This window comes from Alosa alosa, chromosome 18 (genome assembly GCF_017589495.1).
Source record: "Alosa alosa isolate M-15738 ecotype Scorff River chromosome 18, AALO_Geno_1.1, whole genome shotgun sequence".
NCBI lineage: Eukaryota > Metazoa > Chordata > Actinopteri > Clupeiformes > Clupeidae > Alosa > Alosa alosa.
The window spans coordinates 9,389,495-9,677,852 of NC_063206.1; the positions used below are offsets into that span (position 1 = coordinate 9,389,495).

General features: G+C 41.9%; 10 protein-coding genes and 3 long non-coding RNA genes across 23 annotated transcripts in view; 6 read left to right on the forward strand and 7 right to left on the reverse strand.

The window, feature by feature from the left end:
• phactr2 (phosphatase and actin regulator 2) overlaps nucleotides 1-9,783 on the forward strand; it is a 42,149-nt gene extending 32,366 nt beyond the window's left edge. For 4 of the 5 annotated variants that reach the window (XM_048269806.1, XM_048269810.1, XM_048269809.1 and 1 more), the window contains 7 exons: nucleotides 113-294; nucleotides 983-1,139; nucleotides 1,916-1,971; nucleotides 4,153-4,214; nucleotides 5,477-5,614; nucleotides 7,142-7,218; nucleotides 8,356-9,783. In XM_048269806.1, coding sequence (XP_048125763.1) covers nucleotides 113-294; nucleotides 983-1,139; nucleotides 1,916-1,971; nucleotides 4,153-4,214; nucleotides 5,477-5,614; nucleotides 7,142-7,218; nucleotides 8,356-8,371 — 688 coding nt within the window. In that variant the 3' untranslated portion in view covers nucleotides 8,372-9,783. The remainder of the gene's footprint in view (nucleotides 1-112; nucleotides 295-982; nucleotides 1,140-1,915; nucleotides 1,972-4,152; nucleotides 4,215-5,476; nucleotides 5,615-7,141; nucleotides 7,219-8,355) is intronic. The other variant, XM_048269807.1, reaches the window with a different exon arrangement.
• A 5,697-nt stretch (nucleotides 9,784-15,480) lies between these two features.
• Nucleotides 15,481-17,914, reverse strand: sf3b5 (splicing factor 3b, subunit 5). Of its 2 annotated transcripts, none has more exons than XM_048270013.1 (2): nucleotides 17,727-17,914; nucleotides 15,481-16,036 (listed from the first exon to the last, which is right to left on the reverse strand). In XM_048270013.1, the coding sequence occupies exon 2, from the start codon at nucleotides 16,018-16,020 to the stop codon at nucleotides 15,760-15,762; it is 261 nt and encodes an 86-aa protein (XP_048125970.1). In that variant the 5' UTR covers nucleotides 16,021-16,036; nucleotides 17,727-17,914; the 3' UTR covers nucleotides 15,481-15,759. The 2 variants fall into 2 exon arrangements, with proteins under 2 accessions (XP_048125970.1, XP_048125969.1); XM_048270012.1 differs by having other exon boundaries at nucleotides 17,801-17,908.
• Nucleotides 17,915-24,474: 6,560 nt separating this feature from the next.
• On the reverse strand, nucleotides 24,475-43,530 carry oprm1 (opioid receptor, mu 1). Its single transcript, XM_048269901.1, is given in 4 exon segments — nucleotides 24,475-27,208; nucleotides 27,888-28,252; nucleotides 42,970-43,142; nucleotides 43,144-43,530. Coding segments are annotated over 4 exon segments (1,161 nt in total). The 5' UTR covers nucleotides 43,225-43,530; the 3' UTR covers nucleotides 24,475-26,666.
• A 50,733-nt stretch (nucleotides 43,531-94,263) lies between these two features.
• On the forward strand, nucleotides 94,264-121,659 carry rgs17 (regulator of G protein signaling 17). Of its 2 annotated transcripts, XM_048269814.1 has the most exons (7): nucleotides 94,264-94,403; nucleotides 95,831-96,187; nucleotides 96,631-96,738; nucleotides 106,410-106,540; nucleotides 109,835-109,909; nucleotides 111,133-111,364; nucleotides 114,033-121,659. In XM_048269814.1, the coding sequence occupies exons 3-7, from the start codon at nucleotides 96,733-96,735 to the stop codon at nucleotides 114,219-114,221; spliced, it is 633 nt and encodes a 210-aa protein (XP_048125771.1). In that variant the 5' UTR covers nucleotides 94,264-94,403; nucleotides 95,831-96,187; nucleotides 96,631-96,732; the 3' UTR covers nucleotides 114,222-121,659. The 2 variants fall into 2 exon arrangements, with proteins under 2 accessions (XP_048125771.1, XP_048125772.1); XM_048269815.1 differs by lacking the exon at nucleotides 96,631-96,738.
• Nucleotides 121,660-121,997: 338 nt separating this feature from the next.
• Nucleotides 121,998-148,248, reverse strand: pcnx2 (pecanex 2). The gene is made up of 35 exons (XM_048269812.1): nucleotides 147,817-148,248; nucleotides 146,678-146,880; nucleotides 146,321-146,438; nucleotides 145,873-145,909; nucleotides 144,018-145,190; nucleotides 143,421-143,553; nucleotides 142,869-143,011; nucleotides 142,420-142,498; nucleotides 142,098-142,233; nucleotides 141,802-141,944; nucleotides 141,528-141,681; nucleotides 141,140-141,172; nucleotides 140,828-140,999; nucleotides 140,604-140,714; nucleotides 140,204-140,295; nucleotides 139,570-139,679; nucleotides 138,957-139,065; nucleotides 138,735-138,827; nucleotides 137,626-137,776; nucleotides 136,278-136,419; nucleotides 132,919-133,096; nucleotides 132,109-132,217; nucleotides 131,525-131,654; nucleotides 130,851-130,909; nucleotides 130,300-130,515; nucleotides 129,621-129,874; nucleotides 128,486-128,719; nucleotides 127,596-127,699; nucleotides 126,926-127,070; nucleotides 125,906-126,136; nucleotides 125,257-125,531; nucleotides 124,446-124,612; nucleotides 123,928-124,162; nucleotides 123,651-123,849; nucleotides 121,998-123,321 (listed from the first exon to the last, which is right to left on the reverse strand). Exons 1-35 carry the CDS (start codon nucleotides 147,967-147,969, stop codon nucleotides 123,142-123,144), a joined length of 6,201 nt encoding a protein of 2,066 aa, XP_048125769.1. The 5' UTR covers nucleotides 147,970-148,248; the 3' UTR covers nucleotides 121,998-123,141.
• A 725-nt stretch (nucleotides 148,249-148,973) lies between these two features.
• map3k21 (mitogen-activated protein kinase kinase kinase 21) lies at nucleotides 148,974-178,070 on the forward strand. 4 transcript variants are annotated; one of them, XM_048269905.1, is made up of 11 exons: nucleotides 148,974-150,653; nucleotides 163,363-163,543; nucleotides 163,910-164,058; nucleotides 164,423-164,598; nucleotides 168,717-168,957; nucleotides 171,018-171,140; nucleotides 171,751-171,855; nucleotides 172,649-172,799; nucleotides 173,077-173,189; nucleotides 173,367-174,116; nucleotides 174,467-178,070. In XM_048269905.1, the coding sequence occupies exons 1-11, from the start codon at nucleotides 149,873-149,875 to the stop codon at nucleotides 174,883-174,885; spliced, it is 3,189 nt and encodes a 1,062-aa protein (XP_048125862.1). In that variant the 5' UTR covers nucleotides 148,974-149,872; the 3' UTR covers nucleotides 174,886-178,070. The 4 variants fall into 4 exon arrangements, with proteins under 4 accessions (XP_048125862.1, XP_048125863.1, XP_048125864.1 ...); XM_048269906.1 differs by having other exon boundaries at nucleotides 173,095-173,189; XM_048269907.1 differs by lacking the exon at nucleotides 171,751-171,855.
• Nucleotides 178,071-180,961: 2,891 nt separating this feature from the next.
• Nucleotides 180,962-186,895, reverse strand: il22ra2 (interleukin 22 receptor, alpha 2). The gene is made up of 6 exons (XM_048270102.1): nucleotides 186,763-186,895; nucleotides 186,504-186,636; nucleotides 185,894-186,072; nucleotides 185,575-185,744; nucleotides 185,161-185,326; nucleotides 180,962-181,506 (listed from the first exon to the last, which is right to left on the reverse strand). Exons 1-5 carry the CDS (start codon nucleotides 186,821-186,823, stop codon nucleotides 185,177-185,179), a joined length of 693 nt encoding a protein of 230 aa, XP_048126059.1. The 5' UTR covers nucleotides 186,824-186,895; the 3' UTR covers nucleotides 180,962-181,506; nucleotides 185,161-185,176.
• Nucleotides 182,044-183,122, forward strand: LOC125311782. The gene is made up of 3 exons (XR_007196527.1): nucleotides 182,044-182,113; nucleotides 182,300-182,401; nucleotides 182,487-183,122. It is a non-coding gene; the product is annotated as an uncharacterized LOC125311782 (long non-coding RNA).
• A 5,228-nt stretch (nucleotides 186,896-192,123) lies between the features above and the next one.
• On the reverse strand, nucleotides 192,124-215,422 carry LOC125311938 (interferon gamma receptor 1-like). The gene is made up of 7 exons (XM_048270346.1): nucleotides 215,217-215,422; nucleotides 200,193-200,307; nucleotides 197,727-197,911; nucleotides 196,406-196,533; nucleotides 195,496-195,661; nucleotides 192,987-193,111; nucleotides 192,124-192,408 (listed from the first exon to the last, which is right to left on the reverse strand). Exons 1-7 carry the CDS (start codon nucleotides 215,305-215,307, stop codon nucleotides 192,124-192,126), a joined length of 1,095 nt encoding a protein of 364 aa, XP_048126303.1. The 5' UTR covers nucleotides 215,308-215,422.
• Nucleotides 215,423-232,139: 16,717 nt separating this feature from the next.
• On the reverse strand, nucleotides 232,140-267,403 carry LOC125311553 (interferon gamma receptor 1-like). The gene is made up of 7 exons (XM_048269743.1): nucleotides 267,122-267,403; nucleotides 247,999-248,104; nucleotides 240,774-240,952; nucleotides 236,938-237,140; nucleotides 235,823-235,973; nucleotides 234,957-235,075; nucleotides 232,140-234,394 (listed from the first exon to the last, which is right to left on the reverse strand). Exons 1-7 carry the CDS (start codon nucleotides 267,186-267,188, stop codon nucleotides 233,984-233,986), a joined length of 1,236 nt encoding a protein of 411 aa, XP_048125700.1. The 5' UTR covers nucleotides 267,189-267,403; the 3' UTR covers nucleotides 232,140-233,983.
• On the reverse strand, nucleotides 241,417-246,517 carry LOC125311556. Its single transcript, XR_007196494.1, has 3 exons — nucleotides 246,494-246,517; nucleotides 244,558-244,559; nucleotides 241,417-241,535 (listed from the first exon to the last, which is right to left on the reverse strand). It is a non-coding gene; the product is annotated as an uncharacterized LOC125311556 (long non-coding RNA).
• Nucleotides 254,211-255,699, forward strand: LOC125311554. The gene is made up of 4 exons (XR_007196493.1): nucleotides 254,211-254,429; nucleotides 254,543-254,681; nucleotides 254,925-254,979; nucleotides 255,083-255,699. It is a non-coding gene; the product is annotated as an uncharacterized LOC125311554 (long non-coding RNA).
• A 5,669-nt stretch (nucleotides 267,404-273,072) lies between the features above and the next one.
• si:ch73-52p7.1 (uncharacterized protein LOC100321084 homolog) lies at nucleotides 273,073-277,280 on the forward strand. Of its 2 annotated transcripts, none has more exons than XM_048269859.1 (2): nucleotides 273,073-273,141; nucleotides 275,772-277,280. In XM_048269859.1, exon 2 carries the CDS (start codon nucleotides 276,289-276,291, stop codon nucleotides 276,964-276,966), a length of 678 nt encoding a protein of 225 aa, XP_048125816.1. In that variant the 5' UTR covers nucleotides 273,073-273,141; nucleotides 275,772-276,288; the 3' UTR covers nucleotides 276,967-277,280. The 2 variants fall into 2 exon arrangements, with proteins under 2 accessions (XP_048125816.1, XP_048125818.1); XM_048269861.1 differs by lacking the exon at nucleotides 273,073-273,141 and adding an exon at nucleotides 273,152-274,458.
• Nucleotides 277,281-288,358: the final 11,078 nt, after the last annotated feature.

The following is a 288,358-nucleotide window of genomic DNA, read 5'->3' on the forward strand; positions in this document are numbered from 1 at the left end:
CATGAGCTCACAAGACTTTAAAAATGTTGTGTGAACTGCAGAACACATGGCAGTAAGACAAATAAGTATGAATAAGTATGCAATACTTTAGGTTCTCTGTTGTTTTTCTTAGAAGTTGTGAGGAAGGTGAGAGACCACAGACAGTGAACGTGGACAACCCTGAGGTGACGATCATCCCCAGAGACAACAATCACAGAGATAGCCAATCTACAGACTCGGATGACTCAGATGGGCCAATTCTCTACAAAGACGATGAGGAGGAGGAAGATGATGAAGAAGATGAATACACTTCTAGTTTGTATTTACCAATTATTTCTGTAGGAATGCTAAATTTCCACTTGCTTTGGTTTCATACTGCGTGTGTTTAAGAACAGACGGTTTTCAGATGTAGTGCTGTTAAAAAAAAAAAAAAAAAAAAATATTGAGTAAGTGTATCATCTGGCAGCATTGCATAGGAGCTTCTTTCACTTTTAGTTGCTGTGTCTGGTTGTGTCTTAAAGTCAAACTTAGGCCAGTTCCTCTTGGGCGGATTTCTCTTTTGAATTTCTCTCCGCACACCCCTCGTTCCTGTAAAAGCCCTCACTTCCTGTCTCCCTTCCCAGCACCGTCCCACACCCCATTAACGGTCCTTATGGAAACAGTGTGCAAAGAGAAAGAGTAGATGGAGAGAGAGAAGGAGGGAGGCGGGAAATGGTGGGCTGTTGAGAGACAGAGACTAACTGTACTTGAAAGAGAAGGATGAAGCATTTAACAGAAGTAAAAGTGGAGGGAGCAGAAGAGAGTGAGCCTTAAAGAGACTGTGTGTGTGTGTGTGTGTGTGGGGGGTTAACAGTCATAGTATATGAAAGAAAGATGGAGGAATGAAGAAAAGGAAGAGAAAGTGAGAGAGGGATGTTGTGAAAGAGAGAGAGAGAGAGAGAAGAGATGGAAAGAGAGAGCAAGGCTTTCCTCCCTCACAGTAACGGTAATGTTTGTTCCATAGATTCCCTTGCCTGTAAAATCAAGAGGCGGGACACGCTGGCCATTAAGCTGGGCAACAGGCCCAGCAAGAGGGAGCTGGAGGAGAAGAACATCCTGCCCCGCTCCTCTGAGACGGAGAGGCAGGAGCTGTGGCAGCAGATCGGCAGCAAGCTGGTCAGGTGAGGCTCTGCTGAAGGATTCGGACCTGTCCATCCATCATGGCACCCATCCAACTAGCCATCCAATCCTTCTATATATTCAGTGTGACTTGCTTGGTCTTGAGTGATTGGTGTGGATTCATATCCATATTCATATCTGTATCCATCTGTCCAACACATTCATCTCTCACTCTCTGCATCCATCCATCAGCACATTCATTCACCCGATCCACACTAGCAGCCTGATTGGTCCACTGTAATGTCGTAGTGGCATGAGAATGCAGGCCTAGACGAGTCTCAAGCTGCAATCACAATCACTCTTGCCATGGCACACTAACCTTAGTCACACTCTAAGACTCAAGCTCGAGAGCCTCACACAGTTATATATCAGTACTTCTCACATTGATTTCAGTAACTTCCTCTTGCTTATTAGCTTAGTACATTCAGTCAAAAGTCACTTCAGTGGGGGAAAACATTTCAGATTCTTGTACTTTTGGACCTTTTAGTTTCCATGATTGTTAGTTAATTTGATTTATCACCCGTATTCATGCATTCAAGCATACATTGATTTTTATTGCATTCAAATCAGTCAATCATTGATATGGATTAACCCTTAAAGGTGAGAAATGTACATTCTAAAGAATATCTGGGTTCATTGAATTCAACATAGAATTTTAGAACCTTCAATTGTTGCGGAACTTAGAATGTTCAAAAACCTACACCTTTAATTAAAATGTCACTGAAGCCTTTGCCAGTGTTATTGCTGTCACTAACTCCAGCTCTTTTAACGGTTGTAGGCGTCTGAGCCAAAGACCCACCACAGAGGAGCTGGAACAGAGGAACATCCTCAAACGTAAGTCCAGGCTCTGGGGCCATTCCATCATGAGTGCCTCCCAGAGAGCCCTCTGTTTGGCTTTGTGTTTGTTTGTTTGTTTGTTTGTTTGTTTGAGAGGAGCCCTTGTTTCCTCTGTCTGGGCCTGACTCCACCGCTCCCCTCGAGCTGATCATCGATACTGCAGCAGGCAGGCAGGCAGGCAGGCAGACATCGACCTACACTGCACAAATCAGATCACAGCTGAGAGAGAGAGAGAGAGACAGGTGTCAAATTTCCGTTGGGTTTCTAGTCGTCAGAATTCCATCAGGCGTTCAGGCTCTGGGGCACGTTGGCAGGGAGGCGGGCCGCCCAGCTCTCAGGACACAGAACACCCAGACCTGCCCCGGAGGGCGGCCGCCGCCGTGTTTGTTCCCAATTGATCTGTAATGGCTAATCAGAACACAGCATGCTGCGCTCTAGTTTTAATTAAGAAATGGACATCGTAATGATTATACCGTATAGAGGCCACTGCCAACAGGTCCCTCGAGTGCAAAAGGCTCACTAATCTCACTTTCTAAGGTTACTAATAGTACTGAGTGCATTCCCAGAGATCGATTCTTATTAAGAACGCTTCCCTGACTCTGCCGGCAATATAGTTTTTTTTCTGGAGGGGTCTCGGGTTGGAGACAAAGCATGTCCATATAAGCTCTTAACCGTATCAGGCCGACACTTATTCTAGAGTGCAACTGCTTACCATTCCATGTCATCGAGGCACTCGAGAGCCGGTTGGCAGCAGATGCTCAAAAAACGGATTGCAGCTTCACCTTTAAGTTGAAGGTCAAAAGACAATGTGCCACTCTGACTAGGTCATAGCCTGACCATTCTTTTCGCACTCTCTTGAAATGCCCAGCAGGGGCCAGACAATGCGTGTCCATGTGCGGCAGGCACACTGACGGGGTGTTATGTAATGTGGCCCAATGCCCCATCGGCCTCACAGTGCATTTCAGGAATGGCTCTGAAGAGAGCAGGAGATGGGGAAAATCACCTAGCCATAGCCTAAAGCAACAGTCTGGAGAAGTCATCAGTCTTCAAATCCAATAATCATGTGCATGAAGCTATTATTATGCATCTGTGGGTTTCTTTGGAATCTCCTGCAAGTTGACATGTAAAAATGTCTGTTAATGAAAGTGCAGAAAGAAGCCAAGTTCTCCTGCTCAAAGGCATGGACATTGTGCACTAGCGATGGTGTTAAGAGCTAGCTAAAGACATTCATGGTGGGGGTGTGTGGAGCTGAGCACTCTGGCAGAGGCATATGTCCATATAGAGCCATGAAGACATTTGCCGATCAGTATCTGCCTGTTCAGCCATGCAGTAGATCAATACTATAATGAGTTCAGTATAGATTAAGTAGTATGATAAATGGCTACAGGATACAACTTTTTTTTTGCCATCAGTAGACTGGCTGCGCACGGTATGTACATGAGGCCTAATGATCAGACAACTTGTACATCCCCTGAACATATATTAGCCTGAGGCTAATGGGAGTGTCAGCTCTGCAGGTCGTTTCACTATTGTATTCCCCATTAAAACATAATTTCCTATTTTCCCCTGAAGATATTTTCTCTGTGTTCTTAATCATCCATGACAACTGGCAGGTCAAAATGTCTAACCTCCAGGTTGTCTTAACTGTTCCTCTCACTGCCGGCTGCAGTCTAATGACCAGACCATTAGATAGGCTGGTATTGCAGCACCTGATGGCTCTCCATAATGAGATTGAATCATTGATGAGCACATGTGGAACGGGATTTTCTTTTGGTTTAGTCCTACCAATTTAAATTCCTATCAGTCATCAAGAGGCTCATGTTGACCAAATGAATTGGCTTCAGTGCAGTTGAAAGCTAACATAAGTGTACAAGCGTAGGAGGAGGAGGAGGATGATGATGATGATGATGATGATGATGAAAGGCCAGTTGAGCTGGTGCTGGTGTCATCATCATCAGTCATAATATTTCTCAGTTCTGCTTTTCACTTGGTTGTCCAATCATAAGTATAATTTATTCAGTTAGAATGAGCGAATTATTGTACCTTGCACACCCAGAAAGGGAAAGACACTCTCTGCTTCTGCTGTATCAAAGGTTTCACCCCCCCAAATCAGAAATTGCTTGGGATCAGTGTTTTGGGATATTTATAGATACTCTTTTGTTTGTGTTGTTTTTTCAGAGAAGAATGAAGTGGAGGAGCAGGAGGCCAAGCAGGAGATTAAAAGAAGACTCACAAGGAAGGTTAGAGCATTTACACTCATAATTGATCAGCTGTCAGCATCCATCTGTTGTTTGCAGCTATGCTACAATATGCTCTGTTGTTATGTGCTGTTATCTGTTTCTTTAACGCAATGGCCAAGTCTTCTAGAGAAGGTGTGAGTGGTGCTCAGCACCATCTGGTGGCCATAAGTGGAGCTAAACACCCCACTGCACTCTGTTTGCACATTCATATTCATGTTTCCACTTCCAACCCTCCCAGTCTGGGAGACAGGTGGCACAGGTCCCCTATATTTCCTTTTTAAGCTCTGGCAGTTATCCTGTTTCACTAGTGTCTCCAACGCCACAGATATCGGATCCTTTTAGCCTTAACCAAACTGAAGCTCCCGTGTGAAATGGCATAAAAGGCATCCAGGTGGGAGGGCCAGTCCAGCTCTGAGTGGGGGGGCTGGTGCTGTGTGGTGATTGTGGCTGCCGCGGTCTCTTGGATTGCTGACCCCGGAGTGCCCGGCAGGGAAATGAGACTTGCTGAGGCTTTACCAGACAAGGCCCGACCTTGTGTGGAATGGGAATTATGGAGATGGGGTTTCCGCTTTTAGCAGCTCGGACTCAGAGCGTTGGAGCTACCCAGCTCACCTCTGCCCACACTCTCTATGTTGGCTCGTTGTGCTTCTGTATGTGTTCGGTGCTGTGTAGAGATATAAAACAAATGATGGAGAACTGACACTGATAGTTGTTTCTGGATGTATATTCAGAGATGTGCTGTAAAAAGCCTATTTTCATGCAGTAAGAAGGCCTGTAGAAGTAGAATGGCTGACTGAAACCAGGTGTTGCATAGACGTTGTTTTTGTTTAGAAATTTGTTGTAGAGAAATATACATTTTGAAAAATATAGATCCTGTTTTAAGGGCTGTTTTGTGTCTGTTGAATCCATCATTGCTGGCACTAGCACCATCACTTAACACTAAGATGAATGATAGCTGCTTCTTTCTTTCCCTAGAATCTAATGGAGAAAAGAATGTGTAGCCAAAGAATGTTACTCATTCTCATACATTTAGAGCATTTGGCTTAAATTGGTTGAATTATCTCACTAGTTGATTCCGTTTGTCCCTTACTCCTATTCGATCAATCATTTCAGTATGCATATGTTTCACAGATGTTTTTCCCACTGTGGTTTTCCGGCTCTACAAAGAGGCAGAGGAAATATCAGAAAAGCTGCCAACCAATTCTAAATCAGTAATTCCCTCTCTGTGATCTACAATTCTCATAAATCTGTCTTGTCCCCAGCTGAGTGTGAGGCCCACGGTGGCAGAGCTGGTGGCTCGGCAGATCCTGCGCTTCAATGAGTATGTGGAGGTGACAGACGCCAAGGACTACGACCGCCGCGCCGACAAGCCCTGGACCAGGCTAACCCCAGCCGACAAAGTAGGTGCAAATCCCTCTGGAGAGTGTTCGTGGCTTCAGTGCCGAGTCCCCCCCTCCCACACACACACACACAACCACTGTTCATGCTGCCTCTTTGTCTTGATCAGAAATTTTTTTTTGGCATCGTTTATGAAAGTACAGTAAAGACAATATAAATGGGCAACATTTTTTAATGGAATTGAAATCTCCAGGAGAATCGGATGCAAAAAACAAAACTGAATAGTAGGCTCAACTTACATTCCTATTTCATTTTCATTCTCTCCTGTGCACATTCTCTCTCTCTCTCTCTCTCTCTCTCTCTCTCTCTCTCTCTCTCTCTCTCTCTGTCTCTCACAACACACACACACACACCCACACACAGTCCCTTATACATGACCCATGATACTGATTGAAATCGAGTTGACAAATATGATTCTACATTCTAGCTCAGCCATGTTGTTTGAGATTTGCCAATATTGTGTTACTGAGGTACAAGATGTCCCTCTGAATTAACACCAATGCAAGGTCTGCAGAATAGAACCACAAAATGATCCCAACCTCTGTGATGAGGGACCCTGTCACATCATTGCATTTTTTGCGCAATGGTTTACTACCCTTTTCACCCTGTTCAGCCTAATGCCCCCTGGCTCATTAACACTGCCCCCTTATGGCTGTGCACTGCATAACAAATGCTCCTCATATACAGAGAGTGTCTTAATGGCGCTGCTGCCAACGTTTTCTTTTTTCCAAGATGACCTCATCGCATATTCTGGGACTGTGCCCTGAGTGTAGGCACAAACAACAGCAGGCCCCCCCTCTCACCTCGGCTTCCAGGCTTTGGATCCCCCTCTTTTACACTCTTCCCCCACCCCATCCCCCAACGTAAAGCCCGTCTAATGCCTGAATAGACGACGGTAGCCGTCTTGGCCACCGTTCCGGATTCCCGTGTTGCTGAAGTCTGTAAGCAGGAAGGCGTGCTGTGTTGCAGGATGATTCATCACCGTTGCGCCTGCAGAGGCGGGGAATCTGAATTTGGACCTTTTCAGCAGGAGATGTCTCACTTGTGTGCATAGAGTGCTGATCCTTTTTGCCTTGCCGATTTCTCAAATATGCATCATAGCGTCTTTTGATATGTGATGGTATTTTTTTACTGTACTTTTGATCTGAAGTGAAAATGAAAACAACTGTTAAATCATCATTTGTAGCGTGTGGAAGATGGAGTGTATTGATTTCTGTTTGTTGGTAGAGGACCCATAATGAGTCCAATGTAATGCCTATGAAGAAAGGTGCCTGCTTGATGACCCCAGTGAAATGCTCTTAAAGGATGTTCTGTTGGTGATGTTTTTGTTAGTGATTTTGGTTTTGACAGTAAATAGGCTTGGTTGTAGACTGGCCGCTGTGTGAAATCCCCTACCTACAGCATGAGGAATTGAACATCTCTCCTGTGTACATTTGACATTGTGCTGGTAAAGATGGCAAACACACACATATAGGGATGAATGGTATGTGTATATTTTTTATTTATTTATTTTTGCTTACACACCACAGGCTGCTATCCGTAAGGAACTGAATGAGTTCAAAAGCAAAGAGATGGAGGTGCATGAAGATAGCAAGCAGTTTACCAGGTGAGTACAAACACACTCATATAAGGCCTGTCCACACGGAGACGCTTTTTAGGTTAAACGCAGAGGTTTTGCTTCGTCTTGGCCGAGCGTCCAAACGAATCCTGTAAACGCACTGCCCGAAACCGCACTTTTCTGAAACCTGGTCCCAGAGTGGAAAAATCTGAAACCGTAGCCCGTTTAAATTCGTTTAGACAGCGAAACCACACATCCTGCTTGCGTATCGATGATGTCATCGCCACACCTCAGCTGCCCTGGACTTGCACTTATAGTATTGCCTAACAATACTAGTTTTCATACATGACATTACACTCGATTACCTACGATTACACTCCGTAAGATAAATATCACAACTGGTGCTGCGCAGCGCCGATAGCTTATGACTTAGATGACTTAGATAGATAGATACTTTATTGATCCCCAAGGGGGAATTCAAGGTCTCAGTAGCATACAGACATCACACACAACATGCACTTACAGCAGAAAGGGTAAATATAAGTATATACATATAACAAAACTCCACTGTACAATAGAGACAGTATATATATACCATATACAGTGCAACAGGTACATTTTAGAAGCATCTCAGGGTCCACTGATAGAAGTAGGATGCACCAAAGCTCAATTGCAAGTGTCATAATAAGGGGTCTGAATACTTATAGAAATTTAATATTTCAGTCTTTTATTTTTTATAAATTTACAAAACACTCCAAACACCTGTTTCTTTGTGCAATATTGGAGCATTGTGTGTAGATCGAGAAGAAAGAAAAAATGAACTGAATCCATTTTAAGATGAGTCTGAAACATAACAATATGTGGAAAACTTGAAAGGGTCTGAACTTTCCGATTGCACTGTACACACATACACACTTTTTATTGTCTGTGATTGAGTTATGCGTTCGGTCCAGTGCTCTGAGAAATTGTCAAAAGACTGAGTGAAGCCTGCTCCCATCCTGGTGCCTCCATACACACATTCTCACAACAACAAACATTCCCATATTCTAAAGTGGCCATGCATTCATAAGCTTGTAAGCCATGCTCATTCTCCTCATACATTTTGGATTGGGAGTTTTTGTCAACAGGGCCTCCCTCGAAGACCCCTCTCAGTAAATTATCTTTTCTCCTTTGGCCTCCTGGCAGGTTCCATCGACCGTGAGATTGAGCTTGTTGACAGGGGTCGAGAGGCTGATGGTGGCTTCCCTCGTCTCGATCAGCCGTCTCTAATCCCCGCCACTGAGGAACTGACTGCCGAAGCTCAGACTGGCCTCTTCTCCAGCACGAATGCCCATTTTCCACGGACCTGCTCGCTTCTCCTGAAGACCAACGGCGGAGAAGGAACCATGTCTGAAGGGAACCCTCTGAGCGGAGCAGAAAGAAACTGAAATGAGTCTGGACTTATTGCAGGCACTTCGAGGGTGGGGCATGGGTGTCCTGGCCACTCTGGAGATGAACCTGCTCCAGGAAGCATTGTGCACTTTTCTGTTCGTTTGTTGGTTTGTTTGTTTTCTTCTTAAGGTGGCCCAGTTTTGTTTCACCATAATTCCTGAAATATGTGATGGTGTTGGCTACATTCACCACACACGCACACACTCAAACTCTCTCTCTCTCACACACACACACACACACACACACACACACACACACACACACACACACACACACACACACACACAGACACACAGATGCATACTGCCAGAATCCCCACTCTCAACAGTGCATTGTATAATGTATGTATAATGTATAATAAACTGCTGAGGGGGGAAATATCAGGGGACTTTTTTTTTTTTATTGTATATTTGTCCATTATTCCATTTTAAGTATCTGCAGTATTATTGCTCTGAATGGAAGAATATCCTCAGATATTAGTGCATGTGAAAAAGGCTTTTTAACACTGTATGTTATTCCCAGCCTCCCTCATTTAGGCAAAGCTGGACCGAAGATGAAGGCATTTTTAAAAAACCCTCTTTAAAAACTGTAAGCGTTTCCTTCAATGTAATTGGCTATAATTGTGTTTATCTTTCGCCTTCTGCCTTATCTCTGAGGCTCGGTCGATGTATTAGCTGGAGCTTCGTCTGAATGTGTGTTTGTGCCACGGCTGTAATGGAACATATCTAGTGTGTTGGGGAAGGGTCGGGGATGGAGTGGACAGTGTGGGTCCAGTTCAGCCATCCCTCTCCTTCCCAGATGCGGAGGGGCATGTGGGTGCCTCCTAAATTAACACTCCAGTGTACCCCATTAACACTCCAGTGTACCCCAATGAATCGTTCAAAATGTCAAACCCTGTGAACTCTTCAACTATTCCTTTGCTGTTTTCTGCTCAATGACAATGCTTGACTCAACCTGTAGAAAAGCTTTACTGCCACCACTACTACAACGAATGGAGGTATTTGTTGATTTTACTCTATTGAAAAGTGGCTTAAAATCCTTAATACTTGTGTCAGTTTTTGAAAGTATTATTTTTAATGCAGATAAGTGATTGAGGAAGAGAGGATTTTAAATTATTGTAATTTTCTTTTTTTTGTACAGAATGTAAGTATGAAACATGTCAATACACCAACCTTGCTGGCATTTCCTGTCTTGTCTTGTCTTGTTGTTTGCATAATTGTTTTTTTATTTTTTACTTAACTCAAGCTAGTGTGTAGAATGCCATTTGTTGACTCACGGTGGGGAACATTGAAAAGCACAGTCTATTCTGATTCACAGCTGTATACAGGCAATTGCATTTGCCTGGAGCATGCTGAGTGGTTCTCGTCTGTATGATTACATGGCAGGGAACACATGTGGACACCAAAGGGGATCCAACATCGTATTGACCGCCATTTTATTTATTCCTCCACCTGTGGTGGTTCTCTCCAGGAAGTCCAGTTACCTCTTGCTGATGCAGGGCACAAAACAACACATATTACCCACAGCCATCGCCGTCTCTTTCTGTGATGATGGTAGTTTTATAAACTTCAGGCTCAAGAGCTAGTAGGCTTGCATGTTGCTGAGAGACACACAGCGGTGCATCGCTACTGTTCTGGCTGGGTGGGACTGCCTCACCGGTAAAGAAATCTGTTGTCTAAGTAAAACTTAAACATGTGCTCATTGATTTTTCAGTCTCTGAATCACTGAAGCTGGTGCCTTGCAGTGTTTCCACCGTTGTACACTTCTTTTCACATTCACTTGTCAGAAAATATGTGGAGATGGTCATTGATTTCCTTGAAAGACACAAATGATGCAGTTTTATCATGGCAGTCTATAAGGTCCAGGTGGAGTACACTGACTATTGAGTATGTTTGGGTGTGTGTGTGCTCACGTGTCTGTGTGTGTGTGTGCATAATTGCGTGAAAACCAAAGGCATGGGAGAGAAAAGTGATGTGACAGGACAGCCGACTGGGCTTGTGTCCACAGTGCGGTGGTGCGTGAAGTGGCTGAGCAGAGCTAATAAAACAGAGAGCTGGGGGAGCGTACCTAATGCCTCTGAACACCCCGGCTCCGTCCTTAGCCCTTCATTACCGTGTCAGTAGAGGACCTGCTGATAGAAGTGTGGCCGCGTGGTGGAAATCACACTATTCGGAGAAATTAATTGCATCTGTTAAAGATTTAATTCATTTTCGATTGGTTACACATGAATAATTGTACAAAGGATAGTAGAGTGTTAGAAATAATATGCAAGATGATGAACACCTCATTTATTCTTTAAAAAAATAACACAGGCAGCCTATTCAGATGCTCGAAATAGTAAATTCAGTGATTATTCAGCTAATAATCACCTAATAACACTGAACATTTAACTCAATAAATGTGGTTACATTTGCATTGGACTATGCAAACAATCTTGTTATACACAGATGGGACTGTATTTACCATAATGCTGCAGATTCTGTGTTCCTTGCTGGGTCTTCAAAGCCCTGTCTGGTCACACCTCTGTCACCACATCACCGTGTTAAATCCGGTGGACAGTGCTCGGATCCATTGGCGTCACTGGCACCAAAGTCAATGAATAGATTTCATGCCCAATTTACATTCCTCTCTATTTGGTTTGCAAAACTGTTTGGAAGATTAAGCTAATGATCAAGCATCCGGAAAGTATGCTGCTTTCACTTCAAAAAAAAAAGATGTACGCTCACATTGTAGTCAATTAGACACCGTTTAGAGCAGTGTTTGTTTTCGAGGAAGAGAAATTCTTCACTAGCCTAGAAATTTAGACGCACCCTAGCGGCAGCAAATTACATTTGCTTCCAGGGCTAGTCTAGCAACTCTCCGTTGGCTTGTGAGCTCGAAATATTAAACTTCTATCAGGCCAATCAAATCGTGTATAGAGTCGTTAGGCGGGTTTAACATAATGATTGATAGCAGAGTTGCAACGGTTTGGCTTGAATTCCCTGCTACTTGAAAACAAAGAAGATGGATGTTGCTGTTGGCCAACAGTGTGACACGAGTTAAGCTTGTTTTAAGATGGCAAAAGATTGAACTAGCCAACTAGCTCAGCTGGTGGGAAAACGCATGGGACTCAGCGCTGTCCTATTGCGTGCAGAGGGAATTTGAAAGACAACCGATTATACCGCCCCTCGGACTGAGCACTGCGAAAGGTGAGTGCCCAGACCCTACATTTTAATATGGGTCTGGCTCGTCAGGCTAATTCTTCACACCATGTCACCATGAATCTAATGATCTCAAGGAAGACACCTGAAAATAAATGACAAAAAAAAACAGGGTGTGTGCTTATATTCAACCTATTTGTATTTCTTTCTGGATTATCGGCCTCATAATTCTGAATAAAGATGAAAAGAAAAAAATTCCTCTTATGCTGCAGGCCTAAAGACATGCAAATAGGCCTACTGTATGCAAACAGGAAGCATACACCACTAGTTCATTAAAAGTGTTATAAAAAATAACACCTATAGCTATATACCTATAGAGCTATTACATGTCATTTCAACCATTTAATAATCCCCCACAGATTTCTTTTTATGTCATATCAGTGTATTTCATTTGAATTTGGGTCTCCCATGGCTCTATTTGGGATTTCTGATTTAATGAAGTTGAACCCCCTTGTTACCTTGACATGCAATGTCCCGATACAACTTACTTTCATGGCCAGTTGTTCTTACGAAGCACATGCAGATGGTTCAAATTTATGGTCCAAGGAAGTAATCATATTGTTGATGTAATGGCCAGCAGATAAACTAATACGTTGAGAGACAAATTAAATTTAACAGACCCAACCATAGACATAAGTCCAGAACAAACAGCAAGTGAACGCTGTAGTCTAGAGCTTGAGATGTGCACATCCTAGTGTTTGATCTGGATGACCTAGGAGGCAGGAGACATCCACACTCTTCCCTTGATGAAAGTCAGGCATGTGTGAAAGACACAGAGCAATCAGATGTGAAAGGCTGATGGCATGAAGTAGCTGACCTACCCAACATGGCCTTTCTAATTCCACTAAAAAAGAAACACGTAATCTAAGTATAAGTATGATGTCATGAACATAATGCCAATCCATTCACTAATGACTTCTTAATTAAATGTACACTGCGGTTTCTGTTATAGGCTGCAGCTTGCTGTAACAGTTCCAATGGGCAAATGGTGGCTGGTATGTCTAGTATTTTGAAAGTGGACAGCAAACTTCTGAAGTATTTCTTCACTACTTTAAATTTAATGAGATAGGGCAACAGACCTCAGTTCTGTTATTGATACAATAGACTTGGAAGTTCATACCTGACTGATCTCATTAAAGACACTCTTAGCCAAAGACAGAATTCTGATTATTCTGACTTCAATGCTTGGATCAGGGACAGACAGATGATATGCAGTACGGGGAGTCACACAAGTAGGATTGATAACATCTGAAAAACTTGCTTTGAAAAATGTCTGAACAGAGTGATGCTTGCCCTGCAGGCATGAACACTATGAGCCTGTAGCTTATTAGGTTATTTAAGATGTTTTATACAACCCTTCATTTTGTATTATTATTATAATTTTATACAGATCAAGTAATTTTTTTTGTCTGTTGGCTCTGCCTCCACACATACAGTGGCAGTCCCTCTCCTTTGGCCATTTGGTAAATGTACTGCAAGGGCAGAGACTAGCAGAACGGACAGGTGGATAATTTAATGCCTTACCGCACCTGGTTCTGAATGGATTCATGCATGCCACATCTGGGCAAAATACTTTCCAGAATCAAATGTGGAACTTGTCCTTCAAATACACCTTTGTTTTAGTGATGGTCTGTGAAGGCTTTGCTACCTGTGTGGTTGTAAAGAAGTGAAGAATAGAATGCTTGAGCCGTTTTAGAGTAGAGAGTTGGAGCACAAAGTCTATACTCAAGGTTATGTATTTTACAGCAATGCATATGGCTTTTCACTGGGTTTCTGTGTGACTCCAGCACACTTCAAATAGCATCAAGCACTTTTCGCTGAATAACACCTACTGAGATAACAGAAAACAGCAACCTAGTGAATGAAAATAAGAGTACATTTTATGCCCATGAGTTAGATAGTGAACAAAGTATTGTTTGCAAATTATTTTGACCAAAGGAACAATTTTATATATGTCTGAAATAGCTGAAAATAACAACTCTAAAACTTCTGAGAAAATAGACTGGCCAAGCTTCAAATTGGCTTAATGTCTCTTTTAATCATTTTCATACCGTTGGACTGAATCGCCCTTCTGCAGGTATGCTGAAGCCTAGCCAACCTTTTTAGTATGCCTCTCTAGGGCATTTCACGGGCACCACCAACAGATGACCATCAGCCCCTCTTGTCACCAAGCCTCATCAAAGGACAGATTCAGAATCATAACTCCATTACTCATGGCCCTTCTGCTCCGCCAGACGGGTGGCCATTTGCATGCAAAATCAAATGAGAAAAGGCCTCCGAATGGTCTACCAAAGGGAGTCTGAAAAGCTACATAACTAATACTTAATTTACCTCCAATAAACCTCTGGTCTATGCATTTTCAGTTTCAAGTAGGCTAGTTGAAAATACTGCATCTCATCAGACAGGAGGCGACTGTGTTTACATTTTGAGTTATTTACCATTAGGCTCAAAGGAGTCCTGCCGGTATTGGTTTTGCAAAATAAATTTTCAAAACGGACTCTGATGGCACTTATGGTTGGATGCACAAGCAAAGCAATCTCCACTCTATCATTTGGGAAAAATGGAAGTCACCTCTACAGAGACTAGATACTGGAAATGTACCATTTTGGAAGAGATCCACTATTAATCAGCTTGATATACTGTTGTATATGCACACTATTCTTCTTCCTGGCAGAATGAAGTAAGTAATTGACTTCCCTCACACGGCAATGCCTCACATTGGACTATATTTATCACCTTGCAACTGCATACTGACACTGACCTATAGCCCACTGTACAAAAATTAAGGAATGCTTTTCTAAATTGTATTTATGCTAATGCATTCATTCACTTTTGGGGGTGAAAACAAACAAGTCACCAAATGCTGATGGCTCCTCGATGGCAGAATGAGGTGCATTACAATGGATATGGGGGTCTCTGCCAATTTGACAGAGCAGAAACCGCTCTGCTGCAGTCTCAAACTACAAGAGCAGCTGGTGGGGATTCACCCTGCAAACTATGAGCTACATCACAGAGCCCAGAGTGCAGGGCAGCCATCACACCAAATGGAAACTCCAAACTGTGCTGCATATAAAGAAGTTGTCGAGTTTGTTAACGACTACCAGCATGTGCCTCGCTATACAACATTTTGATTGGAAATATGTCCGTATGATGCATTCCATCGTTAAAAGGGAATCAAAGACTTAATTTCAGACCAGTGAAGAATAAAATGAAAAGAGCAGTAAAACAGCCCATCATAGTGGTTATCTTTCTCCAGTAGCTCCGCAGTAACCACAGCTATTGGCATACAAGTCATTAAGCTTGGCTGTTAGTTTGCAAAGATAAATGTTGTTTATCGTGCAGTTGAGATGAAACCCTTCATTATACTAAATATCCAACATAATCTCTTCTGAGCCCTAAACAGGTTGTCCTCCAAACAAACATGATATTTTAAAAGTGAGAAATAATGGATACAGAGCATTACAAGTGACAGTCTATAAAGGATGGGCACTAACTCTGGCAGGCATTTTTATTCTATTAGATTTATTGTTCCCCAGCAGTCCTGGCATAGCCTGCTGGTTCCATAAAGATAGTTTTTCTTTTTTCACAGCTGACCTTGAAGTATTGAATGAGACAACCAGGAGAGTCAAATATATAACAAGACAGATATTTCCTGTGAACAGATGGGCAGAATCAGGTAAACATTGAACTTAACATTTTATTATAGAAAAATGCATCATGATGAACATTATCAGCTCTACAGCACCTTGAAAAAAGGGGTTGGGGGGGGGGGAAATCACACAAAAAAGTAACAACAGTGATCCTATGTACAAACATCAGTCCATGAATGTCACACTTCATCCAACTTTGAAGAGCCACTGCCGCAGAATGGACTTCATCTGGACAGCCCTCCCCCCAGCCATCCTAACGCCACCCAGCAGGCATGCCAGCAGCGCTGGCCCCCTTCTCTCTTCTCTGGCTAAGAGTCATCGGGTTTGTCAGCAGGAGGCCCGCAGGGCTGCAGCATCTTCTCCATCAGGTTGAAGCGCACGCGGGCCTTGCTCTCGTTCTCGGCAATGGAGAAGTAGTTAAGTAGGTCGAAGTGTCCCATGTAAGAACAGTAGGAGTCCCGATGCTGGTTCACCAGCCATTCCCACTTGGTGGTGTCGGCGTGGCCTGTGCCAATGTATTTGGACTGCAGGTGCTCAAGCTGGCTGTGGATATTGTAGCGATCAGTCATGGTGGATGGCACAGGTCTGGAGAGAAACAGAAGTAATGTAACTGGCAGTTGTACACTCCTGTCTCACCTGGCTTGCTTTGCCCTATAAAGCCAGCTGCAAGTTGAAGCCTATGGACCAGCTAACATCTTTCTTTTTACGAGACAAGAGAACAGTTCCTTACAAAAGACCGAATAACAATACAATTAAACTCACCAACCCGAATGCCTAATTTACCCACAGATGTTTTTTTCTGGACCAGAAGTGTGAGAGTACAAAGGCAAAGCTTCCGGTTGACCCATTACTGAATGTCAACTTTGAATTTAATTGTTTTAGATCTGGTTCCTTTGTACCCGATTTATGGTAGGTATAATATTTAAGTATATATACTCTTTTGATCCCGTGAGGGAAATTTGGTCGCTGCATTTATCCCAACCCGTGAATTAGTGAAACACACACAGCACACAGTGTACACACAGTGAGGTGAAGCACACACTTATCCCGGCACAGTGAGCTGCCTGCATCAACAGCGGCGCTCGGGGAGCAGTGAGGGGTTAGGTGCCTTGCTCAAGGGCACTTCAGCCGTGCCTACTGAATTCCTTGAATTTTCCCTGGGGATCAATAAAGTATCTATAGTAACACCCCCAATTATCACCACTTTTGTTCAGAAATTCTAAAACAACGATGTTTTTTAACACTTCAAAATAATATTTGCTAAATTAACCTTACATTTTTCAGTAGCCATAGGTGTGTAGATTTGAACAAAATCTGGTTTGGTTCTTAACGGAAGCATTTACTGCCTGGAATATCCGATTTTGTTTACCACGCTCAGAGTTATAGTGCTGGCCTGATGGGTCGCCTATTAACACCGTTTCAACGGCACATGGACGGTTAGACCGAGAATTCTTGTCGTGAAATTAAAATTCCACTGGAGCTCCAAGCGGTTGTGTACACGCAGCCTTACAACACTGTTTACAGCTCTTTGAGTCACGGTAAAATGTCATTTTTGGTACATAGCTAATTTAGATACACCTATGGTGTGGGTGGTTGCGTCTCTTTAGGAGTCTGCTGTCTTGGTTTGTATTGAAATGGATATAAGTGACACATACACGCAAGACGGTGGTAATACGGGACCGACGGTAATAGGGGGAGTTCCGATATCTATCTACTGGTCGGGGTTCGAACCAGCAACCCTCCGGTTACAGGTCCGGACCTGTTACCGGAGGGTTGCTGCAATTTACGCCACGGCTGCCCCCAAGGACAAGGTTTATGAAGTAAATTGAACTATGGGAAAAGCTACCGGTGAAGTTGCTTCAATATAATTTAAGACTATATGAAATGACGAGAAAATGAATCATCAATGCGCTTTTGTAACTTTTCTACACGACCGAATACCCAAGCCAGAACATAACAAACTAGTCTAGCATTGTGAGTTAGCGATAGTTGCCATGCTCTAGTTAGCATCCTGCTAACGCCTAGCACACTCAAAAGCAACTTCGCTTTCGTCGATGACCAACAACTCTAATGGGATAGCACATTTCGATTGACTTCTAAATAATTCGCTTACGTGCCGAAACAAATCGAAATAGTAAGTAAGTAAGTAACAGCCATACGAATGCGTCGTTAAACTAACGTTAACGCTAACCTTCGTCTTCTTTGACGCTAACGTTGCTTCAACTTCAGCTTATCTACAGCTAGCTAACGAGCGGTCGTATAATCATTAAGGTACCTCTGTTATTTCTGCACGTCGCTGGTTGACGAATTAAAGAAAGAAACTCTGAAATACAATATTAAACAACTCACATGAGAGTCCAACGTAGGTAAATTGTATGTAAAGGCAGTCCGTATGTAATACCGGAAATGTGGATGTTTCATGGACGTTTTGCCGTGTGGAAACACTGACACAATATTTAGTTCCCCCCGACCATAGGCTGTACTGGCGGACAGGTCGAAATGAAATAAAAAACAACTTTTAAAAATTGTAAGGCTTTGATAATAAGCAATGCATCTCTGGCGTAGAGTGACAGGTAGGAAGGTGGAGCAAATTCTCCGTCACATATAGCCCTTTGAGGTAAGTCAGTAACTTTCATTCTCTTAAACAAAAGGGTTGGTTGAGTCATAGCCTACTGTAAAACAAATAGTATTTGTAGTCAATAATGTAAAAACAAAAAACAACATATAGGCCTAAGTATGAAACACCATCTGCAATACTCATTCTGTATATATTATAGCCTATGTTCATTTTTAAATTGCATCATTGTTTCTTAATGCACTGTAGCCTAGTTGTTGTAGGCCTATTTGTTGTAGGCCTACCTACCTCACAGCAAAATCCCCACATCTGTGATGGTTCATACAATCAAATAATTAAACTAGATGTACCGCATAGCGGTACAAAATATGACCGCCGCTCAGTCCTGTACATCCGTTCCGCGAAAATAAATCACACTTCAATTTGTCTCCATATTTTACTCCATCCCCCCACTCTTGAAACTTTTGTGTATGCTTGTTTGGCATGCCTGAGTGTGTGTGTGCGGCTGCACAGAAAGTAGCCTACTGGTGCTGAAAAGGTGAATAGATTGTAGAATAGCCAAAGAAGATGTAGCATTGTTATAAAACCTTTAAAATCTCTAAACAATCACAAGTAGGGCAGTTCATCACAGTTCATCCATTGCAACTGGATTGATGAAAGGTCACTTACACCTGTAGGCTACATTGTATTTGGGAAAAGCAAAAGGTATCAGCATAATGTTATTTATTTATTTATTTTTTGTGTATTTATAAACAAAAACATCTCTGTCAGTTCCATGCCGTTTTCAACAGCTATCAAAAACAAAGGTCATTTTTGGATGGATGGATTTTTTTGTGAATGTTTCTTCTTCTACATAAGATTTTAGTCATCTTTAGTTCATGTAATACTTTATTGTCAATGCACAAATTAAGTAACAGTAGTCTGAAACGTTATTGTTAATGCACAAATTAAGTAACAGTAGCCTAGTCTGAAACGAAATGCTGTTTTACATCTAACCAGTGGTGCAAATAACTGACATGTCCAAATGGGCCTTGATGAAATGCATTAAGCTAGACTGTTCATACACATTTTAACTGGCCAAAGTTGAAGAGCTTTTGTCCGTTATTGTTCGTGCAAATATAGGCTGATTCATGTTCCCTTGCATTGTGTAACTGAGGTCCATGGCTAGTATGGCTTTCATCAGACCAAGCTCAATCTTTTAAGAAATCAAAAAATAAATAGCGGGCAGATCAGGCTGGGTTCACCCAGCCTAGTCCATAGGCACCCGATATTGTTTAATTTTCCGATTGAGATATACACGCTCTGGCTATTCTAAATGCAAAAATGCATCAGGGAGTTATGACAAAACGGTAACTAACAAACTAGATCCTAATAGAAAGCTGTTAGCTTCCCTAAGCTACAGGTAGGATTATAAGGTAGGCCTATTTACAACATAAATTGTCAATAGGCTATGCTGGCGACACAAATAAAATCTCCTTTGGAAACCAATGGCTTACGCCTTACAGACTCAAGCGGACTTAAACTGCCATATCGTGGCGAAAAATTGTAATAACATTCAAGCAGCTCCATGAGTCAAGGAAAGCGCGAATGAAGTAGCCACTTCTAGATGGGACCCACTACACAGTAGCTTAAGGTGTGTTGCTAAAGCAGCCATTATGAAATGAAGGTGTCATTGTTTGGATACTTCACACACACGTGCTTTTTAATTTCACAAGACTACAACTACCAAGCTGTAATCAAAGCACATCGATTCCCCTCTCACACCATGCACGCACTTAAAACAAAATAAACAGGCGTCTCAGTCTCACGCATGTATAGGCAAAACTGTATCAGACCGGTGTAACATTGGTAAATCTTCCATTGCACAGAATGATTTTGTAGCACGTGCAATAAATGACAGTCGAAAGATACAAACAGTGCTGCTATCAATTTGCTTGGTATAACCGCATTTATAGTTTTCTACAAATGCAATCAATCAAATGCCTCCATCACTCAACTAACGCTAACGGTTACATTACCTAGGTCCTTATTGATATTACAAGATTAACGCATTACCTGCAGTAAAACCAAGCATGTCCGATAAACATCCTCAGATTTATTTCGCTTCAAGAAGAAATGGGAATTACACTTCATGTGAACATCGTCCTATCCTTATTAGATGTCGCTCATGTAAATTACAGTCCTTGTAGGAAGCGTCCATTGTTTTTTTCCAACCCACTTTTAACTTCCAACAAAATTACATCTCACTGCAATGATGCGCCATCTAGTGGACAAACGACTACTTATCGCCAATACTGAAAATGCAGCCATGATGATGATGATGAATATTTATTTTGGCTTTCTTTTAATCCTACTGAATTTGTAATTATGTATCGGCCATTCTAATACCGATAGTATGTGGGTGCATGTGTATATGTGTGCACCACCATTTACAGGCCAATGAGTGTACAGTCACTAAATGTACACATAACGAAATGAAATTTTTCCGTAAAAGTCTACTGGGGCTACATACCCACCAAATTTCATGTACCCCGGTGGTTCGGTGTCCCGGGTATCAATGACCAAAAATTCAGGGAGTAGATGACGGGAAAAATTCTTGAATTATGTGCATGTGTGCGTGTACAAATTTATGTTTATGTGTGTGGGTGTGTGTGTGTGTGTGTATGTGCGTGCTTGTGTGTTTGCCTCGTATGTGTGTGTTTGTGCATGTGCATGCATGCGTACATATGTCTACTGTGTGAGTATGTGTCATACATTATGATTACTGTAAATGTATGTGTGTGCGTGTGTATCTGTTTATGCACATGTGTGCACATGGAATGGGTTAACATGACCCCTGGAGGCAAACATACGGAAAAAATTGGTCATCCTAGGCCCTACAGTTCTCAAGATATTCACAGAGAACTGTGTCTGCCCTACCCTCCTTGGGGGGTCCAGTCCAGGGGGGGCTACAGATCAAAACGAAGAATGACGGTTCCATGCTATCCATGTGGGGGTACATGCCCACCAAGTTTTGTGTACCCCGGTCTTTCAGTGTCCGGGAATCCTTGTTGGTGTCGCCACTAAATGTACACATAAATTATTTTATTGTAAGGCCCCCCATGAACGAAAGTACACAAAACTTGGCATGCATTCGGAGGGTGTCATAATGATCCTACACTTTTAATTTCGTGCAGTTTTGACCTTGTCAGCCAGAGATATTGTGATGAAAACACCTAATTTTTTGCTTTTTAATTTTTAACTAGGTGGCGCTATACATGAAATAAGTGGTAATGGGATGGGTTGACATGACCTGTTAAGACCAACATACATAAAAAGGTGGACCTCCTAGGCCCCTACGGTTCTCGAGATATTCACAAAAAAAAACTGTCTCCGGCCACCTACAGGCCAGTTGGTGTATAGTAACATAAATTAATTTATTGTGTGGCCCCCATGAACGGAATTCCACAAAACTTGGCGTGCATACAGAGGGTGTCATAATGATCCTACAATTCCAATTTCGTGCAGTTTTGACTATGTTAGGTCACAGATACCTTCAATTACAACACCTCATTTTTACTTTTTTGTGTTTAACTAGGTGGCGCTATACATGAAATGAGTGGTTATGGAATGGGTTGACATGGCCCCTTGAGATCAACATACAAAAAAAAAATGGTCCTCCTAAACCCTACAGTTTTCGAGATATTCACAGAAAACTGTGTCTGCCCTACCCTCCTTCGGGGGTCCAGTCCAGCGGGGGGCTACAGATCAAAACGAAAAACGATGGTTCCATGCTATCCATGTGGGGTTACATGCCCACCAAGTTTCATGTACCCCGGTCTTTCAGTGTCCCGGGAATCATTGACGGAAATTTGGGCATGCGAAAAAGAAAAAAAAAAAAAAAAAAAAAAAATCTGACTAAACCTATATGACCGCCGCTTCGCTGCGCGGCGGTCATAATAATACACTAATGTAGCTACTCCTTGCCACTTGGCACCGGGACCTAACCTAACAATAGCCTGCATGTGGCTCCCAGTTTTTACATGGGTTATGCAAAGTGAATGTTAATATACAACTAGGCTAATATGGCTGAGGATGTGGGCAGCCGTGGCCCACTGGTTAGCAGGACTTGTAACCGGAGGGTTGCCGGTTCAAGCCCCGACCAGTGGGCCGCGGCTGAAGTGCCCTTGAGCAAGGCACCTAACCCCTCACTGCTCCCCCGCCCGCCCGTTGTAGCAGGCAGCTCACTGCGCCGGATTAGTGTGTGCTTCACCTCACTGTGTGTACACTGTGTGCTGTTTGTGTTTCACTAATTCACCGATTGGGTTAAATGCAGAGACCAAATTTCCCTCACGGGATCAAAAAGTATATATACTTATATACTTATACGTATTTGTTGGTTGGATTTGGCTTTGTTTGTCTGTCTGGCTGTCTGACCTGCAGAGAGCAGGAGGCATGCACACTGGCTGTTTTTGTCTGAACAAATTGTTCACATACTTTAGAGATGGTTTTACAGTGGGAACTACTACATTTAAGTGACCGCACCAAGTCCAAACTTGAATTGCGGGTGACAGGCCAACTGGTGCATGTAAATTCTATAGAACTAGCACTAATGGAGTTGTTGTTTGGTAGACACATTTTCTCCAAGAGTAAATCTGTTTTGTTCCCAGCTGGCTGACCTTTCTCTTAAATGGAAACTGTGTATTCTGTCTGTATCCGTTCCCTGCTGGCTGCATAAGCTCATTTATGCTGATATGTCAACATTTGTGAGCCGCAAACACAGGGACTAACTTTTAATGACGAGACACGAACGTACTTCAGTAACCAATACAGCTCATGCTGCTACAATACAGTAACTAATTAGTGACAATGGGATGAAATCTTTGGCAGTGGTGTCCTCATACAGCCCAATAAAGGTGTCCCTTGGTCACATCTACTCAAATAGATGTTTGGTTTGTTTTTTCCTCGTTCCTCTCACACTGACTAGCTGTCTCTGTGATATGCCTATTATAGCGAAAGCCCATGTGCAAACAGAGGATCAGGGGGATTGATTTCAACACAAACAATACACAACAGGCTGCTAAATGCCAATCCCTCATATAAAGTAGGAAATGGATGCAGGCAACCATGGACGTGCCTTCGGTGTGTGGGCTGTGGAGAACTGATATGGATGGCAACATGTGGGTATGATTGCAAAATTTCAAGGCCGTGTAATTTATATTTACAACCAAAACAGGCAACTCCATTTCTGGAGTTGAATTGCTTTGGCATCTTCTGATTTTTTATTTTTTATTTTTTTTATTTGTTATTTACTTGGATGGGAAAATGGGTTGAGAAATGGGTTTAAGAACCCTTACAAGGAAAAAAAATGGTGAAACTGCACACTCACCTCACAGCAAGCCCCAAACCCTCCTGTCACCTCACCACCACGTCACCACCACCACCTCATCACTCCCACACACACCCCCGCAAATGCAGCAGTTACCGGAGTCAGTGGGCAGAGTGCCAAGGGGAAGGCAGGCAGGCGGGAGTGCCATGACATACGGCCGCTCATGATTCACTGTGCACATTACCGGCAAACTCGTTTGCCAGAGCTTCTCTCAGAATGCTCTGCCACTGACAGTAAAATTACCAGGAGATGATGCTAACCTGGCTTGGGATTTTGTGGGGAAATCCTCAAATAGATCTGCTTTCGTATGGACGCATTTTGCAAGCTGTCCTTCACAAACGGGGATGTAAATTCAGGGAAAGTGCACACAGTGAAATTGTGTTGGGTGATTGGTTCACAAATCTTTGCTTTATTGGCACAATGCTTTGCTGAAATTTGCTGCAGTGATTAGGAGCGTCAAGATGTTGGTCCCGTATATGGTTATGCAGAAAACTTGCTGTGATGTAGAAATGCATTACAAAAAATTCCACTGTCTCCTAAATCTGTCCTTTTCCCTTTTTTCCTGTAATTTTTGAGAGAATTTGAAGGTTTACAGAACCAGAAATGAAATGCACACATAGCTCTTTGTCCCAGTATACAGGCTGTGGGCCAAGCCTCAGCAGGGTATGTCCGGGCAATAAAACATTTCCATTAAAATAACTCTGTCTGCCTTGCCTTGTTAGGCATAAAGCAGCCTCTTTTACCAGCTAATATCAAACCCCTGACATGTTATTTACATGGCGTCCATTTTAGTAGCCATTCTTTTCACAACTCTCACCACCTGCCTACTGTGTCCCCGTTCTGACACCCACTTGGCACTCACACTTATTTAATGCCCTTAACAAAGTGGAGCTCCTCCTCAATAGACTATTAGATTGAGTACCTACCACTTAAAAACTTTAATTACATCTAACTAGATAGATAGATAGAGCCGGAGGTCTGTGTGGACTGTTGGCCTAGCTGAGCACCGCAGATAACAGCTGACTGCAGGGATGGTCTGCCACTCACCTGGCTCTATTATGGTGCGGATCTGGAGTCAGCCACCATCTTCATCAACCCTATGAGGATACTGAAAGGGCAAATGTGGCACATTTAATTAACACTGCTAACATGAGTGTGGCAAAGTGGCACTCATGCAGTCAGTTCTGTAGAGTTTGCCTAACAGGCTGATAAGAATGTGGCAGAGAAAGAAACTTGTCTGCCGAGGTCACATCAGGGAAATGATGGCTGTAGAGACACATCCACAGGTATGCATAAAATATAGCATAGCCTACAGCCAGTAGTGCAGAGGTGCACAAAGGGTCTTACACACACACAAAAGTTGCAGTGGTTCCAAACACCTCGGCTGTCTCCCCTTTAATTTCCCTCAAGCAAGTCCCCCAGCCACCTTTTATCTGGAACAGTTCCTGCAAAGGAGCTTGTGGGAAGTGGGGTTACAAACACTGTACAATGAGGACGATTATTTGATTTTCAGCGTATGACGAAATCAAATTACTGGGGCTCAGCCAGCCGAGATGCCCCCTAATAAAGAATCTGGTAATAAAGGAGCCAGCCAGCCGCCCCTGCAGATGTAGCTGCCAGGAGCGCTCTGAGGAGAGACCGACGCCAGCCTGTGATGGCGTGGCCCAGATGTGGCGGGGAAGCAGCAAATCCCCTCTTTATCTTAGAGTCAGTTGTTATCAACGGTGGCTGTTTAAAGGGGAAAGCCACCATTTTCCTCTCAGTGGTAAAGTGAACACCTCTCAGTTGTGTAATGAATGTTTAATGCCTCTCAGTGGTATTTGGATTGTCAGTGGCGTCTTGTCGCTTTGAAGCAGAAAAAGGACAACTCTGAGTTCTCCCCAAAATCCACCACACTAGGATACATATAAGCAGTGGTGCTTCATTTTATCTCTGGGCTCATCAAAGAGTGACAGGAAGATTAATGAGATTAGATTCCACCTAGTTATAAAATGTCATCACGTCACTCACTCATATTGTTAACATTCCAGACAAAGTAGTATACCCCAAATGCAACATAAACGCAGTATGTTCAGTATACTGAGATGGATTTATTTAAGTACTTATTTCGTATAAAAACATTCAAAGCCATAATTTATCATGTACAATGATACTCATTGATCAACTGTGATTATTATCACATCAAAATGTAACATTTGGATTCATGCATATTGAAAAATAAGTGGTGTAACATGATTCATTACACAAGAACAAATGTCTTTGACTAACATTTCTATCATTTCAATAGCACAATGACAGCATGTCCACAGTGCAACAAACGCACGGCACCACTGAAACATGACAAGCATCGATCGCTGTGTCACAAAGCTCTGACACAATTGTCACCGGAATCCTTTGGAGTCCACAAACAATGCGTGCTGTTATTTAAGACTGCCGACATTTTGAAAATGGGTACATTACTACATTTCAATTTCAAATACGAGCTTAATTAAACCATCCAAAGCATTGTGTAGTATTTCAAATATATAAAACATACTATTTACATGAAACTAACTGAACTATTTACACATGCCATTTTAAAGGCTTTCAAGGCTGAAGTTGAACTGTTCATCTTTATTTTATAAATATTCAATATATTATATAAATTGAATGTAGTTTCAGTATACAACAATATTCAATGGCACATGTTGAAGAAATAGTTTGTTAGTCTTTGCACTGGTAACTACCTAGAACAAAAAGGCCAAAGATCCACTTTACAAAACGGAAGAGCATTTAAAAAGCAAACAAACAACCTCTGTAAACACAAATTACAGACAATACCAAACCATACATTCTGCAGAACATATATAGCAGACAGCACATAGCTTTTTGTAATGACTTCCAAGACTCTTTGTGAAAGTTGAAACATGAATTCCTTTCCCCGAACAACACATGACATTTACTAAAACCATACTGTATTAGTACATTAAATGGAAAAAAGCGAAGGGCAAGCCTTACTGGGCTTGCAAGCTGACTGCAGCCAAAGCTTGTATCACCATTTCGATTGGCATGGCTCTCTATGTGTATGCTCTTTTTGAATATGCATGTGTGTGCATGGGGTGTGTGTGTGTGCATGTGCATGGTGTGTGTGTGTGTGTGCATGGTGTGTGTGTGTGAAACAGATCACCACGCAAGTTTAGGGCTTACAGCCCTGTGGTCTCCAGCGTGAGCTCGGAATTCATGTCGTCACTGGGCTGCCCGCACACCTCCACCGACGACGTCTCCACGGCTAGTCATACCTGCTGGTTGCTCCGGACCACTGTCTGGCCCGTGGACTGGCCATCACGCCCCCCTGGTGGGTTCCGCGTTCGCGACGAGTTCTGCAGATCCAGCACCGACGGGGTCGGGATGCAGAACTCGCGGAAGCAGCGCTTGAAGTTCTCGTCCAGGAAGGCATAGAGCACGGGGTTGAGGCAGCTGTTGGTGTAGCCCAGCGCGATGCAGAAGTGCCAGGTGACCGTCTGCAGCAGCGACGGCGGGATGGCCACCAGCGCTATGATGATGACGAAGATGTGGATGGGCGTCCAGCAGATGATGAAGACGGCCACCACCACGAGAACCATGCGCGTGATGCGCCGCAGGTTGCGGTCCTTCTCCTTGGAGCCCGACAGCATGCGCACGCTCTTCAGCCGCAGGATCATCAGGCCGTAGCACACCGTGATGATGAGGACGGGCATGACGAAGGCGAAGATGAAGACGCAGATCTTCACCAGGTTCTCCCAGTACCAGGACGGGTGGGGGAACTTAAGGTTGCAGTCAACGATGGGAGCAGGAGCTACAGGGGAGAAAATGGCAGAAGAGTAAAAAGATGAGAAAACACCAGTCAGTTGGAATGAGGGTTTAGTCTTGACTTGACCTTTTCAGAACATGCCAGAGAATGATTTTTGTATTTTTGAGTTGTTTAAATGTCACACATCAGTTTCCCACAGCCTCTTCTGTATGTGCAAAGTGGGATGCTTTGAGATGATCCCCCATTTCAACTGTGCTATGTCGTATCAATTTAAATTGAATCGGCATGTCGTACATTCCAACAGCGGTGGGATTAAAGCATCTCTTTTGCTGACTCATTTCAATCTGCTGATGATTCCCATTTCCTGCCTGCAATTTGTACGGCCAACTCTTCATTCTTCAAATGGATGGGATCAGCAGTTGAGCTGGAGAAGATACACGCACGCTTTTCTGCTGCACTGCACTTGATAAATGCAGAGCCGTCAATGCGGTGAGGAATGCTCAGAGAGCCACAAACCATGTAACGATGTTTACAAAAGGACCATGTCACACCAGCACAAATATTAAATCATACAAAAATCTATAATTTGCAAGTTAGAGTCTGTGTCCGTGTGTAGACAGAGGGTGCCTGCATATGTGTGTGACAGTGTGCTAGGCATCTAGGGGATAGTGATGATGAAAATAACATGTATGATTGTGTGAAGAGAAAGATAAAGTCAACTTACTGTTGTACCCCCTTTCGTCAACAACAGTGGAGGCTAAGATCATGACGGGGATCCCGATGGCCGAGGACAAGATCCAGTTGTACACATTGACAATCTTGGCGTTGCGCGGCGTCCTGAAGTCCAAGGCCTTGACTGGGTGGCACACGGCAATGTAGCGGTCGACACTCATGGTGGTGAGGGTGAAGATGCTGGTGAACATGTTGTAGTAGTCTATGGACATGACGATCTTACACAGAATGTCCCCGAAAGGCCAGGTGCCCATCAGATAGTTGACACTCTGGAAGGGCAGTGTACTTGTGACCAGTGCATCTGCTAGCGCCAAGTTAAATATGTAGATATTGGTGGCCGTTTTCATTTTGGTGTATCTGGATTATGTAAAGAAAGGGGCATGATGGGGCAAGGAGCCAGAGAGAGAGAGAGAGAGAGAGATGGGATGGGGGGATGAAGAGACAGAAAAAGTGAGAATGGGGAAGTGCAAATGGGGAATCCATTAGGGGAAAGCCATTATTAAAGTCCCTCGCTGCCTGGAGTGACTGCAAACAAAGCGAGTTGATATGCAGAATATTCACCAGAGGTGCTTTGATAAAGTGCTCTCATTACTGTGCATTTGAAGTGGGGGGGGGGGATAAAGCCCTGTTCAATAAATGCACTGTATGTAACACTGCCGTGTGCTGTAAGCGCTTGCTGTATGTTTAATTCAGTAGCATGTCGTCATCATCACTACATACTGCCTGGATCCTAAGCTTAGAGAAAAGATTTGCTCAGCAATAATAATGAGTATATCTCTGAATGTGCCTAAAACACGTGGATGGTCTGTATTCATTTCATGCTCATCTGAGGGCATAGATAAGGGTTTTAATATGCGAATGCATGGCATACTGTAGGTGTGCGTGTCTGTCCGCTCGGTTGATGCTGAGCACACTGAAAAGGCATTTCATTTCAGTTAATGTACATGTGGCACTAATTGAATTTAAAAAGCTGATAATACAGACTGTATTCTGCAGGGACAAATACCATAAATGTGATAATCATCTGGTTATTACCCAAAGGAGAGATATGCTTCCGAGTTCACACACATAATTCTAGTCCTTGTGAATCATTTGAAGATGCACTCACCTGTTTGAGTTTCAACAGATATGCATATCAATTTGTATGATGAAGTGCCCTTAACAAGCTGTTGAATCACAGAGATGCAATTATGATTTTAAGGGCAGCACAAGATGCAAGGCTATCTTTTCTTCTCTTCGGCTTTTATTTGTTCTACTTCTTCCAAGGCTACTTCACACACAGTCATAGAGGGAGCTTTGTGGATACCTTTTCAATCAGAGTGAATAAGATCTTTCCCCCCCTCATTTTTCACCCTCATTTGAAGCAATCAGCATCCACTTGTTTAATGCAAAGACTGTTGAATAAACAAAGAATTTGAAAACCAATTCAACTACTGTGGAATATCAATGCAGGCATTTTTCCATATTGATTTCCTTACTGTCATATGTAATTGTCTGTTTCAGATGAATTTCAAATTCATTATTGTAGCACCCATTCAATCTATGCATAAATAGCACAGTTGAAAAGTTTTGTCAATTACCAACATTTGTGTGAGCTCATTCAAGCGTGCTTGTCCAAGAATCGGATCTCCTGGAAGTGGGAATTACATGCAGATGGACTTTTTGAAAGAGTTATGGGAACAGTGAGCTTGCTTGAGCTCACGCCATCTCAATTGAAAGTTCTTGCTTGTCCTCAGGAGCCACTGACCAGGGAACAGATCTTCAACATTCTTTTGGTATTTGTTTCTTTGCCACTGTTATCTGGAACCACTTGGTCTACTGTTATCTAGGACCTCTTGGTCTACTGTTATCTAGGACCTCTTGGTCTACTGTTATCTTGGACCACTGTGAGACATTAGCAGAGAACAGACAAGCTTAGGCTGATCAGAGTATTTCTAAATGAAGCTACAACAACCTCATGAGTGTTGCATTTCTTGCAAGTAATATTCTTAACCATCCATATATAAGATTTGGAAATGAAAAGCACCCTGAGGAGCTTCACAAGAAGATAAAATTGTGTTGGTACAGATTATAGTTACTTAGATTTCTCTTCCTTTCTTCATGAAATACTTGGTGTTTGATTAAAGGAGTGTGAAATTCAACAGAACTACAGCTGTGTTTAAAGAACACACATTTTTAACTCAACAAGTTGAAGATAATCTGGAGTTCATTATAGAGAAAACACAAGCAGGAGGAACGTTTTGTCTTCTAACACGCTAACCCATCACTGAATAACACTAACACTGTCTGAGGATGTGTGTCTTATGTGTGATGGATGCACCCTGAATGTTTATGGTGGTTGTCAGTGAGGCAGAGCAGGCAATCGGCGCATTTTACGTCCCACACACGCATCTGAAACAACACGCAACACTGATACCAGGCATCACAGGACCAGGACCCTGTAAGGGTGAAACAGCCATCACGTCTGCACTTGGCTGAGTTTCAGTTTCTCAGTCTTGCTCCAGTTTGTGAGAAAAGAAGGTTCAATACTCTTGTGCTTCTCTATCTAATTTCTGCACCTGACTTGGAGTGGAGAATAACCTTCTTGAGCAGTAGAACATTGGATGTGAGAACAATCTTCCAGGGCTCTCAGTGTTACTTGCCACAAAGGGGATTCTGGAGGGCTATTGCTGAGCAGAACATAAAACATCGACTTTCTTCACTAATACACCTCAATTAGTGCCAGGTCACACCTATTATGTTCTTAAGACATGAATATTTTGAAAGGGCATTTATCAGCAGGACATTTTTTTTATTATTATTTCTAGCCCTAGGAAATTGTCCGTACAGTAGCGTTGTTGAGTATAACTTAAAGGGATGACAGGCTCACAACACATAGAGCTCCATTGCTTTCAAGCTCTTTGAGGTAGACAGCTCAAGCACTGAGCTTTCCCCACTGATCAAAGCACACTCTAAACCCTGTGGTGCAGCAAGGGTTCGATGGCGCCCTATTAAAAATGAATTCATCCAACCTTGTTATCTTAATGCCACCAACTCTCTCAGAGTCCACTGGAAGTCGGTGGCCCCTCATAGTGCCTTTGTAGTCATGAATTAGAGTCCACTGTGACCTGCCGTAGTGCTGTATTAAAGACACTATTTGAATACCAAGTTCTTGGACGCTACAATCGGAATAGCCCCCTCTCATTAGCTGCAAGGGGGTTTCATGCAACAGTAACTAAATTGAGATGACTTGTGGACGCCAGTGAACATGGTCAAAGACAGTCGGAGACTATAGCCCCTAGTGACATGCAGTTGCATCCAACAACAGTTAAATAATTAAATGAAGCTTATTATGAATGTATACGGACTGTGAACATTTGAGTTTTTTTCCTGCCCTTTCACATCATACCACAACATATTTTTGGAAACACAAGAATTTGTTTCAGTGCATATTTTGAAGCAATTTAATGCAAATGCCACAGTGATAAGGTTGAGACTGAATAAACATCATGCTAAAGACGAGAGATGAAGGGCGGCCATGTTGGGCTCTGACACCTGGCCTGAACACGCTGGTACATCAGGAAGAATAATCCTCCCTCTAAGTGACAGGTGCTGTCAGAGAAAAAAGGGCTTGTGATAGCTTTTGAACTTGCTACCGTTATCAAGCATAGGCACGACAGAAATAAAAGATGCCCCTCCCCCCCAACTCTTTTTCTTTTTTGAAGCCACAACAAGAAACAAAATACATTTTTGACTTTGTCTGAGATGACACTCCAAATCCAGTGACAAAGCCAAGGGTTTAGAAATGTTGCCAGCCTATGATGGTCTGACACAAAAAGTACAAAGAATTAGTTTGTTGAAGGTTGTAACGATTTAAGTGACTATATTCTACTTGCAAAATTGTGAGTTGTGGACATATAGCATACATACACAAAGAAATGCCCCTCAGTTGAGGCTCTCCTGTGTAAGTCACGAGACCAAAGAGTGGATACATTGCTTGTAGCAGAAACCTCAAACTGGTTGGTTGCTTAGGAACACCACTGCACATTCTGCCTGTTATGTCCCTCCACTTCTAGCATCCAGTGGAACCAGTCTAAGTGTTTCCCAAATGAAAATGGACCAACATGTGGGCAGTTTGTATTTTTCTACTCTTTGTAGGCTTCTTCAAAAAGACGAAATCATTTCTTTACAGAAAGTAATTACCCAGAGATCCCTGTTGTTCTCTTTGATATTTAATTGTGTGCAATACAGAGATATTCATGTTTGTCATTGTGACATATTCTATTTATCTCCATTTGACAGTCTTCACGCCTTTGTTCAAAATGAGAGAGTGCAATGGTGGTGACGGACACAAACTGTCAGTCAAACATGCGTTTGCCATTTGTAAAGGCAAATCGGCAGCAGCCATGAAAGAAAGAAAGTTGTCAGAATGGGGGAGCATCCCTGTCAAGGACTGGCATCAAGCGCTCCTTTTTCTCTGCTCTCGTGCAACAGTGCTAGGTCTCCCGCCCGCCTGTCACTCACTCTTGATCCACAAGCGTCTTGGAGAAAGCCAGTCTGCCAGATGGGGTGAGGTAATAGATGATGCTCTATTGGTCGGCAATGAGGGAAATTCTAATCGGAATGTGTCAGAGAGGCGTGACCGAGGCCAAATAAATGATAATGCAAAGAGACAGTCTGCTTGGGTACCTTTGAGAATGGGATCGGCCCGCTGCTCTCCACCATGCTAGACTCTGGCTCTCATCTGGCCCTATTCCGGCACGGACGTGTGATGAGGTCGGGGATGATGCTGCCAAACCCACCAAAGCACTTCCTCCTCGTCTGAAGTTGATGCCGACTGAGCTCTAACTTTCCCCTTTGATCACGTCTCTTATCACCTGGAGGGAGGCTTGGAGCTGTTTCAGTGAGCCATCAGGGCCTCCTGTCCTATTTGCCAGGCAGCTGGGAGGAAGGGACTGACAACAGATTGCCATCCAGAATGTTCCGCTAACAGAGCAACCCCTGGCGATCCCCTCTGCAATCAAGCGAGCAAACTGCTGAATGCTATGCTTGCAGCTTTACAGCCAAAGTTTGAAAAGAGCTTGTGGTTTGTTACTGTCCATCAAATCTACCGTTTCAGCACAGACTAAATTGCTTAACCCTCAAATATTGCTGGATCCTGATCTATTATGTTATTTATCATTATGAAACAGAAACTCTTGATGTGCATTATGCATTGATTTGTGGGTAATGAAGAGCTTGGCTACCTCATACCAGTAGACTGAAGAGAGATTATTTTCAAATGAAGGAAAATTAAAGTGTTGGTGCATTTCCATATGAATATCAAAGCATTTTAGGTCATTTGAAAGATTCAAAGATTTTATTTGTCGCATAGATAGAGATAACTATTGTAAAACATGTAGTGAAGGGACATACTGCTCAACTTCTTCCTCTGTAGTGGTGTCCTGAGGGATCATCAACTATTTATAAAGATAAAGGGCAGCCGTGGCCCACTGGTTAGCACTCTGGACTTGTAACTGGAGGGTTGCCGGTTTGAGCCCCGACCAGTGGGCCGCGGCTGAAGTGCCCTTGAACAAGGCACCTAACCCCTCACTGCTCCCCGAGCACCGCTGTTGTAGCAGGCAGCTCACTGCGCCGGGATTAGTGTGTGCTTCACCTCACTGTGTTTTCACTGTGTGCTGTTTGTGTTTCACTAATTCACCGATTGGGTTAAATGCAGAGACCAAATTTCCCTCACGGGATCAAAAAAGTATATATACTTATACTTATAAAGAAAGATACAAAATAATAAAAAAAAATAAAGAAGGTGCTGCAATGTGTGTAAGTTAGTTAATGTAGTGTAGTTTTAAAAAGTTTTGTGTGATTGCCTGAGGATAGAAATTCCTCCTCAGTCTTTTTTGGTTTTGCCTTGCGGCCACAGAGCCATCAACCTGACCTCAGTGGTCCGAACAGTCTATTGTGAAGGTGTGAAATGTCTTTGAAAATGTTCTGGGCCTTTATTCATGCTCTTCTGGTGTAGATGTCCTGCAGGGCAGAGAGAGGCGCTCTCGTGTTGCCCTTTGAAAAGTAGTGTCCAGGAGCTCATTTTATCCTGCCCTACCTACTATAGGATCCTATCGTATAAAGACAGCAGAAGTGTCTAACACAAGTTAGCATTTCTATATATTATAAGTAAGAGATAACGTTCGCCGATGTGTCCTGTTCTACAGAATTAATGGACGAGGAGGAAGGCAAAGAATTCCTCCGCCCGAGTCCATTGATTCTGTATAACAGGACACCTTGAAGGCTGTTATCCCACTTATCACCCGGTTGCCACTATAGGCCATAGTCATGCCTTTATAGCACGCAAGGGAAACACCCGGTTCCGTTTAAAAACAAGCCGCCCTGTTCAGTTTGCTGTACATCTTTCTATGGCCCTAACAGCAATAGCATGGACAGTTAGCTTTACAGTGGATTCCATTGTGGTGAAGCCTGCTTCCAGGCTCAACCGTCATCCTACTATGGCTGTTATAGTTACCACTTTTTTACCAGATCTAGGCTACTTCATAGGTGTCCCGTTATTCAGAATTATAGCCACCCCACCAGCCAATCAGAAAAGAGTATTTCTGCTCTGATAAATAATCTTAAGGAATAACACATAATATAAATAAAATGCTTAGATTTCATAGCTTTCATATAAAGATACAGTATGATTTCAAAAGAAATTCTGTATTGGATATTATTTGTATGTAGGTTGAAATGTTTATTCTTATCTGTTATGACTATAAAGACCATAACTGTCAACAAAATGGAAGAAGGTAATGCATTATATCATTACACATTAACATAAAAATAGCAGTAATTCAGTTATTTTACTCGGAATATTACAGTTTCTGTACAACAAATCAAGATTTGTATCTATTTGTATCTATTTTTGATAAATCTATAACAAATAATACCTTTTTTAAACACAAACTGAAACTGCTCTTAAGAGTGCAACTGAGAACTGTTAACTTTTTTCATAAAAAATAAACACCTCAAATGAAATACTACAGAAGAACCTTATTAATGTATCAAAATGAGCAATGAACCTCTAACTTAAACCAAAGCTACTTAACTCCATGTGGTTTTGAGAAGCAGAGCAATCAGAGGGGAAGCCATGTTTTCCACTTCCGCTCCCCTTCTAAAGGGATCCCCAGCTTCAGCAGCCCAATTCCATCCATGTTTTCTTTCTTTCGATTGGGAGGAGATCTGGCACCTATTTAATAGGCTCATGATTAATGCAGTGAGCCCGAAGCAGGGGTTTGAAATGAAAAAGCTTCTGGTGAATAAAAAGTGCTAAATGAACTGCTCCTGAGTTTTCCCCAGAGATAAGGCGGGAGCTCGGTAACAGTGCGGCCCAAATTATAATGTTGATATTGTATGTATAATTGAGAAGGCTGTTGGGTGCCAGCTTAACATTTTTAACGTTACAGCCATGGGCCTACACACCTCTCTGGATCTGAAGCATGGACGTAGGTTTGCATGGGGACTATGGTGACTTATCCCACCAATATCTTGGGATGACAAAATTGTCCCTACCAATATTTTAGTCATTGATATTCTGTTTGTTGTGAAGACATATCCTATTCATTTTGATATTCTCATAAACTGCACGTCTCCAGGACAACCAGTTTAGACATGCTATCATTTGAGTGTCTGAAACCAAAGGGGATTTATCTGACACTCACGTGAAGGTCTTAAAGCATACTTGTCGCGTTTGTGGCAGACTCAGAGAAGGCAATCATCAAAGGGACTGAGCGGGTAGTTTTACATCAAACTGCTTTTCACTCTCCCTAGAGAATGTTTTTAACGTCAAAATGCACCAACAGCATGTTACATGCAAAGATAATTTTTGGGTCCTTTCAGTCTCAATCTACTTGAATGTTATGCTACTCCATTTAATGGGGAACCCATCTTGAGCACGCACAAATGAGAGATAGTGGCAGGTTCCAGTTGGTTCATAATCGTTGATAATTATTATCTCCTTTTTAATGTAGGAAACTTAAAAGGAAGACATGAACGCAACAAAGACGAGGCTAGAGGAGATTGCGGAGTTCTATGGTTCACACTGACCATTTATAAACTGTGAGAGGGCACTAACATAGGCTGCACTCACTGTGATTTGGAAAATGGAAAAGGGTTGTGTCCCTATCGCAGCTGATACCAAACCTATGCCCTTGCTCTGAAGCAACACATGAGCACCAAGAGTGACAAGGAAGCTGAAGGTATTCAGTTTAAAAACTATCAAAAATAAATCAAATGTGCTTGCCGTGTAAAATCCATTAACCACCTTATGGCCATCGACTCAGTGGCTTAGTTGGACATGAACACAAAATGTAGCAATGGACTAGACATTTAACAGCCTAAGTCAGATAATTAACTCCAAAGACACAATTAGCTCCAACGGTTCTCCCTCTGCCAGTAATGGCACTCTGACTGTAAATAAGGACAGCAATGTTGGTAAAACAAAGCAGTAGGATCTCCTTTAACATTCAACCTGATATCAGCATTACATTATCTCAAACATGCAGGCTGCGTTTCAGGTCAAGGTTGTTGGCAGTCATGCTTAGCAGCCACTCAAATTTCACTCTTCCTTGGTGTGATTCTGAGGCTCTGTGTGGATGACTGGGATTGTTTATGGCTCCATTTGAGCCACTATTTGTTTCCCATTTATGGAGCTAGGGCTGTGTACAAGCGTTATGTACAAGCGCTGTATACCAGTACTGTGTACAAGTGTTGGAGTGTTTGGCCTGAACACTGAATTGACAACTAGAGGACCATGGGCTATTAATTGAATTGCAAGAATTGCATGGGCATAGCACCACCATTTTTCACCTTGACAAAATGAGGCACTGTTCTGGCCATTGTGACTTTTAAGGTATGACATAAAATCTTTATATTTATCTTTACAAGCGTTCTGACAGTGATGGGCACGACCATGCCAGGGCTGTTGTCCCCCATTTCTGAGCTGATTTCTGGGATGTCACCGCGGATGTGTGCTTTAATATTGTGGGTCTTTCTAGACCATGTTTCTTGTGTCCTGCTCTCTGACAGCTACCTGCTGTCCTCTGCCATGTCTGCAAAGTAATAGTGTGTCTTCCCATGAGAAGGCCACGGCTGGCAGTGCTTACTCAATGCTACTATTGTTTCTTTCATTTTATTTTTCTATTGTACTGTCTTGAGGAAGGCTTAATGTCTAATCTAGTTTCTTTCTAAGCAGATGCTTTTTACTGTTTTCAGACTATTACTAGACCATGGCCTTTTATGTTTGAAATACAATCAACTCATAATTCGACCTAAAATGTACCATATTTGAGTGAATACACACAAATGTGGCTGTCAACACAGGTTTTGTAACGGATGGCTAAAGCATACTTTACACATGCTGTGCAGCCCATGCCCAGAACCATGGTCAATAATGCGAGATCAAACGCAAATGTCAAATCCTATATAAAGGCATAGCCTTGCGCTGATTACAAATTCAGGTTAACACACACATAAACACCTGTAGGCCTACTGTATTTCAGAGAATATTTACTGGCTTACTCCATATTTACTCTGCAAAAACACAAGACTAATGTACATTCATGTAGGTGAATGGCACCGGGTTGCTGGGTTACATGAAGGAAGAACTCAAACCTTTCCTCCATTCAATTCCCATCTAAGGCCCTTGCAAATGTACCCGCATTGTGTAATGGACAGTAATATTGCCGGAACATGCGTGGTGATCAATTAACCACTCTCTTCTGGTGCCAGCTGGGAACTAATGCATGTTGTGGGTGCCATTACCGACTGGGCAAGGACTTGCATCTAAGTGAAGGGCAAACAAAGTCTTCCAAAACATTGCACATTGCAAACAGACATGATGGGTCAGTGGAGGAAATTGGCTGTTCAGAGAGGACAGTATGGCCCTCCATTTGTGCCTTGGCCCTGTCAGTCTTACAGCTGTGGCTGAGATTAACAGCCAGCACTATTGATAATTTCTGTGGGCTCTAAATAAATGATAAGAGAATCATGGAGTCTTAAATTCGAACGCAAACAGAGGAAGAGATATGATGGCCATTTGAGAAAGGTCAAATTTTCATTATCGGTAAATGTCTCCTTCTATAATAGGCAGCAATCACATTTTCATATTGATCTTTTTTCCATCTTCCTTTGAAAAAAAGCCAAGAGCAAATCAACAATTGCTCCCTTCACGATGTGGTCTTGTTTTCCCAAACAATAAAAAAAAAAAACCGTTAGCACCTTAGAGCGTCATCAAGAAAATGCAATGCTTCTGGGAAACCTTTGTTATCAGTGTTGCTAGCGTGCAGTTTTCCCACTCTCCCCTTCCCCTTTTTTGTCTTCCTGTCACTCTTCACAGGTATGATGTTGCTCAAGACGGGTGGGAGTGGCAGGGTAGATAACATGTCTCCATGACAATGCATGGTCTTCCTCTCTGTGACCCATGTGCCCCCGCCCCCACACACACACGAGTGAAAGAGAGAGACTGAAATAAAAGAAATGCAAAAAAAGTGATTTTCCAAATGATTGTCAGATGCCGAGTCACAGTGAGTGTCACTTGATGCCGCGCGGCTTCTGAATGGTGTAAGCAGTGGCAGTGCTGCAAGGGCTCCAGGGGGAAATGCAATGAGTGGACGGGGTAATTACTTTTCACTGGGGGCGCCATGAACATCCATCCATTTTATTACTAAAATTGCTTAAGCTCAGGCATTCATTTGTTGGTTGCTACAGAAAAACAAAGACAAAGAACCAAGGTTACTCTCGAGTGTGGAAAATATCAATGTGGCAACAGCTTGTGTGTAAAGAATAGTGACCTTGACAGTCAAGTTAGTGGATGGATTGACTGAAAGCCTTTTCTGTCATTTCACCTAATTTGACCTTTTCCACTAAGTGAAATGTCAAAGAGTTATGACAATACTCAGCTGGAGACAAGTAATATGACACTCTGTCCCATAGCAACATGAAATCACTGAAGCATCCCTGTCAAACAGCACTAATGACAGCAGGAAGGTCGACAAGTCTTTGTTCCGCTCCAATCGGGATATTGATCAAGGGATGGGAGCCAGCACAGGAGTGCACTAGTTAGGAGTCACCGCGCATCCTAATGAAGCATACGCTGAAACAGGCAAGGTGTGAGGCTACTAAATGCCATCCTCACGCAGTGATTTGTTTTGACTCTGAAGGGTGAGGCTAAGTCATTTGCCTCATCCCCTATCCCCAAGAGTGGGAATGGAGTGATTTGCAAGTACCTATTGACAGCTCCATCAAAGATGGACATTTCATCATACTTAATGGGACCCTATGCAGTTTTGGCTATTTCGTCGCCGTTTTCTCACTTTTTGCTCGCAGTTTTTTTTCCACAGAGCTCCCCCTACAGCTTCAGAATATACAGTATATATTTTACAACACTCCTCGCTTGGTCAGTCTGCCGTTTCCTCTTTTCCTGTTCCTCCGACAACTGTTAACTCGCGTTTTTTTTTCCGCCGGCTCTGCCATAACGAAAATCTGAGAAACTCCATCGCTACCTTGTTCTAGCCAGTGCCTGGCGAGTATGTGTGTAGTGCAGTAAAGCAATTTATTACATTGCGAGACCACAACACTTTCTGACTCTGAGGCCGGTGGCCTGCCGGACCAAAGTTGCAAGGCTGTTTTTTCCGCTCACAGACGCTAGGGAGAAGCGAGAAGGCCACCATTCAACCTGGAAAAAGTCATATAACCATTCCAATGACTCCAAAGCTGTTAAGTTAAGGTAAATTAAGCTAAAAAACCAGCATAGTTCCCCTTTAAATGTTCCCTCACAATGCTATCGACATCACCTTTCATTTGTCCTTGTCATGTTTAGATTTCTACTGAAAATATACATATGAGAGAAGGCCAAAATATGTACTGTCTTCTTTGATCAGCTTATTACAGTAATTTCCTGTGTATTAGCCGCATTGTGTATAAGCCGCAGGACAGTGTTTTATGCAAGTTAAAAGAAACAAAACCATATTAATACCATATTAACTGCACACATGTATTAACCTCATAACTGAAGAAATAGTCTGGAAATTATGATATGTTTAATTAAGATGCCAGATGTTATATATTTTTTCAGTGTTTGTTGCACTCAATATTCCAGTTCCATCTTGGTTATGGGGTGGGATGAATTACCCTGTGTGGCGGGCCAGGCTTGGTTATGGGGTGGGAAAAATTACCCTGTGTGGCGGGCCAGGCTTGGTTATGGGGTGGGATGAATTACCCTGTGTGGCGGGCCAGGCTTGGTTATGGGGTGGGATGAATTACCCTGTGTGGCGGGCCAGGCTTGGTTATGGGGTGGGATGAATTACCCTGTGTGGCGGGCCAGGCTTGGTTATGGGGTGGGATGAATTACCCTGTGTGGCGGGCCAGGCTTGGGCCATTGTGCGCTAGCAGTTCCACTAGTAACCTTAAGGTGCTGATAACTACAAGATCATAGGTTAGATTTCTGAAAAACTCAACACACTGTCTGTATACCCCACCTGTATACTTTAAGTTATACAAGATTAGGATGAAAGTATTTGTCTAAATAAATAAAGGTTTTACTGTGTCTATGTGATGCTCTACCAAATGTTTAATTGTGAAAGAGAGTAAACCTCTTCATTGTGAGAAGTGTTTGTAAGGCCGGAGTCTGAGATATTTCTCTGCTGTAGTGCAGATGGTTTCAGACATGGCTTGATGGATGACCCCTGTAAACCAATATGGAATCAACATGGCATTCTGTCTTAAATATCATTAGTGAACTGGCAAATGGCTGATAACAGTTTTACCGGTTTTAATGAGGTTTGTTTTTTAGAATGATTCCATCTGATTCATAGAAATTCTTTTAAGACGCTGTACAATAATCTGGACACTTCGACAAAATATTTCCCTTCAGGGGTTAAACATAGACAAGCGGTGTCTGCTGTTGTCTGAAAAACAAAATGGCCTTTAGGTTACCCGTCCATAGAGCAGCAGAGGCTGGAACGGATGCGGCCCTTATCTGGCCTCAGGTCAGCTGGCTCCGTGCCAGATCTGGGCCAAATCTGTTCCAGTGTCAGCTGCAATGTGGTCGGCGACAGCGACTCTCTTCCGAGTGATTTTTAACCTTGCCTTTGTAGATAGGTTTGAGCTAGGCTTGTTTAAATGCTGTGAGAGTACCGTAGCTGTGTGCAGTGGACTGAAGCTCAAGATCAGTAGATTTCCAGACTATCAAGACCCTGTCACCTCAAAGATTTTTTTCAATAACATGGCACTTACGGTGTGAACAGCCTGCACAAAATACTTCTATCGCTGACAGGGTAGCTTGAGTAGTGAGCTGTTTTACTCACAAGACAGTTATTTACACCATGTCTTGTTTGTGATAGCTACACTGAAAAAAATCTGTCAGGTTGCATCAAAAACATTCTCACAGCCAGAGGTATTTTTTTAGAAGGAGATGCATTGAAAGAAAAATAATAGATTATGTTGTTAATGATCAAAATACTATCAGATAATATGATTTATATTCTCATAGAGTATATTAGACAGATTAGTTTATGGGATAGATTCATTCATTGGAATTTAAAACCACTCTCTTAGTCTGATGGTTTGCATGCACACTTTGGAGTGAATTTGTGGATGACGATAACAGACAGATTGTGTGTATATCATGTTCTACACTCCCATATTGTGATAATTGATTGTAGTACTTTTATGATGCTCTGCTGTGATCCATTATAGTTGTAATGGCATCCAGCCTAACCCTTAGTGCATGCTTATGTCCCCCACTCTATGTCACTCAGTAACAATATCATATGTCTCTTCATATTTCACAACCAACCTATTCAAAGGTAGCCTACAACAGTGTGTGTGTACAGGCAATATGAGATAATATGATATTTCGACTGCTTTTGTGCGATTTCACTAGCTACTACGCATGCAGAAGGTGCATAAACGAATTAGCGCACATTTATGCTGAACAACTGCACGTTATCATTTAGAAACACGTGAGACTAGTCAGATATTGACACCATCTCTGAAATGTAATGTCTGTGTGAGTGTTGGCAATCACGGACTGCTTACGCGCAAAGCGATCATAACGGGCGAAATGAGTTTTGGTTAAATGGAAAGCCCACTCAATTCGCCTGGTCCCCTTGTCTCCCAGTGCGTAATGTCGCGTGCATCTTGTACTGCCTCTAAATATAAAAATAATGTAGCTAAATATTACAAATCATAAGTTAACCCCAGGCTTGTGAGCAAATCCAAATCATGAAATGTAACACGTCGAGTCGAGCACTCTGATTTAGGTATCAATGTCATGTCGAAACATTAGGCTATCTATGCCTCTGAGGGAGAAGAGTGGTCCGTCATTGGTATCGTGTATTCCTTTTAGGCAAATCTTGTTAATAACAAATTACTAATTAGTTTATAACTAACAATAAACAATTCCAGGATACATAACCAACGACACACGAAGCACACATCAAGGCGCTCCTCGTTTTACATTAACGTGAAAACAGTAGTGAAACAGTAGTGTGCCACCAGATTTGTACATGAAACGGTAACATGCAATCATATTTCTGTGGCATTTCAGTCTAAAAAAATCCATGCGTTTAACATGTCCACTAAGTATGTCGAACTTCAAAACATTCCATCGACATTAGAGATACAAAGTCAATTGATATGTGAACTGAATTCTACCATATTTCCAATGTGGCGCGTCGCCACGCACGTCCTACAATTAACAATAAAAATGTACCATCGTGGAATATGATCAGTCGGGCTACAGATTTTTTAAGTCGAACTGTGCCATTTCTTAAGAAGACAGTCTTTGTTCACATCCAAGCGGATGATATTCGGTGTCGTTACTACACATTTAAATGGGTATTTAAGGGTATTATCTGGGTACAGGGGGTAAACAAAAACTTTACATCAGCTGTCAACAGGTGAAATCATGTGATATTCATGTTAACCATCATCCTGCTGTCAAATTTATGATGCTGTCACCATGGCAATGACCTCTGCACCGTGAACTGGTGCAAACCAAACTTGTTGCGAGAATTCCGAGAACCTTCACTTGAGGAACTTCTTACCTTATAATCACATACATGACCAGGACATTGCCGACCACCCCCACCACGCAAACGATAGAGTAAACCGCGGTGATGATGATGGCGATGACCACGGGCGTCGAACCTTTATCCTGCACTGGCGGGTCACATCTCGAATTATTGGCGTCCAGTTGAGTCAGGTTATCACTCAAGTTTCAAACAGTATACACTGTTGTTCAGCAACGCAGAGTTGGAGTACTGGTACCCAAAGTCAGAGCCGTTTCCTGCCCCGGCCATTTCTTACACGAGTGTATCTTTTCTGCGCTCCGAATACACGCACTGCAGGCAAGGCGCACGGCACGGCACTGTTCACCACTTTCTGGAATGCACCGTATAGCTTCTACCTGCCCGAAACCTTAGCACGGAACCCTGAGTATAGCGTGCGGTTCAGCAACGATCTGCCACAGTCAACTACCTTGAAATACGGTAAGGAGTCTGTCCAGAAAAAAAGAAAACGGGTCGCGTGAGAGGCTCTATCTCGACATTTGGCAATCATACAGTTCAAACGGAACACTCTGAGCGCGTGTTCATTATATCAAGCTACATGACGTCACACCTCGTAAAGCACATGACCCCCAGCAGAAGTGTTTTGAAAATTGCCCGTGCTCTCTGAACACATTTTCGTGCTGGTGCTGTTCTTTACGTTTTCCTAAGTTCCTTACCCGTTATTTATCACCACACACCTTCAACCTATTCTTTTTTGTCTTTTACATGATTGAAACACGCTTCCTTAGCCTTAGCCTATATTGGAAGAGTTATAAGGAGCAGACATGGCCCCATGCAGTAGGTCTCATACTTCACCTCAGCTTCATTTGAACTTGCTTGAATGCCATTATTACAACCTATAAAGGTAAGCGATTCTGGGTGGCGTCATATTTGAAGCAAACATCAACAAAACACCAGAGAACTCGCAGAGATGGTAAAAATACACACTTTCCATACTCAAGTAGAAGTACATATACCTCTGTAAAAAAGAGTAAAAAAGTATAGGTGATTCAACTTTTTTACTCAAGTAAAAGTGACAAAGTACAGGCTGTGAGATGTAGGTTAAAGTATAAAAGTAAAAAGTATCCTATAGCCTTTTTCAATGACTATATATCCAGTTGTTTCTGACGAAGAAGGGACTGTAGCCTACACTGATATTCTAATTTAACAACTGTTACTCTTTTTTTTTTGTATACCTACTCATGGATTCACGGACAGAACCTTAAACCTTACCACTTACTACAGACAAATTGCATGATATCACATTCATATCTAAATGGTCATGTACAATTCTGTAATGTGATACAAATCTGATTATTTGCTGGGCAGGGGATTTGTTGTAATGTGTAAATAGGTTTGAGTGATTGCAAACTCATATCTAGGAATTCCAACAGCGCCACTGTGCACTGGTCTGCATGTTGTGCTGTTTAATTGAATCAGCAAGTGCCTTTGTACTGGCATCAACCGAGGTTTGGCATTCACAAGGCCTGAGACTACCAGAGGTGAAGAGTCCAGCCAATTTGTGTTCTCTCATAATAATGCAGAGGCTCTTTTTTATATGCACTTTTGAAAGAAGGTTATGTTTATTTTGATGTTGTAATAGAATTTGGCAGAAACAAAATCATATTGAAACAGGAGAACCAACGTACATAGAGTACAACAGGTTTCTTAAAGGATTCCTTGGGTTTTAGTGTTTGAGTCTTTATGTTGTTCTTGTTGATGCCGCTGTATGTATCAACACCAGTGTACATGTTAATCAAATATGAATTGATTTCAATTAAGATAATGCAACTCTAAGTGGTTGCACCTCACTAGGAAAATCCTAAACAGTAATTAATTAGAGAATGTATCCACAAGGGAGCAGGTAGAACACAAAGTCATTTGAGGGTGTGTTTACCAGGCTCCCTGTTAGAAATGAGTGAAGTCCAGACCTCTCGGGGTATTAATGACTTCCTGCAAGTTGGGAAACTTCACGGTCACTTTAGAGATATTTATATAGTGAACATACAAGCTGGTTTCACCATTTCAATATGAGCTGTTCATTCTGAACTTATCATATTTGTTACTTTTTATCATAAAATAATTTTCCTACTTAAGGTTTAAATGATCAAAAGCATTTGTAGTCACTTCTACTACTACAAATAATAACAATGATAATAACATAAATAATAATAACAATAATTGTTATCATTGTTAGAGCCTATTGACATTATATTTATACATTAATACTATGACAATATGTGACAAATACCATTGAAATGCCAGTTTTTAAGATAAATTATGTTCATTGATATACAGCTCTGGAAAATATTAAGAGACCACTGCACATTTTTCTGATGTCATCCTAAGGTTGCTGAGTAAAATTCGAATGAGTTGATGGTCATATTCAAAATTAAGAGACCACTGCATATTTAAATATGACCGTCAACTCATTTGTATGTCACTCAGCAACTGTAGGATGACATCAGAAAAATGTACAATGGTCTCTTATTTTTCTTTTCCAGAGCTGCAGATGTGATTTTGCCTTTTCTGGTCTCATGTTTAATAGGACTACTTCATCAGTTTAGCAGTGACATCAGTTTACAGATTATCTGAGCTATCATTTCAGTTATTAGCGATGTGATACTTTTTTTTACATCAAACATTAACTGTCATAACAAGTTTCATATCGGCCATGAAATGAAAATGCCATGCATATCTCATGACCGTGTTTACATGATGTGTTTTTGAAGATACTTCACCTTATTTTACATTCATATAATTTGCTCAAACAGCACTTTATAACCCCATTACCAGAAAACCCATGACAAAACAAACTCAAGGTGAATCATCTAACAGGTTAATATTTAAACATGAACAAATAATAATACTGTTTACTATGATTGAACATCTATTTGTATAATTTGAAACCAAACCATTTATAACAGCTGTGTAACACTGCAAGGCATGGATTGTAGATCCTCCATGTTTGACATTACATTTCTCTGCTCATAAAAATATTCACCATAAAAGGACTTTGAAGTAGAGAAACACTGGTGTGATGAAATTTCCAAAAGTGGTTGTGTTGAGGAGACATTGGGTAAAACATAATTGAAACAGGCATCAATTGCAAGGTATGTGTAGCTTCTCATCATACTGGAGTGCTGTTTAGTTGGGGAACATGAACAGCAATGTTCTGTGATTATTAGTGCTGAGGGAGTCTGACTGTTACCATGGTGACGTGCATATCCTGGCAACAGTTGCAAGGTCTCTGCTGGAAAATCTACAGAGCAACATTCCCGTTCAGGTCGAAGTAAGTAGAGTAAACTCACATGAAACACCGGTGCTCAGGGGGAGAGATGAGGGGACAGCGGCTGACCCATTTAGCATGTGTACTGTTGTTGTTGTTGTTTGTTTGATTTCATTTACTGTTTGGGGCTTTTAGCACTTCCTAAGTGGACCATGTGATGCATCTCATTGAGTGGACTGAGTTTTGCCATTAATGTTTTGTACAAACACTAACAGCTGATATGGCCATTTCGGCCAGGTTACCTCTTACAACCTTTTTCAATAGCTGCCATCTACTAAAGCAAAATATAATCCCTCAGTATCTTTTTTAAACATGTTGAATATACATTTTGCAATGTGTTGAATGCTATCATGTAATTCCATTTTTTTTTTCAGGGACTTTATCTTTCTAATATACACAACAAAGTGCAGACAGCAGTCTTTGTAAACACTCGGGAGTCATGAGCATTTCGGGCACACTCCACACCACGTCTTGACGTCATGTATGGGCAACAGAAGAAATAGAGCACATTGTGTAGCACGCTCAAGGTAAAAGCTTTTTGATTATTGTTAATATCAATATTTTTCAATGTTTTAATGCTTTATGTGCAACAACTCTTGTAATATAAATGTAAATGTAAATATAAAAAAAAACTTTTTTTGGTTGATGAGACAAAAGGTGTACTGTATATAGATCCACATTCCTTCTAGACAAATGGATACTGTGGTATCCGCTTACTTGTTCTTTTCACACACACACACACACACACACACACACACACACACACACACACACACACACACACACATATTATGTATCCAACTTTGCTTTTAAGAAACAAAGGATATAATGGATAAACTATCCATTAACTATTCCTCCAACAGTTTGAAATATCTTGTAAGTACAATTTGTCAACCCTCTAACCTCTTTGCCTCAGATAAACAGGTGATGATTAATTTTCTAAGAAGCAGTTCCTGTTTCCACATTTGGAAGGATGGTGTATATCATCAGTGGTCTCTGTTCCAACAAAACCATGAAAACATTTCTGCATGTAGCTCGGAAAAATATAGTTCGACTAATCTCAACCTTTTTTTTTGGAAACCAGTTTTGTCTCAGAAAGGCCTGGAAGAAGAGTTTGGGTGGAATAAAGAAACTGACTCAGAGAGGCTATCATAAACCATTTAACTCTCTAAATCTTATTGTGCATTACAGTTTATACAATGGGACTACAGATTGCGTGAGTTTCATAAATCAGTTTATTGCACACAAAGGCAAGCTAAAAAACATACAGTAGGCATTTAGGGAAGAAAGTCCCTCACAGTCATTACAACAATACGCACTTTCATTCATGACAGAGAGGGCTCTTTTAGTTCCATGTTTTTCTACATTGTCTGATATGGCTCCTTACGGAACATATCAGACACCTGAAGACATCGTCATAGCAGAGAGTGTAACAGTGTCACTGACAGTGTTTGAGCAGGATTGAGCCAGAACAGACATCCAGGACACAGATATCGCTATCAGCAGACATCCGGTGCTGTTGTGCGCTGTTGTGCTTTGAAGACCATAAACCTCAAAATGGTCTCCATGGGCAGACACAGAGAACTGTGTGGTAGCCTCCGTTGTTGGTAGAAGAGAAGCATGACATGTAAAGCTCTTTCTCAGAAACAAAGAGCACCATATAAATAAACTGTCTTTCCCATTTAGCATGGCACGTAATGGCTCAATACCCATCTCTAGATTTCCAGCCATCTTTCGTGAGGATAAATTCAGTTGTCATTGATAGAGGGAGAACCGTAAAAGTGTGTACCACAAAGGCTTCGGCTTGGGTCTGGCCCACATGCATGCAATACGTGGGCCAGATCCCCTGCCAAGCTAGCCGCTCCCTGGGATAAGTTACAGTGCTGGAGTGTCAGGACATGAGAGCTGACCAGCCACTGATAGGAATTTTGTGTTTTTACTCCCTTAAGTGGCCGCTTGGTCCCAGATGACACTCTGTAACTTGTCGTTGCACTTTTCTTGCAAAATCACAATCAAGAATTCACACAAAAAGGTTGTGCACAGGGCATAGAGCACTGGGGATGTGGGGTTGGGGTGGGGCTTGCCTGGCCTTGCCCTTTTAGATGGCATTTTGACATTTCCAGCTGTCGGACTCTAATGGTCAGTGTTTGAGCCTCACTCCATCGCTCTTTCACTCGTGGCATGTCTGGTAAATGTTCATCTTTTAGCTCTGAGATGCTCTTCCTCGAGACACAAACATTTATTACGATGGAGGAGATTGAGTATGTGCTGAGGTCTGAGGATTCAGGGGACAGCTGTCAAGTCAGCAATCAGGAGAGATTTACCACCACAGATTTAGAGTCCAACGCACTCACATACCTGCTTTCTCATGCTGGACTGGACTTGGATCTCTGACAAGCATTCCTTCCATCTAACAGAAATTAAAACACGTTATGGACTTTTTTTTTCTGGGCTTACTATAGATGTGGTGTGGTGTGGTGTGATGTTTTCTGAAATGTGCGCATCTCAAACATGCAGTCCGTGCATCACATTCCAGCTTCTTATTCCAGCAGCTTCAAACATTCTTTGTCAAGGCAGGTACCAGTGTTTTGGTTTTTGCTGCCAAATCCCCCTTTTAAATCCCTCGCTAACTTAGTATTTGCCTCAGAGAAGCTGTTCCTGAATATCACTGGCCTCATAACAAATATACACCTCCATAAATGTATAATGTTACACTACTTCAAAGCAGTGTGCGAGAGTCTTCTCAAAACATACCTCTAAAATAACTGCAAATGATCTCAGCCTGTGTGCCTACCATGTACAGCATACATAATGGAAAAACAATGCTTGCAGACAGTGACCTTCCCCTCATACATCAAGAACATCCAAACAGTAAGAGGACACTGGTGAACGATGGAGGTCTGCTTGCTCAGTCAGTGGTAAAAGATGCTTGGATATGCTGCAAAACAGGGACAGTGTTGTATAACTGATTTCTTTTTTTTAAGAACGACATGGCTACATCTCAGGAGAGGGTCCTCAAGATTCACTATAACACCACAAAAAATCCTTGACGTATAAGTAAACAGTCTCCATTGATAAATAAATGGTGCATGGAACTGTAAATCTCCAAGGTAAATCTTTCAGACAGCTTCTGGTAAATACAGCCTAATGTATGTTTATGCACCCAAAACAGAGAAGTCTGTCTGAGGAGTTGTGTGCGCTGCTTGCTGTGCTACTTGAGCACTCCTACTCTATCCCCACCCCCCACCCCCCGCCTGGCGGAATGCGGCTCGGTGTCGTGGCTCAGCATGCACTGCTGTTGTGCTGAGCCTGATTTGTGGCCGTGCGTCGCGTGCTGTTTAGCATGAAGCCCTGACTCAGCAGGGCGAGGGCTCCAGCGTGAGCTGGAGTTTATTGTCACATGCATATAGTTACTGGAAGTAAGAAATGCAGTGAAATTATGTCTGGTGTCAGCCTATTTGTGCATTTATGGGGCATTAAAAGTGCAGTAGAAGAGGGGTTTAGTAGATTAAGTGGCAAGGGCTGCATAAGAAAGGTGGGGGAGGATTGGGATTGGGGGGGGGGGGCACCAACAAGGAGCACCCAAGAGCAACAGGGGCAAGGAAAAACTCCCTTACCAAGGAAGAAACCTTTGGCAGATCCACGGCTCAAGGGGCTAACCCAACTGCCAGGGGTCTAGAGGGAGGAAGAGGAGAAGAGTGCCAGGATGCTCTCCATGCTATTCTCTCTCTCTCTCCCTTTCTCTCACTGTTTCTATTTAACCATTAACCATGTCTTTCTTACCATAACAGCCCTGGGGAATTGGAGGTCAACAAGTCAATAAGTCAATATATACCTGAATGTCTTGGCTATATGGAAGGAACAAAAATAATGTAAATTAAGTGAAGCAATTTCACTCATTTGCATCTACAGTGTGAACCGAATGGTGAAGTCTCTTTCAGTGGAGTGCATGGGGATATTCAGATATTGCAGCTATGTATTTTTAGCTCAAAAATCTATTTGAAAATAAACTATGTAGTGTGCAACACAAAGTGATCCTTTTTGTGACATTATAACCATTGCATTACAGTTGAACTGATGCAACTGAGACCCAGGGAGAAGCTGTGCTGAGCAAGATATAATGTATATTGTGCTCAGCTAACAGCGAACATTAAAGGAAGCCACACTCTGCAGACAGGGGTTCAATGAGCCAAGAGCAAAGTCATTTTCCTCCTTCCTCATTATTTGGTTTGCTCATATGAAATTCAGCGGATGCGTTTTTCATTAAACTCATGTGTGTGTGTGTGCGTGTGCGCGTGTGTGTGTGTGTGTGGCATTTTAGAGAAGTTCTTATTCTATTGAGATTCAACAGAACTGATCATAAATGTGAGCTATAAAGGAGTTTAGTTATGTGTGCACTTGACTTTGTGATCAAATCTGTCATTGTACTCTCAATAAGACAGTTTTTGTCTAAGGGCTATTGTTTGCTGGGTGGATTCTTGCAGCACCATAGGAGTCTTGTGTGTTTCCATGTTCTGGAGAAACCTTATTACAGGTGACAACAATTTGACCAGATGAACAAGGATACAAGGATACAAGGAAGTTTATTGTCACATGCATATAGTTACTGGAAGTAAGAAATGCAGTGAAATTATGTCTGGTGTCAGCCTATTTGTGCATTAATGGGGGGGTAAAAAGTGCAGTAGAGGGGTTTAGTAGATTAAGTGGCAAGGGCTGCATAAAAAGGTGGGGAGGATTGGGATTGGGTGGGGCACCAACAAGGAGCACCAAAGAGCAACAGGGGCAAGGAAAAACTCCCTTACCAAGGAAGAAACCTTGGGCAGATCCACGGGCTCAAGGGGCTAACCCAACTGCCAGGGGTCTTGGTGTGTGTGTGTTGGGGGATGACAGGGAGATGGGATAGTGTGCTGTGTATGTGGGGGAGGGGCAGTGTGCAATGTGTGTGTTGGGCTTCCTCATGAGACAATGTGCTGTGTATTGGGGGGGGCAGTGTGCTGTAAGTATGTTGGGGATGTGTGTTGGAGAAGCTTCCTGATGAAATAATGTGCTGTGTATGTGGGGGGGCAGGGACTTACTATTGCAAGCAGAGTACTGTATGTAATGTATGTAGTGATGACAGTGAAGAAGATGTGTGTGTGTGTGGGGGGAGTGGAGCAGTGACTGTGTGTGTGTGTGTGTGTAGTGTGTAGGTGGGTAGGTGGGGGGCAGTGTGCTGTAAGTATGTAGAGGGATGTGTGTTGGAAGATCCTGAAGACAATGTGCTGTGTATGTGTGGGGATGGGGGCAGTGTGCAGCAAGTATGTAGAGGAGGCTTTACTGTAGCAAGCAGTGTGCTGTATGTATGTGAAGTGATGACAGTGATGATGTAAGTGTGTGTGTGTTGGGGGTCAGGGACTTACTATTGCAAGCAGAGTACTGTATGTAATGTATGTGAGTGATGACAGTGAAGATGTGTGTGTGTGGGGGAGGAGTGGAGCAGTGACTGTGTGTGTGTGTGTGTGTAGTGTGTAGGTGGGTAGGTGGGGGCAGTGTGCTGTAAGTATGTAGAGGATGTGTGTTTGGAGAAGATCCTGAAGACAATGTGCTGTGTATGTGGGGGGCAGTGTGCAGCAAGTATGTAGAGGAGTGCTGTATGTATGTGAAGTGATGACAGTGATGATGTATGTGTGTGTGTGTTTGGGGATGGGGGTGGGGTGGGGGGTGGGGGGCAGAAAGGCTAGGCAATCAAGGACATGGGTAGATGGAGGAGAAATCAAAATAATAAATAAAAAGTGTGCAAAAGTTGGAGAAAGTCAGATATGTGTGTGTGTGTGTGTGTGTGTGTGTGTGTGTGTTTGGCGTGTGATGAAATAAGAAAATAAATAAAAGGTCTGTAGCATAGGAGAGGGATGTAAAAGTGCTAAAAGTCTTGTAGGTGTGTGTGTGGTGTGTGTGTGTGTGTGTGTGTGTGTGGGGTCATGAGTGCTGAGGAGTGAATGAGTGCAAAGTCAGTATAGTGTGAGTTCAGAGTTGGGAAATGTTTGAGAGTGCTGAGGAGTGAATGTGTGCAAAGTCAGTATAGTGTGAGTTCAAGTTGGATGGCCTGGGGATAAAACTTCTCCTGAGTCTCTCAGTTCTGGCTTTGTGACTACATAAATCTTCTTGATTTCAGCGGTAGGAATAATCCATTGTTAGGATGAGAAGAGTCCTTCAGAATCTTTTGGGCTCTTAGGAGTACTCTTCTGGAATAGATATCTTGTAGAGCAGGGAGTTGAGTTCTTATAGTAACGTTCAGCTGGCGCACTACTCTCTGCAGAGTACTACAATCTCTAACTGTGGAGTTCCCATACCAGGTGATGATGCTACCAGTTAGAACACTCTCAACCGCTGAAGTGTAGAAGGCCTTCTTGATGGATGTAGAAACTTTTGAATTTCCTTAGCTGGACGGGAAGTAGAGTCGTTGTCTGGACTTCTTCAGAACATATTGAGTGTTAACAGTCCATGTTAAGTCTTCAGTAATGTGGACACCAAAGGTATTTAAAACTTGTGACTCTCCAGGTCAGGTTGCCAGCTGATCATTAGTGGGGTGTAACTGTAGTTCTGCTGCTGCCTTCTGTAATTCACTACCATTTCCTTGGTTTTATTGATATTCAGTGTCAAGCTGTTAGATTGACACCACTGTGCCACCTCATCAACCTGATCCAAGTAGAACTGTTCATTGTTGTTACTAATCAGGCCCCAAAATCACTGTGTCATCTGCAAACTTGATGATGGAGGTATGACTACTGTTGGCTTTGCAGTCATGTGTGTAGATGTTGTACAGCAGTGGACTCAAAACACAGCCTTGGGGAGCACCAGTGCTGATGGTTAATGAGTCAGATGTCAGACCCCCACTCTAACCACTTGTGAACGGTTGGTGAGGAAGTCAAATATCCAGTGACACAGGGTGGTGTTCAGTCCTAAGGCCTTCATCTTTGTGACCAAGGTGAGAGGTACTATCGTGTTGAATGCTGAACTAAAAGTCAATGAACAGCATCCTCACATAAATTCCCCATTCCCTCCCTCCAGGTGAGTTAAGGTGGTGTGCATGAGGTTTGAGATGGCATCCCTCTGTAGACCTGTTGGCTCTATGTAAGCAAATTGGAGGTCAAGGAGGCAGGGAGGGATGAGCAGATAATGTTTTCACAAGCTTCTCAAAACACTTCATCACTGTAGGCGTCAGGGCTACTACTGAGGTAGTCATTCAGACATGATGGACTTTTGTTTTTCGGTACTGGAACAATAACAGACTGCTTGGGAGGTAAGTAGGAACTGTCTCTTGAGCCAATGATGTGTTAAAGATATAAGTGAACACAGGAGCTAACTGAGCAGCAGGATTTCAAAACCCTGTTAGAAATTCCATCCCGGTCCAGTAGCTTTTCTACAATTTACCCTCCCTAAAAGGCATTGCTCACATCGACCTCAGAGACACAGAAAGGTGCATCCTCATTTGCTTCACATGCTGCAGCTAGTCCAATATAGCCTGTGTTTTTTCATGTCAAAGCGAGCATAAAAAGCATTAAGTTCATCAGGGAGGGCTTTACTCACATTCATCATAGGAGGGACTTTCTTTCAAAGCCAGTGATGGTTCGAGTCCTTTCCACACTCGTGCTGGATCACCCTCCAAGAAATCAGCTTCTATAGCCGCTTTTAGCATCTTTAATTGCACCACGTAAACTATAAGATGCTGCTTTGTAATCCGTCCATATCCCTGAAATAAGCCCAGCATTATAAGTCATGGTGCGTGTCTTTAATGCCGTTCTCACTTCTCTATCCACCCATGGTTTCTGGTTAGGGAAGCTTCGGATGAAACATTTGGCTCAGGAAACTAACTGAGAGACTGATTGATTTTTACCTCATGCTTCATGGAATATGCATGAAGTCTTTCTGTCCTTGTCACACTGTTGCATAGATTGCACATTTGTTTTTGTTTTTGAGAAATAATGCTGTCTCACTGCAACCCAATCTGAGCAAATGCTATGCTTTGTAAATGTTTGCATAAGAGTGTGTGTGTGTGTGTGTGTGTGTGTGTGTGTGTGTGTGTGTGTGTGTGTGTGTGTGTGTGTGTGTGTGTGTGTGTGTGTGTGTGTGTGTGTGCGTGTTTGTGTTTGTGGGTGTGTGTGTCATTAATTTTCCAGCACCTCTAGCGATACTTTATCACCCTACACATGTTCAGCTTGATCGATGTCGGACACCTGGGTCTGACCTCTTCTTCACCTTTCTCCACAAATTACCTATAGAGGATGGTATTCTTATGGCTGTGTGTGTGTGTGTGTGTGTGTGTGTGTGTGTGTGTGTGTGTGTGTGTGTGTGTGTGTGTGTGTTTGAAGCTCTTGCTGTGTTAAATTATTGAGTGTCAGAGTTCCAGTGTAATGGCACCTGGCCAATAAACAGGCTCTTGGCAGCCCAAACACCATTTGCTCAGACTGAGATTTAAATCGGAAATGACAGTCATAACAGACCTAATTATTACCATATAAACTATTGAAATTGCTTTGTCTTATGAAACCCCCAATCATTGGCAGGGGACATTGAGATGTCAGAGTGTCTATGGGACAGCATTTCTTTTCACGATAATAAATCTCTTCACTCCCTTGTGAAGCGTTTCAACAGAGTTCTGCACAGCCATTCAGAATTTAACATTTTTCAGCCATTTTTTAGCATTCATGATTTCATGAAAAGAATGGCAATACAAAGTTTCTCTGTGAACTTTATTTTTTAAGTGAGCCCTGGAAAAAAAGACCAAGAGCAAGGACAAGAACCATTTTCTTTCCCCACGCAAAAGACACCCTTTCCAGTAATAGATGACGAGGATGTGGCTGCTGTTAGCCCTGACAGCTGCTTTGGGGGAGTTTTTCTGTGTTTCATCGCGAGGTTTTCTTGCTCAAGGTTGTGGGGCTGCTGCTTCAATAATAAGCCAGAGTCTCACATTGTCTTTTCAGTGACAATCACATTTGCCTCCATTTGTACTTTCTAGTGCTAATACTCATCCAAACCCATTCAAGGTAACATTGACCTTACATTTCAATAAGGTGACATAGTCTTCATAAAAATACTAAGAAAATAAATTTGTTCACTGGATTGTGACTTGTGGATTTTTAATATGGGTACATGAACCTGTTCAGAATGACAAAATCCTTTGTTACCTTCATCTTAAAATGAGACAGAGAGAGAGAGAGAGAGAGAGTACATGTGCAATTGCAAGACATTGCCATTAATGCAGATATGTAAACTTTCAGAGCAGTATGACATGTTTGTTAGGAGGTGAGTATTTCTATTTCTGTGCAAAAATATGTCCCCAGAACATATTTCTGCACATCAGACACCGATTTGGTGCACTACAGTCTGATGCTTTCTTCAGTCTCCATTATGTCCATGCGTGACTTTGGACTCACACTAGATCAGAACTGATATAGCTATTCTCCCTGGAGAGCCATGCTTTATTATTCCAAAGAGAGAAAGACAGAACAGAGAGAGAGGCATTGCCTCTGAAAGGTTCTGAAGTTTTGCATTTTGCATGCTTTTCTGTCTGGGATCATGCTCAAGTGTGCTTTGGCCATCAAGTTTTTGTGAGTGTAAGTGTCTCCTAAGCCCTGCTACTGCATATGAAATCAACTGCTTCTATTTCCATTGAGCGCACTTGGGACTACACAGCATTCACCAGGGCTACTGTTGAAACAACTGCAACTCTTCCTCAACAAGCTGTTGACTATAGAGTGGCATTTCATCTCAACCACTAGGCGGCAGCAAACAAGACTGCCATCAGGTTGACATGCAGCAATCCTTCTCACTACACAACTATTCATCTCACACCTAAAAGAACACCAAGGTGAGGAAATTAGTTTGGGCAGCCAAACTCTTTGAGCACAAAGCCTCACCCTTGAGGGGACGTAGAGAGGCCTTGCGGCCAGGTGGATTTCCTAGCGATTAGCCTCTCTATCAAAGCATAGTCTAAGCCAGGCGTTATTGATTTCTACTGGCATGAAAACCTGGACTGAATGATAGCCATCTCCCTCATGCGTCCCAGCATGTTTGCAGACAGGTGCCTCACTGCCTCTTTAATCCAGTATGGTTAGAAACTCTGATTGGTAGTGATTGTAGCTCAGGCTTTTGAGAGATATAGTCTCCCATCAGGCCTGTCTTTGTTATCTGAGTGAATCTGTCTTTTGTGTGTGTGTGTGTGTGTGTGTGTGTGTGTGTGTGTGTGAGAGAGAGAGAGTGAGGGGGAGAGAAATAAAGCGAAACAAGCACATAGAAAGAGAGTAATTGTAAGGGAGAGAAATATAGTGTCAAGGAGGGAAGAGAGAGTTCAGTACATCTCTGTTATGTCTCATATTTGCCGAATACACAGCTGATTCACCTTAGTCAGAAATGGACGGATGAAAAGCTGTCATTACAGTAGCAATACATGCTGACATTTAACACTCCTACTTTTACTATATGTAATTCCCAAGAACACATGAACGCAAACAGTCGGAATGTAGGGAATAAATTACTCTCCGCAGAGCTGTACCTCCAGTACTGGCATTGCATTGGCCTCACTATGTGGCTATGTTTCTGAATGCACGGCACATTGCACCTACTGCTTAATTAGCAGGCTGCTTCTCTGCTCTATTATTGAAGACGGGCGGCTGTGGTCTGAGGTTAATTAACAACCTTGGGCTTGGGTGCACGCATACTGTAGGTGCCTGTTGGATCAATCCCTGGACTGGTGTCAAGAAGTGGATCTTAAAGCGCTGCACTTCTGCACCAAAGTACAGCGGGGAGACCATTCTAATTGGCTGAAGGAGTTGTTCACGTCTTCGGCTAGTTGGCCACGCCAGGCAAGATTAGTCTGACAAGTTGACAAAAGGGAGCAGCTTTGCAACAGGCTGTAGCAATTTGCTGCAAGTCCCTGTGTGCAAAATAAAAGGCTTATTACGTAGCTTGTTGTCCCAAGAGTTGTCCAGTAATTATTTTTCATATTGCTCTACTGGTCATAACGGTGAGCTTAAGAAATGCTGTTCCCTGGGACTGCACAACAATTCCTGAGGTATTACGATATGTACTAAATAGAGAGCAAGAGAGAGGCACAAGGATGACATGAGTTTTGGAGAGGAAGAGGGAGAAAGGCCTCTTTTAAACAGCCAGTTCAAGGAAGGAATGTTACACCATTATTCCGCATCACCGTTCTGCATAAAATGCATTGAAGTGTGTGTATGTCATCATTTGTGTGACAAGGGACAGCCAGCACGCTGTTATATGTGTGACCCGCCACAGCAGGATATTCACATCTGAAAGGAAAAACAGTTAGCAGCAAACCTACAGGAACCATGGCTCGACTATTAGGTCAAATATGGATTATTATTACAGGCTAATAAGACAGCTAGGAGTCTATAATGTGTGACTATTTTGTGAAGGATACTTTATTTGTGTGTTAGCTACGCTGTGAATAGTTTTGCCACTGGGCATAAGACAGCAACTTCTGATCCGATGTTTGAACTTCCCTCACTTGATCTACAGTAGATATGACATTTACATCAAGGCGACATTGTCGGCAGGGTTTAGGACAACAAACTGGGTATTATAATCAGGGAGCATTTTTTTCTGGTTGTGTTAAGCCTCGCCAATTATCACCTTATGGCCTTATCTTGGCCTGGCTCCATAGTGGCTTTGCTTCTGCTGTGTGATTGTAAAAAAAAAAACTCAGCCAGGCTCAGGGAGATTGGGTTGCACAATATTCCACTCTGGCAAGAAGTGTTCTTTGTTAATTTCACATACATTGTGAAGAACACTACAGCCAATTAATATCATTTTGTTTGGTCAGACTGCTTGTAAGCACACACTGTGTACCCACATTCTGCCAAGCCGTCCATTGTCTCCTGCAGACGTGCACATTCAGTAGGCCAACAGAACCTTTCAAAAGGCCCTCCTCAATGCAGCAGTCCTTTTGTGTACCAACAACACCAGAAATACTAATTGTGAGTGGTAGCACCACAGCACAAAGCAATGACTAGTAATTCCAATGTTTCAGAAGCAGAATCAGCTTGTCACGTACAAACACACAGACACAGACAGCACACCCACCCATCCACACACACACACACACATACTGGCACAAACATGACATGATAACAAGTTTCTTCAGACACACAAACGCATACATACAGATGCACACACACACAAATGCATAAATATACACACGCACACACACACACAGACACACACATGTACACATCACACACACACATACTGGCATAAACATGACATGATAACAAGTTTCTTCAGACACACAAACGCATACATACAGATACACACACACACAAATGCATAAATATACACACGCACACACACATGCACACCACACACACACACACACACCACACACACACACACACACACATATCTAGCTTTCATCAGAATTATTGAGGACATTAGTACGACGGAGTATTAGGGCCACACATGAAGAAAAAAATATTTTTGCCATGAAGAGATTAAACTCCACATGTCGACTTTAAAGGCACCATGTCGACATTAAACTCAACATTTCGAGAATAAAGTTGAAATATCATGTCGACTTTAATGTCGACGTGCCGACATTAAACTCAACATTTTGAGAATAAAGTTAGTTTGGAGAGAGAACGACCGCGCAACCATGCAACAAGTGCAACAATGATTCAGAGTGTTCGAGTGCAACAATGATTAGACATAAGCCTATATCATGTGGACAAAACATAGAACATATTAACCTACGTTGCTCAGCCAAATACTTTGCTGTTAGGTCCTTATCACGGAGTTACAGGCGATAAATGCAATGGCCTAAACGTCATAGCGGTTTATTTATTTATTGTAGGCCTATTATAAAAATGTTGTTTTTCATCTAACTTCATTCAACTTCATTCAACTTCATGCTTATGCACTAGAGGCGTACTAGGCGCTCTCCCCAATCCTAGACTTTCACGTTGCTTGTTTGTAATGGATGCAAAACAGCCTATTGCTGAATGTCTATGGAGGGACGAATGAAGCTGTCCTCCCGACCACCCCATGTAGGTAGCCTACATGCACACTCAACATTTCGAGAATAAAGTTGAAATATCATGTCGACTTTAATCTCGACGTGTCGACATTAAACTCAACATTTTGAGAATAAAGTTAGTTTGGAGAGAGAACGACCGCTCGGGACGATTGAAAGGGAGGACGAATGAAACAATGCAACAAGTGCAACAATGATTCAGAGTGTTCGAGTGCAACAATGATTAGACATTGGCCTATATCATGTGGACAAAACATAGAACATATTAACCTACGTTGCTCAGCCAAATACTTTGCTGTTAGGTCCTTATCACGGAGTTAGGCGATAAATGCGATGGTCAAAAGTAGCCTATAAACGTCATAGCGGTTTATTTATTTATTGTAGGCCTATTATTAAAGTGTTGTTCTAAACATTTAGTTGTTGCATCTAAATGTTCAACTTCATGCTTATGCACTAGAGGCATACTAGGCGCTCTCCCCAATCCTAGACTTTCACGTTGCTTGTTTGTAATGGATGCAAAACAGCCCATTGCTGAATGTCTATGGAGGGACGAATGAAGCTGTCCTCCCGACCACCCCATGTAGGCTAGTAGCCTACTTGCACACATATGCACACAAAGTGCATAAATAAAGTGCATGGACACATATTCTCTCACGGGATTAAAATAGTATATATGCTTAGGCTATACCTGTGTTTCTAGCCTCCTATAGGCTACGTATTGCAGGTGAGACATGGAAAAGCAGTTTTAGAAAAATGAGTTTTGCCATGTTATCCTATGGAGAGTGACGCCCGTGGGTCATGAAGGGCAGTTATTTGGATGTGCAGTAATCTATCTAAATATCTGCAATCTATCTGAAATAACACCTATTTGAAGCCCATTTTTCATGTAATATATTGTGTGTTAGTGTAGGCTACATAGTTTAAACTGTGTAGGCTATGTTTAAACAGTAGGGCCTATTGCGAGTTTAATGTCAGCATGTCGACTTTAAAGTCGACACGTCGAGATTGTGTTTATGAGATATGATATTTCAACTTTATTCTCGAAATGTCGAGTTTAATGTCGACATGTCGACTTTAAAGTCAATGTCGAGTTTAATCTCGCCATGGCAAAAATATTTTTTCTCTTCATGTGTGGCCCTAATACTCCGTCGTACTCACTGGAGCAGCAATATGCCACCTCAGTTTGGTTTAGAAAATGAGCAAAGGCAGTTAATGAGGGGTCTTAATTCTTAACAGCAGCATAGTAGGATTTCTGTTTTAGAAATGTCTAAAGGCTTTAAAAAGAGGTTTTAAAACTGAGATCAGGAGAGAGAGGGACTAATATAGAGACAGAAAGAAAGAAATAGACAGAAAGACTGAGAGGTAGGAATACACTGAGTGAGATATACAGAGGGAAAATAGAAGTCACGCAAGCGAGATAGACAGATAGACTGAGTACGGCAGTGAAAGATAATTAACATGTCATTAGCCTTTCATCCTTTTCATTTTGTCTTGGAGTGCAGCAGTCTTTAGGCCCTTTCACACTGGGGAAATCGCCGCGATTCTATGTACCAGAATCGCGGAACGACTGTCCCTTTCACATAGACTGAGGCGGAACGGCGGGACTAAGTGTCTCGACAAATTTACCCTAGACATTTTGCCGAGTTTTTTCGTTCCGGCATCAGTGTGAATGGGTCAAGGCGGAAAGGGGAATCTGGGCGGGCATTTCGATGCTATGTCCAGCCCACCACAGGAGATTGCAAAAAAATCTAACTCTAAAATCTAACGATCAAAAGCAGCAATAGCAGAGACAGCACATTATGTCAATCTATAAATTCACAAAGTCTCCAGTCATTCAATGCCTGCTAGAGTTGACTGTAGCTTGGAATGCATCAGTTGCCATAGGCTATCCTAAAATCCAGTGAAAAAACAAAGCATGAACTCATGAGCGTCTGTCTGCCCTATATGTATATCCTCTGATTGTAATGCTTACAGATATCTAGGCGATATTTGTAACATTTGTTTTTTATTTGGCCTGTTATAAAATCATGTAGACCTATTGAACAATTTAAACACATTAGGAACCGCAAAGTTGGAGACATGCATAAAGACATTGCTGCAAATTTAAAACCGGATTACTCTGGAATGGCTAACTGTACAGGGGCATACTTTACACCTTTGTGTTCGGTAAGGTCTGCTGTTTATTCTGATATATGGTTTGTCATGTGTTGAGGTAAAGTTCGCGAAGTATTCCACCAAGATGAATGGGTAGGGAGAGGGCGGAAAAAATATGATTAAATTAAAGTTACCTTTCTCGCGAACCGTTTACCACAACAACTAACCACTAACATTGTTTAAAAGCTGAGAAAAAGCTCTTTCGTGTGATACATGTGATGTCTGTGATAATAGGCTACTTCGCAAGTAGTCCAGCAAATTTGGTTGGGACAGAATACCTATACAGAGCAGCAGCTCTGGCCATATCGGCTCTGGCTCACATGATGTACTGCTTTAAGTGCCAGAACTGCTTATCACGTCGTGTGACAAAGTTTACACCAATCATCATCTTCTAATGTATCCTTATGTTGAGATGTCCATTCTCTTTGCCCTAGGTTATCATTTGTGCGCGAAGCATGTTTCAATTAAGACAATACAAAACCAATTTTTTATTGTTGTAATATTGAATGATTTCATGAATAAATTGTTCGCACAGTGCGTACAGGATTACGGCTGGCGGCGCCACTGACCTAGCCTGTGAACCTCTGATTTTCAAAGGGAAATCATGGCGCAACTCTTCTCTTCAATTCCCCTTCCAAATTACTTTTTATTGTCTGAAGACATCTATGAAAGAATCTAACATTCTAACAGCAACAGCAAAGCAAATGCAAGCTAACCAAAGTGCAGTCGGTTCTCCCGCCATGGTTTTTGAAATCACTCACCTGCTGTATCTGAAGCCCCACGCATAATAAGGCCTACGACTATCACTCTACACGCCCCCTGTTGCACGTCACAATTTAATTTACTATAGCTGATCCTGCCTTCTGGCTCCCCAAAATGCCGCATCATGTGAACAGATCAGCAGGCCGGCAAATTTTCACCTTGCTTTCAGACACAAAAAGACAGCAAAAAGACGTCTCCTCTTCCCGCAAATTTAGCGGGATCTCTGTGTGAAAAGGCCTTTTGTTTGAAATGCCAAAACCTTTAACTCTCAGTTAACGCACTCTGAGCTGCACTCGCTTCTAGATGCATTTGAAGACAACATTTGTGATGTAAATGGTCTCATTATCTATCCTTTGATCACGCCTCTTTGTACAAATGCTTCAAGATAGAAATGGCAGTCCCACACCATGCAGGAACCATTGCAGTTTGATGCGCTGCACTTCAGAAAAGCAGGACACCTTTTCAAACGTTCAAAAGCAGCCAGCCAGCTCAAGTTCAAGCTTCTGGAACTTAAAAATATGAATTCATAATAAAAGCCCTCAGGATAAAAAAGGCCTGGAGGCATGAAGCTTCTCCTGGTGGTTGGTGTGGCTGGACTCGTGGGAAACAGAGCCAGCTGTCAGTTTTTTCAGCAGGTCTCCCTTGACTGCTCACTCTTCACAGGCGCTTGTCAGGAGATGTTTATGGTTCCCACAGGGTGTGCAGCAGCTATGTTTTGGCTCTTTATTTAATTAGGGGCGTTCATTTGCAATTGCAAGCAAAGAGTTTCCCCCCTTTACTATCATGGAAACAAGGGAACTGACAGGATCTAGGGTAGAGGATTGAAGACCTGACATTCAGCCTTGCACCCCCACCAACCTTCCCCCAAATGAAAAGGGGAGCGGGGGTGAGTTGGGCTTGTTGTTGTTGATGCTTTCTCTCCTTTTTGCGCAGAGGATGGTGAAGGAAGAAGAAACGTTTCCCTTCTGATGCTGAACCCCTTGGATGATTTGAGTGGGTGGTTTGTCACGAAGCAAAACCCATTCTAGAAAGGAATGTCACAAGTATGTACTGTGAAGTTCACATGCATGTTTGCAACTCCCAAGCTATACAAGCTCTTCTTTTATTATTACAATGCATGGAATGTGTTGCTTAAATGTGACACAAACGAATGTGGGACAATTCACAAACACAAATCTTAAATACCTAGGTAAATCAGGTAGATACCATTCGGGTTTACTGGAGTTAGAATGTAACAGGACTATAGTTAATCCACACTGCGTATGAATATGGTGGTATGGAATGGAAAATGCATACAGGTTGAATATATGTGGCTATAGGGATATAGGTTGAAATTGTTATGATGTTATCGCTATAGTTTCTGTAATTGCTTGAGAGATGCCCTCATAATAGATAGATACTTTATTGATCCCCAATTAAAGGTCATATTATGAAATATGGGGGAGATATGAAGAGCTCTTTTCCAAAAGTCATGTTATTTAATTGGGTATTTCAGGTAATATCAATAAAAGTGCAGTTGTGTTGTTTTGCTTGAGTAAAGATAAATCAACAATAATCCAATTATAGTTCCACTGAAATTACTTGGGAAAATTAAATGGAGGATATAGCCTTTTGGGGGAAAGCTCTTCATGGGCAGATGCAGTATTTTTAAACCATTTTACCTAGAAACCTCTGCAGATAGCTGACCTTGACCAGGACACAACCCAACCAATAGAACAGAAAACATCCACATCGACCACAAGGTTTGGTAATCATAAGGTACACTTTCCCTGTACCTTGACTATTATTGTAAGTAACGGCACATTACATGTGACTCATTTGTCATTATACAATGCCTTTCCCAAGATTATGTGACACGTCTAACAATGTTGTATAATCCTGTGAAGAACACTGACTGGTTTGTATGCAAATCCCCGAGGTGAAGATAGGTCTATTAGAGTCTTTTAGGTACTTTTCAAATAATAATGTGCAATGAGAATGTTGAAGAGTAATGGCTGCTTAGGACAAGACATATGTTTTATATGTGCCAATTAAGGGTCTAAACTAAGCACTCTTTCTCTCGTTATTCTACTGTCACTTACACCAATTTCATGAGTGAGAGTGTTGTGTATGTGATAGAATCAAAGCAGTCGCAGGCAGAGATGATCTTTCTTTACTAACTTCTTCACGCATGGTTTCTCTTCCTCTCCTCCGTACATACGTATTGTATTGAATAACATAGGTGGCATAGTGCCACTAACTGGGCAGGAGGTGTATTGCACTATACCACATATTCCTCTCTTGTAAGAAATAAAACTCTGTACTGTAGCACAAGAATATCAGTACTTCATGAACAATCTATATGTACACTGAGACAACACAAAGCATGTCTTTTCTGTAAGTAGCAAAAGTAGAAAATAATAATCTCACATGTGATCTCATGGCAAGTAGTTTGTAACAACATCTGTAGAAATGTAAGTCATAATATCACTAGTGACCAAAAGCATGGAAGTAAATAACAGAATCCGTAGGTAGGTCAACTCTAGACTAGCATGTAAACAGAAAGTCTAATCAGCAAGTCACAATTCAATGTTATGACAAAATAGGCTAGTAAATTAACTGTAGATACAATCAACATATTCACATCACATTTATTTATTTTTTATTTTTAAGTCACATAGTCTCTGGACCATACTGGGGCATGTCACGTCCTTGGTACTCTTGGAGAGGGGGGAGGAGATTGCACAGTTTCAGGTGGTTCAGAGGTGCTTGGCAGCAAACAAGCATCATCAAGCTGTGATGTAGGAACACTTGAATTGATGGGGGGGTGTAGGTGCAAGGTGGATGGCATTCCACACTTTTTCATCGGATAACAGGTAAGTAGCAGGACCTTTCTGGGCTACCACCTTGAAAGGTTGGGTGAACTTAGAAAGTCCTTTTGCAATGATTCCAGGCTTGCGGACGCGGACAGAAGATCCAACTTGGACAGTGGGTGGTTTTTCACTATGTTGTTTGTCTGTATACCATTTTGTTTTCTGTTGCTTCATCTGGATGTTCTGTTTCAGGTTTGTGTGCTCTGTAACAGGCAATGTGGAGTGGAGACCTCTGATATGCAGCTTTGTATTGAGTGGTCTACCATGCAGACACTGAGGTCATAGCATGGGGAGAGGCTCTGTATGTGTGCAAAAACTCAGTAACAAAGGCTTTCAAAGGTTTACCTTCGATGTTGGCTGTCTGTAAGCAGTCCTTGAATACTCTGTTGAAGCGCTCCATTCTCCCCATTTGCTTGTGGGTAATACACGGAGTTGCAGCAATGCTTGATATCTCTGTCAGCAAGGGAGAATTCAAACTCAGCTGAAACAAACTGAGGGCCATTGTCAGTGACCAGTATGAGTGGATAACCTTCCCTAGTAAACACAGTGGCAAGAAAGTTCATAACAGTCATTGAGATAATACCTGAACAGAAGGCAATCTCAGGCCATCGGCTATAGTAGTCAATGAGAGTTATCGCAAAGCGGCAGTCAGGAGGTGCAGTGTGAATAGGTCCTACAATATCCACAGCTACCTTTTCCCAGGCTGCAGTTGGAGTAGGCACAGGTTGTAGCGGGGCAGCACGGGTGATGGCAGTTTTGTCATGCTGCAGGCAGGTAGAGCATGACTTAATGGCAGACTCAACCTGTGAATCTATGCCAGGCCACCAATACAAGTTTCTCAGTCTTTATTTTGTGCAAACGATCCCTTGGTGTGTGGCATGAGCTAACTGAATGAGCTTTGATTGCAGAGCTTGAGGTACGATCACACGATGAGTGCTGCGAATTATGTAACTATCCTGCACAGCCAGTTCATTCTGGATACGAAAGTAAGGTGTGATGACAGGATCTAGGCTTTTTGCACTCCCAGGCCATCCTTTAGAAATGTAGTGTCTCACCTTCTGTAGGACAGGGCATGCATCACAGGATCTTGAGAGCTCTTCAGCAGTGACAGCTGCAAAGTCAGCTGACAACAGCCACCATCTCCAGCTCAGGATCTTGATGTTCTTCTGTAATGGGAAGAGGCAGACGTGACAAGCAATCGGCTGTAACATTCTCTCGCCCTGGTTTGTATTCAATGTTTATACTGTAGTTAAAGCACAACAGGCGAGCAGACCATCGGGCTATTCTCATGCCTCATACACGTCCAAGGCCTTTGGTTGAGAGTAAGGTAGTCAGAGGGCTGTGGTCTGTTCTTAAAGTAAAGTGATGACCCCACAAGTAAGTATGCCACTTTTCAGTCGCCCAGACACACGCTAAAGCCTCTTTTTCAATTGTAGAGTACTTGCGTTCACACTCGGGCAGTGCTCTAGAGGCGAATGCAACTGTCTGTTCTGTATGGCCCTGGATCTGTGACAGCACAGCAGCGCCAATGCCGTAATCTGACGCATCTGTTGTGACGACTGTTGGCAAGGAAGGATTGAACAAGGCAAGAGCAGGACTTGTAGCTATGATTTCTAACTCGGGAGAAGTTTTCCTGAGCCTCCTCAGTCCAATGGAAACCAGTAGACTTTCGTTGCATTTTATGAATTATTAATTTTATGAATAATTTTATGAATTATCAGCAGTAGGCTATTACAGCTAGTTCGCCAAAATCACAAAGGAATCAGCAAAAGGTAACCCCTGCCTTGAAGTGCATTTGTTGTTTGACTTAATCGACAGCTGTGGCATACAATGGACGGACCTGACAGGCGAATCATTTACTGCCTCAAATGCAAAAAGCCGTATGAAAACTTGTCAACACATCTTAGAAGGGTGTGCATGAAACAAGACACGGAGGACATGCGGAAACAACAACTGATGCAAGCCAAAAGATCCCAAAAAGACTGGACCAAGGTGGCCAGAAGTTGGGAATACGGTGAGATCGCGGAGTTAAAAGGAGAATTCCGGTGTGATTTTGACCTAAAGTGTTTTGAAACATGACGCCGAGTGTGAACCTATGTCTCATAGCCCATCTCGGCTTGTCCCCTGCACTCCGAAATCGGGCGCTAGTTAGCCGATGCTACCAACAAGGCGGCTAATGCTGGTGCCTCGGGCATCGGTCTAGCCATGCAAATAAATCACTGTTTTACACCATTTACGAGGCTCAACGTATCTCCACACTTCATTGGTATACTTCCCAGGGCCCTGACATTTAAAACGAGACATTGAGAACTTTGAAAAAGCACTGGTAGTTTACTTACAAGACGATTTATACAGACAGTGTCTTCACAAAGTTTGCGTTTGCAGCCATCTTGAATTTAGTCACGATATAAGTCGAAAGTGGACGAGCAGGAGCTTAAACTACAGCTGATAAGTCACGTGAATACTCGCTTTAGTTGTGGACTGGAGTTAGTGCAAACAGTTGGCAACTAGGCTATTGCAAGGATGTCGGATGATGAAGCTACGGAGTTTTATGAAGACGAGGAGGAAACATTTGAATTTGATGGTCGCCCTTATTTATTTGAGCCTGAATATACGGAGGAAGAGCTGCGTGGCGCCGTGAAAGGAGAGAGATTGAGAGACAGCGTGCAGAGCAAGCAGCTGCAAGCACAGCCACAACACAGCCTTATCACGGGAAATGGTGGTGTTCCTGCCGGTGCTGTGAGATAATGCCTACCGATATGGAGTGTTTTGTTGCAAAGAGTGGGACCTTTTGCACCATCGCGACTCAAGACGACGCGCGTGACATTAGCGCCAAGGCTTTTCTTCCCTTCTGGACTTGTGGGTATTGGAAGCCTTTTTCCATGTCCCAAAATTAAACTGGACACGAAGACCCACCGGAGGGGCAAGATGGACATTTATCTACTGAGTAAGTACTCTGCACACTTGGGTTTTATTGCTTTTGATCAATCCAATAGTTGTCCAAAATGTGCACTACATACACGGTAATCCTTCTGTTTTAGTATATGGATAGGTGTCTCGACATCGACTTGCAAAACAACAAGCCACTGCTTCCAAGTTGACTCGTGTAGAGGTAGCCTGTGAAAACTTTCTGGAACATAGCTTCTCATCTCCTTGCCGCAACCTGGAAAAGCACAAGCTGAACCATTCTGTCTTCTCTTCCTTTTCTCTTATCCTTCGTAATGCCATCTGAAGCTGCAGTCAGTAGGCTATGTAGTATGTATGCACACATGGCCACTCCTTCACGTGTAGCCTACAGCACGTCTTCCGTCAACAACATTAGGCTATGCAAGATTCACGTCACTGAGTAGTAAAACATTTATGCCATTTGTTGTAATATCACTGTTATGCTAATGCCCGCATACAGACAAAGGGTAAAAGCGAACAAACCGGTAACTGCTCCATCCTGCTTCAATGACTCACCGCCCTGTGGCACTGACACCCATCATCATGAAGTGCTTTGAGCGGCTTGTCATGTCACATATCAAAGCCATTCTCCCCCACCCTGGACCCCTTCCAGTTTGCATACCGAGCCAAGCGGTCTACAGAGGATGCAATCTGCTCTGCCCTCCACCCAGCCCTCACCCACCTGGAAAGAAGAGACTCATATGTGAGATTGCTGTTTATAGACTTCAGTTCTGCATTCAACACCATAATACCACAACAACTCATCTGCAAACTCGACAAACTGGGACTCAGTACCTACCTCTGCAACTGGCTACTGGACTTCCTCTGTCAGAGGCCCCAAGTAGTAATGCGTGTTGGCAACAATACCTCAAGCAGCATCACACTGAGCACAGGGGCCCCAAATTGTGCGTGCTCAGTCCGCTGCTCTTCACCCTGCTGACGCGATGACTGCACTGCAACCTACAGCAACAATCACATAGTGAAATTTGCTGACGACACAACTCTGGTGGGTCTCATCACCAAGGGCGACGAGACTCAATACAGGTTGGAGGTCGACCATCTGACCACGTGGTGCAGGGACAACAACCTCCTGCTGAGCGTCAGCAAGACCAAAGAGATTGTTGTTGACTTCCGAGAGGTCACACCCAACACCTGCCACTGACCATCGACGGTGCTGTGGTGGAGAGAGCGAGCAGCACCAAATTCCTGGGGTGCACATCAGTGAAGACCTCTCCTGGACCACCAACACTGCATCACTGGCGAAAGGCTCAGCGCCGCCTGTACTTCCTCGCGGAAACTCAGGCGCAAGCAAGTGCTCCACCAGCCATCATGACCACATTCTACCGAGGCACCATTGAGAGCATCCTCTCCAGCTGTATCGCTGTGTGGGGAGGAAGCTGCACTGAATACAACAGGAAAGCCCTGCAGCATAGTGAACACAGCTGGAAGGATCATTGGTGCTTCACTCCCCCCCTGAAGGACATTTACACCACCCACCTCACCCGAAGGCGACCAAAATTGTGAGTGATGCAAGTCACCCGCTCACAATCTGTTTGATCTACTGCCCTCTGGGAAGAGGTACAGAAGCCTGGCTCCCGCACTACCAGACTCACCAACAGCTTCATACACCAAGCTGTAAGGGATGCTGAACTCTCCCTCCTCTCCCCCTCCACCCTCAGCTACATAACATCCTGGACATTGGACCCACAATGGTCGCCTGCACTACTCCACTTGCACACTTGAACACTTGCACACTTGTACACTTTACAACTTGGTGTTGTTGTCCTGTAAACACAACACTTCTGCTGCTCTTACATAACTTGCACCACTATGCCACTTTCTTTATTACTCAGGTCAAACAGAACTACCCAAGCCTCTTATTGGCCTGACTTTGCACTAGTTTTTTTTATTGACTGTCTATGCAATTTCAACAAAATTTTGCTGCTCTTATTTTCATTATTATATGTGCCCTCTTATTTACTTATTTACTACTTTTTTTGTTTACTTGAATGTTATGTTTGTCTGTGGACTTAAAATTGGTAAAATATGTCTTGTCTTCACCGTGGGATAGTGAGAAACGTAATTTCGATCTCTTTGTATGTCTGGAACATGTGAAGAAATTGACAATAAAGCTGACTTTGACTTTGACTTTGACTTTGAAGGTGCTCTTCGTTGTCATGTACATCGTCAATACATATGTTAAGCAGCAACTGGAATCCATGCATTTCCACGGGATTATTTTTGCAATCTGATCCCTTATCCTGTTCATTCGTGCTCGTCGCTCGACTTATCGTGACTAAATTCAAGATGGCTGCAAACGCTAAACTTTGTGAAGACACTGTCTTCATAAATCTTCTTGTAAGTAAACTACCAGTGCTTTTTCAAAGTTCTCAATGTCTCGTTTTAAATGTCAGGGCCCTGGGAAGTATACCAATGAAGTGTGGAGATACGTTGAGCCTCGTAAATGGTGTAAAACAGTGATTTATTTGCATGGCTAGACCGATGCCCGAGGCACCAGCATTAGCCGCCTTTGTTGGTAGCATGGCTAACTAAGCGCCAGATTTGAGTGCAGGGGACAAGCCGAGATGGGCTATGAGACATAGGTTCACACTCGGCGTCATGTTTCAAAACACTTTAGGTCAAAATCACACCAGAATTCTCCTTTAATGAACACTCATTGAGAGATTGGAGAGCAAAGGCTTTTTTTGTGCACAATAACACAGGACGCTCCACGGCAGATATCGTTCCAAATCAAAAAGAAGTGCTGAACAATATTCCGGGTAGCGCTGGGAAACAGAACCATGTCCTGGACAGTCTGCTAAGTGAGCCTGGTGTTGCCCCAGAAACAAGTTTTGCCACAAATCTCACAGAGTTGGCAGATATCAGCCAGGACCCCATGGCTATCCTTGAAGAACTGTTCCTATCTCAGCAAACACAAGAGTGCACTTTTGACACCATCAATTTGGAAGAGTTGTATGGCCTGTGATCATCCATCCTCCTTCTAATCACCACCATTCAGCCACTTCTCTTAGCTAGCACAAATCATTGGGGCAGCCGTAGCCTACTGGTTAGCGCTTCAGACTTGTAACCGGAGGGTTGCCGGTTTGAACCCCGACTAGTAGGAAGTGTCTGAAGTGCCCTTGAGCAAGGCACCTAACCCCTCACGGCTTCCCGAGCGCCGCTGTTGTAGCAGGCAGCTTACTGCGTCGGGATTAGTGTGTGCTTCACCTCACTGTGTGTTCACTGTGTGCAGTGTTTCACTAATTCACGGATTGGGATAAATGTAGAGACCAAATTTCCCTCACGGGATCAAAAAAGTATATATATATATATACACATGCACACACACTATACTATACTATATAGCTGTGTTTAGCTTCAACCAACTCTCTTTGTAGGCAGTGAAGGACGGCTTTCAGTCTCGTGTCATGGAGTTTAGGCGTCTCTCCGTATACAATGATGTCGTCCAGATAGCATTGCACACCTTTTTGATCTGCCAGGATCTGGGACATCATCCGTTGGAAGGCAATAGGTGCTGAGGCCAAGCCGTATGGGACTCTTGTAAAACGAAAAAGTCAGTCATGCGTTATAAACGCTGTAAGATCTCTGCTGCTTGGGTGTAACTGGACTTGATGGTAGGCATTTTGCAAATCAATTGTGGACAACAGAGTTGCACCACGGAGCTCAGTAAAGACTTCTTCGATGTGTGGCAAAGGGTGACTGTCTATCACCACCGCTCTGTTTGGCTCACGTAAATCCACACAAAGACGAATGCCACCAGTCTTTTTCTTCACGACCACCAGAGGAGACAACCAGGCAGAGGAGTCAACTCTCTCTATGATGCCGTCTGCTTCAAGTCTTTTCAATTCCTCTGAAACAGCATCACAAACAGCAAATGGCAGTCTGCAAAGTTTCTGCTGAACTGGGGGCACATCTGAACGCATTTTCACTTTGTGGGTAAATCCAGCAGCAATGCCTAAGGCCTCAGTGCTGTTGACAGCAGTTTGACCCACTGGTGGTGAAGCAGGTGGTTCAATGTGTCCATTTTGAATTTGAAGGCACAGAGCTGTGAAAAGATCCATTCCGAGCAAAGATGTCCCATCACGGACAATGTAGAAGTCTGTTTGTGTGCTATTGTTGCAGTATGTAACAGTAAGGTGAAGGCATCCTAGGACAGGAATAGGTTTCTTCATGTAGGTCACTAGACGTACTGTAGGCTGTCTAAGGGGCATATGCAGGAACGTCTGGCGGTAAACATGCTCAGGAAGAATGGAGACTGCTGAACCTGTGTCTACAAGCAGATATGTGGTAAGTAACTGTCCATATTTTACATGAAGAGACACAGTACAGGTAAGACGTTTTGTTTGTGACACAGTTGAAGTAGGAGTAATATTTAAGACTGTAAGACTGTAAGATCTGGCACAGTAACCTCTTGCACATTGCATGTGGGAGCTAAACTGCGACAAACTTTAGCAAAGAGTCCTGGTTTCCCACATTGTTTGCATTTTAGCAGCACATGTTGGGTTGTTGGCTAAATGTGAATTGGATCCACAACGGTAACAAGTATTGTGTTGGGCAGTGTGAGTAGGGCCATTGTGTGTGCGTGTTGCGTTTGGTTTCGTTGTCGTACTCCGTTTGTGTGTGGCAGCACCACCTCTTTGGTTGAACGAAGTTTGACTGTAGCCTCAGCTGCGGGAGCCATCACTTTCGCTTCCGCCACTGCAGTTTCGATTTGTGACGCAATTGTAATTGCTTTCTGCAGTGTGAGATCTGTTTCCAAAAGTAGACGTTCTCTAATACGTCCGGAGGTCGTTTTCTCAATAATCTGATCCCTTATCATGTCATCAGCGAGTGCACCAAAATCACAGTTCAGAAGCAAGTCCCGTAATGCAGCAACATATTGAATAGTTGATTCGCCTTGCCTCGTGCACGCTGACATTATTCCTCTCTGCAACCACGTTCACTTTCGGAACAAAAAATGCTTGTAACGCATTGCATCACATGCAGACTTGTAAGATGTACCGACATCAGGGAGTGTAAGAAAAATCCGCCTGGCCTTCTGTGCCCAAACAATGAAGCAGTAGCGCGCGCTTTCGTTTGTCTGGCATCTCGTTGGCAGTGAGCGCCAGGAGGTAATTTTCAAACATTTGTATCCAAGATGTATATAACATTGTCGGCTCACCAGGAGTATCCAGGAAAGCTGGTGGTTGTGAAATTCCAAGAAGAGCCATTCCTCGTCGCCAATATGTTGTGTATGTGATAGAATCAAAGCAGTCGCAACTTCTTCACGCATGGTTTCTCTTCCTCTCCTCCGTACATACGTATTGTATTGAATAACATAGGTGGCATAGTGCCACTAACTGGGCAGGAGGTGTATTGCACTATACTACAGAGTGTTAACTCCAAATCAAACTAATTTCCATCACACTACCCCCTAGAGTAGGCTAGAATTACATGAGATTGTGCGGAAATGTCACACGATCCCGGTATTTCCCTTTTTTGCCAAATTCCTTGATAAATGTCAGGGGTTTTCAAAGAGAGGGATTTCAACTTTCATTTGTCTTTTCCTCTTACATGAACACGGTATTCCATGTGAGGACGTTTTCAGACATGGGCAGTATTTTAATTAAATGTATTTGAAATAATTATTTAATTTAATTATGTACTTTAGTGTATTTTGTAATTTGTATTTTGCAGGATTGGAAAAAATCAAATGTAGTTTTTAACTAAATAATTTGAGGGATTGTATTCATAGTATTTCAAATAAAAATCTGTTAGTTTTTTTCTCGAATAAGCCAAAATGTCATCACTCAGTTAACTAAGTTAAATAACCATGCCAGTAGGCTATGCTTATCATAGTCTGGGAGCCAAAGGCCAGAATCAAGGGCGCCTTGTGATATCCCTTGGCCTTGGCCAATTACCTATTTTCAGCTCTAAATTTGTCCTTTTCCCTTTTTCCTGCAGTAGTATGTAGTATGCTACATTGTGACCAACTTAAAATTGTTAGATACAACAATTTTTCTTTTTTACGATCCGCTCTGGACACTCTGAAGTTGTAAAAAATTAAAAGAAAAGTCAACTGAGGGAGCCAAAATGGTCATCTAACACTCTTCTGCAAGGACAAGAGAGTGGAGGAGAGGAAGAGAGTGAAAGAGGAAGAGAGAGACAGAGAGAGTGGAGGAGAGGAAGAGAGAGAGACAGAGAGAGTGGATGAGAGGAAGAGTCACTGTGTAGACAACTAAAAGCATTAGATCTGTCTTTTCTGTTTTATCATTCCCTTAGAACACGTAAAGATGGACAAACATCAGTGCATCACTCCACCAATCAGGCCTTTATTCTCTCGATCTCGTGGCTTGGTTTTCACTCTGACATACACCATCAACTGTGAGACCTTATATAAAGAGATGTGTGCCTTTCCTAATAATGTCCAGTGAATTAAGGCACAGGTGGACTCCAATCAAGTTGTAAAAGCATCTCAAGGAGCACTGATAGAAGTAGGATGCACCAGAGCTCAATTACAAGCGTCATAACAAAGGTTCTGAATACTATTTCAGACTTTTATTTGTTATATTTTTTTTTTTGTGGAGTGTTGGAGTATTGTGTGTCCATTTTATGATGAGTCTGAAACATAACAAAATGTGGAAAAAGTGAAGCACTGTGAATACTTTCCGTATGAACTGTAGGTACCTCCACCATTGATAGAAGTAGGATGCACCAGAGCTCAACTACAAGCATCATAACAAAGGGTCTGAATACTTATGTAAATGGGATATTTTAGTCTTTTATTTTTTATAAATTTACAAAACACTCCAAACACCTGTTTTTTGTGGAGTGTTGTGTAGATTAATAAGAAAAAACATTAATTGAATCCATTTTAAGATGAGTCTGAAACATAACAAAATGTGGAAAAAGTGTAGTGTGTGAATACTTTCCAAATGCACTGTAGGTACCCCCCCCCCCCTCTCTTGGCCATGTGTTCTTGTACTGACACATCTGAATTGAAGCTTGGAGAGTTATCAAGAGCAGAGACACTGGGCAGATGGAAGCCTCTACCCGCAAGTCAGGTGTGAAGCCTCCATCTTCAGATACCGCTGCTGCAGCTGGGTGATATGAGAATGATGGCCTCATTTTCCTGTAATGGCACACATGGCCTCTCCAAAACACCATAGCCTACACTTATCTTTCTCTGTCACACAAAAGGGAAAGTGTTTTTTGCACGGCTTGTCTGAGCTTTGTGCTGCGCCTATGCTTTAGTTTGTTGGATTTGGAGGGGACTGTAGCGGAACGTCAAACTTTTTTTTTCGCTAAGCAGATTAGCTTTTAGTTATTGACAAAAATCTTCACCACAGGAAACATTCCAAAATGATTGCTGTGACTAGCACTTGTGGTGATGCATGGAACTTTTGTTCTAAGGATGACAACATGTGCCTTTGCAGTACTGTGTCTTAAGCTCAGCAGCACATTAAACTGATTAAGGAGATTCAGCACACACAAAAACTCCCCCCCGTGCCTCCTACTCCACTCCCACAAAAGGCATCCTTTCCTTTCCACCAGTTTCAGAAGGTGTGTTTAGCACACTATCGCACATCCCTACCTATCCTTTTATGTGGAACACTTACTCTAGGGATGCTGTTGTGTAATAGTTTTGCCCAAACTTGAGGAGGAGGCATTTTGACAGGTAATTAGAAACATGTAATTGCATTGTGAACCCATGCTGGGGAGAACAGTGTGGCCATGGCAACTGATGGAAACATGAGTCATCGATGGGAGCTTCGACATGTCGTACAAAAAAAGAGAAAATGACAAGAAATGAAAAATAAAATGGAAAGAAAAACAAAATGGGAGCCATCTGTGCCCAGGCATTCACAATCTGAAGATGTAAGTGTTCTCAGAAACTGGTAAATTAATCTGAAAGCATCGCTTCTGATGCATCAAACTGATCAAGCAAATGTTCCCCATGGGTGACACAGGGACACAACTTCCTTCCGTGACTGGCTGTGCATTGGAATAAGAGATGAGATGAGTATGTCAAACAGAAATCTGAACTGCTGGGTTTTTGTTTAGATTGCTGTATTATTGGAGATCTCACCTCTGAGGAATGGGATCATGTATGCTATGTAGTGTATGCTCCAAGGTCCTTCAGAAATGATCCCTGGATACCCTAGAAAATCATAGTCATAAACTGAATGAGAAAATCGGTTTCCCTGCTCTGTCCCTGGTCATAAGCAAAGAGGCCTCTGAGAACGTTCTGTGAGGTTTGGTCTTGGCTTTTGAACTATAATTGCTGCATTCCAAGTTGCTCTGTGGGAGTGGATTGATCATATCACTCGTGTTTGACATTTACGTCAGATGTTTTTTTTTTTTTTTACATGTAGACATTTGCTATAGGTTTCAGAATCTCATATAGTTTACTTAATATACATGTTTGCATCATCCAGAAGTGTGGAAAGAAGAACGAAAGAAAAACAATTTGTTTTCACACCGTGTTCTGGTCATGTCATTCTGGGCCTCATTGCTTTATTCCTATTCTGATGTCCTTCTACTTGTCAATGCCAGACAAGGTAGGAGGCATTCAGTCTGAATAACAATAGCGCACAAAACAACAATTACATGTGAGAGCATAATATTGTATTGACCTCTTGTGAACCTTATTATCCACCCTTTCTATCCAGCCTTCCGTCTCAAAACTGCCTGTGGTGAATATTTAAGCAAGACGCTCCGAGAGGCAGTAGGTTGCAGTGATTTTAGGACAGCTAAGGGCCGTTGTTAGGCACTGTGAGGGATCGAGCAGTCGACACAGGGAGCCAGGATTGCAAATTGCGCAAAAATGGTTTTATTACCAAAAATCAATAAATTACTTTTTTAAATACATTTCTGTGCCCAAAATAAGGGTATCTAAACAAAATAAACATTAACCTCCGATGCAAACCTCTGACATGAACACACAGCAAGAACTAACAAAAGGAGACAAAGGGAAACTTAAATACAGACTGGACAGACCATGAATAACTAAAAGGGGAACACCACAAAATCAATTAACTTTCAGACATTACCAAAACATTCAAAAAGATAACCACACATAATGCTAGCAATAAATAAACTACACAAAGACATCTGGGCATAAACACAAAAGAATCCAACCAGAAAGCTCCAGTCAATAAACACTAAAAGGCTTCTCCTTCCCCATGGCAAAGTAGTGAAATGGATGTGGCCATAGATAATTTAAACCAGCGGAACTTGCCGCTCCGTCTTGACAGTCAGGAAGTCCGCCCGGAACAAATACCATGACGCACACAGCACATTATCAGGGGGCCCTCTGGAATCGTCCTACCCCCAAGCAGCGCCCCTGGTTTGGTCTACCCAGGTGAATCCCAGGGGGTAAATCTATTTACTGCACACATGATTAAACACGGCCATCCTCATGGTCAGCTTCAACAAATCCACAACAAATCCAATGAAAATCGGCTGCAGATGACATTGGTTTGAATGTGGCTCCCGGTTTGTTTGACTGTGGTATTGTTTGAGACACATCAACTGAAAACAAAGATAAAAAATCACACCATCCAATCCCATACCATCTGAATCCTCCGGGCTCTGAAGAAGGATAGGCACTGCTCTTTACTCATGGCCTGCCTTCACCCGGGCCTTCATGAGCCGATTAACAATAACCGTTGGTTTAGAAATAAACACCATCTGGAGGACAGCCACGGCCCTCTGCTGACATAATTAGATGTTGCGATGACATGAGTGGTGAAATTTCCTCTACATGAGTGTCATGTTTTTATATAACATCTCTGGCTGAAAACCCCATTTTACAGGTCAACCGTTACTATCAAAAGCTATTTTACAGTTACAGGTGACAGCTTGATTAGATCAGAATATAGAATACAGGTTCTGTGCATATTGCAGATTACCGTTAAGTAGAAGTAAAATTTCATTTGAATGCATAGTGAGTTCTTGGACCAGACAAGGAAGCGAGGATTTTAAACAGTGCTCAGGCAGGTCTGGCCTTCTTAGGGGAGTATTACTACATTTTTCCTTTGTAGACTATTGCCTGGATTGAGTGAAAACTGAATTGATTGTCAACAAACCCTTATCAACTATTTGAATTGTCATATCTGACAAATGACAGACATTTAGCTGTGAAGTCATGCATTTTAAGTATTGCTTGTCCCTGTGATGACCCTTCCTGTGCTTTGCTCTCAGAGGAAATGACTGGGTAAGCATCCTCTATCACAGAGTCAATTTGTCTTCCTTCCAGTGAAAACACACTATGTTTCTTAAACTTTGCCTAGGCTTTGGTTGAAGTTGCTGTGTTCATGATTCTTTTGTGACTGCTGGCAAGGTGGTTTTACATTCTGATGGCTATTGACAAAATCGATGCTTGGGGAATAAATGCCTCTGAAATGAGTAACTGAATTAAATTTCAACACAACCTATCCATGTTGATCACTCAGGAAACTCCCAAACAGGCAGGTAGACTTCACCGTCTGCCAATCAGTATTTTATGTGATTTTGTATCACACACCACACTGATGGTGAGAAGGGAAATAATTGATGATGGCATTGGTTCAAAAGAAATTTTCACTAACTTCACTGGCAGCGTACAATACATACAAATTGAATAAGCTTATTTCATAGCCTGGGTTGAATTGGAGTATTGCCAGACAGATCTGCTGAGCAAATTCAAACTTCTCAGGTTCATCTTAGGTCACCAGGGCTACCTCTGTGAAGCACTACAATATTTTTGTGACCATTCTCTACCATCTATGCACTACAGAGTATGCATGGTCAATTATATGACACTTTGACTTCAGTGATCTCTGGATTTAGCAACTTTTTAATCTTATGATAGTTCTTAGGTTTTAGGTAAAACAAAAAACTCAATGTTGGTACTGATATGATTTATTACAGTGACTGTACTGTTGTCCCCACCTTGTTTTTGCTCTCCAAACCAAGAATAATTTGCATGAAGGACAGGCATTATACTTGTAGAACAACAAGGTAGTGCAGCTCTAGAAACGAGGCAAAGTATTGTGTGAGTTGGCAGAGGGCCCCCTACTTGGCCACATTGTCAGTGACATCATGTCAGTTCAGGGGAGTACAGAACTACACATCCCACCCAAGATGCACTTAAGCTGTCCCAAAAAATAATTAATGAAGTTTGTCAAAGTCTTCCAGAGGCCCTCCAACCATTCCTTTCATTAAATATCATTAAAGTTGTAGGCTATGCCCAATCAACATGGCAGAGGGTTAACAATCATTAAGTGCTTCGTTCGCTGTGGTGTCTTTAATGCTCATGACCCGTGACAATGAAAGGAACCTCTTGGAGATGTGACACTGTTTCATGGAGACCAAATTAAAGATGTGCTCAATTTGCATTAATTACCACACACTAAGAAAAGCAGCCGTATGCATTCCCCAAAGTAAACAAATATTAAATAAGACCTGAATTACAGGACATACTGTATCCTGAATATCCTGGAAGGCAACTATTATGCGAGCAGAAATAGGCTGCTTTGCTCAGTTCAGTGTTTACGCTTAGTGGATGCATTTTTAGAATTGTGATGACTTTTCCTGACCAGTTTCACGAAATTGAGAAGTAGATAATTGCTGTTTTTTCCTATTCAGTGTAATTTCATATTTAATCATTGTTGTGATAACATCAGGGTTTGTTGGTCTCTTATTACCCAATAATTATTAAATGACTTGCAAGCTGACTATAATTAGACTATTGATGGATCTCTTTTAAGAATCCAAGGTCATTTTCTGTCAATAGCTTTAATGTGTCAAAAGATGTAGGCCTACTATTATGCATGAACAAATATTACAAAAGACAATGAGTATGAAGCTGTTCTGTTCAGTGAGTAAACTTTACACTGTGATCCCTAAAGAGACAGGCTGCCACCTACTCTTCACCCATATGATTCAGACCTCTTGTGAGAACACTTGCCTGTTTTGCCTGAGGCATCAGGTTTAATCCCAGTGCAGAACTGGTTACTCTCACACACACCCATAAAGCATCTAACCAGTATAAAATAGAAGTCCAGTGTGAAAAAAGGTTATCCAACATGGTGTTGGGGTATACCTTAATACATGTACCGGCGTTACATATTCAGAATACAAATTTATGAGTAACTGTATTCCGTTACAGTTACAATTTAAATAGTTGGTATTTAGAATATAGTCCATGAGCCAGGACCTCAAAATATGGAAACCGTTACCAAAAAAGTGGCAAAGGCTACCATGCCTTTTCTGAAAGCCTGGAATCTCAGCTTTTCAATGATGTATGATGGCCATCTGAAAAGTAGCTGTTTTGAGTTACACATAATGTAAACTAAGGTTGAGAAAATAATGCGTATAAATCAAGCAGAACACTGACATAGCTGAAAATCTATATTGGGCATATTGGAATATTTTATTTTGTTATGTTTGGTATCATTTTAAAGGGGAGACTCCGAGCTTTCATTTAAATCCTGTTGTGAACTTTTTGGATAAGTACAGCCAACCCTGGAGCTCTTCAAACTTTTAATGACACACATTATTTTTCTGCCATTTCCGCCTAAGTCGTCTTTTAATCCTGTGGCACCAGGGAGCATCAGAGAAACCAAATCCAAACACTGAAATACTGGCATGACCCTAAGGATTCAGAAAATGTATCATTTACCCATATTATCTGATTTGGAGGGGGTGATTTTCAGTCTTATATCAGACATGGCGTTTGAGAAAATAATGTGTATAAATTAAGCAGAACACTGACATAGCTGAAAATCTAAAAACGGTATAACAAATAACAAATGAGACATGGATTCTTATGTTTTAAGGTGTGGTAAACCCAATTATGGCATTGCCATCAAGGGCGTAGGTTTGGTCTCAGCTTTGGTGGGGACACATCCACAACTCCTGTTGTCTCGATACCAACATTATTGTTTCAATCAATAGCAAGTGAAGAATCTCGATTTCGATACTATTGCGATTTTTAAAAATTTGATTTGGTTTGTGTGATTTGTGAGATCATTCACATCAGTGGCAATCATAGAATTTGATTGACCCTCCACACACACAGGGATGAATTACTGCTATTTATTATTATACTGCTAATAATTTCTATGAGTTTGGAAATGCACCAGTTTATCTTTTATTTCTTTGCATTATGCAGGCTACATTCACAGATACATTAGCCTATATAAACAGAATATAGAAACAGGAAAATGTCTCGGATCCATTGTTTATTGCTACTGCAAGATTGGTAGCCCAATTAGCCTAACAGTCAGTGATGGTGACTTACAGCCTATATGACTGTCCGTGCGGCACACCCTTATTCAACATGACTCCTAACTTTGGTTGAAAGATTACAGAAGCTAGGTTCGCTGTGACAATATCCTGGGTAATATCCTAACAGCTAATGCTATTTTACACAGTAAAATCCGCATTTGAAAGCCTGGTCACCAGTTGCCAGTTTGTATGGCTAATTATTTTGCCTAGACTGCAATGAAAAAGCTTTGTATTTTGGGTGGCATAGCTGATCTACAAACTACAAAAAGGGGCAAACATGCACATGCTGAAGGGCCAAGGGAATATCACAATGTTTTACTCTGGCTTTTTATGGGATAGGCTATGTATTGGCAGACAGCTCTAACTTACCGTTGTCGTTGACACACCCGCTTGCTTGACTGCCGGTGCCGGTGCAAACAAGTACAGTGGCCTGACACTCTCCGTGCGTGTAGGCCTACTGTAGCGTGCATGTCAGATAACCCTTCCCCCTCCCCCTCTGTTTTTCAGCAAATCATATGACGACGTTTCTTGTAGCCTACTGTTGTGCTGGCTGTCGGAATGATCAGCAGCACAAATAAGTTCGCTAAAATATTGGTGGGGACAATTTTGTCATCTTAAAATATAGATTAGGACTAGTCCTTAGCGTCCCACCCTAAATCTACGCCCATGATTGCCATTACTGTAAAAGGTCAAGGTCATGACCTTTAGGCATGGTCAATGACATTTTATGACATTTTCGCACAGATTGCATTATTCAAGGCCACGACACTAATAAAACTCTTCGTCGGAATCCTCATCAGAGGAATAGGATTGTTTCTCATCAGCAAAGTCTTGCATGCCATAGGTCAGTTGATTACCGCGGTGTGGAAACCGTGTGTTTAATCCTTCCCAGCTTCATCCGAGCCTGCTTTTAACATACAGTAGGCCTGGTACAATGAAACAGGTTCTTGAATTTCCCCTGGGGATCAATAAAGTATCTATCTATCTATCTATCTATCAAAACTGGTACCCTACTGATTCTGTTGTCTAATTGATGGACCTGATTTTAAAAGGCGTAACATTTTCACCGCAAAACGTGCACTGTATCATGTAGCCACTCTGCGTCTTTTTATGTTCATATCCACATTAAATCCATTCCACTCACGTTATCAGGAAAATACAGTAGCCTAAAGTTTTATTTCAAACGCTTACTTTGGTCTCATTTATTGGATCCAAATAACAGAAACGGCAAATTCCAAGTTATGGTCCAAGTGATAATACCGGAAACCGTGATAATTTTGGTCACTATAACCGTGAGGTTAAATTTTCATACCGTTACATCCCTAGCCAGGATTCTATGCCTTTCTTTGCACAAAAAGTGCATACCTCATTTCATTGATGTTGGTGATTCTGGACTTGGAGCTGTACATTAACTCTAGTAAGGCTGCATACAACTCAGGTGTCATTGTCCAGGCTGCCCCAACCTTCTGAAAGGTCTCACAGAAGTTTTCATTCTTCTGAAGAAGTTTTAAGGCTGACACTTTACCACGACCTACAAATGCACTTACAGTGTCGCAGCCTGTGTATCCGTGTAAACCAGGCAAAGCTTGACACAACTGTGAACCCAGACCACGAGCGAGTTGTGAGATGTTTATGAAACTGGTGCGATTCTTTGTCCCTATCTTCAGGAACAGGTCACATGTGAGTGTGTCACTGGTAGCCAGGCTTATCACCAAGACATCAGTGTCATCAGACACAAGGATGACAGATTTGTGACCAGTCCTTGAAGCATGGCAAACATGGAGTAGCATAGGGGTGTCAGCCTTTTCCTGAGTGGAAGACAGGTCTGCTACCTTGTGCACTCCCTGTTGGGTCAGCTTGTAACACTGATCTTTGGTTGTAGTGTACAGAACCTTTTCACCGAGTCTTGTTCTAGACTGTTCTTTGCCCCACTCTTTGAGCAAGAAGGTAGCAAGATTTGTTTTGTTGTTGTTGCTTTGTAGGAATTTCTTCTATTGCTGAACTCTGTGCCCTGCAGTGATCTGTCTGACCTCTGTGCCTGAGTCTGCACCTCTGGCCACTCTCTCCATGTGTTAGATATAAGCCTCATTATATACATCAAAAACAATGTCAACACGGGTGCTGTGACTTGCTTCAGCTAGCACAGTGGACAAGGCATAGTCTGCAATATCAGCAAATGTCTTGCCATCACCGTTCAGCTTCTGAACAAGTGCTGAACGGTGACACTGTTTCATGGAGAATCTATTACGCAGGTGGAATTTAATGGCAATGATTCAGCAACACATGGGAACTTGAGCAGTTGCTTGGCAAGTGAGGATTTGCAAGTCTTCCTCACATTGCCATCTGGTGAAGCAAGAGCCCACGGAAGTGGTCCAAAGGGATGAGATAACACCTCCTTCAGGTTGAGCTGTCTACTCTGTGCAATCAGTACCATCTGGGCAAATATTCGATTTTCAGCTTTGAGGATAACTTCTTTATTCACAGTTTTGCATGTCTTTGCTTTTCCCTGCATTGAGGAGAACGTTTTCAGTTTCATCTTAGAGAGTGGTGCATGGAACTGCTTTGCAGGAGGATTACTTTCAACACGCTCAGCAGAGAAGGTTCTGTAGGCATTCTCGCCAATGGTGTGTGCATTCAGAAGGTCTTCAGCAACATCTGCTGGTGCTGTACTTCCAGTAGACAGAGAAACAAGGGACTCACCACCTGCAAATGGATTTATCCAACTAGAATCCAACAGATCCACAGTGCTTGTAATGTGTTCTTTTGGCAATTCTGCTTTGTCCTAGGTCCTTGTGAGAACAGTCACTTTGTTGGAGTCCCAGGGAGCTTTTCAATATAGACAGGTAAGTGCTTTTGTACTCAGCAGTAAGGTAATATCTTGAGACAGCTGCTGGGTTCAAGCTGAGCCCTTTTGTGCCTCCAGCTCTCTGAGTGTCCTGATTGACAGTTTCCTCTAGGGTCTGGTCAATCAGAACCCTGCCAAATGTGTTTGTTGCACTCAGCTGGGCCAAAAAGCCACCTTCACAGAGAAACATGTACAGATCTGGTTTCTCATGTTCAATGTGGCTCATCTCTGAGTAGTAAGCAGTGAGTGATCTTGCATAATTCAGATAAGTATAAGTATGTATACTTTTTTGATCCCGTGAGGGAAATTTGGTCTCTGCATTTATCCCAATTTGTGAATTAGTGAAACACACACAGCACACAGTGTACACACAGTGAGGTGAAGCACACACTAATCCCGGCGCAGTCAGCTGCCTGCAACAACAGCGGTGCTCGGGGTTTGGTGCCTTGCTCAAGGGCACTTCAGCCATGCCTACTGGTCGGGGTTCGAACTGGCAACCCTTCGGGTTACAAGTCCGAAGCGCTAACCAGTAGGCCACGGCTGCCCCACGGCTTATCATAGGCAAAGGTCCAGGGGATGATTGATCGAATGCTAGCCATGTGCAATGCCCAGTTTCCTTCACGTGATGCCCTCACAAGGTTTAGTATAACCTCCACCATGTCAATATATAACATCCAGAAGCTGGCCAGTGGACCTCCATGAGACCTGAGATGCTGCAGGAATTCACAGAAGTACCGATGGACCTTTCTGACGACTGTACGGTCAAGTGATTCTTCTACAGTGGTTGATGATATACCCTCAGAAAAGACACTCAAGTCTAGTTAGGGGCAGGATATCTAGGAGATCGTGGGCATCAGGATGGTTCTCTGTGAGCCACTGGGGAAACTAATTCCAGACTAGCCTCAGGAGGGCTTCATACATGATTTTGTACTTATTGCCAATCGAAAACACCACTGACAGATCCCTCAGCCACAGCTCCAGATTCAATGCATATGTACCTTAGGCCTGCAGCCTGGAAGCGCTTCCCAATCACACCCAAGAACATACAGATGGTGTGAAAGACTCCAAGTCTTGGCACAATGTTGGGAAACCTGTCTCTATGTGCCCACATAATTTCTGTAACTTTACAGTAGAGAGCCTGATCAAAGGCAACTGACATGTTGCTGATGTGTAAGGAAGTCATGTTTTTTTTACTTTGAAGGAGAATCTCATGAACAGTTGCCATCTGGGTGGCCGGGGCATTCATGGTTGGCAGATAGCTGACAGCACTGGGAATAACATCCACAGAGTTTGATGCTAAGATGTTGTAACCTGTCCAGCTAGGGACGCTTTGATTTGTGGCAGAGTACAGTCTGCATAGCAACCATGAGTTCTTCTTCAAAGCATCAGCACAGATATATGTCTTGACCTCAACATATGATCTAGTTGGAGGACCACACCTAGTTCCCACAGCATACACTGGCAGAGCTGGCAAAGATACAGAGACAGTTCTCTGTTTGCTCTTGGGCACATCACAAGCTGGTCTAGGTAGCCTGGCGAGCCAGACCCACATTAAAATGTAGGGTCTGGGCACTCACCGTTCGCAGTGCTCAGTCCTTTCTATTTTACAATTGTATCAGGTGCTTATAGTTGACATGCGATTTTACACTCTCCTATGTGGGCCTAACACAGCCAGTTGGAACAGAGGAACACACCAGAATATAGGCCTGCCTGTTTTTGCTCAGACTGCACTTGCATTCACGTACATCAGTACATACACACAAACACACATAAGTAGATACATGTATATAGATAGATAGATAGATAGATAGATAGATAGATAGATAGATAGATAGACAGACAGACTCCTGCCTGCACAAGAACAAAGAAGCATTCTGCATGAGAAAGAGAATAAATGTGCATACTGAATATGCTTGAACATGAGTAGTGCAGCACAGCTCAGCTCAGCTCTTCTTCTTCAGCTCCTGCCCCGTCCCTCAGGACACACACACACACACACACACACACACACACACACACACACACACACACACACACACACACACACACATCATTAGGGTTCAAACACAATCAATATGTATTACACGGATTCTAATTAACCCAAGAAAGTGAAGTGCATGATTAAGGGGACACAATTAGCGTTGGCCATCCCTAAAGTCTGTGACACACACAGAATATGATGAGGATGATGCGGCACATGATGGTTAAGATGACACCAGGTGTGGGTTGAAAAACCGTCTAGCAGAAAGGGAGTCACATTTGCATCATAAAAGGGCCTCAGCACCACACATGAAAGGAGCCTTCTACAGTTTGTCAACATTATCTCTGCCCATCATATCGCCAGCACCATCACCAGAATTATCTCTGCCCATCATATCGCCTTGTCAGATGTAAGTCACTTTGAATGAAGTGTCTCCTAAATGGCCATAACCAAGAAAGTGGGGGTATTTCTGATATACCGGTAGGCCTAACCTATCACAAGTATGTCTTGTGTATGTATGTATGAACAAGTATGAACAAAGTGAACCTGTACAAATAAAAGCACATCAGGCAATCAAACAAATATAACGGGTAATGTGCAAAGTGTTAGCTTATTTTAAACCCTTAATGTAGAATACCATCCTATTGAATACTAGAATACCATACTATTGCACTAATTCTATACTTATTCTTATATCACCATAACAATGTGAGGAGCACAGTACTGCCAGACCACATTCATTGTTGTCTGGAAGCACTCAATTCTGTTGGTTTGATGAGTATATATATTTGCATATATATAAGACTGGATTAAGTCCTCATGAACATTGACAGTAGTGCAGCGTTAGATAATAGAGGACACGTATAAATCAAGCTCACTATGCCAAGTAAGGAGATGAGCATCCTGTCCCTTGAAAAAGTCCTGTGTGACATTCTGCTAAGTTTTCCATGACCTCATCCACATAGTGTACCTTCTTACAAAATAGATCCAAATGCAGCATTCGCCTGTAACATCTCAGGCAGGAGGCATGTTTTGGCTGTCAGTTTTTAAATGGATGTACTTGCGCTTTGTATTTAACTGAAATACTCCAGCATTCACTAACAACACTGAGAAGAAACAACTATACTACCTATTAGTTCTGATCATTAATTTGTTCATAAAAATATTTTGTTATGCTGGAACAACTCTCTCGCTCAAAGTGAACCTGATTGCACTTTTGAGTTCTCCTGGGTCAAAGCTATTACATTACTGAATAAAAATTCACCACTGAATTTTAATCAATTAAAACAACAGATAGGCTAATATAGAACCCATTCACATGTTTCATGATTACTCCTATCTGACAGGCTTGACTTGAACTTAATCATTTTGATTAGTGCATTAAAATTGTGGCAGTGCAGCAAACTATTCATGAAGCCATTACTAACCACAACAACTTGAACAGTTTTTTAAAAACCTTTCATCAACGGAGTTCTATTCCTTAAATGCCAGTTTTTGGAATTACTCACCGTCTCCATAACCCAGAAACTGGCAGGGAAAAGTGCTGCCATTTTTTCCCACGGTGTCCTATGGGAGTGTGACCAGTCTATTTTCTCTACTGCTCTGGTAAATACCTCTCATGTCTTGTTTCCTTCCCCCTGGGCATTGTGCATGTGGATTTGTTTCCAAACTGGCAAAAATAATGACTGACAAGATTATGATACATGATTTCATCCAAATAGTAGGCTATTTCACAATTGTCATTAAGCAATTCATGCCTTTAAGACACTCAGCCCATGATGCAAATGAGGTTTTGTAGGTTGTAGGTTCATTATGTATATGTGGAAAGATGACTGTCAAAAGCATATTATTATGATAGAGATATGGATAAGGAGTGAAATCTGTTTTCACTGGATGGATTCCCTTTAAAAAGCAAACACACCTTTAAGTTTCTTCATAGGTCTCTTCTCTTTTATACTCCAACAGTGATGCTTTTACCTTGGTTCATCTATTCTAATTTTGTGGCTAATCTCTCTCACCTTATATTTATCGCTGCTCTCAGGAGCTGCATGATTAGCCCAGCTGTTCAAAGGTCAGCCTGTGTGTCTATACAGGGATGCAGCGCTTCCATGTCCTCATTCTTCCCTCTCTTCTTTCCTTTATCTCCTTCTTGTTTGACACCTCAGATTAAACACTCCGCAGGCACACAGTATGAATCTCAGTGACTGATGCTGAGCTGCGTGGTGGTACTCTCACATTCTCACATCGCCCGAGTGAGTGACACCTTGGGAACAGGTGTAGATTTCCTGGGTGGTCTGGAGGTTTTGCCTCACTATTAAAACCCTCTGTCTTTATAAAAAACTGGAAGCGAGTGTAGAGCTTTTGAGGCAATTTAAGTGCTTAATTATTAAGACTTTATTTAGACTTAGACATGTTTTCTTTTTTCTTTAGTTTTTTTACTATTTATGGAGCCTGCAATAATTTCACAGGGAGTTTGCCATACTTAGTTTGATTGGACAAAACATTCAGAAAAGTTACTCATCATGTTTATTACATTATTATTATTATTATTAAAAATGTATTTTCTGTCTGAGTCATATGTTCTTCAGTCCTCAGCTACTCAAACCTTTTGAATGAGAACCACCACAGAATGAGAACCACTACATCAAAAATGCAGTAAATGAGAACATTAGTACTGAACCGTTTTTAGCCACTGTCCTCAGCCTCCTTTATGATATAAATCTCTGATGACAAATCATAATTGGCTTAATGGATTAGGAAAGGACGTCATCTCCAAAACATGTGTGGTTTAGAATTGATTTTCTCTAGCTTGGACAATGTGTGATAGATTTTCGTAGAAATGAATTGAAGTATGCATGACTTGTGATGACTTGTTAAACTCAATAACATTAGATGATTAGATTTCCTGTTGTCACTAATGGTGTCTTAGAAAAAAAACAACACCAGTTAGACCTTCTAGTCTAGAACTATATAATGTTGAAGGGTTGAAGGGTTGAAGCACCCGGTCAACCGTACATACATAAAAGACCTCTGTACATTGCTAAACACTGGGTTTACACTCTTCCCTGCGAGGACAGAAGAAGAGCACTGCCAATGACATCATTTCTTTTTACTTTCTCCCAGTTCACCTAATCCTCTCACCAGCTCACCTTGAGCCAGGAAACTCACATCTAAGCTGGGTCAATGGAAAATAATTCCCCCAGTAGTGGAAATCCATAAATAACACAAAGTAAGATGGTCATTAACCTTCCCTGAACACTTTCATTACTACTACCCCTCTGCTTTCCTCAAACAAAAGAACAATCTGTCTTCATACCAAGACAATTTCTTCAGTGTTATTATTCATTACACAGTAGATACAAAGTTGCTGTTATTTCCATTACAAATATGTAACACCCCTTTCACAAGTTCACTCATAAGAATGCTTGACATAGAGTGCTTACTATAAGGGCTTATGTTGTTATCATAATCGTTGGAATTGTAACTAGATGTACCGCAGAGCGGTACAAAATATGACCGCCGTCATGTTTTCCACAAAAATAAGTCACGCTGAAAGGCATATGTGATTCTAACTGTCTCACTGCATTGCATTATGCACACTCAATTCTCACTGGTATCTGCTAGACAACAAGTACCAAAACATGATTAGTTCATAGATTTCACATGTAAAATACATTTTATACAACCCCACCCCCATCTTGCCTGTTCATAATTCTGAGAAATTCTTGAATTGTGTGCATGTGTGCATGTACATGTTTATGTTTATGTGTGTGTGGGTGTATGGGTGGGTGTGTGTGCGTGCATGTGCATGTGCTTGTGTGTTTGCCTGTTTATGTGCCTGTGTGTGTGCATGTGCATGCATGCATATATATGTCTACTGTGTGAGTATGTGTCATACGTAGGATTACTGTGAATGTATGTGTGTGCGTGTGTATCTGTTTATGCACATGTGTGCATATGGAATGGGTTTACATGACCCCTGGAGGCAAACATACGCAAAAAATTGGTCATCCTAGGCCCAACGGTTCTCAAGATATTCACAGAAAACTGTGTCTGCCCTACCCTCCTTTCGGGGTCCAGTCCAGCTGGGGGCTACAGATCAAAGCAAAGCGATGGTTCCATGCTATCCATGTGGGGTTACATGCCCACCAAGTTTTAAGTATACCCGGTCTTTCAGTGTCGGGGAATCCTTGTTGGTGTCACGGTCACTAAATGTACACATAAATTATTTTATTGTAAGGTCCCCCATGAACGAAAGTCCACAAAACTTGGCATGCATTCGGAGGGTGTCATAATGATCCTACACTTTCAATTTTGTGCAGTTTTGACCATGTCAGCCAGAGATATTGTGATGAAAACTCCTAATGTTTTGCTTTTTAATTTTTAACTAGGTGACGCTATACATGACATGCCCCCTTAAGACCAACATACAAAAAAAGGTGGACCTCCTAGGCCCTACGGTTCTCGAGATATTCACAGAAAACTGTCTCCGGCCACCTACAGGCCAGTTGGTGTATAGTAACATAAATTAATTTATTGTGTGGCCCCCCATGAACGGAATTCCACGAAACTTGGCGTGCATTCAGAAGGTGTCATAATGATCCTACACTTCCAATTTCGTGAAGTTTTGACTATGTTAGGTCACAGATACCTGCGATTACAACACCTCATTTTTACTTTTTTGTGTTTAACTAGGTGGCGCTATACATGAATGAGTGGTTATGGAATGGGTTGACATGGCCCTTTGAGGTCAACATACAAAAAAAAATGGTCCTCCTAAACCCTACGGTTCTCGAGATATTCACAGAAAACGGTGTCTGCCCTACCCTCCTTTCGGGGGGTCCAGTCCAGCAGGGGGGCTACAGATCAAAACAAAAACAGGAGGTTCCATGCTATCCATGTGGGGTTACATGCCCACCAAGTTTCGTGTACCCGGTCTTACAGTGTCCGGGAATCCTTGACGGAAATGTGGACATGCTAAAAAAAAAAAAAAAAAAAAGAAAAAAAAATTCTGACTAAACCTATATGACCGCCGCTTCGCTGCGCAGCGGTCATAATAATTGACGATTCATTGATTAATTTGACACATCCCCAGAACCTAGTTGAATTCCTTCTATTACAGCTCTTTGTACACAATTCCTTTAGAATTTGTCCGAAACTCCCACCTGTAATTGCCTGCTGGGAGCATGCACGAAGGATAATGACTGACATACCACCTAGGTGACTGAGAAATGGACCTGCAAGAGAGATCTAAAAGGCAGCACATCAAGTACATTCCTCCAACCACATGTGGAATGATGGTAGGAGAGTCGCTCAGAAAACACATGTTATAGTGATACATGTTTCATTCTGTTTCATTGTTACAGTGATAAATGTCAATGTTATACGATAGATCACTGTGCAGAGATTGGTTGACATTGTTAAAGAGAGCCTGTAACCAACTGATAACGCCATGGCAGGTGCATACCCTTGAGTAAAGATCACATTTTCTGTTTCCTTTCTGGACTAAAAAAAATTAAAAAAATGATATGGCATGCACTTGTGACACGCACATTTCCATTTGTCAGACAATCCTGAAAATACCCCCCACAGTATTGGCTGTCTTCCCCAGCTACATTGGTCTTACCTCTCCGCTATATGTTGTTGAATGAAGGGGGAAGACAGTGTCCTGTTGCTTTTCAGCAGTGCACAGCCGTTCACAATGTGGCTGTGCAAGGCTCAGAGGAAGCGGAGCTGACAAAGAGATGGTGTTCAGAGGCACTGTGTGTGCTCCACTAGTTCAGCCTCTCTCATGTGTCATCTCAAACACAAAGTGGGCTTGCAGTCAACAAGTGGATGCTCTCCCCCATTTTCCCTGTATCTCTCTCTCTCTCACACACACACACACACATACACACAACAAATGTACCACAGTTCTTTGGGTACTGTTTGAGATTGTGAAAACGTTTTTGGATTCAATTTGTTTAGCCTGGACCAACAGCTGATTCATTGCATACTGCTCTCAGAGACAGACAAACAAAAGTGTTAAGACACAAATAGGCTAGCTAAATGCAGCTTCAGTTCTTCTGTGCGAAAAGGTCCCAGTCATATGGTTACAGTAACGGCATGTGAGAAAGCACACGGTGAACACAGAAAGGCCTTCTTGTCACCATTTCAGAAAAATGAAGGTCCTTTTGGTTGTGTGAAAAGAAACACTGTCACTGAAGGCCATACTCGTAGTCAGTCACCTTTCCATTTTTATCTTGCCTTTTCTGCCTGATTTTGTTACTTTTGCTCTCTAAGATTGCCCATCCACTAATTCATAGCAACACAGGATCCATTGCTTGCCCTCAGCAACTTGTTTGAGCAGGAGTGCTGAGGGTGGGGGTGGGAATGTATATATAATATTTTCATGATTGGCAGGGTCTAAATATTTTTTTTCATAGGGCCTAAAATTGCACCCCAGCATTGGTCAGGAGGATTGACAAGGATGTGGACAAAATTAGTTTACCATTTGAGTGGAGCCATGGCCAATGCGCAGTTCTAGAAAATGTGTCAGGAAAATGTATTTCTGCATCTATGGATATTCAGACATTTTAACCTTTTTTCTCATAGTCCTTTCCTCATGAAACTGCTTCAGATGAAGTGCTCTGGTTTGAAGTCTTCAAATGCAATTCGTAGGCCTAATGAAGTACCTGTACTTCATTGCTGTACTTCACTCTGTAGAGTGAAACGCATACTGATTAGAAGCCTAACTGTGTGAACGTGAAAAATAATTCCCCAGCCTTAACACATAAGCCCATGTGTTGCAACAGGAGTAGCATGTAATCAGCTGAAATTATATCAGTTTATCTATATTATTTAGATTAGATAATATTATTAGATTAGATTAGAATTTTATACATAATGTAGCTACTTTTGTTGATATACTACATTTCTCAGCCTACTCTGTTCCTTGAACGTCGTGTAGACCTACCTACCGCGCGAGTCCGTGGTTAACCCGAGCTTCTCACGAGGCTGCTGTGACGGCAGCGTGGTTTTAGCGCCTCCTATTGGTCGCCTATTTACCGATCCAGTGCCATGCAGTTGCAGAACTGTAATTGCAGAAACTGCAGTTCTGATATTTCAGTGTCAATACTGTCTTCATAATAGTGCAATACTAAATTTCAACTTTTAAATTCATCAGTCAAAGTGTTTAAAAACAAATTGCTATGACATTCCAAGACAGAACGGCAGTAGGCCTATTGCAGTCTCAATGAATGGCAACATTCTTGCAACATTTATTCAATGCATGGAAATTAACTTTCTTAGGCTACACCACTCTTATGTCAAGATAAGTATTTCAGAACCACACTGTAGCCTAACTTGAACAAATAGCCTAGAGCTGGTAGGCTATAGACATTACCTGAATGCCATCTATGAAACATAGCCTAGCCTAGGTGTTTGTTTATGAAGATTAATGCAACCATATGCCATGCAACAGCTAAGATTCAACTGGACAAAAATGGACCTGAGAGCACTAGGCCTAAATGCAGAGCTCCATTTTTTTTCAGGCTTGCTTTACTTTGACCCAAATCACCACTGATGAATTAGAAGTTAAACCTGGTATTAAGGACCATAAGAAGGACCTTAGGCTTGAGTAATGATGATTGTCCAACCATTTTGGAAATGGCTATATGTAAAAAAAAAAATAGATTGTCCGATCATTATTTACAAGAATACATTTCCCTTGTGTTACTTTTGTGTTAAAATTGTCAATGGCTCTGGATATTTGAGGTTAAAGGACTATGGGGCTAAATGGTTCCCTATATTGAACCAGGCCTACTGGACTCACATAATTGTCTAGCCTAGGTTTAGGCCTATGGTATTGCAAAATTGTTAGAATACAACCATGTCAATAGATTAGATTTAAGCTACCTGTCTATACAGCTGTAGACTAGAATGACGAGATCATTCTCTCTCTTTATCTCTCTCTCTCTCTCCCCCTCCCTCCCTCTCAAACACACACACACACACACAAGCTCATGAGATGCTCATTACTGCATGGCTATTTTAAATAAAAAGTTAATCTCACAGGTTCTCCAGAAGCTGCCATCCTTTGCACTGTTTCTGCAGCTTTCGGCCGGCGAGCTGACAGTTCTGGCAGGCATGCGCAGTGCGTCTCCACTGGCTCGGTGCTGAAGTTGGGCGGATGGGTGAAAAACACCACCGATGGACATTTCACGGCAGCATGCAAATATAGTGTGTGATACCGAAAATATGAGCGTCAGACACGTTTAATGCCACCACTATAGAAGACTGACACCCAGAATAAAAGGGTAAGAGGATGAATATTCTTTATTGCATTTCAAATATCCCGCTAGCTTGCTAGCGAGCTAGCCACTGCCTTTTTTTCGTCGCGAAGAAAATGAATAAAATTGGACAGAAAAGTGGGGGGTTTGATTTCGACACTTATTTTAAGTGTTGTGGAACAATACTAAAGGAGTGCATTTGGCTTCACCGTAACACGGTCTTTCGGGGAACTCATAGCCTATTGCCTTACCTGCAATGACTTAGTTTAGATGCTTCGAATCTTACAGCTGCAAGAGAGACCAACGCAAAACACCCCAGGCAGCGATGAGAATACGAACAGTATGGTGATGACAGTCGTTAGCTACAACTAAAAAGACCAGTCATATTAATATGGTGCTGTAATTACCGCCACTAGTGCGATGCTATTCGTTTGCATTGTATCTCTTTTCGTATATCCATGATTATGCCAGGGTTTCAATTATCTGATATTTTTTGAAGGCTACCATTTTCCATGTCAGGTTTGAATAAACGCCCACGGTAAATTCTGCCATGTCTGTCAATGTGCGTTTTTGCCTGTTTCTCGATGTACGGTTTTGTGGTCATTTTGAGATAATCACAATCGACACACTGTGACAGTGTATTCCGTATCCTATAACGTGCAACGACTGTTTCCCTTCTGAGTCAGAATATGGCCACGGAAGGCATTGATTATTTTTCTTCACTCTATAGACGTCCTCACTTCTCTGAAAAGAGAATCATCTCTGGTTTAAGGTTGCGTTTCTATTTAATGAAAATAATTGGACTATCCAAGGCTACAATAACAGGTAGGCTAAGACAAGAAGCCAAGCACTGAAGAATTCACCGGTAGCAGACATTCAGCCTTTACCGCTACACCACCCGTCTTTTGACATGTGAAACTTTTTTTTTTTACATTGCATGTGGCATGTTTGTACATACATCGATTTGGATTCGACCAGAATGAGCGTTATTACTGGACGTTAACAGTTAAACTGCATCAGGGTTATTTATGGAATCATTTCTGACGGAGATTGTGGGGAACGGCATAGCGGAATAGGGAGCGAAATGAGCTTCCTCTTGCCAGTCTTTGTCAACGGTGTCATTAGGATTTAATTCTAAATCAGCCCATTCTATTTGCATGATTGTATTGATGAACAATGGTATTATAAAACATATTTTTGCATGATCAAATATGCCTATATTTAAAATCAATTAAGAAATAATGATGTTGTGAAATGTATGAATTCAAGGAAGAAGGGAAAATCAACTCTTGCGTTTGGGTAGAGTGAGGAAAATAACTCTCAGTGGTGACATCAGCAGTGAGAAGGTTCCAAAAGCTCAAAATCCCAAAGTGAAGGGTGTAAGCCCCTCATCCATGGTGGTGACATTCCAATCATCTTCCAATGCCTTACAGATGTTCTCTCTGATCTTTCAGATGCCCCCTGTGCAAGGCCTCAGCCCTTAACGGTACACCCGGTCCCAGTCCCAGTCCTGGCCGTGGTCCTGAGTCTGGCTGACAGCGTGGTGGTGGGGGAGCTCTGTGGTGTTTCAACCTCTGCCCGCCACTCTTTCTGAACCAAACCCCTGAGCCTCCACTCCATCCACCCCCCTCATCATAACTGCCCCCCCCCCCCTTCCTTTTGCTGACACCATCTGAAGGTGATGGTGAGAGTGAGTGAACAAGAAAATAGAGTGGACTCTTCCTCTTTACACTGTGCCCCAGCTCCACCTCTCACCTCAACGCCATGATTTTCCAGTCTGATATCACCAAGGACACACGCTAATTTGCATGGTAAGTTGAGCATTACACTCCAACCCTGTCAGACATAGACATACAGTACACACGCACATACACACACACGTGACGTATGGGATAATGCTGTGTGACTGCTTCACTCTCTCATATGTTGTTGGAGCATGTTTAATTTATTTATTTATTACTTCTTGTTTGTAGTTCCTCTTCAAGTCAGGTCACATCATGTATGTCATCACTGCATGTGATTAGCTTTTTGAGCACCATCCACTGAAATACAGCACATTTTTTACATAATTTCCAACAACAACAACAAAAAAACACACAATAAGATCATTTCATAGCCAGCACAACACAGCATAGTGCACGCTGATGCAAGCCTGATTGACGACTGTGAGTGCCACTTTATTCCGAGGTCTTGCTTTACCCTGCTGTTGTGGCGGAGATGTGATGAAATCAAACATGTTACATTTTGCCTTTAGGCCTACAGTGTTACCCGGCCCCCCCGCACACCCCCCAGCCTCGCTTGTCCGACAGTCATTGGTCTGCCTGTGTAACATCCCCCTCAGAGCTGCTCTTTGTGAATGATGGTAAGAGGAGGCCCGTGCTGTGCAGCCGACCGTGACTAGTGCTATGCATCACTTGCTCTTGCCCTGGAATGTGTATGATAAAGTACAGAGAGAGATAGATAAAGAGAGAGAGAGAGGGAGAGAGATGTAGATAGAGAGAAAATAGATAGTCAGACAGAGATTTCCTACTTACTAGGCCGAGGCTCTGTTTTGCCCTCAGTGGTGACCATATAAGTTGGTACCACCACCAAAAGGCTACACAAAGTTTAAGGGACTTGCCTCTGCTATTTTACAGACAACATTGTTGCCACTATGTCAACATAACAAGGCCCTTTTCTACTGTAGGTCTTTCCCAATGATTGCTGAATTCAAACACCTGCAAATCTTTAATGCCTCAACATACACTGGAGGAAAAAAACATGGGTTTTACGGTGTGCATCTGCGCCACGTATAGTACCTCAGACAACAATATAGCCTAGGTTTACACATAGCCATGTACAGCTTACTAAAACATAACACACTAGCGCTGAAAGATAAAAATACAAAAGGTACTATGCAAAACCTATTGTCAAGCAGTTGCGACCTTCTGAGACAACACAACAAACATGTAGCAACATGAAAAAGCACCACAGGCAGCAGCACAGCAACAAAAAAGGCTAGTTGCTGATCTTACCCAATGAGACAAGAGTAAGCAAGCAACTATTTCCTAGTCACAGGATGTATTACATAGTGAATATTGACCTGAAGGTTGACTTTCAAAAACAATACTGCAAATCAAATCGCAATCACAATATTTGTCAGAAAAATCACATTTAAATATTCTTCCCAAATCAGGCCTATAACACACACACACACACACACACACACACACACACACACACACACACACACACACACACACACACACACACACACACACACACACACACACACACACACACACACACACACACACACACACACACACATTGACACACACATTGATACTGTACTGGAGAGAGAGAGAGGTTTAGCATCTCTAGGTCATGACACTGTATAGTGCTCCTAACTTCTCTGTTCTGTTTTAAAGCAGATTTTGTGACATACTATTTCCTCTTCCATTGTAAGCTGTTACGCTGTTGTTAATACAACACACAAAAAAAAAAAACCCAGTTCAGTTTGATGTCTGAATACTGCCTGAATTCTGATGACACTGTGTGTCGAAAAGTTGTGTGAAACCCTGTACATGGCTTCTGTGTGTAAATACAGTAAGATAGTGAAAACATGGGGTGGTTGCCTGTGGGTTCCTACATCAGTTAATTCAGAGCAGCCACTGCTGCACCAGTTTGTCTGAACATTTGGTCTCAGGAGATGACAAGGGTGGCAATGGGACAGGAATGTAATTAAATGTTTTAGTTGAGGTTAGTTAACTTTAACAGGGTATGTTAAATACACTCAAGAATGGTACTGGATCTGACACATTTCTTAGACGCATCAGTGGTTTGGGCAAATAAAAAGCGTATAGTCAAATAAATTGCAAATAAATTGACTATTTATATACAAATAAATGGACTTCCCCAGTACATAACATTAGGTTGTATGTTCCCAAACATCGATGCCTTTTTTGTAGATGAAGTTAAAGATTAAATTGACAACCAACATGATGTCATCATCTGCTGTGCCTGGGGTGTGTTTGCAAAACAGCTTTGGAAAAACTTTTGGTTTATTACGGGTTCTTACGAATATAATGAGAGTCCTATTTGCATACCTGTACCCGCTGTCTAGTAAGTTAGAACAATGGTGTTCCTCACTGGGTTTTGCATTAGCGTCCATGTTTTTCCACTGGCTAACCCTTATTAACTGGCGGTCACAGACATTTTTGCATATTTTGCGTATTTGCTCTGGCTTCCCAGTTACAGTATCAGACAGAAGTGTGGCAGATAGGCAGTTCAGGAATGGCCACGGAATCTTGATGGCATTAGTCTTGAGTAAGAGGAGAGTTATAATGGTGGACAACATTCCAATGCATGTCCAGGTAGGATCACTTTTCATGTGTTTGGTGGAGGAGGCAACAGAATAATTTTGAGGAATGTGTGAAGCGGGTTCTGGGATCATCGGGGTTTTGTTGTTGTGTGATCGGGTACATTAGGGGAGGGTTGGGTTTTATTATAAAATGTGCTTAAACACCATGCAACCATTTTTTCAGCCGCTTTGGTTCATTTCTTAGATTAGATTTAAAAATCGCAAAATTATATATAATCGTGTCCTATGTATGCATTATAATTGAACATCTTTTGGACATTCCTAAATTGCTTTTGCACATTAATGCAAAATATACACAATTGTTTGCTGTTTAGTGTTACAAGTACTAGGCAACTATTTTACTTTATAGGCATATTTATTTTTGTGTAAGTCATGACAAGCTAATAGGTTAAATAGTTATCATTATGTGTAAACCATGTGCAATCATATCAGTTCCAGTGACGTGGTATTTGTGGAATGTTTGCTAAATTTGTCATTCAAACCTTGATTGTTTGCATATGATTGAGGAATGATTCAATTTGCTCAAATGCAAAAAATGAGTGTAAAACCTCATAGGCCACTAAGACAAAGTGGATGCCAAGCCATGCATTAGGGATACATAATCAGTCTTGACAAAAACAACAGAATGGAATGGTTTGGTGGACTTAAAAGAATGCTGATTAACTGTCTATTTCACTTCATTATTTCTGAATGATGATACATTCTCTATGATCATCAGGACTGGATTTTTGTGACATGGGTCAATGACGTGACATGCAGATTTCGGTGTCCGAGATCATTACTTTGGTTTAAAATAGTTTAAAATGATTTAAGCATAATTTTATTCTATAAAACCTGTATAATTTGAACATATTTTCTGTTTATCATAAAAGCTATATATATGAACCCTCAAAATGTTAGGTGGCGCAACCGTCCGAGCAAATTGACACTATCTGAAAAGTATTAAACAAAGTTTACTAATAGCTCTGAAATTGTTTGGAAAATTTCAAAACTTTTGTCTGGAAATTTGTATATCTGAAATATCAGGGGCGGTGCAACCGCATTCATAGAACGTTTATTTTGAATTGAAGAGAGAAAAGAGTAAACAGGATATTGCCTCATCAAGAGGAGCCCAAGTTACCTTTACTGATGAGTAAAACGTTTGTAAATCTCTCTCAAATATTGATAAAAAAAATAGCTACTTTCTCTTCATAGTTGGACTTGTCAGGTTTACATGTCAGGTGGTACAACCAATGTAAAACTCAGAAAAAGTTATTTGCAATCAGGTAAAAAAAAGTTAAACCAAGAAATAGTAGATTCCAGTTAACAAATAGTTGAAAATGTGTTGTACCTAATTATTCTATTAAATAATATACATTTTAAAATGTAAAGTTGAATGTTGGAAAACCAAAATACCCGCCCTCTACAATAAAGTATTCATAAGTTACTTTTAATACCAAGGTCAACTGCAAAAGAGTAATATGTTAAGCACTGTAGACACTCAGGTATAGGTTGACCCTTTCAACAATAAAAACAAAAACAATGCTTGAACGTTCCCAATCTACTTCCTCTGCATTAAGATAACATATGGAATGTTAAAACGGAAGCCTTGTGGGGCCAACTATGATGCTGATAATGGAACTCTCTTGAAAGGGTTTATACCAAAGATTCTACAGCGGAGCTCTGTTCTAGAATCTTTGGTCTCTGGACCCTTTCAAGAGAGTTCCATTATCAGCATCATAGTTGGCCCCACAAGACTTCCTTTTTAACATTCCATATGTTATCTTAACCCTTAAAGGTGTAGGTTTTTGAACGTTCTAAGTTCCGCAACAATTGAAGGTTCTAAAATTCTATGTTGAATTCAATGAACCCAGATATTCTTTAGAACGTTCAATTCTCAACATTCAATTCTCAACAGTACTCCTTTAAGGGTTAATGCAGAGGAAGTAGATTGGGACCCAAATAGAATGTTCAAGCATTGTTTTTGTTTACCTTGTTAAAAGGGTCTATACTTACCAAAAAAGAAGAGTGGGATTCTTTTAGAAACTTTTGGTAGAGCCACCTGACATTTTTGAGGGGTGAAATTGCAAATACAGTCTAAAATGTATTAAAACCCCTGTAAATGTTGCGTAGCCATGAAGGCTTGCTTAAACACTTGTTTAGACTTTGTATTCTAACTTCAAAAAATGCATTCTAACCATTCAATATTCTTTTTCAAAATCACTTGTTTGTCAATGACATGAATCAATTTTCAAAAAACAAAAATCAGTTATTTGGAGATATTCATCTGGTTTGGTGATAACTAGAGTGAAAGGGGTACTGTAAAAAACAAGCTTTCTTGGACAACTTTTGCTGCTTGAATTTTAGTTTGGTAAAGTGTGTGTGTGTGTGTGTGTGACTGCATGTCTGTGGGTAGAGAGAGAGAGAGAGAGAGAGAGAGAGTGGCTTCTCTGCCAGGTCTGTGACTTCAGGAAGCCCTGCAGTTGCTTGATAGCCAAATGGCATTTTGTTTTGCAAACTTCCACCAACCTGATGCAGTAATCAGTATTTGCTTATGCCATCAACCATCATTTGGTTTTCAGTTATAGACCCTTTCAAGAGAGTTCCATTATCGGCATCATAGTTGGTCCCACAAGACTTCTGTTTTAACATTCCATATGTTATCTTAATGCAGAGGAAGTAGATTGGGGCCCAAATAGAACGTTCAAGCATTGTTTTTGTTTTTATTGTTGAAAGGGTCTATACATGTATTCATATGCTCAGCATCACTCACAGCTCTGCTTCTAGGTAAATTCAGGTCTCTGGTATATAATTTTTCTCGATTCATATGCTGTCACTGCTACTTTGGCACTATCTACAATATCAGTGGAAAGAAGACGGTGCCCAGCACATTTGCACCGAGGTGATCCAAATTGCATACAAGCATGTAAATGGACAAAGAATAAACACATAAACAATGCAAATGGAGGTGGTGCATCAAATAGATACAGCTTGTGTTTGTCTTATTTTTTAGCAATTTGCTTGCTTCTATTCATGGTTTGGTGCTATGAGTGTATTGGCTTTCTGTAGTTTTGCTTGTTACACTGGCTTAACACAGTTGTTTGATAAGCTTTATAAATAAGCATGCAATTATTCATATGACTGTGAGGATAGTGCTCCAACAATTTTTTGTTGTTGTGTACTTCCCAGTTGATTTAAGTGAGATTCTTGTTGTGGAGATCATTTGCATTTGTTATAATTGATGATTACAAAGTTCTTCTAGTCACAGATTGGCAAAGAGACAACTTTACCATAAACAGATATGTCTCACTCTGGAATGTAAAGGCAATGTCCAGGAAAAGCTTCCAGGCTGATAGTGATGGCTTGAGCAGAATTTGTCTCTGGGGAAGACCCCCGGGTGTGGGAAGAAAACCCTGATGCATAGGGCTGTACCTAGGCCCGCCATGTATATTTAGGGACATTTCACAAACATTTTGCTTAAGATTGAGCTGTACTTGTGTTCCCAGGGGGTGGAAGCCATGCTCACAGTGCTTCAAGATCCCCTGTTTGTGTATTTGCTGTGTAACAGGAGAACCATGGGTACTGTGCAAGGATGCTGTAATGGCACAGACTTTATTTTACTTCTAGATGCTTCTGTAAAAATGACTTGCTTTGGGAGTTTAGCACATATATTACCCAAAACATTGACTTTAGCATTACTAACACACTGTCACATCTCTTGAGCTACACTAATCACTGAGTGTCCTCTCTGATGAAATTGGTACTCTCTTTGTGGCTGTATTGAGGTCTCCTTATAGCCTGACGAGCCAGACCCACATTAAAATGTAGGGTCTGGGCACTCACCGTTCGCAGTGCTCAGTCCGAGGGGCGGGATAATCGGTTGTCTTTCATATTCCCTCTGCATAATGGGACAGCTATGAGTCCCATGCGTTTCCCACCTGCGGAGCTAGTTGGCTAGTTCAAACTTTTGCCAACTTAATAAAAGCTTAACTCGTGTCACACTGTTCGCCAACAGCAACAATATCTTATTTGTTTTCAAGTAGCAAGGAATTAAAGCCAAACCGTTCCAACTCTGCCATCAATCATTATGTTAAGCCCGCCTAACGACTCTATACACGATTTGATTGGCCTGATAGAAGTTTAATTTTTAGAGCTCACAAGCCAACGGAGAGTTGCTAGACTAGAAAATGTAATTTGCTGCCGCTAGGGTGCGTCTGGATTTCTAGGCTAGTCTCCTTAGGTTGATCTATTGAATCCCTTGAGTAGTTTGGGTACTTAGTACTTTGTGGCACGTCCTCAAGGGGTAAAACTAACAGTGGCTAAGATTGTCTCATATCTCACAGAGGGGACTTGTGGTGCGGAAACATGATTGGGTCCTCATTTTGACAGTCTTAACCATAACCCTGCTGACCTCTATGTTGATGAATGATTCCATGATCATAGCCACCGATCATATCATAATAGCCATCCATTCACACAATACCCGTCCTTTCCTCAAGTGTGAGTGTTTTGCGAATGACCAGTGACAGACAATGATCACATGTTTCTCCTGTGTTCAGACATGTCAAACCTGTCATTCCCTTGGTGAATTTGACTTGTTTTTAAAACTTAGTTGAGTGTAAATGTCTTTAGTTGCATACTAGATTACATGCTCAAAATGAGCCATTGCTGGTGGTTTGTGTTCTGGGATGGTCAAGAGGTACACTACTCACCATTACAGGGTCATACTTTTAATAGCGTCACTAAACAGCAGGAGCATGCAGTGGTGCAAGTAAGGTGGCAAACTACGTAGGTCTGGCTGTAGTGTGGAACTATGTAAAAACACTAAACTGACCTGAACGAATCTCTGGGTTCAGTACTGCTGTTTTGGTTAATGGTTGTATCTCTGTATCACAGATGAACAAATCCAAACCCTTCTTGACACAGACATGAGTGAGCGCTGGCTGTGTGATCAGACTATTGTGGCACACAACAGAGTGTTGTGTTCCCTGATACTTCTGTCTTTTGGTTGTCTTCCTGTTTTTCTTTCCCTTTTCCAATTCCTATTTAAACTTTATTTCTGTCCTGTGTTTACTGCCTATTTATGTTGTCCATTCTGGTCTATGTTGACCGATTTGTACATCATGTACGTCATTACATAAGGGCAGTGTTTTTCCAACTTTCTGATAACAGGGATGGCTCTGGCTAGCCTCAAACATAGACGAAGATGTATCTCTTCCACACTTCTTGATTTCCTGTCAGCTGTCTACTCTGACTGCCCCCAAACCAGTGTGAACCAGCAAGGATTTGCCAATCTGTCAATCATGTCATGAAATTGAGCTGGAAGTTGCTTAAAATAACCTAGATGCTCACTCATAAGACAGGCTATATACTGTAGCTGTGCTACTAATTTGAAAGCAGTTATGACAAGAGCTGCATAGTCATGGAGTGTTTATGTGTTGTGACATGCTGTCAAAACAATATCAAAACAGGAAAGAAATGAATCTCATGAACTAATGTTAATCTGCCATATCAATTAAAGCACAATGTAGCAGTTTGGCAGCTCAACCAGAACAGTCTTAGAGTCATTACAAATTTTACTCAGAAATATCCAAAAGCATGAATGATTGGCTACATAATGTTGTTGATAGCGTTCTCCCTTACTACAACAGTGTCTCCATAACACAGATTTCATTCTCACTGAGACGGCACCTGTCATCCCACAAGAAACCCTCTTCAACTATGCGTCACAGCAGACTTGCACTATTTCCATGTTGTTTTGGACAGACGTGACAAAACCAAATGCTCAACTGAGAATGGCCCTCAGAGGGAAGTGGCTGAGCTGAGGGGGGGGGGGGGGGGGGCATGGAAGAGACAGAGAGAGAAAGAGAAAGCTGGAAATAACAGTGTCCTGTCTTCAACAGTACACACACACTTCTCCGCCATTTGGTCCCCTCACGCTTAGTCTGACACTCCTCATGTAGTCTGGAATGTGTCATCGCTGCTCTCCACGCCGCACGCCTCTCTGTCTGTTCTCAGGGAGATGGAGTGTTGGGACAGATACAGTAAATGCCGGACTCGCACCACATTCAGGCCAGATCCGGGCCAATGGCAGCTGCTCTTTCTGCTTTTGGAGGAAGTCATGTCTCTCATGGTCGTATGCTGTCTGTAGTTAGCAAAGGGGTAGAAACATTCAAATTCAGCTCTGTAGGCATGTCTATTTCATGAGGTATTTTATTTGTAACGCAAAAGAATATTTTATTTTAAGTGTATTTTTCTTGTTTTGCTTTCAGTGGAATTATATACGTCTACTAGGTACTATTTAGTAGAGATGGCCTTGCAAGAAAACATAGTGTTGGCATAAAAAAGGTGCTGACTAGATCCTATTCCGATGGTGACAGACCTAACATGCAGTGAAGACCATCCAGGGACAAATGTATCTCCTCGATTATTACCTTTGATTTTCTCTGTGGTACTCAGCACTGACCCAGGGATGGAAGAGAGCCTTTAGAGCTCCTTTTCCAATGCGTCTGTTCTTTACCGAATAAGCAAGAACAGCTTCATGTTTCACTATGTATGAGTCATAGTCTCTCGCTCTTTCTTCCTCTCATAGGGTCAGTTGTTAAGGACACGTTTGTCTGATAATGTTGCAGAATGTCACTGGTGTGAATAACCTGCGTAAATTCTCTCTTGTGCTCTCCCTCTCTTTGTCTCCTGACTATCTATGGTGTTTCTCTCTGTTCACACCCTCCCCTTCCCCTCTATGAGCGATCTCCTGTCTGTCTCGTAGCAGCACAGGGCTTTGGCTCAGAGACGGTGGAGTCTGTGTTCAGACCACTCCAGCAAGACCTGCTAGCCTGCGACTGCGTCACATCACTTCCTTTTGTGTCACGTGGCATTACTTCCTGTCATGTAGCAGGAGTGGTGTACCCAGGGCACCTCTAATGACTCTCTTAATGGGAAACTATTGAACTATTGTGTTTTGGAATGACTCAAATCCTGTGCATGGTATCCTTTCTCCCACGTGTTCAATTTTGGTCAGCAATTTTGACTTTTAGAGGGGTACTACTTAAGTGTAAATGCTATTTATGGAGATTTTGTGTGACCCTGGTCACCCAGTTTAAGTTACAGATATGATTGCCGCCTCGCCTGCTTACATCAGGCTGTGGAATCATGTTCCAATGGCTGCAGTCATTTGCATGTGAGCCTTGCTCTTCTAATCTTGAGCGCTTTTCATCCGCTTCTGACGTTTTTTTTTTGTCACTTTCCATACAAGATAAAAATGGGAAGTGATCTGAGCGCTTGTGTGACAGTGTGATGTAGCCACAGGCGAGTATATCCCCTCCTCTGTGCTGCCTTCATCCTCTCTATATGAGCTTTCTGTCTCTTGGACTGTTCCAGGATCTGTCTCCAGATTTCTGTCTGTCTGTGATTTTTAGATATCTTACTTTGCCTTTTTATCTGTTTAGATATTTGTCTTTTGTTGTTCCCTGCTAGTCTGTTTGTAGGTCTCCTGTAAGTGTTAGATTTGATTAAAAATGTCTGGGTGAAACTCTTTTGTCTTGTTTGTACAGATGTTGTGCACAGATTCTGTCCACAGTCAGTTTCTAATTCAAACTTCTCACTTTCTCTGTCTGTTTCTCTTCATCCATCTATTTCCATCCCTCACTCCTTCCCTTCCTCCCTCCATCCTCCTCTCTTCTCCACCACAGCCGCGCAGTGTAAGTGGAAGTGAGATGAGAAAACGGCAGCAGCCACACATCGAAGGACCCCCCCAGGCTCCCGGCCCCCCCAGGCCCAACACCTGCTGCCTGTGCTGGTGCGGTTGCTGCAAATGCCTTTGGTAAGCACCACCACCACCACACTCAAGCACCACGCTTATACACTTATCTTTCCAAACTGTGGAACTGTAGGGTATATTGTGGGATATATACAATATGCCATAAAACATAATTGTGAAATATGTAATTTAGACAGGACAATGCAACATTATGATACGTGAATATACATATTGCTGAGAGCACGTAGAAAAATGAAATGATGTGACTAAGGCACCTATGACGCAGAGAAATTTCATGTTAAATAAAGGTGTTTTTTTAGGGTAAGCGCATTGACAAAAAATTTAAAGAAAAGGACAATGAATTCATTATGAGAGGCACTATTTGTTTTGAGTGCATCATGTTCTGGGGGACGTGCCCTGAAATATGTAAGGCAGTGCTGGGGCTGTGATGCCTAAATGGTATACCTGCTTTAAACAGCCCAAGGTCTGTCTGTTGACGTCGCCAAGATGGAGGGAGGTTTGTTTGCGTCCACTGGAGTGAATGAGGCTAATTTGTCTGACATTGTAGTCTTTCTGTGAGGCATCCTTCCTGGAATGCTTCCCCTGCAACTTTCCTAGTAGCACCCTGGAGCTCTCGGCAGTCAAACCATTCTTCAGGGAGAATAGGCAGATTGATTCTAAGAATGGAAGGGTGGTGTCCTGCCTTTAGGCGCTTGCTACGCCCTGTTGTCTGCCTCCTCCTCTCATTACATGGAAAATGGCTTGTTATTGATGATCGAATCATCAAGATGTTTGCATGAAAAACTGGGGAAAAATCTGGGGATCAGAGGCACCCGTATGTGGTCTCCAATGTTGAATCTGTATTTGCCTACTGTGTGTGTGTGTGTGTGTGTGTGTGTGTGTGTGTGTGTGTGTGTGTGTGTGTGTGTGTGTGTGTGTGTGTGTGTGTGTGTGTGTGTGCGTCTATATTGTATGCTGTATACAGTATCTGTGTGCATGGGTACATTACCATTTGCATCCATTTCCGTGAGTGCAACATTGAACGTAGCGTGTGAATAAACACGCTGGATCTATGAGATGTTTGGTTCTGCTACTTCATTCTCCTCAGTGCCAAAAATGCACAACTATGTGTCCCCCAAACTGAACGCGCTCCAGCATAAACTGATCACTGACTGGCTTGAAAATTCCCATGTCCAGGTTCTGCGGCAGAGCCGACCAAACAAGGCAAGATTGAGGGTGCCCTTGCAGAGATCAGCACAACTATTTATAGCACTTTTATAAATATAAATACTGTATGAAATAAAGAAAACATTGAGGGAGGTGGACAAGCCACTGTTTGTGAGGCCCACATGAACAGAACACCCCTCTGCCCCTCACACCCCCCACCCCTGCCTCTTTGTGGTGCCATTATCTTGTCTGTGAACAGCTATTTCCATCTCGGCATCACATGCCAAACAGCTGTGTCGACCACGGTATATATTTAGCATCTTCCCTTGCATGTGAAAGCCCTGTGGCTAGTGCACCCAATTATGTTGGCACAATGAAGACTTTGATTGAGAGACAGTGGGGGAAGCTAAAACATCACCGTAACGGGCAGAAAATAGACACCCGGGACTGTTTCAGGCCTTTCGTGTTTTTGTTTGTTTTTGTCTTTGTGATTGCCTTTTTGATTCACATTTTTGCTGTTGCTCTCTTCGAAATCATGGCTTGTACTTTTCCTGACTGTGCTCTTGGTGCACTGCATTGTGGGAGTTTTTTTTACTGTTCTCAGGATATTTTCTACTGTTCTCAGGATATAGATTTTCTATTTTTACTAAGCCATCGAGCTGTAAATGTATCAATGTCCATAGTTTCAACTCTCAAGCTGCTCCTCCTAAGCAAATTCTGACTGTTTTAGATGTATCAGATTGTGCTGCAGAGGTTCCTGCAAAGCAAGGGATGTTTCAAAATTGGAGCTGGGCAATATGACTTCAAATTCATATCACAATTATTTAAAGTTTTACTTTGATTACGATTAATGAACGTTTATTTGTACTCATGCCCTCATATTTCTCTGACAAAGTACTGCCAACCAGTTTATCATCGAGCCACCAGCTCTCCTTTGAGTGGACTGGGGCAGAGGCATGAGACGGAACACCACAGAGTATGATTGCACACACTGATTAACAGATTTATTGACATTAGCAAGATTAAGTTGATGACAGGTTGTAATGTCGGTTTCAACTACATTTACAGTAAATTGCCCAGTCCTACTTTAAAGTGATGGTTCGGAGTAATTTCACCCTAGGGTCCTTTGCACCATGACCTCGAGCCAAACACCCTCCCAGAAAACTCCTGTTGTACTTACAAACTTCCCTCAATGCCTCGTTTTATGAATACAGAACATATTTGTACTACTGTAGAAGTTTCGTACCATTCAGGGCATTATTAGTGGGGTAATTTACGAGATAGTCTATTGGTTCTATAAGCGCCTGCACAAGCCATTCGTTTCTGTATTTGCCTGATAGCTACTCGACCAATGTTCGACCAAGGGAAAACAGCTTCTAGGAGGGTGTTTGGCTCAAAGTCATGGTGCAAAGGACCCTAGGGTGAAATTACTCCGAACCATCACTTTAAATGTATGGGAATTGTGATGGAGAAAAGGAACCCTATTTTTTGTCTTTGTTTATATCCCTAGGGACTATATATAGGGACTATATGGTAGAGACATGGAGTTGCAATATGCGCTAATCTATACAGAGTTGTACAGCTATTAGACAATAGCTCGCCTTTACATTAGCCTCGTTGCTAGCACAAGGAGGTTGTACTGTACCTGCAGCCTATTATAGGGTTTGTTTTGGTCCCGGTGTGGTATTGTGCTTCTCACAGATTACAGAAGCTCTTCAAAGCAAGAAGGAACATCTAAAAGAGTTGTCTGGATGTGTAACTGTACGTACACACCGCCGCCGACTTGAGCTTCCAAAGAAGCTCTGGTCGCCCCTGTCAAGGACGCTTGTCAAAAAAGTACAGGCAAGCTTTGGGCGCTTTGGCCGCTATGACGTGACAGCATTTTACGTTCGATTATGTTCTATCTTACTACTTTATTCTATTCGATTGGTTGCTGGTCGTTGGTCGCTGAACCGCATCATAGCTCATTACCATAAAGTTGACTGACTTTCAACTTTCTGCTTGTCGCTCAAGACGCCCGAAACGCGACGCCGACAGATTTGCCGCTTCTGGCAGCTAAGAGAAGCCGGCTTCCATTGAAAATAAATGACTTCCTGAATCTTTGGAAGCTCAAGTCGGCGGCGGTGTGTACGTACAGTAAGATGGTGTAAAACTTCTAAAATCCCATATTCCTCCTCTCTACTCCTGCAGGAATGCAGACAGAGTGGAACGCCCTGAACGGCCGACCTGCACAAAAATGGACAGCATAGAAACCACCGAGGAACAGTAAGTCACCAGACCTTTTTCAACTCACTTTTAGTGGCAGATGTGAAAATGTCTTATTTGATGCGTAAAAGTCAGCTGCTGTTTACTCCTGAAAGGCTGTGGTTCTTCTTTGTGTCAAGTCTGTTTAAAGAAAATGACTCATCTTGCAATCACTAACATCACATTTTCAGTTGATTCTGTTGACACATCCTCTGGTGGTTTTCACTTGGAACGCCACATACGTAACATGACACCTTGGATGGAAATCTAACACTGTGGTATGTGTCATAATGATTATGCAAAGGACAGAGTGATTCATTTGGTGTGATTTTGATTGTAATTAGCATCTCGGAGTGGTGAAAGCTGCAGCAGACAGGAAGCAGTGTGGAAGCACGACTCTCCTTCTCTGTTCCGCAACACCACTATGGGCTTCCTTCCTCTCCCTCTAATGCATGTTTATGGCCACCTGATTGGCTGCTGGCAAATGGCATTAGGGGCGCACGGAGATGTCAGTGCGACGGGGTTAACAGTCCTTCAGTGTCTCCTGCCATGAATCAGCCCCTATTTGGCTTGTCATTCCTGCATCACATGCCGCATGTACGGAAAAGGAAGGAAGTCACCCGTGTGTTGTGGACCCTCTTATCTACTGCAGCTTTAAATTATGGTGTGTGTGTGTGTGTGTGTGTGTGTGTGTGTGTGTGTGTGTGTGTGTGTGTGTGTGTGTGTGTGTGTGTGTGTGTGTGTGTGTGTGTGTGTGTGTGTGTGGTTTGCTTGTGTGTGTGTGGTGTGTATGTCACTGTGTGTGTTTGTGTGTGTGTGTGTGTGTGTGTGTGTGTGTGTGTGTGTGTTTTGTACATGCACTCTAACTCCCTGTATTAGCCAATTAGAGCATGATTTTTTTTCACTCACCTCTTCCACACTTTTAGCTGTTTGTTTTGAACAGCTGTTCCCTCTGAGGATTTCTAAGGTCACGTCACATGGCGATGCCATTTGGTTCTCTCTAGGCCCTCTCTCACTCTCTCAGTCCACTGAAAGCACACTTTTCATCGTCTTCATGGAGACTTAATCCATTATGGGTTATGGCTCCGCTCGCCATGTGTGCTGATTTCAATCTGATCAATCATTACGGGGCACTAGGGCCTAATGGGCTGCTTCAGACCAACAGAGTGCGCTCCATCTTGATTTGTTGTTTGTTTGGTCACTCACCCCTCTGCCCCACCCCTCCCCACCCTCCCTCCTGCCAGACACCCCACACTGGACGAGGTGGTCTCCTGGGCACGCAGCTTCGAGCAGATGATGCGCTCCACGGAAGGCCGGGACATTTTCCGGGAATTCCTGCGCTCCGAGTACAGTGAGGAGAACCTGCTGTTCTGGCTCGCCTGCGAGGAGCTCAAGAAGGAGACCAACCCCACAGCCATCGAGGAGAAAGCCAGGATCATCTACGAGGACTACGTCTCCATTCTTTCACCAAAAGAGGTAGAGCATCGGCTTTTTTGTCTTCTCCCATACTCTTAAGCATAAAATGAGTGTTGGCCTGTTTGCATTTGTCAGATTGGCAAGGTGTTTTCTGTCAGTTTCGCCTTGAAGGGTGAGCTGCTCTGTTGTGCTTTCTGCATATGCGATTTTAATTAAGTGGTCATCGCCTATTATGTCATTCATTTCGTAGGATAGGGTCCTGCTAAGGTAAGGGTGCTTTTAGTTCACTAAAATCAAAGGTTTAACAAAAAAAACATCTGACCAACATACTGCTTAACACTCATAAACAACTAGCAATAATATGCTATTGTACTAATTAGTACAGTTACCTTTCCAAGGACACCATCATTCTGGATATGAATATGAGCCAAAGATCTAAACTCTAACTTTAAAACCTGCAGCATCGGTTGATGCCTATCAGTTATTGACTGACTATTGGATGGTATATTACATGCATAATGGCCATGTTGTTTTGCCAACTCTAACATAAGATGATGAATAGATTGCATTGTTTGTTGGTGTTATTGTTTGTTGCATTAGTGTTTTTCTCATCCATGTGTGAAGCAATAGACATCAAGTATGGTCTAATCACAAACAGCCCTCCAATGTCTCCCATATTAATTACAGAAAGGGTTTTCTTTTCTACGCCACAATCAATTGCATCTGAACTTATTCACTGCTGCTTAATGTCTTTGCATCTGTTGCCACTCCATCTAGTAATTAATTTGCTTTAATCCGCCAATATAATTTCAGACATTAAAGTAAACCACTGGTCAGTGAGAACGCTGTTGTTCTCTCAAGTTCTTTTCCAAGAGTGTGGAATTGAATTTAAGTGAGTGCAAACATTTTACTTGTGTTGAAATAGTTGGACATAAGTTACCATATTCATCGCAGATTGTACATGATAGCATAACACACAACCATAACACCTTATAGTGAGTCTTTAATAAAGATTTAAGGTATTTTAAACAAACATTTTTATTTGTACAAGGGAATATAGTGAGGGCCAGATGTACTAACGCTTTTGCGCCCACTTCAGGCGTATTTGTTTTATAGCGTCGTGTAAAATCATTGTGAGGTATGTACAAACAGGCGCCAATGATGTAAAAAATAAACTGCCTGACGAGGGAAACTGGCAGATTGCGCTTGTCAATGTCAATCATATGCATTTATGGAAGGATCCAGGGGAAAGTGGGAGTTTAGCGTAAAAAGATGGGAGGGGAAGAGTAAAAAGAGCCTACTTATGTATTCCAGCGGTATGAACAAAGACTGCTCCTGAAAGCGACGTCTATTCTGCGCCTAAATACTTCGGGCCTTGTAAAAGCAGGTGTTAATCCAAATTGCAGTTCAACGCGCAATAAAGAGAACCTTTCAAAGACAACAGAATCGCTATTTAGAGCACCAGTTTTGTAAGTCTTTGTACTATCAAAAGCAACATTAACTTTTCGTTGGTCTTCGAATGTCTTACTTTCACTTTCCGTTATTCATTTTAAACTTTCCTACTTGCTAGATTTGACCAATCTTCCATAGCCCACGCGGCACAAGTAGTTTGAGTAGAACTACCGATCTTCATTATCTCCTGCTTGTTGACATCTTATCATGTATGGTATTATTTCATGACGCTAAACGTTTGATTCTTTTTAATGTTTTCATCAGTTAACTTCATTCAACTGCGCTTGTATGTAGGCACTGGCATTCAGTTGTGGACGTTCGTAAATTGCGTTTATGGGCGGAGAAAGGCAGAAAAAGGCGCAGTTTACACTAAGGGTTGAATGATTGATAAATACGACGGAAACTTGGGTCTGACAGCTTTCGCAATCTACGGTTTGTCCATGAGGCTGATAACGCTACGTTCGCAAATGTACGTACATCTGGCCCTGAGTGTCTTAAAAAGTACATTACTCACACACCTCTTATTGGGATGGTCCAGGTCCTCTCTTTTGTAGGTGTCAGTACCTTAAACATGGGTGTGAAGATGTTATGTGCAACATATGCAAATGTCCTTAGAATTATGGCTACATTAGTTTATTACACCCCTAAATCTTTTCTCTGTTCCTAAGTGTACATTCAAAAATACCCTCATGGCCTTAAAATGGCTTGAATTTAACATTATACCTTTTTTCTCATTTTGGAAATTGGGATCTATCTGGCCCCTCCCCCTGTCCACACACTGTTCACCTGCGACTGGCTGCTACAGCTTACAATTTAGCTAGCTTGGCGTCATATTTACGAAGAATTGTCCCACCCCCAGGTAGTCAGGATTGGTTCAGTACCCTTATGACTGTCATAAAGGACTGCAGTTTGAATTTGCCTACTGAGGCTGTGGTTGGTCGATGGTAGATCCAAAGAAGAAATCCTGACATGACAATGACATAGACTGCTTATTTCGCTCATGATATGTCATGTACAACATAGCAGACATCATACATGTTAGCAAGGTTAAGAACATGATTTTCACCACAAGGCATCTGTAAAGTGAGAGAATCGTATTAGTAAGTCTTATTTAATAATCTTATTTGTATCTCTGTGAGCTTCTGTTGGCTGTAATTGATGATAATTCCATCTCTCAAACATGCTCCATAAAACCTTGTAGTCGTTTGGCTTTTGACCTTTGACTTTTGACTTTTGACCTCCACACCTTGAGGCAGGATTTGGTTTCCCGTTGCAGGTCAGTCTGGACTCTCGCGTGAGAGAGGGCATCAACGTGAGCCTGTCCGAGCCCAGCCAGCTGATGTACGAGGAGGCCCAGCTGCAAATCTACACGCTGATGCACCGCGACTCCTACCCCCGCTTCCTCAACTCCTCCGTTTACCGGGACCTTCTCGAGAGCAAGAGAGGCTCCTGTCTGGACACCTAAAAAGGACCTCCGTCCCTCGCCACACCGGGCGCAGCCCGTCACCGTAACTTTTTATGAATACGACACAAACAGAAACAAAAATGAACCCAACGCAAACACAAGGTGCCACAATGGGGTGTGACGTTTTTAAGCTAAGCAATCCTTTTTGCGACTCACTAGCGCTCAGTTCCTGCTCAAGTGCCCAATGGAGCTCCTCAGGCAACTGTGACGTTGAGAGACGAGATGAAACAAACGATAAACGACAGATAGACACTCGCTTCCTGTACTGTACTTTCTGAGGAAATCTCTCTTTCTCTTTCTCTTTCTCTTGTCTATCTCTTTCTTTCTCTTTTTCTCTCTTCCTCCTTCCCTGGCTCTATCTGTCTCCCTTGACTTTGTCTTACTTACTCTGCACCCTCATTCTGTTGTATCCTTCTTCATTTCTCTTTCTTCTAACACTTTCATGATGTCTCATAAGTTAAGGCAGATTTTAACGGCAGTGATCTTTTTGGTTGGGATGTGGAGCTTGACCACACAGATCAAGTTGAAAAAAAAAGCACCCTTTTTGCATGAAATAAAAAAAAAATGTATTCTAACTTGACGTTGAAGGGGTGGAGGGTAGGGGTTTTTGAGAGGATGTTTTCATTTGTTTTCGTGGCGACAGGCCCTGCCAGGTTCTTGAGGTACATGGATGGGAACTTAGTTTTTATTGCCAATTGTCATTTTTGAGAGGATTGAGGAGAAAGTGAAAAACATTGCGACTGCGTCACTTTTCGGTCTCTGGCAGAGTTGCGTGAAGTTGGGAAGATAAATGAAACAGCAAACAACAACAAACAAATCAACAACAGCAAGGGCTAGCATTGAGGCCGCCGGGCAGCTAAACTGAATCACCGACGTTATTAACCACTGCAAAAATCACAATGCCTATCTTTTTTTAAAAAAAAGGGCAGAGAAAATAGCTGCTGAAGTTGGCAACAAACTCGAGTTTGTTGTGCACATCCGTCCTGTCCCTCCCAGGCTGTAAAGGAAGACGGCATGAAAGAGAGAGTGTGAGGTGCACTGGTGCTGATCGGGAGATGTCATTCTAGCCAGAGTTGCAAATAAGGGGAGCCTTTTTTTAACGTTGAAAATAAAATTCCACCATCTATTTGTCAAATGACTTGAGCATTAGAGAATTGTTTCTTAGCATACAAACAATGTTTTCTTTTTTCATGTGCATACTGTATGTGTGTTTTAGCATATAATTTAAAGAGGAGAGATCCTGATGCCTTGTTTTAGGAGGTAGCTGTACAGCCCTTGTTTTCTTTAGCACTGTAAAGCTGTCCGCGTACTGTGGGTATTGCATTGGTGAGAATGTGAACTGTTCAAGGAATATCTTTCAGTTGTTTATAGGGAGTGGCTCAGAACAGAGAGAGAGAGAGAGAGAGAGAGAGAGAGAGAGAGAGAAACGAAATGAATCCGATCATAAGGTCAGATCATGTTTCGGGTTTCAACTTTTAAGATTGTTTTGACTCTGAAGGTTTGCTCTAGGTTGTTGCATTGCAAATGCCAAGACGCTTTTGTAACCACTGTAACAGAAAGAGAGAAATACAGTTGTTTCTTTCTGAGTTTGCCAGTCTAATTCTCCACGTTTAGAGTAATGTGGAGACTGTATTACCGCCTACAGAATCTACCACTGTAAGAGGCATAGTGGAAAAGCAAACGAGATGAGTTTTTTGCTTCCTGTCCTTGGAAGTAACTTCTTTACTGTTTTGTTGTGCAGAGTGCAGTCTAGGACAGGGCTACTGCACCACTCCACTCTGCATGCTCTTTCTGTGGTTCTTAGCTTGACTGTGGAACACATTCAACTATGAATCGTGATTTGATAGTGATTGCTGAGACTCTGGTCACACCTGACATGCAGGTAACGGGAGCGTTAAGTCCTCACACCTCGAGGGCTTGGAGGCGATTAATGGGTTTAGAGAAGAACGACTTGAAGTTGCTTTTATTGCAACCAAGTGCATGCGTGCTCTTTGTGAAGAAGAGGATTTTTTTTTCCAGAGTGCGATGTCACAGCACCTCAGCTTTGGGCTTGTTCGAATTGTATTGGTGCAATCAGACCACTTGAGCATGCACCAGTCCTTGTCGAAGATGAGAAACCGACTCACTCACCTTAAAAGATTCATGTGCCAAGAGCAAGTTGCCAGTGAGCCAGTGAATTGTAATCATGTTTTTTAAATAGCTTTGATGGTTACTTAAGTGCAACTGGATTCTATTATAGATTTCATGCTTTTAAAATGAATCTATAAAATGTACTGTAGCTTTTTGCATTATATTGTCATTCATAATGTAGTACGGACTCCGGCCCATGGGCATTGGTCGCGTAATGCACATAAATGGAAATGCATGCGTCATATTCGTAAAAACTCTTACAACATATGTAGCTCTGTCTGCAGCACTTAACAGTAACAAATGATTTGCTGGAGACAAAAACAATGAATACATAGATTTTGTCAATCTGTTTGGTTTTTAGGTTTGTAAGCGTAGACCAGACAGCTTCATGGTGTCATTGAGCAGTGTGTTCACATGATGGGCAATCAGTCTGTAGAGGCAGGTGAAGCCAGTTACTTTGGAGCCATGTGGCAGATTCAGAGGAGCCTTCTTTTGCCGGAATGTTCCATCCTGATTTTCCTGAAGGTTTGAGTGAAGTTGAGGGGTAGATGTGCCGTCCGTTTCTCCATGCATGTGCTGTTTCTCTGCCAGACCTGGGAAGCATCAACCATCTTACTTTCACTTCTGGTGGAGAGGTTGTTCTTTCTCTTTTCACAAGACCCTGTTTTTTTTCTAGACAAATATTTCATGGGGCAACTTTAAAGTCACACCACATCATGTTTTATGGATCACCAATTTATTTTGTTTTATTTTTATTTTTATGACGATTTTATTTCATTTTAGATTTTTCTGTATTGAGAGTGAAGCTCCACAATGGTTAGGTAGGGTTCCCTACCCCACCCCCATCCTCCTTTTCAAACCAACCAAGAGTAAGACCTTGAACTGAAATATCATATCCTGCATGACCAGAGGAGCATTGGCCTTATCTGAGTTGTCTCTCTCTTTGAACAGTCTTATTAGGTTTCACTACCTCTCTCATGTTCATTAACTTATTTCACATCCAGTGGTCGATGTACAATTTTTATTCTATTTTGAACTACTTGAAGCCTAACACTGTAATTGAAATGTGCACAGAAGAAATATATTATGTACTGAGGGTCAATGAAGAGTAGCTGATTTTTTTCATTGTTGTTGTTGATATTGTTGTTTTTGTTTCTGTTTTGTTTGTCAATTGTATATTCAGCTGAAATACATTTTTAGACATAAAGAATTCAGGAAATACACTGTAAAAGGGCTAATCTCATTTTGCCTATGCAAATAAGTTAACAGTTGAAAAGGATTGAATAGAGTATTTGTGTGAGACCTTTTCAACAATATTTGGATGGAACAAGGTTTACATTGCCCTTTGCTGATATTCTTCAATCTTGTTCAGCAAAAAAAAAAAAAAAAAAACATTTTTTCTTATTTTGTTTCTTTATACATATAACAAATAATATATATAGAGAGAAAATAGTATATGCCTTCGTGATGAAAAAAAAATCAGATTTAAATAAATATGTGTTGTCTGAAGTGTTTCGTTATTTTGGCTTGTAAGACAGCCGTTTGATGAACCTGTGGGTGACACCCATGGAATGAATGCTGAGCTGTAGTGAACATTGACCATTGGTGTAGTTCAGCTTTTATTAGACATTTGATTTGCAGCACATTCATCCACATTTTTTTTTGACCCAAGAAACAAAAATGTAAAAGAGCAAAAGAGAGAAAGACCTCTTGTATGGATTGATGCCACTGCCCTTATTTTATGGTACTGGTAAATCCTGCTTCTCAGTGTCCCTGGACAACATGTCTCTAGTGTGTTTCTGGGTCTATCCAAAGTCTGTTAGTGGGACAGTATTGTAACATTCTCTTCAGGAAAGGTGAGCTGTTTACTTGGCATTTGGTGCAGTTTCTTCAGTGGCTTTGGCAGGTGTGTTGCTCACAGCAGGCGTAAGATCTCATGTATGTCAGTCTAATGCACTGTAATACCCTATAAAGGACCACTCTTAAATGCTGTACTTTCAAGAAGGGCATCTGTTCCCATCCTCATATGTTCCTCGCGCCACTTGAAAGGACATGTTGAAGTGACAGTACAAAACTACCTCTGGTTGGTTATTCTCACTGTCCCAAGTATCGCGCCTACAGGAAGCCACTTGATTTATTTGCAAATACCACAACAGAGAATAGCTTTAAAGGCAAACACATTAAAGGCATGGCAAACACAGTTCAATTGCTTAGTTTTACCTCCATGAATAATTGCTATTTTTGTAATTGCGTTACTGTGAGATAGGCTGGCAAGTTGAGATGGCAGAAATTTCTTTGGACTTTAGTTGAGGGTTGACTTGAGATCAGAAAACTTCAAGCTCAGTTTGTGTGAGGTAGTTTTAGTGACAATAATTTTAAATAAAAATGCTTCTGTGTTAAATCACAGGACATCAGAAAGCATGATATTTTTTACAAAACAAAAGATTGACACAAGTGAAAGTAAATCAGAAACTTTGGCTAGCTGGCATATTAAACTAGATATATGACTATATGGTTGATCTTGGTTTACTTGTGAAATACAGTCTAGTTAGGCACATAAGCTGCTAAACAGCTGGACTGAGTCGAGTGGCCAGACATGTGATTGAAATCTCTTCTGGCTGCATGAAGACTCCCCCTGTAGGAGCTCTGCCAAAAAGCCTTTTTTTTCTCAAAGGGTGATGATTTCATTGAAGAGACACAGAGAAAAGCATATTGATAGTGTTGCGAGAGATTATGACGCAAAAGAGTTTTTTTTCCCCCTTGAAAGGTCTTCGGAAAACTAAGTAATCAAAGCTCCATTACTATAAGTAACGTATTCCTGTACTAACAAATGACACAATAGACGAATACACAAGTGGGTGACAAAGAAATATGGAATATTTTCATGTTTCTATCAAACTTTCCATGTGAGTGACTGTGTGAGACTAGGTGAGAGACCAGAGAGACTAGTGGAACACTCATGGTTTGTTTGAACCTCACAGGTATACACCTCATCTTGATATCACTTTGTACATAAATATATCTTATCCTTCTATGTCAAGATACACTTTTTGGTATGGCATTTAATTGAATGATATTTATTAATTTAAAATGCCATGAAAAAGTAAATGCCTTTGTAGATACCGTCAAATTATTACTTAAGAAAACATTTTGATTGAAAGTTATATTTTCTATTCAGCATGCCTTTGCTAAATGAAATAATTTAGTTATTTATAACAATCGATACTGTATAAGTATGTATTAAAGTACTGCAATATGCAGACAACTAGTACCATTGGAACTTGGAAAGTTTATTATTTGACTTTGTTGGTAATACATTAATAATAACTACAGTAGTCTTTTTTCCAACAGATTCTTAACAATTGCCTGGAAGAAGGAAATCCTCTTTATATTAACGAGATTAGATGGCTGTGTGTCGACTGACGACTAGAGAGAGATCAGCTTTTGCATGAAGTTATTGAGTGAGGCTCTTACGATCTCATACGATTGCTGGTGTACCAGCAGTCAACTCCATGCGTTAAAAAGCTGATCATTCTGAATGTTAGCAGTATAACATCGCTTATCCTTTGAGGGTAGTTGTTGTGTGAGTTGAAAGTGCTGTTGGAAGGTGGCAGGACAGCTGGGATACATGGGAACTGGCAGTGGATTGAGGGGTTGCTTTTAAAGAAGTTGAAAACAGTAAGCATGCATTGTATTAATTCCTGAGCATTTCCAAGCTCCACCAAGACCGTAGCTAATTTACCAATAACAGAGGCGGAAGTTAATGAAACAGACCTAGATCAGTTGCACCAAAACACCTGTATGTACTGTGCAGATGAGATGCACTTGGACAGATATGCGCTCCCAGATATTTAAGGCTGAGCTTCAAGTTTCCCAGTTTGTGTGTGTGTGTATACGAGTGTGTGTGCTTGGTTTGTGCCTCTGTGTGTGGTCAAGATAATATTTAAGAGCTTGTCCATGAAATTGTAGCATATTTATACAAGTGCAGAAGGTTTGTGTTTTACAAGTAGGAATCAAGTTATTGACCGTGAAGACAGCACATGAGCTTTGTGGGTTAGGATGTGCTTCTCTCCATCTTTTAATCCATTCTGCATGTGAAAAAAGAAGAATATTGGTGTTAGTTCTCTACACCCACAAGAATGCCTGCATTTTGATGTCTCCTTGTGAAAGGAGATAGACCACAACAATTGACTCCTCATTTACTGATGGTTTCTGGCACCTCAGCGGCAGCCATCGTGCAAAAGTATATTACTTATATTCTCTTGATCTACATGTTGCCAATCAAGTCTTTGACACATTCTGAGAGCATGTTTAAGTGCCAAGTCCTCTCACTTTGCCTAATTCCAGTGCTATATTCTGCCTCCGCGTGCCAAAATTTAGTACAATAAGAATATCAATTTTCTTGGGTGGTGTCTGAAGTGTGTTGTGATCTGGCTAGTAAAGCCAGAGTGACTAGTAAACCCTCTTCAAAGATGAGCACTGTGGCATTGTTTTCCAAGGAGAGTGAATCCATAGGGCTCCTCTATCAGGAGGTCTGCCACTTATCTGGTTTAGTCACTAAACCACATAACTTGAAATCAACCCCCAGAATACATGTGGGGAACACAGTCTCCAATGACTCAAGAACAGAACTATTCCCCTTTTGCACATGTTTGTACAGTGCATCTTTCCTTCGCCTTGAGGATGGATAACATTGGTCTTCATATCCCATTATAGACCGAGGACTTTACCATAAAGGACGTGACTTCACTTCAGCCATATCATGAGTTCATCAGTTTTTCGCCTCTATTTTCAGGCCGCCACATGGAGAAATTCAAAATGCAGATATCCTAAAATTGTAGCCACCTTTGTTAAATGGTCAGTCTCGTCCGAGCATGGCGAAATGATGCTATGTGCAGAGGCTGTGTTGGGCAGAGAGCCCTTGGCCTTTTGTACCTGTGTTCATTTGTGTCCCAACATTTCACACATATTTTCTTATGATATTGCATTATGCTTTAAATAAGTTATTGAAATGGTGTGTAGTTCATTTGTTTTAGATTTCAGAATGTAGACAATAAATGTGTGATTCACCTTTTTAAAACAAACAGTTTGGCAGTGGTGGTTGATACGATTGTGGCAAACCAAATAGATGTTTTATTTTTGTTTGTTTGTTTAGTTTAGTTTTCAGTCATTAATGCCATGAAGGGGGGAATCCTGACTACTGTAACTGCCTTTGAATATTTCTGTGTACTTTATAGTGCTGCTAGAAAAAAAGACTGAACTTTAAATGTAACATATTATCTGACAATAAATACTTTTGAGACTTTTACCCAGTTGTAATTTTCTATTTTTACTTTTGTGTGTAATGGTGTGATTTATACTGTTTCCCTGTGAAAATAACACTGTGCTCTTCTAAAATAGGTAGTTATAATGACATGTACTAATCCATGCCCAAGACCCAAATACGTTTTGTAACTACATCACTACTTATACATGCATAGCACCTACCGACACTCAACATGGAGTAATTGCAATATTGATTTTAATAATGAAGTGTTTATTCAACTCAATACCATCCCAAATCAAACTCATTTGAGTTTCCATAAGTTTCCAAAACTTTGGCATAGGTCTGTAGACAGTAAAAAAGAGAGTACTGCAGCCAGAAAGTAACTGAAACATACTCACCCCCCAAGTGGCATTTTTTTATTTAAAATGTGAAGTGTACAATGACTCCAATGACAGAATTTAAATCCCATTTAAGACACGTACTTAAAGGGCTACTGCAAGAGTTTCCCGACCCATGGTCACTTCCCTTTCCGCTTATTTTTGCATTAACTTCAGCACAACACACTCTTGCCATTATATAAAACATAAACATAAACAACTATGTTAAATTCTGTCAGTCTTACGTTCACATGGGAAATGTGTTGTCAATGGCGATGCATAATACTGCATATTTCCATACAGTGTAAGAGGACAAGACAGTCCCTTATCTTCACCTTAACCTGGGACTGAAAAAAGGTTTCAGTTATACCACTATGACCTGTGCCTCATACAAAACCCAGTGAAATTACACATGAAGACACATAATTCAGTCATAGCAATTCTCCACTCCTTCTGTGAACATCCTGATATCGTGAGAAGAGTATTCATTGGTAAACAGGAGAGACTGTGGGAAGTCGGTGTTGGTCAGGCAGGAGTCCATGTGGTCATGCGCCCATTGGTTCGGAGGAGGCTGAGAGGTGTGTGGGAGACTGGGCAGCACAGGCCATCTGAAAATACTTCCCCAGATGTCCAGGGAGAAACTGGGCTGTCTGCTTCCTGTAAAGATCAACTGAGTGTGTGAGAGTTAAGTTATGGCTGTAAAAAAAAGTCTGAGTTTGTATCAGTAGTTTTGGGGTGGACACTGACTAGACTACAGACCCTTCACATTTTTATCTGGACACAGTACTCGAACACTGTACTGTACCGTACCGTACCACACACATACACATACACATTCACTCACACACACTCACATAAATACACATACACGCAAAGACACACACATTTTCCTAATGTACTTGTTTCAATTAACCTTCCAATTCAGTGTAATATTAAATGTGGAAGATGTTTCTAGTTTGTTGATTTGTTTGTTTTTTTATTTTATACATGAGTACTTTTTTTTTAAAAAGTCACAGTCTACATGTACATTCAGGAAACTCATAATCAACGTGCTGGGAGGTGAGGCAGGTTTTGGTGGCCTGGACAAGTAGCAGGAGGTGGAGGTTCCCTTCTGGAGACGATTGATCCCGCTGGTACTGGTCTGCGCTCAGTTGGTCTTCTGGTCCGGTAGCTCCTGGACGGCGGAGGCCAGAGCCGAGTCTTCCTGGCTCCTGTCCGTGCATTGCGTGCTGCTACGGTCTCGGTCTATGGATGGCGGGTTGTCTTTGGCGCCCGTGAAGACGTTGGAGTTGGTCCCGTCCATGCTTTCAAAGGCCTCTGACGTCCACTGTAAAAACAAGGATTGTGGGTACCTTATTTACATTCCCAGTCATGCGACAAACATAGTCAAATATGGATTAAAATCGGGTGGAAATGATTCATGACATTAATCATGTTGTCAAACTCAAAACCAAACCAAAGGCAGCGTTTGAAGGCCTGGGTGAGTCTTACAGAAAAGGCCTTGTTAATATTCATTTTCAACATTTCAACATTTCTGTCTAGTCCACACTATTTCTATAGCCTTATATAGACAAGTTATGTAGGATGTATTACCTTTCCATGGTTTGAATCAGTGTTACTACAGTGCTGTGAGCAGTTCTCTACGGTGATGCTGACCTGTGTTGCTCTACTGGTGGACCTCGCCGACTGGCCCGTAGCTGCAATGTTGACGCTACTGGAAGACTGCGTGTCGGTGGTGTTGCCGCCCTCGGCCGCTGAGAGCCCCGAGATGACCAGACCGCTGGAGAAGCTGCGCTTGCCGAAGAGGAGGCTGAGCGTAGAGCTGGACGACGACACCTGACCTGAGCGGTGGTGATGACCCCCTCCACCACCACCTCCTCCTCCTCCTCCTCCTCCTCCTCCTCCTCCACCTCCGACGCCCCCGACCCCAATCCCCGCCGCCACAGTGGCCGCCGACTGCAGCCCCGCCGTGGAGAGGCGTGGGACCTGGGAGAAGATGGAGGCGATGGAGGTGTTGAAGGACAGCTGGCTGTTGGAGAGCCGCTGCACCAGGCTGGGCCCCGAGGCTGACGAGCCGTGCTGGCTGTCCAGGATAGGGCCCGATTGGCTGGTGACCGGGGGCCGTTGGGCTTGGGGCTGAACTGACCGGCTGCGGTACTCTCGGCGCCCTGCAGGGGGAGCAAGTGGACAACTGCTGTCAATAACTTCTCCAGCCAGACCTTCCACATGTAGTGATTCACTGAGAGAATTAGAAATGGTTGAATGTACATTTGTGATTTGCAACACTAGCGGAATCTACTGCAGAAAAAAAATAATACAAAAACGCAACAGGAATCCTTAATTATTCATCCATTTATAATCATTATTCCTCCAAACCAGTGGCAAAAACGAGCTCCAGTCTCTTTGACATAGAGCATAATAAGCAGACTGCTCTGCAGAGCTCATCAGAACCTGCGCCGTGGTGCCGGACCGCCTGCGAGGCCCTGGGTCGGGCCTGGTACGTGCTGAGACTCTGCGACGTGATGGAGTTGTGGTTCTGGCTGAGCGAGGAGCCGGCACAGTCCACATCGTCCATGTTGACCCCGCTGTTACAACTGGTCAAGTTGTCCTTTCGTACCCTAGAACAGAGACAGAAGCACACTGCTACTAAAAAATCCCAACGCTGGCATTGGCAGAAAACAGGGCTTGTCCAGAGCCAGAGGGACCCAGCCTCTCCAAACACCCATCACGAGATCTGGAGTGGCTCCCAGACGTGAGAGCACTGTCACTGTAAATCACATTGGCGGTGGGGAAATCCGTTGTCATCGTGCTGACACAGCAAAATCCACAAAATCACCACTACTGCAGGGAGGCCAAGCTAATTCCCAGAACCCTCTCTTTATATTACTACTCATTTGTCATTTTGATCTGCCCTTTCTTCCACACCATCACTCTGCCTTCCCTCATCCCCTCCTCTCCAGTCACCCCTCCCTCTACTCCACCTCTCTCTCTCTCTCCGAGTCTTTCCCAGATGTCCCATCATTGACACCCTATGACAGCTGATGTGCACTTGCCTGTTTTGTTGTATTGTTTTTATTATTATTATTTTAAATAGCATGTCAAATTCTCTATGAATTCAATGTATTATTACTATTATTATTATTATTATTATCACCAATAATCATCATTATCATCTCCTGCCTCGTCGTGCACCTTTACAGAGGGGGCATCAACTGAACACACACACACACACACACACACACACACACACACTCCTACTGACCGTAGCCACTTGGTGCAGAGCCAGCCGCGGATGGTGGCCAGGCTGATGGGGCCGCCCCAGATGCCACGGAGCTGCTTGTGGGTTCCCATGTAGGAGGTGGTCAGCGGCGACACGTACATGGGGTAGCCCAGCGGCTGGTCGCATGATGAGTTGATCATGTTGCGCAGCGCCTGCTTGGAGTTCTGGATGCTGCCGCGTTCGGGGTTGCGGTTGCGCAGGAACACCAGCTCCTGCTGCTGCCCAGCCCACAAGCCTCGCACACACTCCTTGTTGATCTGGGAGAAGACACACACACACACACACAAACACACACACACACACACACACACACACACACATACACGTTTACCTGCTGAACTGAATGTTTTTCTACTCTGAAATGATCACGTGCAGTATTTAATCCTTCCACATGCACACACATGTGCCATCATTTCCACATACCACCACACACACACACACACACACCCACACACACACACACACACGTTTACCTGCTGAACTGAATGTTTTTCTACTCTGAAATGATCACGTGCAGTATTTAATCCTTCCACATGCACACACATGTGCCATCATTTCCACATACCACCACACACACACACACACACACCCACACCCACACACACACACACACACACACACACACACCGACCTTGATGACTTTGAAGCTGAGGTGGCGCTTGTAGAGCATGATGATCTTGTACTCGTCCGTGCCGTCGTCCACCATGTGCCTGAGGGTGAGCAGCGTGTCTCGGCTGGACAGTACCGCCTTGCGCCAGGCGGGGTCACTCTCGTGGCAAATCACCAGGCTCGTGCGGTAGTTAGTGATGGCCTCATACAAGATGGCTGGCTCCTCCGTCTCCTCCAGACAGGTGAAGTGATCCTGCAGAGGATAGGGGGTGGACCGTGGGAGCGGCTGGCTGAGTTGCCCTGTTCTTAACCCCACCCCCACCCCACGACTTTTGGCAGGGCGCCGTAGGCCGATCGCTAACGGGGCACCCTGACTGGTGAGTCAATGGCTCAGTCAGTCAGGCTGCTGGCAAGGGTGTGCGTGGCACAGGGGAGGCCCCTGGGACAATGTAAGTGCTTTAAATGGGTCACCTGCACCAGGCACAGGTGGCTTCCTCTCCGCTACAGTGCCAGAGGGGGATACGACCTCTGCTCAGGAGGAAGAGAAGCATGAGAACTATGCTTTAAGGGATAACAGAATACACGCTGTGTTGAGCCACAACAACACTGCTCTTTAGTGTCTGCATTTTGTGCATAATGAAGCTAATATGGAAAGAGTCCTTACTGTTTTAACTACATATTCTTACATGTTTTAACTACATATGATCCTAACTACATATTCTTACATGTTTTAACTACATATGATCCTCCCATTGACCTTCTTGTGACAACTCCAGACAAATTTGGTGCAAAAGTAATCAAGAGAATAGCAATAGATTTGAATGACTGCAAACAATTTCCTATAAACACCATGGTTCCATATAGCCTTTATGATCACCTTTACAGTAGTGTTCCCACACAGACGTACAACATAGTATCAGACACAGCATGACCACAAGCTTAAAGATAACCATGTCGAAGCAGACAGCCTTTCATTCAGTATCTATGCGTTTTTGCATGCGTGTCCCATTTAATGGGATATCTATGTGTTTCTGTGTCTCACTTGGTGGAGCTTCAGACTCATCCTCACGCCTGGCGCCACCACCTTCTGCAGCAGATCCATGTCTGCAAACACCCACTCATCCTTGCTGGAGATGCGGAAGTCCCCTTTGAACAGGGTGTTAAAGCCATACAGGAACGACTCCAGGCTGGAGAAGAGAGAAATACAGAGAGAGAGAGAGAGAGAGAGAGACACAGAGAGAGAGAGAGAGAAAGCAGATAAGCTTTTCAGTATTCAGGCTGCAACAGCAATATCTGCATTAGCTCGATGCTGCATCAGCTCAATAGTTGCAAATATCCAGATGGGATGTGATGAGAATTAATATTATAATACTCAGTGGAAACTAAAATAAACATCCAAATATCAACAAGTAAATGTTTTGTTTCATTTAACTCAGCCTGAGTATAGCCTGGGTTTTCCCATGCTGCCTTGCGCGTGCGATTTTATTCACGCTGCTAGGCAGCCTGGATTCTATGGACTTCGTTTTCACCTCAACGAAGGAACCAATCACAGAACGGAGGGAGGGCAGCAGGACAATGACGACACACTGAAGCCGTTATGAGCTACGTACAGACGCATTTGATAGACATTCGTAGCGCCCAATAAACGAGATGAGGTCTGACGTTAGCCAGGCTAGCCTGAGTATGTATTAAAAGAAATCGCTGTGTCTCACCTGTTTGACATGTTGTGGGATGCCGTTCCCAATGACCTTCGACCCAGCACTGACAGCCCAAAACATAGAGTGACCAGGACTGAGTCCTCATCACATTCCATTGGCTAGATCAGACAAGGCACAGAGCAGGATATCAGACATCTCCACCAAGGGTTGGACAGAAACAAACACACCTAAAACAACTGTCAATCGTGTAAAAACAACACCAGTTCAGATATTGACTTGTAGTCCCACTATACAGTTGCAAAAAACTCGGAGCTGACTGAGAACAGGCAACTGTTATTGATAGGAGCGCAGAGAATTGGCAAGGCCTTGTAATTTGCATAGTACAATTGTTCCTTGGATGAAGATGTAAGAACCCAATAATTTTGTTCAAATACAGGATCTGAGTGTGTGTATAACATGTTCACCACAACTATTTGAATCCACAGTAATGTGCATAGTAATGTACATTTTAAGAACACTTGAGGTGACTTTGCCCCTTTCTGATGAGACAAGAACATTCAGAATGTAGACTTGGCAAAACTGGCATGAACTTAGCTTTAGACTTGGCGTCTCTCCTAAAATCCACTTTACATTTTACAATGCCATCATTCACCCTGGCTGTTGCCTGTTGGATTCTGCACTGTATTGCAAGTATTGGGTTGGTTTGAAATGTTTCCTACTGGAACTAAAAAAACACTTTGTTCACCACTATATTTACACCAACGTACTACATAACTATCACCACACACATACAGTATTTTTTTAATATGAATGCTAAAAGATGCTTCGGAGTCTCCGAAAGATGCATATCATTCTACCAATGAACCAAATTCTGATAAGATTGTCCCCAGAAATATATTGTAAAACACATAACTAACTGAACGCAAATCTGTAACGTTTCGTACCTCTTCCTGCTTGCCAGCACAGTACTGTATCCACTCCAGGTAGACGTTACAGAAGCTGGCCCTGGTCACCCCCTGTAGGCAGTGGACGTAGTCCTCATCGATCTTCACGCTGAACACGGCTGGGTCCCGCTCGATGTGGTGCCATTTGGTGTAGGCCTGCAGAGCCTCCAGCATGGTGGAGTCTTTCAGCCACGTTTGCAGTTTGGGCGAGTGGACGAGGAAGTAGATGATGCTCTGCGGGTGGACGAGAGAAGATGCTAGAAGTCAGAAAAGTGCTGAGTGGACAACTACACTTAATGCTTCATGGAGCGCCTCATGATTATTTGGTGAGAAAAGAAGACCCACGGGCCGATTTCAATTTACTGTACAAAATGAATGGAACATTTTTGGAGTATCTGATAAAAAAAAAAAAAAAAAACTGTGCAAAACCAGTTTATTTGCTGATACAGAAATACTGTATGATTGCAAAATTAACTAGGCGTGTGATGAGACTTTGTGACCTTTTCAACATCAGGGTGGAGTTAGGTACTTTTTAAACACAACGCACTCTACCACACGCCAATTTGGTTTCCCACAGGTGCACCTTTCACTACTCATCACTAAGACAAACCTTCTCCACCTCCAGCAGTAAGTACTGTTTAAGGTCCGCTACTTTTGTTAGGCTCACCGTCCCTAAAGTCTGCACATCTTTTGGTCTTAACTCCTTTAAGTTCACTGCAGCAAATGGCTGGAACAAGCTACAACATGTACTCAAACCCGCCACTCTTACATCATTTAACATGTTCAACCAAAAGTCATTGTTGACTGCTGTACCTGTTAATTAGCTCTTTTTTCACTTTCTGTACCCTCCTTACAAAGAATATTCTTCATGCTGCAGTGTTGTACCGTATGTGTCGTTTAGTGTGTTTGTGTGGAATGTGTTCATTTATAATCGCTTGACACCTCTAGGCCAAATCATCTTTTAAAATGAGAACTGGTTCTATAAAATAAAATAAAAGTCAAAAAAGGTACTCTGCATAGAAAATTAATTTTACATCAGCGCTACCGTTAAAGGCAAAAATAAACTTGAAGGTTCAGATTATTCATCTGTGAACGTTATACCCAGTGCATGGCTACACACACACTCTGACTGTACCTTCAAGTAGTATGTGATGAGCAGCTTGCGCAGGTCGTACACCTGCAGCATGGTGGCGGCGTTGTTCTCGCTAATGCTGTAGCCCTCCAGCAGGTACTTGGTGGTGGTCACCTCCCAGGCCAGCCAGCGCAGGTTGAAGGCGGCGTTGCAGGACAGGACGTGGGGCAGGTGGCCCGGCTCACAGCAGCAGCAGGCATCGTCGTCCTCCACCCCCTCCGTGATGGCCTCCACCTCACGCTGCTGGCAGTATGTACCTGAAAAGAGGGATGGGATATGAGTGAGGAACCTAGCAGGACTGACCAGCAGAGACAAACCAGCCTGATATTGTATATATCATTGTTAATAGGACTCTGTATATTCAGGCTGAACAGGCACATGTTTTTCCTTGGATCTCAACCAGTAGACCAGCAGAGAGAGAGAGAGAGAGAGAGAGAGAGAGAGAGAGAGAGAGAGAGAGACCCATATGCCAGATGCAGGGTGAAATAACTCTGTGTCTGTGTACAGTCTGTGTAGTCTGCAGAAAGGAATCACGGCAGCACTGAATAATTGAGTGACACAGTGTATGATAAGTTCACTTTGACAATAGCAGGGTCCACCTCTCTAACCGTTACCTCAGTGGGTTAGCTCAACATACAGGCGTATTATTCTGTGTTGTCTAAGCTAGGTTTGAGCGCCTCACCCCGGAACTCCAGTCCCCGGAGTTGGAAGGTGACCAGGCCGTTCCCGATCTCGATGAGGTGCACGAAGGCGTTGAGGTAGTCGGAGGCGAGGATGAAGCAGTCACCAGAGCTGTAGTTGCCCCAGCGACCCAGCATCAGGTCGCCACAAAGAGAGTGCTGGAGCGAACGCGTCAGGTACTCATAGAAGATGGAGTTCAGGTTGTTGTCATCGCAACCTGAGAGAATAAAAATATGTATGTATGAATATGTCCTGTAAGTAGGTTACATTATTTTTTAAATTCAATTTAGGCTCCGCTTATTCAGGTCTGTTTACTGTTTGTTGTTTTGTTCATATTTACAACAGAGGGTAGTGGACTGTGATGTGAATAACAAAGGTGAGAAAATGGATTGCAGGTAAATTATGTATCACCAGAGTCATATTTATTTCATAAATGCATGTAGAATGACAGACACACGGTGGCAACATTTGAGCATACGGTAACAGAATATGTGCATTTTATGTATATGATTTAGTAAAAAAGAAACAGTTGCAGTTGGACTTAATAGTTACCTGTATCTTTATCAACCTGAGACACCAGTCTGCTGTTGGAGTTGTCAATCCGTTTAGTGCTGTGAAGCAGACAAGAAAATGGCCAACACGTGAGTTTGTTTGGGGCTGATTTCACAAGCGCCTCCAGTAAACAGTAAGGCGATCCAGACCACAATGAGTCAGCGCGGGAGTTATTGGGGCTATCTCATTCTGTGTGATCACTGTTTCACTTCGGAGAAGACCTCATCAATAACTTATGACCGGAGCGTCCCCTCGTTTGCAGCCAGAGACGGGCGGCTCAGCTGAGAGGGTGAGATCACTGCAGAGGATTAGCACAACACAGACGACCCACAATGGATCGGTCCATTGGACCAAGTGGACTGTACCAACTCACATACGCTGAGCAGCAGAATAATACTTCCTTATAAGATAAGAAGAATGACTGAAGACAAGAGACTAAACATGACTATTTTTGAGCTTTTAGTTGACTTTGTAGAGTCGTTGCATAAGCAGCCATTTGGAAAATAAACATTCCCAGTATATTCCCTGTTTTCATGTCGGTGAACCCTCATGGAATCTCTCAATGCTGACATCCTCGGGGCTGAAAATAACTGGTGTGCCAAGCACCGAGAGAGGCAGGCCCATGCATATTTCACTGTGCCATGTCCCTGGGGTGGGCGCTAAGAGGCTCTTACTTGTAGTTCCTCTCCCAGAACTTGACGGGCCGGGGGTAGGAGGTGATGAAGATGGCGCTGCCCAGGAAGGGGCTGAGCGGCGTGTAGAAGAGAGTGGTGAGGAGAGTCTGCAGCAGCAGCATAGCAGAGTCTGAGCTGGGCCATGAAGGAAAAACACAACACAGTCTGGACCTTCTCTCTCTTTCTTCTCTCTCTCTCTCTCTCTGTCTCTCTCTTTCTCTCTCTCCCAGAAGACAGACATGCACACATACTCTCTCTCTCTCTCTCTCTCTCTCAGACAGACATACATGCACATACTGTTGTATGCATAACATGACATGACATAACATGAAATGTTCCCAGCGAAAAGAGCACTTGCAGAGAGACTCGGTCTGAGTTGTTCTATGAATAAAAAACAAGGTCAAGTAACTACACATTATAGGTCCAGAAGTCCACTCTGGACTTGATCTCTGTTCACTCTGTTTGATCATCATACACAATAACAGCAGCAAAAATGCACACATTTGTTAAACAGGTGCTTCTGGGTGTGTGTGGGGTGTGGTGGTGATGTGTGTGAGAGAATACTGAGGCAGAAACTAGGATACGAGGCACTGCAAAAGGCTGCGCGAAGGCATGAAATGCACTTCCCCATGCGATCTGCCAGGGCGCGATGTACACCATGATGAAGTGCAGTTTGTGGAGCAGGTCCCAAAGCTGTGGGAGAAGCACAGGCCAGCAGAGTGAGTCAGGGAACGCCAAAAACACACACCTCATTATTTTTGGATAACTTCCCACACACCCACTGTCTGTCTGAGCAGCTCAGCCCACACTAACTTTGCCTCCAGCAAAAAGAACAGATGGACTTTGTTTCTTTTTTCCTCTTTTGTGGCTTTAGACTACACACAATCATACACACACACACACACACACACACACACACACACACACACCAAGTGGACAAAGGTTAATCATAGCGAGAGCACTAGCTCTGTCAGAGCATGCAATGTTTGCCGGCTACTACACAGAAAGGTGTGTGAGCATCAACACACTCAGTAAGTGATAAACATGTAAATACAGTTTGAAGTTGTGAAAGGTTAAAAGGCTGGACTTGTAGTCATGTTAAATGTAAATATTAAAGTTAGTGCCGTTTGTGTATGCTCCTTTATCATACTCTTTAACATATCAAAGATTGATGACCATCTCTTCACTTTCACTGAAGGTATGACCAATGCCACTATACAACAGACAAAGAGAGAGTTCTTTTAGGTCCATTTTCAGGTCCAGTTTTAGGTCCTGGCTGGGATTACCCATAAGTTTATAAGAGTACAGTAGCATGCGTAAGAAAATGGAAACTACAGCATAACTAGGTCATTATGAAGGATGTCCAGTAGAGTTATTCTGGGGGGTGACCTGACCTTGTGGAAGACTATGGTCATGAGGAAGAAGTTGAGCAGGAAGGTCTCGGAGGCCCTGCTGCAGTCAAACTCGAAGAAGATGACGGTGAAGAGAAGTGTGACAAACTGGTAGCTGGGATTGCAGAAGGAGGAGCGCAGAAGCTTCATCCCAGCAACTGTCATCAACAAGACATCAAAGCTGGAGCGAGACACAGACGCCTGAGACACTCAGATGCAGAGGCAAGGACACCAGGCAGCAAAAGCACACAGGTGACACATGAGAGAGAGAGCAAGAGAGAAAGAAAGACAGAGAAAGAAAAAGAAAGAAAGAGAAATAGAGAGAGAGAGCTATGGCTGGACAGATAGAGTCCAGCAACATCAAGTAGAAAATTCCAGGTTCAGAAAGACAAGGTCCCAAGTCATTGAGTCAATCAATATAATTAATTACATTTATGTCTAAGTTACATAAATTGGTTCAGTCAGAAGAGTAATTGAGAGTTGGAGACAGGGCCGGTTCTACATTTGGGTGAGCGACAGCGAAGCAGTCAAATTGGATCAAAATGTACATAAACACAAAACGTAACCACAAAACAAATCGGTAGCTCGAGTTGCTGCAGCCAACAGCCAGGGATGGGCAGTATTTCAGATACATGTATTTAAAATAAGCATTTCAAATATAAAACTGTATTTTGTCATTTGTATTTTATTTTGTTGAAGAAAACGTCTCAAAATACTTTCCAGGTGTGTATTTTTGTAGTTTAAAAATACTGCCAAATATTTTTGGTAAAAACAATAGCCTACTTTTGGTGATGTGATGACATAAAAGTGCAAAACACTTGTTGTGATTATAATATTGAGATTCAGGAAAATGATCCAGTGCAAGATGAGTAACTTGAACAGTAGGTTGCTCACACACACACACAATACACTCCCTCTCAATTTTAATAATAATCAGTTTCTTGAGAACTTAAATAATCTAATCGGAACAAATGGAACCGGTTATGTGGTTGCCCTGCAACATTGCTCAATCTGGGCATGCATTGACAATGTCAGAATTGTCTCCACTTACTGTACCGCTTGACAAGTGCAGTTGTGACTTTTTGAGTGCATCTCTGATACAGTATTTAGGCTATGAAATGTAACAGGCAGGTCAGCATAGTTGATCTGTTAACTCTTTGCAGGTTGTGGCATGTCTTGTAGACAGAGAAAAGCTGTGGCTCTCAAACTCTGTCCACTTAATCAACAGTCAGAGAATAGATTAAATAGACAGATATGGAAGGTTTTCAACATGATATCGGGCTCCCTTTATAGAGTATTTTTAGTACTTTCAAAATACAAAAACATACAGTATTTTATTTTGATACATGGTGTGGCTAATGTATTTTATTTTGGTACACGTAAAATCACGGTATTTGATATGTTATTTTAAAATACATTTGTACTTTTGCCCATCCCTGCCAACAGCTAGAGTAGACAGGCAGCTACAGTGCTACACTCTGGGGGCATCTTTAAAATCATGGCCCCCAGAGTGTAGCACTGTAGCTGCCTGGCTGATCTAGCTGTTGGCTGCAGCAACTAGAGCTAGGTAGCACCGATTGTTCTCGTGTTTTTTTCTCGTACTGACAGTACTCAGTGACTTCGAGAAACAGATCTATATGATTCTATATGATCTATAAGATCTATATGAAAAATGGCCAGAGTTTTCTTTTAAGGCATCAGGAGGGGGGAAACCTACATAGGCCTACTTATGTACCAGCTAGCTACCATTACACTCAACACCAACTCATCTACAAGCTGGGTTTGAAGCTGCACGCGGCGCAGATGCACTATTGAATAAAAAAAATCTTTGTTTGGGTGGGCAAGACAAAATGCTTGGCCCCTGCCTAGAGCCGGCCCTTGTTGGAGAGGAGGGTTATGCTTCCATAGCTCATGGTGCAGTACTACATAGTACATCAACTGATGAGTACAATGTAGTTCTTACCTGACAACTTGTTGCAAGTGAATGTATCTACATTTAGGCATAGGAGTAGTGATTTGTGATTACATGAGAGCTAAACTAATATCATATAAACATATAATAACACTAATAACACATATAAACGATAAATGAAGTAACTAAGGGAACTTATACTCTCTGAGCCCAGATTTTCCATCAGTGACAACAGTGCATTGCACGGAGAAAGGGTTAGTCAAAGCATATTGTCTAAAATACAGACACAGAGCTAAATATGAATTAGCGTCATCCAAGTTACATGATCAATTGTCTGCCATTTTCCATTACAAGTACAAACAGCAGTAGTTAAGTGAAAGCCATAATTAGTTCGGATGGTCTATTAGAGTGAGCCGACAAAAACATTAATTGATGTTTCAAATCAAATTCAAAGGTAAATAAGGCAGGGTAAAGGCACCACTTTGCCAACATCAACAAAGCAAGGTGTTGATATGAAAATTATATATTACTTCATGATAAGCACGCTTTGCCAAAGCAGACTAACTGTACAACACTGTATACTGAGGTCCAAACAGTGCCTTGTCACTGGATACACATATCGTATAATTGAACTGCAATTCATCAGATTATCAAAAGTTGAGTAAAAGCCGCAGCCTGACAATCAACAGTCCCACCAGTGTTTGGGCAGAGGGCGAGTCCTGATCAGGAGCAGATAACGTCTGACGAGAGAGAGCACTCTGCGTTTCGAATTAAACCTGACAGAGCTGAACATGGTCCAGCCCAGCCTGGACACCAGGGCAGCACACTCACAGCAGAGGACACTGGGCAAAGTGCGGCAGGATAGATGAGCCCATTGTTGGGGAGCAAGAGGCATTGTGGGAAGTGGCTGTGAGTGTCCAGGGCCTGCTGATGTATCGTGTGGTGATGGGCCTGGGAAAGGTCCCCCTTTGTGTCAGCACCAGATTAATGGCGACATTAATGTCTTGTGTGTTTCCAAGGACCAGGGCTAGATTACAATGCATGTTCCACCTGGAAAGAAGACACTTGGATTTGGCTCAAGTTTTTTTTTTTTTTTTAAAACCTCATGAGGGCAAAAGGTTAAGGAATGTGTGCGTGCTTTTGTGTGCGTGTGTGTTTGTATGAGAGAGAGAGGGAGAGAGAGAGAGAGTGTGTGTTAGAGAGAGAAAGAGAAAGAGAGAGAGAGAGTGTGTGTGAGAGAGAGAGAAAGAGAGAGTGTGTGTGTGAGAGAGAGAGTGAGAAAGAAAGAATCAGTGTGAGAGAAACTCCATGGAAACCCAACAGAACCTGGCTACAGTTCCTTTTAAGGTGGATCCTGGTCCTTCACACATTCCCACCTAGGACGAGACAGAATAAAACGTACCAAGTTCCTTGAGGGCCAAATAGAGGCAATACGGAAACAGCTACTTACTGGATGCCCAGCTTCTTGCGATGACTCAGAGCAAAGCCGTCGTTGGTCAGGGCGCTGAGGACAATGGCAGGGTAGACCACATATTTCTCAAAGGAGAGCAGTCCAACGTACAATCGCTCGTACCACATCAGATGGGCGTCCTCTGAAAGACAACCACACAGGCTGCAGTCACGACCTCCTTCTCAGACAACAGAGCCCAGCACTGAGAACTAACCTTAAAAAGCCTTGCTGCTCAGATGTTATATCTCAAGTATAAAGGGACTGTAATATATACAACATTATCAACAGTAGTGTGCTTCTGTAGACACCGTGAACCAATCTATGTCCTCTCACGGAAAATTGAGGCCACTTTTCAAAGATGAACTTGGGATGAACTTTCTTCATACCAGTACCCCTGACCCCTGCGTAACACTTTTCTGTGATTCTTCTGTGGTGCCTTCATTGACATGAGTGAGGAAAATCACACTCGTCTGGTGGTGACAAAGCACCACTGGTGATTGACAGCCATGTAACGTGACAGCTTTAGGAACTTAGCTCCCTGCTGTGACCAGTCCCACACACCTCTGAGAATCAGCAGCTCTTTTGAAACCAATCGCTTTATGAGCTGATCCATCATCAGCTTTTATAGGCACATTTTAACTTATTGTTTAAATTATGAAACAGGGTTAATGGCAGCATGCATGACTATTGAATAAAAGAGAATGGGGGATATATACATATTAGAAACTCATATTTTAACCCAAAGACCACAGAGTGCAGTGGTGGCATTTTGATGCTGGATTTTAACATGGAAACATGTAGGCATGTAGTAGGAACTGAACTGCATAATGACAGAAGTAATGGATGCTGAAATGGAACGAAACTGAAATTGCTTAATTACATTTAAAGTGTAACTGATTGATTATTTAACTTTAAGTATGGATGTTTCAGTATGAACAATTGTGAATTTTAAAGTGTTAAGACTTAAGACCATAAAAAAGTTGTGCTTTTGCACACCTCCTTGGGACGGGTGCGTCGGAGAAGGACAACAGGGTCACCAATGTCAAAGAAAGTGGGAAGCTCCTGCACACTGTCTTCATTTGCAATTGTACTGTTTTTTTATTGCAACATTTATTGCAACAATTGCCTGATGATTGTCATCTGACTGAAATGTTGCAATAAAAAAAACAGTACAATTACAAATGAAGACAGTGTGCGGGAGCTTCCCACTTTCTTAGACTTAAGACCATCAAATCAAAATACACAATAATTTCCCTTTAGGGCTGAATAAAGTAATCTACCTATACCTATCTATTATATCTTAAGCCAATATAGCTTCTCAGTGTCTTTTCACCACCAGTTGACTGACCTCGAGGCTCAAACTGGGAGTACTCTCTGCTCTTGAGCACAGGGTGAGCGATCCAGAGCCAGGGGTGATGCTTCCTCAGCTGGGGGATGAGATAGTGGGTGATGAAGCCCACCGTCCCAGCCAGCGCATACAGCACGATGGTGACAAAGGGCTGAGGATCACACACACACACACACACACACACACACACACACACACACACACACACATGCACACACACCACATGACACACACACACACACACACACACACACACACACACACACACACACACACACACACACACACACACACATGCACACACACACACATGCAGACACACACACACACACACACACACACACATGCACACACACACACACACACACACACACATGCACACACACACACAGACACACACACACACACACACACACACACACACACACACACACACACACATGCACACACACACACACACACATGCACACACACACACACACACACACACACACACACACACACACACACACACACACACACACACACACACACACACACACACACACACACACACACACACATGCACACACAGACACACACACACACACACACACACACACACACACACACACACACACACACACACACACACACACACACACACACACACACACACACACACACACACACACACACACACACACACACACATACGCGCGCACACGTACATACACACGCAAACACACACAGGAGGGTAGAGGTTAGAGGTGTCAAAACAAAGGTGCTAAACATAGGATCAAATAGAAACATGCTAAAAATAAATAATGATTACATTTTGTTTTAAAGCTTCATGGTTGCCCTTTAAACGCATCATGTTCTACTGTAACAATAGCAAAGTAATGCCGTATAGTAGCTACTTAGAGAAATAGCCTCAGAAAAGACTCAGAAATAGCCCCTCACATTCAACAGACTGATTTGTCTTTCAGTATCAGCTTAGAGACTAGATTCTACTGCCAAATGCTTACTCTGCTGCAATACTAGATGACAATAAAGACTGATACTTTGGAGTTATAGGTTCAAAAGAGACAAAAAAACACAGATCAGACTTTAGATCTCAGGACACTCACCCTCAGAGACAGGAAGACAGTGCTGGCCGTCACCGCAAAGGTCAACACTGACGCCAGCGTACACACAAACAGGTCTGAGATTAATATCTCTTTCTGTAACAGGGGAAATGTGTCAGTCACATTATTGGCTATTTATATATAGATCAGTAACATTCAGCTCTCAATTTAGCCATTACTCATTCTGTCAGCCATTTTCCCCACACCAGTGGAAACGCTCCTCACCACTGAGCCTCTCAGCTTCTCCGGTAGAGGATCTATCTTCTCTGTGGTGGCCTCTTCCTCTTCTTCACTTCCACCCAACACAGGTATCAGTTTGGACTTGATTAAAGACCTGCAGAGCAAGGCATGGTTCAGATGAAGGAGTTTAACTTTTAACAAGGCAAAAAACAACAATAGACAATACCCCAAGGTATACTAAGATAATAGAGAACAAAATTACTCACTGACATACTGGGAAACTCTTAAGTTCACAAACAAATGAAATCTAAAAAAGTAGACCATCTACTGTATTTACTCAATAGTTCATCCCAAGTTGATGAACATTTTGCCATATACTACTTCCCTTGGTTTCCTTGATTCTGATTAATGAATCATTTCTCAACACACTCAATCATTACTTAACAGCTCATAGAACAATGTGCACATTATTGACCTTAGTCAATAATCAAATAAAAAAGGTATGCAGGAATACCATGGTGGAATACTATGGTGGAGTATACTGAAATATCTGCCATCAATACATAACACTGCTAAGGTTTCTCTGGGGGAAAGCAAAGGATTCATACTTGTACACTTGTCTTATTCTATTTTCTGCTTGTGTTGTTTTTCGTCTTACATGAGCACGGAGGGGTCGCTGCTCTGTCTGCTGAGGTGATAGGAGAAGACAACCAGCAGTCCACAGAAGCCCGAGAACAGCGCTGGAATGTGCTGCTCATCCCACGGTTCCTGTGAGGTGAGAACTCAGTTCACCGGCAGGTTCACAGACAACTCTCAGAAGTGTCTTTCATGTGAAAAAAACTGGCAGCTGATGCTTTCAAAGGCATGTGTAGCTCAACACCTTTAAATTATTTCTATCAATAGCTCCCTCTGATGTTATTTTGAAATGGACGCATGTGCAGGAGCCTATTGTCTTCCATGGCAGCAATATCCTGATGTTCAAGAAAGCTTACATAAAGACACTGTGGCTTATCACAGTTCCAGGGCGGTTTTACACATATTACGTTTATGTCCTCTTTTGCTTTTGACTGAAATAGGAGAAAGCAGGTCATGAGAATTAGGCCATTTCTCCCAGTCAGCACAATTCAGCATTAACTCAAAAAGCACCAGAGCTCAATTTGATTCTGATTAATGAATCATTGCTCAACACACTCATTCATTACTTTACAGTGCATACAGCAATGGGCACAAGGTCTAACTGATCAAATGCTCTCATACTGCTACACGAGTTTCAGTCTTTAAATATAGCCCACCTTTAAAGCGCCAAGGCAGAACCCATAGAGTAGAGCAATCGCAGTCAAACTTCTCATGATGCTGTATACTGCAGACACAAGCCCAGTTGCAGCTGCCAAAGAAAGAGACAAACAGTCTTTGTGTATTTTAAATTATTAAGAACAATGGCTAGCAATAACCCTAAAGATGCAGTCTGTGAGATTAATTGCACTTTATCAAATTAATGGTCCTCTCGTAGTTCTGTGTGTGTGCTACAGTATGTGTGTGCTATTCCAGCCAATCAATAAGCTTTAGGAGGATGAAAGGGAAAATGCATTCTGATTGGCTGTTGAGCTCAAATATCAACAAGTGTTCACCAGAATCACGGACTAGACGTTTACCGTATGTACTGATTGGTCAAGGACTGCAACTGACACCTACCTGTTCCTCCAAAAAAATGCACATCTATCTGCTCCAGGAAGTATATTACAAATGTGTTAATCTGAGGGAGAAGGCCAACAAGGAATGTAACAGGGAAACAGTAAGTGAATCCTGTAAAGAAATGATAGACGAAAGAATGAGTTACGTCAATATGGAAACCGTGAAACCGTGGTGACAATACCACAAGCATAAAATATGGGGACCAGTCAGCAGGCAGTACTCACCAACTAAAATGTCTCGGACAAAATGGAGGGTGTCGGATAAGACAATGTTCATGCCATACAATCTGGACACAGGAAGGTTTGACTGTTTTAATAACAGCTCCAGGATCCAAATAAGGCCACAGAATATACAGAAGTATGCAGCTCGACTGTATGCAACTATTTGATTGTGTCCCTAAAAAGAAAAGAAACCATGCCCATTATTATCGCTGCTGTTATTCCAATATGTACTGACTTTTAATGAACTGACTCTTGGAGAGTTGCAGTTTATTGCAACGACATGGATACTGTGTACAATATTTTCCATCCACTTACATGAGTTGGGGAAGCTGCATCTGGTTGGACACTCTGTAAGATATTGAATAATTGATACAGTGCTGATGCGACAATAATGGAATAAGACACTTCACAAACAATGCACTACGGATCTCTACTGAGAATGTTTTGCTACAAAAAAAATGTTTTCAATAATACAGAGACACAATTATTTATCTTTGATTCATAGTACCCAGAAATAAGTAACTAATTAACGATTGGGACAGAAACATTCGGCACCTCATAAACACAATAAACAGTAAATACAATTGTGTCAGTGGGTGCTTTCAACTTTCACATAGAACTACCGGTATATACATAGAAAACAGTATTGCTTAAGCACGCAGGTTGTATGTGGCAGACAGCTTGTGTGAGGAGAAGGCTCTACCTTTAAGAGGGAATACTGGCAGCTGGCGATGACAAGGCAGAACTGGAATACCCAGATGTCCTTAAAACAGCCATGGTTCAGCAGGACGAATCCTAGGAAAGACACCAGGAACGCCAGGAAGACAGCTACCACGTTTTCTGACACGTCTTGATTCCTGGGAACATAAATCACCATTAGTTACCAGCTGTACCTGAGAACTCAATGAGAGACTTCTAATCAAATCTGCACAACAGCAAAAGCAAAGAACATCAGTTGTCAGGTCATTTGAAGTCACCTGTCAAACAGTGCGAGTAAGGTCAGCCGATCATACAGGATGTTGACCCACTTCCCAGGAAAGACCTTCAGCTTGTAGTAGAGCTTCCGAGATGGCTTCTCCTGAGTCGACGTGTCTGACGAGTCATCTAGTGAGTCCTCTTCCTGTGACAATTTTACAACAAGTGTGACTGAATGATTGCGTGAATGAATTATTGAATTAATTAATGACAAAAATGTGTTCCACATGAAAAAATATGTCTTGGTGTTTTACTTTTACCAAACCAAGTGATCTTTTGTGATCATGATCAGTCTCACCTGAAAGATCTCTGGATGTGTTCTCCTCGGGCGCAGTCGGTGAGCAGGAATGATGCGGCGCTGGAATGGGCAGTCCGCATGACCTCCGGCTAAACCGTCCTGGCACTCCGAGTTGGAGGAGGTCGACAGGAGATCACTGAAGGTATAAACAAGTAAACATGAAGCAAATGAGAAATCTTTGAGACAGTGAAATATCATAACTTTAGAACCATATTACATAATGTATTGAACAGAGCTGCAAATGTTGGAAATCTTTGTTCAAACAAAATGGCAACCGAATAAGCAGACTTGTAAATAAATGTGTGAAATTCAAGTGCATTACCACATGTTGCCTGTAATCAACTCAGCCCCAAGGGGTAAGTTCAGGGCTCTCTCATTGTACAACTTCCTAGGTCTGTCTCCTAGAAACGAGCAAAGCAACCAGTCAGTAATGCACTAAATATAAAATGCCACACCAACTCATTTTAACAAGCACATTTCAACCACCCTTGGGGAATGGATTAATCAATACAACCCATTGTCACTGTCACCCATTGGCACAATCATTCTTTCAGTTTCACCTTGTGTTCACTTACAATCTTAATCCAACCATTTTAACCACATCCATTTGTCTTCTCGAACAGGGTATGTCGGATGGAACAGTAGCAGCATATTTGCAGTAGTTGCAGACATCTTGCTTTCAGTGCCATCCTTGACTTATTTAACTTGGCCAGTACTTATGGTCTTAATCATCTCACATTCAACTTCATTTGGCTCCAGCAGCTGACTTACTGTGGACCGTGTGGAAGGTGTAGGCCTCCTCTTTGGAGGTGGCCTCTGGTCTGCAGATGACCTGGAGCATGGAACTCTCAGACTGGGACGTTTGGGAGGGAAGGGAGTCGTAGTCTGGGTCTTTATCTTTATCCGTCTGAGGACTGTAGGGAAATTGATCAAGGCATGGTTTCATTTTTAATCAGATGTTCTTGACTTGTGCTACTAACTTGTTACAGTTATACACATGAGCTTTCAGAGGGATCAAATTATTTTTTTAAAGCATCGATCACTTCAAAACAAATATGACAGCTCATAGCTTTAATGTTTGATAGCTTACTCACTGTGTAATGTAAGAGGCATCTCTCAAACATCATACAATTAAAACCTCAACAGACCATGCTGAGTCAGTACTTCAACAAAAACAGAGTCCACTGTCCAATAATGACCTTATGGATGATCTCATGGTTCATGCTCTCAACATCCATTAGGCTAGCAGTGACAGACTGTCCATTCTAAGACATTCTGAGGTTACAAGGTAAAATGTATGATTTGAGTTAATTTGAGCTGGACCTGTCAGGAGAGACAATGGGGATGAGCCTCTCTGGAACAGCGAGGGGTGTGTCCGTGGTGGCCAGACTGTTGGGAGGGTTGGGTCTCTCTGTCTCTGTCTCCTCATCATTCTTCACCGTCACCATGGTATCATCTGAAAAGCAGATACATATTACATCATACATAATATGATATTGCATTTGATAATGCATGATGCAGGTCTTCATATCTAACCAAAAACAACAAAACAAAGGAAAACCCATTCTACAGCTTAAGGGCCAAAATAGCTTTGACACTTCTCTTATCTTTGGATTGGCTGAAAGCCAAAGCTCACCAAGACACTTCAAAGAGCATATCTCTGAAGTTGTCCAATGACGCTTGCTTACAAAATTCTTTAGGGGTAAATTCAAATATAAATGTATATTCTCATCAGAATATGATTCAGACATTTTCAGATACAAATATTAGATATTACAGCCTCTCAATAATTTCACACCATTTATCATCTACCTTTAGTTACTTGCCACTGTTAACCATCATGGGGCAACTTTATAATAACTGAATGCATGAAATGCAAATGTCTTAAACTCAGATGACCATTTTGAATTTTCTCCTCACCTTCCTCCTCATCTTTCTCATCTGCATCATCCGTCTCAGGCTGAGAGCTGCTGGCCGCTCGCGTGCTGTTGATGGACTCCAGCAGCGACACAAACTCCACAAAGTTGGACTCGTTGGGCATCTGGCCCTCCTTGGCTTCCAGGTCCGACTTGGAGGTGGTCATGGTGTGCGTCCGGCCCTTGGACCGGTCAGCGATGAGCACGGCGTCCCTCCCACTGTCTATACTCAGCCCTCGCACGTGTGTCCTGCCCCCAGGGCCGTAGCGCCCATAGCCAGCCGGGATTTGCAGGAAGCCGTCGGCGTCCATCCGGAGCTCCGGTGCCTCATTCTCGTCGGGGTGCGAGTGGACGTCGATGCCCGAGGAGCTGTTGTCATTGGTCAGCGGCAGGCTGCCATGCTCCACCTCCTGTTCGTCCGGCTCATACTCCCGACAGTCCTGTGTGGCCGAGTCTGAGCTGATTGGTTCTTTGGAGTGGCTGAGTTCGGGATTCTGCATCGGCGGTTGGTCAGCTGGCTCGTCCTCAGCGGCTAGTCTGTACTCGTCCTCCCGGTCATCCTCTCCCTTGACGGTGGCCTCGTGCTCGTCTTCCAGGGGTGAGTCGAAGGTGATGACGGGTATCCGGATCATGCAGTCTCCCCGGGACTCCCCTTGTCCATCTTTGGCCATCTTCGACTGGGCCGACTCCATGATGCTCTGCTTGACCGACTCCTCCAGCTCGGCAGCCGTCTGGGCGTCGCAGCTCATGGTGATGATGATCTTCACCGTGTCGCTCTCGTCCAGGCGCACCGACGCGCCCGAGTTGTCCACCAGCATCACCGCGATCTCGTCCGAGCAGTAGGTCTCCTCTGCCGGGGCGTCCTGGACGGGGGAGAGGCTGTCCGGTGAGAGGCCCCTGCATTCCTCCTCCTCGTTCTTCTCGTTGTTGTTGGGGTCAGTGGGCGGCTTCTCCTTCACCTGCAGCTCACTCTTCTCGTCCACGCTCTCGACGTCGCTGTCCTTGGACGGTGGCAGGCCCTCGTCTGCGGTGTCTCTGTCTGGGGGCGGCCGCTGCTCCTGCTCCAGGAGAGGGGCGCACTGGTCTGGATTGGGGCTGGACATGTCCTCTGGCAAACCTCCATCCTCATGCTGGGGCTTGTCTCTTGACCTCTCTTTAGCGGGGGAGTCCCTATGGCCTGAGCAAAAAGAAACAAATCTATTATCAGATGTAACAGCACGGATTATCATCAAAATACCACATGCGTCATAAAAAGACTATTTAGAGCAGAAAGAACTTCTGCAGTTTAACTTGGGTAAACAAAAATTGCCTCAGCCTTGGGGGAGGTTGAGAGGAAGAACTGGCAACTGATGAGAACATGCTGCCTGAGGAAATGCTTGAATTTTTCAATCCTCTCTATCTAATTTGCGATTTCTCAATCAGAGAGATGAGATCATATCAGAAATACCAAAGAAATACTGTAAGCCTTTCTACATTTCACACCACTCACATTTAAATGTCATATTCACCAAACCACATTTCAGTGCTTCAAATCAGTCAAAAACGCCTGGATAATCCACTTTACCATACAGCTCCCAAGATTACATATTGACTTCCTGGCAATGCAATCAGATTCAATTAGAGCTCACAGTTCCTGCTTGATGAGGCATTCCAGGAAGCCAGCCATAATGCCTGCTTCTACATGCTTAGCTATGCATTTCTGCAGTTATGACACACTGGTAGAGACAGCAGTCGTCAATTAATCTGTCGGTTCATCAGAGTCCCTTTCACAGAGTGTCCTAACAGCAACTCTCAAGAAATTTGTGTCTTCTTCTCATCATGCTCACAAATTAGGCCACTTCTAAAAATACGGCACATACCTTCTGAGCTCTTCAACTCCTCTGCTTTTGGGCACTCCTGCAGCAGAGAAAACAGAGCAGTGATAGGTCATGCTATTATTAGATTTTGGATCAAACTTGTATCTTCTGAACAAACACATCAATGTGTTGACTGCGTGTAAATCTGTACTACAGGACAGTTAATCACTTGGTGCACTGTTGGTAAATGCACATGTAAATGTAATTGAAGCTTGGTTCTCTGGCAGGTGACCACAGAGCAAGAAAGATTGATTAAGAACACTTCTAACAGAACCTTTCTGGGTATTAGTAATTATTTTAGTATGGTTCTCTTTTCTTTACATCTTTTTTTTAGCCTAAAAGTATTTGCTAAACAACCTGTCCTTATCCAAAAAGCACAGGGAGAACAGTTCGTGGCATCTTTTTCTTCTCAGAATGCATAAGAGGGTGATATAACTGATGCACTACTAACCACACCGATCAGGCCCGAATCCGTCTCTGTTTGTTTCACAGTCACTTGTATAATGGGACTTAGACGATTTCTGGTCAGTACTGTCATGGCAACACTGTCAGGAGCAGTACTGCTTTTTCTGTATTGAGAGAGTCGAGAAAGAGTATAAAAACATACTCGTAATTCAGATAAGGCTAAGACTGATTAGTTACTGATAAATCAACTGCATGAGTCAAAACTACACATATATAGAGTAGCCTACAGTAAGGTGCAATTAAGAAATACATTATGATCTAAACTGCATGCAAATCCCTTTGTAGGAACACACTTTGTTTATGAGCTGAATCAAGCATGCCAACACACAAACCCATGGAATACCTTAAGTTAGCAGGAAGGCAGGAGTCAGAGGCATTGCTTTTCTTGTCAGCACCTTTGCTGACATCAGACACACTGTTCTGGGCCACAATGTCGCCCCTGTCGAACATCAGGTGGAGCCGGTAGTTCACTGCCTTTATGGCGATGAAGAAGACCGTCACTGACGTGCAATAGATGCTGAGTGCCATTGTGGTTGGGGGGAGGGCCTGAGCAATAAACACATACACCCATATACACACAGAAGAAGGCAAAGAAAAAGAGTGTGGGAGGGAAACACTAGGTTCTGTGATGTGCATGTGTATTATTTTTATTCATACATTTTCTATCGACAACGTATAACATGTATGCTGTAGCGTGTGAATGGCTGCTCTCTGTTTTGTATAATCAATCATCAATTGTGTCAGCAAAATCTGTTCTGCAGGCTGAGATTACTTTCTAATTAACACAAACTCCGCACTTCTTGTTGCCGCCAAAAAGTGGCTCTTACCATGTTTAATCAATTGACTGTTATTAAATGAACAATGAGTTCTTATGCCATGACATAAAATAAATGGCATATGCTACATTAAAGCAAAATTAAGCGGACAATTGATATTTATTTATGGCTAGCCTATACTGATATACAATTAGGAATGTGGCGCCATTTGGCACCTTCTATCTATGACAACCAATCACTAGACTCAGACTAGACCACTCGTGTATTTTTCATTCAGTTAGGTAACACTGATGCTGACTTTCATATAGCCTATAAAGGGAAGCGTGATATTTGCCTCGTGTGTTAACTGCTTGCGTGTATGGCAAGGAAACACTGCTCCGTTAGCAAATAGTTAGGCCTATTTCATAAAAAAAAAAAAAAAAAATCTTTCAAGATAGACTTTTGGTTCGACTCCGTACATTCCATATAGGCTTCAGTAGCCTATGCAGAGAAAAAATGCGACAGTAGCCTGCCTCTACTACACCTAAAGTAAACGCGCTGAGGCAAACACAGCGAAATTGAACATCTGTTTTGCCTGATTATCTACGAACCTAGAGCAGGCGAATGTTAATTGGCTTTACATAGAAAGAGATGACCAATTTTACGCTGCACCTTTCATAAAGACAAAACAATGGAGCTCCTGGCCTATTATCCGCTCGATACTTACCAAATGCAGGGACAAGGGTAGCATAAGAAGAAACATCCACAAATAAAGGTGACATGAGTTATTGAATTTATTCTGGTCCGGGTCGTGATACCAGCCGCCGGTAAGCGAAGCCCACACTCCCTGCCGTAGAGTTTGAACCACATGCGAGCCCATCTTGACAACTGCAATGATCGTTACAAAGGTACCACACTATATGGATTCAACACGCTGCCATGTTGAAGCAGCATCACCGTTTCCAGTACCGATTACATTTTTTTTCATTCGAGGTAGCACTTGTCCTAACCGCTGTCCTTGCGTTGTCTGCCTTTTATTTTATTTTCCATCATTTAATTATCGTGACCTACAGCTCAGGGCTGAACGGGGGCTGCGATGCTCTGCTGCGTGCACCATCATACGACCTGCCGCCTCTCGTTCCTCAGCATCCTCCTGGAAGCGAGGATGGGTGGGGGTGTGGTGAGAGAGGGATGAACCAATTTGCGGTGGAACTCTCAGAGCGCGTTCCATTAATCATACGCCGTGTTCATGACAGTGGCTGAGTCATCCGCATGCCAATCTTTAAACATGAGGCTGGCCATTAAAAAAAATCAGCAGCCCAATATCAGCCATTATGTCAATACGCCACCATCAACCGGCTAGTGTTTACCATAAACAGAATATGATTTGCATATAGGCAATATTAAATTAGCCTATACTTTGGTGCACACGGGCATTTTAGAACCAGAATAGGGACTATTTGACTGGCCATAAGACGATATTTTAACTTATTCCAAAATACCTTATAGCTAATGTAGGCCAAGAGCTAATTAGGTTTATAATTTGTGGGTGGGGTTGATAGGCCGAACAACATCCTTCAAAGGGTAGTCAAAAACAACACGTGGTAAAATAAATACAGCCCACCACATCACAACAGAAGGCTCATGTGTAGGCCTAAGATCTTCATGCCAAGGAAGATCATGTCTATTTTTAAGTGATAGGTAGGCCTATTTCCAACCTTAGCCCACTCTTTGTTTAACATTATGGTTACATTGTTAACATAAATTGCATTTGTAAAGTTTTTACTTTGAGTGTGATCTGAGAATCTCCTCCCTTTCACATTTACCACGTGATCTAAAGGCACCAATCCTTTAGCGCTTCTCCTGGTCAGACGGGTCGGTGGAGTCTGGGAGCGATGGCGGCGCAGTGTGGATTGTTTTGAGTCAACTTGCCGAATCCAACGTAATGGGATTTTTAAGTCGATCGTAATTCAGGAGTTAGGTTGGGACATTTTGGAGTGCTAGGAGAAGACAGCAGATATCCTCGTGGTAAAACGTCAAACAAGTTTTTTGCAAAACTCTTGTCGTTAGTTTTAAGCTGTCAATGTAGGCTATCCTACAGGTTGACCGTAAAGTTTTTAAAAAGTGTGTGAACTTACGTTAGCCTGAGTGGCTAGCTCATCGTTTATGTTGAATCGTGCTAAAATGTATATTTCAATCACTTGGTTATTCATCAGATTGTGGGATAGCGGAGTTTGATGGTAGGCTAAAGTTTGTGTCATTGATTGTGAGGGAAGACGTCTAAGTTAACGTTGTTGCGCTTCCGAACACGAAACCTCCGTTCAATGGATAATTCTTCATCATGGCCTAGAATTCTAATGGTAATAATTTCAAAACCATCAAGATAACTAGTATTATGTCGGAATGTAAATACTACATGACGTGAAATGTATCATCCATAAAACCTTGATACATTGGATTTTAAGTCTTCGACTACGTTATGTATTTGGAGCACAGTCATATTTGTGTATTTTTTTAGCGTTAGCAAACACTTGACGATACAATACAGACACATTGCGACTCTAGATAGGCTACGTGGAGGCAGAGGCCACCTGCCACCAGTCATGTAGATTTGCTGATCTATGCACCGTTTCTATGAGATTCAGTTTTTGTAGCAGCTAGCTTCTAGTCTTCTAGTTCCTGCCTTACTTTTGAAGCCATAATATAATAGCCACAGTGCTACATTTAATTACAATTTGCACCAACAACTAAGCACCTTATGGTGCGGCGACAGACACCGAGACATGGATCTTTCCAAGGGTGGTTTCCTAAACGGTGAAGGAGGGCCGATCCAAAGTGGAGACCATGCCTGGACAGAGTCCCCTAGTGCCAGAACTTGGGCTCATTCTGCGCCCTCATGTCCTCGATCTCTGTGGACGGCTGTCTACGACTATGAACCTAGCGGAGAAGACGAGCTCAGCCTACGGCGTGGGGACGTGGTTGAGGTACTGTCCAAAGATGCCGCAATATCTGGTGACGAAGGCTGGTGGACAGGCAAAATCAACCACCGTGTTGGCATCTTTCCTGCTAATTATGTTACCTTTCAGCCTGCCATTTACAGACTTCCCGCCGGTGGCTCGGTGGGGGTGCGAGAGAATGTCCCAAGTTCCCCCGTACAGATCCCTTTTAGTGAACTAGTTTTAGAAGAAATTATCGGAGTTGGTGGTTTCGGTAAAGTTTACCGAGGAACATGGAAGGACCAAGAGGTTGCTGTCAAAGCTGCTCGACAGGACCCCGATGAAGACATTACTGCAACTTCGAACAGTGTTAAACAAGAGGCAAAACTGTTTTCCATGCTACAACACCCCACTATCATAAAGCTTGAAGGGGTATGTTTAGAGGAGCCGAACTTGTGTCTTGTCATGGAATATGCTCGTGGTGGAACATTGAACCGGGCTTTGGCTGGTAGAAGGATACCCCCGCACATTCTTGTGAACTGGGCTGTTCAAATTGCCAGAGGCATGCACTATCTTCATGAAGAAGCAGTAGTCCCTATCATTCACAGAGACCTGAAATCTAGCAACAGTAAGTAAAACTCATCTGCCTCCCCCCACACACATACATGCATTCTTGCTCACACTTTCCTGGATTGCCTTATTGCTCACAAAGTAGGCCTTGGCCTGTTCCATTGCCACCTTATCTCTTTGCAAACATGCACACAGGCATGTGTTAGTGCTTCTTATATCAAGGTGTCAACTCTAAGGAATGTGCTTTTTGCAATGAGTGGATAAATGATTAACCGTCCGTTATTGTATGTGAACTACACTGCACCTTGTGATTTGTTTCACAATACAGTTTGGTCTGATATTACCATAAACCTGCCACATCATACCCTTTCCCACTCAAGTCCATAGATGGACAGAAATTGAGGAGTGTCTGAGTTATATTGAACCAATCCCCAGGTCCATCAGGAGGATTGGCAAAACTTGGCTAGTGTATTTTATTGACTCCTGTGCTCTGTAAAGGCACATTAAGTAATAACACATTGCTTGTTATTCTTTTGCAATATTGCCTAAATGTTGGCACTATTGAATCTGTTTTATCGGTTGTGTAGTCACATCCTATGCTTAGTCCTTTAAATTAATGACAAACTCCTACCCTCAAGTAGTACATATCTATAACTAGGCCTAGTTGCTATTAGCTCCACTCCCCAGCAGAGATTATTTATTTATTTATTAATTCATATACACTAGTAGTGCTGAGAGAAGAGACTAGGCTATGCTCTTGAAAGAATGATTAGCTGAGTGATGCAGTACTCATCTATAACCTAATATGAAAAATAGACTACAAAGCATGTTCAAAGCAAGCTCCTTATATAATTTTATATGATTCTCTTGGGTTTAGAATCTGCAGCTGAAGATCAGGTGACTTTTTTCAGAGAGTTGTGCCTACTATGTCATATGCCATTTATAGCACCCACCTGGAATGAATCCTAGGTATTAATACATGCATTTTTTTCTCCATTCAAAAAGAATGCTACAGGACATTGTCTCACTGAAAGTGTGTGTGTGCGTGTGTGTGTGTAGGAGGGTGATTTGAGTGGAAATTTTGAGAAGTGTATTGGGAGCCTTTTAGTGTTCATGTCATGAAATGTCATTGGTCTGCCACTAGCTTTATCACATTTCTGATATAGATGGAGATATATAGACTCAACTTGCATAACTTCATTTAATTAGTTAGTGTGTCTAGTAGAGTGAAAAGAGTCCAGTCTGGCAATGTTGAACATTATCTTTGCAGGTAACACAATCACTGAAAACTCAATGAGAACTAATGGGCAAATAACAGACAGATCTTTACAGCGTTGTCACCTGTAGTAAAGGAGTGCAATCTTATCTTGACAGAGAGCCTATAAATGTGATGGATGTTAGCAGGATGAAAAGGGGCTTTGTAGTTAAGGGATCACCTGTTCTTATTTGGGACAGGCCCCTCCAGCCAAAGAGACCCCTCAGTGTCTTTACAAAAAAGCTGGTCTGACAACCACGGTTTCTCTGCCTGCAAGGAGGGTATAGTCATTGGACTTGTGAATGCTGTTTTAGCTCCAAACAAGATTTCACTTAAAAAAAAAAAAAAAAACGCCCTGTAGCATATCTGTTTGAAAAGTCTTATGGTAACACACACATTCGCTGTATGGTGTGTTTTTAGTGAATGAGTTCAGCCAGAAGTTGAGATCTCTGTTCCAGATTTATTTAGTCTTGTTGGATCTTAAATTAGGCAATGCCATCATCCACGTATTTCTCAGTTATGGTTGTTCTATCTCCTTTTGCTTTCTTACCTTTATGCTGCCTTTTGCATTTTCTCACAGAAGAACTTAGCCTGACGAGCAAGACCCACATCAAGATGTAGGGTCTGGGGACTCCCCATTCGCAGTGCTCAGTTTGAGGGGCGGGTGCGTCTAGATTTCTAGGCTAAGAAAAACTACCTTAAACCACAGATTGCCACAGATTGATGGTACCACAAAGAGAACGAGAGAGAATAAAGTTGTCCCTTAGTTTTATGTGATGGCTAGTCACTTGTAGCACATATATGGAAGGGTAGAGACGATCAATTTACCACACAATTTTTCTGATGTATATTTAATATGCTAATATGTTGTCCTCTATGGGTGGACTGTTTGTTATTTAGGTACTTATCCCGTATGCCCAAGCAGCACATGAGCAGACTCGTGTACATTAAATAATCTGTTAGAGATGCACTGATTCTGGGCCGATACCGATGTATAAAATAACAATTTGGCCGATATATATGATGCTTATACCATTATTTTTTTCTTTGTTTACTTAGTTTTTGTTGTTAATTATACCTTTTAATTTACCTAGAGTGGAAACAAAAATATTCTTAAAAGAAAATAAATGAACCTTTTTCCAGTCTTTCAGGCCTTTATAGCACAACATTTACCTTGTGCAGAGCTGATGCAACATAACAGATAACATAACATAACAGATCAGCCACTGCCATCTGTAAATGTAATGTAAATGTAAACATGGGCCGATACCAAATCTGTTGTAAAGGTACAGATGTTTCATGATGGTATGGTCGGCCTTAGTCGACTATGGTTGGTCACTTAGTGAAGTGATTCTATGCGCGGCGTGTTCTGTAGTAAATGTGGAAATCCAGCGCTGCTGTGTACAGACTACAGGGAGTTTACTTCTGCTTAGTGTCATCATGGGCACTTTAGCTGTCTGGTTTGTTAGCCAGTACAATTTGAAGATATTGACTCTTTGAGCTATTTTAGTAGTGTAAGTAATTAGAGTTAAAAGTTAACCTTGTCTTGATGGATCTCTCCATGCACAATAGCATACAGGAATTTATCACCTTTTGAGGTGTGTTTTTTTTATTGGCAACTAGTGTTTGCATCTTCAACTTTACACAAAGGTGTTGCAACGGATTGTTGTCATACTTAAGGGAGTTACTTGTGTAATACCTGTGATTTGGAAGTCATATTTGGCTTGCTACAGACACTTACTCTTTCTCCCTCTCTCTCTCTCTCCACACACACACACACACACATTCAGGAAAAAATAGGCTTTGCATATACAAATTGCTCCCCATCAACTATTGTATAGAATTTAAGAGTTCTGATGTGCGCCAACTATTCCATACTTCAAGGTATGTAACTGGCATAGGGTAACATGACGTTCCACCCTTAACAATGACGTGTTTGGCTGGGTGATGTTGCCCATTTTAAACTTGATGGTCTATGGTCACAGCACATCTGTTGTTCCAACTAGCTGGGCAGGCTATGTAGGTTTGAGGTTCAGGTAGAAGAATAACCCTGCGGATATGTAAAACAATGCCTTGTAGGCAGGTAGGCACACTAGTTTTAGACCAGCGCTCCTGCTGCTTTTACTAAACTGATAAACATAGACAACCTCTCTGAGCAGTAAAACTCACCAACATAGCAGTTGCAGCAGTTGCATCACTTTAAACACTACACATAGGCTATGTTTCGACTGTGTTTTAATCAATGAAACATACTGTGAAGAGCTCAGGGACTGCACTTTTAATTGAATCCATTATGTCGGGGTACTATGGAGGCTAGCCATGCTTAGGACCTTCCCAACAATGTGGCTGTTGTTCAGTCACGGATGCTTAGGGTCTGGGGTCAACATGGTATAAAAGCTCTGCAAAGTGGCACAGTAGAAGTGGCATCTTACCGGTCTCCTCTCCCACGAAGACCAAGGTCAGTTGAGGTTAGAGGGTTTGACTGGCCGTTTGTAGGACCAAACCATGGTGGTAATTTGAGTTTATGGTTGTCATTATAGGACATAATTCTGTTGTGAGAGTGTTAACTGACACCACTTAGCCCCTCAGGGGTCTATCTCTACCCAGTTCTTATGAACAAGTGGATTATCATTTGAATTTGAAATGCATTGCAGTTTGTGCGAATAAGTACGTGTATTATCATAAATGAGGCTGTCTTTGTGCGAATAAGTATGTTTATTATCATAAATGAGGCTGTCTTTGTGCAATATGTAATGAACATTGCATAGTATAGCCTAGGTTATAGCATTGCACAGTATAGCCTAGGTTATAGCATTGCACAGTACAGCCTAGTTTATAGCATTGCACAGTATAGCCTAGGTTATAGCATTGCACAGTATAGCCTACAGTAGGTTATAGCTTTGATCTACTGGGTTACTGCAGTTAACTTGTCTCCAACTAGTGATGTTGCCTGCTGCTTTCCCTGTCTTCATACTCTTTAGCCTGATAGAGGTTGGATGATGCATATCAGCAAGTGTGTGACTTTGGTGTTAAAATCGTATGTTTGCATTTGTTGTACTGCACAGGGTGGAGACAGAGCTGAGCGTGGTTTGTGAAATTGGCCCCAATGGCCCAGTGAATCAGCAGGCGTTGTCCACAAGACACAAATAGTACAATAAAAACATACTGACCACCATTTGTATAGGCATAGTAAACTATTGTGTGGTGGATTATGTGTTATTGCTTGCTGTTGCTAATAGGTGATTATAAGAGCTTGTTGTTGTTTTAAGTCTCGCTTTCTTCCCTGCCCTTGTCTTAATCAAAATCTTTTAAGATGGTTTAACTCGGGGTTTGTAAGGCCCTAGGCCTACCTTTTCCTCAAGCAGAAATCATATTTATTAGTAGGGGTGTCTATGTAGTTCTGTGATTTTTTAAGAGTGGTTGGAGTATCATCTTAGGTGATTAAACTGGGAGGAAAATCGTGTCACCATTTTTTTTCTGAGTAGTTTCTTGTACCTGTTTACTCGTACAACGGTTTTCTGCGTTATAACGTTTTTAAAATTGTTTATATGCAAATTAGGCATACTAAAATATGCACCAATTTTTGTGTATTCCTGAAAACAGAAATCTGAAGATTGGATATAATCCGTTTTAAAATTGTTTTGTTGTGTATTTATGTTTTATGGTTATAATAAATCAGGCTATGAATGATGGATCAAACCTTTCTGTCATCAAGACCTTCAGAATATAGATAGGTATCGAACCGATATTTTTGGTGTGAGTTCTACTGTATGAAGGGGGGAAAACATTTTGAGAAAACACCCTATAAAGGTATCGTGATTGACCAATGTCACTAAAACCAGCAGGAAAAATTGAGACTTTCACATTTTTAAGTACTCCAATAGACCTAATCATGATATAAAAAAAAATAACAAGCAAAAATGGCCGGCACCCAAATTGGTAACACTGCCCCCCTACTGTATCCCCAGGCCCCATTAAGTAAATAAAGGTGTTTTGGGCCTTTTCACTGAGGATGTCATGACTTGTTTCTCCTAATACACGTGGCAACAGCACTCCGCCAGTCTGGATGCAGATGATGGGGTGTGGGGCCCAGAGGCCAGGGTGAGGAGTTGGGGGAAGGGGTGTGTTGATCTTAGGTCAGCTGGCCAACACTGGAAAGCAACAGAAGCAAGTGGGAGGTTTTGGGCTGGGGGGCATGGGGGTGCTTAAGTGGATGCGAAATGAGGTCTCAGTTTGTTCAGCTGGTCTCTTTTCCGAAATGAAAGTTGGTTCTCATTTAAGTCCCCAAGATCCAACACTGGCTTGAAGCATTGGGCCCAGTTTGGGAGTCACATATTTTATGTTGTATGTGACTTAGTGTAGTCCTACTGTAGGCTGAGTGAAGTCCTTCTGTTCTTTTAGGCAGTTTAGATGTTGGCATTTACTAAAGGAATATATGCAAATGTAACCAATTGTATCTAAGAAATATTCTCCACTATCCCAGTGATGATCTTTAATAGTTTGCAGATGTTGCATGTGTGAGAGCAACTTGACCAAAACTTGTGAAAGAGATTACTACTGGACAGTGGATCATTGGACAGTTAACTTAAACCTCTTGAACTTTTCTCTTGGTGAGGACTGGCCTCTCAGTAATTTGTGAAAACATGTAGGTTGTGGTTGTGCACAGGCCATTTTCAATATCAGTTGTTGGGCCTTTCCTGGTGGCCATTCCAGACTCTGATTTCTGAGCGCTGCAAGTTCACATGCAGGTGACCTTGCTTACGTTTCCAAGAGTAACTTGGGTAATTGTTTTAAATAATCAATGAATGTAGCCAGTTGAAATGTTCACTGTGTTCTCGACAGATGGAGAGGGTAATGTCGCCACTTGTTTGAGACATTGGCATTGTAGCTTTGGAACACGATTCGGGTGCAGTGTAGTCTATCACTTTTACAGTATGTGTCTTTGTCTCATCAGGTTCTTGTTTCCTATTAAGCTGGAGCCTACACAGTGAAGGCCACTCACTCCGTGGACATTAGCCAGAGAGAGAAGGGGATGTTGTCTGCCTGTGAAATTGAACACGATAGCTCTGCATCTTTCAGTAGGCAGCGTTGTCACTGTTGTGCCTAGTGCTGTTTTCCCGTCAAGTAAAATTTTAAATTCCTCTCTGTCTGAACTTTGCTTGCCCCTTTGGAGGGTGAAAAGAGTTGCGGTAGACAGACACAGGAGCCTCAATGACTTAGTGGGGGCCTAGCAAAGTCACTGTTAACGCAAGTCAGTTTGTTTGCCTCTCCACACGATTGTGACAATCAACAGTGCTAGCTTGCCAAGCTTAATTGAAAAAATAGCATGTTTGCCCAGAGTCCCAGTGAATACACCACCCACTGGGGGGACTGAGCTTTTACTTAATGCTCTGTTCGTCAGGAAACCGCAAACAACAAATAGCCCTACACAAGCCCATTGGCTATTCATTGGCCAGAGATGCATTGTGTGGGAGGGCTTTTTTTCCAAACTGAAGGACAACACCGGGAGCTGGGACCCAGATGCTCAAGCCGCACCTCATGCAGCCCATCTGGTGTGTGTGTGTGTGTGTGTGTGTGTGTGTGTGTGACGAGAAGTCACACAAACAGGACTGTGTTTGTGCATTCCTTAATCTCTTAATGCCTCGCTCTCTGGAATTCTACTAATGAGAGGCCAAAAAGCTTAACATAAGTTTTCACAATAGAGTGGTCAAGCACCGGTTGCTTGGTAACCATCGCCTTCAAGAATGCCCCCAACTCCAGGGTTCTGAGAGGCTTATTTTCATTATATCTAATCTTCCCACCCCAGCCCCCACCCCACAGTGGCAGCTACTCTCCCTCTCCTGTTACGGCTGCTACTGGTCTTGCTGTTGCCCTTGTTAAAAGTAGTGGCAGATTTAGATTTGTCCTTAGTTTGAAGCCAGATTGATGTAAGATAGGAGACAGTGGCAGCATCTTGCTGGCTGTCATTGAAACTTGGCCCAGAGCCAAGAGTTCATGACACACTTTATGTTGTAGTTTCGAGCGCACCAATTGAAAGGTGCAAAGAATCCCAAGTATGTTGGCCGCACACTCTAGAAGACGTACACACTAGACACACACACATAGACACACATACACACACAAAGTGGGTCTCATGCAGAACAATGGCAGGCTGTGGCAGCCGTAGCCAGCGCACCTCAATGGTTGCTATTGTCGCGAAGGTGATTTCCCGGCCTCAGTGGAATGGCCACCGTAAATATCTGCACTAAGGAAGGGGGGTGGGAGAAAGTGGAGCTCGGTAGCTGATCGAGAGGTGACCCCCCAACCCCCCAACCCCCCCACCCCTCTTCCCAAGTTCCCTCCCAATAATTGCCTTCCTTTATGAGATGAACAACTGGCCCCAGCTACACTTTTGTTACCAGTGTACTAAAGAGGTCTTGAGATGATCCATTATCATTTTTCCTGCATATCCTATAGCTTAGGTCAGTGTATTGTGCTCTCATTCTAATACAACAAATAAAATGTATGCGCTGTTCTTATGGCAATGGACAGCAATATACCTCTTTAGATTGATATTAGATTATAGTAATGTCTTGTCATGCTGCTTGAGGACTATGTAGAAAGAATTAGGCCTAGACAAACTCAAACTGGGCCCTCTACAAAAACTAACAGTGTAGGTCTTAATTATAAAGCTGTTAACTACGTTGGATAGGCAGAAAGGGGTAGTTAAAGTTAATTCAGGGCTTTGTATTTCAGACAGTCTTCCTCTAACAGTTTTCTTTCATCTGACATCTAGGATCTAAACTGTGTAGCTGGGTTGCATTTCCCCGGATTTATTGTGGACTTGCTACTGTTTGTGAACACAGACATTAATTATAACCTTGATGTCATTACAGCAGGGCTCGAATTACGTTGGAGCCGAGCTCCCATAGAGTGAGGACTGGCTCCCATGAAAGCAACAAAGTCAAAAACCTGAGGGGGCCTCTCATATCTGAAGGTGTCTGGCATTGTAATTTAATCTTAAACAACCGCTCATTATCCATCCCTGTGCGATCTCTTACCATTAAAGACGTTAAATTAAAATATAGGCTACTACGGGACGTAGACCGACACAAAGCTCTTGAACGCAGCATGACACTTCACCACCACACCACTAGACTATATGAGCAAACTGTATCGATTTGACAGCACTCGCAAATCTGAAGAAGTCACCCTGCTTTGATGTGAGTGTTTTGTCTATTTGCATAGGTGTTCATTGGGCTAGCCTACGTGGTTTGATACGTGCTGAAAAGTCCTGTTTGCTGTTGAACTTGCGCTTCACCTATTCTATGTTGATTGACAAAGCCATAAATTATGGCCCATAATGAAGCCTACAATGATTGTGTTGTCTGATGATCTAGCTATCCTCTGCCATTCAGAGCTCCGGAAAGTTCCCAGCTATTTTGAAACACCTGTTAGCAATCTCTGATGTCGGAATATTCAATGGCAAACTCCAAAATTGTTTGTCTATTAATTTTCCACGGTTCAACACATTAGCCTACAAGAACATAGTTTGTCTGGCTTTATTCATTTCTGCCAGTTAGTGCTTTTTCCCCTGTGTATAAGTTACACTACATGCATTATTGTGTTTGACACTGAGGATAGCCTATCTGAGACGGTGGTCTGGTTTAAATGAGTTACGTTGTGAAATTGAGAATGGCACAGACTAAATCGTTTAGTCTTTTTCTTTGTATTGTGAAATTGAAATGAGATATGGACTATTACAATCAATAATATGTTGAAATTAATTAAAAGTAATCCATTTCTATGAAGAATCTATGTCTGTTGTGTGCGTGTGTCAAGGTAAAGCCTAGGCCTACCGCGGCGATATACTTTACTGCTTAAAAGCCACTTGCGCCTAGGCTATTTCATTGTATCGCCTTGTTAGGCTATGCGCGGGGTGTGCCAACTTTTTATGAGATAGAGAGACCCCCTTAAAGACAAAAAGATCATTTGAGCCCTGCATTACAGTGAAACCTAAACTGTAGTTTGCTTTGTGAAGTTATCTGTGGCAGAAACAAACAAAGGAACTTGAGCTCTACACAATAATTTTTACTTTACTGAATATAGTCTACCTTTAAATGTCCAAGTAGCAGGAACTCGATATGCAGCTGGCCATGAACAGCATCTACCACAACCAAAGACTTGTTGTAGATATGTTATGGTTGAAAGAAATATGACTGTTTTCCATTAAATGATTTTATTTATTGATAAATCTCTAATGTCTTGCACTATTGCCATTCAAAAATATTCTCAAAATCTATATCTCAAAATCTTAAATATTGTGCAAAGTTCCCCCAGTTATTGCAAATAACAAGCAAGCATGCTAAAAATAACACAATGACCTTTATTCATAGCGCTTTGTAGCAACAGGATGTACTTTACAGAAGTACAGAAGGAGACGTAGTGGGGAGGGTAGTGCTGTGGTCAAATAGACCAGCTTTACAAGTGGGAGGAGATCCGTGTGGGAGGATGCTCTTCAACTCCTCTACGTCAGAGCTCCGTGGCCACATGAGATAAAAGTTTAACTTTTTGACAGAAGCAAGAGTGATGTTTATGGTCAGTGTTTTATTTCATCCAAACACCAAAATCTCCTCAAAGACTAGTAGATGACCATGGACACCACAAGTCAAATCAACAGTAAGAGGAAGGTCACTGTTACTAGAGCATGTACTATTCCCACCGTGGATATTCCAATTAAGTATTCATTGGTCCGCTATAAATGTCGCTATTTTAAAGCTAGAAGCTAAACTAACTTGAAGACATGTTCAGCCTCCTTCCACCTGTGCTGTAAAGTCACGGCCAGGTCACAGACTGTAGTCAGCCCACCTTGTGCTGTTAAGATGGATGCCAGAGGGCCTCTAGGGCCAGCCATATGAGCCTCCTCTCCTATTTCAAAGGGGAGCTCATCATAGCGCTGGGTGGGGTGGGATTAGAAGGTATCATGACCCCTTCCAGGACCGAAGGGCCACTCTCGAGCAGGTCGCTTCAGAGGGTTTGAACTATGTAGTGTGATTTTTTTTAATTTTTTTTTTTCTCCAGTTCTATTACAAGAGTATCTAGATCACTCTTGACTGGACATGTCCACTTGGATCTGTCCAGAATTTAGAGCAGTTGGTTTTTTTTTTATTTTTAAACTGGCACCAAGTGTATTACTATTATTATTATTATTATTATTATTATTATTATTATTATTATTTTCTTTTGTTTTCAAAATAAAGAGCCTAATTGTCACATTCACACTGTCAATTCTGCCTTAATGTTCACCATGATCACTGTTGTACATATTTTTGTAGATTTGCCAATACCTTCATAGCCTTCAAGCAAAAAGAAGAGTTTCAATTGGTTAAAAAAAATTGTTTTATTAAAAAGGAAATCGGTTAATATTGGTTTTAGCCTGTGTTAGACTAGATAACCTGTAATCAGTTTTCGTCCTCTTGTTTGCATTACTTACTGTATGTATAGCCATTTTTGTGTCTTTGTCTTGGACAAAAGTCCAGTACCTCTACAGAGTTTCACTTCACACAGTGTAAAACCAGGAGGTGGTAAACCTTTGCCATGCAGGCATGCAGTTTTGGCATCCCTGATATGAAACCATGGTAACGCATTAACATGTTCTGGAATGACTGTAACTGGGACTTCCTCATACTCTTGTTTTTCCTAGAATTAGCTAGGCTGTTGTGAGGCCTGGATTCTCAAATCAGTGCAAAACCAGTAAAACTGGTTTTAAAATACAATTAAAGCATTGGTGGTTTCCCTCCAATAAAAGTGTTGATATATTGCATTAAAAACATATGTAGCACATGTAGTATGTGAGTATGAAGCACAGTGTGTAGTACACACATCAATCTTTGTCCCAGTGAAGGCATCAGCTGAGTGGCTGCAACTGATGCATGGGGATGGAGAAGATGGAGAAGATTCATCATCAGGTGTTAGATGGAGGCGGCTGAGTGGCTGCAACTTATGCATAGGGATGGAGAAGATTCTGGGGTAAAACAAAATGGCCATAAAGAAGACAGGAAAAGAAAGTCAAGGCCTTTATGGAGAAAATAGCAATTCTCACATCCTCCTTACTCCTCCGTTACTCTGAACAGTGATTATTTTCTCTCCTACACACTGTGTGTGCATGTGCGTGTGTGTGTGTGTGTGAGTGTGAGACAGAGAAGGCAGTGTGGTGCGTTAACTGGCCTTGTATGTATCCTCTGCCAGGCCTTTGCCTTTGTGGTTATAGTCTAGTGGTTCTGGCACGAGCATTGGAGTCAAGGTCTTTGTGCTAGTCTTATCTTCGACTGTGCAATAATGGATGGTAATTAACCATAACACTCAGAGACAGGGGTGTAGGAAGAGGCTCTCACACTGTCTGGTGATCATGTTTTTGTTATATTTCCCATTTTCAGTCACAAGAAATGTTTGTCAAGGACAACAGCAAAAATGTATTAATAGACATTTTATTTTCATATATTTGTTTCCCCTCCCTGTTCACCTCACCTTGTTTGCCAAGTAGGTCAGATTTACCGTCTTCCTTCACTTGCAGTTACTACACATCACAATACAGTGCTAGTATAGTATTTTGATCCCAGTGTATCATGTCATGGTCATAAAGAATGTGCTGGGTAAATATGGGTGGTGTAACTAAACAGGCGTTCCCTGCATTTTCATGTTGTTAGTCATGAGTGAAGAGGCTCTGTGCCAATGGATCACATGTACTGAAATTAATATTACACTCCAAAGCCCAAGAACAAACAGTTGCTATAGAGCAATCGATCCCTTTTATCTCTCCAGTGTGTATCTAATTAAAGGGGTTCGTATAGGTGTTGCCTTACCCAGAGGTGGGGACAGTTGTATGTACAGAACGCAAGGCACCAGCGGGGGAAGTCCCTATACACTATACCTACCTTTAACCTAATTATCAAGTCACTGAATGACTTTGGACCTTGGGATGTGTTTTATTGTGTGTCTAAACTTTACCCCCTCTCTCTCTCTCCCTCTCTCTCTCTCTCTCTCTCTCTCTCTCTCTCTCTCTCTCTCTCTCTCTCTCTCTCTCTCTCTCTCTCTCTCTCTCCTGTCTCTCTCTCTCTCTCTCTCTCTCTCTCTCTCTCTCTCTCTCTCTTCCTCTCTCCCCTGTCTTTCTCTCTCCCTCTCTCTCTCTCCTGTCTCTCTCTCTCTCCCTCTCTCTTTCTCCTGTCTCTCCCTTTCTCCTCTCTCTCTCTCCTGTCTCTCTCTCTCTCCCTGTCTCTCTCTCTCTCTCTCCCTGTCTCTCTCTCTTTCTCTCTCCCCTCTCTCTCTCTCCCTCTCTCTCTCTTTCTCTCTCCCTGTCTCTCCCTTTCTCCCTGTCTCTCTCTCCCTGTCTCTCTCTCTCTCTCTGTCTCTCTCTCTCTCTCTCTCTCTCTCTCCCTCTCTCTATCCCTGTCTCTCTCTCTCTCCCTGTCTGTATTGGTTTGTAATATCTCTCTCCCTTTTGTGTTTGTCCTTCTTTTCATCCAATCTGCTTCAGTTTTATTACTTGAAAAAATCGAGAATGACTACATCGGCCGGAAGACTCTGAAGATCACAGACTTCGGTCTGGCACGAGAGTGGCACAAAACCACGAAGATGAGCGCCGCGGGCACCTACTCTTGGATGGCACCAGAAGTCATCAAGTCCTCGCTCTTCTCAAAGGGCAGTGATGTCTGGAGGTGAGATTCATTGCACCTCGCCAGCTCAGTCACTGATGTGCACTTCACCTCAAGTGCATAAACTTCAAGGAGAATTTTAAGACAAAACATGGCTATGATGTTGAGCCTAGTCCTGTAGTTCACTTCTGTCTCAATAGATATTCTCCATTAAATGTATACATTTACATGTATGTGTTTATGATACACTTGTGATTCTATATCCACCAAATGATGGGTGCAAATAATGCGTGTCATCATTGTGCTATTATGTATAATTCAGTTAGTGCTCCATTGCTTTATTACTAGTTAAGAAAAACAGTCCACATTACTGTCCAAGTCTTTGCATAGTGATATTGTGTGGTGAACCCTCTGGTCTTTATCTGCCAGTTATGGGGTTCTGCTGTGGGAGCTGCTCACTGGGGAGGTTCCGTATCGAGGGATCGACGGCCTGGCGGTGGCCTATGGCGTGGCCGTGAACAAACTCACCCTCCCTATTCCCTCCACCTGCCCCGAGCCCTTTGCTAAGCTCATGGAAGGTTTGTAGTGGCCATCACACCCCCAAAGGGAGGCACAACACCCCACCACTTGACCCAAAGTTAATTAAAGAAATGGTTTGAAAAGGCACCCAAGTCATGAAGTTAATCAAATGAAAGTATTTGCAAACATAACATGATGATAAAGTAGCAAAGAAATTCAAGTTTGTCAAGTTTGAGTACTTTTATTTACATGTACGTATAAAGAAACGTCATGCATTATTAAACTTAAGATAAAAACAACATTCGTAAAACATTTGTACTTTAAGCTGCAAGTTTTCCCCTCAAGTAAACACAAGTCCATAACAATGAGTTCAGCACTGATCACTGGCCTTATCTAAATGGACACTGTCCATTCTCTGTGTAGAGTGTTGGGAACAGGACCCCCACATCCGTCCCTCTTTCTCTGCCATCCTGGAGCAGCTGACGGCCATCGAGGAGGCCGTGATGGCCACCATGCCCCAGGACTCCTTCCACTCCATGCAGGAGGACTGGAGAGTGGAGATCCAGGAGATGTTTGACGAGCTGCGCACTAAGGAGAAGGTCAGCTCAGGGCCTAAACATTTAGTTTAGTAGTCTTGTTTGTTCTCTGTGTGGTGATTTGAAGTTTTCTTTGTGATGGATACAGTCTATTGGCTAAGTAACTATGGGCAGCCGTGGCCCACTGGTTAGCACTCTGGACTTGTAACCGGAGGGTTGCCGGTTCGAGCCCCGACCAGTGGGCCGCGGCTGAAGTGCCCCTTGAGCAAGGCACCTAACCCTCACTGCTCCCCCCGCCCGCCATTGTAGCAGGCAGCTCACTGCGCCCGGGATTAGTGTGTGCTTCACCTCACTGTGTGTTTACTGTGTGCTGTTTGTATTTCACTAATTCACCGATTGGGTTAAACGCAGAGACCAAATTTCCCTCACGGGATCAAAAAAGTATATATACTTATACTTATACTTATATAACTAGGCTGGCATACTTCTGTTACTCTGTCTCCATGCTCTAGCTAGGCAGATGTCAGCACTGAGTTGTAAATGTGACCCAATTATTTGTTTTTTCATTTCATTTTTTTTTTTGTTGGTAACTGAAATTAGATCGATACACATCAATTCATACTGGGTTTGCAAGAAGGAATTTGTATGCTAAGGCTACCACTTGGGTGTGCATTTTATGTAGGTGTGGATGTAACCATATGGTTAAAAAATCGTACAAAACAAACTGGAACTATGTATGAGGACCGCCAGTGTGAACATAGCCAAAGGCTGAAGTGCCAACCCTTGTCATTGATGTTTGTTTTTAGTCTGTATGCATTGCATTCATCTTGGATGAATGGTGTTTGTGTTCTTGTGCTTCTTGTTCTGTTCATTTCTCTTTTGCCATTGACAATTAAGGTCTGTGCTGTTGAATTGTATTTCAAATGAATTGAGTGTCATTGAGTTCACTTTCTTTGCTCTTGTTTAGTTCCATTGTTTTGAGTGTTTGAATCTGCCCCTAATGTAAAATTCTCCATTTTATAATTTAGTTGTGTCCTAGTATTGTGTTTGCAAGCAGTGAACAGCAAACTGTTAGTCCCTTATTATTCTTGGTGAAGGCCTCTGTTAAGGCAGCAAGCCAGAGCAAAATGCAGCGTGCGGTCACGTTTATCACAAATGGGGACACAAGAGTAACAAGTGAGCGAGTTTCTCCCCATGGGCTACGTGCCTGCTGGCCCAGCACTGTGGCTGGCTGTGCTTATCTTCCAACACGTCTTTATTAAACAGTTGCATTTCATCTTAATATTTGATCAGTGCTTTTCCCACAATCAAACTGGGAAAATGGACCATACATTTTGATAAGACCGCATTATCAATAGAGGTGCACTTCAGTGCTAGTGTTTCAGAGAACATGTTTCTGTACCCCAGATCTATTAAGAAATGAATGTTGTTTAGATGGATCAAAGTATTGATAAGTTGGTGTACTTCAGTCGAAGTGTTTACAGGCGTCTTGCCCCCTTGAGTGAATTAAGGACAGTTTCTCTGTAACAGATTAAATCTGGCAGCCCTAGTATTTTGATCGCCTTTGCTTTTAATTGGTTAGTTTTTGTGCAAGTGAGTTAATCGTCGGCTTAACAAAAGCATGCCATTAGCAGCCAAATGGTTTAAGCAGTGTTTCCCGTGCTTAATTCCATAAGCTGCTCACCCTCTTACTTGCTCATTATTTCAAATGGGGATTTGCCAATTGCCTGAGCAAAGAATGTGCCTTTTCTGCACATTCAGCTCAATTGTTAAGAGGCAAACTTGGCAAGTTCTGTAGCAGACTGGAAGAAAAGAAAAACTGTGCATCTGTTCATGTGAATTTCCCTTCAGTCAACTGCAAGTCGGTCTCCCCCGCTCTCGCTCTTGAGCTGAATCCTTGTCAGCAACCATAAGAGGAGTTTTGCTCTTTTGAAAGGTTGTAAGTTAAAGGTGATTACAGTTAACCAAATCCTTTCGCCTTTTCTAGTTTTGTGAACAAATTTTGTCAGATCTGCTTAGAGAGAAGTCATTCTCCATGGATTAGGCTACTGTGTTTACCTAAGGGGGTGTGGGTGGGGGGTACTGAGGTCCTTATTACAGAGATGTTGTTGGCGTCACCTCTGTAATGTGTTCTCTGTAACGCTTGTGATGTTAGTTTTGCCTCGAACATTCTCTGAATTCATTAATGACCTGTTTATTTGTTTTTCTTTTTTTTTTCTGGGTTCTTTTTTTCTGCTGAATTTTAGTGCAGCACGTGTTGCACTCTCGTGTTGTCTTGGCAACTCATGTTGGTGGTAGAGGTGGGCGAGGAACAAGTCACATTCCTGATGGTCCATGTAGGTAGTGCTTTCTGAAAGCCTTCAAATGGGTGACATGGTCTTATTCAACCCATAAAGCACTGGGTCTGAATCAGTTCAGTGTGAGCTGTCAGGAGTACGTTCACAGTCTGTCACACTGATTTGTGATCAGTTGTGTTGGAGAGAAACCAGAGTGTTTGGCCCTGGGGCTGTTGGAACTGAAACTGGCTGCAGTTTTTTTTTTCTCTCTGAGCCAGTGATCCGTGGCCCTAGGTGAATGAGCAGTCCTGTATGCCGCATAGTGTCAAAACATCTGAAAGGCATTCCAGGTGATGCAAGGTTGCTTGGCCTTTACTCTAGTTTCAGGCAGTTCACAGTGCCTCCCTTTTCAGCCTTGAGTGTTATGAAATAACTATAGCCCCCCAATGGGCTATTTTAAGATCCAGTGGATACTAGTAACAATGTTGCACGTGATGCCAAAAGACTCTGAACTGTAATGGTTTGTCGAACGTTTACACACTTGATCACACGTTGATCTTCATTACCAAGACTAGCATCCACACTAAGTCGTTGTGTTCACTCCTTGTGAAAACAGTCCAATTGTGAAGGCTTGTGAATGGAGAGCTTAGGCCCATATAAAAAGGGGGAATGGGTTGTCGTTTATCCCATTACAAATGCCTGACTTCAATACACTTCGGTCCTGGCCAAGCATGCCAATAGAAGTAGACTGATAAAAAGTAATCATTTTATGACCTTGTATCATTAAGATAAGGATTATTACTTTTCATGTCTATGCAAAACTTTGAGAGGACACGTACCACATATTTAAAACCCACAGAAGATGATGGCAGTCAATATGAACTTGCTGTCAAATTTTGTTCTATTGACCGTGATAATATTACAGTGATGCTTTGAGTTGAACTTAATTGAAAAGTTCCTCCAAGACAATGAGTTGACTTCAGGCGCAAAGAAATTAGATCGGTGACGTGTAAATGGATGCTTTTTGTATCAGTGAGTTGAAAGCCTTTCAGATTACATGTAGACCTTCACAGTGTGGCAGGTTGACTTCACCTCAAAATTGCAGTGGATGAGGAATAAGTGGCATTTACCGCATGGTAGTAACAGCACATGGTAGTAACAGTAACAGCTTTATGTACCTGGATGATCAGGGCTGCTGGCTCCTTGGAATTCTCCCTTCACTACCACTATGAACAGAAACCCTTTGACACTTTTACCTGATACCCTTTCCTAGGAATTTGTCTGTTGTATGTTTATCATGTAAATCATCTATATCAGTGGTTCTTAACTGGTCTGGCTTTGGGACCTACAATTTCCCATGTTCATGAAGTCACGACCCATATATATTTTATAGCGTTCAAGACAACAGATTTGGTGAGCTACATGCTAAGAAAGGCGAAGTGCCTGCAGGCCTATTTGTTTGGAACATGCTGTTTGGCATTACATTTGTGAAGTCTCCAACTCCTGATGTCACCTTAAAGTACTTGACAGGTCTGTCTTTGACAGGTGTACTTTATTATGAGGCATTTTCACTCATGTTCCAGCAATTGTGAACATCGCACACTGGATTCTGCACCATTTCGTCTCAATTTAAGTCTATTTGAAATGGGCGATTTATTCTTATTTTTTAACCACAAGCTCCACGACCCACCCAGAATGGTTCCGCGACCCACTTTTGGGTCCCGACCCACCAGTTAAGAACCACTGATCTAAATCATCTCCAGTGTCCAGAAGATTTCAGCCTAACCAAGCAGATATGTGTTTGATTGTGATATTTTCTGTTCACCTATTTGACCCCAGCTTTTGGATTCTATCCCTAACCAAGCTGTCTGTCCTCTGCTGTCTCGTCCCTCTTGTGGTGGTCAGGAGCTGCGCTCGCGCGAGGAGGAGCTGACGCGAGCGGCGCTCCAGCAGAAGTCCCACGAGGAGCTGCTGAAGCGGCGGGAGCAGCAGCTGGCCGAGCGTGAGATCAACGTGCTGGAGCGCGAGCTCAACATCCTCATCTTCCAGCTCAACAAGGACAAGCCCAACGTCAAGAAGAGGAAGGGCAAGTTCAGGCGCAGCCGACTCAAGCTCAAGGACGGCAACCGCATCAGCCTCCCCTCAGGTGAGCTCACGGGGCGAGTGGGGACATCGGGGGGGTCAAAAGTGACCACACTGAAAGTTGCGCCAGGAGATGCAATGGCAAGACGTCTTAATGGAGGAAAAAAAAAAAGTTGCTTCAACTACAGTAGGGTTTCTCAACGGGGGCGGTACCGCCCCCTGGGGGGCGCTGGGAATGTTTTTTTTGTTTGTTTTTTTTTTACCTTTTTTTTTTTACATTTTAAACTTTCATGGTTTTCACATATTTTTGGTGCAAAAATAGGCTACCTGAAATAAATAGGCTATTTTCACTCATGGGTTTCTAACCCCTCTACCGTCCCAGCTACATTTTACTGTTTATCTATGCTCAGTGGTCATACAGTGCAGTTCGGGCCTGCACACGCCCGGACTCACATCCCCCAGCCCCAGCTATCGTCATCTCTATAGTAACGCCGATAAACATAACCCAAGTTTGCGGCTTAACAGTTCAATAACCAATAAAAATGTACACAATTCACTGTGACGTCTTCATCTTTAATAAAACAACACAAACAAACATGGCGGATAGCAAGAAAAAGTGCCGACAGTACAATGCAAATGACATCAATTATGGATTTATTCCTTCACCGATGAACACTACTTTACCTATGTGCCTGCTCTGCGATCACGTTTTCTCGAATGAGGCCATGAAACCCTCGCGGTTACAGGAACATTTAATTAAAAAACATCCCGACAAAGCATTCAAAGATCCGGCCTACTTCAAGTCTCTGAGGGATCAGCATTCAAGGTGTCCTACCATCAACACCCTGTTTGCCTGGAATGTCAATCAAAGTGAGAACGGGTTGGTGGCGTCTTATAATATTGCTATTAGTGGGGGTTTTTTACCCAACCAGTCTCCTATTGCTTCTAACAGTGGGTAAATCTGCTTAATAATAAAATAGGCTCATAGGGACCTTTTCTTATAATTCCAGAAGAAACCAAAACAGTACAGAAATGGGCTCGTTTTTTTATTTAAGCAATATAGCATGAATGTGAGTGGCCTATAGCCTACCCAGGTGTAGTGTGTGTTTTTTTTTTTTTTTTTTTGTGTGTGTGTGGGGGGGTCAGAAGATCAAAGTAAGGTCAGGGGGGCGTTTGCTCAAAAAAGGTTGAGAACCACTGAACTACAGTGTGGCAGTCCAGGCTTTTCCGTGCATGTTTTTATAGGACAGCCTTGTGACACACAATCAGAAATATTCCATATTTTTATGGGATCATGGGAATGGGAACGCCAAGTACTGACTGATTTTTACTTTTTTATTTTTACTTTTAATTTATTTTTTTGAGATGACTAATTTTACAACCTTTTTGTTTTGTTTTGTTTATTTGTGAAGTGACCTTGGGTGACATGAAAGGCGCTCTAAATAAAATGTATTATTATTATTATTATTATTATTATTATTATTATTATTATTATTATTATTATTACATGAACATGCCTCTGCTTCTTTGGCTACACACTATAGTCAAGCTGTACCCAACTCCACAAGGCTGGGTTTTTATCGTTGGTCAAAGTCACACAAGTGATGCAACACAGGAAACTTAATTTTTCAATGTCCAGAGAGGAAGCCAGTGGGCGAGTTAATGGCCATGATGATGCAGCTTTGTGTGGGCGGAGGGTTAAGTCATCCCTTTTTACTGGTGCTGAGGTGTGCTTCTGTGGCTGGCTGGACAAGTAGTTTAGACAACAATTCTGTTGTGCTGTGAAACCTTACTGTGGAAGTCTGCCAGCCAGACATTTATATTGGAGGATAATTATTGGGAGTCCATTTTTTTACAGTCAGTTCTAGAATATCCTGTCAAGGACAATTTACTTCTGAAACAACTCCTTCTGACAAATGCAAAGACCTAGAAAAACCCCATCCATCAAAAAACTCTCTTAAGCACTATAATGGGCAATGTTAAGTAATTACTTTTCCTGAGATTAAAAAGGTACCCACATCTAACACAGTCTGCAGTAGTATGGAGCTCATCATAGCACGGTGCTTATGTGTATTGCTGTATTTCATATTGGTGTTCATCATCCTCCCCCAACCTTCCTCACAGACTTCCAGCACAAGATCACCGTCCAGGCTTCGCCCTCCATGGACAAGAGGAGGAGCCTGAACAGCACAAGCTCCAGCCCCCCCAGCAGCCCCACCATGATCCCTCGCCTGCGCGCCATCCAGCGTGAGTCCCCTCTGCTCAGGCCTGTAGCACGGACCAGCACGCCAATAGGAATGCGTACAATAACAGTAACGTTAGAGTTTAGATCATATGATTCTAGCATTAGTTCACCATTTTATTGCTCGTAGTTATTGCTTACCTTAGCTGATCATAGTTACATAGTAATGCAAAAGTTAGGTTTGCTAAGTGTGGTAATACTTAAAGTTTTAAGTGAGCGAGTTAAGTTGTTGATCTAGACATTGCAATACTCCAAAATATGCTATTCATTACTGCAGATGTAGCACATATGTTAAATGTTTGTGTTGAAAATCCTGTTCTACAATGACCTCGAATTGAGTGATGAACATCCTCTTGGAGCCTGTAGATTAAATAAAAGACTTCATTTTCACCCAGAGCATCAGCCATACTAGAAATTGAAACATCATAATCATTTGGCAAACCACCTTACCCCCCTTTCTCAATGCTGCAAGAGCTCAATGCTGATAACCAATCAAAGCTGAGCATTACGGCTGCTAGTCAGGTGCTGTTGCAGACTAGCCCTCAGGGTCACCCCTAGCGTGACCCTCGGGTGAGTTTCATGTCAGAGTTGCGTAACGATGTTCTCTTCCTCCAGTCAGCACACGCACTGAGACAGTCCGCAGGGACAGTATGTATGTGTACCACCAGGATGTGGATATCACAAGCGAGTGCACTCCACCTAGTGGCTTTAGGAAGAAAGGCAAGGAACCTGCAGCTTTGTGGGACTCTGTTTGGTCACCTGTGTGTGTGTGTGTGTGTGTGTGTGTGTGTGTGTGTGTGTGTGTGTGTGTATGTATGTGTATGTGTTTAAACTTTGCCCAGTGGTGATGCACAGAATGTGGCAGGAGGAGCTAATGCTAGCTTATTACACTGACAATAACATTGATAATTTGGTTGCAGTTTTCTCAGAGTTCAGGAAGTTAAACAAAAACCTTGGACTGGCTTCTTGTATAAGGCCTAGCTTATAGTATGGCCAGTCCTGGCCATGATGTGTTTCCCTCACTCCAGGAAGTCAGTCCTTGCTGTTTATCTCTTGAACTCCAAACCCCATGACAGACTAACGTAATAATGAGCATCATAAAACAGGCTGCAAGTCAGTGACATGCTGGGTTACCTGAGCAAACAAACATCCTAAATATTTACTGAAATTCGCAAGCATAATGATTTGCGATACTTTAGCAAGAACATGAATGGTGTCATGTTGTTATGTTTGGTGCAACCCAGCATATACTTGGAACTGCAGTCTGAGTGTGACTCTGGTTTTGTGGTTCTCTGACCAAATGTCTTCCCGCCTGACCTGCTGTGGATGGTGGAGGGGGGCCTTGCTTGACTCATCCAGCTTCTTAACAACCCCAGCGTGTGGTTTTATTTTACCTTTGGAGACTAACAAAAAGTACCATATACACTGGCTCTCCCCCTGTGGCTGTGGATCTCTGAACTAAACTAGCCCCCTTTATCAGAGCTCTGGCTGACTGATGTAACTGTGGTTGCAGTGACCTTAGACGAGAGCAACAGGACATGGGGGCGGAGCACCATCTACAAGCCAGAGGAGTTTGAGGACGTGAAGAAGGGCTTCAAGAAGAAGGGCCGCACGTGGGGGCCCAGCTCCGTCCAGACCAAAGAGAGGGGGAATTGTGCTGAGAGGTGAGAGCTATAGCCAGCCACTGCAGGCTGTTGGAGCATCCTGTGTTGGGTTCAGATCTCATATTTCTTTGGTTTATTGTGTCTGAATGTTGGGCAGTAAGATTTGCGTTAGGGTCATTGTCTCAACTGCTCAAAGCAAAACAATTCAATGAATGCACACATTTTTCTTTTTTATGGTGAGGTTGTGTTTCATAATCCCTGCCCATGTCTGTGAACTAACAGTGACGTTTATGGTGAGGTTGTTTCATAATCCCTGCCCATGTCTGTGAACTAACAGTGAAGTTCCCTCTGGTAGAGTGCGGCCCCTCTCGGATGGGAGCAACCCCTGGTCCACGAGCCTCCTGAAGTCCCAGAAGCCTGTGCCCCTCGCGGCTCTGTTTGCAGAGCAGGGTGAGTCTCTGAACGGACTAATAGTGCATCAGCTGCATTTGTGTGATAGTAGATTCACAGGTGTCTTTGTTTATGAAGTAGAGAAATCTTGCCTCTGTGACCCTTGAGTTTCTAGTATGAATTTGAGATGCTGTCCTGTAAATAAAGGAGATGAAGAATGTATGTGTGTTGCTTTAGGCTCAGGTAAAGAGGAGGCCGGTCCCACTGACGGCCTGGATGGCAAACCAAAGCAACTGAAGTTCCCCAATCAGGTGTACATCGATCTACCTCTGTGGAAGGACGAGCAGGGTGATGGCGGAGGAGGCACCTCGGGCGGCACGTCGGCGACCGAGAACCACGACGACGCGGCCACCTCGGCCAGCTCCACGGCCAGCACCACGCCGCAGCACACGCCCACCAACAGCCTCAAGCGCGCCACGGGCCGGCGGCGCCTGGACGCCATCCTGCACAGCTGCGCCGCCCTGCTGGCCTCGGTGGCGCTGGGCTCGGACGTCAGAGCGCTGCCCCCCGCAGGCGAGGAGCCGGAGCCCCGCGAGGAGCGCAAGAAGCGCGAGGGCCTGTTCCAGCGCGCCACACGATTCCGCCGGAGCACCAGCCCCCCCAGTGGTGGTGGAGGAGGAGGAGGAGGAGGAGGAGGAGGAGGAGGGGTGGGCCGCTCACGGAAAGAGGAGACTGCGGCGTCCTCCTCGCTGTCGTCGTCTTCGTCCTCCTCCTCCTCCGGGCCCGTCAACCTGCTGTCCATGTCGGTCATCTCGGAGTGCAACTCCACCAAGTGCTTGCTGCAGTCCGACTCAGAGGGGCCCGAGCCCAGCCCAGTGAAGGAGGTTCCCCCTGTCAGTTTGGCCAAGATGGACGCCGCTGCTCCCGAACACACGCCCAACTCACTGCTGAAGAGGAAAAAGAGCAACCCTGTGCTCACTCAGACAGGTGAGGGAGCCACACAAAATGCCTAACTATGTGTGTGTGGGTATACTTTTTTGTGTTTTTTTGTTTTGTTTGTTTTGCTTTGTTTTTTTTAAGGTATCAAAAGACATCAATGTGAATTGACATACAGTATAAACATATCTAAATGCCTTTGTAGGGTGCACCAACGTCGTGTAAAGAGCATCAGTCACTAAGCAGTGGCTTGAATTTGCTGCAGTTTTCCTTTTCAGTGCCAGAGAGGAAATTCACCTGATACCGCTACAGTGTTGTTATGCTAAGTCTAGACTATAGTATAGTAGTGTGTTTGTTTCCCCTGTGGTTGCTCAAATGTCCTCACTGTTTGTCCTCCCCAGCCAACGGGTCATCCAGCAGCCACTTCCCTTCCACTGGCCCCCCCTCTACCACCAGCAACACCTCCTCGTCCCAGAAGAAGAAACCAGACCGCGAGCCACCTCCGGAGAAGCTGACCCAGCCCGAGCCGACGATGGTCATCTCCAGGCCGCGTCCGCTCTCCCTGCGTGGCCGGCCGCACGCCTGGGGCCTCCTGAAGGGCCGCAACAAGAGCTATTCGCTGGGCCACAGCTCAGGCGAGAAGAGTGCGCAGAGCGTGGCTCAGAGCCTGGCGCTGGCCAGCGAGGTGAAGGTGGGCCGCTCGCTGCTGGACGTGGACACGGAGGGCCAGAAGCGAGACTGCACCGTCCCCCTCTGCCGCATCCAGAGTGGACCCAACCGGACCTCGGTCTTTGAACTGGAGAAGGAGTTCCTCTCGTGAAGACACAAGCTGCTTCCGGCTGTCGCTCTGTCTCTGTCTATCTGTCTGTCTGTCTGCGTGTCTGCTGTCCTCCCTTCATGCCTCAGCGCAGTGGAGGGGTTGAGCTTACTGCCAGACAATGGCCTCCCAGTATGGAGAAAAGGCCTCACACGGTGCAAGACAGACTGTCCCAGATATGGAACACTCTGCCTCCTCTCTCCGTTTCAGCGGTCTGCCTCTCCCCCCGTTAGCCCCCTGGAGCACTAACTGACTGCCATCTCGTAGCATTCTCTCGTCAGAATCACTGGATCCCCCAACTGATCCCCTGATCAGTTTGGTTTTGGGTTTGTCATTTGACCATCTCCATATTGCCTGTACACTCATCTGCATTCAGGCCTTTGCTGCTGGAGTTCTCGTGTGGTACTTGTCCTTTTTTTATTTTCATTTTTTTATTTATATCTGTATCTTGTTGCTAGGTAATTTAATATGGAAAAAATACATTTTTAAATAGTAACTGATGAAGTGATCAACATTCCATTTTGGCAGGCAAAATGGCCTCTTACTTTCTCTATCTTGTTTTGTTTGGACATCATATGTCACAACCAAGAACTGGGCATTATGTATGCACCACATTATCGAACAAACCTCCTTTTTTATTCTTTACTACAGTGTTCATGTTATTTACATTCTGCTATATGAGCAGCCATGGTGCCCAGGAGCTGTGGTTGCCTGAGAGAGCATTCGTTTGGCAAAGACAAACCAGCCTCAACAGTAACAGAAGGATACCCATTGGTATGGCAGCTTAACAACTGATTTAAGATGCCTGTGAGCTTCCCCTCAGATGTGGTCAATGGCAGTAGAGTAGAGGACTACTATAAACTACGCATTCTAGTTATGACTTATGGACACCTTTTGAAATGATTTTGATAAAAGCATGCAAAATCAATCTAAATCTTCAGATTAGCAATATGAATGTGAGATTGGCTGATATTGGTTCTTTTTTTTGTGTGTGTGGCTTGTTTGTTGTCATTAGTGTTGTCAGAGGCACTATGTGAAGGGTACCACCTGTTTGCAAAATAGCTGCACATAAGAGTTCTGTTAGACAGGCATCCTCTTTAGGTCATTTGTTTTTACACACACACACACACACACACACACACACACACACACACACACACACACACACACACACACACACACGCACACACACACACGCACACGCGTACAGTAAGGGTAGTTCTCTGATGTGGAGAGTCCGTGAGAAGAAAGGGTGTTTTGGCAGTGGAAGCAGTTAGGCTTCCTCCATTTTTGCTGTTTTTATTTGTTCTGGTGGGTGGTTAGGTCTTGGCACCTTTGTATCACATGATATATGTGCATCTACTGTTGTTGTCTTGCACATGATAACAATTGCACACATTAACTGAACACACTGGAGTCTGTCCTGTCATGACAAGCTTATACTGTAATTTCCCCATTCAAATGTCTTGAAATATTTTTTTATGTTAACAAATATTTGTCTTTTTAAGTCAAAAACCTCAATTTGGATATACTCAATAGAAAAGAACATTTTTGGCCGTTGTGCGAAGTTTCTGTTTATAGAGCATCAGAAGCCTGTGCATGGTTACCACAGCTATTATTTACACAACTGAGTGACATTGAAATTAATAGTAGATTAGTGTCCTTATCAAGTGCTCAGTAAACGTTGACTACATTCCTGCCACTTCCTGAATGTCACTGATTGGCTAGTCACTGCCATGACTTCTTCTCAGAATGCTGCTCCAAGGCCCAATCAGTAGTGCTATTATGTTTTCCTGTGTTGTCCCAATGGCTGTATTTAAGTGATGGGATTAGTATTCTTGAGGTCCATTAGTAAAATTATGGTATGAGGTACAGAGGGACGTTGAATGTTTATTTGGGATTGGAGTTTCCCAGACATCCATGTTTTTCCATCAGATCTCTGCATCTACACATGGTAAAAAAAACAAAACACTGATTCACTGTAAAATGCATGGATTATGTTCCCAAGTTTTCCACAATGTGAGACCAATTGATAAAAGCAGTTGCTTTTGATATCTAGTGTAATGTTTAGTTTAAAGAAATAACATTTTCGGTATGCTTTTGTGGGAAGCAACTGATGCAAGCACCTCGACTCTTAAGACGGTACCTCTTTGAAGACTCATGAAATAAAGAAGTTTGACTAGGGTGCCTCACATTTTCCTCAGACTTAAAGACTTTGTCGGTGGGAGACCCTTTCCAGTATCCAGCCTCAGAGATGAGATCTAGTCGGAAGAGCACAAACCTGCCCACCCGTTGGGACCTCTCATAGTGTTGGGAGTGCCTTTTTGCTGAGCCTCTGATGGACTGTGATGGAAACAGGAAATAGATGATGGAGGCCTTCCCTGATTGGTTGGTTATTGAAGGGACCAAACAACTGCTCTTGCATTCCTGCATTTTCACCAAAGCTTACTCCTAGGGCAAGGGAGAGAATTTTTAAAACCAAGCCTTGGTTTCATGAAATTATCTAAAATGTCAAATTGACAAAAATGTGTATTTCATAGTTTTTTTTTTTTAATTTGTTACATAGCTGAAACATGTACATAGCCTTACATGTGATTTTACCAGTATTGTGTGTCAGAGGACACCCAAGCGTTAATGAATAGTTCATGGATAGTTAACCGATCCCAATCCACGTTTTCAAGCAATCTTTGATCCTAGCACACCAAAATGTGACCACAACAGCTAAAAATTCAATCTCACTAGATATGTTGTGGGTCAGGTGGGTTGTGTTGAAGCAATTCTTTTGGCTATTACCGGTCTTGTGTGTTTTTTTATGTAATGTGACTACATGCTCATTCTGAATGTATGGTCATTCTGAAAGATCTATTAGACACACTATCTGTTACCATCAATGTGTACTTGTACTTCTGAAACAATCACCTTTGATGAAAATTAAATATTTTTTGATTGTTGAATACACATTTTTGAAATCAGTGGCTGTGTTTTTACTTCACAATATAATCTATTTTGATAAATGGATGATTAGCAAAACTCCACAAGGTGAATTGTTTTCATAAGCCTGGTTGTCAAATGACTGGAAATTGTAATATTATGAATTGTAGATTCTATTTGATGTCTGAACTTTCAGGGTATTGTTTGCTTACAGAAAGCAACTTCAATAAAGATCCACAATGTTTTTTTTTTTTTTTCAAAAGCAAAAACATTCTGTTTGTATTCTTGACTTTCTTATGTAAGCACAATCACATAGTTTACATTACATCTTCTTAATGTAATAATTCAGACAGTTCCACTTGTCCAGTAACCTACTGTGTTGAGGTATGAGCAGATGCAGAACACACGTTAACAAACAACTAGTTACACACATAAGAGTAATAAACCAGAGAGCATGAAACCATCTAAACTAAAATGCCACATGGAAGCAAAGCACCCCTGTCGAAGACAAACCTGTTGAGTACTTTGAAAGGTCACATCAGGAGTTGAAGACTTCACAAATGTAATGCTAAACATCAGCATGTTCCAAACAAATAGTCCTACAGGCACTTTGCATGTCTTACTTACCATGTAACACACTGTACTGTATCTGTTGGCTTAAACGGCAAAGAAAATATGGGTCGCGGCTTAATGAACATGGGAAATTGTGGGGGAACCACTGTTTTAGATGAACATATACGATATAGTGTCGCACTGTGTGAAGCATGGACATGTGGACATGTGTCGCACTGTGTGAAGCAAATGGTGGCCATACCAGATACTGACTGGTTTTCTGAAGAATGAGAGCGAAGGTATTCCATTTAGGCCTATACTGTGTACGTACAGGCACATGATCAAGTCCTTTAAACAGACAATGCACAAAAACAGGAAGGCATTAGCAACCTTTAAAGGTTGCATTGTTGACCCTTAGCTGGGCATTTCAACACATCCTACATCAGTGTCCGTTCTACTTGTGCTGAGCAATCCTCTTCTTGTATTGTGTGCAGAAGGTCGGTCTAATATTGTCTATCCATCAATCTGTCTGTTCATCAGTCACCAACTCATCCTTTTGCTATTCTAGTTGGCTTACACCAGCAAGATGATGCCCCAACGTTGGAGCTCAACTTTCAATCTCTGGACTACAGAAACATCTTGCACTGGAAAATGCAACCCAGCACCTTAGACACAGTTCTCTTCTCTGTGCAGTATAAAAATTAAGTCTGCTCTTTCATTTTGCCAGCGGCCAGATGATGCAATTGTGTATTTCACTACTGAACATAAAATGAATGCTGGAATTCTTGCAAAAAATGACATTGAGTTTCAATTTGATCAAGTTTAGTCATGTTTAACAGTATATTGTGCAATGTGCGTAAACTAAATGATCATCACACAATCTACAACAATGTGGGAATCTAGAAAACCTTAATACCACTCAAAGTTATTGACTTTGTCCGGAACTAACACATTTACTGTAACCTACATGCACAATAGGTTTGATAAAAGGGAAAAAATTACCATTTTGATGGATGTCACCTCTCTGCAATTACAGTTTTTGCCCACTAAAAACAAATGCTTAGCTTCGAACCCTAAACTTCTTGTAACCATACCTTACACACATACCGTTACACATTGTATTTGCGCCGCTTTGCGCTTTGTTTGCAGTTTATTCTGCAACTTATTGCAAAACTCTTTGTTCAAAAATGAAATATTTATCTTGTAATCATTGGGAAAACAATTCTATTCAAAATGCAGCCTTAGCACTACAAATAGATCTCAGATAAGCAATTTTGTTGTTTAGTTGTGCACCTGTTTAGTTATGCACCTGCTTTATACTTGCCCCTGTACTCCCAGTTTCTACAACCAATTGATTTTTTTTTTTAGTGTGACAGTGAAAAGTATATGCAACCATACTGTATGCCTGTATTCTGTTATGAGTCTTTTCTTTACTGATTCATTTCGCCTCATCTAGTCCCTGCCTGACCATCTGCAAGTGTCATTCACGGAGCGGTCCCAGCCAGTGCACGTGCGCAAGAGCAGCCATGCTAAACCATTGGGTCCAGGAGAAGATGGAAAGGCCCAAGCACATCGCAAGACTGTGCAGCGTGACATAAATCTATTTATCTTATCTGATCTATTTCTTTTCCTTTATCTCTTTGTTTTCAGTATTTTATTCTAGGCTACTTAGATGATTTAGATAATCATGCCTCTCCTTTTCATGTAATCTTTATTCATCCCATATACTGTACGTTTCACTATATCATAACCTTATTCTCTTGTGTTCTGATTCTTATTTAAATGTGAAAAGTATGTTTCTGTGTTTGTAGTCTAGCATTTGGTTGTGATGATTCGGCCAGTCATCACAATTGTCATGTTGCTGAATTCTGCAAAAAGTGTGTAAGCAACTGTAAAAAGATTAATAGAAAAAATAGAAATGCAATGAGTGCCTATTCAGCCCTTTGATTGGACCCCAATAAGAAAAGTTTGTAACACCTGGTAGACCTACACATTACATAGATTATATCACAGTTTTCTGATTGCTTAGGCACCATTTTTGCAACTATTGGCTATTTTTTTTTAACTAAAGGCCAAACTCTACACACTAAAAACAAGACCTATACTATACTAGCAAAAAATGAATGTACTGCAAAAGCACACAATTCTTGCAAAACAAACTTTTAAAAATTGTGTTTTTGTGTCTGAAACAGTTCACACCATCATGTGAATAAGCACACAAAACACAAACTTACACTGAAAGTAAATGAAAAGCTCTTATGGCGTATCAGTTTGCAACAGAGTCCTGTTATACATGATATAGTGATGTAAACATGCATACCATACACAAGTATTCAAACAAGTAAATCAAGTATGGATGTTTATTTCAATACAAATAAAGAGGTGGGGGTTCAAACAACAAAAAAACAGTAGAAGAAAACAATCATCATTTTGCAAGGATGGAAAAACAACAGAAAAATAATTAGGTTAGATCTTAAAACGAATGTGTTAAAGAGATGTGTTAAAAAAACAACGCAAGTTGCGTTATTTTAAAGACATATTGTGTAACAAATAAAAAAAGGAAACAACACAAACTGTGCTGTCCCTATTTGGACACAGAGATGTTTTAAAAACAACGCAAGTTGTGTTGTGTTCAATACATTTGTTTTTTAAGAGTGCACCATCTTTTCAGTTCTGTCCGTAAGATTCCATCTCCTCCCTCTCCTCCTCTTACTTATTCATCTCCTGGTTCTCATCCTCGTTTCCCTCCTCTAATTCTGACTTTTACTCTCTGTCGTATATGGTCCACCACTGTAATCCAGACCAAATGCTAACCAGAGGCTTATTTCTAGTGTTCAAGCTCCAATTGCTGAGTGAACTAAAACTGTTTTAACATGTCAATGTGGGAAGGCAAATTGTGCATCAATAATCACTGTTATTGTATAAGCATTAAAAAAAACCTGTAAAACATTTTACAAACATCATTATAATGTGTATGTACAAAGTACAGCTGAGGTCAGGAAGCTTTTCAAGTCAAGTCTAACGGATGAGGATCTACAGTTGTGCAGGTGTTCAGTCAGCAATCCAGTACAATATTCTCCCTGAGTGTGACAGATGAGGGGCACACACGTGTCCAGTTGACAATCCAGTGCCATTTTCTCCCTTAATAACATAGAATAGAATAGAATAGAATAAATCTTTAATGTCCACCAAGGTGGAAATTTTTCTTTGGCTCATCAGACATAAAAGACAGATGGAAATACAGCCACAATATCGTCTCAGACATATGAGTTGAAATATCATGATAACATGCACAGAAAAGAATAAGAGTAAAAAAAATACATAGAAATAAAAGTAAAGGAAATAAAAGAAATAGCATTTCAGTTTGATATTGTCACTTGGTCTGATTGAGGATACTGATGGCATTTGGAGTAAAGGATTTTTTAAATGCACTTTTGGCCAGAGGCGCTTTGTAGCGCCTCTCAGACTTCAGGAGCTCAAACTGGCTAGAAAGAGGGTGTGTACTATCTGCAATGATTTTCCTAGCTTTCTTCCTCATTCTGTCAGTATATATTTGTGTGGGGATTTCTGATTTATGTGCCCACCTGCACTGGCAACCAGTGTGGCTTGTGTGACTGCAAGCGTGGTCACATGGGGCAGGTCACATGACTAACTAGGAAGTTATAAAGTTTGGTTTGTTGAGAGTTCACATTCTCTTGCTGCTTCCACCACTTGCTCTTTGTGACTGTTAAGGTCCCCTGTCATGCAGGTAATGAATATGATGTTCCAAGCAGTGTGTGTGTGTGTGTGTGTGTGTGTGTGTGTGTGTGTGTGTGTGTGTGTGTGTGTGTGTGTGTGTGTGTGTGTGTGTGTGTGTGTGTGTGTGTGTGTGTGTGTGTGTGTGTGTGTGTGTGTTTGTAGAACTCACTTCTCATGACTTGTTTTAACTTATCAGGGTGAATGCTAGAACTATGTGTTTCACTCTTCATGGAGGACACTGAGGTGACTGCCTGATTTTAAGATTTATGAGTGCTGGGCTACAGACACTGATGCTCTGGTAATTTTTTTTATATTTATGATCTTAGTAGTTTGTTTACATTGGTAGTTATAAATCAATTAACTATGCTTCTTTAAATCTGTAGCACTGGAATGTTCCTTTCTTCCTGTGTCACTGTGCTGTGGGGAGTAGTGAACGCTCTTGCAAAGTAGGCTTATATTTACTACATATGTCCATTGTGTAATTGTGCTGTGGAATGTACATGGTAACTAATATATGTACCATTTCTTAGTGGGGACCAAGGGACCAGGCCAGGCACTGTTTTACTGTTAGTTTTTGGGTTTGTTTGTTTGTTTGCTTTCATTTTGTTTGTCTTTTTGTTTGTTTGCATTGTCTCTCTATAACTGCTTGTGCTGGGAGCTGGCTGTTCCTCTTTTGTCCGATCATAGGCTGTCTTTGTACAAGGCCGGATCCGCAACTCAGTACTGCTCCTTTCGGGTTGGGTGGCACATGGAGGGAGATTTTCTCGGTGTGTACTGGTAAACAACACAGTGTGGTATTTTGTAGTGGTATCCTGTAGTGGTATTTACTACTTGTGTTTGCAGTGCTTGCCGTGTTGCATTCTTTTGTGGTGCTGGGTTTGCTGTCTCTCTCTCTCTCCCTCTCTCACCAGGGCCCCTCCAAGACGGGAGCTGTGTGTGCTGACCCGACCTTATTAGCCTGAGGAGTCTCAGCCAGTTATCCCATGCAGTCTTTCTTACTTACATTCTGGATTGTATTTATACTATTTGTAATAAATTTGAGTATTTCGTGATCTGCCTTTTGTTAACTGTTCCTTGTGTGGAAGGTCGAGAACCAGCCAATGCTAGAAAGCTTATAGGTTTCTCCCGCCTGGGTTTAGGGGGTGGCGTAGTCAGAGTAGGTATTCTGCATGTCAGGTACCACATTTGTGTTGGATGTCTTTGAGGTCTTCCTACAATTTTACTAGCCATTGACACTATCCTGTTTAGTTTGTTTCTGGATCTACAGCTTAGGTCCTTAGGAGCTTAGGTATTCTAAAAATAATTCAGTGGAAATGCATGGATTCCAGTTTCTTCCAGTAGCAGCAACTGGAATCCATGCATTTCCACTGAATTATTTTTTGAATCTGATCCCTTTATCATACCTGTTCATTCTTACTCGTTGCTTTCGACTTTATCGTGACTAAATTCAAGATGGCTGCAAATGTTAAATTTCGTGGAAGGTACTGTCTGTATAAAAATCGCCTTGTAAGTAAACTACCAGTGCTTTTTCAAAGTTCTCAATGTCTCGCTTTTTAAATGTCAGGGCCCTCGAAGTCTACCAATGAAGTGTGGAGATACATTGAGCCTCGTGAAATGGGTGTAAAACAGTGATTTATTTGCATGGCTAGGCCGGATGCGAAGCACCACTATTGAAAAAAGCTGTTGGTAGCATCGGCTAACTAGCGCCAGATTTTGGAGTGCAGGGGACAAGCCGAGATGGGCTATGAGACATACGTTCACACTCGGTATCATGTTTCAATACACTTTAGGTCAATATCACACCGGAATTCTCCTTTAAGTGAAACTGGCTCTGTTGTGTCTTGTTTTTTGCAGAAGACTAACTCCTTTGTTTTTGACACATTGATCTCTAGCTCGCTATCATTGCACCATGCTTCAAGGGCCTTTATGTGTGCTAGATAGGAGGCCTTACCAGAGGGGTCAGTTTTTTGTAAGAGGCCTACTAACGCCATATCATCCGCATATTTTAACCATTTAAAGAGGCTATCATTGATAGAGAACTCGTTAGTAAATAGAGAGAAAAGTAGAGGGGAAAGGACGCTGCCTTGTGGGCAGCCTGTACTGATGGTTTGCACTCCTGACAAAAATGCCATTTACACATACCCTCTGAGGGCGACAGGAGAGGAAGTCTCTGATCCAGAGAATTAGGCCCTTATCTATGTTAATTTTGGCTAGTCTTTGCAGGAGAATGTGTAGTTTAATGGAATTAAAAGCTGCGCTAAATTCTACAAATAAGACTATAGCACATCCCGTAGGAAGTGCAAGCTGTTTTGAAATAGAGTCTAGAAGGACCAGCACAGCATCGGCTGTCCCTCTGTCACTTCTATATGCAAACAGCAGCGGATCTAACAAGCTGGTAACTTGAGAGGTCAGAATATCCACCACAACTCTCTCCATTATTTTACACAATATGGAGGTGATGGCTATAGGTCGGAAATCTTCAGGCTGACTCGCACCTGGCTTTTTTGGTATGGACCTTTATTAGAGAAAATTTCCAGGACGTGGATACACCTGCAGCTAGGAGGGCGTTAAATAGCCTTGAGAAGACACCTTTTAATTGTGGGGCACAGTCTTTCAGTAAGCGGGCTTTCAGGCCATCGGTTTCAGTTTGGTGAGGCTTTTGTTAACAGCTTTTTCTGTAATAAATATTGGTGAACCTATGGTGGAGATTTTTGCAGATTTCATTGCACTCAACCTGGTAGGAAACATGCAGGAAAGATTATGGTAAACCTAAAGGACAACTGCAGAGTATAAGCCTTGCCCTGAACTACATAAAGTCGAAGTCACAAGGCAAAAAGAGAACCTTGTTTAAGGACTCGTCTAAATGCCCAACGTCTGACTCTCTAACTGCATGGCTGCGCTGCTCATTTAGTTGCTACACTTAAAACGAGTTGGCTAGTTAGACAGGCGGTGGCACAATGCTCATGTGCTCACAGCAAGGTGAAAAAGAGCTTGAACTGAGGAGCAGATGGTGCTGACCTAACTGTTGCATCTATGAGTGACTAAAAGGGAACTCACCGAGGGCCCTTGCTGCCTATGGTGTGGTGACACAGGTCATAGGGCCCCTGTCACTGACTTGCCCTCGCCGGGGGACCAGCGTCTCGGCCTGGAGGCAGTAACTCGTTTTGGGCTTCAGGTTAACGATCCTTAGCTCTTTGCTACAGACATCGATGTCATGCTGCTCCTAGAGATTGAATAGTACACTTACAATTAGCTCATGGAAACCGTTATTTATAGTCACATATAGCTTCAATTAATATTACTTAACATACATTGCCTCCTTTGTAAAGAGGAAAAAAAAAAAAAAAGATACAGACTTGACAGTGCATATCCTTACCCTGTTCTACTGTTTTATGTTTGCAGAATCTGAACTCGGTGCCATGCATGCCTTTTTAAAAAGAGAAGTTTGGAGGAGGAAGTCCTGGCCCCTACCTGCTCTCCATTGTCATGGGTGAGGTATATCCTGAAGCGGACCCTCTCGTATTTGGTTATTGGGATGAGTCCTCCATTAGCCCTCCTGTGAGCGGTGCGAGGGGCTTGGACACGGATCACAATGCTTTGCTCGGTCACATTCAGCTTCAACGTTGGTGGGCTGAACAATGCTGCAAAAACAAGACAAAGACATTGTGATGTTTCCGTTCAGTGAAAAAAACCATGGTCATATTTTGGCTGAACTCAAGAATTTCAGATGTAACACCAGCAGCCTGTAACTCTGTTGCTGTTTAGAGTAATGGGATGGATGGGTACTTACATGCCCACTGAGGGAAGAACCTGGTACTCAGGGTCCATTCTGATATGACCCCGTTGCTGGACGCTTGGACTCTGGCATAGTACCACTCCCTTGGGTCTGACGTCTCTTTGCTGAGGTCACATTGGTGCTGACTGATGTTCTGACAGTGTCGTACATCTGTCCACTGTTTGTCACCATATCTGTCATCGGAAATGGTCATTTATTCCCTTTCATCAAAGTTACTGTGCATGCCATGTAGGTTACAGTAGTAGTGTTAGTACCAGATAAAGTCAATAACTAAGTTCTCAGTTAGTTTTTCTAGATTGATTCTTCCCAGACTCCAGGTAGATTGTGTAATGATCATTTAGTATATGCATATTGCACAGTATTGCTGTTAAACATTATTGCTACGTAGCTCGAGTTGCTGCAGTTAGAGTAACCAGGCAGCTACTGTGCTACACTTTGGGGGCATCTTTCAAATTACAATACTTGGTGACCTCAGGAAACAGAGATCAATGCGAAAAATCACCGGATTTTCCTTTAAGTCTCGCAATAATCATTGATTTTATGTTCAGTAGTGGAAACACAACTGTATCATCCGGGCACTGGCGAAATGAAAGAGCAGACTTACATTTTATACTGCACAGAGAAGAGAACTGTGTCTAAGGTGCTGGGTTGCATTTTCCAGTGCAAGATGTTTCTGTAGTCCAGAGATTGAAAGTTGAGCTCCAACGTTGGGGCATCATCTTGCTGGTGTAAGCCAACTAGAATAGCAAAAGGATGAGTTGGTGACTGATGAACAGACAGACAGGACGGACGGACGGACGGACGGACAGACGGACGGACAGGGACAGGTTGACAGATTAATGGATAATCATAGATGTACCGACCTGCTGCACACCATACAAGAAGAGCGTTGCTCAGCACAATTAGTGGAATAGACACTGACATGTCGGCAGCCGGAGTAGGATGTGTGTTGAAATGTCCAGCTAAGGGTCAGCAATGCAACTTTTAAATAGGCACTTCCACACATGTGCACTTCCTGTTTTTATCCTATTGTCTATTCAGGACATGGTCAGGTGCATCTACGTACAAGTAAAAAGATCTCTGGTAACACTTTACGGTAAAGGTACATGAATTATCATATACATAAATCATGAATTAATTCATGCATGAATTCATGATAATTCATTCTTAATTGCATGAATTCATGATAATTAATACTTCATTCCTTAATATCTCATGAATCATCAGGAATTGACATGAGTTCATAGTCTGTCATTGGTGATCTACATGTTAGAACAGCACATCACCTAAAGCATTACTGTTGGTACGGTGGGCAGGTGGTAGTTGCATGAATTCATGATAATTAATACTTCATTCCTTAATATCTCATGAATCATCAGGAATTGACATGAGTTCATAGTCTGTCATTGGTGACCACATACAGGAACAGCACATCACCTAAAGCATTACTGTTGGTACGGTGGGCACATCATTATTAATTATGATTTATTAAGCATGATCATGAATATTTCTTTTTCTGCCAAAATGTGGTAATCTCTGCTCAAATTCTAATTTGAACACAACTTTGCAGTTCTCTAAACACATATCATTATTCACCACTTTAGTTAAGGGGCCACAGACATGATGAACTAATGAGCAATTAACGTTAAATTCATGTAATCATGATGGATCATGCTTAAGAAATCTTAAATCATAATGATGTTCCCATCATACCTAATGTCTTAGTTGATGTGTTGTTCATGCATGAGGTCATGAATGAGAGACTGAACTCATGTCAATTTCTGATGATTCATAAGATATAAAGGAATGAAGTAATGCATAAATCATGAATTAATTTATGTATGAGGGGCATTCATGGCCTACTGGTAAGGGCTTTGGGCTTGGAACCGAAGGGTTGCCGGTTCGATCCCCGACCAGTAGGAGCGACTGAAGTGCCCTTGAGCAAGGCACCTAACCCCTCACTGTCTGCTTCCCAAGCGCTGCTGTAGCAAGGCAGCTCACTGCTCCGGGTGTGTGCTTCACCTTCACCTCACTGTGTGTTCACTGTGTGCACTGTGTGTTCACTAATTTACAGATGGGATAAATGCAGAGACTAGACGAAAGTATACTTGGCCTAGAAACCTGATTTACATTTACATGATAATGCATAAAGTGTAATTGTAGTTCCGTCCCTAATAAATGTCTTTCTTCAAGAAGAACTGCACATTTTAGAGTGTTTTTTGTCTTAAACAGTCCAAGGCATATCTGTGCCAAACAGCATACTTTATAATCAGCATCTTTTGATATGTACTGTAACATCTAAAGCATCCCAAACATGCCTAGTAGGTGATATATGTCTAGTGAGTATGTAGGTCCTGCAAGAACTGGGATGCTTTCAACTCCCAGGCATTGTGTACAGATTCTTACAACATGGGGCCATGCATTATCATGCTGCAACATGATGGTGATGATGGTGGATGAATGTCATTGGAATGGGCTGGATCTCATCAATGCATGTCTGTGCATTCAAATTGGCGTCAATAAAACCCGTTGTGCAGTCCCTTGACCCCACTGCCACCATGGGCCACTCTGAGGCTGACAAGCACTCAGATGAGCTTCCCTGAAACGGTTCTTGACCATTTGTGCAGAAATTCTGCAGTTGTGTAAACTTTTAAACTCAGCTGTCTGGGTGGCTGATCTCAGATGATGTATCTGGTAAAGATGCTAGATGTGCTGGCAGCTGTTTTTGTCTGAGGAGCTGTTTTTGCAGAAGTGGAGACTTTATAACGTGTAAGGTTTTGAACATTATTTTTTTATTATTATTTTGGCATGCAATAGACATTGTAGTGTAGGAAGCCAAAGGGTGTAGATATTTGAGGCAAGAAAGATCCATAATTTTGGTATTGGGTAAGCTCAGGGCCGGTTCTAGCCTACTACAATTGGGTGGGCTGGTAGAAATATTGGGTGGGCAACATAGAAAAGCTGTGAAATTGGATAAAAATTGACATAAACACAAGAAACAAACAAAAACAATCAGTACTACCTAGCAATAGCTGCCTGGCTGCTCTGGCTGTTGGCTGCAGCAACTCAAGCTAGGTAGCAACAATTGTTTTCGTCTTATTTCTTCTGACCAACTCAATGACTTTGGGAAACAGAGATCTACGTGAAAAATGGCCAGAGTTTTTTCTTTAAGGCAAGGAGAGGTGTATCTAACATATATAAGCACAGCTGTGTACCAGCTAGCTACCATTACACTCAAAGTCAACTCATCTACATCCAAACTGGGTTTGAGGCTGCACACTGTGCAGATGCCCAACTGTAACACCAGTCTATGGGTTGAAATAAAAAACAATTCCTGACTTTGTTTCGGGTGGGCAAGACACAATGCTTGGGTGAGCTTAGCCCACATTGGCTCCTGCCTAGAGCCGGCCCTGGGTAAGCTTGTCAGTGCAAAACAAATGACGCTTTCTAGTGTGTTCATTGACTGTGTATTGTGTGAAAGAAACATGATTTGTGTCAATTGGTATGGTTAATCACAGACAGATGTGGTGCTAATTGTGTTGAAAAGGTGACAAAAGTATGTAACAATAGATATGGAGTAAATTCATAACCCCCCCCACCACCACTACCACCACCAACAGCGAACTCCATTCTCTTCAAGATTATCGTGTGTGTGTGTTTGTATTTGTGTGAGTGAGTGTGTGTGTGTGTGTATGTGTATGTGTGAGAGAGAGATGATCTATTATCTATTATCTACTATCTATCTATTATCACCAAGCCTCACAGGTAAAGCTGAAGTGAAACCCCAAAAGACAACAAAGACTGCGGAACTATCATAAAGGTCATCTTTTGACTTGCGTTCACATGGTAATGGTGTCCTTGCTTCCTCCACCAGTGCTGGATGTAATGGAAACAGTGCAATTGCATGAGACAGCAAATATCCGGTGAGGGGAGTCCCTGGGCGTCAGCTGATGCTCAGACGTCCGGGAACCTTTGGAGTTCTTGTTCATTTTGCGAATTTTGAATTGAGCCAACAGGAAGTTTAGGTCACTGCCTGGGGGGTCCTTCTCAAGAGTTGGTAGCAAATCTATCAAAAGCCTAGAAGCAGAGCCCATTGATGACAAAATGCATTTAATATCAGTTCCAAATGTTTTGGTGTACTCGTTATACTTGCCCTGACGAAGAGAACAAGCTCAAATCCTCTACTCCAAACATAGAGTACATATCATGTGTCTTGTGTAGCTTCTCCGCAAGGCCCTGCCAGTGGAATGATGATGCTGTGACTATCCATATAAAGGGTATATGAGGTTGTTGTGTCTAAAGCAGTGTTTCTCAAACCTTTTCAGACTAAGGATCACTTAACCGATAAAAGAAAAGCCTCACGGACCACCTAACTAAAAAAAAAAGTAGACCTACTTCAACAGTATTACACAATAGGCCTACTCAATGAACCACCTTGCTTATTGTCTTTGCACCTTGCTTATTGTCTCAGAGAATTCATATGATTTAAACTGGCATAGTTTACATAGGCAGTGTTGCAGAACTATTTGGATTTACATACAAGTTGGTTCAATATTGCAAACAACTCATCTTATATTTTACCACGCCTGCTCGTGGACCACATGGGATAGCTTGTGGACCACCAGTGGTCCCCGGACAAGTCTTTGAGAAACACTGGTCTAAAGTCTTGTCCCCCACGATTGACAGTAAACATTTAATTTAAGTTTGAGATCTTTGTGGATCCACATCTTTCTGAGGGAGGCACTCTGCAACAGTTACTACAAGCCTAGATCATATGCCTGATGGGGAAAGCTCCTATTTTGATATTTGAGATTTGCTTTGCAATGGTCAGGGTTTAATACTGTACACTTAAAAATAAGCTGTGATGCATTTGTGATGTCTGAAGAATGCTGGGGAATGCTGTAGTGCTGAAAAATATTTGATAAACTTTTTATCTCATTTTGACAGCCACATTTAGTAATTTCCACAGCTGTCTGTATCAGTCATTTCTGGACACTTTGTTGAACAATCTCCTGACCTACAAAATGACATTTGAACTACTTTAACTACTCTCTGAATGTCACCAGTCCTTCCTGGTAGAGTTCAGATTACCTTCCACTCAACACCAGCCACTTACATAGTTCAACTGTAAAACCAGTCAGCAGTCTGCTATTGTTATTTTTATGGAACACTAAAAAAATACTAACTGTAAAAATAATTGCATCAGGGTGTGAGAATGGTGGAAAGAAGTGTGTGTGTGTGTGTGTGTGTGTGTGTGTGATTGTGTGTAGGTGTGTGCATTTGCTGGAATTTGCAATGGTATCAGATGAATTGTTTGGAGATGTGTTAACTTCCCTTTGTCAATGGGTTGTATTTCATTGATGCAGACTCGAGAGGCCTCACAGGAACAAATGTTTATGCAATTTATGCAGTGTCATAAACTGCATGAGGAAGCAGGCCCAGACCCCATTCCTGTCCAGTAGAGGTTTCCGTTAAACCATAGGTGTGAACTACAGTACATTTGTGAATAACTTCCATATATGGCCATAAAGTCTAAAGTCTCTTTATTTACAAATCTTCATGTAGAAAACAAAGTACAACTTATAAAACAGCATAATGAAATAAGCTTTACAAAAAATGCTGGGCAAGAACAAATAAAAAAAAAATATATATATATAAAAGTAACAAGATGTCCATAACTATTCAAAACACTTGGAGACATTCAGACAGATGTATCTGTAAGACAGTGTGGTTATTGAGTGCACAGCATACTTACATTCAAGCAAGTGTTTGTGACCTGTTTGCATTTTCACATTCCCTTTGGCTTCCTACAGTCTTTTGTAATAATGGTATGCTGCATACATGCCAAGCTCCAGCAGGTTATGTTGTGCAGCCAGAAGTCTCAAGTAAAGATCAGCAGCAGACCAAGAGCTCCAACAGCAGAAGGGCTGTAGAGATGGAGACAGACGCCACAGATGTGCCGTAGCTCTGGAAATGAAGGAGACCCAACTGGGAGGTCAGAAGGTGATAATGTGTGGGGGGAGGGGTGGGGGCTGGGTACCCTGGGTCCTTGTCTGAGGGGTTATCAGAGGGAGAAAGTCACCAAGGCTCTGCTCTGGAGCTAGCGAGGTCCATAACCGCTGACCTGGTCCTCCGGGGCTATCTCGATGTCGATGACAGAGCTGTGAGTGCTCTCCAGGTGTCTGGGATTCTCTCTCTGCATGTAGTAGCCATCATCGCTGCCTTCATAGCACTTCAAGGCCATGTAGTGGCTCAGGCTCAAGGTCGTTCTTGAGACGGGCCTCGTAACCGTCCTCGGGCTGATCGTCGCTGGACGGAGCACGAGCAGGGATGCGGAAGTGGGTCTTCTCAGGGCAGCCGTCAGGTGGGATGATCGTCGGGCTTTCTGTGGGGGAGTCCTCGGGCGACTGAAACAGAGAAGTGCTCCCTGTCTGGGCGCAACTAGATACGGTAAACTCCGGCTGCAGAATGCATGTGGCACCTGGTGTTCGTCTGGGTCTTAAAGACACCTGTACAATGTATGAAAAAGGAGAGAAAGGAAAGAGATTGATAATATCAGCATAGCAGACAACAGAAGGTAACCACTGCTGCTGAGATAGGAAGCAAACACATGTGATCCTTCAAGATCACCATCAACACCACTCCCAACGAATATCTGATGTGCATTCCAAAGTAGACCCATCTCTGAGAAGATAAGCAAATGAACCCTTTCACGTTTGCATCACATAAAGCATTGGTCAGTAGAACCACGAGCTGACAAATCAGATTGTACCAAATGTATGGATTGCCATCATCTGGTTAATACACCCATATAAAAAAATTGTCATAAATGAGTAAAATTCCATTTTAAATGTTGTGCAGTCAGGCAAATATATTTTCAAATACGTAGTATAAATGTGTATGCATGTCTATGTGTATGATACATGAGCTAGAGTATCATAACCGGGTTTCTCAAAACCAGGATATGGGCTTACCTGGGTTTCTCAATTTGAGATATGTTTACATAGGCAAACACAAACATACTCAAGTCCATGTAAACGCACTGGCAAAATCAACATTTCTTCAGAAGAGTGAGTCTCTGACTTACAGGCACATAGTAGCTGGAGCGTTCAATCACAGTCTTGATCACTTTTTGTGCACCGATGAGAATACCCACAAGTGTTGCCAGCACTATGACACAGATCACCACAAAAAGATAGATGGGCCAAGGACCTGTACATCACACAAACAGTGTTTAATGAGTTAGCAAGAGCATAACAATAAGAAGACTGTACTAAAAAGATCAGTGCACAGTTATCCATACTATTTATATACTTGATATCTTAAGAAATGCAACATAACATCTGCATTCAAAGCCAAGAGCATCCTTGAGCAAGGTTGCATATAGGTTTTGTCTAAGTTAGTAAGGAGTTTTGCTAAAACCAATAACACAGTCTACAGTAAGTTAGTAAGGAGTTTTGCTAAAACCAACAACACAGTCTGTGTTAGTAAGGAGTTTTGCTAAAATTAACAGCACAGTCTACAGTAAGTTAGTAAGGAGTTTTGCTAAAACCAACAACACAGTCTATGTTACAGTTTTTCTCAGTCACTTTGGTGCTTTTCTCAGATCTGAATGAAAATTCTCATAACTATTAGTTCAACCTCCACAGCATTTAGTCATTTGTGCACATCATAGTAGCAATTTCTCCTTACTCTGAACAAATTGCAAATGCTTTTGAACATGTATCAGTTGCTTTGTCATGTCAGTCAAAATGAACTATACTTATGGATGCTGAATAGTCATTCCCAATAAAACGAATTGCTTCATTTCATTGCTTGAGTCATTACATTCAAAATTGGTGAACTAGTTATCAAATTCTGTCACAATGCTGTAGAATTGCAAAGAGCATATACAGTAAAACTGTGAAACATACATATTCAGTGTCTTGTACTCAGTTACTCCCCTAACTACAGCAATTTGTAACTTTACTGTAGTTTTCAAATGGCTGTACAAGTACTGTATAGTGCTGTCTTGTGCATTTTCAGGTAGTGGTCACCGAGTTCTGACCTGAGAGCATAAACTGTCATAATGAAAACATGACGAAGCCATTTGACTATCTTGTTCATAAACAATGGTATCAAGACTTCTCATTTTGATGACACTGGCAGTTTCATTGACATAAATACTTGCTTTTGAGGAATGGACTATCCATTTTGAGCAAGTGACGTGCTTTTGCAGGTTATCCACTAGGTTTTGCAGTTTGCACTAATTGTTTTGAGAAATGCACTAACTGCTGTGCAAATGTTACAGTTTTTCTCAGTCGCTTTGGTGCTATTCTCACATCACTATTAACATTTGCACAGCAGTTAATGCATTTCTCAAAACAATTAGTGCAAAATGCAAAACCTAGTGGACTGCAAAAGCATGTCACTTGCTCAAAATGGATAGTCCATTCCTCAAAAGCAGGTATTAATGTCAATGAAACTGTCAGTGTCATCAAAATGAGAAGTCTTGACACCATCGTTTATGAACAAGATAGTCAAATGGCTTTGTCATGTTTTCATTATGACAGTTCTCTCAGTGTTTTCCAATGCAAAAAAAAAGGTCAGAACTCGGTGACACTACCTGGACATGCTCAAGACAGCACTATACAGTACTTGTACAGCCATTTGAAAACTACAGTAAAGTTACACATTGCTGTAGTTAGGGGAGTGAGTACAAGACACTGAATACATACATTTTTACTGTATGCTCTTTGCAATTCCACAGCATTGTGACAGAATTTGATAACTAGTTCAACAATTTTGTATGTAATGACTCAAGCAATGAAATGAAGACTATTAGTTTTATTGGGAACGACTATTCAGCATCCATAAGTATAGTTAATTTTGACTGACATGACATAAGCAAATGATAATGTTAAAAAACAGCAGAGAATTGTATGAAAGCAACTGATACATGTCCAAAAGCATTTGCAATTTGTTCAGAGGAAAGAGAAATTGCTACTATGATGTGCACAAATGACTAAATGTTGTGGAGGTTGAACTAATAGTTATGAGAATTTTCATTCTGATCTGAAAAAAAGCACCAAAGCGACTGAGAAAAACTGTAATAGTGATGTGAGAAAAGCACCAAAGCGACTGAGAAAAACTGTAATAAGGAGTTTTGCTAAAACCAACAGCACAGTCTACTGTAAGTTAGTAAGGAGTTTTGCTAAAAAACAACAGCACAGTCTAAGTTAGTAAGGAGTTTTGCTAAAACCAACAGCACAGTCTAAGTTAGTACGGAGTTTTGCTAAAACCAACAGCACAGATGCATAAAACCAACAACACTGATGCATTTTTGCACTATATTTAGGAGTGTGGGGCTACAGAACTTTTTTCTTTTTTATTGTGGTTATGACTCTGGATCTATATTATCAAAATTAATTGGAGAATGTTTGATAAAATATACCTATAAAATATATATCATAAAACCATATGTTTACCACCTGATATTGTTTTAATTACAAACAAAAAACTAATCAGTCAATACACAATTTTGTAAAGCAACATTTTGCTATTTGAACATTTAGAAAGTGTAAAAAACCCTATGCATTTATAATATATTAATTTACCCTTCTCAGGAACCGGGTTGCATACTTCCTTGGATGTTTTATAGAGAATGCCGCCGATGGCTCCCTTTACCTCCAAAGTTGTGCATTTCTCTATAGAGTCAACACTCAGCTGGATTTGGCCATGACACACTTTATCCTCCGGGGGGCACTCTAACTTGAGTTTGCGCTGTGGAGTGCAGAATTGAACGTGAGAAGTAAGGACAGAGACTTTCTAATCAGGAGACACAGCACTCAAAGAATCTCCCATAGAAATGTATGTTGTTAGTTTGTAACACAAAGATGGCAGTCGTCTACACATTTTCTGCCCTTTCCGCAGCCAAAGGTTGACATGTGAATACATTGTGCCAATCATGTGGTATGTTAAGAATACATTGTGCCAATCATGTGTTGTGATCTCAAAGTTGGAGCGAGGTTGGTGCCATGAAGCCTTGCGTACGCGCAGTTCTGCCCGAAAACGATGCCCGATAAGTGCCCAAAATGCGTTGCAATATGGCCGCAGAGTGGACGGACTTGCCTAAAAGGACTTTGGTAAGGACGCATCACAGACATGAAGACACATTTCATTACACTGTAGCAGTTATAAGAATTATAAAGCAGGCAAGATTATTAGCTGGCTGGCGAACACTGGCACATTTACAGAAATATTGATTAATGTGTGTTTTCCTCATAAATAAATAAATGAAATGAAGATAACAGTTATAAAGCACTCAATATCAACACAAGACAATTTTGTATTGATATAATAAGTGTCAAATTATTTAATATTGAAAAATATATCTATAACAAAACATGCTTATCGATACTTGCTGTAGTCAATAAGCAATAAGCCCCGTGAGGCTGTAGGCTCCAGTGATTTTAGAACAGCTAAGAGGCGTTGTTAGGCATTATGCAAAGCAGAGACTCCTTTTACCTCATCATGAGTGATGTGGACAGTGTAGAACATTTTCTTTGTCTTCTGCTTGTATTGAGGATGGGGAAAACGGAATTTAATCCCATTGGTTTCAATCATTATGTTCAGACTCGGGACGTCCATAAAACCTGCAGCAAGGGAGAAGTGGTCCTTGTCAATCAGTTTAAAGCCACAAGACTGTCCATTGCATCATTACACTGAGGTATCAGCAAAGGCCCTGAGAGCAAAATGAACTACATGAGGACTCCAGAGACAATTAAAGACAACTTGAACATCACATAAAGAGCACAAGTAGCTTTCCCATTGGGTAGTGTCATATGTTAGGACACAAACCTGAAAGACCTGTTTCTATCTACAATCTGTATAACAGCTGGCAACAACACACATTTCAAGTACCACTAGAGCTCTTGCTACTTTTATTGTATTCCTATTGTTTTGAACAGCCTCTTTTTACCTCTCAAATACATACAAGTTCATTAATTTCTATCTCTATACCTAATTGTATTTGAGTGTTTGAATCAGTAATGTACACATGCAAGATACACTGAATCAGAACATGATGCTGGAATCCAAGTATTGTGACAGATACTACACTATGCTGTTTATAGCTTTGGATAAAAGCATCTGTTAAGCAAACATAAACATATATCAGAAACTGTATACATGGAAGGGTGCCCATGTTCAAATGGTTATGACATCATTAGTTAAGTACTTTAATGTCCCTGAAGGGAAACTTTTTTTCCAGAGAGTACAGCATTGTACCGTCAGTCCACAGTACCCTGCTGTGCTCTGTCTTTATGCCAGAAGTGGAGTCCAGGGGCCCCCTATTTCCTATACGTAACACATACAATCAGAAATTGGGATTTGTCCCCTCAACAGGTGACTGACATGTTGTCAAGCCAATCAGAGCCCTTATAAGAAAGGCAATTGATGATATTGGTGGTGATTTCCATAAAAATAATGTATGACATCAGTCCAGCAGGATCAGGTTGGCTTGGGTTTGGGGATACTAGGTTAGGCTTGGGGCGTGTGCTAAGAAGGTGTTGTAATGGGCAAGTTTTAGCAAACAAGTGAGTATGTGAGTTAAGGGTGCTGGACAATGGCTTCTGCTGCACCGTGGTACATAGCCATTTTCTGGAAATATACTACAGTAACTACTTTCCTGAGGGAGTGACTTTGTGCATTTCTTGAGTCCACTCCCCATCTCCTACTCACTTCCTGTCCAATCTTCACTGTCCTGTCACTAAAGGCTGGAAAAGCCTCCAAACGAGATGCTAGTCATTCAGTGTATTGCAGATTATTTGAATTAATAAATACTTACAGCTGGTAATTTCAGGTCCTTCATAATCCCTGGCATAGCTGAAGTCTTTACGGACATCAACAGAGCGGATGTCTCCTTCCCAGGCAGTCAAGTTAAAATAGTACACGTCCTCCATAGGTGCTGTGTCATCTGATATGTTGATATGGTGTTCTGATGTGTTGCTGTCAAAAACGGATTTGCCATCCCTGTTGATAAAACAACACCATGCAGTATCACCAAATCATTGAAGACTTCCCAAGACTGTGTTCCTATTTAGTGAGGAGCACAGATACTTTAATTAAGATTTTGTTTGAGAGTTTGGAAAAAGGCAACATCTAAAAGAGATTTGTCCTACTGTACCAAACTGCTAGCCTGGCGGGGCCATCCTATATCATTGAGTTTAATCGCTTAATCCAAGGGGCGGGCAGAGAATTGTCTTTCAAACTGCCTAGGCATGCAATAGGCCAGCGCTACGACCATATCCGTATCCGGTCGGCAAAACGGCAAATACATCCTTCTTCGAAAGTAATGACTTAAGTGCATTGTGTTGCTCAACTTTCAAAGAAAAGCACAAGTCCAACTCCTCCAAAGTTGACGCCAACGCCGATTCAAACAACCGCTCTTCGTTCGCCATAGCCACCTTCCTTGTTGTTCACAGTCGCAGGACTGTCGTTATCCTGTTAAGCCCGCCTTAAGACTCTCTAACAAAATAGAGCGCTGTGATTGGAGAACATCCACGGTGCTAAGCCAATAGAAATCCCTATGGTTCGATACTAGACGTACAGGCTGAGCAAATTAATTTGCCGCCGCTAGGGTGCGTCTAGATTTCTAGGCTACCAAACTGCAAAAAAATAAATAAAAATAAATATTTGAAAAGCTATTTTTTGTGCCTGTTTTAGCCACTTACATCTAGATAGGTAAATGTATGTGTTCAAATTCTAACTCTTATTAGATTAGATTCAACTTTATTGTCATTGTGCAGAGTACAAGTACATAGACAATGAAATAGTAGTTTGTGTCTATCCAGAAGTGCAAAAAAGCATAAAGTGCAATGTGATTATCCACAGTATAGACAAGTGGTGCAGTATAAACAGTATTTAGACATATAGTGCAGTGTAGACAGTGGTATGGCGTCTATGTAAGTGTATGTGTGTGTGTGTGTGTGTGTGTGTGAGTGTGTGTGTGTGACCACCATCCGCGCCCCCATGAACGGAATTCCATGAAACTCAGCATGCATTCAGAGGGTGTCATAGTGATCCTACAGGTCACATTTCGTGCAGTTCTGAACACAAAGATACCTGCGATTACAGAGCCTCAGTTTTGTTTTTTGTGGCGCTATACCATAAATGAGTGGTTATGGGATGGGTTGAGATGGCCCATCAAGTCTTACGTACAAAAAAATGTGGTCCTCCTAGGCCCCGAGGCACGACAGATCAAAAACTAAAATCAGTGGTTCTGTGTCATCCTTGTGGGGCTACATGCCCACCAAGTTTCGTGCAGCCCGGTCTTTCAGTGTCCCAGGAATCGTCGACACAAAATTACTGAAGAAAATCCGGAAGAAAAAAAACTCTGCCTAAACCTATATAACCGCTACGGTAGCTACACTAGCTGCAGTCATAATAAGTGTATGTGTAGTATGAATAGAATAAAGAGCAGTAGAATATGGCTATGCATAAGTTCTACAGGGGCAGCCTTGATTGTCCGGCTCTTTGTTGTCCGTGTCAAGGTTGCCATGGTCGTGGACACATCAACAGGCACAGGCAAGAGGAGTGGGGTGAACAGTCTGTGGTAGAGGTGAGAACAGTCTTTGATGATGCTGCACGCCTTACGCACGCATCGCTTGTCCTGGATGGCATCGATGGAGGTGAGTGAGGATCTGGTGATGCGTTCGCCAGTTTTCACCACCCTCTGCAGTGCTTTCCGGTCGGAAGCAGAGCAGTTGTCATACCATAATGTGCCACAGCTGGTGAGGATGCTCTCGATGGTGCAGCGGTAGAAGTTCTCCATGATCTGAGGAGACAGGTGGACCTTCTTTAGTCTCCTCAGGAAGAAGAGACGATCAGGGTAGAGAGATATTGAGGGTCCAAGAGAGGGTAGAGAGATATTGAGGGTCCAAGAGAGGTCCTCAGAGATGTGGACACCCAGAAGCTTGAAGCTGGTGACACACTCCACCTCAGTACCGTTGATGAGGATGGGGGTGTGAGATTTTTGACTTCCTGATGTGATTGACTTATGATGCTAATTATATTTTAGGTAGATGAAATTGATAAACTTGTCACTTCATTAGTATCCCTATGATATAACTGCAAAAGTTGAGGAATAGTACTTAAGACTAACCAACCACAAAATGATCTTAAAGGTTCATTGTAAAGGTTGTGACATTTTCAAAGGGATTTTAGATATTTTTTCTTTGAACCTTGAATAGTGACTAACACTACAAATGGATAACATTAGCTCAACCTGTATCAGGATAAACAATTTACTTACGAGAACCTGATGATATTTACTGAGAACAAAACATTTGTAGAAGATCCAGAGTGGTTCCAGTAGGCCATGTTTATGCCATCCTGACAGAGGATGGTCAAGTTTTCAGGAGGTGCAACTGCAGAGGAGAGCAAAAGAGAAAACACAGAACAAAAAACAAACAGAAGACATTAACACATAATGTTATCTTAAATCCAGTCATCCCAATTAAATTATTGAATCTGGCAGTGTTGTATAAAGTACTAGAAAGCAATAATTGAGTAAAAGTACAAGTATCGTACTAAAAAAAGACTTTGGTAGAAGTGAAAGTTACCTTTTAGAATATTACTTAAGTAAAAGTCTTAAAGTATCTGATATATACTGTACTTAAGTATCAAAAGTAATTTTCTGATATTTAAATGTACTTAAGTATTTGAAGTAAAAGTAAAAAGCAAGCGGTTTTATTTTGAACTTTTATTGTGAACTTTATTTTGGCTTTCTTCTAGTAAAGCATAAAGCATATTCAGGGTTCCCATATCTTCTTAATCTCACTCATCAAATCAAAATCACATTCTTTTCCAGGACTTTTCAGGCACAATTCTCTTAAGTTCAGGTCACCATCTCACTCTCACACACACACACACATGCCACCTATGTCCAGCAGCTACTAATATGCCAGTCATTAGTTGAAACTGAAAAGGTGTCTGTTCATCTTCAAAAAAAGCTGGTTTTCAAAGTTGCCAGAATTCAGTGCTCGGGAGTTTCAGGCCCAAGACCGGACCATGTTTTCCATAGTGGTGGAAATTGGATAAATGAAGCAACATTTCACCTCTTACTATCCTGCAGTTTTTATTAGTACCATGGTTCAACAAATGTGTAAAGGTTATATAATAATTCACTTCAACTGAGAAGTTAACAAAAAATATTCCACTATTCCACAAGTTAACAAAAACAGAAAGAAAGCCTTTGAAATGTAGCTTATCCCACGCTTCCACAAAGAGGCATATTGAACTAATGTTTAGGCTACATGTTTTTTGCATGGGTAGGCTATATTGTTGTTTGGTGATTTACCCTACTCCTTTAGCCTACTACACCCTCTTCTGAGCAAACAAGGCATATAGGTTTATCATGTAGGGTAATTGCTCTTTCTTACATTAAATAACTTTAATTTATCCTCTCTACTTGTCCCTGTAGTCATGGCCTCCTCATCACTAATTTCGGGCTCATCATTTTCAGTGGTCGACTGGTTGATCTGCTGCTGTCTCACCTGGCCTCTTTCTACCATCCATCCTTCCTGACGCTTGTGTCTACTGTATAGGGCCGGCTCGGCTATCCGTATCTGAGAAAACTTTTTGGAAAAAACGGGCTATGGACCCAACCAACTCTTTTTGGGAGGGGAGAACTCCCTCACGTAGGCTACAACCCATGCAGAGTCATTGCATTGGTGTCATGCACAGAATGCGGAAAGTGTCCTACTTTAAGAAAAGATAGACGTGACCAATGTCAATATTTTTTTCCTCGACCGGCCCAAAAGTGAAGCGGCCCACCGTGAATTCTCCCGATTACCCAACCCGGGCCTGATTCAGTCTTACTCTTCTTGGACTGAAGACAAGTCCTGCGATGCTAAATAGCCTTTCACATCAACGCTAACGGTAACATAGCGGAGTGTTCAGCTTCACAGAAGCTGCCAATGTACAGAAACATTTATTGCAAATACGGCCACGGGTGTATGACGTTATCTTCACCACTACCCTGTTCGCCGAAGTTCACCACTATCGCCGGGTGGTCGTCTATGATAATGGGAGGTCCTCCAGTAGTTGCTTTCGTGCTCATGGCGGTTTCAGTTGTCGTCCTCCTCCTTTAGCAACAAACAGCTGAAATAGGCGGCGAGCGTCGCGGGCGTCGCGCGTAATGCAATCTATGAGCAGTGATTCGCCAAACCTCCCTTATTGCTGTCGCACACATTACTTCTAATTTTATGTTTTAGTAACGAGTAACGAAGATGCTTAGTGGAAATATAACGGAGTAAAAGTATACATTTTATCTAGGAAATGTAGTGGAGTAAAAGTGAACATAAATTTAACATAAATTTAACATAACATAAATTTAAATAGCGAAGTAAAGTACATATACGGACATTTCTACTTAAGTACAGTAACGAAGTATTTGTACTCCATTACATTACAACACTGGAATCTGGCTATGTCAATGTCAAAGTCAAAGTCAAAGTCTGCTTTATTGTCAATTTCTTCACATGTCAAGACATACAAAGAGATCGAAATTGCGTTTCCTACTATCCCACGGTGGAGACAAGACATATTTTACCAATTAGGTCCACAGACAAACATAACATTCAAGTAAACAATATAAAAAGTAAAAATAAGAAGGCACATACAATGAAGAAATAAGAGCAGCAAAATTTGGCAGAAATTGTGCAATTGTGCATACAGTAGACAGTCAATATAATTCAATTTGACCCCAAGCAATGTTTAACATCATAAAATATGGTTCACCTTTTTTTTTTGCTTCATGTTTCATGACTTTTTCTCAATTGAAGGGTACAACTTAGCATGAAATTTGTACAATAATATGTTTTCAATGTCCTGTACAAATCTTTTGTACATTGATGTTCCTTGGGGTCAGTTTGACCACAGCTGTATGAAACATAAGATACATGAATATTTGACACATTATGGATATTATTATGACCGCCACGTATAATCATAATAATAATCACTCATTTGTGATTTGCACCCCCCCCCCCGGTAAAAAATGAAAATGCAATATTATTCTGCTTTAATCGCCCCTATCTTCAGTTAGGATGTTCAGAACTGCACCAAATTTTATGTGTATGATTGACCTGGCATTCTCTGGGAGTATGCCAAGTTTCGTAGAATTTCATCCATGGGGGGGTCTAAAAAAATTAGGTTATGTGTACATTTAGTGACTGTACACTCATTGGCCTGTAGATGGCGGTGCACACATATACACATGCACACAGGCACCCACATACTATCGGTATTAGAACGGCCGATACATAATTACAAATTCAGTAGGATTAAAAGAAAGCCAAAATAAATATTCATCATCATCATCATGGCTGCATTTTCAGTATTGGCGATAAGTAGTCGTTTGTCCACTAGATGGCGCATCGTTGCAGTGAGACGTAATTTTGTTGGAAGTTAAAAGTGGGTTAGGATAGGACGATGTTCACATGAAGTGTAATTCCCATGTCTTCTTGAAGCCGAAATAAATCTGAGGATGTTTATCGGACATGCTTGGTTTTTACTGCAGGTACGTTAATCTTGTAATATCAATAAGGACCTAGGTAATGTTACCGTTAGCGTTGGTTGAGTGATGGAGGCCAATTTGATTGATTGCATTTGTAGACAACTATAAAATGCGTTTATATAGCGGTGATAGCAGCACTGTTTGTATCTTTTCGACTGTCATTTATTGCACATGCTACAAAATCATTCTGTGCAATGGAAGATTTACCAACGTTACACCCGGTCTGATACAGTTTTGCCTATACATGCGTGAGACTGAGGCGCCTGTTTATTTTTTGTTTTAAGTGCGTGCAGGGTGTGAGAGGGGAATCGATGTGCTTTGATTCCAGCTTGGTAGTTGTAGTCTGTGAAATTAAAAAGCACGTGTGTGAAGTATCCAAACAATGACACCTTCATTTCATTATGGCTGCTTTAGCAACACACCTTAAGCTACTGTGTAGTGGGTCCCATTTAGAAGTGGCTACTTCATTCGCTTTCCTTGACTCATGGAGCTGCGTGAATGTTATTACAACTTTTCGCCGCGATATGGCAGTTTAAGTCCGCTTGATACTGTAAGGCGAAGCCATTGGTTTCAAAGGATATTTTATTTGTGTAAGCCAGCATAGCCTATTGACAATTTATGTTGTAAATAGGCCTACCTTATAATCCTACCTGTAGCTTAGGAAGCTAACAGCTTTCTATTAGGATCTAGTTTGTTAGTTACAGTTTTGTCATAACTCCCTGATGCATTTTTGCATTTAGAATAGCCAGAGCGTGTATATCTCAATCGGAAAATTAAACAATATCGGTGCCTATGGACTAGGCTGGGTGAACCCAGCCTGATCTGCCTGCTATTTATTTTTTGATTTCTTAAAAGATTGAGCTTGGTCTGATGAAAGCCAGACAAGCCATGGACCTCAGTTACACAATGCAAGGGAACATGAATCAGCCTATATTTGCGAATTTAACAATAACGGACAAAAGCTCTTCAACTTTGGCCCGTTAAAATGTGTATGAACAGTCTAGCGGCGCATTTCATCAAGGCCCATTTGGACATGTCAGTTATTTGCACCACTGGTTAGATGTAAAACAGCATTTCGTTTCAGACTACTGTTACTTAATTTGTGCATTAACAATAACGTTTCAGACTACTGTTAGGCCTACTTAATTTGTGCATTGACAATAAAGTATTACATGAACTAAAGATGACTAAAATCTTATGTAGAAGAAGAAACATTCACAAAAAATCCATCCATCCAAAAATGACCTTAGTTTTTGATAGCTGTTGAAAACGGCATGGAACTGACAGAGATGTTTTTGTTTATAAATACATAAAAAATAAATAAATAAATAAATAACATTATGCTGATACCTTTTGCTTTTCCCTAATACAATGTAGCCTACAGGTGTAAGTGACCTTTCATCAATCCAGTTGCAATGGATGAACTGTGATGAACTGCCCTAATTGTGATTGTTTAGAGATTTTAAAGGTTTTATAACAATGCTACATCTTCTTTGGCTATTCTACAATCTATTCACCTTTTCAGCACCAGTAGGCTACTTTCTGTGCAGCCACACCCACACACTCAGGCATGCCAAACAAGCATACACAAAAGTTTCAAGAGTGGGGGATGGAGTAAAATATGGAGACAAATTGAAGTGTGATTTATTTTCGCAGAACGGATGTACAGGACTGAGCGGCGGTCATATTTTGTACCGCTATGCGGTACATCTAGTTATTTGAATAGTATGATAACATATTGTTAATATCATTATTACATACACAAGTACTTATTACATATAAGTAATTTTGGCAGGACTGTAAAAGTCAAACGGGGAAGCAACAGCAAGCATTTGGGCTGCTGACAGTGGATGGGCAATATTGCCAGCCAGGGTTCCAAGGTTCATAAAGGGGGTGGGATTATTTTGTAGGGCTTTTGATGGTGGTTATTACACTCTTGTTAAGTAACTGTCACAAAAAAACTGGGTAACAATATGAATTACAATCATTTTCTGAGGGTTTATTTAGCTGGGGTCAAATTGACCCCAAGGATAAAGAGTGTCGGTAAGATTTGAGGATAACACAAGGGTTAATGACAACAGGTGTTCTGAGTCCAAATCAGGTCTGCTAATGTAGGCCCAAATGTATTCAAGACTGAGACTGAGTTGTCTTTTGCAAACATCAAAGACTAGAAGGACTTTAAACAGGTAAAAACATGTAACTCGAAACATCAAACATGAAAAGGGAGTCTGACGCTTTGTTTGCTCATAGTGAAACTCAACATGTCATGACCGATATCCACAGGCTTCCTGTAAACCTGTAAAGTGTCATATGCTCCTTTCAGGGTCATTTTGTGCCAAATCAGACTAAATCCAGGAAAAGGTTTGCTGCACCTCCTGATTTTGCTTTTTTTTTTATTTGAAGTTTGTCTACCTAATATTTAGGTCCCAAAACTAAGACCTGTAAAATAGTTCAGTTAAATTCCAATGTTTTCATAATGTTTTCACCCTTGATTTTATATCATTTTACACTCTCAGAAATGCCTTATCTTGGAGGCTATGTTTGGACATATCTTGACAAGTATTATTCCTAGCCTGCCAAAACTTTGTAGGGTGGAAGACAGACATGATCTCAGTGTGATTGGACTGTTAAATGTTTGTACTACATGGCCATTCGTTTTATATAAGGCCCTAAATATGGAACAAAGTGCAAAACTGGTAATATTAAAAAAGAAATTTGTATTAACATGGCAACAATCACTACTTTGTCTGCAAATACGACACTTTGAGTCAATATTTGAGGCCTTTGCAATAAATGCACACAAAAGATAATAAGGTAATTTTTTGGTAATGTTCATAGGACTAAAATGGCATGTGGTGTAGCTAGTAGGAACACATAAATCAATATGTGTGAGCTCAAATATTGGTACAACATTAATCAAATATAGTACAAAAACAAGTTTATACTACCCTTAATGTCATTCTTTTTGTACTTTTCCCCCCAAATCTAGGGCCTTGTAGGAAATCTATGAGAATGTGCCGTACTAACTTTTAATGGTTCAGTCATACTGAGAACATGTTTATCTTCCACCCTACAAACTTTGGGCTGCCTATGAGTGATACTTTTCATTATATTAATGACCAAGCATTGCTTTCCAGAAAATGTCATAATGTGATAAGGCTGTAAAACTGATGTAATTTCAAGGGATGAAAATAATATGATGACCTAGGATTTGCACAGAAATGTTTTACAGGCCTTTGTTTTGGAAAACATTCTTGATATAGACAAGGTTTGAACAAAATCTGAGATGGTGCAGCAGCAGCCTTATCTGATTTGACATAGAATAAGCCTGCATGCTTTCCCTGAGATGTGGACCAGATCGGAGACTATCATTGTGTGGTGTCTTTGTGTCCGTGTTAGTTTTGGAGAGTATACAATAAAGGGGATGAAGACTTCTAGCATGTTGCATGTGACGCATATTTTACTTCCTTCTCAAGAGCAACTACTGTTTTCTCTTTTGGAAAAACTGTGGATGACTAGCCTGGGTGCCATTCCGAACTTAGTCCGGCCCCACGGGAAGTTCGGTCTTGTATCGAGGTTGTTATCACTGAAAACGATTATTTCTGAAAACTTTGGCCAAAGTTGAGATGTGGGAAAACTGGTGGTTTCACTTTCATCAAGGGAAAACAGCGTTTTTGAACACTGTTCAACAGAATTATTTTTAAAAACGGAGGGGATATAAGAGAAGAAGCCCCATAATTATGTCCCAATGGAGCAGTATCAGACTCAAATTCTGACTAGAATTTGAGTAAGACAACGTCAGGCTAGTGGAGGACACTCAACCAAAACCAAAATACTCATGGTACTGCAACAAAACAAATCTAAATACACCTGAATGATGGATGAAGTACAGCCTAGTTCAACATGATGTAGCAGACAGGAACCACATCAACATGAATTGGTTCAGTGCACTGCATGGCACTTACAGTGCTAATGTGCGGTACTGTGTAATCATTAACTTTATATCATCCCTGTACACTAAGTCACTGCAGGTGTGTCAACAAGGTTAAGTGTTACAATTAGGACATGGCTCCTGCACACTGCTCAGTCTCAGGTCTTAAGTGGCTATTTTTCACTTCACTCTTTGAGGTGAAACAAAAAAACATCACTGCAGGCGGAGCACAAATGATCCCTCCTGGGTCAGAACGAAATATTTATTTATTTATTTATTTATTTATTTATTTATTATGTATTTATAAACAAAAAACATCTCTGTCAGTTCCATGCTGTTTTCAACAGCTATCAAAACCCCTCCTGGGTCAGAATCAAAGTCCGTGCCTCCACTTCCTCAGCGAACCAGAGATGCCCGTATGACACGTGTGAATGAGGCCACATTCACGTATCGCCAATGCACCACCCATAAACATTTTCATCTGAACGTGAGTGTCTCTGATGTCATCTGTAGCCACATATAAATACAGCACAAACATTTATAAACAACTACTTCCAGGAAGACCGCCTTGCCAGCCTCGAGAGGCGAGGATGTTGATACAACAATAACTGGCCTGATCTGTGGCTTCCTATACCAAGGCATTAAGGTCTGCAGGCAAAGGTTTATTAACTATCCCACGAGTCCTGGCTAACACAGATCTTTTTCTGTGTTAGCCCCAAAGCTCTGGAATGCACTGTCTGAACAAATAAGGTTAGCTGATTCTGTGACATCTTATACATTGGATACATTTCCATTATTCTTGCTAATGTTGATATGGTCTTATTTGTATTGTTTTTAGTTTTAGTAAACATTTTAGTTAACTCATCTTATCCTGTAGACTACATTTTCAGATTATTCTACATCTGCTACTATTGGAGGGCGCAGCCAGCCAGAAGCAGATGGGCTCCCCCTATTAAGTCAGGTTCTGCTCAAGGTTTCTTCCTGGAATATGGGAGTTTTTCCTTGCCACAGTTGCCATATGGCGTGCTTGTGGGGGGTAAGAGGGTTAAGGCTGCCAGTCTTATGACGTCATTTTCTATATTTTTGATATGTTGCTGAGTAGATCATAAACAGCAAAGAAAAGTGATTGATAATGACTGACTGACTATTATTGTGTTACATGCTTCAAATGTAAAGCACTTTGAGCTGCATTCTATGTATGAAAGGTGCTATACAAATAAAGCTTATTATTATTATACAAATAAAGCTTATTATTTAGACATTTAATTTTGTTTCTGTTTATTCTTTCATATATGTAAAGCACTGTAACTTTGTTGAGAAAAGCGCTCTATAAATAAAGGTTATTATTATTATTATTATTATTATTATTATTATTAGGACCATATGCACCATAGCACACTCCTGTGTGGAGTGCGGTTGAACTTGGTTTGGTTTTATTCTGATGTGTTCATATGTTAATTCTGCAGTATACAACGAGGAGAGGTCCATACCATTGTATATAACTTTGTCCAATACCAAAAGCCTGACCAGATGTGGACACTAAGAGAGGCTTAGGCCTGTGTATATGTAGAGTTTGGTTCCAAAACACTATAAGTGGGCAATTCCATGGAAAATTAAGTTTTTTGTAACATCCATAACGCCAATAAAATGTGATGGTATGGTATGATGTGAATGATTACATGAAATTTGGCTGAAGAATGTACATGAGAAAAAATGCACAAAAAAATGAATGTTATCATTCACATCATACAAATGCCAAGGCATTTCACTGGCGTTATGGATGTGACAAAAAGTCAAATTTTCCGTGGAATTGCCCAAATCCATTTTTGGAAACATACATTTTTGGAAACATAAATTACATTATTTAATTATTTCAGGTAATATCAATAAAATTGCAGTTCTGTTGTTTTGACTGAGTAAAGATAAATCAAATAACAATACCGAATTACATTTCCACGGAAAGTACTTGGTAAACAAAATGTAAAAAAAAAAAAAAAAATTCATTAAAATGGAGGATATAGCATTTTGGAACCAAACTCTTTATATTTACCATCAAGAAGGTCAAACTGCCCTGTGGCTCAGGAACTTCCGAGGAACATCAGTGACAACATGGGCCAAGGGAGATAGCGTGTTGTTCTGCTCAGGCTAGTATTTCCATCTGGTCAGAGCCTAGGCTTTGTCTTAGATTTGGACTCTCAGACGGATTGAGGAAGCGGCTCGAGGAGCATCTTCTGTCAGGGCGCTCATGCAGGCCACTTCAAATAACAACCACAACTGTTAGACTCTGTGGAGTTTGCTGAGTTTTACTGTTCGAGACTTAGCCTGTGTTCTGTTATTAATTGTTTTTTACCATCTACAATAAATCATCATCTGATTGCAGATCCTGATTCAGCCGTCAAGCTTTATTGACCATATTCAATACAGACCTAGAACTAAAACACAACCAGGGAGTCCAACACAGGGTTATCGTGGCTACCATGTGATTATGACTTGTGTCTACTGTATTCACACTGAGTGATGTTTGTAGTACCTAATGAAAGTTGATAACTGGTGTGTGACTAGGATGAATTAGTCACATAATTGGGTTGATCCTCTTTAGTTGCACTTTCATTGCATGTTTTCTCATGCACAAATAAGCTATAGCATGTGACTTGCAGAGGGTTGCTGAACTATAGGCTAATGCCAGCATCATTTCCTCAGCAGGTTTATGGTCAATGTGGCATCTATTCAGCTTCTTGTGATATACACGGTTTAGTTCACTGCTGTTTATGGTGACAATTGAACAGAAACTCAACAAAAATAACAACTATGATGATAAACAGAAAAATGCACTGGCACAGCGTAAACTCTTATTGGAAGCCAGAGAACAGACAGACACGTTTTGGGTTGAAGCCATTGTCAGCATCTAACAAAATTCAATTGGACATTATGCCTTAAACATGCATATAGATGCATCAAAACAAAGGAGGATGAATGCTACAGCCTATTTTTGTCACTATAGAATTTGGCTTTAACTTAATAATTGACCGCACATAAACTTTAACTTTAAAAGGGAAGAGGTGGGGGCATGTTGTGTGCCTTAGCCTTATTGGTGATTGCACTCTGTATGACTCAGCACTCATCATTTCAAGACATTTTCAGAGGCTACACTAGTTTATCCAAAGTTTTTACTATAAGTATATATGAGTATAAGTATATATACTCTTTTGATCCCGTGAGGGAAATTTGGTCTCTGCATTTATCCCAATCCGTGAATTAGTGAAACACACTCAGCACACAGTGAACACACAGTGAGGTGAAGCACACACTAATCCCGACGCAGTGAGCTGCCTGCAACAACAGCGGCGCTCGGGGAGCAGTGAGGGGTTAGGTGCATGTATTTAAAATACATATTTCAAATACAAAATAGTATTTCGTAATTTGTACTTTATTGGGTTAAAGAAAATTGCTTTGTATTTTGCATCAAAATACTTTATTGTGTATTTTTCCCAAATATTTTGGTAAAACATATAATGACATCATAAAAGTGCACATCAATGAATGTAGCCTCTGTGTTGACAGACTTGTTACATTTACATTACATTTATTAATTTTGCAGACGATTCTAGCCAAAGACACTCAGTGCTCGAGGCAACTTTGGGTTAAGTGCCTTGCTCAAGATCCAGTGCAAGACTAGTAACGGTTGCTTACACACACAATACACACCCTCTCACACCAACCTTAAGTTTCTTGAGAACTTTAATCATCAGTTTCTTGAGAACTTTAATCATCCAATTGGAACTCATGGAAGGAGTTATGTGGTTGCCCTGCAACATTGCTCAAAAAGTTGCCCCATGTATCACCTAAAGCAACACAATGAACAATTCATATGCCCCTTAACGTCAAACTCAATATATCACCATTAAGCGCTTACATGGTACCCAGTTAGTTAACCAACTAAAAGAGTCACGATCCTTCCTAAGTTGATCTGTTGACTGTATGCAGATTTATGGCATGTCTTGTAGGCAGAGAAAAGCTATTGCTCTCAAACACTGTCCATTTACTCAACATAGTCAGTGTATTGATGAAGGAAGGATAGAAGGAAGGCACAGGTAGGCTATACAGTGGCTATTCAAAATGATGTGTTCATAAACTGACACTTTAAGAGGCTAATTTGGCTAAGTCTTTGCACTTTGAATAAAGAAATGATAATTCTGACTGCAGGGTCCCAAATTGAAACAAGAGATAATTCAAAGTGCCAGGTCACAAGGACAGTTTCAGAATGCCACACATAAAAAGCATGACCAGCTACAGACAATATCGAGTAAAGGCCTATTCACACCAAGAACGATAACTATAACCATAACGATAAAAGCTGATCAGTGTGAATGCTTTTATCGTTATGGTTAGTTATCATTATCGTTCTTGGTGTGAATAGGCCTTAAGAGAGCATGATGTCACTTACAGGCTACCAGAGTCACATCGTTGCAAATTTCATATGATGAATGATCATTCCACAAAATGGTTTGTCTTCCTCATCATCAAGTTAATTAGGCTAAACATAATAGTCTTACCTCAAACAAACAGCTGTTAGGCCTATGTCAGTTTAAATTGGGGTGTAGGCCTAAATCATGCTGGGTGCGTTAACAAATCTACATTGCTACGAGTCAAAGCAAATTATTCATGTCAACGAATTTAGTCCCAGCCCTATATTACAGTAAATAATACCCTAAATTAGGGTATTTGCTTTAAAAAAAAAAAAAAAAAAAAAAAAAAACATGAGCAGTTAGGTCTATATGTCTATTATATTTAAAAGGAGAAGCGATGATGACAAGCCAGCTGGAACCTGCCAGCCTCTGGTGTGCACTAAAGATGAGTTCCCAAAACTAACAGAAGAAGAAAAAGGAGGAGGAGGAGGAGTTGATTACTCTGGCAGGCCAGCGAACCCTTTTTCTTCACCTTTTTGTCTCTTAAGCTACCTATATTTGACCTGAAGCTCCATTAATGCAAACTCGCTCTGGACTGCTGCTGTCCTTTTCTACATTAATACATCTGCAACTACTAGGCACGTGTAAAAGTGGGGACTGAGGACAAATCTTTAGGGAAAGTAGCAGCACTGCCAATCAACAACAAAAACATGCCTTTTATACGTCAGTGTATGTAGACACAGGATTTATTGTCCTAAACACAACCAAAAAGAAAACCATACGGTTAAATGAAACTGGAAATAATAATTAGATTTTCACCAAAAACCGGGACAATTCGTGTCCCGGGAAAAGGTTAGGCTATAATTCATTTAAGCTTTGAACGTCACATCACAAAGCTCATACAGTCTTGTTTCTATCACCTCAGAAATATTTCCAAGATTAGTTCCATCTTAACTTTTAAAGACACTGAGACCATTATACATGCATTTATTTCTTCACGCCTGGATTACTGCAATAGTCTTTTTTCTTGTCTGAACCAAAAATCTATAAAGAGACTTCAAACTGTTCAGAATTCAGCTGCCCGGCTTCTTACTAAGACAAAGTACTGTAATCACATTACTCCTGTTTTACCCTCACTGCACTGGCTCCCAGTAAGCTTTAGAATTGATTTTAAGATTCTTCTGATTACTTTTAAAGCTCTACATGGCCTGTCTCCCAACTACATATCTGATCTCCTAGTACCTTATACACCTGTGCGTACTTTAAGATCATCTGGTAGTGGTTTCCTAACTATTCCTAAGGTCAATCTCAAAAACTAAAGGGGAGAGAGCATTTAGTGTCAGGGCACCTAGGCTCGAATGACCTGCCTGATGAAATCAGGTCAGCCAAGTCAGTATGCTCTTTTAAATCCCTCCTTAAAACTCATCTTTACAAGCAAGCCTTCCTTAGTTTTGTTTAAGTAATATACTTCATTTTGTGTTAAGTTTATTAAGTTTTATTTCAGTGTTAAGTTTTATTTCAGTAAGTTTTATTTCAGTGTCAAGTTTTACTTCAGTAGGTTTTATTTCAGTGTCAAGTTTTATTTCAGTATCCTAAGTTTTATTTCAGTGTCAAGTTTTATTTCAGTAAGTTTTATTTCAGTGTAAGTTTATTTTCCTTTTTCAAATTTATGTTAAATTCTAATTGAATTAGTATATATTATTTGATTGTTATATTATTATGTCTTATTTGCATTTTCATTTATGTTGATATTGTACAGCACTTTGTAACTTTGTTTTGAAAAGTGCTATATAAATAAAGATTATTATTATTATTATTAGTATTATCCGGCAGTCACTCAAAAAAGAGAGCAATGGACAGATCCCAAGCCCCTCCTCCCACTGTCAGTCCCATAGTTAATGTTGCTAAGTCGGACAAGTTTCCAGGAAAGTGTGCGAGAACGCGTGTTCAACATGGGGACGCAGCACCCCCATTTAGCCGAGTGCGTCAAGTAATATTGATATTCAAAAAACAGAGGTCAGAAAGGCCTTCAGTATGCAGATGGACACATTCACAATGTCCGCTGTTATCAACGAGGTGGAACACCACAAATTGAGGACAAACCTATCCGGTGTCGTGGATCTTAATGGGATGCATGTGAACTGGGGATAAACAATTAGCACGTTATCACGAATATCGGTAGGCCGATAGCTTACTTATTATTTTGAATGGCTGCTTTAGAAGGAAGAGTTCAAATAAACATGATACAAGTGTATTGAAAAGAAACCACTCCGAGCTCAAATCCATATCACGCATGACAGCCTATCTGCAGCTTGCAGACGTAATTTGTTTTGTACTAGACTTCATCAGTGCCCGCTTATATGCTATAATTAATTTAAACGTGGGCAATGTAGTAGCCTAGGTCTAATATTGGCGATTTCGAGACTGCATAGCCTATATAGCAAGGCATAGTTTTGAATCTGCACATGATTCGATCTTTAGAAGACATTGGCTATCTCTCGTTCAGCCATCAGTTATGCATCGCAGTAGGCTTGCGTTTGTTATCATAAAATTATCATTAGCTTATTTCTGTGAACAGTCTTCTATCCCAAGTTAAACATGGCAAGGAAGCAAAGCTGAAAGTATTCTTGTTGTGTGTAAAGCGATCCGTGATTGAAGGTGTAGCCTTTTGCGCGTCTTTCAATCGTATGAATGGGCGAGTTCAGTTAAAGGTAGGTATAATTTTTTGCGTAGGCTTATGTTGTTGTTTCATCAGTGGAAACCAGATTTCGTTATGTTTTTGTGTGTAGTTATGAACACAAATAAAGGGAACATTTTCGTACACACTCAGATTTCTTTACTGAAAAGTAGCAGCCTATCCAAAGTTAGGCCTATGTGTGTTAACGTTTCACCCGGTCAGGATATCGGATGTCACTTCTACAAGTATCCCAGGCTTATCTTTGAACCTTTGAGCTCTTTAGTTATTTAGTTAGTTATTGTGACATAGTAAAAGGGGGCGGGGCTTGGGATCGGTCAATTCCGGAAAATCCAATAGGCTAGGCTCAAATTACGTGTGGCAACCCGGAGTTTGTGTTTAAACTTAGAAAACGTCTACCATTACATAGCTTGCTATGTCTAAAAAAAAAATAATAATAAAGTGAATGACGTGTAGGCCATGGGACTGAAGTAGCGTGTAACGTCTGAGCGCCTGAACAGCAAACTGTACCCAAACCTTTCATTTGTGATATCACCAGAGAATGTCTAATAAGGGCTCTGGATATCACTACTATAGGCTATGGCATGTCACTATTATAGCCTAGGCCTACTTGCTTATATAGATGTGGGCCAACGCCGGCCGAGGCAGCTGCTGCCTTACTTTGAAACTATAAACGATTTTTATTTTTAACGACGAAGTGAAATTACGAATATAAGAACACTTACCCGGCCTGACATTTTTGACACTGGCCAAGATGAGAAATATACCAAGAGTTTCTATCATCGCTGGAAGGGGCAGGACAGGAGCGGAGATCATGTGGATCCGTGCCTGGTAGCTGTCAGGCAGGCCGTCCGTTTGTGGGGAGTCCGAGTCCGAGGTGTGCCAAACTACTATCCACGGCGTACGTCTGCTTAGATTACAGAAAGCAACAGGCAGCTAGCCTGACGTAGTCATACTCAACAGGGGCGGAGTGGGGCACTAAAATCCACCGGGGAAATTCTGACGGCACCGCCCCCAAACACGCACACACAACAATAGCACAAACAAAATATATGTCAATTTAAATTAACAGGCTACGGCTACATTTGGAGAAAGGAACTGTAGTGCTAATGCAATACAACAAGCCTATCAACCACAAACCAGGCACTTTCAATAAATGTGTAAGGAACTAGATATTTAAGTGTAGGCCTAGTATAAAAACAGCTTTGTGGGTGGATGAAAATTTCAAGCATCATGCAAGGACATATCTGGTACGGCGTATTGCTGCCACACTAAAATAAATAAAAAGGCTCAGTATTATGTAATTACGTGAAAAGTTTCTTGTTATAACAATATCTTTTCACGTTTTAACAAGATATGTATCACGTTATTAGGCTACATGAAATTATCACGTTATTTCATGGTTATGGTTATGGATTTAGCAGACGCCTTTGTCCAAAGCGACACATAAATACAAAACAACATAATAATATTTAAAATTGAACAGGGAACAGATTAAAATGTAGGTCAAATATAGTAAGGAGAATAGTTGTAGTACACAATAATATCAATTCAAGCAATAGCCAAATAAAAAGCAATGTAAAAAAGGGGAAAGGCAATAATAAAACAATAATGTCAATTCAATCAATAATATAAAAACAATGACATGCTAAGACTACATTAAGGAGAATATCAATAACTAGAAAAGCATTTCCTGAAGGAAATACAGTGCATGAAAATGCAAAAATATGATGTAAAATATCATACAGAGTAAAAACAAACTATATTGGTTGCTAGGTAGATGAGGTTTAATATAGTTGGAATGACTGAACAGTTAAATAAGTGGATAGTTTAAATGGTTAAATTATTTAGGTAGATAGTTGACGATAACTGACACTTGGAATGGCTCTAATGTTTGCTAGCAGTTATGCTAACTATGTTAACAAAGATAATAATGTTAACCAAGTATGCTAACTAGCATGCTAACAATGTTAAAATGCTAAGTATGCTAACCATGTGACTTAGCTAACTTAGCTAATCATTTTTAGCAGTTTTGCTAAAAATGCTAACTAGCTAGCATGCTAACTTTACTAACCATGTGACTTAGCTAACTTAGCTAATCATTATAAGTAGTTTTGCTAAAAATGCTAACTAGCATGCTTAACATGCTAGCATGCTAACTTTACTAACCATGTGACTTAGCTAACTTAGCTAATCATTATAAGTAGTTTTGCTAAAAATGCTAACTAGCATCTTAACATGCTAGCATGCTAACTATCTTAACCATGTGACTTAGCTAACTTAGCTAATCATTTTTAGCAGTTTTGCTAAAAATGCTAACTAGCGTCTTTAACATGCTAGCATGCTAACTATCTTAACCATGTTAACTTAGCTAACTAGCTACAGTGGGTAGGAGTCATAGTTGATGACAAGTAACAGTTACAATGGCTGAACAGTTAAAAAAGTTCAGTAGTTTAAAGCGTTAAATTGTTTAACAGTGAAATATTGTAGTGAGGACTTTTATTTTGAAACAGTTTTGGCAGAGGAAGCAGTTGAACAGGATGTGTAGTCTTAATAGGGCCAGTTTGTATGCTTAAAGCCTGAGACTGGCAGTTGGTCCAGGTGGCCCGAACACCTGCCATAGGATTCTAATTGCTTAACGGCTCTATTGTGATGTCATCAGCCCATGTTAAGTCTATGGGGAAATTTTGACTAGTTTTTAATTAATAGTTTAAAAAGTATAAAAGTTACAAAGTTGAAAAATACAAAGCCCACATGTCCTAAGTAAGACCTAACGTAACATAGTTTGAATGAAGTTTCTACGTTACACGGTTTTAAGCTGCATTAACTGCGTTAGAAGAAGAAGAAGAAGAAGAAGAAGAAGAAGAAGAAGAAAAAGCCTTGGAATAACAGTACAGTGCATTTTCATGCACTGTAATAAACAATAATGTCAAATTAATTAACAGCCCAATTAAAATAAAACAACATTATATAAACCATAACACATAAGCGCTTAAACAACTAAGTATATGTTGAATAGGAATGTCTTTAGACCCCTCTTAAACGACCCAAAACTACCACAGGAACGGATATTTCATGATAATGATATTTTCACGTTATAACGTTAAAATAGCATGTTATTTCAAGATATGATTTTTTCACGTTTTTACAAGATATTTATCACGTTTTTACATGAAATTATCACATTATTTCAAAATTGAGTTTTAGGGAAAATGTCTAAATGCCATATGTTTTAATCTGTTTAAGTTAAGGTACCCAATTTATTTGAACTGTATTTAACCTGTAAGAGGTTTATGTTTGAAGGAAATTTGATGATTTCTGATATTTGACAAATATCTGACAAAATTATAATTTTTTAATGATTTAAAATTGTTAGAAAAATACTTAGGGCTTTAAAATCATCAGTTAAGCTAACCTCTGTAAATATGTATTTGATAGAAAAGAACAGTTTTTTGCTAAAATGACACTGTTTTTACCGGAAATGTCCCCATAGCATAGCAAAAAGTGTGTAAAAATGTTCCATTTTGGAATATGGCGGCCATATTGGATTTTTGGACAAAATTCAACATGCCCCAAGTTTTAATCTATTCCAATAGGGATTTTGACCTAGCCTAGAAATCTAGACGCACCCTAGCTGCCAGGGCTAGTCTAGCAACTCTCCGTTGGCTTGTGAGCTCGAAAAATTAAACTTCTATCAGGCCAATCAAATCGTGTATAGAGTCGTTAGGCAGGCTTAACATAATGATTGATGGCAGAGTTGCAACGGTTTGGCTTGAATTCCCTGCTACTTGAAAACAAACTAGATGTACCGCAGAGTGGTACAAAATATGACTGCCGCCCAGTCCAGCACATTTTTTCCACAAAAAGAAATCACGCTGAAAGGCCTATATGATTCTAACTGTCTCACTAAATGTGTGTGTGTGTGTGTGTGTGTGTGTGTGTGTGTGTGTGTGTGTGCGTGCGTGCTTGTGTTTGTGCCTGCGTATGTGCCTGTGCATGCAAGCGTACATATGTCTACTGTGTGAGTATGTGTCATAATGATGATTACTGTGAATGTATGTGTGTGTGTGTGTGTGTGTATCTGTTTGTGCACATGTGTGCACATGAAATGGGTTAACATGACCCCTGGAGGCAAACATACTGGAAAAAAAATGGTCATCCTAGGCCCTACAGTTCTCAAGATATTCACAGAGAACTGTGTCTGCCCTACCCTCCTTCGGGGGGTCCAGTCCAGCGGGGGGGCTACAGATCAAAACGAAAAATGACGGTTCCATGCTATCCATGTGGGGGTACATGCCCACCAAGTTTCGTGTACCCCGGTCTTTCAGTGTCCCGGGAATCCTTGTTGGTGTATGCGTCACTAAATGTACACATAAATTATTTTATTGTAAGGCCCCCCATGAACGAAAGTACACAAAACTTGGCATGCATTCGGAGGGTGTCATAATGATCCTACACTTTTAATTTCGTGCAGTTTTGACCTTGTCAGCCAGAGATATTGTGATGAAAACACCAATTTTTTTGCTTTTTAATTTTTTAACTAGGTGGCGCTATACATGAAATAAGTGGTAATGGGATGGGTTGACTTGCCCCCTTAAGACCAACATACAGAAAAAAGATGGACCTCCTAGGCCCTACGGTTCTTGAGATATTTACAGAAAACTGTCTCCGGCCACCTACAGGCCTGTTGGTGTATAGTAACATAAATTAATTTATTGTGTGGCCCCCCATGAACGGAATTCCACTAAACTTGGCGTGCATACAGAGGGTGTCATAATGATCATTCCAATTTCGTGCAGTTTTGACTATGTTAGGTCACAGATACCTTCAATTACAACACCTAATTTTTACTTTTTTGTGTTTAACTAGGTGGTGCTATACATGAAATGAGTGGTTATGGAATGGGTTGACATGGCCCCTTGAGATCAACATACAAAAAAAAAATGGTCCTCCTAAACCCCACGGTTTTCGAGATATTCACAGAGAACTGTGTCTGCCCTACCCTCCTTTCGGGGGGTCCAGTCCAGCGGGGGGGCTACAGATCAAAACGAAAAATGACGGTTCCATGCTATCCATGTGGGGGTACATGCCCACCAAGTTTCGTGTACCCCGGTCTTTCAGTGTCCCGGGAATCATTGACGGAAATTTGGGCAAAAAAAAAAAAAAAAAAGAAAAAAAAAAAAAATTCTGACTAAACCTATATGACCGCCGCTTCGCTTCGCTGCGCAGCGGTCATAATAATGTGGATAAGATGGATGTTGCTGTTAGCGAACAGTGTGACACGAGTTAAGCTTTTATTAAGTTGGCAAAAGTTTGCACTAGCCAACTAGCTCCGCTGGTGGGAAACGCATGGGACTCATAGCGCTGTCCTATTGCGTGCAGAATTTGAAAGACAACCGATTATCCCACCCCTCGGACTGAGCACTGCGAACGGTGAGTGCCCAGACCCTACATTTTAATGTGGGTCTGGCTCGTCAGGCTAGTTCTGACCAGGAATCCATGGAGAAAACTTTGACCAAAAACTAGGCCTAATGTTTCCAGCAGATTACCTGTCTATACTATCTTTTCTTTCCCCATTCGAAAGAGATCCTAGTTTTTTCGGGTCAGTTTTTGGCTTGACGCTTTTGTTTAATTTTTGTGCATTCATCTTGACAAAATTTAGTGGATTTTCACAGACAATAAACTAAATTTGGGATGATAGAGAAGAGCTCTGTAAAAAAGCAACTGCTCAGTCCACCATCTTGCGCGTCCTCCGTTATGGTCATAGTTTTAAACTTTCTCAGCGAAAATTATTGACAAAGATGGCAGAGTCTTTTACTGCCTATGGTGAAAATCTTAATGTGATTAAAAACTTATTGTATACTTGTATCAACAAGGATTGTGTTTAGATACATCACACAAACTTAGTCAGGGCCAATATACTATCAAATAGACCACTGTAAATGTTAGTTTAAACATTCAAACTTTTCATGTAGCCGACAAGCTAACCTTTAGCATTTCCGACATTGTATGTCATCAAAGATTGTTAAAGGAATTATCCGGAGTAAAATGCACTTTAGATCAATTTATGGATGATTGGGAGTACACACGTTGAGTTGACATCAAAATCATGTCATTCGGATGTGTTTTGAGAAAGTTTGATTTTATCGTTTTTAGTCAAAACTCATTAGCGTGGAAGTGAGAAGGGCTGTCGCCGGTTGGAAATTGTTCAAGTGGCAATTTCGCGCCGGTTCGTCCATGCTTATATTATTCAGTGAGGCGCGGTGGTTTATGGGATGAGTAGTTCCTTCGCTAGGCAGTGATGGGCAGTAACGCGTTAGAAGTAACGCGTTACTGTAATCCAGTTACTTTTTTCAAGTAACGAGTAAAGTAAGGGATTACATTTGCAAAAACAGTAATTAGATTACTTTTACTTTCCTGCAAGCAGCCTGCATTACTGCGTTACTAAACTGTGATTTTGCCATAGACAGTAAAAGAATTTGGGATTTTGCCATATGGATTTTGTGAGACTAACTCGTGACAATGATGTAGGCTATAGCTGCGAGACATAGATGTAAACAACAGACACGTGTGTGCAAGACATGGAGTGCGGGAGAGAGCGCAAACATGGAGCATTTAATTCATTGCAGTTCAGACATTACGAAAAAAAACATTAACGCTGTACACTCTGCGTGGGAAGAAAAATGTTGTCTACAGCGAAAAATTCCACCTCAAATCTGAGCAAGCACCTAGCAAGCCGGCACAGGAATGTGAAACTCATTGAGACACCCCCAGATCCCGACATGACGGCTGCAGCAACAGGTGAAAATAGACTTAAGAGGACGTTGTGGGTTCCCTGTAGCCTACTGGCCCGTTATAAAAGGAGCCAGGGCATTATAATATCTTGGCTGCATTCACTGTGATTTGGAAAATGGGCAAAAATATGATGTGGTCTTTGCTTTTTTGTAATGGGGCTGGTGAGTGTTGAAGTCTTCAATTTGTTTCCCTTAAACAAGCGTTTCTCTACTGGGTCGCGGAGACATGCCAGGTGGGGCGCGAACTGACGTGAAAAACAGGAGTTTTTTTTATTTATTTTTTTATCTGTAGCCTAGGCCCAGGTAGCACCCGATGCGCAATGGACGCACTGTGTTAATATGGAACCGCTCGTGTCAAGGCAGCGTGAGCGCATGTTTGAATCTGCAAGTACGTTCACTAATGAACATTTCTTGAAGCTGGCCTAACTTAGCGATATATTTGGAAAGCTCAAAGAGTTAAATCTCCAGTTACAAGGCAAAGACAAGCACCTACCTCACCTAGCAGATAAGATTACTGCATTCACCAAAAAACTTGAGGTATGGGACAGGCGCCTCGATCGCAACAGTATGCCTTTGAGAATCTGAGTGAAATCGCTGAAACGTCTGCCACTCTTGTGATCCCATGTATTAAACAGTAGGCCTACATCACATCCCTGCAAAGTTTATTTCAAAAATATTTCCCAACCAGCAGTGCTCAGTATTACTGGATTATGGATCCATTTAATGCAGCATGTTGGTATTTCATTGAATATATTGTACAATGCTGTAAAATATTGGCCTATGCTTCCTAATATGTTGCTGGAAAACAGAAATATGTGTGTTTAATTTACAATGCATGGATTCCAGTTGCTGCTACTGGAAGAAACTGGAATCCATGCATTTCCACTGAATTATTTTTGGAATCTGATCCCTTATCATACCTGTTCATTCTTACTCGTTGCTCGAATTTATCGTGACTAAATTCAAGATGGCTGCAAACGCTTAAACTTTGTGAAGATACTGTCTGTATAAATCGTCTTGTAAGTAAACTACCAGTGCTTTTTCAAAGTTCTCAATGTCTCGTTTTAAATGTCAGGGCCCTCGGATGTCTACCAATGAAGTGTGGAGATCCATTGAGCCTCGTAAATGGGTGTAAAACAGTGATTTATTTGCATGGCTAGCCCGATGCCGAAGCACCACTACTGAAAAAGCTGTTGGTAGCATCGGCTAACTAGCCAGATTTTTGGAGTGCAGGGGACAAGCCGAGATGGGCTATGAGACATACGTTCACACTCGGTATCATGTTTCAATACACTTTAGGTCAATATCACACCGGAATTCTCCTTTAACAGAATATAATAAAACAGATATGTACATAACATACAGCTATGTGCAGTGTGGAAACAGTGTCATTGTAGTGCAGAAACAACATTATAAGAGTAGTAAGAATAAGTCTATGTGCAGGATGAATAGTATAAAGACCAGTAGAATAACTATGTATAAATGTAATTACAGTAGGCTTTAATGTCACGCAAAAAGTACAACCAAAGCTGAGCTTGATCAACTAGAACGTCTAAAGAACCAGAACTTGAGTGTAGTTTTTTGCTGGGTCCCAGGCCATGTTGGTCTGAGGGGAAATGAGAAAGCGGACAGTGCTGCTAAGCAAGCCCTCAATGAAGAAGTCACAGAATCTCAAATCCCTGCCCCAGACCTTAAACCTATACTGAACTCTTACATCTCAGATAAGTGGCAATCTGAATGGGATTAATGTACCAACAACAAGCAAGGAATGTGAATTTTGGCACATTTTCATGATCCACTGGGTCGTTATGGGCCACACAAAATACAGTGTTGCTAAAATTACTCCTATTGTGGCTATTAGAGACATGCGCACACACACACAAAAAAAACATCACTAATGTTGTGGACATTCCTTTATTCTGAGATACATCAATAGGCTCTCAAAACAATCCCAAACAGACATAAGGTCTTTATAGAGCAAATCTATATAGATTATTTGTCAAATAAACCAGTAAAACAGAATTAGGGGATGGAATATATAACATTCACACTCATAGCTCATATTTTTAAAATAAATCAGTGAAAAAGTATCCAGACAAACAAGCAGCATTTTAATGCCTTAGTCATATTTCATAATTTCAAATTTTTCTCTAGGTTACCTGATAGCCCAGTTTGAGAGGTGAAAGACGCTTGACATTATTTATTTTTGCAGCCAATCACTGCTGTTGTTTTATTTTATTGATTTGATTTTAGTCATAGAAGCTAAATTCGAAGGCAGGCCACAGGTAAAATCCAACGAACTGCATTCACCCCGCAAGGCAATAGTTGAATAGAGCTTTTGAGGTATTGCCACTGCTCCAACACTGAAAGGCACTGTTAGAATGCTTGGATCAAGCCAGGATCAGCATAGCGTATGTCACTGTCTGCTCACGTTGGTGACCGGACCAGGGCAAGCACACTTTCGCAGTTCCCGCCGGAAATGCAGTCTAGTTTATTATTATATCTGCAGCACCAGCTGATTTTAACTCCGCTGAAGAGGATATATTTAGAACTTGTCATTATTATGACCGCCGCTGTTTAAGCCGGCGGTCATATAGGTTTAGTCAGATTTTTAATTTTTTTTTTTTTTTTTTTTTTTTTTTTTTTTTCAGATGCCCAAATTTCCGTCAATGATTCCGGGACACTGAAAGACCGGGTACACGAAACTTGGTGGGCATGTAACCCCACATGGATAGCATGGAACCATCGTTTTTCGTTTTGATCTGTAGCCCCCTGCTGGACTGGACCCCCAAAAGGAGGTAGGGCAAACACAGTTTTCTGTGAATATCTCGAAAACTGTAGGGTTTAGGAGGACCATTTTTTTGTATCAAGGGGCCATGTCAACCCATTCCATAACCACTCATTTCATGTATAGCGCCACCTAGTTAAACACATAAAAGTAAAAATGAGGTGTTGTAATTGAAGGTATCTGTGACCTAACATAGTCAAAACTGCACGAAATTGGAATTGTAGGATCATTATGACACCCTCTGTATGCACGCCAAGTTTTGTGGAATTCCGTTCATGGGGGGCCACACAATAAATTAATTTATGTTACTATACACCAACTGGCCTGTAGGTGGCCGGAGACAGTTTTCTGTGAATATCTCGATAACCGTAGGGCCTAGGAGGTCCACCTTTTTTATGTATGTTGGTCTTAAGGGGGCATGTCAACCCATCCCATTACCACTTATTTCATGTATAGCGCCACCTAGTTAAAATTAAAAAGCAAAAATTAGGTGTTTTCATCACAATATCTCTGGCTGACAAGGTCAAAACTGCACGAAATTAAAAGTGTAGGATCATTATGACACCTCCGAATGCATGCCAAGTTTTGTGTACTTTCGTTCATGGGGGCCTTACAATAAAATAATTTATGTGTACATTTAGTGACGCATTACACCAACAAGGATTCCGGGACACTGAAAGACCAGGGTACACAAAACTTGGTGGGCATGTACCCCCACATGGATAGCATGGAACCGTCATTCTTCGTTTTGATCTGTAGCCCCCCCCCCCGCTGGACTGGACCCCCCGTAAGGAGGGTAGGGCAGACACAGTTCTCTGTGAATATCTTGAGAACTGTAGGGCCTAGGATGACCAATTTTTTCCGTATGTTTGCCTCCAGGGATCATGTTAACCCATTCCATGTGCACACATGTGCATAAACAGATACACACGCACACACATACACTTACAGTAATCATACGTATGACACATACTCACACAGTAGACATATGTACGCATGCATGCACATGCACAAACACACATACGCAGGCAAACACACAAGCACGCACATACACACACACACACACACCCACACACATAAACATAAATTTGTACACGCACACATGCACATAATTCAAGAATTTTACCGCCATCTACTCCCTGAATTTTTGGTCATTGATACCCGGGACACCGAACCACCGGGGTACATGAAATTTGGTGGGTATGTAGCCCCACTAGACTTTTACGGAAAAATTTAATTTCGTCCCCGGGGACCACCACCATTTTGTAACGTGATTTGCACCCCCACCCCCCGGTAAAAAATGAAAATGCAATATTATTCTGCTTTAATCGCCCCTATCTTCAGTTAAGATGTTCAGAACTGCACCAAATTTTATGTGTATGATTGACCTGGCATTCTCTGGGGTATGCCAAGTTTTCAGAGAATTTCATCCATGGGGGTCTAAAAATTAGGTTATGTGTACATTTAGTGACTGTACACTCATTGGCCTGTAAATGGCGGTGCACACATATACACATGCACACACACACAGGCACCCACATACTATCGGTATTAGAACGGCCGATACATAATTACAAATTCAGTAGGATTAAAAGAAAGCCAAAATAAATATTCATCATCATCATCATGGCTGCATTTTCAGTATTACGTAGAAGTAGTCGCTTGTCCACTAGATGGCGATCGTTGCAGTGAGACGTAATTTTGTTGGAAGTTAAAAGTGGGTTGGAAAAACAATGGACGCTTCATACAAGGACTGTAATTTACCGCAGCTTAACATCTAATAAGGAAAGGACGATGTTCACATGAAGTGTAATTCCCATTTCTTCTTGAAGCCGAAATAAATCTGAGGATGTTTATCGGACATGCTTGGTTTTACTGCAGGTAATGCGTTAATCTTGTAATATCAATAAGGACCTAGGTAATGTTACCGTTAGCGTTGGTTGAGTGATGGATGCATTTGATTTATTGCATTTGTAGAAAACTATAAATGCGGTTATACCAAGCAAATGTATAGCAGCACTGTTTGTATCTTCGACTGTCATTTATTGCACGTGCTACAAAATCATTCTGTGCAATGGAAGATTTACCAACGTTACACTACACCGGTCTGATACAGTTTTGCCTATACATGCCTGAGACTGAGACGCCTGTTTATTTTGTTTTAAGTGCGTGCAGGGGGTGAGAGGGGAATCGATGTGCTTTGATTACAGCTTGGTAGTTGTAGTCTGTGAAATTAAAAAGCACGCGGTGTGTGAAGTATCCAAACAATGACACCTTCATTTCATTATGGCTGCTTTAGCAAAACACCTTAAGCTACTGTGTAGTGGGTCCCATTTAGAAGTGGCTACTTCATTCAAGGCTTCCCTTGACTCATGGAGCTGCGTGAATGTTATTACAACTTTTCGCCCACGATATGACAGTTTAAGTCCGCTTGATACTGTAAAGGCGAAGCCATTGGTTTCAAAGGAGATTTTATTTGTGTCACAGCATAGCCTATTGACAATTTATGTTGTAAATAGGCCTACCTTATAATCCTACCTGTAGCTTAGGGAAGCTAACAGCTTTCTATTAGGATCTAGTTTGTTAGTTATCGTTTTGTCATAACTCCCTGATGCATTTTGCATTTAGAATAGCCAGAGCGTGTATATCTCAATCGGAAAATTAAACAATATCGGTGCCTATGGACTAGGCTGGGTGAACCCAGCCTGATCTGCCCGCTATTTATTTTTGATTTCTTAAAAGATTGAGCTTGGTCTGATGAAAGCCAGACTAGCCATGGACCTCAGTTAAACAATGCAAGGGAACATGAATCAGCCTATATTTGCACTAACAATAACGGACAAAAGCTCTTCAACTTTGGCCCGATAAAATGTGTATGAACAGTCTAGCGGCGCATTTCATCAAGGCCCATTTGGACATGTCAGTTATTTGCACCACTGGTTAGATGTAAAACAGCATTTCGTTTCAGACTAGGCTACTGTTACTTAATTTGTGCATTAACAAAACGTTTCAGACTACTGTTACTTAATTTGTGCATTGACAATAAAGTATTACATGAACTAAAGATGACTAAAATCTTATGTAGAAGAAGAAACATTCACAAAAAATCCATCCATCCAAAATGACCTTTGTTTTTGATAGCTGTTGAAAACGGCATGGAACTGACAGAGATGTTTTTGTTTAAAAATACATAAAAAAATAAAATAAATAAATAAATAACATTATGCTGAACCTTTTGGATCCCAAAACAATGTGATGAACTGCCCAATGGATGAACTGTGATGAACTGCCCTACTTGTGATTGTTTAGAGATTTTAAAGGTTTTATAACAATGCTACATTTTCTTTGGCTATTCTACAATCTATTCACCTTTTCAGCACCAGTAGGCTACTTTCTGTGCAGCCGCACACACACACTCAGGCATGCCAAACAAGCATACACAAAAGTTTCAAGAGTGGGGATGGAGTAAAATATGGAGACAAATTGAAGTGTGATTTATTTTCGCGGAACAGATGTACAGGACTGAGCGGCGGGTCATATTTTGTACCGCTATGCGGTACATCTAGTATTTGAATGGAGCTGATCATTATGAGAGTTGTGTACAGTAGATGCTCTTAAAGTGACAGCGCACCATTTATAAATGAGTTAAACTGCATCAAATTAGTAGTATTTCTTAATGTTTTAAACTAACAGTTCTGCTTTGGGCACTAAAATAGCCAGCAGCGGCACTGCACACACACAGTTCAAACAAATACTGTTCTAAATGTTGACATTTTCTGTTTTAGAACAGCCTGCAACTGTTAAAAGATGTAAATGTTAATAGAGACTGGTTTTAATATTTTTTTTGCTGTATTTTATTTACATCTGTTCGAATGAAGGAGTATGCACACCAAAAACTAATAAAACCAAGTTTTAAAAAAGCGTATTCAGGTTGTGTATAGCTAGTGTGTTTTTATAAAGTAACTAAGTAAAGTAATTAGTAAAGTAATTAATTACTTTTGAAAATAAGTAATCAGTAAAGTAACTAGATTACTTTCTTGGATAAGTAATCAGTAATCAGTAACTAATTACTTTTTCCAATTAACTTGACCAACACTGTCGCTCGGAAATGCAAATATGTACACAGTGTTGTACCTTTGACTTTTTTTTTTATTTTCTCTTTGTTTTTTCACTCGAAATATGTTGTATGCTTATGAGTTATGCCGTAGCTGGTTAGCCTAAGACATGCTGTAAAACTCTTTAGAAACAGATTTTTCCAAAACATCAATGGGACAAATGAATGGGAATCTTACTTCCGGCACCTAACCGCATTTCGGCTGTGGGCGGGACTGTGATGCTCTATTAGCATCCAAAACCTGGTCGCAGATTCATCTGTTTAACTCAAGTTCAAATAGAAATGTTTGTGATGCCCCACTTTGTTGTTTAAAGGTTTACAACATGATGTGTCGGCGTTGGAAGTGTCACCAAATAAATAAAGCCAATTTCATTGCAAAGTGTTGTTAGCTGGTTAGTGGCGCAAGGAGGTAGATATCAGGGTATCATACAAGCAGTTTAATTTAGTAGCAGTTCGAGACCCACATGGAGTTTATTTAGTTTTATTTATTTGTTGGCATATTCATGGATGGATGGAAAGAGGCCAGAGCCAGTGATATCCTACAATATGGAGGCTATGAAGGAAACAAAAGTTTGTATTTCGGATCAATTTGCAAAACTGTGAGTGACTTGTGGCTACAGGGATGGCAATGCCACAAGCTGAACTGAAAAGTGATCTGGTGGAATTTTGCAAACGTGCTTTGGAGAGGAAATTAAAAAACGACAAATTCACGACAGAAACAAACAGAAAAATGCAAGCCAGCCAAATAGAAGGAGTGGAGAAGAGTGTCACAGAACTTTATGGAGGTTCAACGGAGTTGGAAGTATGTCATCAACTAACTGGACGAGGAACTTGATGTGTTGAAGTTTGGCTCTCCATGTTGGGCCAAGACAGTGTACGGTCCATTGCCAGGTCCCAACACATCCAAGCTCCCTGCTGTCTCATCCCCACTGCTCACGTGGCCTGCTCCTCCTCCAAACCTGCCCTCACCTTCTGCTGGACCAACCAGCGTCTGGATCTCCCCCTGCTACTGTTCAGGTTGGGGCACGTTGGTGAGTTGCTGCCTAAACCAGCCCTTCCTGACACCACCTGGCCCACCACCAGCATCCTGTGCCAAAGCCAAGACTCGGCCTGTTCCACAGCGGTCTGGACGTTTCACTCCCTTCCTGTCATTACAAAAATGTTGCTACAAGTTACCATGGGATCCTTGGACTCTCTGTACTGAAGTACTTCTCTCGCATGTGTGACCATGAACTCCTCCTTCACACTACTGAATGGGAGTGTGAATTGGTTCTTGTGTCGATACAGCACAATGCTGTTTAGACTCCTGGGGAGCCCCAGACACCTGAGGATCCTCCGGAGGTACTAGCTGATCTTCTGCTCAAAGACCTTGACTGTAGACATCAGCACGTCATACATCATGCCCCCATCTAACCTTCCAACCAAGGATGGTACAACCTCCGTAAAACCCTTGTGGTGTTTAACTTCATTTAATGCCATGTCTTAAGTGCAATCCACGGCCTCAAACAGGTGGTGTTTGTTGTTAAAAGTGCTATATGACCAAATAACACATATACATCTAACTAAGATATGTTTGATATTTTGCTGATTTGAATTTCTAATTTAGTAAATAAGAATGAGTTTTAAGTCAGGTGTTTTCATTGTGGTAGCAGATCTATCAAAAGGAACAGGAGCCTGGTGGAGGACTTTGAGCAGTGGTGCAAACTCAATCATCTTCAACTTAACACTTCAAAGACCAAGGAGATGGTGGTGGATTTCCGCAGGTCTAAGCCCACTCTGCTACCAGTCCACATTGATGGGGTCAATGTGGAGGTGGTTAGCACCTACAAGTATCTGGGTCTCCACCTGGACAATAAACTGGACTGGTCAGCCAACACTGATGCACTCTACAAGAAAGGGCAGAGCAGGCTGTACTTCCTGAGGAGGCTGCGGTCCTTCAATGTGTGCAGTAAGCTCCTCAGGATGTTCTACCAGTCTGTTGTTGCCAGCGTCCTCTTCTATGCAGTAGTATGTTGGGGAGGAAGCACAAGGAAGAAGGATGCGGGGCTTAATTGACAGGCTGGTAAGGAAAGCTGGCTCTGTAGTGGGAGCTGAACTGGAGTGCATCACTTCACTATCTGATAAAAGGACCCTGAACAAACTGATCAACATCTTGGACAATGAGTGTCACCCACTCCACAGCACTATTGTTAAGCAGAAGAGCCCGATCTGCTGGAGACTTCGCTCACTGCCTTGCACAACTGACAGACTGAGAAAGTCATTTGTCCCCAGGGCCATTGAACTGTTCAATGCCTCACTTAAGGGAAGAGGAGAGAGATTTCTCTGCATAGTCTGTCTGCCTTTTCACCCCCTCCATGTTTGGATACTGTCTGTCCACTAGTCACTTTTACCACTGTCTTTATGCCTCATTGTTTGCGTGCTATATTAGCACATTAGCACATATGCATAACCCCCCTCCATGCCACAGCCGAACTGTGGCCACACTTATACATTTTCTTTAAATAGTTAAATATATAGATATATAGACTTTACTTTACTTTATTTCTGCATTGTTGCACTGTTGGACTTACTCATTTGCACTATCACCATGACCACTATCACCATTGCACTACCACCATGACACTCATTCACACAGAGCATCTTAGAGCACCTTACCATACCTTACTATGCACAGAGAATCACAGGCTCAGTCCCTGCCTCAGTCATTGCAAGCGCCTCTGATTGATTAATCACCACTATGTGGATACTGTTTTTAGAATTGATTTAGATGAAGTGTTAGTTAGTATAAAGTGTATTTTAGTATATTTAGCATATTCTTTATCTTCTACTGTCCTTATTGCTCAGTTGTGTTTTTATATTTTATACTTTAATTACTCTTTCTGCTGTTACAGAATGTGTTTGTGTTGTCTGTATGCTGCTGAGACCTTGAATTTCCCCTGGGGATCAATAAAGTATCTATCTATCTATTGGACATTACTTTGAATAGCATGTAGGTCTGCTGTATGTGTTTGTGAGAGAGATCCTGGAAAGTATGTTACTCAATATAAGGGTGGATAAGCACACATGTTAACATTAGCCTTATAGCTCATGTTTTTGCATTGATGATTATTACTTAAAGCAGTTTCTAGGCTAAAACATTTTTCACATACAGGAAACATTACCTCACCATCTGCTAGTTGCCTTTGTCCTGAACACACTGTAAAAAAAAACATGGTCTCTGTGGACAGCCCAGACTCCAAAACAGCAACAAAAACAACTTGGTCCAGCCTGGGGGTTCCAAGTACGTGGTTTAGTGACAAACTTAGGTTAGTTAACTCAGACTAAGTGGTAAACCTTCTAATAGAAGAGCTAGATAGATAGATAGATAGATAGATACTTTATTGATCCTCAAGGGGAAATTCAAGGGTCTCAGTAGCATACAGACATAACACACAACATGCACTTACAACAGAAATGGTAAAGATTAGTATAGTATAAACATATAACTAAACTCCACTGTACAATAAAGACAGTAGAAGATAAGATAAGAAACTAACAAAACTAAATACTAAATACACTATATAAGTTAAATTAAGAAAGTCCAATGTGCTTGAGGGTGAGCTGAGGGGTATTAACGGCAGCGTGTCGGTGCTCTGCGTGCTCGGCCGGAGTTTGCCTCCTGTCTCTTCTTTTCACCTCCTGAGTAAGATAAGAGTTTACATATCCACTAGGTCCGAAGAATTTATGAAAATTATACTTATACCGGTACTAAAAGTAATTATACTATAGTAAAACTTAAAATGTTTTAATTTGACTATAATGTGTGTGGTTCTAGGAATCCTGCTACTCTGCCTCATCTAAAGGCACAATCGTGTGTGTAGGCTAGAGTTGCCAACTTCCTCAATCCCAAATGAGGGACACATCACTTCAAATGCGGACCCCAAAAAAAAAAAAAAAAAAAAAAATATATATATGAAATTCAAATGGTTGTTTTTATTTTATACATTTCTTAAGAAATACTACCGATTTGATGCTGTTTTTTTTTTTACTGATTTACAAATGGTGCACTGTCACTTTAAGAGCATTGTCTACACAGTATTCATAATATTTTCCCAGCTCCATTCAAATATAGCCTATGGCTATTCCACAAACTCTAACATTGTTTGTACCACATTTAGGCATATAGCACAATGATAAGTATATTAAGTTGGTATAAACAACTTTCATTCCTGTGGAAATAGAAGCATGTAATGATGCGCTAGCTAGATATTTTCTGTTTGCAATTAAAAATGAATTATGAACCTGGTAGCCACCTAGCTATCTGAGTGGAAAGTGTTTCAATTGGCATCGCCTATATCATGTGCTTCATGTAAATGCTTAGTTTAAGGGAAATGGATTATTGAAGACTTCAAAACTCACCAATTCTATTACACATTGTTCTCATGATTTCCTTTTAAAAGTTTCTTATATTAAAAAGGTGAAATCAATTACCAACAATGACAAGCCAGCTGGAGAAGTAGTTGTGATAGATAGAGACATAACATCAAGTTTGAGGCAAAGAGTTGCTTTGAATCGATTATGCTGTTTATGCTGTGAAACATTTTCTTGTATTAAGTATAATCCTGATTTATGCTATACCACTAGAGCAAAAATGTGCCAATGAAAGGCAAGCCCCTCTCTTTCTCTCTCCCTCATAAACAAGTCCATGTTCCATAAGTTAGGCTAGCTACAGTCAGCTACGTAAACCCCCAGCAGTCAGCATAGAAAGGTTTTAGCCTACTTCACGTTAGGCTTATGAATAACATTATATAGACTAGCATTGAGGGTCTAAAAATCTTTCCTTATTTGCTTATTATGCAGCTAGTGTGTAGTGCCATCACACCTGGCAGATAACTGTAGCCTCATCTTTTTCCATGTGGGGAAACAAAAAAACGCAACCCACGTTTTTTTACGGTATCCAAGACAATTGTGCGATGCACTTGATCAGTTTTTCACACTGCAGTGTCTTCTAGGCATCTTAAAGTAGTGAGGAATCACAACAACTTCTTCTGCTAACAATGTTTTTCTATGTTTTTATTTGATATTCCAGTTTGCTTTTGTTTATGTGAAGCACATTGAATGACCTCTGTGTATGAAATGCGCTATATAAATAAACTTGACTTCATGCACAATGCAACTGAAAGCTTTACATAAGACATTGAATGTGAAATCAGGGTGAAATGCATTCTTGTATCTCTACTGTGCCAAAATGTAGGTACCATGATGAAGGGTCTTTATATGAATCATGATGTACAAATAAAACAGAAAATACACAAAAATATAAAACAGCATAATGAAAAATGCAACAGAGAAACGCCAACATCATTTAAAAAAAATTTAACAACAGAAAAATGATCATAACCATTTTTTTGACAAGGGAAAAGGGACTCTTTGGCATTCAGTAAAATTCTGAAAAAAAAAAAAAAACAAGACCAGCTACCAATGCCACTCCTGTCCGTCTCTCACTCACTCAAGTGCAAATCATTGAATACTTTTACCATGTTTCCATTACAACAGGGAAAGACGATCAGCATTGAAACATGTAACATGGGATTGAAGAACACTCCGGGTTCACATGACAGTTCATCTCCTCCGTCCGAGTGCTGTCCACATCACAGGGCTGATTCAGAAGGTAACAAACTCAACTAGAAAACCGATGGATTACATACAGTCAACTTGGACTGGAAGCTTGAGAACGAAGGCAGCCCTGAGAGGATACCACAGTGTGGTAATGTCACCTCGTCAACAGGAGGGAGTCACCAAGGCTCTGCTCTGGAGCTAGCGATGTCCATAACCGCTGACCTGGTCCTCCGGGGCTATCTCGATGTCGATGACAGAGCTGTGAGTGCTCTCCGAGGTGTCTGGGATTCTCTCTCTCTGCATGTAGCCGTCATCATCGCTGCCTTCATAGCACTCGCGCTGCGGTTGTGGCTCAGGCTCAAGGCCGTCCTTGAGACGGGCCTCGTAACCGTCCTCGGGCTGATCGTCGCTGGATGGGGCACGAGCAGGGATGCGGAAGTGGGTCTTCTCAGGGCAGCCGTCAGGTGGGATGATCGTCGGGCTTTCTGCGGGGGAGTCCACGGGCGACTGAAGCAGAGGAGTGCTCCCTGTCTGGGCGCAACTAGATACGGTAAACTCTGGCTTCAGAAGGCCTGGGGCACCTGGTACTTGACTTGGTTTTAAAGAATCCTGTATGAATTTTGAAAGAGAGACCAAACAAAGGGAATGATTACATACAATCCTACAGCATCTATCAGTAAACAGTATCTATCTATCTATCTATCTATCTATCTATCTATCTATCACACACCGAAAATACAAGGTTCCACTGCTGCTGAGGTGCTGAGCAAATACAAAACCAGCTTCTTCCAGTGTCCATAATCACCACTCCAAGAAGGCTATCTTGATTTATGTGAATTCCACAGAATTTGGAGGGTTAGCTCCAGCCAGTTATCACTGGCGGTCACCATCTTTCTTTTTGACTAATCAACCTAACCAAATGTGCCACCACATTCTGAATCATCTGCAAATGTTTAATTAAACATGTATGCAGGTTTGCTCATATTACACATGGATCACATGAATTTGTGTAGCATATTGTGTGAGGTCTGATGATTTAAATGCTCAGGAGTAGGACTAGAACTAATGATAGTTGATCTGTGAAGTATTTTCTCGATTAATCTATTAGTTGTTTGGAGTCTGATTGGTTGGTGGTAAGACTTGAAACAATGACAGTGAAGTTTTGACTTACGGGCATATGGGCTGATAAGAAAGTCTTGATAGTCAATTTCCGTGTACAGAGGATAATGAACACCAGCGACACCGGGACTATGATGCTGATGACCAAAATAAGATAGATGGGCCATGAACCTGTGCATAAAACATACAAATAGAACAAAATAAACAATGGCATTCAATTTACAAGAAAACAATCTGCTGAAATACTGTAGATTGCAGAAGAATTTCCAACATACAAATATCAGAAAAATACCAGAAAAAGCAAACGTGTTGCATTTACACACTTCAGCCCCTATTTTCCTGATGATATCCCCTAACAGAATCTTTTCCACCCTGGGGGGGGGGGTTATCGATCATTTGATTATAATCTCTCTGCCAAAGATGTGGATTTTGAATACAGTTGTGGCAGTTCCTCTCTGACAGGGGACATTTGAATGATCCAGGCACAAACAAGCACTGCTCTAGACTGATTTATCTATGTGGCAAACAGATACACTTTACTTGACAGTGTCAACATAAGAGTGACATGACACTGTCATGAACGTGTCATAAACAATTTATAAACATTTATGACATAATGCTTTTGTTATTAAGTGACATTTGGTTTTTGTCATAACAAGTTAAGGTTAGGTTTCATGTGTCATGTCACTCTTATGTCGATAACTGTCAAGTAAAGTATTACCAAAAGATCACCTCCCAATATATCCCAATATAATGGACCTGTACAATGATATCAGCAAGAGGTATGTGGTATTGTTCGCATTTAACTAAATATTTTACTAATTAATATCAGATAATTGTCATCACATGAAATTATCAAATACATTTTGTCACTTAAGGGTAAAACAAACTTTGTGAAAAGTAACTTGACTAACTAACCCTTTTCAGGAACGATGTTGCATATGTCCTTAGAGTATTTATAGCGAACACCATCAATATTTCCCTCAAGCTCCAGAATGGTGCAGTTTCTGAACAGCAACTCGCCATAGCACACAACAGCCTCCAGGGGGCACTCAAAGTCAAGCCGTTTCTATGATAAACAAAGACATGTCGTTCACATCATGAACATGAGGACACCAAAATAAAGACATGTCAGTATTAATATTAAGACACAAAATGTTAGGACACAAATTTTGCACTGAGATTGGACATGAGCTATGGTGCTGTGAATCTCTCTTTAGATTGACAGTTCTGTACTTTAGTGCCAAATCATCTAACACTACAGGTCATTTCCCAAAGATGCTTCACAACGATTTAAAAAGAATGCAGTACCGCAACACTAAAACTTTTTGTAATATCTAACTATCATGGAATTTGGACAAATCACAATAAATGAGGATAATTGACATAAATGACTTTTGTATGTGTAGGCTATCATCTAGAAACTACAACAGAGCCTTTCTTAGCAGCCCCTCGGTGGTTCTCACAAAGTTCCACCCGGGTCGGACGTCAACTGATACCAGACAAACACCCCACCCCCCCCCCCGTCGGACAACCTACCACCTTGACGAACACATTTCCTGCGGGAAACCCTGCTTGGACGATACCCTTGGCATTTTATCTGCACTGTCCAGGTTCACCCAGCTGTAAATGGGCCCCAGCATCAGTTGGGAGTTTACCATGATGGAGTGGCACCCAATCCAGCGAGAGACTATGACTCATTCACTAAGCACTACAGACACTGGGCATGAGCACAGCCCACATTAGGCTCCATGGATCCATGAAAAGACAAGGATTAATTTGATGTGATGTCCACTCCAACGCATATTATGCTATAGATATGCTATTTATTTTTTTAAATACATATTTCCAGTATGTTTCTTCAGAGCTGTCCATGACCACTTTTTAGTATTTTGTTTTTAAATCCTTCAACAGACATTAAATGTAACAATTAAAACAAACCTTGAAAGGTTTAAATGAGTTGACAAAACAGCTTTCACTGCTTGTTAAAACCCCCTCTAAGGCAAAACATATACAGTCACCATTAATCATACCTCATCATGAGTGGTGTACACCGTGTAGTAAAACTTCCCATCTTCGTTTAAATACTCGCCAGTGGCATTCTGCTCAATGTAACCGTCATAGCCATCATTACTATAATTAGAATCATCATCAACAACCTCAAGGGGATTGTCAAAAGAAAACATGATCCGATCAGTCTCAGCAGTAATATTTACAGTTGGGAAGTCCATGAAACCTGCAGAAAGGAACACAGGTGGTGGTTATCAATTAATTCAAAGGGTGTATAGAATTGTGCATAGCGTCATTACACCGAAGTCTCAGTAAGGGTACGCAGAGAGATAAAACAAAGATATACCCGCACAGTTATATAAGCTCCCAGGTGTTTTATTAGGCTACAATCAACCAGAGGTCTTGTCATCAAGCAGATGAGTGGGCAATGCCCCATGTCCACCAATCAGTCAGTCCTATATGGCCTACATTAGCCCAAGTATTACATTTGCATCAATTACATGTTTTCAATATAGGGCAATTCCCCGCAAAACTGCCACATCCATAACGCCAACTGAATGCCATGGTATTTGTATGATGCGAATGATTATGTGAAAAGTTTTTCATGTAAGTTCTACAACCAAGAAGAGTGATTGCTCAAATTTAAAGTAATCATCATTCACATCATACCATACCATGGCATTGTGTTGGCATTATGGACGTGACAGTTTTGCATGGAATTGCCCTATATCATTCATTATACATCAGACTGAAAGAAACCCAATCCCTCACATCTGCACATATGTCAAGAATAAAAGAAAAAAGAAGGAAAAAATAATATATTCTATCTCCAATGTCCTGTAGCAGACAAAACATATATTCCAATGTCCTGTAGCAGACAAAAAGAGAGTTATTGATTGTGCAGTATGGCCAATATCAAACACTGTAGAGAGACAGATAACAAATAAGTTTTAGAAAACAATTCTAAAAAGGGTTTAATATCAAACTCCTCATTTAATCCACATGGAGCCATAGTAATAAGGACAAGTATATAATAAGCTTCACGGTGTAAAAGTAGGCGTTCAAGATTGCCACCCCTAGGTGGCCGTTCCACTTTCTCAATGCCCATAAAGCGAGGGGTGCTGATATTGTGATTGTACAGCTTTCTTGAAATGCGCCGCTACAGGGATCCTCTCATCCCCACATCTGATATTACTCTGATATTCACTGATGCGTGTGCGCAGGGCTCTACATGTCTTCCCGACATATGCAAGACCACAAGGGCATTTGATCATGTTCACAACAAAAGTGGTGTTGCGGGTTATGGCCCCATGGATCATTAAGGACTTTACAACTGTACTTCTGGATTAATTGCATGAATTATCACCTATACTTTGAAAAAATGTTTTAAAGTACTTTTCTTACTTAAAATGGATCAAATAAAGGATTTTTTTTTAAAAAGTAAAACATTTTTTTTTTAAAGGGGTAGTTGGTAATTTGTTGCCATATGGCAACAATGCGCAATCGTGGAAAATGCTGTCAAATCCAATTTTTCTTTCAAAACTTATTTTATTTCATAACAAATCTTTTAGAAATTAACTAAATTAAGCTTGCATTAGTTATGCTCTAATACATCTAGTTATAAACCTAACATAATACAAATTCAACTGTATTTTGGGCAATAAAGTGATAATGTCATGGTAATATTGTCATAGTGTAGTCCGCCTTGGAAAATAGCCTTCCTGTAGGGACATAAAGTAATTGTTTTGATCAAAACCAATGTTTATATTAAATAATGTCATCATTTAGATGACTATTTCATTTAGATGACTTTCAATTTCCAAATTCATAGGGTTATATTGCAGTCAGAGGACATATTCAACTGTAGTGAGACCACATAGTCACAGAGCCCTGCCCCTCAGAAAGTGTGCCAATCCATGCCATACACACAGAGAGACATAGGTATCCTTCACATATCCCCCTGACAGCCTTTCCCTACCCTGTAAAGCCATGCCTCATCCATATTTGGGGTCACACATACAAGGGTCAACCTAACGTAGGGGTCTCCGCTGTGGGTCATACTACAGGCTCACACTGGGCATGCCTTGGATGGCTCCACAGCAAGCCAGCCCACTTCTTACACCATTTATAGTGAGAGGAGAGAAGGGTCACCCCATCTGCCCTTGAACTTTGGGCCTCTGAAGTGTTAAAGCTGTAGCTAAAGAGACAGGATGGCTGTCTCTTTAGCTAATCCTGACAGTTCTTTGGTGGAAGAGCCAACAATGTGCTTTTATCTTTCCCAAAATCCCAAACAAAAATGGTGAAAACAGTGTATTGAACAATAACACAACATACATCTTTACCGCTCCAGTCACTATACTGTCTGAACCTCATTCCATAGATAATTTGCAAATTGGTAAACATTTACAATATCCTAAAAGACTCCAAAAATTCTGAAATTACAAATAAAAGTGTAAATAATGTTTTTTTTACTTCAAAATATTGTCAAAAGTTGTATATATTCCGAGTATCCTAGTGCAATGCAATCCTATTGTAATCCTATGAGACCATTCATTTGAATGGACACAAAAAGGTCCGTATTTGCATACTGTTGCCATATGGCAACAATTATATTTTGCCAATTTACAAAAAACTCATTATATATAAACTTGTTTTAATGATACATTGTTCATGTTTACATAGTCCAGATAGTGTTTTATTTTATTTTTTTTCAAAGAAATTATGCATAAATTCTGAATTTTGACCATCCACAGGTAGCGGACAGGTAGTGGTGGTCACAGAGGTACCTCTCTGTAGAAATAGGAAGTACTAACAATATATCCTCATCATGTGACCTAACAATTATTTTTTTATACCAAAACTAAAATCCCCTTTTTCACATATAAATAGTAAAATATAGGTTTTGTGTTACTGCCAATTAGAAACACTAAGATAAATTAATTTTTGCCATATGGCAACAACATGCAATAGACAATAGACACATAAAATATTCTCGAACAAACCCATGTATAGATAGGCATACCGTAATTTGGGGCCATCATGCTACCCATAGCAGTACCCTTTATTTGTATAAAATAATCATTCCTAAAAAGAAAATAATTATTGGTAAGTACAAGCTTAGTCAGGTCAGTGACACATTCAACACTAGGTTTGCTCATAGGAGACTTTTGAGAGAAAAAATCCACTGCTTCTAAACCACCATTGTGTGGAATATTGGTATAGAGACTGGAAACATCCAACATAGCAAAAAGAAAGGCTGCATTGGATAATTTAACAGTTTTAAGTTTACCAATTAAGTCAGGTAGATTTTTTCTTACACAAGGTGGCAGATTTAGAAGTATGAAGACAAATCCTCATTCAAATTTACATTCACAATTTCATTAATATTGGACCAATAAGTGGTACTTGTGGACTAGTTACTCTGTTGGAATGGAACATTTCCTTTAGTCTCAATGACCTAATTTTTTTTAAATAATAAAACACTCTGGGAGCTTATATAACAGTGTGCAGTTATCTCTTCATTTTTTCATATTCTGGCTCAGCCTCATACCCAGCACCTGTTTAGTTTTTTTGTAGATGCGCGTGCACTTTCATTCAACCCTCGGAGAGATACTCATGAAACATCAAACCCAACCAGTACATTCTGCAGAACAATCAGCAACATGACTACTCCATGCAATGTTTTCTTACACTAGTAATCCGTGCCAAAGGATCTCTTCCTTTTTCTATAGAGGTAAAGGTCAATATCATACAAATATACAACTGCACACTAATTGAATCTGAACATGTTAAAAATAAGTCAATATGTTTTTCATTCACCAAATTGTTTTGTGGATTATTTGAATGAATGACTACTTACAGGTGACATCAGAGTGAAGATCGCTGCTATAGCCGAATGTTACTTCAACTCTATCTGAAATGTTGGATCCATCCATCGCCACCAAGTCGAGAATGTATACATCATTTTCGGGTGGTGTTACAGAGGACATGTCAATATGGCGATGTGATATGCGGCCCTGAAAACGTGTCTCGCCATCGCTGTTGATGGAAACAACATTATACATCTGTCTAGGAGTTTTCCTTTGCATTGAGAAACAACATCTTGCATTAATTTGGTATTTTAGCTGGTCATTTAAGACTACTGAAACAAGACATTGGGTATGCCAAAAAATTAGCTGTTTTCACTTTAATTACTTGTATTTGTTATGTGATTGTCACAGTGTGCAAAGTATCATGTTTCACGTTTGTAGTGTTTTAATGCATTTATTTGTGTCCTGTGTGCTGTGTTTTGTTTTGCTTCACGTGTGGACTTTGATATTCCCGTCACGGCTGTCCCAATCAAACTGACAATTAACAAAGACCCAAAGACTCACAATCGAACCTATAGGCTGCTTAATTTAATGAGGGGGAACAGGTGTGTGGGAGTGTTTTTCTCACTATATTGGCAGGATCGACAGGCACAGAGCAGGTATCAAGTCAGAACTGCAAAAGACACAGGCCGAGCCAGAGGTGGCCTACCCAGCCGGACACACAACCGGACACACAGCAGAGCAGTTCCAGGATTTCGGCATCCACGCAAAAGCTATATTCCGGGTGGCAGATTTGGTCTGCACCCGGCAATCTGAGCGATTGTATCGCTGCTGGTGATCGGATGGAGAGCTGAGTAGCCTACGATCTGTGGAGGACTTACGGGAAGGTACCGAGCTACTGGAACATTTGTGGGTTGCGGTGCGGATGACTGCTTGGCTAGGCTAGGCCGGGTGAACACGGAAGCTACTAACTGGCCTGCTGCTTGCTCGCTCGCTCGCTTGCTCGTTTGTCTACTGCTGTGCTGTGCTGACTGTGGGAACTGCTGTGGGGCGTCTGGCGCTGCTGGTGGCTGGCGGCGGTATTACTGGCTGTGGTCTCTTGTTTTATTACAGTATTGTATTTGGTATACATTTTAACTATTAACTATTATTAATTTGTGAGTCTAATTGACTTTGTGTTTATTTATATTTAATTTAATACATTTGTAATACGAGTTAAGCCCCTTTGCCTCATTGATTAATTGCACTGCCTACTGCCGTTTATCTTAAATTACTAAAGGTTAACCTACATTGCTGTCTGGTCACGGGCAGCCTTAAGGCTACTACTAATCTGGTGACATCTTTCTGGTGCTGCGAGCAGGGTTTGGTGGACAGCAGTGTGAACAATCTAGAGGCATTGGGTTTTGTAAGGTTTTTAAATATTGACATTTTTAAATTGTACTTCTCAACATTGTCAAGATGATGCCTGTTTTTGCTGGGGCACCATGGATCCCTAAGTTTGATGGCAGTAAACAAAGTCTGAAGTATAGTGATTGGAAAGATCAGATAACTGGGTTAATAGATGTGGCTGCATCTAACGAGGGTCAAGCTGTTAATTTGTTATTGGGAGCATTACAGGGGGAGGCTAAACGGGAAATTTTTGTGTTAGATGAGAAAGAGCGTGACAAGGCTTCAAAGATTTTGGATGTGCTAGCAAAGTTGTATGGGGATCAACTACCTCTTTGTCTTGCGCTCACAGTTTTTTAGTTGCAGATAACAAGCCAGTGAGTCTTTGCGGTCCTTTGCCTTGCGATTGAGGGAACTACATCGCAAGCTCCAAGGACGGAGTGCTGATGAGGCCCCGTTTGATGAACAGCTGCGAGACCAACTGCTGCTTGGCTTGAGAGAAGGTAGTTTGTGTCGTGCACTTAAAACCTATGTTCGCAGGAGTCCAGGGGAGAACTTTGCACAGGTATATAAGGAAGCCTTTCTGCTGGAGGAAGAACACCAGGAAGCAGAAGCACAAGGTGCTGCTTGCGCATGGGTAAGTGATACCAATACCCCCCAGTCACATCCACAGGAAAGTCGCTGGAAACAGGCCCTGAAGGAGGAACTCCTGAGCGATCTGAAGGTCCAGCTGAAGGAGTGGACCCAAGAACTTTGGAACGAACGACAGCCTGCAACAGCTCGCCCCCAGACCGACTCGCCTACCCCGTGAGAGGCGACGGACCCAGTCACAATCTCGCTTTATGTGGGATGCCGAAGGTAAACCCATATGCCATCGTTGCAGACAAGCAGGCCATGTTGGGCGTCACTGTCGTGGCCGTTCCAAGTCTCAGCCACCTTTAAACTAGTTACCCCTGCCACTGAGGTCCAAGTAGCAGGGCTTACAAGTGAGGTTAGCAAGACTAGGACCAATTCTGTGTTTGTGGGCCAGTGCCCAACAGTAGATGTTCATATTAATGGCATTATGTTGAAGGGGTTGCTCGATACAGGCTCTCAAGTAACACTAATGCAGCAGGATTTGTTTGAGCGACACTTTGCCAATCAGGTGGGTTTAGGGTCTGAGCCCACATTCTTAACACTTAAAGCTGCGAATGGCTTAGACATTCCATATGTAGGATATGCTACACTGAACTTTACCATAGAGGGTGTCCAAGTGCCTGACCGTGGAGTTGTGGTTGTAAAACAAGAAGGGCTCACAACCCCCCTCATTATTGGCATGAATGTGATCACTGCATGTTGGAATGCTGTTTTTCAGGGGCCAGGCCAGTTTTCACCTTTGCCACACCAGGATCCACGGATCCAAAGAGTATGGAACCAAGCATTTGCAGTGTGCCAGCAAGCTGTTGTCAACCAGAAGGAGGAATTTGTGGGAAATATCTGGCCTGCTTCACGGGGAGGAATTCGAATTCCAGCAAGGACCGAGGTTGTGACCTGGGCACGGGCTCGACGTGACCCGAGGGCTGCCATCTACTGTGAGCTGGTCGAGACCCTACCTGAATCCCACTCCTTTGGCGTGGCACGGGCTGTTGTTAAGGTGAAGAATGGACGGTTCCCCATACGACTTTGTAACCTGAACCCATTTGATGTGTTTGTAGGCCGTTACCAGAAGCTGGGGCAGCTGTACAAGGTGGATGAAGCTGAAGTCCATGGACATCGGGATTTGGCATTGACCACGGATGTTGACGGGGTTGTGGAGGTACGAGTGGTGGATATTTCAGATGGTGAACAGCCAGTGCCCCCTCCAGACTTGTGTACGGCTCGAGAGGACCTCACGGCAGCACAACAAGGTGAGCTCCAAGCCCTGCTTACCAAGTGGAACATGCTCTTCGCCAGGGGAGAGGAAGATTTTGGGAGGACCGACATAGTACAACATCAAATCTCCACTGGAAGTGCAGGACCCATTAGGGAGAGATTTCGGCCTTTGCCCCCAGCTATGTACAAGGAAATGAGATCGTTGCTGTCAGACATGCTGGAAAAAGACATCATCCGCGAGAGCTCGAGTCCTTGGGCTGCCCCTATAGTAATGGTGCGCAAGAAGACCGGGGATTGGCGCTTTTGTGTAGATTACCGTAGATTAAATGCAGTCACTCACAAGGACGCTTTCTCGCCAGCGGTTATTGGCAGGTCGAGGTCAACCCCCGTGACCGCAAAAAGACCGCCTTTGCCACGCCCCTCGGGTTGTAGGAGTTCAATAGAATGCCGTTTGGCTTATGCAACGCGCCAGCAACATTTCAGCGATTGATGCAGCGCTGCCTTAGCGGCCTTACGGTAGAGTCTGTCTTAGTATATTTGGACGACATTATTATTTACTCCCCTGACTTCACTACACAGCTTCAACACCTTGACCACGTCTTCCAGCGTCTGGCGCGATATGGGCTGAAGCTACATATGGACAAATGTAAGTTCCTACAGCCAGATATGGGGTTTTTGGGCCACATTGTCACCCGTAGCGGGGTGAGGCCAGATCCAACCAAAGTTCAGGCCGTACAGAACTGGCCCGTCCCTACAACCATCCGAGAAGTCCGTGGCTTCCTGGGGCTAGCTGGTTATTATAGGCGCTTCATTGCTGGCTTCGCTAAACTCGCCCGGTCACTCAATTCCCTCCTGGTTGGTATCCCAGCCGATAGGAAATCTGGGAAACGCCAGATCTGTTGGACCCAGGATTGTCAAGACTTGTTCCAACACTTGAAGACTGCCCTAACTCAAGCTCCTGCATTAGCATACGCAGACTTTACACTCCCATTTCGATTATACACTGATGCCAGCAATCATGGACTTGGGGCCGTACTAGCACAGGTGCAAGACGGTGAGGAGCGTGTTGTAGCCTATGCTAGTCGCAGCTTGCACCCGACCGAACGCAACGACTCCAACTATAGCTCATTTAAGCTGGAGCTATTGGCGCTAAAATGGGCAATAACAGAAAAGTTCAGAGACTATTTAATGGGCTCCAAATGTATCGTATTCACTGACAACAATCCGGTAGCGCATTTACAAACAGCTAGACTTGGAGCAACTGAACAGAGATGGGCTGCTCAGCTTGCCTCTTATGACTTTGAAGTGAAATATCGCTTTACCGTGAAAATGGCAATGCTGATGCCTTATCTAGAGTCCCGATAAGCCATCCATTTGTTGCTATGTCCCAACTCCGTATGCTATCTAATGAGTCGCCACCATCCCAGCTTAAAGCTACAGTCCATTGGATAAGTGAGAATTGGAAGGCTGACCAACAAGCAGATGCTGATCTCCAAACAGTGACAAGGTATGTGATAAGTCTGAATGTGCCGAGACCTCCTGAGCGGCGGGGCTTGTCATTAGGCATCAAACGGCTACTACGACAGGCTGACCGCCTGGTCATGCATGACGGGGTCCTTTGCCGTCAGATAATTCACCCAAAGACTAATGACTGTATGTTCCAGGTTGTCTGCCCAGCCTCTAGGAAGCAAGACGTATGGGAAAAACACCATCTGGCTGCTGGCCATGCTGGAGTGGAGCGAACAGCAGCCAACATTCGCAGACACTTCTTCTGGCCCAATATGGAATCTGAGCTGCGTGAGATGCAGTCGAAGTGTGTGACCTGTAGCCTACAGAAAGACAGAGTTGTATCAAAGGCTCCACTTCACCCGATATCTGTGTCCTTTCCCTTAGAAGTAGTGGCGATGGACTTTCTGTCTTTGGGCAGAACCTAACTGACCTCTTCACCCGCTACTCTTGGGCTGTACCTACTCGTGATCAAACCGCAATCACAACTGCCAAAGCTTTGTGGTCCTCTGTCCTGCTCCCATTTGGTTGCCCAATGAGACTACATGCTGATTAGGGCCCAAATTTTGAATCCGCTGTGATGCAGCAATTGTGCGAACTCTACGGAGTGGCCAAAAGTAGGACTACACCCTTTCACCCAGCCAGGAATGGTATGGTCGAAAGAATGAATCAGACCCTCTTGGGAATGCTGCACACTTTAACTGATGAGAAACAGTCACTGGCACCAGTATCTTCCTGAGTTGTTACAAGTTTATAACAACACACCACATAGCTCAACTGGCTTTGCCCCTGCCTACTTAATGTTTGGCCGACATTTGCGTCTACCTGTTGATGTATCTCTAGGGGTAGACCAGCAACAGCCCAAATACGACTGGGGGGATTGGGTCACCAGCCACACCAAAAACTTACCTATGCCTTCCGGTTGGCAAAAGAGAAAATGTGCAGCATCACAACAAAAGCGACGCTATGACCTTCAAGCCAGGGCGGCCCCTCTGGTTGTAGGTGAGAGAGTCTGGCTTCGTGATACGAGTAGCTCCTTTTTTGCCTCGAACAACATAACGTGTATTAGCAGTTTGCTCCGTACTGCCAAAAGTCTCCTTTGTTTCAGCTGAGCGATTACATCACTGCTGGTGATCGGGTGGAGAGCTGAGTAGCCTACGATCTGTGGAGGACTTACGGTTAGGTACCGGCGATTGGAACATTTGTGGGTTGTTGCCCGTCGCGGATGACTGCTTGGCTAGGCTAGGCGGAGAACACTGAAGCTACTAACTTCGCCTGCTGCTTGCGTTTGCTGCTGTCGTTTGTTTACTGCTGCTGTGCTGGTGGCTGTGCTGACTGGGGGACTGCTGTGTATTTGTACACCAAATACAATACTGTTTATTTATATTTAATTTAATAAAACAATTGAGACCACAGCAAGGTTAATATTGCTGTCTGGTCACGGGCAGCCGCTACTACTAAGCCAGGGCCACCAGACCAGCCAGGCGCCCACAGCAGTTTACAGACCACAACAACTCGCCGCCAGCAACAGCATCAGTCAGCACAGCACAGCAGTAGACAAACGAGCAAGACAAGCGAGCAAAGCAAGCAAGCAATGGCGGCGTAAACCACCGGAGTTAGTAACTTCCGTGTTCACCCGGCCTAGCCTAACCAAGCAGTCATCGCGACCGCAACCCACAAATGTTCCAGTAGCTCGGTAGCTTCCCGTAAGTCCTCCACAGATCGTAGGCTACTCAGCTCTCCACCCGATCACCAGCAGCGATACAATCGCTCAGATTGCCGGGTGCAGACCAAATCTGCCACCCGGAATATAGCTTTTGCGTGGATGCTGAAATCCTACTGCTCTGCTGTGTGTCCGGTTGTGTGTCCGGCTGGGTAGGCCACCTCTGGCTCGGCCGCTGTGTCTTTTGCAGTTCTCCGCCTGACTTGATACCTGCTCTGTGTCTGTCAATCCTGCAAATATAGGGAGAAAAACTCCCACACACCTGTTCCCCCTCATTAAATTAAGCAGCCTATAGGTTCGATTGTGAGTCTTTGGGTCTTTGTTAATTGTCAGTTTGATTTGGGACAGCCGTGACGGGAATATCAAAGTCCACACGTGAAGCGAAACAAAACACAGCTCACAGGACACAAATAAATGCATTAAAACACTACAAACGTGAAACATGATACTTTGCACACTGTGACATGATGCCAGCTATAATCTGCCCCATTTTAGAAACTGGTTATATTTTTATTCAGTGTGCTGGCAATGATATAATAATAAATTGACAAATTTGTCATGTCATTGATGACCTCATGAAATAACCAGAAGATAAAAGTGCCTAACTAACCATGTTTTTAACCATGCTTTTTTCCAGTTTAATGCAAATGTGTTAAAATGTACATACATTCGGGCATATGAAAGCCACTACATTTTAGTGCCATATGAAGGGCAGTAGATATTTTGGTACTTTTTCAGAAACCTTGTGACTTGGACTATATAAGAAAGACTATAGCTCTGCCTGTATGAGGACAACACTATTTACTTACTTGTAACTTTTGATTGTTACCAAGTACAAATCAGGTCCAGAGTGGTTCCAGTAGGCAATGTTTGTGCCATTCTGACAGAAGATCGACACGTTGTCAGGGGGCTCAACTGTAGAGAAGAGCAAAAGAGAAAACAAGAAAACAGACAAACAAAACACATTAGCACGTTATATATTTTATGCAGTGTGATTAATTACAATCAATCCACTGTATCAACCCGTTTCTGATGATGAATCAATGAAACAATGGAGCACAAAACTACATAGTGAATAGCATGGTTAGGTGGGAAACATCTGACTGGTATGTTGATGTCCCCTTCACCATCAAAATTGATAATAGGAATTGTCAAAGAAACAAAGGATTGTATTTACCTAAAACATACCTTTAAATAATTAAAAATCGCATGTTGTTCCTTAAGGCTGGCTATGTGCCAAATGTCTTTCTGGTGTGCTAAATATGATGATTCATATTCCTTCCTTTGCACATTCTAGGGTGGCTACATTTGGCATCAGCCTTGTTTAAGCATGCTATTATCTTGGCCAGTGAAATTATTTGGAGAGGGGTTTGCACTTGTGTTACTTTAGGCCAAAAGAGTTTATTAAAAGGGAAACTTCCCAGTCCTACCCCATGTAACTGCCTGGCCTTATCACAGGGTGGAGGATGGACGTGAGAGAGGAGGACATTCCCATTTCATGATCACTACGGTACGGATCTATAGTTCAACAGATAACTATTTGAATGCTGTTATTCATACAGCTCAAATACTGTCATACAGTACAAGTCATGGCTCTATAAACAGGTGACTATCTGGCTCGGACCGAGCCACAAACCATTACAGCCAATCAACATATTGCTTAAAGAGCACAGCAAGGAGGGATGTAGTCTGTTGAACTCAAATATCAACATCAATCTAATGACACTGCCACCCTTTCAAAATGTCATGACCAATATCCAGAGGCTTAAAGTTTAACTCCAGACATGGACCTGCCAGATGACGCAGACGCCAGTGTTTTTGTGACTGTCAACTTTGGGGGTTATGCAATAATGGACATGTCCTCTTTTTGAAACTTGCACATAATGCCTCTTTCACTTCCCTTCCAAGATCAGCTATTCTTTCCTCAAGGGAAATTGTGGTTAACACACAACCAAAATTGTCTAGATCTGCTCCACCACGCCTGCATCAAAAACTTGAAAAATGAATGATGGGTGAGGCTTGGGTATAGCCTGGTTAAGAAGGTTCCAAGAAGGTAAGGTTAAGAAGGTCAAAATAATGCAGTAAGCTACTTTGTCAAACTGATGGTGCCAATCTACTCTGTATCATAATAATAAACTTCAAATGTTCCCTGTACTCTAAGTCATTGCGGATGAAAATGTCCAAAACAACTCAAGTCTGAAAATCAGGACATGTCTGTTGGACACAGTCCTGTTTCAGTTCTTAAGTGGCTGTATCTCACTTCCCCCTTTGTCTCTCTTGAGGTGAAACAGCGTCACTACCACTAAGCTCACTGAGGGCCAGATGTACGTACATTTGCAAACGTAGCGTTATCAGCGCCATGGACACACCACAGATTGCGAGCGCTGTCAGACCCAAGTTTCCGTCATTATTTATCAATCTTTCAACCCTTAGTGTAAACTCGCCTTTCTCTGCCCTTCTCCGCCCATAAGCGCCAATTTCTGAGCGTCCACAACTGAATGGCAGCGCCTACAAAGCGCCAGTTGAATGAAGTTAACTGATGACAACATTAAAAGAATCAAGCGTTTAGCGATCATGAAATAATACCATACATGATAAGATGTCAACAAGCAGGGAGATAATGAAGATCAGTAGTTCTACTCTAAACTACTTGTGCCGTAGGCTATGGAATATTGGTCAAATCTAGCAAGTAGGAAAGTTTTGTGACTAGCGTGAAAGTGAAAGTAAGACATCACGAAAAGGCCAACGAAAGTTAAGGTTGCTTTTGGTAAATACTTTCACCACAAAAACTGGTGTTCTAAATAGCGATTCTGTTGTCTTTGAAAGGTTCTCTTATTGACGCATTGAACTGCAATGTGGATTAACACCTGCTTTACAAGGCGGAAGTATTTAGGCAGAATAGGCGGCGCTTTCAGGAGCAGTCTTTGTACATACCCTTGGAATACATAACTAGGCTCTTTACTCTTCCCCTCCCATCTTTTTACGCTTAAACTCCCACTTTCCCCTGGATCCTCCCATGAATGCATATGCATGACATGACAATCGCAATCTGCCACTTTCAGCTCCCGCGACAGGCAGTTTGCGCTTTTACATCATTGCGGCCTGTTTGTACATACCTCGCAATGATTTTACACGCACATTGCGAAACAAATACGCCTGAAATGGGCGCAAAAGCGTTAGTACATCTGGCCCTAAGTGTCCCCACCCGGATTGTTAAGTCAATGCGAAACAAACAGGATGTGTCTGGAAACCACAGACGTGTGTGAAAAGCAACCAGTCTTTGTTCACACAGTCAGCGCTCCAGCCACAAATCATCTGAGCATGCGTCGCTAGGCAACCTACATCCGTATTCATGCTGATAACTATGTTCAAGCATATGACATCCTGCTCCTGCCTCAGGTTTTTGGCATTTTTGTATTTAGCAGTTTCTGTGATTCACCTTCACAGAAACTACTCATTTTGTAAGACTAAGTGCAAATGCTAAGGTACATGACTGATCTCTGATATACATAAGCCAAACACAGCATTATCATTTAAATAATTCTGCAATACTGCATGCATTCATTCAGTAATTCAGCTAATTCCAGTTGGACTGTTTTGCTTGGGTCACCACCACCTTGAGAGTAGGCTCTTGACACTTTGTTATTGTAGATCATTGACAAGCTTCTATGCAGCAGCAGGTTAACATGGCATATGGGCTACACCAACAACAAATTGTAAAATGAGACTCTCTAGGCCCATATGTAGGATCAAATGATGTTGAGATTGTAATTCTTTGAGACTCTACCTCAGCGTACTTTGTTACACCTTTGCAACTACTGTCTGAATTTCATTTTCTTACACAATATGATGAACAATGAGTTTTGTTTAAAGGAATGTAGGGTTATTACAACAGTGGTAAGGAAAAACTCCCTTTTGACAGGAAGAAACCTTGAGTGGTAATGATGCGTGGAGTGGAATGTGTTTTGCAAGTTTTATACATTGGAAACACTCACTTCCTGTTGGATGTGACGATTGACCCCCCTGCTCTTATATTCGTCTTAGGGAGGTCCATATCCCTACCAACTATTCTGTGTGTGGATGAAACTATTTGCTGACCACAAGACTCAATGACATAAGGGTGCGCTATGGAGTGCCTGGGCCACACTTGGAGTAGAGACTGTGAGTGATGATATGGTTGCCAAATTTCATGATTTGTCGCCAGTGGGAACCATTCATTTCAGCCTTTTTGTTTATCATCAACAACTTTTGACATCATGTCTTAATTTTTATATGGTTCTGATGAACCACCTAGGAGAAGTGTGTTGAAATTGATCATGTGCCACGACTCTAATAATCATTCTATCTGTTGCCAGATGGTGGCGCTATGCCAAATATGCATTGTGGGCATGTTAATATCACCATTACCATACCAATTAATAACCTGTGAAGTTTGAGCCATGTCAAGCAATGCATGGCAAATGTATCACACATTTCCTGTTTATGTGTCGAGGTATGCAAATTCATCGTATCGCCATTTCAGCTAGTTGGGCATCGAAACCCGGTTCTAATATGGCACCGGCACCAACACAAGCAATAGTAATGGCATCGAATAATAATGTGGATTTCAGTGCCTCATTTCGATGCCACTTAAATCTCTGGCGTTTCTTTTTTTTTTTATACGAAAACCTGAACAAGAGATAGAGAAATCCACATGTGCATGTGTCTGTAAACACTGGTCATTTTGTGAAAATCCATATCTGTTGACACCACATAATCATATCTTTACTTAAGACATCTTCCAGTTTTCACTGGAAACCTTTAGAATGCAGTCAGTATTTCATTTGTCATCTGTGGACAAATTGAGGTGTTGTTTTTCTGAACCTGTTTTTAACTCATTTAAGTCAAAATTGTCAACACAAAGGCTTTTTCCCTGTTATTTGGGTACCAATACAGGGCGCCCAGACATTCCTCACATATGCTGTCTCTCCACAAATTCAGAGTTTGTTCTCCTTTGACTGTTGCACGGTGCACCTATACTATCGCAATACCCTGAAATTACAAATGTCACAACAATACCTAATTTTATCAGTATCGATACTTTTAAGAGTGACAGTGTTGTTTTGCAATTAAGATACATATTTCATGTCAGTGTGCGCAAAGCATGCTTCTACTTCTTCTTCACGTAGCCTGTGTCTTTTCTCCTCACACACACACACGCAGCTTTCAACATGCTGCGGTCATGTGGTAAATACAACGAGACATGGCTGCTAGTTATGCTGTGGCCACACAGCAACAAAATAATGGTAGGCTAATGTTAAGTTGATTTGTTGACTTGCACCTCTCAAGTTTGTGTCACTCGATATGAAGTATTCAAATGACTAAATATTGTTTGCTATTAGTAATTATGCAGATCATAAAATATAAATTATAAACAAAATATACATAATAAAATGAATTTCAAAAAATGAAATAGAAACATATAACATGAGCAATCATTTTCTGTTTGTGGCGTTAAAGGTGGCGCGATGAAAGATTTGGGTGTGCCTAAATTTTGTGCTGGTGCACCTAGATAGCCCTGCAATACAGGATTGACCCAGTGTACTAACTCTGTTGATGTTAATATTGGGAGTAGTAGTATTGGCAGTGAGTTGGTGAACATCACCTCATGTATACAAATTCACCAGGCGTCCGGCGTATGTGGACTGTGTAACTTTTTAGATCTAGGGACCTAGGGCAACACTACAGTAAAGGACTGCATTTCTAGGAAGTAAGAGTTAACTACAGTTCTGGCGCTGATTCTCTCATGCACTTGCATACAAAAATGCATAATCCAGCACGTGCCATCTTCTGTTGGATGTCTTTGTAGCTAAATCAACCACAACATTTCAGTTGGATTTAGGAGTTGTAAAGCAGTTGTCAGGCTGCAGAAAAGGCTACCCAATGGTTATGAGGGAGTCACTGTCACTCCTGATGAATTCATTGGTCATTTATTATGTAGAAAAGGTTTAAAAGAAATCTCACCACAGCAACAAACTTCCAAGGGAAGACCCTCTAGGCCAGCGGTCCCCAACCACTGGGCCGCGGCCCGGTACAGGGCCACAGGACATTCCTAACCGGGCCGTAGCTTACGACATGAGTTTTAAAAAAAAAATGCATGCAAACTAAACTAAGTTTAATTCGCAATAATGTCACGTTTTTACATGGCATAGGCCTATATGCAGTTGTTTGATTGCACGCATGTTTGCATTTTGCAAGGTCTATTTTCTTACGTCTGTCTGTCCCGCCTTCAACACTTTTACATACAGTATTGCCTTCAGCGCTGTGCAGCCTCAGGTCAGCTCACTTCACTTGATCAGTTCTTGGCGAACGGTACCCAGATAGCAAGCATAGTCGGCCCGATTCTGGCTGAGTGCTGGCAGTGTCGGCTGAGGTCCAAGTCGGCTGAAGCACAGTAAACACAGTCGGCCCGATCCTGGCTGAGTGCTGCCACTGTCGGCGGAGTTTCAGGTCGGCTGAGGCACTGTCCCCTTGAATAGGCCGACACTGACACGCAGTAGTTGGGCTGATTACTGAGTGTCTTGTTTGGCCCGATTGGGGTTTGATGGGCTACTGCCAGTTTTCGAATCAATCTCGGCAGACGGATTTCATACAGTGTGTGGCCCGATACTTAAGGAACGAACAATGATCAGTATCGCGGCTGTTGGCGGCAAAAATGAAACATTTAGCGACAGCCGGACGCTAAACGTACATGGCCCAATTCTGTAAAGTGACTGTCGGCCCATTACATGTGGAAGAGCCACGAGCAGAGCAACTGTTCAGTTTGAAACCAGGACGGCGCGAAACTGTCTCGTTTTGGACACTGCCTGTGGTAAGTAACATGCAACTTTACCTTAACCTGTTATTGCATGTAAATCATTATGAATGTATGTAGGCTTATTATTGCAGACAAAGTTTAAGTAGCATAACAAGAATGGGTGTTTCAATCTAACCCCCTTGAAGATGACGAAGCTAGCGGTAACATAACGTTATGATTTCTTAGCCTACTTTGTTGGCCTAATTACCGTTAACGTCAGTGTTGGTGGTTAGTCAAAAACGTTCAGTGCTGTAACTAGCTATACTTGCATAATTATGTGGTTTTCAAAGAAAAGTGTGATCTAATCATTTTAGACTGCACTCCTTTGGATGAAGAAGGCTACCCGTGTATACATGTGTGAACCATTTCTTGTGTTGGAAAAACAGGAGACCTGAAGAGCTCTTGGTAAGTTGTACATTGATTTAATAGAATAAGTAATAACGTTTTTTGTTTAGATGAGCCAAATCATAGGAATCAGCTTTCATCTAGGCCTGTGTTTTGTGATGTGTCATTTTTAGATGCTTTTGGTTTGCCTCATCCATTATGTCAGCAAAGAACAGGAGTGGGCAGGAAACATGCGCTGTTGAAAACATGGCCAACCAACTGGAGCACCCACAAGGCTCTTGTGAAGGAAGTCCACAAGCCTTTGTGCTTCAGGTCTGTATGTGTTGACAAATATTTCTTGCTCTTGGTGATTGTTAAATGCTAATATATTACCAATGACAATCACACAATGTCTTGTTTGCCCAAAATAACTACCAGGGAGGTGTTACCAAGACAGCTGCAGAGTGGCAAGACTGGGCTTTAGTAATATTTTGTCAGACAGTAAAGGATAAATAGTTTAATGATTTTTTTCTTTTCTTTTGAAATCACATGCTGTCCATGCATCTCAAATTGAAGGATGGATGGAAAGAACTCTTTGATCAACCCCCACAGAGAGCTGAGGTGGCTATCTGTAAGTATATTTGAGTGGACAAACAGAACTTCTCTGACAGATGACATGTTGAAATCTTGCTTTAGACCTCATAATGATAATATTCTTTTATACCTAAATGCAGTTTGGAGACACCCCCGGCTGGTAGTGCTGCTGAAACTGGTGGAGGCAACAATGAAGCGGCAACAGAAAGAGAAGGCAGGTGGCAAAGGTTGCTGCTATTGAAAAATACTTTGAGAGTGAGTGTGTGTGCATGTTGTAGGTCATGGTACATGGTACAAAAATACAGAATTTAAAGCACTAGCACAACACTTAACTCACAACCCACAACTACTGACAATGGAATTACTCTTTTAGAATGAGTGAGGGAGAGAGATAAAATGTTTAATGTTAATTTAGAATAATTTATTTCTTTGAATCATTATACAGTTTTAAAATGTTTAATTGTTTGTGTTTTTGTATATGAAAGATGTCGATTGTTGTAGATAAAAGTAGCTTGTATATTTTAACTTGTTTAATTTCTAAAGTGTATATATGTAAAAGCTTGTATAATTTTTAAATGTTTGTTTTATTTGCAAGGTTGTGTTTGTCAAACTTGTTAATAAAAGTAGCTTGTGCTTTTAATTACTAGTTCTGGATTTGTGTTTATTTTCAAGTACTTTTGGTAGTTAATGGGCCACATGTGGCCCGGGGACCCAGCCGACATTCAGCCAACACTCAGTCAGATCAGTTTTATAGTGCGTGGGCCAGTACAGGCCCAGAGGCCCAGCCGACACTCAGCCAACACTCAGTCAGATCAGTTTTATAGTGTGTGGGCCAGTACAGGCCCAGAGGCCCAGCCGACACTCAGCCAACACTCAGTCAGATTTTATAGTGTGTGGGCCAGTACAGGCTGGGCCCAACAGAATCAGCATGACAGTCATTATATAGTGTGTGGGCCACACCTGGGCCAACAGAAACAATGACAGTCATTTCACAGTGTGTGGGCCACACCTGGGCCAACAGAAACAATAAGAGTAATTTTACAGTGTGTGGGCCAGACCTGGGCCAACAGAAACAATGAGAGTCATTTTGCAGTGTGTGGGCCACATCTGGGCCAGAGGAAATTCTTTGTGTCAGTTATCAGTAACTGGCCCATTGTTGGGCCGGAGGCCCAGACAGAACTGGGCCAACACTCACAAAACCTTGAGGCTAGGTAGTGGGCCAGAGGTGGGCCGGTCAAATTTTGCTATCTGGGTAGTGTTACACGAAGTTAGCTAAACTGCTAGAATGAGCAACAAAAAAACAAGCATCTTTAGCAGGTCACTGGCCAGAGTGTTTGAGTTGCGAGAGCCGCTGCAGAGATTTCTTACAGAAAAAAAAAAAGTCACTGTTAGCTGCACATTTTAGTTATGAGGACTGGGTATCAAAACTCGCTTACCTGTGTGACATATTCGGGTTGCTTAATGACCTCAACCTGTCACTCCAGGGGAGAATGACGACTGTCTTTAAACTGGCAGATAAAGTCGCTGCATTTAAAGCCAAGCTTGATTTGTGGGGACGGCAGTGGACCGGGTGTATTTGATATGTTCCAAACAGTAGTGGGGGTTTTGGGAGAGACTGAGGCAGGGCCCTTTCTCTCGCAGCTGGTCTGCGCGATCACCTTGTTGGCGCTTTCAAATGAGTTTGAGCGTTACTTCCCATCCTCCAAAGATCCACGGCAAACCAATGAGTGGGTCCGCAACCCATTTGTCAATATCCCGAATAGTCCTAACTTGTCAGCGCAGGAGGAAGAGCAGTTGATCGAAATTGCAAATGACGGTGGTCTTAAGAGTGTGTATAAGGAAACCCCTCTGGCGGGTTTTTGGATCAAAACCAAAGCAGAATATCCCGAGATAGCCGTAAAAGCGCTAAAAAAGGTTTCCCACCACGTATCTATGCGAGGCCGGGTTTTCGGCAATGACTGCAACTAAGACCAAATTGTGCAATCGACTGGACATTTCAAACACACTGAGGGTGTCACTGTCTTCCATCACCCCCAGATGGAAGCTTCTTGTTGCAGGGCTCCCACTGATTATATTCGTAATGCACGGTTTTGTTCCCATATGTTTTTATGCATGTTCACACTTACAGATGTAGCTTCAAGTTGTTCAATATTCATAGTTCATATTGTTCAATTTTCACTTCTTCAAGTTCACGTTTTTCACAAGAGATTGTTACCTTCACTGTTCATACATAACTGGAGCTAGTTCTTTTCAAGTAATGCATGCACAACACATATGGAACATGGAACATGGAAGTGCTGTCCTCCCATCTTTTAAATGACATGAAAGTTCCCTCCCACGTCTGTCAACTTTCGGTTACATGATCACATTCATCCCATTTTTCCTCACGGTCCGCTAGCTGCCCGCCCTATAGGCAAGCCGTCAAAAAAACTAGTCTCTGTTGGCAGCCTAGGCTACGATATCTATCTGTAAACAAAAACAAGTACCAACAAGTGCTACCAACCACTCAAAGGCAAAATAAATAATGTTCCAACCAATAGACCTCTGAAGTTCGCCTACAAAAAAAGCTGCCATTTTTGAGATCGGCATCTTGCGGGGTTTTGGATTATTACACCTGTTAAACTCTCACAGAGACGAAGAAGTGTGAAATGCAGATGTTTTGCTCAACACACTTTTGCCCTCTGCCTTCGAGTGGCAAACTTAGAATTTTGCTACCCCAGAGCTAACTTGCGATGCAACTTGCCATAGGTAGTTAGCTTCAATTAACACCTGGATCTCCTCATATGGTTCTTTTTTGTAGGCGAACTTCAGAAGTCTATAACCGACGACATCCACGTTTAAGAGAGTTTCAATTGCACAGGAGGGAGGGGGAAGGAGTAGCGAGCTAACTCTCTGTTTTGTTTGAACGTCAACAGATGTCACCCACAATCGCTGACACAACCTTTAAATACAATAAATTCATGTCTACAGAACTAGGCACCAGGGTCAATAAGTGGGAATACTCCATGTTCATATATTTTTAAGTTCATAGTCTCTGCAAGTTGTGTGAAACAATGGTCTGTTTATTCTAGCCTAAGAGGTGATGCTTCACTGCTTCATCAATATTTGAAATCTCTTAACCCTCTAACCGCCCATACCGCAATATTGCGACAAGCGTCATTACTGAATAAAACAGACGATAGACTCGAGTGCAGTGTAAAAATCTCATTTGTACCCTTTACCACTAGTAGGTAGACATCCAGAGGTTTGATTGAAGCTCATGTTTGTTTGTGAAAGTTTTCAGGAAGTATGCCTACACGAGAAACACACGTGCATTTCCTCTATAACACGGAAGTAATGCAGGCCATAGTTTTGCACAAATTGAGGAAGAAACACACCAAATGTTGAAAAAAAAAAATCATGTGTGATGAAGTCTTGGGTCTGTTATTCATCTACTCTGATTCTGAAGGAGAATATCTGCCTTTTGGAGAATATGATCGATCGTCTATTGACAGTGATAGTCACGGTTCGTCTGTGAATGGAGGTGCGTCTTTGCGTCAGTGTCCACTAAGCATACCATGCTTATTTCAACCCTGTTCCCAACAAAGCTGGAGGTGCCAGTGGTAATAGTGATGATAGTGTCCGTAATGGACGTGGTACAGACAGCAGGGGTTGTAAAAATAGTGCCCACAGGCTACTTTATTGTATAGTAGCATAGGGTTTGTGGTTATAGTAATAGTTTACTATTGTTGGTTTACATGTGACTGTTTTCCTGTTCATTTGTTATGTGGGTGAAATGACAAAAATAGAAAGTAAAGCTGCTCAAATATGTATTTACTGAAATGTGCATAATTTAAGGTGGTTGCCATCCAGTGACATCATAATATGGAAATTAGACGAGTAAATGTATCCCCTTTTTAAACTTTTGTTCATACTCAATGATTTTCACATTTACAGTAGGACTTTATCTCTGACCACTTTCAAGCCATGGCCTTTTGAAATTTTGATGTAGAAATCCTATTTATACCCTGGAGGCTAAAGGGTTAAAAGTGATGCGTGAGTGAGCAGGACATCTCAAATAGACAATTGAGATGTTTACAAGCATCCTGAGATTTCACCGGAAAAGACGTATGCTCATTTTATCAACAAACTACCTGTTGACTTGAAGTGATTTTAAAGGTGCTCTAAGCGATGTTATGAGATTTCCTTTGAGAAACATTGTTTTGTTGCATACAGCACCTCAATGATTGAGCTCAGCCCATGCTGAGCTGATAAGAACTGAACTCAAATACCATCATGTCACACTTTCCACAACAAACAGCGGAAATGACGTCATTCCACTTGGTGAACTCTGCCCTCCTCACTGCAGCTTCATGAATTCCCCTAGGGCTACTGGTCGTGGAGGTGGTCTGGTCACTGTTTATAATAACAACTTTAAATGTAGAATTGTACAAATTGATATATTCTCCACTTTTGAGGTACAGCTTGTAAAGATAAATGCCACCCTCCTCTGTGCATTAGTTTACCGACCACCAAAAATTAAGCTTAATTGTAATTTCATTCAAGAATTTGCTGATCTACTATCTTTTATGGCCTCTCGCTCTGACAATTTCATGATTTTAGGGGATTTTAACATTCACATCTGTTGCCCATCAAAACCTTTGGTTAAGGACTTTTTATGCCTTGTGGACTCTTTCAATCTTGTGCAATCTGTTATGGCCCCGACGCATCAGAAAGGCCACACATTAGACCTAGTATTGTCTTATGGTTTCAATGTTTCCAACTTAGAAATTATGGATGTTGGGGTCTCTGATCATTTTTTGATTTTATTTGAATCTATTTTGTTTGGTCCCCCTGTATCTCCCCCTAAGTCCTATTCCTTTGCCCGTTCTATTAATTCCACCACAGCCACAACATTCTCTAATACTTTCATCCTCTCTCACTCACCTACTATCTCTGTTGCTATTTCCACCTGCTCTGACATTGAAAAATTAGTCACTCTCTTTAATGCATCATGTCTTGAGACCTTAGACTGTGTTGCCCCACTAAAACAAAAGCGTGTCAAAACTATCACCACTCCATGGTTAAATGCCACGACCCGTTCTGTCAGAAAATCTTGCAGGAAAGCAGAGCGCAAATGGAAAAAAGAGAAGCTTCAGGTCTTCTATGACCTTTTCAGAGATTCTCTAAAGACCTACCAAAACTCTGTTAAGGCAGCAAAGGTTGAGTATTATGCTCAGCTTATCAACAATAATGCTCATAGGCCAAAAGTTTTATTTAATACCATTAACTCTATTATAAATCCTGCCGCTGCGTCATCTACTCTTGCCCCTTCAACAGAAATCTGTGAGAAGTTCCTCAACTTCTTCATCGATAAAATTGACAAAATAAAATCTCAAATCTCACCTCCAGATTCGGATCCCTCAGTGATAGAACTTTCACCTAGCTGCCTCCAACAGTTTCAGGCTATATCTTCCTCCCAGCTTTCTGAGGTTGTCTCCCATATGAAATCTACATCCTGCCACTTAGATGTTTTACCTGCGCCTTTTTTTAAAGAAGTTTTACCATCATCTGCCCTCTTGTATTGGCCATAATTAATCACTCACTAACCAATGGAGTGGTCCCCTCAGGTTTTAAACGTGCAATTGTGCAACCTTTACTTAAGAAACCTAACCTTGAGCCCAGTGACCTGAAGAATTATAGGCCTATTTCTAAATTACCTTTTCTGTCAAAGAAAAGGTTGTCCTCTCTCAGGTTTCTTCTTATCTGAGTGAGTTCAATATATGTGATAAATTCCAATCAGGTTTTAGATCTCTGCACAGCACTGAATCGGCCTTGCTTAAAGTCCAAAACGACATTCTCTTAGCAGTTGATTCTGGATCTTGCGCCCTCTTGGTGCTTCTTGATCTGAGTGCAGCATTTGACACCATTGACCATAACATCCTATTAAAACGCTTGGAGGATGAAGTTGGTCTCCAGGGTTCTGTTCTGCAATGGTTCTCTTCTTATCTTAGTGATAGATCATTTTCAGTTAGTTTAGGCAATTTCTCCTCTTCCTCTGCCCTTATAAAGTGTGGTGTTCCTCAGGGTTCCATTTTGGGCCCTCTTTTATTCTCTCTTTATATGCTACCCCTTGGCTCAATTTTTAAAAAGTATAACATTTAGTATCACTGCTATGCAGATGACACTCAGTTTTACCTGCCTGTTAACACTAATGGCATTTGTTCTTTGGAGAATATTTTTAACTGTCTCAGTGACATCAAATGCTGGATGGCAAGAAATTTTCTTCAACTGAACAAAAGTAAAACTGATATAATTATTTTTGGCCCTCCAAGTGATGTTTCTATCTTGAAAAAATGCACTAGGACCTCTCTCTGCAAACTGCCACAGTGAAGTAAAGAATCTTGGGGTTTTCTTTGACTCCTCTTTAAATTTTAATAAGCAAATAAATAGTGTGGTCAAAGGCAGCTTTTTCCAGTTAAGAACCATTGCAAAACTGAAGCCCTTTTTGTCCTTCTCCGATCTTGAAACTCTTATACATGCTTTCATAACATCTAGACTAGATTATTGTAATTCATTATATGCAGGCCTGACCCACTCCACTCTCAACAGACTTCAGCTAGTTCAAAATGCAGCAGCTAGATTATTAAGTGGCTCTAAGAAACGTGAGCATATAACTCCTGTGTTGGCTAAGCTGCACTGGTTACCTGTGGAGCACAGAGTTAAGTTTAAAATTTTACTTTTTGTCTTCAAAGCCCTCAGTGGTTTGGCACCTAGTTACATAGGTGACCTACTAATTCCTTACAGCACTCCAAGATCACTTAGGTCTTCATCTCAGAATCTTCTCTATATCCCCAAAACACGCCTTAAGACTAAGGGTGATAGAGCCTTCTCTGTTGTTGCCCCCTAACTCTGGAATAGTCTACCTGTACATATTAAGTCCTCTCCAACCATTGACTGCTTTAAGTCTAACTTAAAGACTTTCATTTTCTCCCAAGCTTTTAATCTACCTTAATAAACCCCCCCCACACACACACTCTTTATTTTATTTTTGACCAATTTGTGTATTATTTCAATTATTTATTTATTTTCCCCCCATGTTATATTGTTGTTGTACCATTGTCATTGTTTTATGTTTGTTTGTAAGCACTTTGGTTCAACTCAGTTGTTTTTAAATGTGCTATAGAAATAAAGTTGACTTGACTTGACTTGACAAACACCTTTGTGGAAACAAAAGTGAGATCTATCTTTATGACCTAATAATGCACCACACCAGCCTTAACAGCCATGCATTGTCTAAGCTGGTCCATGCAACCAGCAAATGCAACAACTAGCCTCACCACAGTCGCTGACCACAGTACACATTCAGGAGTTGGTTTCGGTGGTTTCGCAGTGACTCAGGTGTGAAAAAGAAACCAACGCTTTGGCAGCCTTCAGAAATCAAGACGGAGAGTGAGCAACTGTATGTGGTCACCCCCCCATCTCTAACATATACTATGCAATGATGTGGTGCTTTCCATTTTAAATTTCAGGCATAAAACACAACAGTCGAGACAATATCAACTTTTCTTTGGCCGACTGGCAGCGCTTTTCTGCGCGGAGCCTATATGGACTAGCCTGAAAACCAGCCGAGATTAGCCCCGCCCACAACATTTGAGGTTGGGAAGTTTGGTCTGGAATAGGCTCTATGCATGACTCCATTTTGGATTCGCTTGTGCTGGCATATCAACTTCATGATGTAGCTAGACAGATGGCTTCTAAGACCCCGTTTACACTAGGAAAATGCATATATTTCCATGCGCTTAGGCCTTTCATTTACACGAAAACAGAGGTCTTTGTTGTTCCCTGTTGTTCCCTTGTTTGTTTGAAATCTCTGATTGGCCACTTGTTTGCTCGAGGGGCTTACAACACCCTTCCCCAGTTGTTTTTAGCCTGTGAATGGAATTATTTTTAAATACGAAGGAGGGGAAATATCCGTTTTTCCGAATAGCATACCCTGCTACGTAGGTATTTTGTGATCTTAGATTTCGCTATCAGGTGTTGACAAGATATTGACAGTGCAATAGCTTAAAAAAAACGACCAGTAAACAATGTCAAGGCATTTGTGGAGAAGACGGATGGTTTGGGTGTTCTTCCTACAGCGCACAGTAAGCCATTTCGTACTGTAGCTCCCATTGCTTGGGTTTATCCAATTGAGTGCAGAGGCAGCCCCCGTATCGGTTGAAACACACCCCATAATCACGTCCCAATGGAGCAGTATCAGACTCAAATTCTGAGTAGAATTGAATATGACGACCCCAGGCTATATATGGACGATATCATCTGGATGTTTGTGTACAGTCCACGGCTGCCCCCTAATAAACTCTTTGTACACAGCCCTGGCTCCATGGACTGGAAACAAAGCCCACGCACTTAGGTCTCAAAAAATTCTGAAAAAATTACCAGGTGTACCTATGGGGCATTTTGCCCATGTTCAGGGTGGAAAATAAAAAAGAAAGATTTGCATAAGACAAGTCAAATTGGTGTTTTCAAAAAGAAGGGATCATGGAGAATAAAGAAAAACATATTTAAAAAATCTTTGTATATTCCCACAAGGTGTTTGGGTGCTCTGAAAATGATGACCAAAAGATTTTTCAGACTAGTGATGTCTGCTGTTCAGACCCTGAAGGGATTTATTTTCTGTTCATTGCTTTTTGTGAGAGTGTTTCTACTTATCTCAGTAAGGAAAATAAATCAAGAGCCTATGTTGAGTACAAATATGTCTTCTGAAGGCTTAAACAGAGCCCAGCCAAAAACTCCAATAAAATTTGTATCAACTTTGAGGGACAGCTATGACCATGCAGGATTATCCAGACCAAACGTGACGATTTTGCTACATACTATTCCTATTTATGTACCAGCATGCAAAATTTGAGCCTCCTACATGGTTTAGTTCTTGCGCTGTGGGCTTGACAAAAAAAAGAGGCCGAACAAAATCGACACCCCCCTCCCCCTGTAAAACTGGCTGTTTCTTGGAAAGTATTGATCTTACATAAGAGTAATTTTACAGTGTGTCTCCTGGGTAACATAGGTACACCTGGTAATTTTTCAGAATTTTTTGAGACCTAAGTGCGTGGGCCCTGGTTGAACTGACGTGGAATGACCCAAAGTGGAGTAAGACTGTCTCCTGAACATAACAGAACGGTTCCAGCCAGTAATTAAAACAGGGGACAGAAGTTTGAGGAAATGGAAGGGGAGTTTGTTGGGAGATTTGGGAGTTTGCCCTCTGGTGTTTTGTTGGTGTTTGGTTAAAAGATCAACAGCTTTGTCGGCATCCAGGCAGTACCATAATCATGAGGCAACTCTATGCTTTCCACAACTACACTCCCCTCAAGCTGCTCATTGTCCCTCTTCCCTGAAATTCTTTTTACATGTCTTCCAAATTCAACCTGTATAAAGAATAAACAACTTAACTTTCCATGTGATCCTGGTTTATAGAACCTATAAGGAAGCTATCAAAAAGAATGTCATCTCTGAAGACAAACAATACATATATCACACATCAATACAGACAGACAGGAGTTGGATCCAAGTTTTGTACAATACAGACAATAAATTACAGTGCCATGATCTTCATGGAAGTCAGGTCTTGGCCCAGAAAAGAACTATATGATTTTGTCTTCAGACTGATTGTGCAGCCAATGCTTTACTTATTTTTCAGGTCACTGACATTTACATTTATTCAATAAGCAGACGTTTTTATCCAAAGCGCCTTACATATACAGTATCAGTTATACAAGGGCCATAGACCTCTGAAGTTCGCCTACAAAACAGCTGCCATCTTTGAGATCTGGTATCTGGTGATTTTTCCTGAATTATTTTTTTGAATTATCTCACCTGTTAAAGGCGAACTATGCATTTTTTTAGCTTACAGTAATAGCCTATGCAGGATTTTTAGCTTAATTTACCTTAACAGCTTCGGAGTCATTGGAATAGTGATATGACTTTTTTTCGGATTGAATGGTGGCCATTTTACGTAACGTCCCAACTGTTTTCTGATTTGGGGTTGCATTTCCCATCTCTCTGTAATAATGGACTAACCTTCTCTCAGCATATTTCTGCAGTAACCAAGTCATGTAGACACACTTTACAATATCAGGAAGATCAGACCTTACCTTACACAGTAGGCCTACTCAACTCAACTCCTTGTGCAAACTATGGTCCTGTCTAAACTAGACTATTGTAACTCAGCACTAGTTGATCTCCCTGCATGTGCTGTCAAACCACTGCAGATGATCCAGAACGCAGCAGCCCGTCTTATTTTTTACCAGCCTAAGAGGGCACATGTAACACCTCTTCTAGTATCATTACACTGGCTCCCTAGCCTGACGTCGTCATACTCAAATTCTAGTCAGAATAGGAGTCTGATACTGCTCCATTGGGATGTGATTATGGTGAATGTTTCAACCGATACAGGGGTTCTTCTTCTCCACAAATGCCTTCTTCTTCTCCATGAATGCCTTAACATTGTTTTCTGGTTATTGCGGTGTCTATATCTTGTACAACACATGTGATAGCGAAATATAAATGTCTACATTTTAGCAAGAGCATTTATGTTAGGAAGAACCAGGAAGAATGAAACACTTTTTAATTAAATTTCACATACAAAGACATTGTACCATACTGAAAGCTAATATTTTGTCATTAGCAACCTACATCTGTTCTGAGGAGTTCTGGTCTGAACCATGACTCCGAACAGCTCTGGTTCAGGCATATTTGCTCCCCAACGGAACAAGTCCAGACCGAACTTCCCGACCTCAAATGTTGTGGGCGGGGCTCCGTTTGGCATCCAGGCTCTCTATTGAAGCCAAAATTAAATCCAAAACCCTGACTTTGGCCTATATGGTTTCCACTGGGTCAGCGCCAATTTACCTCGAGTTAATCCAGCCTATACCCCCTGTAGATCACTGCTTTCCTCCAATTAACTTTTGTGCTGAGCCAATGTCATCACCAAGTCTCAACGAGATGTCCAATGTCATTCATTTGGCCACTAGTTTGGACTCCTTTAAAAAAACATCTGAAGACACATCTGTTCTCCCAGTACTTTCCTGTTTAAACTGACCTAGCTTTTTACTTGTACTTTTGCCAAGTTCACGTATAATGTATTTTATGCGTTATCTTACTTTTAATGATTTTAATGATGATTATGACGGTGATTATGGTGATAATAATGTCCATCTTCATTTCTTGATGTCAAAACTTGTTTGTATGTCGCCTGCCAAATTAAATAAAGTAAAGTAGGCCTAAAGTAAAGAGCCTTCCATGCAGAAGGTCCAGTGAGGTCTCAAGAGGTCTAGGAACAAAAAGTAGAATCTTGAACTTGACCTAATCCTGTGTGTTTCCTGTACTTGTAGTGGCTTTGTAGAAAATAATCAGCTGCTAGTTTTAAGGGCATATCTATTAGTTAGGATTTTTAGCCTATTCACCTGAAATATATCCTTGCAAAGGCATTTAATTGACATTTAGAGGGTGATAAAACACAAAAAGTTACCACCATATCATTTATTTTCTAACTCTAGGGTGGGATACATTGTCAAAAATGACCATCCCCTCTGGCTCAGACTATTAGGCTACATATTTAAGCTGACGACTAGCTCTGAATTAGGTTGGCCAATAGCCTATATCCTAAAACTATTTTGGGGCCTAAATATAAACAAACGCTTCTTTTGTCTGATTTGATACAGAATCTCCACATTTCGTTAGCCTACTGTCATCATTTAATACCTAATCTCGTAATTGTTAGGCTACTTTTTATACCATAATTATAGTTATGCATTTCATAATTTTGCCTTTATACCAGCCTGTCCAGTTGCCTCTATTTTTCCAAAGTCGCGGAAACCGTCTTCCAGGCAAGCAAGGTGAAATCCATATGCGATGACATGGCAAAACAAAACATAGCAACTTTAGCAGCAAATGATCTAGCTGCTAATTTACACTTTTATTAAGATGAGATTCGGCAACATTTTAGTTCGTTCGAGCCTTTACAAATATTCTCCTGACAATGTAAGATCTAGTCTATCTGCTTAGATCTTCTATTTGCTCAAACAGTGTTGTCAGAATCGAGCAAAGCCCTAGGCGGCGGCGGCGGCGGCGGCCTGCTATTTTTTTAGCGAGCCTCCAGTAGGATATGTCAATATTAATAGAACGAATAAGCTACTTACCAAGTTTCACCATGCCCACAGTGGCCAGTATGGCCACAAGCTGATACAGACAAAGAGTCTTCATCATTATCTTTCATCCGACATGTAGCGAAGAGAATCTTCTGAAGAAATCAACCGACTCGGAGCAGCGCGTTGAGCTACACAGGGAGGAGTTAGTTACCTACATTTGGAAAGTCCCCGCAGTCTAGTCTACAAGAAATCTCAGGCTACCCATCGATGACTATTGGGATTCAACTAACCATCCCACACCGGGTACACTAGTAGCCTAACGGTAGTCCTTCTAGGATTAGTTTAATATATTTTATTGGGTAATTAAAAGTATTATTGGAACGTTAATGGAACTTCGGCAAATCGTTGAAAATGAAGCAATGTCGCCATCAAGTGGTAGCTGCATTGCAAATGGCCAAAATCTGCAGGGAGTAGCGTAGTGATATTACACGGGCCATGTTGGTGTACACTAGCCTAACGTTGTCTACTACACACCATCGACAGAACTGTCATACAGTAGTGAGTAGCCTAACAGGCAGGCCTAATTGAGTTCTGGTTTTGATACAGCAATCTTGAGTAGTAGGCTACCTGAGCAGAGGGAAGGGTAGGCCTATATGGATATATTTTGATGTGTGAGCCAAAATACTTTTGACTGAGTTTGAAATAGCCTACTAAAACAAAAGCCTGTTCATTTAGCATATAATTTTATAAGCGACATACAAAATGGGGAATTACATTTAAGTTACATTGCCAATGAGACCTTAGGTTATAAACCCTACTAGAGGGTGAGAGAAGTTAGAATATTTATGATTTGAAAATACATTTTGATGCCCATGCCTATCTCTATGTTTTGATGGTCAAGGATTTCAATGACACCACATACACAACATCATAAACACCTGAAGAATCACCATGGCCACCTACTTTTCCACCATAACTGAATTATGCTTTTAATTACATCTCTTGAGCCAAACAAACACTGAAAAAGTGATGCCTACTCTTTTGTTTGCATTGTGGCCCACATCCATAGACAGATTATGTGCCACTGGGTGCCTGGGCACAGACGTGGTAAGGTGGTACACAGGTTGAGCTAATAGGGGCCCTATAATAACATATCACACATAGCATAACCTGTGTTATTTGACTGAGGGCCCCTTTCAGATATGAGGGGTGAATAACGTAACCCATGGTATATGATTGAGGGACCCTTTAATGACATAGCATACATACATCACCTATGTTATTTGACTGAGGGAACCTATTCTGTAGGGGTGAATAACATAACCCATATTATTTGACTGAGGGGCTCCTTTCAGATATGAGGGGTGAACAACATAACTCGAGTTATTTGACTGATATCAGGGGTAGAGAACATAGTAGCGACTTCACGTACAAGCCCATTCAGTAATGCATGAACATGACTCCTCATGTAATGATCATTTTGTTCTTGACGAAGGCTGTCTCTTGCAAAGGTTACCTTGCTAACATGGACCTCAGACCTATAGTCTGGACGTCACCAGTTGGTCCATAGCCTGTTCTGTGCTTTCAGCTTTGCGCATGTGAGCACTCTCCCGCACAAGCAAGCTGCCGCTATTCACTGAGGACTACAATCACAATCAGATGTGCGCTTTACTATGCATAGCCTGTGCAACATTGTTGGCTACATAAGTTTAAAACCCAGTGCCAGTGAGCTACCAGTGTTCATTGACCCTCAGTCCTGAATGTGCTTGTCCATATGCTTGTGCAACTGTCAGACATGTAGCAAACCACCAGGCCCTGTGTATTTATTTATTTATTTATTTAAGGTTTATTTAGACATGGACAGTGCACATTAATGAACATAAAAATGTAAATGTGCCAGAATTAGCCAAAATGGTTATTTTTGCCTCCGTTGTCCATGGGCCAATGTTAACAGGCCAGATGTGCCTAAAAGAAACTCTACACACATCATTGCAGACCTAAAAGATAAAACAACACTTTACACATAAGATGTACTATAAAAAATACAAACAGTGAAAATAAGCTCAACCTACTATAATAAAATGAAGGAAATTTAAAGAAAAGAGAGCACGGGGCATGGATGGTAAGTGTTCAGTCCCCTGGTAAAACTGGCAAGCAGAGTCAATAGCGATGTGTTATTGTGGGTTTTTTTTTTGTTCAATGTTGACGGGTCTGGTTGCTGATTAGCCACTTCTTTAGGTTGGATTTGAATATGTCATATGTTTTCATGTCTCTAATATAGGATGGAATTGTGTTCCAGTCATGTGCAGCTCTAATAGAAAAAGCAGATTGGCCAAAACTACTTTTCTCAGTTGATTTTCACAGTCTCCTCTAACTGTGCTACGTGTAGATCTGTAAGTGGGTGGATTTGTTTTTACAAACTGATTTAGAACTGGAGGAGCCAGTCCATTGATAATCTTATACACTAAACAGGTATCACTGGGCGATGATCTTTTTTTTCCTCTTTCTTCTTGTCACTGTGCACTCTTGTCAGGTGGGGCAGCCGTCGCCCACTGGTTAGCACTCTGGACTTGTAACCGGAGGGTTGCCGGTTCGAGCCCCGACCAGTGGGCCGTGGCTGAAGTGCCCTTGAGCAAGGCACCTAACCCTAACCCCTCACTGCTCCCCGAGCGCCGCCGTTGTAGCAGGCAGCTCACTGCGCCGGGAGTAGTGTGTGCTTCACCTCACTGTGTGTTCAGTGTGTGTTCACTGTGTGCTGTTTGTGTTTCACTAATTCACCGATTGGGTTAAATGCAGAGACCAAATTTCCCTCACAGGATCAAAAAATAACTTATACTTATAGTCAAAGTCAAAGTCAAAGTCAGCTTTATTGTCAATTTCTTCACATGTTCCAGACATACAAAGAGATCGAAATTACGTTTCTCACTATCCCACGGTGAAGACAAGACATATTTTACCAATTTAGGTCCACAGACAAACATAACATTCAAGTAAACAAAAAAGTAAGTAAATAAGTAAATAAGAGGGCACATATAATAATGAAAAAATAAGAGCAGCAAAATTTGGTTATACTTATACTTGACAATGTTTGCTCTATTGCCATGATATTCCTACATCACTGCAGACTCACCAAACTCTGTGCTGTACTGTACTGTTGAATCACTACCTAAGTGGATGTGAATGACCACTGCCACTTGCTTCATTAGAATATGCAGATGTTACAGGCTCAACCTGCGAATAATTCTCTCTGTCACTTCACACTTGCCTACTCTGCTTGTGCTGTATTGCTGACTTATTCACATCAAGACATTGGTATTGGTTATGATGTCAGAATGTGTGCATGATAGACTCTGCTAATGACAGACTTTACTAGAGGTGAATGTGTATACACTTTGCTAAAGGTTCTCAGTGAATATGTAGCCACAACCAGGGCTATGGTATATATATAGCACCAAGTATGCTATGATATCAGAAAAAACTTCTGGTCAGGCCAAAATGGCATATCAAAAGTGCAATGTGTTCTTGGCCCATACCAGTGACAAGAAAGTCCGGCCAGAACCTTTTCCATTATATCGCTCTGTTTTGTTAAACAATCTTGTGCCTATTAAAATGTGCACAATATCCAATGGTTTCCAACTATTCCAACACATTTAATAAACTGTGGGCACGTTTTAGTAATTTGAGCTCACAATGAACTTTACTTTAATGTGCCTTCAAAAATTAGGAGACAGTCAATTATACTTAGAAAATTGAGCTTGCAATGGATCGCTATTGTGCACACAATTTACTTTAACATACTCTCAAAGTATGTTTTTCTCCAAACTTTACATTTTAGGAGCTGTGTACTAATGCACGAAGAATGCTTTATAACAGGGCCAGTTCTCGCCTACTACTGTATATTAAGGTGGGCTGGTAGAAATATTGGGTGGGCAACATAGTAAAGCGGTCAAATTGGATCAAAATTGACATAAACACAAACAGCAGGTTGAGATCAGGTTTTAGGCCTATGTGTTTGAGAGCTTGACACCACTAAGGATGAATTTACAGAAGGTTCCAAAGTACAGACAGGGCTTATTAAGCTTGGAGTAGCAGTTTGGCTTTAACAGCTTTGAAGATTGGAGTACATCACTACATTTTTGCACATCATATGGTAAGTAGCCTTATTGTGTGGAGTTTTCAAAACTCTATATCCATTTTGGCGCGCGGGAACATATTTTTGACCAGGGCTGCTGAATAACAAAATAATGGATGTCCGACGATGTCTCCCCCAGCCTGATGCATTTTGAATTTAGACAGCAAATACGCCATTTCAGCACCATGTATAAGTAAGAGTGAGAAGTTTTATAATGCCCTGGCCCCTGGGTAACCACATTCCACTGTTCAGCAACTATGCGCAGCACTTGCCACTGAGTCTCGACTCGTCAATGAGTCAGTCCATGTCAAATCAGACAAAATCCAGGAAAATGGTTGCTACACCATCTCAGATTTTGCTCAAAGTTTGCCTACCTATAATATTTAGGTCCCAAAACTAAGACCTGTAAAATATTTATGTTAAACTCCCATGTTTTCATACATTTTTTCCACCCTTGATGTTGTATCATTTTTACACTCTCAGAAATGCCTTATCTTGGAGGCCATGTTTGGTCATTAATATCTCGGTATGACTGGACCATTAAAAGTTTGTACTACATGCTCATTAGTTTTATATAGGTCCTAGATATGGGGGAAAAATGCAAAATTGGTGATATTGAGGGTCTTGTAAACTCATTTTTTGTATCCACATGGCACCAATCATTATTTTGTCTGCTAATACATCACTTTATTAATGTTGAGCCAATATTTGAAGTCTCTGCAACAAATGCACATGAAGATATTAAGGATAAACAAGGTGTGATTGCATTTTTTGGAAATGTTCAAAGGACTGAAATGGTATGTGGTAGCTAGTAGGAACACAAAAATCAACATGGGGGGAAAAGCTCAGTTTATAGTCATTTCATGTACAAAGTGGCAATGATGTACCATGTTTCATTCATGCATAAATACACTTGGTTACACTGTATACTTATCAGTTTTCATTCTTGGCCCTGGGGCAAAACAATGATTTTGACTCAATTTATTTATCTATGGTACAACATGGGCACTTTGTACACTAAATGGCCATACACTGATACTTTCCCATAGATTTTCAAGTGCCTACAAGCTACCCCACATATCATTTTAATCCTATGAAAATGATCGAAAAACACAACCTTCCCTTGTTTAATCTTTAAAATCTTCAAGCCCATTATATGTGGAGAGCTCAAATATTGATACAACATTAATGAAATAATATGTAGAGAAAAAAAAAACAATGATTGATAACAAATGCACACAAATACAAGTTTATACTACCCTTAATGTCACACTTTTTGCACTTTTTTCCAAATCTAGGGCCTTATATTAATTAGTTATTCATACATTAATCTATTAATCTCGGGCCTTATATTAATTTGTTAATTATACATTAATCTAGGGCATTATATTAATGCCCAAACATTGCTTACCAGACAATGTGATTTTCAGGCTGTAAAACTGAGGTAATTTCAGATATAGACAAGGTTTGAACAAAATCTGAGATGGTGCAGGAACAGCCTTATCTGATTTGACACAGATCAGATAGCAAAATTGGTCTGGCCCACCACTGGGCACAGCTATGTACCAGCTGTTGACCATTACACTCAACACCACATCTACATCCAAGCTGGGTTATTAGGCTCCACATCACGCAGAAAACTGAACAAAAAAAAAAAAAACTGTCTATGCTGACAAAAAAATACTTTTTTTGTTTAGCCCACCCTGCATAGAGCCATCCCTGCTTTAAAAAGTGATACAGTGCTCTTGAACGTCTTAAAGCAAGGTCAAAGTCTGTGTCTGTCTTTGGAGCAAACCAATTTTTACTGAAATAGTCTTAAGGACACGGGTTTCTGGGATATGTGGTTCCATTCCTTCAGTCTGAGGAGCTGCACTGTCAAAACTCCTCACGCGCTGCTTGCATCCGTTCACTCCCATTTCGCGCTGGATAGGATCGGGTGGTAAGAACATTCTCTCTCCTCTTCTCTCGACATATTGTTAGTAATATTGATGGACTAACGATTTTTATAGAAAATAAATCCTTAAAAGTAGTACTATTTCGGAGGCGCTGTTGTCGCAATACAATCAAAGATGTGGTAGCTAGTCTTTAAAAAGAAATGTAACATGCCAAGCTCATAAATTGTTCTACTGCCATATTCAAGACAGTGTTCTTGTTTGTCCATCTTAGGCTACTTGTTCCATTACACTTAATCCGTTCGATCTTGTTGTAATTTTGACAAGGGAGGCATTCCTTATCCGTGGTGCTCCTAGTAAACTCCAAAGTCAAGAGCTCTGTCTAGACGAACTTGAGTGACTAACACTTTCCCACCGATGTCCTTGTTTGCCCATTGCCTTTTTTGGGGAAATTTAACCATGGTGCAGAAGAGTTTTTTCAAACTGAGCCTTGGCTGCACCGTCAGACCAGTGTCTAGAAACTGTTGTTATATTCGTCAGCGCTCATATTTACTAATAGGGTTTACATTTTTGGCATAGGCGTTTCAGTAGACTCAGCAATCGTTGTACTGGTGGTTGCAGCTGCAGCTGCAGCCTTTCCCCTATCGGCCTGTCTGCAGCAAACACAGTGGCGTGCCAATGCTACCACAGACAGTTCAGCAACTCTTAGCAAAGATTTCTTTTCCATTCTGTCGATTGCCAAATTTTTTTGGGGTTGACCTTAATTGACCTACGATGTTCTGTCCATTTGGAGTGTTTTGACTGGCTTGGCAAAAGGACCATGCGGTTTGTGGGAAATGACGGAATAACAGTTCAGTTCGTGTGTGAAGCTTGTTTATGTAATGACCCAAAAGACCTATAAACTTAAAAGGGGTTTGTGGTTTAGTTTCTTAAAGTATGAGCTTATAGGCCTAGGCGAGGCTACTTTAATTCTCCGATAGAAACTTTGACAAATGAAATGTACAAGTCATGATGGGTTGAATAATGCACACACATTTAGATGATACATTGTGTAGGTTATAAATAGTTTCAAGATGGCATCACTTGTGTGCCACTGCTGGAGGACTGATGTTCAGGAAAACAAGTCTTTCTATTTATCTGTCTATCCAAAAATGTGTGTGTGTGTGTGCGTGTGTGTGTTTATGTACAGAATGTGTGTATATGAGCGATCCTTAGCAGACAGAGGGAATGCTGTAGCAACCGAAACCATGCAGCTTTGCTGGCCAGCACGGGCCAAAATGACACGCCCAGATCTGAGTCATGGGATCTAATGCAGGACAGCTGGAGGGATCGAACATGGCAGGACCCATCAGGGGATAAACACTGTAAACACTGGTTGCTAGCAAGTCATCACTAACAACACACACACACACACACACACACACACACACACACACACACACACACCGACACACACAGACACACACACACTCACCCACACACACACACAACGACACGACACACACACACACACACACACACACACACACACACACAGGTAAAGGCACACTGGCATACATGCATAAATAGGCACACATACACTTGTTCACATGTGTGCACACACACATACACACACGCACACAGGCACACATACACACAGGAAAAGCATGTCACAGTTATGTAACATATACTGGCCCTCTCCTCTCACAGAAAGTGAGGGAACAGTCAAGAAAGAACACTGGCATGCACTGCTCTGGACTGCCACTCACTAAACGCTCCAGCTGTTAAAATATTTTATGTGGAAGTACGAATGGCCTCACAAAACCTAACTTACTTAGTTTGGAACCTTCACAAATAAGTTTACATTTATTTATTTGCTGAGTACAATATTATTCAGTGCAATCAATCCAAACCTCATTTGACTGTGCATGACAGAATTTCACCCAATCATGAGTGAATCTGTCTCCCATTTTAGTAACTTCCCATCCAGAGTTTGTAAAGAACGGTGGAATCTCAAAATGAATATAAACAATGTAACTGAGCTCGAGGGAGAAAATGTATGAATGCCCCTGGCATTTTTCAAAATGTTTGATTGAGTTTTCAGTTTGCTATAAATACTTTTCAAAATGTTTGATTGAGTTTTCAGTTTGCTATAAATACTTTTCCACTGCTTCTTTATTCTCTTCATCTCTACTTTTCTCCATCCTCCTCCTCCTTTTGTGTCCTCTCTTCTCTTTCTCTTTACCTCTCTCCTCTATGGGTGTTCTCTCCTCTATTCTGCTCTCTCATCTCATTGACTTGATCCATTCCTGTCATCTCCCTCTCTCTCTTTTTTATCACTTCCACCACTCCTTTCTCTCCACTCCCATTCCTCTGTCCTCTCCTCTTCTTCCTCTGTTCCGGCCCTGTACACTTTTGCTTTACTCTTGTTTTGCTCATTTGTGTCTCATATGCACCTCTAATCTCTTCTCCCTCTTCTGCATTCCTCTCCCCCTCCGTCGTCTTCCCTCTTTTTTCTCCTCGGTTTTCTACTCATCTGTTCTCGCTTGCGCCTCTCTTTTTCCCTCTTTTTCTTCCTCTCTTTCCTCTTGTAAAACCCACACATCCATTTCTCCTTTCTCCTGTGTTTTCTCCCCTCCTCCTCCAACCTCATCTCCTCTCCTTGTCCTCCCCTCCGTCTCCCTCTCTCCTCCTGCAGAGTTGACCTCTCGAACCCAACCGAGTGGAGATTTGCGGCCAACATAAATCTCCCCATCTGATGGGGGAGAGCACAGGAAACCCATGGTGTGGCGTGACCTCAACACTGGACACGACCACAAGCTGCCCAGGCATGTTGTGTGATTTGAGGCCCTGACTTCGTTTCACAACTGCTGGCGGCGCAGCTCTTGGATGCCTCTGTCGCCAGACCTCCTCTGCACCTTACAGAGGGAACTAGATCCTCCATTTCGGAGGGGGATCAGAGGAGCCATCTTGGCCTGACTTCAGAGCACTGAAGACTGCTTGGTTTTTTGTTCTTTCTTTCTGTCTGTCTTTCTTGCTTCTTTCTGTTCGTTATAAACTGTGTTGGTACTTTTTCAGAAACACATACATTCTCTCTCTCTCACACACACACACACACACACACACACACACACAGTCTGAATCCATGTCTCAGAATAAGCCTGCAAGCCTGTTTGCCTCAGCACCTCCAATCTGAGGCTAGCCACCAGGTCACCATGACTCTCCTGGGTGTGTGTAAGCGTGCAGTCCTTTCCTGCCTGTTCTGGTTGACGGTAGCCCCTGGGCCTTTGCGTGGCGATTTCCACGTGGCACACGTGACGGACCACGGCCTGCGCACCTGCGTGTGCGAGCGTGAGCTGCCCCCCTGCAGTCCACTCCACGGCGTCGCCGAGTGCGTCTGCAAGGACCTCCCGCTCTCCTGGCTGCAGCGGGCCGAGGGCAAGGGCCTGGTGCAGCGGCGCCGGCTCTCCATCTGGTACTCTTCGCCGCCCAACGTCGCCCTCTATCTAGACAACGCGGAGGTGCGCCACCTGTCGCTGGTCAGGTGCTCCGCCACGGCTGCGGTGCCAAGCAGCGTGGCTGCCTCTACCGTCTCCGCCGGTGCATCTCCCGAGCACTTTGTGGTGCAGAGGCTGGAGCAGCTGACGGTGTGGCTCTGCCGGCTCGGCTCCAGTCAGGAGATGTACCTGGGAAGGGAGATGGGCGCGGCACACCACGAGGAGGCCCGCATCGCCGTCATCAACACGGCCGCGCTGGCAGGGGAGCTCAGGCTCAAAGCCTACACGGTGCGCACCGGCCTGGACGCCAACGGGCTCCTGCCCTTCCCCAACCTGCACACGCTGCCCCGCGAACTCCCGGACAGTTCCAGCATATTTGTGACCTTCCTCTATTGAGCGATGCCAAACACAATGGCGGAAAAAGGATTGTAAAGTATTGGTACAGAAAGAATTGTAAAAATTGAGTTGTGACACAATTGTAGAGTTTTTTTTTTTCTTTTATGAATGTATGATTGATTGGGAGCTATTTGACTAAGCCAGCACTAATAAACACTTTAAACATACAAGAAAATGATTTCGTTATGAGATGTGCATGTATTTGTTTAGCAATATTAAGAGCCGTTTTCTCTATGAACAGTGAGGCTAAACTGTGTTAGAAATTACAGCTGCAGATGTGAACTGTACAGGCATTTCTTGGGAGATTGTTAAGCCATCTGGACCAAAAATGTATTGAGGGAATGCCAGGGTTTGATTAAATCTTAGTCCAATGGTGCAGAAGAATTAAAATGACATAACCTCAGCCCATGTCATCACTCACTGAACTCTCCTGCCTATAGTATATTACTCCGGTTCAGAGACATGGAGTTCAGTACCATAATATACAGGGGCTCCTAATCCTGCTTCCAAACCCTGGCTGCTCTTCTATTTGCCTCTGCTCCAAGCAAAGGATTTAAAATCTACTATTGATTTTCTACGTCATCAGCATATCAAAAGTGCCACTAGTGATAGCTGGGTTTGTTTTGTGGTGTACAGTTGGGTTCAATTGTTTTGTGGTGTACAGTTGGGGAGGTTTGAAATTTCCTGTCATAATGCAGTTCTAATACTAATGAAATGGGCATCTGAGCTCCAGCAAAAACGCTTTTGTAAAATTGTTTGACACTCACTGACTAGTTGAGCCAAAAAGTTTTCTTATTGAGTATTTCTTAAAACAAATGAACAAAAAGTAATTTAATAATTAGGTAAAAATGGCAGACAACTGATCTACTGACATGCATGCTCTCCTGTACTCACTGGCAGGAAGTCAACGCTGCGGTGCGCAGATGGGTCCTGTGCTCTGCCCAGCTGGCATGGGGCCAGTGTGTGGCCTTTCAGACCATGTGGGATGCCCACTGTGCCAGTGAGCCACCGAAGACAGGCGCTTATGCCAGCTCTGTCCCAGCAGAGTCGGAGAATGACATAGACTCCTCAGTGTAGCTGACAGGGTACTGTGAGAACTATAGGCAAAAATCAAGTATTTGGTGCAGTATGAGCATCAACTTTTAACATGAGAGAGAGATGTGATAAGTTTGCCTGAAAGATGGGACTTTGGGTCACTTTATATTTTTTTCATGACTGACATTGTAAATGGAAAAAAAGAGTCTTTTAAAGCCACATATTGCTTCCTGTTCCCCACTTTCTTAGAGGATTAGTTTTCATTGTCTTCGTTTCAGAGCAATAAGCATTAAATCTCTAAACTGTGGGGTAAGGTTTCCTTCTGATTGTTGGTGGAGGTTAAAGAGTGTCCTCTTCGAATAGCCTACTTGAGAAAGTTCAAAGCTGGGTCAAAAATGTCTATCACCGTGTGTTCCTGCAAGCCCATATTCTGCCACATCCATTTCACACGAGTAGCCATATTTTGGGTGAGTAGAATGTCTTTTGTTTTGTCATTAGTACTCTGAGTCACAACTGAGTTTTAGAATCAGGAAATGCCCCTGCTGTGTTTGTACCAATTCCTGGGAAAATGTACAAAGTCCGTCTGGAAATGAGTCTGTGGTTTGCCAAGGACCAGCCTGCCCTGGCTCCCGTTGGCCCAATGACTCACGCTGATCCAGCTTCAAGACATTTTACTGCTCAGTGGAATTAACTGCATCAAGCATATTACCATTACACATATACTATAATAAGTCATGACATGCTCTATTCCCACTGAGGTTTGCTGGTACGCTGCTTGGGTCAGCTTCCACAGCAATTTGTGGGACAGACTGTGAAGAGTAGCCTGGAATGGTCTGTACTGGGATGAGTATACTGTAAGTATGAGGTGCTGTTTGTAAAACACTGCACATTGTTTTGTCCTGCATAGTTTTTACACATTTAACATTGGCTTATATAAAATAATGCTCTACAATTTTAAGGGGTATATTTTGCAGTACTGTGCAAATTAAAACAATGTTTGACGTTTTGCAAACGGCACCCCATACTTATACCATAGTTATATAGCTAAATGGCCTGTTTATTATTCCACTTAGACAGTATGAAACAAATCTATTGCTATTACTGTAGTAACACTTGCTAACTTGAATAAAATGTGTTATTGATAACTATATGTAACATATTTGTTAAATAATAAGTAGGAAATACTTTTATAAAGTAGATCTTTACCATAGGTGATTTGCCCTAATGTGGGACATTTATTGCTTTTCGGACTTCAGTAGTAGGCTATATTATGCTAATGTGAGGGCAACACATTAAATCCACATCCAATTTGATCACAGGACCCTACAGCTTTGGCTTTCCCATACTTTCACTGACATTCATTAGTCTGGGGAAGAGCCATACCCACTGGAGCTTAGGTGTCCCACATTAGGCAATGTCCCACATTAGGACGATTTAGTATACTGTTTTATACAATAAGCTTATGCTTCCAAAACACATTGTTCGCCTAGGCCTACAGCATGGACGATGCTCACCACTAGGTAGCACCCAAGAGCCACAGAGGGGAGTAAAAGACCAATGCTTGGCCCAATTGGCATGCGTAGCCTATGACAAGATGTTTGCCGTGTTACTGTTTCCGTGAAGGGGAGATGAGCCGAAAGCAACCAAGTGGGTGATCAATTTATAGTTTTATTTGTATTAACTTGTTCCATCACTTCAATGAGAATGCTGCATGCATCATTGTCTAAAACAGAAGTTTTGACCCAGACAATAATATGGGACAAACTTAAATCTGTATTAAACCAATATAAACCTACATAATTCAAATGGAAATACAAATACAAATGGAAATATATGTCAGGCTTTTTCATGTGAATACTGTGTTTCTTATTTATTTTTTTTGGATTTTATGCTTTACCAAAGAAAATGAATAGGCATTTTAGCACATAAAAGTGACACACAGTTTCTTGTCATTAATTAAGCCATGAGCTCCAAGGAGCAGGGGTCACGGACGTGGCCGAATCATGATTTAGCTAAACAGATGTTGCCATTTAAGAGTAACAATCTGGGAATTTAACTGCAACAGACTGAAAGGCAGCTGTCTGACAGCACTTTTGGAGTATAGAGTTTAGAGTATGGCCGTGGCAGACTGTTATAACATTTTTTATTATAGCCTGACTATTGGAGAAATTCATACTGGGTTTGATAAGTGAATTTGTAAAGTAGTGTACTTTGTTTGATCAATAAATGGAGCTAATTATGTTCATAATACTTAAATCGGTTGTACCCTGTAATATGTCAGTGGTAGTGTAATGGTTAAGGAGCTGGGCTAGCATGCAGTAGCCTGAAAAGTTGTGGGTTTGATTCCCAGCTTCCACCATTGTGCCCTTGAGCAAGGCACTTAACTCCAAGTTGCTCTGGGAACAATGTAATCACTTGTAATTTAGTTGGCATAAGTAAGTCACTCTGGTTAACAGTGTCTGCTAAATTAATAAATGTACTAAAACATATGTGGTGCTGTCTTCATCTGAACATGCTGGCCTGATACTTTTTAACATTTTCAATTAAATAGTCATTATATTAGCCTTTACTGTATGGCTATGTGTATATTATTAACCTCAAGGCCCAAGCTCCTGACTGGTGGCCTAGGCCTACAACGATACGTTTCTAGAGAGACACCTGCTGAAGTGTCTTTTTAGCAGACAGATGCAGCCCTCACATCAAATGAAGGATCTTCTTTGCTGATTGCCTGATGTTGCACTAAGCAGTGGTTGACCCCACCGTTCACTCGTTTGACCCCTCCATACACACAACCTAACTGGTGAGATGTGCAGGGTTAAAAAGATGCAGGAGCCGCAGGCATTTTATTAAAAGCCCGGGGAAGTCTATAAAATCAGACTTTGATCTCCACACCGGCAGTTTACCACTAAAACATTTTTATAATCAGCCTTTATTGTTCTCTTCCTCCTTGTGGGAGATCCGACCATGTTCATTTTTAAAAGGCCAAATCAACCATAATTCAGTTTATAAACTGCGGCGCCGGTGGAGGATGCCGGCATGAATATTCATCAGCCTCCCTCAAGCTGCCTCGGCCAGTGATTCATTAGGCATATGTAAATATCACTCACTTTAATTGTTCCTAAACTGACTCAACATAATGTTGTCATTAGCAAATTATTACTTATTTGTGAAACTAATGGTACAGTATGGCGTGCATGCTAAACCCGTACCCCCAACACACGTGTGTGACTGCAGTTATGATCCCCTTTCTCCACAGCCCGTGGTAGGCTGCTCCTTGCAGCCGTGATGGATGGTGCGGGTCCCAGTCAGAGTGATGATAATGAGGGAACGTTAGAGAGGGTGGCTGTGTGGTTGTGCTCCTCTGTTGATGTGCCAACAATTAAACAAACTGGCACTTTGATGGGTTTAGGGCACCGTTGATCTTCCTTGTACGCCCCCCAGCCGTCAGAAGAAGCCACAGACGCGCGCACAGACTTTTACACACCCGCACTTCTGCACTTACAACCCCTGCCACACAAACAAAAACAGCGCACACACACACACACACAACCACACACGCAGGCACACACACACACACACACACACACACACACACACACACACACACACACACACACACACACACACACACACACACACACAGATCACACACACACACACACACACAGATCATACACACACACACACACACACACACACACACATACACACAACCACGTGCACATACACACATTAACACACATAAGAACACACAGAAAGAGTGAGATCATTGTTTATGGATCATCCCATCTACTTCCATGGCCCTTTCATTAGGATTAATGATATGCGTTCAATTACCAAAGGCTTTTTTAATATACAGAGAGGTAGCATATCACACATCGTTTGATGCAGACCTGCTGTGTCGCTTGTCCTCTTTGTAACAGCTTTTAAACAGAGATCTGTGGAGAGTTGGAAGTTTAAAAACTTGGAATTACGGCTGTAAGCCATACCACTTTATTTTTATAAGCAAGACTTAATTTTTTAATTTTTATGCTAAGGATAAATGTAGATAGTATGTTACAGTCCTGGTTGATATAGAACATGCATAGCAGTCTATACCTTACATCTTGCAACTTACTGTAAGCCTTGCAGAAAACTCAATAAGCCACTTCATATATTTTTGCCTTCGCTAAATAGAAGCACAGCAAGCTCCTGGCGCTCATTATAATTTTATTGGATATAAAACTAAATACTTTTAAGGAACGTCACAGAACATTTATAATTAAAACATCTGGTTTTCTGTTAACCCCGGCATTGCAATTGCAGTTTTATTTTCTGTGCCCACGCACAGACCAATTTGCAATTGTGATAAATTTCTCCAATAATAAAATATGCCTTAATGCCATAAAAGCCGTCTGCTGCTGTTTCTTTATGGAATTCTGAGCAGCCCTAAGCCTCCATTAATGAAGCGATGGCGTTTGTAAGAAATGCAAATCTTTTGGGCAGGAGACACTGGCTATGAATAACACACAAACACTAGTCTAATACATTTCAGTTGAAACTTAGCGAATACCTAATACTTCAATTATATAGTTTATTTTATTTTCTTAAGAGCATCAAAATGAATTAATGAAGTTTATATGGAAGCAAAATGGTATAGAAAAAGCAGTTGCATAATATTTTACATTCTCCAGTCATACATTTATTTTGGATCCAGCCATATTTTATATTACAATTGTTTTAAAAATGCTAATTATACAATTAAAATAATAAATTATGAGAATGTTATGTAAATTTGATTATATATAATTTGAATACTTTCAAACATCAGGTATGTCAGTGTCACAACTATGACACGGAAAAGAAAAAGAAAAACATATTTGACCAGTACCATGACTGGAGCATTTCCTTCTGATCCAGATTTTTCAGGCACTGCTCTGGGCACTGAACGTGTGTATTTATGACCAGTTCAGGCTGGCGTGGTTGTGATGGACCCCAGCAGACCTGGGACCTTGACCCCGTACCTGTGGCTCCTCTGGGGGACGGGCTGAGTGCTGGCCCTGCAGAGGTGCTAATGGGGCTTAACGACATTGCAGCTTTTGTTTAATCACTGTCCATCACACACACACACAGAACACACACACACACACACACACACACACACACACAGTAAAGCCTCTATATCCCCAACTTTCACTGTCACAAACATGCACATTTTTACAGCCCAGTAATTAAACTGTTTGGAGTGTTTTATGGTGCCAGTTGTGCTTAGCACAACAGCCATGACAAAACAGGCAAACAAAAAACAGCAGCCCTGCGCTGACAGAAAAGAGAGTCTTAGGAAGATGAAGAGAGAAGAGAGAAAGCTCAGAGAGATAGAGAGTCATAGAAAATGAGAGAACGAAAAATAAAGAGATGGAGTGAGAGAGGGGGGAGGAGGAGAGGGGCAAAGATAGAGAGAGGGGGCTAATAAAGTAGCCTGATGGATGAGCTGCTTTCCCCTAAGGATTTGACTCCATGTAAATTGGCCGCGACAATGCATTATGGATAAGGCGTTTGAGATTATAGCTTGTTAATGTGAAACCACCCCAGTGCCTCTTCCCACGACTCAACACCCCCGCTCCCCCGTACACAAGGCCCTCTGCTTGTTTGCTGGCGATGACATGGTCACCTCATTGTTGGGGCGCACAGGTCTTTAGGTACAGATGGAGAGAGAAAGGGGTGTGTGTAGAAGAAGAAGGCGGAGGAGGGGGGAAGGAGGGAGAGGGGGAGCAGAAGGAGGAGGTAGGGAGAGAAAGAGTGTGTGTGTGTGTGAGCGTGTGTGAGTGTGTGTGAGTGTGAGTGTGTGAGTGTGGAGTGTGTGTGTGTGTGTGTGTGTGTGTGTGTGTGTGTGTGTGTGTGTGTGTGTGAGTGTGAGTGTGTGTGTGTGTGTGTGTGTGTGTGTGTGTGTGTGTGTGTGTGTGTGTGTGAGTGTGTGTGAGTGTGTGCGCAAGCAAGTCTGTTAGCGTAAATGTGTGTGTGTGTGTGTGTGTGTTTGTGTGTACATGTGAGTGTGTGTACATATGCACACGTGCACGTGTGTCTCTGTGCGTGTATCAGCGCGTGCATGTATGTGTGTGTGTGTGTGTGTGTGTGTGTGTGAGTATGCTGCAATCTGCCAGCCATTGTGACTCATTCACTCAGAGGGAGCGAGGAGAGACCCCCAAAACAGTGACCAGCGGGGAACATCCCAGTACAGCCAGTGGGGGACAGAGGCTGTGGCCATATGCCTCTGTAACACACACACCCCTCCACACACACACACACACACACACACACACACACACACACACACACACACACACACACCCCTCTCCCTGAGCTCCGTGTGGCCCACACAAGGCCTCCCATCAAGCCAGTCTCCAGGCCATCTGTTTGCGGCAGGCTTGTGGGCTGCACAGGCTGGGTCTGATGTGGGATTATGCAGCAGGCCATCCGCAGCGGTAGGGACGCACAGCAGAGGATTACTGCAGGGTCAGCCCATTGTTCCACAAGCTAATCATGGAGGATATAAATACGCTATGGAACGCAACGACATGGCATCGTCTGTGGTCCAGCTATGGCGTGCCCTGTATGGCCCAGACAGTTTTTTTAAACAACTTTGCAAATGATTTCTCCTAGAACAATGGCGAGCATAAGGGTGTGCCCCTGTTGATACTGTGACTGTGAAAACACATTATGCTGTTTGTTGAGACTTGCTTAGGTCATATTGAGAGATAATATTGTGATCTTACTATTTAAGTTAGAATTGAAAGTTGAAATTTTTGGTTATTAACAAATAAGGTAAGGTTGTTTGAGAACATTGGCATTAGTCCCAAGCAGCATTACATCCACTAGCTTTCTGGCGTCTTTGGGTCAACACTTTACTAGTAAGTGTAACTGTAGCTGTACGTCCTTTATAAGTCTATTAAATATGAAGTTTGTAAGTCTCAACTGGTGTTTTAAGCCCCCAACGTTGTCTTCAAGGCAGCGCTGCCTGGAAGGCGTTAGGGTAAGGCATGGGTTAAGGTTAGGGTTAGGGTTATGGTTAGGGTTAGGATTAGGTGCCTTTAAGTCAACGGTGGCAGGGCTGCCTGGAAGATGACGTTGGGGGCTTAAAACTCCATTGAGCATCTCAACTGGTGTGCCTGATGAAACCACACGTTAACATGAGCATGACTTTCTTTCCCTGATTTATTGTAATAAAGTAGTTTTCAAGACTGTCAGACTTTAGACCTTAATTAGGCACTGTAAACTAATCACAAACATGGCTGCCGCTCAACACACATCAACTTCTCCAGACACTTTGGGCTCACATCCGGACTGTCCTGATTTGACGGAGTCGGAGCACCATATGCTGGATGAGCGAGGCACCCCCGCTCACCCCAGCCTCCTTGCCGCAGATCATAACCGCCGCATCGCCAGGGCTTGTTTATCGGATGTGATTGTTAGCGTAATTTATGTCCTCGCTCGCGTTCCTCCCTCCTCTCCGCTGTTGCATGCTAAAGAGCCAGCCATAAGATATGCAAATGCCCGCGTCGGCCCCCCGAACTCCAGCGCAGTAAAACAAAGCATTTGCATTTGATAGAGCACATAATAAACGGGTTATTAGCATTTTAAATGCGTCAAACAAACTTTGGAGGCGCTCGCCGTGCATGCTAGCCGGTTTTAAATACGCCAACACACGTGAGCGTCTCAGGTTTATATATGGCATGGCTGAATGTCAATCAACTGTTTATGATCGGGCCCTGCATTATGAGCCTAAATCAGGGGAAAGGTGTTGTGAGTTAATGTTTACGATGCTCCGTGTTTACAGGATGCAGTAAGAGGAGACATGCAAATGTTTTTGATGTTTACCCCTAATATGAATTGTTTGATTCATTCATCCATTCATTCATACATGAGCGCAGTATAACAAGGAGCTAGTAGCTAGTAGCAAGTGAGCAGCTTATGTTTGGTCAGTCAGACTTCATTGGATATAGCCATAGATACACTGTACATTTTTACATTAAGTAATTAAGGGCTTTAATACAATGTAATTGTAATGTATGTACATGTACATACTGAATGTTTTATTAACCATAAGTTTAGCTAATACATTCATGGTTAATTTAAAGTGCCCAGAATAATTTGTAACCAAGTTACGCCTGTCGGTGTCTAGTACAGTTCTCCTAGAGAGTTCTCCTAGAGAGGGTAAAGAGAAAGCTGATTTTGAGGACTGATGTCATCCATTATTTAGTATTACAAGGAATATACAGATGGCAATTCTTCTAATAAATTCCCTTGCCCCATCTACAGCATTTATTTTTTCACTCTCTGAATTCTCTATGAAAATTTACAAGGTATGAAACTTATGATGACTTTAAGCGTTGTAATTTTATACAGTACAGTCACATCCTATTTCTACACCAGTCGTGGAACACTTAACTGTAACTAAGACCTAATGTTTTATTTATTTGTGATACTCATGTGCAAGTACAGCTTATGTTATACATGAGTGTGTTATGTGTGTGTTTGTGTATATGTGTCCAGATTTGTGTACATTGTTTTTTTATGTGTGACATTGTGTGTGCATCAGCGTGTGCTTCGAATATATGGAGGCCATGGTGATAAACACCACTTGTGGTCATTCCAGGGGATGGGGTGGGGGTCTAATTTGGGTATATTAAGAGGATATATTTATGTATTTGTGTGTGGTTGTGTGTGTTCCTCTCACACACCGGTCCCAGAGCAGGTCCGGGCCAGTCCAGATTTGCAGTGAGTTCGGGGGCATGGCGTCCATGCCACTCACCCCCCATTACTATGGAAATCAGGCCAGTGAGACAGGTGGCCTTACAACCAACACAATTAACTTTCTCCATTAGGCTGTGGGCTTACAAAGCTGAGCGGGGCGACGAGGAGCTCACTAAACACACTCTGCCCCCGAGCAGCAGCAGTGGCAGCCTGTCCTCACTCAGACACACACACACACACACACACACACACACTCACACACACACACACACACACACACACACACACACACACACACTCACACACATACACACACACACACACACACACACACACACACACACACACACACACACAGTCACACAAACACCTACTTTAGAGGCAAGGTGTCAAATGATCCCTTTTATATCCCTAATTATTCCCACCCATACTAACCACAGGCATTATTTTTAGCCCTTGCATTTGTAACTTTAGGATAGAAGAAGGACTTTTATATTTCACTGTAATAACTCTAGACAGTAGACATTCGTCTTGGAAATGGTTCCCCCTGTGCAACACGACTAAACACTGATACTCTCACAGTTCTTTTGGACTGTCTGTTTTTCTGTCTCTGTTTTTCCTCTACTCCTTTTTTCTTCTACCGTTCCATCTCTCTCTCTCTGTTTTTCTGCACTCTCCCTCTTTCTTTCAATCTGTTTGTGTTTCTCTGCCTGTCTGCCCACATCCCTCTAATGCTCTCAGGGGGATCCATTTATATATGCAAATCATTTACTTCTTTGAAATATTCTGTTGGCACAAAAAGAACAATTTTCCTTTGACAAGGACTGTTTGTGGATGATCACACTAAAACAGGACATATCAGAGGACTGCTGCTTTCAGTCTCCAACTCATTTGCAAGCAAGGATTTAATCAGACAGACAGAGCCCATTTTTATTTTATTATTTGATCTTATAGACACACAGGTTGTTTGGATCCATAACTGACAGAAAGTTTCAGAGTGATTTGAATAATTCTGTCTGGAAGAACAATGGAGGAACAACAGCACAGTCTTGCTACTGTGTTACCTTGGTGCAGTTACATGGACCTGGTATGCTTACAGTCATTTTTTGTTATCATGATGTGGAAATGTGATACTTTATATTTTGTTATCATGATGTGGAAATGTGATACTTTATATTTTGTTATCATGATGTGGAAATGTGATACTTTATATTTTGTTATCATGATGTGGAAATGTGATACTTTAGATTTTGTTGCTTGGCACAGGACATGGTCTGCCCTATTCAGTCTGTTCTTAGGACTAAATTATCAGTGTTAAATAGACCCTACTGCTGGCCACTGAACAACCCTGTGCTCAGTTTGATCCTAACCCCCCCCCCACCTTTCAGTCTCTTTATCAGATTGTAATGCTTTTTCTTGGAGGCCAGGGGAAGACATGCCTCCCCTGTTTTGTCTGACAATAGCTGTCAATTTATGTAATTACTGTAAATCATTTAATTGTTTTGTTCATTCTTCAATGTTAGCACCCCAAACAATACCAACATAGTTGAACTTATTGCTGCACTATTTGTAATTGACTGATCGAGTGATCACAGCAGCAGGTGATGGTGTCACTTTATATTATCAT

Bases quoted from the DNA above. Each gene is read 5' to 3' on its own strand.
- sf3b5 (XM_048270013.1), bottom strand. From the start codon at position 16,020: ATGACTGATCGCTACAATATCCACAGCCAGCTTGAGCACCTGCAGTCC.
- rgs17 (XM_048269814.1), top strand. The intron at 109,910-111,132 runs GTAAGTCACCAG...CCCTCCTGCCAG, and splicing joins ATAGAAACCACCGAGGAACA to ACACCCCACACTGGACGAGG. The intron at 111,365-114,032 runs GTAGAGCATCGG...TTCCCGTTGCAG, and splicing joins CCATTCTTTCACCAAAAGAG to GTCAGTCTGGACTCTCGCGT.
- pcnx2 (XM_048269812.1), bottom strand. From the start codon at position 147,969: ATGGGCTCGCATGTGGTTCAAACTCTACGGCAGGGAGTGTGGGCTTCG. The intron at 141,682-141,801 runs GTGACTTCAAAT...TTATGTTCCCAG, and splicing joins TTACTCGCACTGTTTGACAG to GAATCAAGACGTGTCAGAAA. The intron at 124,163-124,445 runs GTTCTGATGAGC...CTCCCCCTGCAG, and splicing joins GGTCCGGCACCACGGCGCAG to GGCGCCGAGAGTACCGCAGC.
- map3k21 (XM_048269905.1), top strand. From the start codon at position 149,873: ATGGATCTTTCCAAGGGTGGTTTCCTAAACGGTGAAGGAGGGCCGATC. The intron at 171,141-171,750 runs GTGAGTCCCCTC...CTCTTCCTCCAG, and splicing joins TCGCCTGCGCGCCATCCAGC to TCAGCACACGCACTGAGACA. The intron at 171,856-172,648 runs GCAAGGAACCTG...CTGTGGTTGCAG, and splicing joins TAGTGGCTTTAGGAAGAAAG to TGACCTTAGACGAGAGCAAC.
- il22ra2 (XM_048270102.1), bottom strand. From the start codon at position 186,823: ATGTCAGTGTCTATTCCACTAATTGTGCTGAGCAACGCTCTTCTTGTA. The intron at 186,073-186,503 runs GTAAGTCTGCTC...TTCCGATGACAG, and splicing joins TTCTCTGTGCAGTATAAAAT to ATATGGTGACAAACAGTGGA. The intron at 185,745-185,893 runs GTAAGTACCCAT...TTGTTTTTGCAG, and splicing joins GTTCTTCCCTCAGTGGGCAT to CATTGTTCAGCCCACCAACG.
- LOC125311938 (XM_048270346.1), bottom strand. From the start codon at position 215,307: ATGATCTCCGCTCCTGTCCTGCCCCTTCCAGCGATGATAGAAACTCTT. The intron at 196,534-197,726 runs GTAAGTATTTAT...CCCTTGCTGCAG, and splicing joins AGGACCTGAAATTACCAGCT to GTTTTATGGACGTCCCGAGT. The intron at 195,662-196,405 runs GTAAAAGGAGTC...TGCACTCCACAG, and splicing joins TCCACATCACTCATGATGAG to CGCAAACTCAAGTTAGAGTG.
- LOC125311553 (XM_048269743.1), bottom strand. From the start codon at position 267,188: ATGATGAAGACTCTTTGTCTGTATCAGCTTGTGGCCATACTGGCCACT. The intron at 237,141-240,773 runs GTAAGTAGTCAT...TCCTTTCTGCAG, and splicing joins TCTTCACTCTGATGTCACCT to GTTTCATGGACTTCCCAACT. The intron at 235,974-236,937 runs GTATGATTAATG...TGTTTATCATAG, and splicing joins TGTACACCACTCATGATGAG to AAACGGCTTGACTTTGAGTG.
- si:ch73-52p7.1 (XM_048269859.1), top strand. From the start codon at position 276,289: ATGACTCTCCTGGGTGTGTGTAAGCGTGCAGTCCTTTCCTGCCTGTTC.